We start from the raw sequence: 243,793 nt of genomic DNA on the forward strand, positions 1-243,793 counted from the left end.
AACGGCAATCTGGCCTGACTTACCCAACGGAGGCAAGGGACAGGAAGGGACAGAACCACCCACAGAGTAATAGCAATCTGGCCTGACTTACCCAACAGAGGCAAGGGACAGGAAGGGACATAGATACAGAGTGGCTCCAAGACAAGACTTCAGGCAAGGCGAGAGTTACCGGCAAGGCTTCAGGCAAGGAAACAGAAGGCAGGGGAAGGGATACAAGGAGCAAGGACAAGAACAATCCAGCAGCCACACCCTGGTCTCTGGAGGTATTTATGCAGCCAACCCCAACCAGAATCAGCTGCCTCAATTAGTGCTCAACAGGGACAGAAACAGGGTAGACAGAAAAACCTGGAGCAAGGGTCGATGGACCAGACCATGAACCGGAATGCGGACTTCACGGACCGGACCATGACAGGGTAGAGCTAGGGAACTGCAAGGGTAAGACCCTGATGGGAGTTATATACTGGCCTCTGAACAGTAGCAAAGATGTGGGCTGCAAATTACAATGGGATACAGAAAAGGCATGTCAAAGGAACAATATTACAATAGTCAAGGGGGATTTCAATCTGCAGATAGATTGGAAAAATTAGGTTTGTGCTGGATCCCAAGAGAGGGAATTTGTAGAATGTCCATGAGGTGGCTTTTTAGAGCAGCTCATGATTGAGCCTTCTAGGGGATCAGCTATTCTGGATTGAGTGTTGTGCAATGAGTTGTAATTAATTACAGAGCTTAAGGTAAAGGAACCCTTAGGAGACAGTGATGATATGATAGAATTCACCCCGCAATTTGAGAGGGTGAAGCTAAAGTCAGATGTATCAGTATTACAGTGGAGTAAAGGGCATGAGAGAGCAGCTGGCCAAAGTTGATTGAAAGGGGACACTAGCAGGGATGATGGCAGAGCAGCAATGGTTAGAATTTCTGGGAACAATTTAGAAGGCACAAGATAGAAGTATTCTAATGGCAGGATGATGCACCCATGGCTGACAAGGGAAATCAAAACAAATATAAAAGCCAAAGAGCAGGCATATAATAGAGCAAAAACTAGTGGGAAGTTAGGGGATTGGGAAGTTTTTAAAAACCAACAGAAGGCAACTAAAAATGTCATAAAGAGGAAAAATATGGAATATGAAGGCAAGCTAGCCAATAATATTAAGGAGGATACCAAGAGCTTCTTCAGATATATACAGAGTAAAAGAGAGGTGAGAGTAGATGTCCCACTACTGGAGAAGTAGTAATGGGGGGACAAGGAAATGGCAGATGAACTGAATAAGTGTTGTGAGAAGTTTTGAGACCACTATTTAAGAAAGGATGTGCTAACCTTGGAGAGGGTTCAGAGGAGGTTCATGAGAATGATTCTGGGGTTACCATATGAGGAGCATTTGATGGCTCTGGACCTCTACTCATTAGAATTTAGAATGAGGGGTGATCTCATTGAAACCTACTGAATGTTGAAAGGCCTCAGTAGAGTAGATTTGGAAAGGACGTTTCCTATAGTGGGGAAGTCTAGGACAGAGCACACAGCCTCCGAATAGAAAGACATACATTTAGAACGGAGATCGGGAAGAATTTCTTTAGCCAAAATGGTGAATTGTCACAGGGAGTTGTGGAGGCCAGGTCATTGGATATATTCAAGGCAGAGGTTGATAAGTTCTTGATTAGTCAGGACATGAAGGTTTTCAGGGAGAAAGCAGATGACTGGGGCCAAGAGGGGTTAGGATCCAAGATAAAATGATGGAGCAGACTTGATGGGCCAAATGGCCTAATTCTGCTCCTATATCTTATGGCAACTAGGACTAGTTTAGGTGGGAATTTTGCTCAGCATGGACCCGTTGGGTTGAAAGGCCTGTTGACCTTATGACTATGGTGTGGGTCAGTTAGAAAGAGGAGATGGCTGGATGAAGTTTGGTGTGACTTCAGATGAGGCATTAGAGTTTTCGATCAATCAATGTTGGCCAGCAGATTACTGGAATAAGATCAGAACAGGACTCGGAGGCCATGAGCTGAGGGAAGCTGTTGGACAATGTTGTGGCAGCAAGGATAGGTAAGCTTAGATCATCTGGTTATTATCCTATGAGAACTTACTGTGTACAAGTTGGCCGCTGTGCTTTCTGTAGAGACTATACTTCAAAAGGAATTCACTGACTTTAAAGCTGATGGAGTATTTTGAATTAGGCTCTGTATGAAGTCAAGCCACCCCAGTATTTGGAAATGCAGCCACCGAAGAGGGCTGTCAAAGAAATCAATCAGTGGATTTTAATTCTCTTCCCTTCTTGTAGTCTTCTTGATTTGCAGAATTACCTTATAAGCTACAGTGGGCTGTGAAAAGTGCCAAGTCAAGCCCCATCATTTAAAAGAGAAATCTTGACTCATTAAAGGATGACTCATTCATTCCGGCTCATGTTAACTCCCAGATGCTGTCTTGTCAGATGATAGTAAAGTATTCCTATTTTCTCAAATTGTAATGTTAGTTATTCTGCACGCCAGCTGTTTCAGCAGCCAGACAGCGCTGGATGCTGATTGTTGTTTCACTGCCTTTGAACATAAACTGAGTCAAAGCAGAAAATGGAAATATCTGATTTCCTGGCATGTGGAGACCCCGAGTAGGTCAATGAGCACAAGGAGTCACAGACCAATCAAATGAGCCATTATACCTGCACTGGGTGTTTAAAGATTGCAGATCCACCCCAGAAGCACACAATTTAGGCTGACCCTCCAGTAAAGCACTGAGAAAGTGCTGCATTGACAGAAGTGCTACCTTTTAAATGAGATGTTTAACCAGGACCTCGTTTACTCTCTCAGGCGGGTGCCCAACATTCAATTATTGCATTTTAAAGAAGATTATGTGAGTTCTCCCTGATGTTATGGCTAATATTTAACACTAAGCAAACAAGCAACTGATCGTTCCCATATTAATGTTAGTGGGAGTTCGCTGCACACAAATTTGCATTGCTTGCTCCATTAACCACACTTCAGGGTGGTGTCCTGGCAGAGCTTGAAGTGAACTATATCACAGCTCCAGTAACCCGTGTTTGATCCTGACTTCCTATACTGTCTGTGTGGAGTATGCACGCTCCCCACATGGTCATCAAGGACATCGTCAATAGGCGGTGCCTCCAGAAGGCGGCATTATCATTATGGACCCTCACCGTCCGGGACATTCTCTCTTCTCATCATTCCCATCAGGGAATTTAGGAACAGCTTCTTCTCCTCCATTATTGGATTTCTGAGCCATCTAAACCCATAAACATGACCTTGTTATTCCCCTTCTGCATTATTTATGTACTTTACTTTCTGTGGCAACTTATTTATATCTTGCACTGTACTGCTGTCACAAAACAACTAATTTCACGGCACATGTCAGAGATAATAAACCTGATTCTGGTCACACAGATTTCCTGTGTGTGTCCTGGCTTCCGCTCATGTCCCAAAGGTGAGCTGACAGGTTAATTGGCCAATAAAATCACCCTAACTGGGGCTAGGTGGTGCAGAACCGAGTTGGAGATAGTGAAAGGGAACAGGTTACAGGGCAATGAGGGAGAATGGAATGATGAGAATACCTGCGAAATAGATGTGTCCAATGGTCCCTGCCTCTATTGGAATGAGTAATGTGAGCAAGTGCTCTGAGATGTCTTAATGGTGTGAAAGATGTTTTAGAAATGCTCCTTCTCCTTCTCAGTTTAGGCTGGAGAGATGTCTGAGAGGTATTAGTGGTTGGGGAAAATCCTGTTCCCCTTCCTCTTTATGCTCCATGTCCTGTATTAGCTTCTGCCCATCCGATGCTTGGGGCTATCAATGCTGTGGCTGTTAGAGCGATTTAGCACATTTACATCGAACAAATGACTTCGGCTACCAGCCATCAAATCTGAATATGAATTGCGGATTTAATTTTAAGTGTAGCTCTGAACAATGGGTTCCTAAAAGCTCTGAATCCCAGACCAGACCATGCTGATTAAAATTCATTTGGATGTCTGTGATGGGTGCGAATCGAGAGGTGTGAAGTTTGTGTGTAGTTGTCGATACAGTGTAAATATGGAATTGTCCTTTGATGTTTGGCACATAAAATATCGAGCCCCACGTTGGGCCAGCAAGACCTTTCAACCAAAAGTGCCTCCATATGATACCTGCTATACCCTGTTTTCACAAATAAAGAAGTTGCTTCGTATCTACCAGTACTTTTCTCCGATGACTTCATTCATGCAACAACATTTGCAACGCACCTCAATACCGGCACAGGAATACCCCGTCAAAGCAAAAGACAAAACACAGCAGGTGATGGAAACTGAAAGTGAAAATGGAGAATACAAGGAACCGAGCAGGTCAGGTAGCATCTGCGGAAAGAGAAACAGATTTGCTGTTTCAAGTTGGCAGTCTTTCATCAGGACCAGGAAAAGTTAGAGAAGTGCAAGTTTTAAGCACAGAGACAGGGCATTTGAGGGAGTGAGGATGGGCTGGTAGAGGAAAGAACAATAGAATAGAATAGAATATCTTTATTGTCATTGTTGTGGAGCAATGAAACACAGTTTAGCAGCTCAACGTTTTGCAGCATGACAAAGAATATATACATAAAATAAACTCTAAAACCTCAGGAGTGCAGTCCAAAATTAATAATATATGGATGGGGGGGGGTAGGACTATTGCACACCTGCCATTCCTGGAAGTGTGATGCATTTAGCTGCCGCCGTCTTAGGAGGGGGGCAGGAGAAGGGAAGCGGGTGTTATACATTTCACTGCTTGTGGGTAGAAGCTGTTAAGGAGTCTCTTTGTTTTTGTCCTTAATGCTCTGTATCTTTTCCCAGAAGGTAGAGGGGAAAACAGGTGATGTCCAGGATGAGTGGGATCCTTTGAAATACAAGTAGCCTTCTTTTGAAGTTTGCCAGTATAAATGTCTCTGAGGGAGGGTAATGTCGTGCCAATAACCCGCTCTACTACCCTCACCACCCGCTGCAAGTCCTTTCTGTTCTGTTCTGTGCAGCTGGCAAACCACACTGCACAGCAATATGTCAGGAGGCTCTCTGTAGTTGTCCGATAGAAGTTGATCAGCAGGTGATGAGGGAGGAGAGCGTGCTTTAGCTTCCTTAGGAAGTAGAGCCTCTGTTGGGCCTTCCCCACCTGATAAGAGATATGGGCAGTCCAGGTGAGGTCAGCCGAGATGTGGACGCCGAGGAACTTGAAACAAAGGGAATGACTGAAAGGATAGAACATTGGGGAGATTAATGAGAACAAAGGTGCCAGCGAGAGAAGAGGGTGAAGGTACAGGGAAGGGAACAAAGGTGAGGAGGGGTGAGTTTATCGTCTTTATTTTCTCAATAGGATGAGGCTGTTGAAAGCAAGGCTACCGTTTACCACTGCTGAACTGAGTGCCCAGCTGGGCAGTTTCAGAAATGTTCTAATTCATCCACCTCAGTGAGTCTACAGTCACACAGAGGCCAGCAGAGGACAACAGGTTTCCTTCCAGAAGGGACAATCATCAACCAGGTGCATTTCTTATGACAATGCTTCTCCCCGTGGAAAGCGTGGGTATTCCCCGGGTGCTCCAGTTTTCCCCCACAGTCCAAAGGTGCACCGGGTAGACTAATCCACCATTGTAAATTGTCCCGTGATTAGGTTAGGGTTAATCGTGATTGTGAGGTTGCTGGGATGGCCAGGCTTGAGGGGCAGGAGGGCCCCACTCTGCACTGTTTTGCTAAGTAGATAAAATAAATAAATACCACGTCTTGAAAGCTTTGCATTGCTGGTATTAAATTATTTAACAATTAATTGTTTAGCTAGTTCCTCAGCTATGCATTGGCTGCTGTACCATGTAAACTGCTGAATTCAGAGTTTAGTCTGAAAGACTGTGGTGTGTTAGATTGGAAGATTAGGTGCTGTTTCTCCAAGGTTATGATGAGCTTCACTGAAATAATGAAAGAAGAAAGTACAGAGTGCCTCATGTAATCTTGTACACTGACTTGCTTTCTGTCTCAGTCACTATCCAAACCTTCAAACCTCTCTAGGTGAAGTAGTTCCTACTAGCTAAAGCCTCTAGCTCTTGACCCTACATGGCTGGTGACGGGAGGCAGTGTACGTCAAATTACCCTTGTCAGCCCTTGAAACGGATATCATCACCCCGCATTATTATAACAGAAAACCTGTTGTTCCTGCTTCTCTTTCTCAGTATGCATCCCCAGCACTGCACATAGCCCTCCTGCAATTGCCCAGAGGAAAAAGTTGAGAGTTTGGATCTAATTCCAGGGAACTGAGCACGAATATTCACATCAACATCTCAGTGCATTACTGTGAGAAGGGTGCACTGTCAGGGAGCTCTATTTGTGACTGAAGCAATAAACCAGCATTGAAACTACTCCTTGAGGTGGATGTGAAAATCCCATGGCAGCTATTTTGAAGATGAACAGAAGAATTATCCTTGGCATCCAAGTCAGTGCCTAACTTTCAACAAGCACATAAACATTCGCACGTATAAGGAATTTGTGTGATGAACAACATTCAACAATTATAAAGAATAAAGAATTACATAAAGTTACAAGTGTGGTTATGGAATAAATTGTGCATAAGTATGTAAATTGCAGCACTTTCCAGAAGGGAGCTTTTGGAAAAGGAAATTTGTTCGGTGGATAGTGTCCGCAATGATTTTTTTTTGCCTTCTACTTTGTCTAGATAGTTATTAACATACCTGGGAGCTTTCTGTGGTCACATTGACTCCCACGGTGCAACATTGGGTACACCTCATTGACCCTGAAGCACATTTGGACACACTGAAGTTGTAAAGTGTGCAGTCTCAAAGCAAACTTTTCTTTTTCTTGTATAGAGTTATTGTTTTGTTCCTCGCCTGGACCAAGACAGATTCTTGAGGGCATATTTACTGATACTGGTGGGGAGATTTTAAAGTACCTTGGCAGGGGGTTAGGAATCTGAGTAAATTCAGAAGAGAGTAAAGCTGAGTTGGAAATGGAAGGCAGAAGATTAATGAGAGAATGTGTAAGACATGAAAATAAAAATAAAACTCTAAAGGGAACATACTTAAACGCAAGGAGTACTGTAAAATAGGGCAAGTCAGAATCAGATTTACTATCACTGACGTACGTCGTGAAATTTGTTGTTTTGGGGCAGCAGGTACAGTGCAAGACAGAAAATTACTATGTTGAAAAATAAATAAATAGTGCAAAAGACAAATAAAGAGGGCGTGTTTATGGACCATTCCAAAATCTGATGGTGGAGGGTTGCAAACCCTCCACCGGGGGTGGGGAGGAGAAGCTGTCTGATGCACCATCAATTACTCCAAAAGACTGGAAGTAGGGTAAATACTGAAAGGCTTTTATTCGCAGTAAAATGTGACCTCCAGCATGCTGAGTATCTGCCCTGGACTGAGAAGAGGAGCAATGGCACAATCACCTTTATTCAGGGGTCTGTGGGAGGAGCCACAGGAGCAGTCAGCAGAGGGGCGTACCCAGACAGGTAACCCAGTTACAACATATATATATATGGTTTACCACACTGTCCACGTTGAGTGTGGGTCTTCAAGCTCCTACCTCCTGCCTGCTGGTAGTAACGTAAAGGGGACATGTCCCGGATGGTGAGGAGCTTTAATGATGAATGCTGTCTTCTTGAGCATGCCCACAATGGCAAGGTGCATGGTGTCCATGATGGAACTGGCTGAGTCTGCAACCTTCTGCAGTCTCTTGTGCGTTGGAGACATGGCAATGATGAGGGTATGTGATATCTTAGCTTCTACTGAAAGGGGTGCCAGGTTCAACCTTCCTTGTCACAGGATTTTCAGGGAATATTCAGAAGGGAGCAGACAAGAAAGGAAGGAAAATGGGTCAAAGAAAGTCTCAGCTGTATGGAGGGATGATTTGTTAGGGTCATTCAATTACGTTTTACAGGTTGTGCAAAAGAAGAGCTATAATTTGGGAGAACTGTATACTATAGAACAGGATAGGAAGACAAAACTGAAAGCAAATTTCTGAACAAAACTAGGGCAGTGACAGAGGGTGATTTAACTCAACACTGGGATACATCACCATCAACTGCTAAGGTAGTCCTTTGGGATTGAGGATGATTTGCTACCCATCTGGTTCTGTAGGCTCTGAGGTGTATGTGGGTCTCACAGACTCTGCCTGAGATGGATGTGCCTGGCGGGCAGGCATGAGGGTAATTTGCAAGCTGGCACTATTTATGCCAGGCTATTGTTGTGCTTCCAAAGGTAATCGAGATTCTCAATGTTCCTTTGAGTGGTTGTAGGTTGGGAATTCCCAGGGGTCAGTCGAATGTTGCAGTTCCTCAAGAAGGTTTTGACATTTCATTGAATCTTTCCTTCTGTCCACTTGCTAATCTGTTCTTGAGACAAAGATGACTAGTTAGTCTTGGGTGTGGGGAGATCTTTAAGAAAGAAATTCACCACTTTAGGGCAAACATAATTCTTCAAAGAGAAAGGGCGGGAATGCCAAAGCTAAATTTCTGGAGGATTGTGCATTCAGTGTAGTCTAAATGGATTTTAGCAAGCTTTTTGACAAGGTTAGAAAGTAAAATACCACTGAAATCCAAGGGAAAATGACACTGGATTCAAAATAGCCCAGTGATAGTAAGCAGGAGGCGATGGTTCATGGCCGTCTCTACTAGTTGGATTCCACAAGTTCCTTGCTTTTGTAAATGGTTTAGACTTAAACACAGAGACACAATAAAGAGGCTTGTGTATTATACATATTACTAACCAGATGGTTGCTAGAGATCACTGCAGGAAGGTGTTGATAGTCAGATCAGTTGGTACACAACAAATGAGTGTGTGAAAATCAGAGGGACCTTACAGTGCAGTCCGTAGATTCTTAAAAGTAGCAGGACAGGCCAAACAGGTAGCGTGCAGAATGCTTTCCTTTATTGGCTGAGAACTAGAAAATAACTGTTGGTAAGGGATAACTATAATTGCATACCGAGACCGCTGCTTCAGTTCTGTGTGTGTTTCTGTTCACTAAATTACAGGAAAGATGTGATTGGACAGGGAAATTATAGAGGAGATTAATGAGATGTTGCTGGGACTGGAAAATCGCAACTATTGGCAAGACTAGATGTGCTGTTGTTTTCTTTGGCTAAGGGGGTGATGTAATTAAAGGATAGGAAATTATTAGGGGCCAAAAACAGTTAATAGGAAGGACCTATTTCCCCTTGCAGAGGGATGAAAAACCAGGGGGCATAAATTTAAAATAATCAGCAGGATTATATAGGCATCCGTTAGTCTCATGAGACCATGGTTTTGCGCCTTGGAAGGTTTCCAGGGCGCAGGCCTGGGCAAGGTTGTATGGAAGACTGGCAGTTGCTCATGCTGCACGTCTCCCCTCTCCACGCCACCGATGTTGTCCAAGCGAAGGGCATTAGGGCCGATACAGCTTGGCACCAGTGTCGTTGCAGAGCAATATGTGGTTAAGTGCCTTGCTCAAGGACACAACACGCTGCCTCAGCTGAGGCTCGAACTAGTGATCTTCAGATCACTAGACCAACGCCTTAACCACTTGGCCACGCGCCAACGCAATCAGCAGGGTTAGAGGGGAGAGAATGTACACACTTTTACCCAGAGGGAAATAGGAACTTGAACACATTGCTGGGAAGGAGAGACAGAGGCAGAAACCCTCATCACATTCAGACACTAGTTGGTGGGGTGCATGAAGAGCTGTGGCCTGCAGGGTTTGGAACTCGATGCCTGAAGGTGTGATTTGGCTGAGTGCTCTTTTCCAAATGGAATAGTCACGATGGGCTGAATAGTCTCCTTGATTTTTAGTGCTCTGAACAACTACTGGATGATGTGTCCAGTGGCCTGATCCAGAGAAGTGAATGGGAAAGCCTGGAGACAGAAGCCCCAGCATGTGATCTGACAGCCTGACAGCGATGATAAACTACTACTAAGCTGGCAATCCTGAGGTAATGGAAATTTACTTCCTTACCTTGGCTCTGGCATATGTGACCCCAGATCCTAATCATATGCTAGATAATTAACCAGCTTCTGAAGTGTCCCAGAAAAACTCTGATATTGATGGATTACACAAGATAGGTCTTGGCATTGCTAGTGATAATCATACTCATTTGTAACCATATTCTACAAATGACTAAACAGGATCAGCTTGCCTTAGACATTGAGGAAGTAGAAACCATGTGGATGGACACTGTGTGGTGATGCAACAAAGCACTGTGTATGTAGTTCACAGCACTCAGGAGGCTGGGAGGCTCCCCTATACTTTCTGGTCCTGCTGAATCTCTCCATGGCAGTAGAAGAAACTGTTTTTGGACATGGGTACTTGGTGACCCTCCTAACCCAAGCTGCAGTCTGCCATGTCTGCAGTCTGTTGCATTAATAGCCATTGTAACCTTGACAAGAGCTCTGAATCCTATTCCCAGTTCTTCCATCTCCGCCGCATCTGCTCCGAGGATGAGGTTTTCCGTTCCAGGACATCTCAAATGTCCTCTTTCTTTAACGATCATGGTTTCCCTTCTGCTGTCATCAATGATGCCCTCACCCGCATCTCCTCCATTTCCCGCACTTCAGCTCTCACCCCATCCTCCTGCCACCACAACAGGGACAGAGCTCCCCTTGTCCTCACCTACCACCCCACCAGCCTCCAGATCCAGCACATTATCCTCCACAATTTCTGCCACCTTCAACAGGACCCCACAACTAAGCACATCTTTCCCTCTCCACCCCTCTCTGCTTTCCACAGGGATCGGTCCCTCCGCGACTCCTGGTCCACATGTCCCTCCCCACGGATCTCCCACCTGGCACTTATCCCTGTAAGTGTAAGTGCTACACCTGTCCCTACACCTCCTCTCTTGCCACCATTCAGGGCCCCAAACAGTCCTTCCAAGTGAGGCAACACTTCACTTGTGAGTCTGTTGGGATCATCTATTGCATCCGGTGCCCCCGGTGCGGCCTCCTCTACATTGGTGAAACCCGACGCAGATTGGGGGACCACTTCGTCGAGCACCTCCGCTCCATCCGCCAAAACAGACAGGATCTCCCAGTAGCCATCCACTTCAACTCTGCTTCCCACTCCCATTTAGATATGTCCGTACATGGCCTCCTCTACTGCCATGATGAGGCTAAATTCAGGTTGGAGGAGCAAAACCTCATATACCGTCTAGGTAGTCTCCAGCCCCTTGGTATGAACATAGAATTCTCCAACTTCTGGAATTCACTCCCCCTCGTCACTCTGCCCCCTCCCCCAGCTGCCTATCACCTCCCTCATGGTTCCGCCTCCTTCTACTACCCATTGTGTTTTCCCCTATTCTTTCTTCACCTTTCCTGCCTATCGCCTCCCGGCCTCCTCTCTCCCTCCCCTTTATCTTTCCCCTTACTGGTTTTTCACCTGGAACCTACCAGCCTTCTCCTTCCCACCCTCCCCCCACCTTCTTTATAGGGCCTCTGCCCCTTCCCCCTACAGTCCTGACGAAGGATTCCAGCCCGAAACGTCGTCTGATCTTTTCCACGGATGTTGCCTGACCTGCTGAGTTCTTCCAGTGTGTTGTGAGTGTTGCTCTGAATCAAAGCATGCTGGATTCCCTGAGATCTCCTGTGTCCCCTTCCTTGCTCACTACTCCTCACTCCTAATCCCTGCTGCCTAGTATTCCAGAAAGCACCTCTCCCCCACAGATCCCCTTGTCCAGTGACCTGAAAACCAGACAGTGGTAGCTGTGCGCCAATTCATTGCCACAATTCTCATATTGACGACATCTTCAAGCATTGTTCACTGACTGTACCTCACTGCAGGGCAGCCAGTGATCACAAATGCAACCTTTGGTTTGCAGATCCAATGATGGAATACTATTCCCTCAATTCCAATAACAACCTGGTGGTCAGCTAACAGAACAGCACAGTGGGACTTTTCTTTCTGCAAAGCAGAAAGTCTAACGGTTGATGTCTGTAAAGAAAGGGAATGGGTTAGTGACCTCCCAACTTGTCTGTTGATGCTTATAGATGCTGGAGTCAGAGGCAGGATGGAGGAAATATTGACTGCATTCAGAAAGCAGAACAGACTGTCTCATGCTGGAAAAGTGATATCTGTGCGAGTACAAATATGTTTTCTTTAGCTATTAGCAGGTTTGGAGGGGTGGAAATCCAGACAGACACTGCTTCCTTCAGTCAGATGTTGTGGGATGTTTCATTAGAATACCAGCAGTAACGTTACAAAAATAAAATCTTGCACCTTACACAAACTGAGGTCAGCCTAACACATGCTGGAACTATTTCAATTAAAATTATGATGCGGGGTGTAAAAGACACAATTTTCAAAATTCTAGATAATACAAAATTTGGCAGATTAAATCTAACATAGAAAAAGACAGAGTGACAAGCTGTAGAAAATCTGCAGATGCTGGAAATCCAAAGCAACACACACACAACACAGCAGGAACTCAGCAGGCCAGGCAGCATCCACGGAAAAGATTTGGAAGAATGGGGAGAAACTATGTGAATAATAGAGACATGGTTCCAAAAGGAACATAGGAGCAGAGAAATCCGGGGGAGATGTGCAAACCTCACTGAACGTGGCAGAGCAGGTTGAAATCATGGTTACAACACTGTGTGAAAAAAAATAAGAGCAGGAAGAGATTATCTGTCCCTGTAGCCAGCAAAAACAACCCATGGGGCTTCGTGGGGGGTAGACATCATTACAATATTAGTGCTGAACCATATAAGGAGGTATTAGAACAGCTCGGACTCAAGATGGCCTGTTTTAAGGAGTGTCTTAAAGGAGCAGAGTGAGATAGAGAGGTGAAAAGGTTCAGAGATGAGATGAGATTCCAGCATGAGGTATTGCTGTCAATGGGGGAGCAATGGAAATCAAGGATGGTCAACAGCTCCCGACTACATGAATGGAATCAGCTGGTCACTGAGTCCTCCCAACAGACCTCCACCCAAATAATCTTTAAAGTAAAGGCAGCTGTACTATAAGGAACGGAGCTTACCTGAGAGGCTGTAAATCACAACCACAACTTAAAGCGCGTTAAACACTCTCCCAGACCATATTTCATCTGGTTTAATCTGCCTCCTCCGTCCAGCACTGCCATTCCACTTCAAAGAAAAATACACATTTTACTCCTGCCATAAAACCCAATTTGTTTCCACTGCTGAGAACTAAATGAATGGAGTCTATTCACTCCCTCGCACTGAGCCCTGCTCCCTCACCACAACCTTAGAAACAATTAAGGCATGGCAGTTTGACAGGTAGAAAAAATGCTCACCTTCCTCAGTTTCACTTTCTGCCCTGAGTTCCGGTGCTGTTCATCTTTTAAGGGTTGCTTGGAAACAGTTTGCAAGGAAGGATTACCATTATCAAGGAGAAACTGAGACCTAAATGTAAACAGAAAACGCTGGAGATTCTCAATGAGTCTGTGAGGAGAGAATCTGTTAAAACTACAGCTCCATGACTTTTCACCTGAATGATGAAGTTAGGAAGCAAGCATGTCTACATCTGATGAAAGGTCACTGGCCTGAATTGTTAACCCTGTTTCACTTTGTACAGAAGCTGACTGACCTTCTGACGAGAGTTTCCAGATCTTCTGTATTTTATTTCAGTTGTACAACATGTGCAGTTTTTTGTTTTGCTTTTTGATGAAGAGACTAGTCCAGTTGGCATCCTCAACCTCTCCAATACTTTCCTTCGATTATCTTAAAGTTGCTGGGAGTTACCAAATGTCACCTGAGGTTTGATGGGCAGGATGTTTCAGAAGATATTTGAGGTGACTGTGCTATTTTGCTGGTAATAACTGGTGCTTAACCAGATGATTTTTTTGTTGCCCCTTCTTATTGACTTGAAGCTTACACTGTGAACACACTATCACACCCAGACCATGCGGAAGCAAAAGTGATGTAAATCTTTTCTCACAGGTGATGCGTGATTCTCACAGTCCAACAAATGCTTGCCAAAATGCTGCACAGCGTAAAGGGGAAAACCGCAATGTTACCAGCATAATTACAGGAACATTGGCAAGAACCTACTCTGCTCACTTGCAGTAGCTCTTTATCTGCCTCAAGACAGTTGCTGGGAGCCCTAAAACAGCACTAACTTCAAACTCTCATTACAGACCTCTCCAATGGAATGTTATGCCTCCACCTAACCACCCCCTCCCATTGCTCTATCATCTCCACTTGGGTGCCCACCTTCCCACTTCTCATACCTGTGAGACAGGTACACCAAAGGTGAACACAACTTCCAGGCTGAGTCTCCCGTGCCAGCACTGTGCCATGGCAGTAGTGTAGGAGTTCAACGCTCTCCGAGGAAGTGAGGGACTGCTGGGGGGCAGTGCTGTAATGCTGAGGGGGATCTGTAGGATCGAGGGGAAGTGCTGAGCAAGTGACACACTATCATAGGGGCAGTACTGAGGGAGAGTGCACTATCAGACGGGCAGTGCCGAAGGGATGGTGCCACTGGAAGTCAGTACTGGGGAAATGAAGCTCTGTTGGAGATGCATCCCGTTGGGCGGCACTGTAAATTGAAACCCATTGCTGCGAGAGGGAAAGATCAGGGATATTACCATAGAGACCCACTCACTCACTTAGAGATTGACAGCCTTGCCATTACCATCTTCAGCTGTTGAATGGATTGAGAAAACATACATTCAGTGGCCACTTTATTGGGTACCTCCTGTACTGAACAAAGTAGCCTCTGAGCATATGTTCATGGTCTTCTGCTGCTGTAGCCCATCCACTTCAAGGTTCAACATACTGTGCACTCAGAGATGCTCTTTTGCACACCACTGTTGTAATGCATGGATATTTGAGTTGCTGTTGCCTACCTGTGAGCTTGAACCAGTCTGGCTATTCTCCTCTGACCTCTCTCATGAACAAGGCATTTTTGCCCACAGTACTGTTACTTACTGGATTTTTTTTGTTTCTCGCACTATTCTCTGTAAACTCTGGAGACTGTTCTGTGTGAAAATCCCTGGGGATCCACAGTTTCTAAGATACTCAAACCACACACCCCCATATGGCACCAGCAAACATTCCACAGAGATCACATTCTTCCCTGGTCTGATGTTTGGTCTGAACAACAACTGAACCTCTTGACCATGTCTGCCTGCTTTTATGCATTGGGTTGCTGCCACATGATTGGCTGATTAGATACTTGCATTAACAATTGGGTGTTCATGTGTATCTAACACTGTGGCCACTGAGTGTATTTAGCCTGGTGCGTGTGTGCCCATGGAGCATGTATTGAATCACAATCAGAATCCGGTTTAACATCACCGGCATATGTTGTGAAATTCATTAACTTTACAGCAGCAGTACAATGACACAAGTGATAAATAAATATAGAGAAACAATACTCAATTACAGGAAGTATATATATTAAATAGTTCAGTTAAAGTAAGTTGTGCCAAAAAAACAAATGAAATAAGTGGTGAGCTAGTGTCACGGATTTGATGTCTATTTAGAAATCAGATGGCAGAGTGGAAGAAGCTGTTCCTGAATCACTGAGTGTGTGCCTTCGTGCTTCTGTACCTCCTTCCTGACGGTAACAGTGTGAAGAGAACATGTCCTGGGTGATGGGGCCCTTAACGATGGATGCTGCCTTCCTAAGGCACCGCTCCTTGAAGATGTCCTGGATAGTACGGAGGCGGGCACCCAAGATGGAGCTGACTAATTTTGTATCAGACAGCTAAATTTTACAAGTATTTTACGGTTTTACCTATTCCTGACTGGAATTCCAACACTAAAACATACATAAAGCATTAAACACAGGAGCCACTAGTGTGCAAAATGGTTCCATTCTGTGAAATTCCTTGTTTTTTTAGGCTGCTGTTTGCCTGATTGATGACTTATGCACAAAAAGCAATAACGATTCCAGCACATGACCTCCATTGCTTCCAAATGTAAGTGGCAATGTGGCTGTGAATTTCCCTTTACTCTCTCCCGTGTAGATGCGAAATCTCGCTGGCTTCGTGAGATCTCATTGGCTTGGCTCATCCTGATGACAGGAAAATCATTTGTAGCCACAATTAAAGATGTAGGGCAGCTAAAAAAATTCAAAGTAATCAAGGAAACCTAGTATTTTTTTGTGAAAGGAAAATCAGATTGACCAAGTTAATGGAGGTAACATGCTGTGGATACAGGGAAGTAGGTAGACGTTCTACACTTAACTTTCAAGAACACTTCATAGAAGATATCACATCAAAGGCTACTGCAGAATATAATAGTCATAGTCATACTTTATTGATCCCGGGGGAAATTGGTTTTCGTTACAGTTGCACCATAAATAATAAATAGTAATAGAACCATAAATAGTTAAATAGTAATATGTAAATTATGCCAGTAAATTATGAAGTAAGTCCAGGACCAGCCTATTGGCTCAGGGTGTCTGACCCTCCAAAGGAGGAGTTGTAAAGTTTGATGGCCACAGGCAGGAATGACTTCCTATGACGCTCTGTGTTGCATCTCGGTGGAATGAGTCTCTGGCTGAATGTACTCCTGTGCCCACCCAGTACATTATGTAGTGGATGGGAGACATTGACCAAGATGGCGTGAAACTTAAACAGCATCCTCTTTTCAGACACCACCGTGAGAGAGTCCAGTTCCATCCCCACAACATCACTGGCCTTATGAATGAGTTTGTTGATTCTGTTGGTGTCTGCTACCCTCAGCCTGCTGCCCCAGCACACAACAACAAACACGATAGCACTGGCCACCACAGACTCGTACAGCATCCTCAGCATCATCCGGCAGATGTTAAAGGACCTCAGTCTCCTCAGGAAATAGAGGTGGCTCTGACCCTTCTTGTAGACAGCCTCAGTGCTCTTTGATCAGTCCAGTTTATTGTCAATTCGTATCCCCAGGTATTTGTAATCCTCTACCATGTCCACACTGACCCCCTGAATGGAAACAGGGGTCACCGGTACCTTAGCTCTCCTCAGGTCTACCACCAGCTCCTTAGTCTTTTTCACATTGAGCTGCAGATAATTCTGCTCACACCATGTGACAAAGTTTCCTACTGTAGCCCTGTACTCAGCCTCATCTCCCTTGCTGATGCATCCAACTATGGCAGAGTCATCCAAAAACTTCTGAAGATGACAAGACTCTGTGCAGTAGTTGAAGTCCGAGGAGTAAATGGTGAAGAGAAAGGGAGACAAGACAGTCCCCTGTGGAGCCCCAGTGCTGCTGATCACTCTGTCGGACACACAATGTTTCAAGCACACGTACTGTGGTCTGCCAGTCAGGTAATCAAGAATCCGTGACACCAGGGGAGCATCCACCTGCATCGCTGTCAGCTTCTCCCCCAGCAGAGCAGGGCGGATGGTGTTGAACGCACTGGAGAGGTCAAAAAACATGACCCTCACAGTGTTCACTGGCTTGTCCAGGTGGGCGTAGACACGGTTCAGCAGGTACACGATGGCATCCTCAACTCCTAGTCAGGCGGAGCAGCTCCAGAACAAGTCTCTCCAGGGTCTTCATGCTGTGGGAGGTCAATGCCACCGGTCTATAGTCATTGAGGCCGCTGGGGCGCAGCGTCATCGGCACAGGGACGAGGCAGGACATCTTCCACAGTACAGGAACCCTCCAGAGCCTCAGGCTCAGGTTGAATACATGGAAAAATACTCCACATAGCTGAGGGGCAGAGGCTTTGAACACCCTGGTCCTGACACCATCCGGTCCTGCAGCCTTGCTTGGGTTGAGACGTTTCAGCTGTCTTCTCACATGTTCAGCTGTGAAGCCCACCATGGTGGTTTCGTGTGGGGAAGGGGTATAGTCATGAGAGCAGGGTGGGGGACTGTGAGGAGGGGTAGGAGGGGAGAGTGGAATATGTGTTGGTTGGGGGCCGACAACAGATGGCTCATGTGGGGGGATGGGCAGGGGCCACAATGTCAAATCTGTTAAGGAACAGGTTAAGTTCGTTGGCCCTGTCCACACTGCCTTCAGCTCCTCTGTTGCTAGTTTGCCGGAACCCAGTGATGGTCCTCATCCCCACTCCAGACCTCTCTCATGTTGTTCTGCTGGAGTTTCCACTCAAGCTTCCTCCTGTACCTGTCTTTAGCCTCCCTGATCCTGGCTTTCAGGTCCCTCTGTATTGCCCTCAGCTCCTCCCTACTTCCATCTCTAAACACCCTCCTTAGCATTCAGGATGTTCTTAATGTCCTTTGTCACCCATGGCTTGTTATTTGAATAACAAAGGACAGTTCTTGTCGGAACATTGCAGTCCACACAGAAGTTGATGTAAAAGCTCATGTATAGGAGGTAACATAGGAAACAGGCAGCAGGCATTGCTGATTGTGGACTTCTGGAAGGGTAAGACGAAGTAGCTCATAGAGGGATCAGAAGTGGAGAGAGTGAGCAGTTTCAATTCCTGGGTGTTAAGATCTCTGAGGAACTAACCTGGTCCCAACACATTGATGTAGTCATAAAGAAGGCAAGACAGTTGCTATACTTTATTAGGAGTTTGAAGATATTTGACATGTCAACAAATACACTCAAAAACTTGTATAGATGTACCGTGGAGAGCATTCTGACAGGCTGCATCACTGTCTGGTATGGAGAGGCTACTGCACAGGACCGAAAGAAGCTGCAGAAGGTTGTAAATCTAATCAGCTCCATCTTGGGCACTAGCCTACAAAGTACCCAGGACATCTTTAGGGAGAGGTGTCTCAGAAAGGCAGCGTCCATTAAGGACCTCCAGGACCCAGAGCATGCCCTTTTCTCATTGTTACCATAAGGTAGGAGGTACAGAAGCCAGAAGGCACACACTCAGCGAGTCAGGAACAGCTTCTTCCCCTCTGCCATCCGATTCCTAAATGGACATTGAAGTTTTGGACACTATCTCACTTTTTTTAATATACAGTATTTCTGTTTTTGCACATTTTTAAAAATCTATTCAATATATGTAATTGATTTACTTGTTTATTTATTATTATGTTTTATTTTATTTATTATTTTTTCTATCTCTCTGCTAGATTATGTATTGAACTGCTGCTGCTAAGTTAACAAATTTCACATCACGTGCCGGTGATAATAAACCTGATTCTAATTCTGATTTTCTGACTGGCAAGATGTAACAAGAGGTGTGCTACAGCAATTGCAACTGGGAACTCAACTTTTTATAATTTATATAAAGGACTTGGATGAACACATGGATACTCTGGTAAAAGTATGCTAAATTTGCAGATGCTGCAAAGATAGATAGGAGAGTAAGTTGTGAGCAGGGCACAAAGGGATAGAGATAGATTAACTTAAGTGGGTGGGTAAAAATCTGGCAAATGGAGTGCAATGTGAAAAAAATAAGCAATTGTTAACTTTGTCAAGAAAAATGAAAAGGAAACAAATTTCCCAGAGATTACAGCGCACTCAGATGCAGAAGGATTTTGGTGTCTTAGTACATGATTTGTAAAAAGCTAGTATGAAGACGCAGGTTGTACTTACGAAAGCCAGCGGATTTTTTTTCAACACAAGGAAGTCTGTAGATGGTGGAAATCCAAAGCAACACACGCAAAATGTTGGAGGAACTCAGCAGGTCTGGTTACATCTATGGAAATGAATAAACAGTTAACGTTTCAGGTCGAGACCTTTCTTCAGTCATGAAAAGGGGAAGACGCCAGAATAAAAAAAGTAGGGAAGGAGGCAATAGTTGAAGCCAGGTGGGTGTGAAATGTCAAGGGCTAGAGAAAGAATCTGATAGGAGAGGAGAGTGGACCATTGGAGAAAGGGAAGGAGGAAGGGACCCAGGGGAAAGTGATAGGCAGGTGAGAAGAGGTAAAGGCCAGAATGAGGGAAAGAGAAGAAAGGAGGGAGGAGAGTGGATTTTTTTTTACTGGAAGAAGAAATCGATTTCAGGTTGGAGGTTATGCAGACGGAATATAAGGTGTTGCTCCTGCACCCTGAGGGTGGCCTTATCATAGCACAAAAGGAGGCCATAGACCGGCATGTTGGAACAGGTCTAGGAATTGAAATTGAAATCTTTGGCCACCAAGATACTGTACTCTGATCTTGGCAGATGGAGCGGAGGTGCTCGATGAAGCGGTCCTCCAATTTATGACAGGTCTCACCAATGTAGCGGAGGCCACATCAGGAGTACCGGACACAATAGCAGATTTGCAGGTGAAGTGTTGCCTCACATGGAAGAGCTGTTTGGGGCTATTAATAGAGGTGAGGGAGAAGGTGAATGGTCAGCTGTGGCACTTAGACTGCTCGCAGGGATAAGTGCCGTGACGGGGATCAGTGGGCAGCGATGAATGGACAAGGGAATCATGGAGGGAGCCATCTCTGTGCAAGGTGAGTGGGGGGGGGGAGGTAAGGATGTGTTTCATGGTAGGATCCCTTTGGAGATGGCAGAAGTTGTGGAGGATAAAGTGTTGGATGCAGGGGCATGTGGGTGGTAGGTAAGGACAAGAGGAACTCTATCACTGTCAAGGTGGTGGGAAGATGGGGTGAGAGTGGTTGTTCAGGAAATGGAGAAGATGTGGGTGAGGACAGCATCAACGGTGAAGGAAGGGAAACTCCATTCTTTGAAGAGGGCGGATGTCCTGGAATGGAAGCCTCATCCTGGGAACAGATGAGGCAGAGGCGAAGGAATTGAGAAAGGAGAGTTGCATTTTTACAGGAGATGGGGTGGGAAGAGGTATCTTTTTAAAGTTTACCTTGATCAGAACTGAATACCTAAGTGGGGGGGCTATACTTCAGTTATGTAGGGCATTGGTGAATCTTCTCTTGAAATACTGTGTACCATAACTTTATTGAAACATGCAAGATTGTAAGGATCTTGACGGGATGGATGTAGAGATGGAGTTTTTTCTTGGGTAAGAATCTAGACCATGAGATTACTGTTTATAAATAAAGAGATAAACATACAGTTTTCTTGGTGGAAGCAAAGTCTTTGAAAAATTTTGAGAGGCAGATAGATCCTTGTTAAACAAGTGATGAGAGTTTACTGTGTGTTGACTGGAATGAAGAGCTGAGATTACAATAAGTTCGGTTATGATCTTATTAAGCGTCTGAGTAGGGTCAAGGGGTTATGTGTTTTACTCTTGCTCTCAGTATGTTTGTACGTCCTGTACTGCAAACACATTAAGTGACAATTGGGATCAGGTGTGCATATGGGAATGCTTGGCATATTGATTCATTTTTGTGTGTGTGTGTGTGTGTGTGTGTGTGTGTGTGCACGTGAACCCAGCAGAGGAGAGAGGGCAATTATTGCCCATTTTAAAAAAGAACCAAAATCGATGAAATTCTGTTTCCATTTTAAACTTCCAGCATCTGCAGCATTTTGATTTTCTCTTAAGTAAAACGGTTGCCAACTCTATGATTGCTTTAGTCTTAAAGTGTTGGCTTTTGCTCCACTAATTTCACCCAGTCAATAGAACTCCGTCTTCTTGTTTAAGTGTGTGAAGCAATGGTTAAGGAAATGAGTAGCATTTACAGTTTCCATCAACTGGTGAGCTCTTTCAAAGGCTTGGGAATGGAATTAACATGACACTTAATGGGAAAGCTATAAGAGGTGCAATTGAAAAGCAAAGTAAATGTCATGTTTTTCTAGTCATTGATGCACTCTAGGTGAGCAATGTTCCCTCCATCTGAGGAAGTGACTCTTATTGCATGAATGCAGTCACCAGAGAAAGGTAGATGCAAAGCAGCTTCTTTATTCAACAAAACAAGGTAAAGCAGGTATCATATGGAGATGTTTTCGGTTGAAAGGTCTCACTGGCCCAATGTAGGGCTCAATATTTTAAGTGCTAAACATCAATGGACAATTCCATATTTACAATATATTCGCAATGCTTTCTTTGAAACTACACACAAACATCACACCTTCCGATTTGCAGACACACACACACACCACAGACATTCAAATGAATTTTAATCAGCACTGTCTGGTCTGGGATTCACGGCTTTTAGGAACCCACTGTTCTGAAATGCACTCCAAGTTAAATCCACAAAACATATTCAGACCAGTAGCCAAAGTCATTTGCTAAATGTAAATACGCCAAACCCAAAGATTGCTGTAACAGGGACCAATCTAAAACATTAACTGTTTCTTTACACTGAGTGTATCGAGCAATTTCTGGTTTTAGTTCAGATTTCCATCACCTGCAAATTGTTTTTAAATTTTCATCCCTTCTGCCTGTAGCTGACACAATTTAAGGGCAGTACACACCATTTACAAGGTACACTGCAGCTACTTGGCAGAATTAGAATCAGGGTTATTATCACCAGCATGTGTCGTGAAATTTGTTAACTTAGCAGCAGCAATTCAATGCGATACATAACACAGAAGAATAAATAAATATCAGTATATGTATATCAAATAGATTTAAAATTATGCAAAAGAGAAATAACATATATTAAGTGAAGTAGTGTCCAAGGGTTCAATGTCCATTTAGGAATCGGATGACAGAGGGGAAGAAGCTGTTCTTGAATCGCTGAGTGAATACCTTCAGGCTTCTTTACCTCCTACCAGATGCTAACAGTGAGAAAAAGGCATGCCCTGGGTGCTGGACATCCTTAATAATGGACGCTGCCTTTCTGAGACACTGCTCCTTGAAGGTGTCCTGGGTACTTTGTAGGTTAGTACCCAAGGTGGAGTCGACTAAATTTACAACCCTCTGAAGCTTCTTTCAGTCCTGTGCAAAAGCACAACCAACCCCCCCCCACACCAGACAGTGATGCAGCCTGTCAGAATGCTATCCACTGTACAACTATAGAAGTTTTTGAGTGTATTTGCTGGCATACCAAATCTCTTCAAACTCCTAATGAAGTATAGTCACTGTCTTGCCTTCTTTATAGCTGCATCGATATGTTGGGACCAGGTTAGATCCTCAGAGACCTTGACCTTGACACCCAGGGACTTTAAACTGCTCACTCTAGGCACCATGGAGGACCGGGTAGCAGGCACTAGACAGCACAATTCCCCTCAACATCACATAACCGAGTTGGAAACGTTGCTACTCCTTCGTCACCTTTGTGTCTAAGCCCTGGGGTGTGTTACTGAGCGATACCATGGGAGGACTTTCACCAGAAGCACTGCAATGGTTCGAGAAAGCCACTCACTGTTACCTTCACAAGGTTAGAGATGACAAATAAGTGTTGGCCCAACCAGTGACACCAACATTCCGTGAATGAATTAAATACCAATTTCATTCCTGGCAAGGCAGGTTTGTCCTGTGTGAAAACATTAAATATTGTATAAGAGATTAACTCTTTGGATCTTAGAAGAATAAGCTTGACGGGGTTGACGGACCTGTTATTCCTGTTGACTGGAATGGTCAGATGTCCACGAGGGACATAAAAGGATGTCAGCCTTCAAGAAGGAATTTCTATACCTACAAGTAGTGAACGTTCGGCATTCCCTACTCAAGAAGTCAGTTACTGAGTATATTCGAGACAGTGAAAATGGACCTAGTGCTTTCCCGGTGTATATGATGAATAAGCTCTTCTTGGGCTTCCAGCCGGACACGGGAATCAGTTATAACCAGCGTTTCGATGACAAACTCTGCCATCTGGTTCAGGGATGAAGCCTGGTTATATCTAATCCAGTGATATTTATACCCCTGTAGTCTGTCCCTCCTGATTGGTTAATCCTCATCCAATCAGGTTTCCACTCCCCACCTTGGTAAAATCGAATTCTAGTTCTTACTTAGAGCGAGACCTTCACCTTTGTTAAAATTCTTTACCTCTAGTTTTATTTCAATGGCTTCCTCTACCAGGCGGTCCCAAAAGCCATTGGCGTGGCACAGTAGTTTTGTGCCATCAAAGTCAATCCTATGGCCATTGTGAATGCAATGCTCTGCTACCACCGGTTTCTCCGGGTAACCCAAATGGATACACCTCTTGTGCTCCTTGATGCCGATTTCCACCGTGTATCCCAACTGGCCGATATACAGGGAATCCTGTAAACACCAGCCGATCTGAGTCCCAGGTCATCTTTGACCCACATAAACTGTGGTTTGAGCTTCCTTACAGGTTTGTGGGTGTTATTAATCTGGTATTTCTTCAGGATCCAGGCAATCCTTCCAGAAACCGTGGGAATATAGGTAAGAGAGACGGTAGCGACGGGTTCCTCCTCGTTGTTAGGTTTCCTGTTTTTTCCATCGGCCCTTTTAAGAGCCCGATTGATTTCCTTCGCTTTGTAGCCATTCTGTAGGAATGCCATGTGTAATTGCCTTATTTCCCTAGGGAACTCTCCGGGTCTGAAACAGTTTTCGCACAGTTAGTGAAAGTAGAAAGAAACGCCCTATGCTGGGACGCGTGATGGTGGCTGTTATTGTTGAGGTATAAATCAGTGTGATTGGGTTTCCCAAAGATGCCATGTCCCAGGCTACCATCCGGTTTGCGTCGTATTGGAATGTTCTGGAACGGGAGGTAACCATTGGTCTCCAACTCCATCGAAAATTGGACGTTTGGATGTATACTGTTTAGATCAGTGGTCCCTAACCACTGGGCTGCGGACCGGTACCGGGCTACAAAGCATGTGCTACCGGGCTGCGAGGAAACGATATGATTTGGCGATATGAAATGATATGAGTCAGATGCACCTTTCCGCATTCTCTGTCACGCCCACTGTTGAACTTGAACGCATGTGAGGTTATTATGCACACGAGGTCATCAGTGACCCAAGACGCAAGTGACCCAAGACGTCCAAAGGAATGGGTCCGTGACCCATTTGTGAATGTCCCCGGTGAATCATCCATGTCAGCGCTGGAAAAAGATCAACTCCTCGAGCTTGCAAATGACGGTGGGCTGAAAAGTATGTTTGACATAACATCTCTGCTGGCATTCTGGATCAAAGTCAAGGCTGAATATCCTGAGATAGCCACAAAAGCACTGAAAACATTGCTTCCATTTCCAACATATCTCTGTGAAGCGGAGTTGCAATAATTTTATGTCCATACGAGGAAAATATGCACTGTGTGTTTAATATCCAAACGTTACTTAAAACATTATGATGTTATTGACTTATAAGTGACTTATAATTCAGTGGTCCCCAACCTCCAGGCTGTGGACTGATACTGGGCCGCGAAGAATGCAGCAGTACAGCGGTAGCCAGAACGCACCCAGCACACCTTTAAGAAAAAAGCTGAAATAAACAAGCTAATTAATTAGGTGCCGCCTGGCACGTAAATGTCGGCCCAGATCAGAGGCAATTGCCGATTGCGTCGCCTCTGATCTGGGCCAACATTTACGTGCCGGGCGGTAACTAATTAATTAGCTTGTTTATTTCGATTTTTTTTCTTAAAGATGTGCTGGGTGCATTCTGACCACCGCTGCACCACTGCATTCTTCGCAGCAATGTATCGGTCCGCAGCCTGGAGGTTGAGGACCACAGTTATAATTGACTTATCACTATATGCGTGCAAGGAAAATATGCGCTGTGTGTTTAATATTAAGTTTGTTAGATAAACCCTTTTAGAAACGAAATTGAGTGTATTAGCCACTTATAAGTGACTTATAGTTGACTTATCACCTATATTCCGGTCATGATTAACACCCCCCCCCACCCCTGGTTGGCCGGTCCACAAGAATATTGTCAATATTAGACCGCTCCGCAGTGCGAAAAAGGTTGGGGACCCCTGGTTTAGATGGTCCTGGAACTGTTGGGAGTGCCTGGAGTCCATGAGGCCGTTCTACAAAGGTGTCATCGATGCATCGGAAGAAGCATTTGGAGCATGAGAGCGATGAACCCAGAGCCCTCTCCTCAAAGTCCTCCATGTAAAAATTAGCAGTAGACAGCGACAAGGGCAATTCCAAGGCCACTCCGTCCGTTCATTCATAGCATTCCCATTAAAGAGGAAGTACGTTGAAGTAAGGGGATGGCCAAAAAGGTGAAAGATACTCTCATCAAACCTTGACCACAGGAGGATGAAGCTGTCCTTAATAGGAGCTCTCATGAACAGGGGCACCATGTCCAAACTGACCATTATGTCCTCCGGGTTCAGCTGGACGTTGGTTATCATTTTAACCAAGTCGGTTGAACTTGTGATGTGATGCTCACAGCCCCCAACAAAGGGAGACAGCGTGGTTGTTAAATGCTTAGCGGGGTAGTAAGTCGGAGAATATATCGCACTGACAATAGGACTGGGGAGGGGGGGGGGCGGGGAATCCCTCGTTGTGTATCTCAGGGAGCCTGTAAAGTCTTGGTGGTACCGGCGCCCGAGGCAAAAGTGTCCGCTGGCAGTCTAGATGTCTTCAGTAAAGCAGAGGTCATCCTGACAATCAAACTTGTGGGATCCCGCTGTAGAACTCTGTAGGTGGGACTGTCCAGAATCTGTTAGACTTTCCTGTGGTATTCCTCGGAAGATGTTAGGACCGTTGCTTTTCCTTTGTCCGTTGGGTTTTGGCGTAGTGCCTGGAAGGCCAGTCTCTCTCCTTTGGTAATGTTCGGTTTCAGCAAAACGGCTCTATTGAGGGCTGTGCAGACCTCTATACTCACCTCGTCCACAGTATCTGGTGGTAGTTTTCGGATTTCTTGTTCTACTCTGCCAATGTAGTCCCGATAAGGTATAGCTCTGGGGATCGGAGCGAAGTTTAAACCCTTGGTGAGGACCAATCTAGTCACCTCGCCAATGCTTTACCCAATTCCATTGACGACAATCCTTTCTGGGTCCGATGGTGGGATGGTTGTACTTTTTGGACCACCTAGGAAAGGAAGCCATTGAAATAAAATTAGAGGAAAGGAAAAGGCAAGGTCTCGCTCTAAGTAAGAACTGGAATTTGATTGTAAGGAAGGTGGTAAAGCGGAAACCTGACTGGATGAGGACTAACCAATCAGGAGGGATGGACTATGGGGGTATAAATACCACCAGACTATACATAACCGGGGATTATCCCAGAAGATGGCAGAGTTTGTCATAAAAATGTCAGTTATAATCCAAACCTGTGCACGGCTAGAAGCCCGAGAAGAGTTTAATCAAGACAAATTCACAGATTTTTATATATTTAAGGAACAAACAGAGAATGGGGTTGATGCAGGAAAATGGCACGGAGGTAAAAGATCAGCTTTAAACTATTTGAGCGATGGAGCAGGCACAAATGCACCTCTGCTGTTTCTCACGTTCGCACAGAGACAGTGACGAAGTTGCGGAGCCAAGTACGGCTGGCCATATGCTGCCTTTGATTACTGTTCATTGCCAGTTGGCTGAGGAAGCCGTGAAAAGCAACCTCTCAGTCAGTCAGGCGCGAAAGATTCTGTCTTCAGACAGTCTTGCCTACCTGGTAACACCCAGAAGCTTCCACACTTGCCGCCTGGAAGTTCTCCCAGGCAGTCAGAGCCTACAGATTTGCAGGACAATGTAAAACTAATTAAAATAATCAGATTGAGTGAGAATATGTACTGCTGACAATGTTGCAGATTTCAGATTGAGTACCTAAGGTATTTATTGAAGAAAAATTGAAGTTCTGATGAGATGGAACTGAGAATCTCAGCTCGTCGATCCCGACCCTATGGTCCATTGCAAGGAGCCCAAATGCAATTCAAGACTGGCATTCAGGATGGAGAGAACCTGGCACTCTCTCCCCAGACAACTGAAGGCGAGGCTCAATTGCGTGTAAGACCAGACAGTAGATGAGAATAAACTAATTTCCTTGGAAGAGAGGTGAATGAGAGGTGACTGAAGTTAATTAGCAGAGCAAGAAAGATGTTGAAGAGAATTGTGACTACCCAAAGGGTACTGGGTGTCTGGAACTCAATAACTGAAGAGTAGTGGAATCGTCATTGTAATTCAAAAGTAATGGCCTAATTCTGCTCCTATCTCTTATTGCTCCTGTACAGCTGAGATTGGGGTACAGTGTGACAGCTGGTTGGAATTCACCATTTTATTGCTGTTCCACTGCAGGTAAAGCTAGCCACTGCCCCCCAGATCCAGGCAGCACCCGACCGAGATAGCTCACATTTATTTCCTCATACACTATCTAAGAGTCTCTTAAAAGACCCCATTATATCCACTTCCACCACCGTCGCTGGCAGTGTATTCCACGCACCCATCTCTCTCTGTGTGAAAAACTTACCCCTGACAACCCCTTGGTCCCTATTTCCAAACACCTTAAAACTGTGCCCCCTCGTGTTAGCCATTTCAGCCCTGGGAAAAAGCCTCAGGCTATCCACATGATCATTGCCTCTCGTCACCTCGATCAGGTCACCTCTCATCCTCCGTCGCTCCAAGGAGAAAAGGCCAAGTCCACTCCTTATCATAGTCTTCTTCACATAATCTAGACCAACAGCCCAGAACATTAAACAAGGTTTTATTTATTTGTTTATTTAGCGATACAGTGCCCAGTCAGCCCTCCGAGCCACGCAGCCCCAGCGATCCCACAAACCCGATTAACCCTAAACTAACCACGAGATGATTTACAATGACCAATTAACCTACCTGGTAGGCAAGTCGTACGGTCATTCCCGGGACTGAGGGAGAAAGCCCACGCATTCCACGGGGAAGATGTACAGAGACTCTCTGGCAGAGAGCACTCGGTAAACGCACACCTCACACACACAGACATTGACCTGTCATTCTGCGATCACTGCGCAGAGTGTACACACTTCAATGTCTTCCTGCTATTTTCTCGTAATGGGTTTTAAACCGAGCTGATGCGCTCAGAGTTGGCTTTATGCTGTCTTTCACTCCATACACGGCAATATATTCCATTCCTTCAGTAATGGGGATACGTAAACATGTTGTTTGTGTACCTTATTTAAGGTAAATACTTCTGATCATTTTGGACATGATTGTAACTACATTGTGGGATGTATCACATTCTAATTTATATGTAGTCGTAAGTCAACTCGAAGATAGCGTCGTAATTTAAGATGCTATGTCCTGGTGCCCTATAAATGGGCACTTGGCTCTCAGTGGGAAAGGGATATCGGGACTACCAGGAGCTCACACTGGACAAAGTACGGAGCTATTATGTTTTCTGGTTGATACTTTCTTGTAAATATTGGCAGTATTATTTTCACTATTTCTGCTAAGTTTTGCAAGTCTATTTTTTTTTGAAGCATCTAATAAACTTCCTTGCACTAAAGTGTTTAGTGACTCCGGCCACCTTTTGTTCCTCTTTTGGCCGTAATCCGTGTATCTAACAGACTCCACACAGAATGGTGCCGGAATTGAACTCCAAACTCTGAAACATCCCAAGCTGTAACAGACTCCTGCTAACCACTACCGTGGTGCCCATGGATGAATTGTGGGTATTTTGTACTTTCCATCTTAAAGTTTTATCCTGAATGAAGTGATTCCAAGGATAAGGAAAAAGGAGCAGAAGCAAGCCCCTTGGGGCCTCAAACTTGCACCACCATTCAGTGCCATTTGCCCTTCAGAGGAAAGTTCTTCCCTCCCCCTGTTGTCTTCTCCTATCATTTCGGATCTCCCCCTCCCACTTTCAAATCTCTTACTATCTCTTCTTTCAGTTAGTCCTGACGAAGGGTCTCGGCCCGAAACGTCAACTGTACCTCTTCCTGTAGATGCTGCCTGGCCTGCTGCGTTCCACCTGCATTTTGTGTGTGGTGCTTAAAATTACCTGTCACTTGGTTGAGCCAGAAGGCTTGTGAGAATCCAGAGATCTAAACCAACGCTCCCGTACAATTGCTTAGACCATATTAAGCAATTGGAAGTGCAGTCTTTCAGATGAGGTACTAGAGGAATGTTACCTCTCCCTCGACCTCCATGGTGGCAAACTCTTTGAGATTGGCGAAGAACACTTTGCCAAAGCCAACCTCTCCGAGGTGCAATGACGCCTTCCGACCAGTGACTGTCGCTGCTGTGCGGTGGCGCCGGACGGCCAGTGCGGTTACTCTTGGCCAGTGTGCGGACTCGTTGTCGGGAGCGCGGCGGTGGGTGGGCCGGGCGTTTGGAGCCCGAGTGAAGTGGTCGTGGCGGAACGGAGCCCGTGACCTGGGGATGGTAAGCAAAGAGACCGAGGCCGGGAACAGACCGAGTCCTCTGTTGGCCCAGAAGGTGGCCAGGCACCTGAACGCCCCGACGACCCTTCACCTCCCACCCCGGCATTCTGTCTGGACCCGAGGCACCCTCCTCCCACTCCGCTGGCCAAGCACCCCTTGACTCTCCCCGCCTGAGCCCTCTCTCCGCATCACTACCCCCACAGGCACCTTGCCTCACCCCGCCCAACCTGCTGCTGACATTTGCGAGCGGCGGCCGGGCTCACCCTGACAGGACTGGATGCCTCACTCTCTGATTCGGCCCACACTCTCCTGCTCTCTCCGCCCTCCTGCAAATGTTTCCTTTTCCAGTGTTGATGCAGTTCTGTTTGGAAAGTTGCTGTTTGATCCGCTTCCACCGCCATTTCACGTCGTAACGGATTGATTAGAAAGAATTCCTCCACTATCCTCTGACAGCCACTGATGATTTGTTTCCTCTGATCAAACTCCTCTTTATTTTGAACACGTCCGTAAAATCACTTCTTAGCCATTTCTGCTCGGAGAATAATCACAGCTTCTTGCATCTCCCCGCATTAACTGTATTTTATTGTCGCATGAATTCAAACCGTTATCATCCTGCCCAGTGTGAGCTGTACAGCCTGCATCTTACACCTGCCGTTTAAGGTACAGCTGTAGCTTTTAAAGCACAGAAAGCTACGCAACTTTATTGAAGATTCAACATTAGCGGGAGAATGGGGTTAAAAGAAACAGCCGTGGTTTAGCAGACTCGATGGGCCAAATAGCCTAATTCTACTTCATTTGGGGAGTGGGGAAAGGGGTTGAGGAAGGAACATATTCCCTCATTTCTAATGCCTTTTCCCGATGAAACAAATCAAGAGCATTAACAGGCGTCCCTCTCTTTCCCTCTCTCCGCTGTACCTCCAGGAGCTGTGCAGATGACATGGGCTGAGTTGGCTCCTCTGGCAGAGTCATGGCGGAGGTGTGGTGGGCAGTTCTACTCGTGCTGCTGTGCCAGCTGGTTCCAGGTGAGCTCTCTGTCATTGAGCCGGTGCCCGACGACTGGGTCCTGCTGCACGTGGTCCAGGGGCAGGTGGGACCCGGCAACTACAGCTACCTGCGGCTTAACCACGACGGGCAGATCGTGCTGCGCATGGAGAGCCGGCGAGGGGACGCTGACCTGTACATCTCCGACTCCACGTTGCACCCCAGTTTCGACGACTACGAGCTGCAGTCGACCACCTGTGGCCTGGACTTGGTGGCGGTGCCAGCCGGGTTCCGCAGGCCAGTGGGCATTGCTGTGTATGGTCACCCTTCACACTTACAGACCGAGTTTGAGATGAGGGTCTACCTGGACCGAGGAGTACGGGAGAGCCCCTTCCCTGAGCCCTCCTACCCAGGTGACGAAGACACCACTGACAGGACCCCACCAAAAAAGGTGGTGGAAGAGGAGGCAGAAGAGTCTGTGCTGTGGACTATAATAATTGGGATCCTCAAACTAGTGTTGGAGATTCTTTTTTGAAAGTTCTCCTTACTGTGTATCAGGTGTGGTAGGGTTGTGGATGCATGTGCACTTGGGACAGGAGCAGTGGAAACAGTTTGAACATAATCACTGCCTGCTCTCTATCAGGGAAAACTTGAGTTTTTTGTTCACTGACCTCAACTAGTCAGTGACTTACTGTATGATCTGATTTCTTTTTCTTTCCCAGTGGGGTGAGGTGATACAACACTGTGTACCTGTGGGTCACCAAAATGTGCTATTGAAGGATACTCCTTGCCTATCTGTTCCATGTCTATTTTCTAAGATAAACCTTTTGTTAATGTCTTGTCTATTTCCTAGGACCGCCACTATTCTGTCTATACTACGTCTGTTTCCCCAGATAGCACTTACCAGATCTGTATTACACCCCATCTGACACTGGTACAGGCAGATTATAAATATTTTTACTTTACAAAAAAAAAAATCAGCAGAATTTGTACAGAGAAAATGGCAGCTGCTTATTCAGAGCTACTGTGAGATGATTGTAATGCAGCCGAGTTTAAATGTGCCAGAAATCAAATTATGGAATTTTCTCGAACCCCTGGCAGTTCTCATCCAGGGCTGAGCTTTGCCTGAGAGGGAGGCTCAATCTGAAATCTAAAAGCATTGTTTTCATTTTTAAATGCCAGAAACTTGAAGCAAAAGAATGACATTCTTTCAGGACATGAGAGAGCCAATAAATACAATCATTGCATTGACCCTGGAGCAGAGAATCTTATTTCTTAACATCCAGCATTGGGTTTGGATGTGAGCATTCCTTTAAATAAAGTCTGCAGGGTTAGTTAGTTCAGCAGTGGCAGCAGCTTGCATCTTGATTGTTCTGGATAAGTATTTGTACAAAAAAAAGTTGCATTTCTTAGGGCCTTTCACATCTACAGATGTTCCAGGTCACCTTGCAACCAGCAAAAACACCTGTCATGTGAGGTTGCTTTGGTTTAGGATTAGGAAGCATATCTATCCCATCAAAATCGTGCAAATAAATGTATGCCCTGTGCAATGTTTCTAATGACACTAATTGAGGGGATCTATTCACTGAGACATTGGAGAATGCTATGGAAATGTCTGTCCAACTTGGTAGAAGGAGCTTCTTTTTAAAAAAAAATTGTCTCATCTGAATTACATAATGCCCACATTGCAGCATATCTTCAATACACCACTGGCAGTATTATTTTGGGTGTTTCCATTAATTATCTCACTAGGACGTGAACGGTGAGATGAGAGTGTCATCCCACTCAGCCAGTCTGAGGGTTTCTGTCACATCTCACAGTTTAAATAGTTAATGCAGATTGGTAAGTTAGACAAGTATCAAACATGATGGGTACGCATTGTACAGAACACCACAATATAGCTCTTTAAAGGCAGCAAGTGTTTTGAGATTTGTAAATCTGTATGGCAGGGGTGATGGTGCAATAGGGACAGCTTTAGATTTTTGGGGCGTTGGGACCCCGGGGAGTTGATGGCAGTGTTGGGGAGAATAAAAAATGGGATTGATGTACAGTGCCTTGTAAAAGTATTCAGTCACCAACACTTTGTTCATGTAAATGAGTATCACAACCAGGGATTTTGATAAATTTAACAGAATTTTTATTTGTGAATCACAGGTTCTTTTCTTCACAAAGTTGAGCCCAAAAGCGGAAAATTGTAAAGCATGAAAATCTAAAAATTCAAAAACTGAAATGTATTCAAAAGTTTTCATCCCCCTTTGCTTAGTACTTATTTGAACCACCTCTTACAGCTATTACTGCCAGTAGTTTAATTTTGGATAGGTCGCTATTAGTTTTGCACAATGTGATGGAACAAGATTTGCCAATTCCTCCTTGCAAAATTGCTCAAACTATGCCAGGTTGGTTGGGGAGCAGTGGTGGACTGCAGTCTTGAGGTCTTGTCAGAGATGTTTGATCAGGTTAAGGTCAGGGCACTGACTGGGCCACTCAAGGACATCAATTTTCTTCATTTGAAGCCATTCCATAGTTATTCTGGCAGTGTGCTTTGGGTCATTGTCCTGCTGAAAGATGAACTACCTCCCCGGTTTAAGCTTTCTGGCCAAGGCTAGCAGATTTTATCCAAGATCTTTGTATTTAGCAGCATTCATCTTCCCATCAACCCTGACCAGATTTCCAGTCCCTGCTGCTGAAAAGCATCTCTTTTTGCATGACGCTACCTCCACCGTTCTTTGCAGTAAGGGTGGTGTTACCTGGCTGATGCACAGTATTAGATTTATACCACTCATACTACTTAGTGTTATGGCCAAAATGTTCCGCTTCATTTTTATCCGACCACAGACCTTCTTCCACATCTTAACAGTATCTTCTGAGAGTTGCTTTCGAGAGTCTTTATAGGCAAGGAATATAATTTTTTTATCCAGAGCACTCTTACATAAATACCCTTTTTATGCAAGTCCTTAGAGATTGTGAAGCCACGAACTTCATATTCAGTTGCAGCCACTGATTTCTGCAGCTCACTAAGGGTGACTGTTGGTGTCACAGTAGCCAAGCATACAAGTGTCATTCTTCTCCGACTATGTTTAGAGGGGTGACCTGACCTAGGCAGTGTGGATGTAGTTTCACAATAGACTGTACTGAGGTCGAGGTATGTTCTGTGCTTTTGAGATGGTCTTGTATCCTTCCCCAGATTTGGGCTTCTCTATTATCATTCCCTGACCTGTCTTGAATGTTCTTTTGTCTTCATTTTGGTTTGGTCTGTTGAAAATCTACCATACTGTTGGACCTTACAGAGACAGTGGGTACTTATTCTTGTGAATTTATAGAAAGCAGGCGATCCTCCAATTCTCTGCATCAACAAATGGGTGAGTAGGTAAGGTAATTGCACCTGAGGGAAGTTAGCATAGCAGTTACAAAGGGAATTAATTATTTTTCAGCCTTACAGTTTTGGTTTTGATTTTTAGTAAGTTGTTGCCAGGTTTTGGAATTTTTGATTTGATACGAAGCACAATGTTTTGTAGATTAGCTCAAAAAAATCTAACTTCAATATATTTTGAAGTTTACAAAATGAGACAGTAAAATGTGAAGATAGTTGTGGGGGCTGAATACTTTTTCAGAGCACTGTAGGTTAGTGTAAGTGGGAGCTTGATGGTTGGCACAGGCTTGGTGAGCCAAAGGGCGTCTTTCCATGCTCTTTGCTTCTTTGACTATATATCAGGTTAAAGAAGTGGAGCTATTCTTTTTGACCTGGAGTGTTTCTTTTTAGCATTTTCTGTTTTTATTTTTGATCTTAGCAACTCGAGTCTTCTGATTTTCAATCCAGGGAATGGCAGATGGGAGTTTATGATTCCGATAAATGTGTGGTATACATTTTTTTAAGATAAACTAAGGCAGGAATTACACAAATAATGTTGGGCCCTGGGAATGTGGATAGTTCCATGAAAGTGATGACAGAAGAAAGTGGTGAAGAAAGCATTTGGCGCACTTGTCTTCATCAGTACAACAATTGGGAAGCCATGTTACAGCCATACAATTCATTAGTAAGGCCGCATTTGAAGTACTACTAACAGGTCTGGTCGCCCTACCACAGAAGGATGTCATTGGAACAAAGACTGATGAGGATGTTAGTGGGGATGGAGGGTTTGAGTTTTAAGGAGAGGCTGGATAGGACAGGACTTTTTCCCTGGAGCACAGGAGACAGAATGGTGGCCTGCAGAGGTTCAGAAAATCATGAGGGAGATACACAAGTTGAATAGACATAGTAGAGGAGTCCAAAACCAGAGGGCATGGGTTTAAAGTGTGAAGGTAAAGATTTAAGAGACCTGAGGGGTAACCTGTTAACATCAAGGTTGGTGCAAATGTGAAACAGATTGTCATGGGGAGTGGTAGAGGCAGGCACAATTACAACATTTGAAGGATATTGGACAGGAACATGGCTTAGAGCAGGTGTTTCCACCCTGAAATGCACAGACCACTTGGTTAATGGTAAGGCACCATATAAAAAAAAAGGTTGAGGACACCTGGGATAAGGACCAAACACAGAAATAAGTCTGGCTCAGTTACCTAATTGGTCGGCATGGACGAGTTGGGCCAAAAGGCCAGTTTTCATGCTGTGAGGCAGGTGGTGTCTGCAAGCTCGGCAGATTAGACATCAACAGGACTGGAAACAGTGTTGCTTCTGAGGAAGGTTAAAACTAGCTCAGCTGGAAGGTAAGAAGCAGAACAAATATCTAGAAGAGAGAAAAGCAGATCTGGTAAGAAAAGTAGAAAATTTGTGGCAGGACTTGGGATAGGCAGAGAAAAAATGTTTACAAAATAGATAAAATAGATATATACTCTTATATATAGCTACATGCAAATAGTTCTGTAAGGTTCGTGTAAATATAACTACTCTGAAAATGTGACTTAAAGAGTGGTGGGTGATCACTTACCATTCTGGGCTGTGATAAAAATTGGTTTGTTAGAAGTTTATTAAAAGTATGTTATACTTTTAAAAAAATGAACAATCACATTGTTGAGATTGTATTTTAGATCTGAAAACTGTCCTTAAGGGATATAGGAAAACAATTCTGAAGGCAATTTTCATAGGAAGTACAAAATCGCAGTCGTGGTGGAAGACCTCAATTCTTCTTAGACACTTCTTAATCTACATTAGCACCATCAACTTAGCCCCAAAACATTATCATCAGGAGATGGTGTTGGCCTAAGAAGGTCAATGAAGAACTTCACAAAGGCAACTCTTCACAGACAACCACAATCAGAATCAGGTGTATTATTGCTGATATGTCATGAAATTTGTTGTTTTGTGGTATACACAGTGCAATACATAAATTACAGTAAGATATATATACAGTAATGTAATACAAAAAGAGAGCAAAATAGGTATTTTTATTGGTTTTTATTTTTATTTCTTTGGGTTCATGCTCCATAGAAATCTGATAGTGGAGGGGAAGAAGCTGTTTCTAAAACATTGAGTGTGTGTCTTCACATGTTCCTGGGTTGGAAACTCCACCTCCGTTGAAGGGGAAGGAGCTGGAGGCAAAGGTCCAGTGAAAAACTTGGGACCTAGATGATAGATGTAAAAAGAGCAGGAGGCTTAGCAATTTGCTAACAGCAATCTGTGCTGTAAAAAAAATTTGTCAAACACCAGACTACATCCCACTGAGGACCAGAAATGGTGTTTTCATCAGGTGGAACAGCAGTCAGATCTGCTAGAAGGAACTCTGATGATACCTCATTCCAGACTCGGTCCTTGATGTGAGCACCCCGATTCCACCCAGTCTTTCTACCATTCTTGACCTACAATTCCAAATTCATCCCAATTCAAAAACAACACTAGTGTAGAGGGCTGTCAGAGGTTACAGCAGGACATTGATAGGATACAAAACTGGGCTGAGAAGTGGTAGATGGAATTCAACCCAGATAAGTGTGAGGTGGTTCATTTTGGTAGGTCAAATGTGATGGCAGAATATAGTATTAATGGTAAGGCTCTTGGCAGTGTGGAGGATCAGAGGGATTTTGGGATCCGAGTCCATAGGACGCTCAAAGCAGCTGTGCAGGTTGACTCTGTGGTTAAGAAGGCATACAGTGTATTGGCCTTCATCAATCATGGAATTGAATTTAGAAGCCTATTCTATATAGGACCCTGGTCAGACCCCACTTGGAGAACTGTGCTCAGTTCTGGTCGCCTCACTACAGGAAGGATGTGGAAACCATAGAAAGGGAGATTTACAAGGATGTTGCCTGGATTGGGGAGCATGCCTTATGAAAACAGGTTGAGTGAACTCGGCCTTTTCTCCTTGGAGCAATGGAGGATGAGAGGTATTGATTGTGTGGATAGTCAGAGGCTTTTTCCCAGGGCTGAAATGGCTGCCACAAGAGGGCACAGGTTTAAGGGCTTGGGAGTAGGTACAGAGGAGATGTCAGGTAAGTTTTTTACGCAGTGAGTGGTGAGTGCATGGAATGGTCTGTCGGCAACAGTGATAGAGGCAGATACGATAGGGTCTTTTAAGAGACTTTTGGATTGGTACATGGAGCTTAGAAAAATAGAGGGCTATGGGTAACTCTTGTAAATTCTATGGTAGGGACATATTTGGCACAACTTTGTTGGCCAAAAAGCCTGTATTGTGCTGTTTTCTATGTTTCTAGTAACAATCGCTTGGGAATAGAGTGTTCCTGCTCAAATCTTCACACTGGGTGGTAAGAACTCAAGATGCAAATCCAAAATCTTAACTGCCCACATGTGGGAAGAGGAGGAATCATGAAGGACCTCAGAGCCAATGTAATTGAGACCATCTTGAGAGTGGAAATAAATGATTACGCCAATTACACAAGGGTCCTCCTAGTGGGATTTCACTTACCCCAGTATTTACTAGGATACAGTCAGTGTAAAAGGAACAGTAGACACAGCGTTTCTAAATCGAATGTAGGACATTTTTAGCTGATCAGTAGTAGCAAGTCTTACAAAATGGAGTAGATTTAGGTGGTGAAGAATTTTGCAAATTTGAATTTGTTCTCATTGATCTGAAATCTACACAGGAAAGAGTATACAAGTGAAGAATATTCTTCTGTTAGCATAATTCATTTAGATTTTAGTTATGGAAAAGGGCAAAAAATTCTACATTGGAATATTTTTACCACACATGAGAGATGCTTTAGAAAATGTTGACAGCACCCCAAATGTAAATCAGCCTTAGGAGGAGATTCAAGGGGTTGAGCATAAACAAGTTCCACATAGATTAAAAGTGGTAACTGCTAACTCAGGGTTGCAAGGTGCACAGAGGGTAGGATAATGTAAAAAGGGATACACGTGAGACAGAAAAGGTATTGAAAATGTATAATTACTAAAGAACTTTAAAATGTGGAGGAAATATTGGTAAGAATATATAGAACAAGGGGATAACCAAGAGTAGGGTCTGTTAGGGACAGACAGCTAACCTGTATGTGAAGGAAGATAAGATGGAGTGAAATGTTTCATGACTGTCTTCAGAGTGGGATGATCCAATTTTTTAAATTAAGGTGAAAATAGACAAGTTGTTAGATCAAGATGAACTATACCTAGGCTGTTAAAACAATCATGGGATGTGAAAGTATTCAACCCCCAACTCTTTGTTCAGCTAAATGAGTATAACAACCAGCGATTTTGCTCAATTTAACTGAGAAGTTTTATTTGGGGATCACATGCTCCGTTTTTCACAGTAGAGCCCAAAAAAAACAGAACACCATAAAGCATGAAAATCTAAAAATTCAAAAACTGAAATGTCATCACTCCAAAAGTATCCAGCTCCCTTTGCTCAGTAGTTAACTGAACCACCTTTCACAGCTATTAAAGCCAGTAGTCTTTTTAGATAAGTCTCTGTTAGCTTTGTGATGCAGCAGAATTTGCCCATTCCTCCTTGAAAGATTGCTCACGCTGTGCCAGGTTAGTTGGACAACAATCGTGAGGTCTTGCTTGAGATGTTCGATCAAGTTAAGGTCAGGGCGCTGACTGAGCCACTCAAAGACATCTATTTTCTTTATTTGAAGCCATTCCATGGCGTTCTGGCAGTGTGCCTTGGGTCGTTGTCCTGCTGAAGGATGAACTTCCTCCTCAGTTTAAGCTTTCTGGCAAAAGCTGGCAGGTTTTAATCCAGGATCTCTCCATATTTAGCAGCGTTCTTCTGCCCATCAATCCTGACCAGATTTCCAGTCCCTACTGCTGAAAGGCATCCCCATAACATGATGCGACCTCTACCATACTCTTCAGTAGGAATGATGTTCCCTGGCTGATGCACAGTATTAGATTTATGCCACACGTATTGCTTACTGTTGAGGCCAAAAAGTTCCACTTCAGTCTCATCTGACCTCAAGACCTTCTTCCACATCTTTACAGTATCTTCTAGGTGATGATTTGTAAAGAGTTTACGGGCAAGGATATGCTTTATTTATTTAGCTAGGGCTTCTTCCTTCCCACTCCTCCATAAATACTCTTTTTGTGCAAGGCCTAAGAGATTGTGGAGCCGTGAACTCCCACCTTTGGTTGCAGCCACCGACTTCTGCAGCTCACTCAGATTCAGAATCAGAATCAGGTTTAATATCTCTGGCATATGTTGTGAAATTCGTTAACTTAGCAGTAGCAGTACAATGCAATACATGATAATATAGAAAAAATAAATAAGGATCAATTACATTAAGTATATGTATGCATATTAAATAGTTAAATGAAAAATAGTGCAAAAACAGAAATAATACAAAAAACGGTGAGGTAGTGTTCAAGGGTTCAATGTCCCTTTAGGAATCGGATGGCAGAGGGGAAGAAGCTGTTCCTGAATTGCTGAGTGTGTACCTTCAGGCTTCTGCACCTCCTTCCTGATGGTAACAATGAGAAGAGGGCACGTCCTGGGTGATGGGAGTCCTTAATGATGGGTGCCGCCTTTCTGAGGCACCAGTCGTTGAAGATGTCTTGGATACTACATAGGCTAGTACCCAAGATGAAGCTGACTAATTTTATAACTTTCTGTAGATTCTTTCAATTCTGTGTAGTAGACTGCCCCCCCCCCATATCAGACAGTGATGTAGCCTGTCAGAAATACATCTGTAGAAGATTTTGAGTGTCTTAGGTGACAAACCAAATCTCCTCAAACTCATGAAAAGTAGCCACTGTCTTGCCTTCTTTATAGATGCATCGATATGCTGGAACCAGGTCAGATCCTCAGAGATCTTGACACCCAGGAACTTGAAATTGCTCACTCTTTCCACTTCTGATCACTGTATGAGAATTAGTTTGTGTTCCCTCCTCGTACCCTTCCTGAAGTCCACAATCAGCTCTGACATTGAGTGCAAGGTTGTTGCTGTGATGCCACTCAACTAGCTGGTATAGCTCGCTCCTGTACGCCTTCTCGGCTCTACCTGAGATTCTGCTAACAATGGCATTTGAGCCTCACAGTCATGGGTATAGAGAGAGTAGAGCAGTGGGCTAAGCACGCATCCTTGAGGTGCACCAATGTTGATCGTCAGAGAGGAGGAGTTATTAATACCAATCCACACAGATTGGCTTCCTAACCGGAAGACCATAATGATCCATTTGTAGAGGGAAGTACAGAGGCCTGGCTTCTGTAGTTTTTCGATCAGGACTGTAGGATTGACTTGGTGTTACTTTAGCCTCCCTTACAATTGCCATTCTTCTCCAGTGACAAAGTTTAGAGGTACGAACTGAACTAGGCAGTGTGGCTGTGGTTTCATAATGGACTGCACTGAGCTCCAAGGTGTGTTCTGTGCCTTTGAGATGGTCTTGTACCTTTCTCCAGACTTGTGCTTCTCTATTATCATTTCCTGACTTGTATTCAATGCTCTTTTGTCTTCATTTTGGTTTGATCTGTTGAAAATCTACAATATTATTCAATGTTACAGAAAGGGGGGGTATTTATTCTTAGGAATTCATTGAAAACAGGTAATCCTCCAGTTTTCTACAACAACAAATTGGGTGAGTTCTAAAGTAATATATGGTATTGCACCTGAAGAAAGTTAGTGCAGTAATTACAAAGGGGATGAATACTTTTTCAGCCTCAGAATTTTGGTTTTTAATTTTTAGTAAATTGTTGACAGGTTTTGGAGTCTTTTGATTTGACATGATGCACAATGTTTTATAGATTAGCTCAAAAGATCCTATTTTAATATATTTTAAATTTTGAAAATGAGACAGTAACATTGAACAATGTTGTGGGGGCTGAATACTTTTTCAAGGCACTGTAACTGGAAGCTCTATTGGAGGACTGTGGATATTGTACTATTCTTTAACAAGGGAGGCAGATATAAACCAAATTATTGCAAGCCAGCTGGTTTAATTTTAGTGGTGTGTGAACTATTTCAAGAGACAGTATAAACCTTCATTTGGAAAAGCAACGATTAGGCACAGCAAGTCATCATGGATTTGTTAAGGGAAGGTTGTACGTGGCTAACTGGATTGAATTTTCTGAGCTGGTTAGAAGGAAGCATATTAAAATCTTTGTAGACAATATAAAAATTGTCTATCCATTTGACAATGAAAAGAAAGCTTTAAGTTGCAGGAAAGATTTTGATGGTGTAGATATTTGGGTAGAAAATGGCAACTGGTAGACAGAGGAATATCAGTTAGTGCAGTGGGGAGGTCCAATGTAGCAATGAAATGGGTTCAAATAGGAGGATATTGTATGGAGCGAACGAAAAGAGGATCATTGCAGTTTATGCCAACAGATCCTTAAAGGTTGCAGGACAGGTCAATAAAGTGATTAAAAAAAGCATATGGGATCCTGTCCTTTATTAGAAAGCGTAGATTTTAAGAGGAGGTAGGTTACACCAAAACTGAATAATTCACTATTTAGACCATAGCTTGAAAGGTTATGTTCACCACCTTAAAGAAAAGAATTAATTGTACTGCAGAGGACGCAGAAGAGGTTTCCAAGATTTTGCCAGAATTGCAAAATTGTAACTGAGGAAAAATTTGATTTGACTGAGTTCTTTCCTTTGGATCTGAGGTGGGATTTAATTGAGGTGAAAAAAGAGGGGTTCAGAGCAAGTAGGTGGGACCCATTGGTTCTGCACTTACAGGTCAAAAACCAGGAGGCATAGATTTAAATTAGTTGGTATAAGGATTAGAGGGGAGATGAGAAAAAAGTATTTTCATAATGGTCATTTTTTAGGGTGAAAGATGAATTATTTAAGGGGAACCCAAGGATTATCTTATTCACTCAGAGGGTGTAGCGAGTGGAATGAGATGCCAGCAGAAGTTGGAGGATGCAGGTTCAATTGCAACATTTAAGCAAAGGCTGGATAGGTGCATGGATGAGAGAGGTATGGTGGGATATGATCCGTGTGTTTGTAAATGGGACTGTAAAAACAGGTCAGCATGAAGTAGATAGGGTGAAGGGCCTGTTTCTGTGTTGTAGTGTTCTACAACTGGGAAAAAAAACTTATCACATTTCAAAAGTACTTGGATGTGTACTTAAAGAACAGTGACCTACTGAGCTTTAGACTGAGTGCTGGAAGGAAGCATTAGGCTAGAGAGTACCTGTTCATCCAGCTTGTACAAGATGACTAACACCCGTGTTGTAAACTTAATCACGATTCTTTTGGCAAAGTGCTTTAAAAGAAAGAGAGATACAGAGGTTCATCAGGGGAATTCCAGAACTTAGGTCACAACTGAAGACAAGGCCACCAATGAGAGGTTTATTTATTTTTAATTTTGATTTAAAGATATAGCACGGTAACAGGCCCTTCCAGCCCAACCAGGCCAGCACAGTAACAGGCCCATCCGGCCCAACCAGGCCAGCACGGTAACAGGCCCTTCTGGCCCAACCAGGCCAGCACGGTAACAGGCCCTTACGGCCCAACCAGGCTAGCACAGTAACAGGCCCTTCCGGCCCAACCAGGCCAGCACGCTAACAGGCCCTTCTGGCTCAACCAGGCCAGCACGGTAACTGGCCCTTCCGGCCCAACGAGCCCACACCGTCCAATTACACCAATGTGACCAATTAACCTACCAGCCCATATATCTTTGGAATGTGGGAGGAAACTCCTTTCGGACAGCGGTGCGAAGTTAACCTGGGTCACTGCTGCTGTAATGGCATTGTGCTAACTGCTACACCATGGTGCTGCCCCAAGTTGGAAGTCAGATTGTCCTGTCTGCCCAGCTGCTGACGTGAATTCTCCAGACCAATAGCCCCATAGATGACTCTCAGCTGCCTGTTAATATTGCCTAGAAAAGTGTACTAAACTACAACAATTGCATCCATACATTAGTTTTATTTCAGCACGATATTCCAAAGAGCAAACTTTAATTCCTAAGGAGATATTAGCACGGATTGTCAAAAAGGATTGGACCAAAGGAGTCTTTAGAGTGCAGGGGGGTGGGGTGGGGGGGTTAGAGAGGAAAAGCAGGAGGAAATGGGAAGAAGACGCCTTACAAAGCTTAGTACTATAATTTTATTGTGGCTGAGCGCAGTTCTTGTTCCTTCATCAGTTGTGACTCAATCTCAATTGAACTTAGCTTTCCAAAAACAAATTCTGCAGCCAATTTGTTTGCAAGGCCAACCTCTAGAAACTTGCAAAGACCACTCTTCATTGTGTTTGAACTTGTGGAATGCGGAGAACGCCATTGCCCAACTGGATTACATACAGTTCTTTGCCAGCGAGGTACTTAAGCAGGAATAAGGGCTTAGTGTTCTTTGGCTCGCAGGCGTCCATACTCCAGACTAGACAGTGGTCTGCATTTGTCATTAACTGTTAACCTTGAAGAATTAAAAATGTGAGAAGTCAACTTGTCACTGACCTTTCTTACCACATGTCCCCTGAGTGCCTTCTCTTCAAAAGAACAACCTGTCCTTGTTTTCATTCCCATAAAAAGAATTTGCTTTACTGGAAGATTTTTTGTGATGGGCTAGGAGAGAAGGGGAAAGGAAATAATCAGCTCACCACCTGCAGTTGAAGCAATTCATTGTCAACAGCACAATGTTGTGTAATAGGGGATTGGATTCAATATTTTCAGGGCTCAATATCCTGCCGAGCCATCTGGCTCAGTAATAAAATGCAAAGGAGTGTGTGAAGACCCCAGTGCAGTTTTTGTTCCTTCATCAGTAGGAGGAGGCTGGTATCTATGCTCCCGTGGTAATCATGAGTTTGGCGGGGGTGGGAAGGTGGTAAATCAGCCAAGGTTCCTGGAAGGATAGAAAGGTGACATTACAAAATAGTGATCGTGTTTAGTGACACATGATTACATCAAGCGGAAAATTAGCTAAGGCAGGATCTGCTTGCTAATTTTTGAATTCTTGTGAAACTAAATAATTTCCATTGTGGCACCTTGTCCAGACTGGTAGACAAAGAGGATATAGTGTGTATGCCAGAGGTAGATTCACAAATCATCTGCAAAAGTATTATTTAAATGTAGGAGCCGATTCTTTGGTGGTTAATGGAAAAAATATTCATTAATTGTAAATTACCTAGATTTCTTAAAGAAATTTTGGGACAGTATTTGAATAATTAGAGAGTGGATGTGTAAGAAGTGTTTGAGATTGAAAAAGGATTGATTGGAATTGGGCTAAGAATTAGAATTGGTTTATTATTGTCGTGTGTACTGAGATACAGTGAAATATATTTTATTTGTGTGCCATCCAAGCAGATCATGCCATAAATAAGTATACTGACATAGGAAAAAGAAAATAGAGTGCAGAGTATGGTGTAGCAGCTATAGACAAAGTACTTTGTACAACACAGTGCAACAACCACAACAAAATAGACAGAAAACAAGAATTCATCTTTAGCATCGAGGTCCATTCAAGATTCTGATAACAGTGAAGTAGAAGCTGTACTTGAGTCTGGTGGTATGTGCTTTCAAGCTTTGATCATTGATAGACAAGGAACCATGTAGTTTTCTTACCTAAAAGTTCCTGATTCTAATCCTCACTCAGTGAAAACACTATTACCGTGTAGTGCCATGGTGAGCAGTGGCGGCGCCAGAGATTTCTTCTTGCTGGTGCTACAGTGGGGCTGAGTTATTCAGTGATGGTGCTGAGGGATGTACCCTATGGTAATATGTATTCGCAAGGCCAGACACGTGGCATTTAAAAGTCAGTTTCAAGCATTATGTGCCTACTATAAATGCCTCTGTTGATTCACAAGATAACATAGAAGTGAACTGTGACAGTGTCAACAGCATTGGAGACAACCCGGGCTACACAGAGCATAAACAAACAAACCAACAGAGCATCCGACCCACAGCGCACAACGTGAATCACGCACCAATCCCGCAATCAGCGTCAAATGTGTGCTTTTCAACTGAAAAACACAACACTAACCCACAATGTCCACGGCTATTCGCATTACATAGACAGACAATGCTAAAAGTTACACCGTTATTAAAGTTAAATAAGGCAAACAACAAGGCTTTACCAGGAGTTGGACAAATTGTACTCTGACCATACAATAGCTCAATTAGTTCAGCTACTGAATTTAAAACAAAAATCAACAATCACTGCTTGGAAGTTTAAGCAAAACCAATAGGCTTTATAGCAGTAAATGTAATAGTTTAGGATTTGCAGGAGACATAAGGACTATGGGGTATCCACCACAAAATAATAATAATAATCAGCATTAGTCTTGGCCCAAATTTTTAAAAAATCAACTGCGCTCACCATTGATGTTTTCAGAGAAGCACAATCCGTCTGTTGCTGTGATTTATGGTGAAAGTATCAATGATTTTCTGAATGTCAAGTGCTTTGGTCCTCCGGCTGTTTATGGCCAACAGGGCCAAGTTGCTGTTCCGAGCATCGCCGCTGCTATTCCTTAGGTAGTTTTTGAGGCATCTGAGGAAAGAGAAACTCCGTTTGCATGAGGCAGATGTCACAGGTAGAGTCAGTGATATGCAGATTAGTTTGTATAAATCTATAAATGCATCGCGGTAGGGTCTCATTGGAGCTAGAAATTCCACTGCGTCATTCACTGTCTGTCCTTGCTAGAGACTCAACCACAGTTCTCGTATACTCACGATTTTCTTGGACGATTTTTGCATGTCCTTTGTCAAGCATATTTCCCCATCTTGAACGGTCTTGTTTTCTCAATCTGAATTCGGCCCGTGCCTGCACAGTAAACTTATGAGCTGCACTTACATGGTGGGTTTTGAAAGCTGTTGTAGCTTTTCACCAGTTGTGGTAACTGGTGACAGTGAAGGCAGACTCAGAATGGAACCCATGTCCTCCACACAGGAAATGCCTGCACGCGAAGCAGAACATAGTATCTTTCGTGATCGAATATTCCAGTCAGTCAAACCAGCCACGAATAAAACTCCTTTGCTGATTGCCAAACTTGTTGCGAGCAGTGAAGGGTGCTTTTTCAATGCTGGCCGACAGGGTCATTCCTCAGGCTGCTGGCTAACATTGCTAACAGTATTCCCACTAGCACTAAGAGCAGCTTCATCCACGTTCTCTTCCGAATCCCGCTCCATTTCTTGTTCCTCTACTTCGCCCTCACACTCCTTCGATGAACTGTTGTCGTCCTCATTCCCACTTACTTCTTTCTGCATGTCACTTTCAATTAAGACATGCTCAGGCTGAGACACCACTGATTCCTCTGGATGAGGTCGTTTTCTCACTAAAAATTGATCCATTTTTCAGACTGGCCAAAATAATGCACGTGCCTGGCCCACACTAGCTTCTAAAAGCACAATGTGTGTTTGTGGCATCCGTTAGTCTCGTGAGACCACGGATCTGCGAATGGATCCTGCATAATGTATGTATACTATCAATCTCTGGCGTGAGTGAGAGTGAGTGACATCACCACCTTAAATGATCTTAGTTCAGCTTAACTGATCTGAGGACAGCAATGGCAAGACATTGACAACAAACGAATAAGCAGAAGTGTAGAGTGGATCTGACAGAGTTTATAACTTTATTGCTGCGTGGGTGCTATGGTAATTGGGGGTGCTGTTTTACTAGATCAACTGGAGAAACAAGCTGTATTCAAAACTATACAGGGAAAGGAAAGCAGCTGCAATTTGTATGTGGAATTTCAGTTAATTTCTTGGTGGTGCTACGCTGGTGATATTGCAATTTCTGCTGGGGCTATAGCACCAGCTAGCACCACCTTAGCACCGCCCCTGATGGTGAGACATCGTTAGTTATTGCTATAAACATCAGTAAAAACTCATTTTAATGTGGCTTATTGATTCAGGAATTGATGTCCTGTTCTGAAGTCAGTGGGTTCTCCTTGAGCAATGTGAAGTTCACTAACTGAAAGCATGGATAAGGCATAAGGAACAATAACCTTCAATGGGGAAGTCAAAAGTTGAGGGCCTAGGATTACTTGGATGGCTGGGATTAATTGGAAAGTTCTTCAAAGAGCTAGCATGGGTATCGTGGGTTGAATGATCTTCTGTGCTGTGTTGTTCTGTGCCTTTAGCTTTTGTGAAGCACTGATTTAAATGATGCAAGAGACCCGAAGTTCCATAGTATTCACTTAACATGGTTCTATGGTAAAAAAAAATTAAAAAGTGGCCTTGACTCCATTCTAATCTTGTTGCTTTAAAGCTGTACTCATTACATTTCAGTACCCATTCCTCTTAGAAAACCATCAAGTCAAGCTATCAGAGTCTGCAAACTCTGCCAGCCAGGAAAAATCTACAGGATTATTGCTCTCTGGTGAAGCAAATGTATAGACATGAACATCAGAGTGGGTTTGATGACTCTGCCCCACCACCACTGGAGTATTGCCTGTCAGCACATACCTTGGCTTTACACTTGAAGAATGGTTCTTCTGATAAAGTTGGGTCTAACAAAGGTACATTACTGAGGGACTGCAGCAGTTCAAGAAGTGCCATCTTTCCACTAAGGTATTAAAACTAAGGCCCAACTTTAGACTTTGGACTTTAGGAAGGGTAAGAAGAAGGAACATATACCGATCCTCATAGAGGGATCAGAAGTGGAGAGAGTGAGCAGTTTCAAGTTCTTGGGTGTCAAGATCTCTGAGGATCTAACCTGGTCCCATCATATCAATGTAGTTATAAAGAAGGCAAGACAGTGACTAAACTTCATTAGGAGTTTGAAATGATTTGGCATCTCAACAAATACACTCCAAAACTTCTATAGCTGTACCATGGAGAGCATTCTGACAGGCTGCATCACTGTCTGGTATGGAGGGGCTACTGCTCAGGACCGAAAGAAGCTGCAGAGAGTTGTAAATCTAGTTAGCTCCATCTTGGGTACTAGTCTACAAAGTACCCAGGACACCTTTAAGGAATGGTGTCTCAGAAAGGCAGCTTCCATTATTAAGCACCTCCAGCACCCAGGGCATGCCCTTTTTTCTCTGTTACCATCAGGTAGGAGATACAAAAGCCAGAAGGCACACACTCAGCGATTCAGGAACAGCTTCTTCCCCTCTGCCATCCGATTACTAAATGGACATTGAACCTTTAGACAATAACTCACTTTTTTAATATACAGTATTACTGTTCTTGCACATTTTTAATCTATTCAATATACATATACTGTAATTGATTTACTTATTATTATTTTTATTTTATTTATTATTTTTTCTCTTCTATATTACGTACTGTATTGCATTGAACTGCTGCTGCTAAGTTAACAAATTTCACGTCACATGCCGGTGATAATAAACCTGATTCTGATTCTGTTACCTTTGGTTTCACTATTTTAGTCTTCTCTTCGATAGTGTCCATTGTATTACTTACATAAACTTTAAATGTTTAAAATCTCTCCTCCTCACCTGCAAACTCCTATGATCATTCTCAAGCTTCCAGTAATTGTACCCCACTCCTTCACCATTCCCCACTGATGATTCCCTCTCTCCTCTTATCTCCTTACCTGCCCATCACCTCCTTCTGGTTCTCCTCCTACTCCCTCTTCTTCCATGGTCTTCTATCCTCTCCTCTCTGATTCCTCCTTCTACAGTCCTTTATCCCTTTCACCAATTAATTTCCCAGCTCTTTACTTCACCCCTCCCCTGTCCCAGTTTCACCTATCACCTACCACCTTGTACTTCTTCCTTCCCTCCTTCCCATCTTCCCTCCTTCCCACCTTCTTACTCTAACCTCTCTCTCTTTCCAATCCTGATGAAGGGTCTCGGCCTGAAACGTCGACTGTTTACTCTTTTCTATAGATGCTGCCTGGCCTGCTGAGGATTTCCAGCATCTGCAGGCTTTCTTGTGTTTGTCATATCATAATGGTCACCCACCACCCTTTCATAGGTTTTAAGTCGAGCAATACCTTGATTTTAAAATTCTCACTCTTTTTTGAAATACAACCATCATCTCCCTGGACCCAATATCTATAGTCTCATCCAGCTCCGTAATGCTGAGGTTTCTGCACTCCACTAATTAGGTCCTCGACCTCATTACGAAATTTAATTACTCTATTGTTGTTTGTTGTGTCTGGGCTGTAAACTCTGGAAATTTCCTTCCCTAAACCTGAAACCCTTTTTAGTCCTTTAAGAGGACTTTAGAATGTGGATCTAAATGTGCCCATATTTATGTGTCTAAAAACAATTTAATCATGGTTCAATTGTTTCTAATTGCACAATCAGGAATCTGGCCTGAGCATGTCTAAGCTCAATTCAGCTCATCAAACTTCACCACTTCCTGGCATCAACTGCACATGTAATGGCACTATGAGTCACGAATCGAGTTCCTCCTTAACCAGCATAACTTACAGCTTTAATATGCAAACTCTCACCAATGAAATTTATCAACAATAATTAGGAGGATATTGCGCTGAGGTTAACAATGTTAAAAACTAGTCTTCACTCTAATATCTACCTTTTACATGTGGTATTGCCAACCTCCAATGTTTGGAGTACTTGAAACTTTATCATTGGTTGTCCTAGTCCGACTTGCAGCCTTTTTATACATCGAACACAGAAGAGTATGAGGTCTTTGTCCCATAGTGCTTTGCCAATCTTTTAACCTACTCCTTCCCTCTCACATAGCCCTCTATTTTTCTTCTTTCTATCTGAGAGTCTCTTAAATGTCTTCAATGCATCTGCCTCTATACCAACCCCAGCAGTACATTCCATGCACTTACCAGTCTGTGCAAACAAAAACACTGTCTCTGTTATCTTCCCATACTTTCTTCTAATCACATTAAAATTATGCCCTCACATATTAACCATTGCCACCTTCAGAAAAAGGCGATGACTGTCCACCCTATTTATGCCCCTAATCACCTTGTACACCTCTATCAAGTTTCCTCTCATCCACCTTCACTCCCAAAGCTCTGGCTCGCTGGACCTATCTTCATAAAACATGTCCCTAATCCAGGCAGCATCCTGGTAACTCTCCTGTGCACCGTCTCTAAAGCTTCCACATTCTCCCTATAATGAAGTGACCAGAACTGAACACAATACTTAGTGTTGTCTAAGCAGTTTTATAGAGCTACAACATTACCTTGCGGCTGTTGAACTTAATCCCCCAGTCACCAAAGGCCAACACACCTTGTGCCTTGTTAGGTGCTCTATCAATTTGCACAGCAACTTGGAGAGCTCCCCCTGCTCCTCCATACTGCTAAGAATACCACTGTTAACTTTGTACTTTCCCATCAAGTGTGACCTTCCAAAGTGTATCACTTCAGACTAATACCATGCATGTTAGCACTCTCTGCTGCAATGTCTATCTCATTGACCTTCCCACAATTTGCTGTGGAAAGGAGCCATTTGTGGCTTGGGATTTGATCAGATCTCGGGATTGCCTCATTCTCTGCTCTTCCTTAATTTTGTAGTTGTTTGTGGAGAATCATCTTGGGCATTAATGCTATACAGGGCATATGTCAAGTTCATCAAAAAATGAAATCCCATATCTGGACTTAGCTGTTTAACCAATACTTTATCTCCATTTTTAAATTATCTCTTTATTATCTACTAATATTGATTAGTCACGTCTTGATAACATTCCTGTCCAGCATCTTGGGCAACTTTGATTTATAAATAGAAATTGTTCGTGGGATCTTGTTATGTACAAATTTGTAACACATTTCCTACAACTTTGATTGCACTTCAAAACAAAATATTTTATTGGCTATGTAACAGTTGACGAACTACTGAGGTCACATCACTGATTTATTAAAGTTGCTGATCTAGTGAGACCAAGTTTTGATTGTTGCTTATGAGAAATATCAGTGAACGTTAAGATTTCAACATTTCGATGTGTGCACTGTTCACTTGTTTAAAAAAGGAAGAAGTGGTAAATAGGTTATAGCTTCACCCATTGCAGACACATTAATCCCCAATAACAGAGACTGGGAAATAGACTTGTCGATTTTCCATCCTGGTCTCCATTCTTGGAAGAATCATGCCTGAAAAGGTGAAGCATTGGCACAGTACACTGTATTTCAGTTTCTGAGCCACCCTGAGCCTTGGAACATCCTGTTACACACATCTGTCCATTCTCATTGTCGCCTGTGGCCAATACAGACCTATCTCAATGTTGAGGTACATCACTCAACATGTATGGCCTTTTCGAGGCAGTATTTGAATTTTTTAAATAAATGAATGTTTGTTAAAAAGGTGCTCCCTAATTTCAGGTGTACAAGATGATAAGAGGCATAGATCAAGTTGACAGCCAGAGGCCTTTTCCCAGGACAGGAATGGCTAACGTGAGGGGGTGTAATTTTAAGGTGATTGGAGGAAAGTATAGGGACTGTCAGAGGTAGGATTTTTACACTGAGACTGGTGGGTGTGTGGAACGTATTTTCAGGGGTGGTGGTAGAGGCAGACACTTTAGGGACATTTAAGAGACTCTTAGGCATATTAAGTAAGTAAGGCATCCGTTAGTCTTGCGAGACCATGGATCTGCACCTGGAAAGTCTTCACTCTCCAGGGCGCAGGCTTGGGCAACGTTGTATGGAAGACCGGCAGTTGCCCATGCTGCAAATCTCCCCTCTCCACGACACCGATGTTGTCCAAGGGAAGGACACTAGGGCCAATACAGCTTGGCACCAGTGTCGTCGCAGAGCAATGTGTGGTTAAGTGCCCTGCTCAAGGACACAACACGCTGCCTTGGCTGGGGCTCGAACTCACGACCCTCAGGTCGCTAGTCGAATGCCTTAACCACTTGGCCACGTGCCCACGGATAGGCATATAGATGATAGAAAAATGAAAGGGTATGTGGGTAGGTAGGTTTAGATTGAGTTTAGAGTAGGTCAGCTCAACATTGTGGGCCAAAGGGCCTGTACTGTATTGTAATGTTCTATGTTGTAGATGTCCTTGCCTATAATTTAGTTATGTGCTTCTCCCACTCCAAGTTCAGGGGTCATTCACTGGTGGAAATATTTTATGTATACATACCTATCAAACTACACTGAACACCTTTGTGGGATCCTATCACAATCTTCTATATTCATAGGCATTCAGGCCATGTTTATGCAACCTGTTCTCCCAAGCTGGCCTCATGTATTAGGCTCAAGCCTCTGGCATAGGACAGAAACCCTTTTGATTTTCAACCAACATGAGTGAGACACAAGCGACTACAAATACTGGAATATGGAACAATCTGCTGAAGGAACTCAGTGAGGCAAGCAGTGTCTGTGGGGAGAAAGGAACGGTCGATGTTTCAGCTCAAAACCTTGTGTCCCAGATGCTGCCACTCTGATTGTTGGCCTTGCTAATTAAACAAATGTGGGGTAAAGCTTTACATGATCGATCATTTGGGAATCTGCAGACATTCGGAAGGGACATAATGATTATTTTTCCTCCAACTTTATTTTAAAGTTTTCAGTGAACATTAGCTCAACAAATACATTTGATTGAACAAGTGAGAAAAAGTTACACAGATATATCAGGAAGTCACATGTAAAACTATAAATGAATACACCACTATCCCAGAGAGTAACACACTATAAATGCAAGGGTACAATGTTAACCTTACAAAAGAAGCCAACCAAGCCTTTAGTGCAAAGGAGAGTTATCATAGTGATACCAGACTTGAGAAATTGGATTTCTGTTGAAGAGCTGGGATTGCTCTTAAAGCAGAAAAAATGATGGCCAGGTTTAATTTTTTCATGATTATTATACAGGGTTAGTAAGACAAAACTTTTTCCAAAGTTAGTAACCAAATTGATAATTACCAAAAGGAGGATAGGGGAGTGGAGAAACAATTTTATGCTATGTGGTGTGCTTTGGAATGCATTGTCTGAAAAGGTAGTGGGAGGAGATTCCTGTGGACTTTTTTCAACAGTGAATGGGTTAACATAAAATGTGACTGTATTACTGTGATACAAATCTCAGGACATCCCAAAATATTTCACAATCAGTGAAGTACGATATTAAATTGTGGACATTGTTACACAGTTCACTAGGGGCAAGCTTCTGCGATCAACTATGACCTGACCATTTGCTTTTTATAGCAATGATGCCTGATGTTTAACGAGGACAACCTTGAGATAATGTCATGTACACTGTAATGTTCATTTATGAACAACCAGATAGTCATCTTGAAGAACTTCATCTTTTGATTCTGATAACTGTTTATGGGAGATTGCTGTGTAAAAATTAGCTGCTTCATTTCTAACATTGTAGTAAGGACAACGCTTGCTGTCTGCAAGGTGCTGTTTCATGGGAAAAGCCTGTAAAATGTGCTATATGGAAAACCTTTCCTGTTCAAATTGCTAAGAGGCTGTGGAGGAAGAACAGGAGGAGTGAGATTAATTAGATATTTCTTTCAAAGCTCATATGTGGCAATCTGAATGGCTGCTTACGTACTGTTGGATTCTGTTTTCATTGTTAAACTCTTATGAGGTTGTTACCATTCTAGCCAAAGCATGAAAGGTGCATCCCCTTTCTCAGCACTAAAACAATGAATACCAATAGAACACGCTGATTGGGAAGAGCATCAACACTTCACTCTGGTCCACAATGGAACCAACATTCCCTGGAGGGAGGATCAGGAGCAAATACTGTTGAAAGCATGGACAAGCAGAAGGCTGCTAGATCTTTTAGTTCTGTTATGAACACAACATTTGCTGTAAACACTACAGAGCTATTATTAATGTGTAATACGCTCAGGTGTGCACACCTCTCCTCAGCTGAATGAAGGTGAGAGTGATATTGCAAAAAACAGTTACAAATTGTACAGCTAAAACTAGAGTATTACCAACATCTGCATAGCATAAATATACACAGCAGTACATTCCTCCTGAAAATATCAAATATAACGATACAGAAACAAACATGCAGTAAATAAATTATACGGTATTTACAGGTGGTGATGGCACTCGGAGAATTAAATCTAGCTGAGTGAGTTGAACATGTTGGGATTGTACTTCAAACACCGTCAGGAAAAAAAACTGAATTAAAAAAATGTTTCCAATGGGACAATTTGTTCTCTTTAATATTTCAACAGATTGTGATTTTTTTTTATTTGTTCTGGCATGTTAATGTTCCTTCATCTCTGGGATATAGCATCCAGAACTAGTCTCTTTTATTTAATCTTGCCTGGGCCTAGCAAATCCATTGCAGTGGAATCAGAAGTCCCTGATTCTAACCTTCTCCCTCCTTACAACCCTTCAAGAGTCTGTTTTCATCCACTTTTGCCTTGTTGGGCCTGATTCCCATTACTCCAGCCTTGGCGCGTGTACCTTCACAGTTCTGAAATTCTCTCAATAAACCTTTACCACTCTACCCTCCTTTAAAGTACTCCTTAAAACCCATCTCCACGGTCATCTTTCAATATATCTCCAGTGCCTCAGTTTCAAACTCTGTTTAACTGTTATATTCTGTTAATCTCTCCTATTTTACTTAGAGGTTAACATGCAATGTTAAAGGAGCTAGGCAAGTACATTGGATACTTTTAAAAGACGTTTGGATAGTGTTACGTACCCCGTAACTGGGTTGCCAAACCAGCAGAAATGGATCACTCAGTTGGAGTCTGGATTACTAGAACTAAGAAAGTTTTATTAAAGAAACAAGCAACACAGTACTCTAATCAAAAGGATAATGAATGCAACAGTTCAGCAATGATAAACATACATGTACATAGAATTCAGATAACAGAATCAAACAAGCTCTATCGTTGTCTAGGGGTAAATGACCAGTTTCAAAGTGACGCAAAGTTCAGTTCAATTTAGTTCAGTTCAGTTCGCAGTAATCGCTGCCGTGGCGATGGACAGTGGGGGGAAGGAGAGAGAGAGCAAAACGAATGAATATTCAAGGCTTCCACACAGACCTTCGCAGTCAGCTTTCGGGCGAGTCCTTTGTGATGTCATCTGAGGTCACTGACCGTGACCCCTCCGTTTCCAGATGCGATAGTTTCCCTGCGCTGAACCTGGCACCCAGGCAAGGGTGGACACACACCAGGTTCCCGCCGATCGTGCCCTTCCACCCTGTGCATTTATTGCCCGGTACTTCCCACCGACTTGTGAGAGACGCACCACTTCCAGGGTCTTGTTACCTCGGGTGTCGTGTGTGTCGCCTTAGCGAACCTGTCCCTTTTTATCCCCCTGCTGGGCTATCGCCTGTCCATCACTTCAAACAGTTCGGGGTTCAAAGGGGGAGCCGCTCTTGCCAGCTCTCCTTCCTTCATTAACATCTCCACACGCTGCTCCATTGTTTTCCTTATCTCCCTCTCTTCTGAAGACAGGCGGCAGACCAACTGCTGATCCCACTGGTGCCAGCACAGGACAGCTACATCTTAATCTATGTGTATTCTTGTCACAATAGGCACATGGAGGTAAGGAAGAAGGAGGGATACGGGCGTGGTGTAGGTAGGAGGGATTAGTATTTGGGTGCTTTTGATTTGCTTTTTAACTGGTTCAGCACAACACAGTGGGCCAAATGGCCTGTTCCTGTGCAGTACTGTACTACATTCTATCTTCTCACCATCTGATTGTCAACTGTTGCTAGTTAAAGACCGCACATAATGACACAGAAGTGCAAAGCCAAAACTATTTCTGACCCATGCTTTACACATGCATTGCAAATTAGGTGTGAAGATCCTAAGTTTTTTTTATTGCCACATTTACAGTATGGCAAGTGGTTATGTCACAGAGTCACTCTGGATGACTGACCTGGAGGGATAAATTCAGAGACTACCACAGCAACTGGGAAATTGAATCATTCTCGGATTGTGAAAACTAATATTTATAAAAGTGACAATGATAACAACAAACTGTTCATAATCTCATCTGATTCACGCATGTCAATTAGCGAAATAAATCAACCATTCTAATCCAATTCTGGTTTATACGTGGCTCCAGCAATGTAGTTGAACCTCAAAAATAGCCCTACCAGTCGCTCAGTGCCAGGGCAATTAGGAACAGGCGACAGGGGCTGATCCTGCAAACAGCAACACACTCTGTGGAAGAACGTAAACCAGAAGTGAGCAGTTGCACCTCTCCCAGTATGCCAAAGTTACTGTGAAGTTGAAACACAACAGACCCTGGAAATGCTTTTGAGGCTGAGACAAGCTGTTAGCATACCATGACCTTCAGATACAATGAAGTATTTCTCAAGTGTTGTCGTCGACGTAACATGGAAAACACTGAAAATTTTACACCAAGATACTAACTCCCAGCATTGGGGCCCTTTAAAAACATTGGCGAATAGTTCATTTGATTTCTTAAACCTTGGAGGTAATTTTTTATTTGTTTCTTGGCAGGAAGCTGATGTTTGGAATGCATAATCAGTTCCCTTTTGCCAAGATATTTCAATATCATCGGCCCAATTTTCTGCAATCATCTGCTTGCAGTGTGACTTACAAGGCTGGACAGGCTGCCGTTTCATATTTACAGTCAGAGCCTTTAATGTAAGTCCAAGACCCATTGCTGATAGGATTAGGGAGGGCTTTTAAAACAAAGGAAGAACTTGAATTTTTCAGTGCCATTCATAACTCTCGGACATCCCAAAGTGCTTCAAAGCCAATGAGATACAGTATGTATTCTTTTGATTGTAATACTTGAAACACAAAGTGATGATGGCCAATTCTGGGGTCTATTGTTGGCAGAAGCAAAAGAAAATTCAATATATTTGAGAAATTAGGAAGGAATATGGGAGAACTAATGCTAAACCTAGTTAGACTGACATCCTCAAGTCTGAATTTTCTTTGGACTGTCAATAGTTACACAAGTTCTTCCCTCTTTTAATTCAAGCACCCCCGAGACATACAATCTTCCCAAATGTGCAGGCTCCTTCGTTAGTGGCACCTGACAAATCCCTAGTTTCTATCAGTTCATTTTTGGAGGCTGATCCTTCATGAACCTAAGCCTAAATTATGAAATTTCCTCCCTCGACTTCTCTGATTTATTTTCCCTCCTCTCATTAAGCCTACGGTATCTTTCTGACCAAACAATTGGTCATCTGTCTTAATCGTTCCTTACTTGGCCCAGTGTCAAGTTTGGTTTGATAACAGCCTGGCGAAGCTCGTGAGAAGTTTTACTCTGTTCAGGGCAGTAATTAAATCCAATTTGTTGTGTTTTGATGCAATTGCTAGAAGTCAAAAAGTCAGCCATGGCTGGTTTTGTTCCCTAAAGGACTTAAATGATTCAGATTTTTATGACAAGTATCAGTAATATTTACTGAGTCCAATATGCTACTTCCAGATTTCCACTAGTAGGAACTGGCTGAGAGCAAAGGAATTGTTTGACATGAACATCCCCAAAGCCTATCTAGTTAGCCTCTGCCATCATGACATTATGAAAACAAGGTTGCTGTCTAATTACTGTAATAATCTCAGCGAATGAGTTTGCAACAAACCCAGGCTGAGGAAGTTACGGTCATCTACCTACAGGAAAGGTGTAAATAAGGTTGAAAGAGGACAGAGGAAAGTTACAAGGATGTTGCTGGGTCTGGAAGATCTGAGTCATAAGGAAAGATTGAATAGGTTACGGATATGGAGGGCTATGGTCCCGGTGCAGGTCGATGGTAAGCAGTTTAAATAGTTTGGCATGGACTAGACAGGCCAAAGGGCCTGATTCTGTGCTGTACTTTCCTATGACTCTAAGCCCCTTCTGTTGGACTGTTATGGGACCTGGAACATAGAAGAGCGCAGTAAAGGAACAGGCCCGTCAGTCCTCTACGTATGTGCCAGCCAAGAACATTTCAACTAATCCCATCTGCCTGCACATGACCTACATCCCTCTAATCCCACTATTTCCTGCCTGTTCAGGTGTCTGGCCAAATGTTTCTTAAAGGTTACTATCATATCTGCTTCAGTCATTTTCCCTGAGAGTGCATTCCAGATAGCTACCACTCTGTGTGTAAAAAGACCTCCTTTGGACATTTCTGCTCTCACCTTGCTATGCCAGCTAGTATTTGACTATTTACACCCCTGGTAAAGCACCCTGACTACCTACCCTATCTATGCCCCTCATAATCTTACATACTTCTGTCAGGCTCCCTCAATATCCAATACTCTTGAGAATGCTGTCTAAGTTTGTCCAGCCTAGTGGATCTAGCTCTGAAGTAACCCACCACAGTATCGCGGGCCTAGAAGAAGCAGCTTTTCAGTCATAGTGGGGAAGTTCCCTTCGCCGGGGGGTGGGTGTTTCTCGTTACTGGAGCAAAATTGGTGCTTGTGAGTAATCTGATTGTTATTGACGTTGGGAGGGTTGAGAGCCACAGGTTTCTGGGAGTGAACATCACCGATTGCCTGTCACGGTCCAACCGTGTTGACACCACGGCCAAAACAGCTCGCCAGTTCCTACACTTCCTTAGGAAGCGAAAGGAATTTGGCATGTCCACATCTACTCTTACAGGTTTAATTGATGCACCTATCTGGATGCATACGGCTTATTATTGGAATTGCTCTGCACGCGGCCACAAGCTGCACGAGTTGTGTACACACAGCTCAGCACATCATGGAAACCAGCCTCCCCTCTACAGACTCTGTCTATACTTCTCCCACCCTCAGTAAAGCAGCCACCGTAGTCAAAACTCCACTCATCCCAGACATTCTTTCTTCTCCCCTCTCCTATCAGGCAGGAGATACAAAAGCCTGAAAGCTCATACCACCAGGCTCAAGGACAATTTCTACCCAGCTGTTGTAAGACTGTTAAATGGGACCCTAAGGTGGACTCTAGACCTCGTAATCTACTACATTATGATCTTGTATCTTATTGTTTACTGCACTGCTCTTCCTCTGTGGCTGTTACATTTCATTTTACATCGTTATTGTTTTAACTTGTTCTACCTCAGTGCACTGTGTAATGATTTGGCCACTATAAAGTCTGCAAGACGAGCTTTTCAATGTATCTTAGTACATGCAGCAATGATAAACCAGTTCCAAGATGTGCGCTAATCACAGATGAGTTTGACTTATATTGTAAGTTCACAAAGGAAATATCTTACATACAATCTGCTTTGTATCTAGTCTTTCTGTAGCTAAAGTGGACAGTTTCATCAGCACAGTACCCTTCAGTTTTACAATGAATCTTGAAAAGAAACCTTACTTCTTATTATTGAAACAATCTGCACCCCCCCCCATCCATCCATCCTTCTCACCAATACATCTGGCCATCAGTGTTGTACCTCCAAGTGGACCACAGCCATGGCGTTGGGTTTGAAGGCTCACATGCCTCAATGACCCAGAGAGCTATGTTGGCTGGAGTCAGAGCTTTATGCTTTGGCCCTTGGTAGGATCACCCATGCCGAACAGGTCAAAGGGTAGTGGCCACTTGTCCCTCAGTCCTCCATGTTTGAGGGGGGAGGGGGGCTGGGGGTTCAGCTCAGGGCTAACAACCCTGACTGGTGAAACAAAGCTATCAACAGAAACAGCAACGAAGAATCACTACACATCTGAGTGTGACAGAATTCCTGAGTCTCCCCCCAGAACTTGCGTGGCTGGCAGAAGTGAAAAACAAGCTACTGGCACGCTAATGGAAGCCCGAACAGTGCCAAAGATGGAAGACGTTCATTTCTGCCCTAAACGGCAGGGGCAGAACGGGCAGTAGCCTGGTCTCTCAATCAGGAGCTACACACAGGTACAAGGCGGGGAAGGATAACAGGTTTCGTTCTATACCTTTATTTGGGCAGCTTGATTGTTGCTGTTTTCGATACTCATTACTTATTGACAGGTTTTGAAGTAAATGGGATTGAATTCTCTGACTGCTGTGGCAGGATTTCGACTGCCTTCCTTTAAGCCAAGGGTTCTCAACCTGGGGTCCGCTAATGGTAGGAGTCTATGGCATAAAAAAGGTTGGGAACACCTCCACCATAAATCCAGTACCACTATTTAGCATACCACCAGATCACTCTAACCATATTCCATCTGCAATAGTTCACCAGAGGCACTAAGCCCCACGCCCAGCCACTGAACAGAGCGAAACTATCAGTGCCACCATGTCCTGAGCTACAGCGTCAGCTCCACCACAGAGCAGCTTGAGACATTCTCTCTAACTCCCTCCCCTCTGGCTTCATGTCACGCAGAAACCCGCGACCACCTAGTCTCTTCATAATTACAGGAGGCTTCAGTCGTGTTAACCTGCAGGACATTTTACCCAAATTCCAGCAACACGTCACCAGAGGAACAAACAGACTGGACCATGTTTATACAAAGCCAACCCACACACTCATCTTGGCCTCTTGACCACATCTCCGTAATGTTAGCCCCAGTGTACTGACCTCTGCTGAAAATAGAGAAGCCAGCCAAGAAGACCCGCACTGTATGGCCAATGCTCAAGGAGCCCGTCACAAATGGAGAAGACTCAGACCTCAAGGAATACGTCTCGCCTGTTACCGGCTATATCAGTAAGCTCGTAGACGGCGTTGGTACCTCAGGAAAGGTCATCCCAGAAGCCCTGGCCGAACGCAAAGGTGCGCTCCCTACTTAAACCCCGGGACATTACTGTCAAGTCCAGTGGCAGAGCAACTCCTGGAATAGCCAGGAGAAACCTCGTTTCAGGCATCAAGAGGGCAACTACCTACACACTAAAAATTCAGGAATACCTGCCTGATAACAGACTCTGATGTATATGGCTGGCTATCGAGGTCATTACTGACTATGCAGGAAAAACAACGTGGACTGTACCAGTGACACCTCCCTGACGCTCCAAACAACAAGGAATGCAACACAACAGCGTCCAAGAAAGCTACTCCCCTCCCAGGTGAGCAGCTGCTGTCTGTATCAGAAGCTGATGTGAGAAGGACTCTGCAGAGAGTCAACCCCCATAAGGCGGCTGGGTCAGGCAACATCCCTGGCTGAGTACTCGGGGAGTGTGCACACCAGCTCACTGACGTCTTCAACACTTCACTCATCCAGTCTGCTGTCCCCACACGCTTCAAATCAGCCACCATCATCCCTGTACCAAAGAACCCTACACCTTCAGAACTAAACAACCACCGCCCAGTGGCACTGACGCCAATCATCATGAAGTGCTTTGAACGGCTGATAATGGCACACATCACAAACCCTATTCCTGCCACACTGGACATTCGCGAGTATGCTTACTGACAGACGCCATAGCATTGTCACATTGACACGACACTGGTGGGGCTGATCCCCAACAACAATGAGACGGCCCACAGAGAGGAGGTGGAAGAGTTCGAGGACTAGCACCAGGCAGACAGCCTCTGCCTTAATGTTAAGAAGGCAAAGGAGATGGTTATCGACTTCAGGAGAACTCGCTCCACTCACACCCCTCTTTACATTGGCAGCACAGCGGTGGAAACTGCGAGCAGCTTCAAACTCGTGGGAGACCACATCACACACAAACTCTCATGGTCCCAGAACACACCGTACACAGTCCAGAAAGCTCTGAGATGGCTGAGGAGAGCTGGAGTATGCACATCCATACTCATGTCATTCTACAGTGCACAGGAGAAAGCATCCTAACAAAGTGCATCTCTGCCTGATACGGAAACTGCACCACGGCAGACAGGAAGGCTCTACGGCGGGTAGTCAAAACTGCCCAACGCATCACTGGCACCAGCCTACCCACCATCAAGGGCAGTATATACAAGAAGCTGCCAGGAATAGGCCAGTAATATCATGAAGGGGCTCCCAACCACCCTGCTCACGGACTGCTTGTCCCGCTCCCATCAGGGAGGAGGCTACGTAACATCCACATCAGGGCCACCAGACTCGGAAACAATTACTTTCCCCAAGCAGTAAGGCTGATCAACACCTCCACCCACTAACTCACTCCTCTACACCCCCAAACACCACTACTTTATCATTTGCTTCAGTCACCTCATGTACAGACACCCCTGTGCCTAGTGTCACTTTATGAAAATACAATCAATCTGTTTATAAGCTATCTTATGTATTTATATTTATTGTGTTTTTTAAATATTATTACTGTGTTCTTTATCTTTTGTGGGATTTTTTTGTGCTGCATCAGATTTGGAGTAGCAATTATTATCTTGTTCTACTTTACACTTGTGTACAGGAAATGACATCTTGAATCTTGAATCAAAAACCCCCAGCCCATCAGTTTATGCTCTTGTTCAGACCAGGATCCCAGAAGGGAAGGGATGAAACTTCAGCCAAAGAGGTATCACAATGAAGGGTCCACGTTTCAGAATTGGGTGTGATCTTCCTTGATTGTGTCTACTGTTGTAGAATTCTTCACTTCTTGACTCAAAATATATAAAAAGTCACGTAGAAAACAAGCTGCAGTCACTATAGAGTTCAGTATGTACAGATTTTACAACAGAGCTGCCAATTCAGGGTCAAGGAAAGTCCATGGTGTTCACTGCCGGTCTTCTCTGCTCCTCTGATCATTGCCGCGGATCCTGCGATTCCTTTGCCCCGAAGGGTAGGGCACAATCCGTGACTGCACGGGTCGTGTTTGGACCATTCTCCTCATTTCCGCCCCAATTTCTGCTATGGTCTCACTCGGAGAGTTCTGGAGGCGCTGGAAGAGACTCTGGTGGGTCACGGACTTCTCCTGACAGCTGAAGGTCAGGGCGTTGCCTATGTCCACCTTCATCTCTCGGGAAAAGCCATCAGAGGTGCCATCAAAGCAGCGGCCAATGGCGATCTCCTTGGCCACCCTGGGGTTCTGATCCGTCACGGTGTAGATGCCGTAATTGTGGCCCAAAGGGTCGACGGGGGCCAGCATGCTAAATGCTGACGTGTCATTGTTCACGGCCGATGGCGGGTGTCTGTGCAGGTACTCCTGCAACAGGCTGTTAATTGCAGTTCGGCGGCAGTTACCCTGGGGTATCAGTGTCACGAGGGTGCGGTCCACTGTGCTTTGGTCGAACAGCATGCCACTACACTTGAACTCGACGCAAGTCGACGAAACATTCGCCTTGACCAGGTCGTGGACACTGCGGGCATCACGGATGCCGTAAAGCTGCCCCGTCGTCTCTGGGTGAGTGCCGCCGTAGTTTCGCGACCTCACCATGACCTCCACTGGTCCATTCACCTTGACCTTGATGTAGCAAGCACGGAACTCTTGTGGGTTTGGCCACCAGGCGAGGTGGTCACCGGTCCAGCTGGTCAAGTCATTCTCCTCAAAGGGAACCACGTTGTATTCATACTTGTCCTTCTCCACTTTGTAAAACCTGAAGTGGTTGGCCGAGATGGGAGCGTTCTCGCAGTCCTTCATGTTCTGATATGCATATATGGGCCCATCAGTTTCATCAATGTTGTTTGCGTTGGGCTTGGGGAGGTTGATTCTAAAGGCCGTCTTCTTCAGCTGCTTGTCATCATGGTCGGTCCTCCTGTACTCCAGTTTGCCCAGGAAGGGCTGAGATACTCCAATCACATTGGGGTTCATCTTAGGACTTGAGGCAGCGGCTTCCAGCTCCTCGGCGCCAAGAGTGGCCGTGACGTAAGCAGTGTAGGCATCCGGCCGGTCAGCGTCGCAGAAGGCGGGGAGGCAGGCTCCATTGGGCCCGGTTATGACACTGTCAAAACGCCCCCAAGCCCGAGGGTTGGCCTTATAACCAGGCAGTGGCTCCAGATTAATCAGGGAAATCACCGCTCCCTCCAGCTGCTCTCCAGGCAGGAACTTCTCACTCATATAGGCCCGAACTTTAACATAGCAACGCCTGCCCTCGGGAACGTCCAGGTTGAAGAGCCGCCGCTCCCGGATCTCTATGTTGCCGATCAGGAACGTCCTCTCCTCGCGCTTGTTCCGCTTCTTCTTCTCAATGTGGAAGAGGCTCTCCTCCTCCCAGAAACCAGTGTCTGGATTCAGTGACCACAGCTTCATCTTCTGAATGTGCTCTGGCATCTTGACGCTGGCTGTGTCCAGGTACACCTGCGCTCCAGAAACATCCAGAGGCTGGTTAGATGGCTCCTCCCAGAAGTCTGCCGAGAACATGCCGTAGGTCCTCAGTGGCTGGACATTGCCCTCACTATCCACAAACCTGAGGTCGCTCGAAGCCGACATGGCCAGACTGATATTTCTGGGGTCCAGAAAGGTCACACTAGCTTTGACCTTTCCACTGTAACTCTCCCCATTTCTTCTACGGAAGGAATCAGGTGGAATGTCAATCTCCCCAATGGTGTCCTCCCCTTCCATTTCCCCCAGAGGTATGGTGGTGCCTTTACGGGAGTCAACTTCAATTGTTTCTGACTTTCGCATCAGCTTAACCATGTAGTACACTGCACCACTCCTGCGGTCAAAGGGCAAGACTTTAACGGTGTCCACAAACTTGCCCAGCCTGTCCACAAACTGCACAACGAGCCTTTCTGTCCCTTGGGGCACCTGAACGGTGAAGGTCCCCTTGTAGCTAGTCAGGCCGACGAGCTCACCCCCGATGAAGATCTGTCCGAACCGGAGGGGCTCCCCGTTATCCGCCGCCACTGCCTGCCCTCGGATCAACACTCTGGGCTCCGTGCACCTCTTGCAGCCGCACTTGGTTACCACCTTGACAGGGAGGGTGTATCCCTGGCAAGCGATCTCCTTCCGCTTTGTCCGCTTCACCCCGCAGCAGTAACTGGTACCGTCCTTACACTGGAACTCGTCGTTCAAATTGCCAGCACAACCAACACTGGGACACTTCCTGACATTGTAGTAGAAGGAATTGGTGGCAGCTTGGAAGCAGTTCTCGGGGAGTCTGATGAAGTGCTCCACTGGTTCTGACTTACACTTTGGCTGTCCTTTGGCTGAGGGAAAAAAGAGATACAAGCACAAAGAGATTAGGTCAAAGCACTTGCAGCTGGCAAACAGGCCACCTAGCAACAAAGGTTAACATACAACACATTCCAGGGTACTTCACAGGGCAGCAGGCACACAGGCACCGGCGTTTGGACAAATGACCATATTCTTCGTGAAAGGATGAGGAGTTAAAGTGCGTTAGGTGGGTAGAAGATTTAGGGAGGAAATTCCAGGATTTAGGGGCAAAAAGTAATGTACTGGAGGACTTCAGCGTGGTAGGCAGGAGCTGTGGGACGAGAGCACTTGTCAACGTTTCAGGTCAAAGGGCTGCATCGTGAGTGGTGCTGCTCTAATTTTGCCCTTGCTAATTAATCAGCTGAGCACGTTTGTGACAAACCTTCAAATACACAGGGCTGTGGGAACCTGCCATGGGGATCCTTGTCAAATGCCTTATTAATGTCCACATAGACAACACCCACAGCACTACCTTCATCAGTCACCTTTCTTACCACCTCGAAAAACTCAATCAAGTTAGTAAGGCACAATTTGCCCCACACAAAGTCATGCTGATTGACCCCATAGTTTCCAAATGCTCATAAATCCTATCCCTAAGAATCTTCTCCAATAGTTTCCTTACCACTGAAATGAGACTCACAGGTCTATAGTTCCCAGGGTTATACTTCAATATTGGAAAAACATTGGCTACTTGCTAGTCCCACAGGACCTGTGGCGAGAGAGGACAAGAAGATCTTGGTCAAGGCCCCAGTCATCTCTTTTCTTGCTGTTCTCAGTAACCAAGGGTACATACGATCATCCGTAGGGGGACTTTTCCACCCTAATGCTCTTCAAGATTTCTTCTCAAAATGCCTTACCATATCGGCGTGCTCCACACAGATCTTACTACCCTCCATGTCCATCTCCTTGGCTAATACAGATGAAATGTCCTCACTTAGGACGTCACCTAACTCCTCACCTCAAACACAAGTTAATTCTTTTTATCCTTGAGTTGTCAAACCTAATTATCCTCTTGCTCTTGATTAATGCATGGAATGCCCTGGGATTCTCTTTAATCCTACTTGCCAAGGACTTTTCTTGACCATTCAATTTTAGCATCCTAATCCTTACATATGGTTCCTTTTCCTTCTTGATAAAATTCATCACTTCTCTTGACATCCAAGATTACTTTACTTAGCCATCCTTGTGGAACAAATCTGCCCTGTTCCCTGTGTGGCTGATCTTTAAAAACCCTCCACATGTCAGATGTGGACTTGCCCAAACAGAGCGGTTCCGAATTAACTCTGCCTAGCTCCTGTCTAATACTCTTGTAATTTCCCCTGCTCCAATGTAATATTCTCCCGCAAGGGTAACAGACACAAATTTAACAAACTCTCAAGGGATACAAAGATAAAAAAAAGTTTAATAAAACAGGATTGTATGGAAAAAGCATTCGGAGCTGGCACAGGCATGGTGGGACAAGTTTATTTTTGTCACACGTACCAAGGTACAGGGAGAAGCTTGTCTTGCACACCGTTCATATAGAACAAAATCATTACACGGAGCATTGAGCTGGAATAAGGTAAAACAAGAACAGTGCAGAACAAGGTGTGGCAGCTACTGAATAAGGTGTAGTGCAGGTAAACAATAAAGTGCAAGATCATAAAGGTGGAGGGTGAGGTCAAGAGTCCCCCCACCTTAAGCCACTGTAGGGTCCACAAAAGTTTCTGGTTTTTAAAAATATAAAATCTCCCTTATTCTCTGTGGTTCTGCTAAGAAGAGGGTGCTGGATTATGAAAGGGCCAGCATTTTTGAAGAGAACTTGGAAGCTCTTACCTTTGTCATGGAGCCATAGAGCACCACAGCACAGAAACAGGCCCTTCAGCCCATCTAATCCATGCAATCTATTACTCTACTTAGTCCCACCCACCTATGCCTGGAAAAGAGCCCTCCATTCCCCTCCCATCCACATATTTATCCCAATTTCTCTCAAATGTTGAAATTGAAACCACATCCACCTCTTCTGCTGGCAGCTTGTTCCACACCCACATCACCCTCTTCAGCTTCTGGCTAATATTTAGCTTCAACCAAAGTCACCAGTCCAGAAAGTGATTCTCAACCCTTTTGGTGTACTACACAGGTGTGCATACAAGATAAATGCCCAGTTGCCACCTCAGCAAAAACCTGAGAAACTGGGTAAAATAAAAATACGTTAACATCAAAAAGGTGTGCTGCTCTAAAACAGGACCCGCAGGGTTCCTGTCCGGAGCTGCATGGCTTACAGCTGCCCTGTCACTGTCAGATTGAATCCTCCAAGCTCAAAGTACTCTCAATGGCAGCCAAGTCCCATTGGACTGAGAGGCACTTCCCACATTATCTTGTGCACTGACCAACCCCCGTGCCCTGCAGTGCTACAGGATACAAGCTCAGCAAACGGCTGTGATGTAACTTGAAACAAAAAGGTAGTGGACAGTAAATAAACTCAGCCTGGGAGATCCTGCGTACGAGACTGCAATGTTCCTTCAAACCCAACGTGAGCAGGAACCCAAGAGAAATGGATACACAGGCCCAGGCCCTGCAGACGGTGTCAAATCTCAAGAAGAATGTCTGGCCTACAATATTAAATACCTGTTTTTTTTTTCATTTTCATTTCATTTTTAAAACTTTTTATTAATTATTATTGAAAATCAACAACCTGTTTTAATAAATGTCAAAACTGAGAATAAATCAGAACTGAGAAGTACATAATCAGGGCACACATCTTCAACACACTCCAAGGCTAAAATGATAGCAACCATCTCAGACATGAATACTAATAATCTTCTCTTAATAGTCACCTGAAACTTTGGAACATAAATAGAAACACACTGGATCTTTTGAACCATCTGTGTAGATATGTGAGAAACCATATCTGCCTCACATATATTACTGAACTTCCTGTGCCACTGGTATGCAACCAATCTTCTTTTTGATCTTTTCTTGAAGGCTTAAATCAGCCACAGGCAAAGGGAAAATGAAGGGGGGGTGACAGAAAAGGGTTAATTGGGACCATTCAACAACCCAAAATTTTGGGTCCATTCATTTCCCATCCACCCAGACTGAAGACCTTACGAATACCGTGCTCCCAACACCCTACTAATGTTGCCAATATTGGATGAACAACTCTGTCCTTTTAAATTAACCCAATAAACCACTGCTACTGTAACCTGTGCAGATGTAGAAGTACTTCACCCATTTCTACCAGTAGTGACGAAAATGGGGATGATTTAATCTCACCACAACATAACCTCAGTGCTTGAGTTTGAACTTTATCTAGGGGCGTTAACACTTCTGGTGAGGTGACCCACAAGCAACACATCCATAATCAAAGACAGATCTGATTAAAGCAATATACACATTTGTTTAAGTGACTTCCTACTTGCACGCCAATCACCTGAGCACATTAAGGACATTTTTACACTTCTCGAGCATTTTACTCACATGCACCTTCCACGTTAGCCTTGTGTCCATCCACATACCTAGAAACTTTACCACTATTTATGACTCTTGTTTAAGAGATTTACTGTATAACTTGAGATCAATGGTGGGTATAATGTTCCTTTCAGAAAAACAAAAAACTTGACTCTTTGCAACAGGAAAGGTTAATCCCCCATAGGTGTACAAGATATTAAGAGGAATAGATAGAGTGGACAGCCAACGCCTCTTCCCCAGGGCACCACTGCTCAATACAAGAGGACACGGCTTTAAGGTAAGGGGTGGGAAGTTCAAGGGGGATATTACAGGAAGGTTTTTTACTCAGAGAGTGGTTGGTGCGTGGAATGCACTGCCTGAGTCAGTGGTGGAGGCAGATACACCAATGAAGTTTAAGAGACTACTAGATAGGTATATGGAGGAATTTAAGGTGGAGGGTTATATGGGAGGCAGGGTTTAAGGGTTGGCACAACATTGTGGGCTGAAGGGCCTGTACTGTGCTGTATTGTTCTATGACTTCCCCATTCCTCTGCTTCATTAGTAGCTGTCTGCATTTTCCTAACTATATCATTTATATTTCTGCCTCTCGTCCACACTGCACCATCAGCATTTACTGATTTGGAAATGTCTGAGCCGACATTTAAGAAGATATCATTCATCAACTGAACCCCTTGACCATGGCAGCATGCACTTATGCATTGAGTTGCTGCCATATGATTGGCTGGTTAGATATTTGCAAGCGTAGCTAATAAAGTGGCCATGGAGCCCAGAAAAGCAGAAGATGATTTAAATGGAGAATACAGCAAAATGCTGCTGCTCAGAGGGATTTGGATGCCATTGTGCCTTCTGTCTCAGTTACTCCTTTAGGGGATGTGAATGGTACCAGGAATGCCAGGAATCCACCCTGAGCAGGGAGACATACAGGCCAAACTTTGTAAACTGGTATTTTGGAAGACAATAGAATGTTGTCCTTTAATTATAAAGCAGATAGGATAAAGATATAAAAGTCTGCTTTCAACTTTCGAGGCTGTTGATGAGGCTACACTTGGAGCACACTGCACATAGCTTTGGTTTCCTTATTTAATGATGGACATACCTGGATTGGAAATAGTTCGGAGAAAGTTCATTAAGTTCATTCCTGGGATGCAAGAGTTGCTTTGAGAGGAAAGCTTGGCCTGTATTTATATGTGTTTAGAAGGTTCTCTGGGGTTTGACACAATAGATGCTGAGATGATATTTCCCCATGAGAAAGTCCAGAATGAGACATTGTTTCAGAATGTGGACTCTCTAACTAAAGATACAAATGAAAAGAATTCTTTCACTTGGAGACTGTGTATCTTTAGAATGTCTTCTATTGCAGACCACCGAGAAAGAGTTACTGAATTCATTCATGGTGGACGTAGGTAGATTTTTGTCTACGGATGTGGTTGTGTGTGTTTTTCTTTGGGGGGAGGGGTGAAGGTTATAATCAAGATTTATGAGAAACAGGTAGGAGAATGGAGCTTGGGCCAAAATAAAATTATCAATAATTTTAATGAATAGTGTGTTAGCCTCATGCTACTGTTTCTTATATTCTTCGGAAAATAAACATAAATGGATCTAATTTCTGGTCTATTATCAGACCTCATAGGTGGTTATTTTTGGGAAATTGCCTCGCATAAATTGGAAAGCGAATTTTTCACACCATAACAATAAGCATATTTATAAGCACTTCATTCTCTGAAAGTTATTCAGGATAATCAGTGGTTGCAAGACGCAAACCATTCTTAGCTTACTCTGAATTGGCAGCCCTCACTAGGACCTCCTGCTGAGGGAAGATTTCACATGCTGACTCTTGCTTGGAAATCCTTCCACCTTCCACCCATCCTGCCATCAGCTGAACGTCTGACAAAGCAGCAGGCAATGGTTGGGTTTTCTTGCTTTGGTTCATTCCCCAGCCACACCACTTACTCTTAGGAAAACTATTCTAAGTTTGACGTGCCTCTAATATTGCAACCGTTCATAGCTAAGAAATATCTTACGTCTTTTCCATAAATGCCAACATAAGCCACCAGGAGTACTGCAGTAGTAGCTCCATCTTCTTCCAAACTCCTTATTTTGCTACAAGTGCACTTTGTTCTATATTGGCAAGAACTTGTACATCTGTCAACATCCTGAAACCAGTTACTTTTGCTTGTATTTTGTCCTCTGGTGGATTTGCTGGGAAATTTTATATAGCCATTTATGTGAAACAATCTAAAGTTCCCTTTGAGCCTCTTCCATGTTAAATTGATGTGCAGCAACACAGCCTGGGCAATTTAATAACAAGGACTAAGACTGGTTGAACCACTGCCAGGTCCAGCATTTATGTATACAAGACCGCTGACGATTGTTGGCCACAGAGTTATGGCTTCACTTCTTGAAAATAAAATGTAACTGCAGATGCTGCAAATCTGAAATAAAGACAAAAAAAAATGCTAGAAACTCTCAGTAGGTCAGGTAGTATCCATACTTTCGTTTGTAGCTTTATTCCTCATCTGTTCTGCCTGGTGCTGCTGAGCTCATGGTAGCGTAGTGGTTAGCACAACACCTTACAGTACAGGTTCAATTCCCACCACTGCCTGTAAGGAGTTTGTACATTCTCCCCGTGACTGCGTGGGTTTCCTCCCACACTCCAAAGACCTGCCAGTTGGTAGGTTAATTAACCATTGTAAGTTGTCCTATGATTAGACTAGGACTAAATTGGGGGATTGCTGGGCAGCACGGCTCGAAAGGCCAGAAAGACCTATTCCACGCTGTACCTCGATAAATAAACAAACTCAGTGAATTGTAAATTGTAATGGCCACAGAGGGCAAAGTCTGAGTGGCTTCCAGCAGCTCCTCCATCTTTTACAAGGACCCCCTGTAAACCTCGAGGTAAAACTGCGAGGAAGAGGCTGTAGGACAGAGGCAGATGAAAGGGCCTGGGTGTAAAAAGATACAACATGAGTAACAAAGATAGATTTTGTATTGCTGGATGAACAACGAGAGAAAGTAGAGAGTTACTGGTCAGGTAACCCAGGGACGAGGTCAGTCATATGGTAAAATGCAAATTCAAATCCCACTATGGCAAACTGGAACTTGAATTTTAAAATCTGTAACTACCAATTCAAGTAGCTGTGCCAATGAAGTTATCAGATTATCAGTTACACATCTGCCGCCCTATTACGGTGGACTAGGGAAAGAACACACACAAAATGCTGGCCATCGTTAGTCAGGCTACAGCTTTATGTGACCTCAGTGCCACTTCAGTCTGGACCAGAACCTCACACAAAACGCTGGAGGACAGCAGAAACTACCATCTTGAGCAGCAGTGTGTGGAGACAAAGATCCCTGCTGGGTCGCACACGGTCCGGGCTGGCCTGTCCTTCACTGTCACCGAGTCTGAACGGCGGAACTGCCTACCCTTGCAGGAGCAGCTTCCCCTCAGGGAGCGAAGCAGCTGAAGGAAGTGAATAAATGTCCATTAGTAAATCACTTGGTTTCTCTCCATGCTCCATATCCTCTGCCGTTCCAATGGAAACTCATCCCAAAGTGCCTTACAGATAACGAAACATAATTTCCTCAGATAACTTGGGCACAACAGGATTCCACAAACATCAGTTTAATAATGAGCACAATCTAAGTTAGTCCCGGTTGTGTCTGAAGGAAACCGCACCGAGGGGTGGGAGCACGTGGGGGGTGGGGTGGAGGAGATGTTGAGTAATAGTAAGAAATCCTGTTTGCATATGAAACACACGACAATTGAAAGGTGAAATAAACAGTTCATTCTGCATGACGTTCCTGAAAGATCACAGGAAGATATTATTTTATATGGTCAGGGCATGAAGGGATATGGGTGGGGGGGGGGGGAAGGCTGGAGATTGGGGCTGAGAGGAAAAATGGATCGGCCATGATGAAATGGCAAAGCAGCCTCGATGGACCAAATGGCCTAATTCTGCTCCTATATTTTATTGCTCCTGTGTCTGGCCAAGAACAGCAGAGATTAGGGGCCAGTGTGGCAACTGGCTTGGAATTCACCATTTTATTGCTGTTCCACTGCAGGTAAAGCCCCCCCAGATCCAGGCAGCACCCGACCGAGATAGTTCACACTTATTTCCTCATACACTAGCTGGGAGGACTGTGTGGTGTTCGTCATCATAGAACATAGAACATAGAAATCTACAGCACACTACAGGCCCTTCAGCCCACAACGTTGTACCAACCATGTAACCTACTCTAGAGACTGCCTAGAATTTCCCTACTGCATGGCCCTCTATTTTTCTAAGCTCCATGTACCTAAGAGGCTCTTAAAAGACCCTATTGTATCCGCTTCCACCACCATTGATGGCAGTGCATTCCACGCACCCACCACTCTCTGTGTGAAAAATTTACCTCTGCCATCCCCTCTGTACCTACTTCCAAGCACCTTAAAACTATGCCCCCTCGGGTTAGCCATTTCAGTCCAGGGAAAAAGCCTCTGGCTATCCACACGATCAATGCCTCTCATCATCTTATATACCTCTATCAGGTCACCTCTTATCCTCCGTCACTCCAAGGAGAAGAGGCCAAGTTCATTCAATATATTCTCATAAGGCATGCTCTCCAATCCTCGTAAATCTCCTCTGCACTCTCTCTATAGTATCCACATCCTTCCTGTAGTGAGGTGACCAGAGCTGAACACAGTACTCCAAGTGGGGTCTGACCAAGGTCTTATATAGCTGTAACATAACCTCACGGCTCTTGAACTCAATCCCATGGTTTATGACGGCCAACACACCATACAGCTTCTTAACAACACTGTCAACCTACGCAGCAGCTTTGAGTGTCCTATGGACATGAACCCCAAGATCTCGTTGATCCTCCACACTGTCAAAAGTCTTACCATTAATATTATATTCTGTTTTCATATTTGACCTACCAAAATGAACTACTTCACTCTTATCTAGGTTGAACTCCATCTGCCCCTTCTCAGCCCAGTTCTGCATCTTATTGATGTCCCGTTGTAACCTCTGACAACCCTCCAGACTACTCACAACACCCCCAACTTTTTTATCATCAGCAAACTTCTACTTCCTCATCCAAGTCATTTATAAAGATCACAAAGAGGAGCGGTCCCAGAACAGATCCCTGCAGAACACCACTAGTCACCATCCTCCATACAGAATACAAACTATCTACAACCACCTTTTGCCTTCTGTGGGCAAGACAATTCTGGATCCACAAAGCAAGGTCTCCTTGGATCTCAGGCCTCCTTACTTACTGAAGGAGCCTTGCATGAGGAACCTTATCAAATGCCTTACTGAAATCCATATACACTACATCCACTGTTTCAAAGTTCTGGTTTACTTGATGAGTGTAGGGATCACATTTTTATTGTAATCCATTGAATGGTAATTGAAACAGAGTCACCAATCACCATACAGAGCTTCCTGCTCATGCAGATGTGAAACCAAATGGAGAATTACTGGGAATTTAAAAACACAAACACGAGGAAATTTGCAGGTGCTGGAAATTCAAGCAACACACACAAAAAAGGCTGGTGAACGCAGCAGGCCAGGCAGCATCTATAGGAAGAGGTACAGTCGACGTTTCGGGCCGAGACCCTTTGTCAGAGCTCACCCTGACATAAGGGTCTCGGCCTGAAACATCGACTGTACCTCTTCCTATAGATGCTGCATGAACTACTGGGAATGTTGACTTTACAATGGAGAAGAGGAAGACGTAGTTCAGGAATCACTGAAAGGCTGAGGCATGCAATTAGGGTGGCATACAGTGAGTTAGTCTTCACTACAAGAAGATCCAAGTAGAAGGTTTGGGATGTGTTCTTCCAGTTTTACAGGGTCCTCAGGAGACTGCATGTGGAACATTGTTTCAGGTATGATCTTCTTACACGCATTGTGAATGTTCCAGATTGATTCCTGGGTACTGGGGGTAAGATGGGGTGTCAGTACAAATCAGGCTTGTACTTTATTCACGTTAAAGATATGAGACATGATTTTTTTGAAAAGTGTCAAGTGGTAGATGCAGGGATGGTGGCTCCCCTGGCCAGGTGCCCAGAACCAGATGTCCTTATCTCAAAATAAAGATCATTCAGATTGAAAATAATGAGAGATTTCTTCACTGGAGGATAGTATATCTTTGTAATTCTCTGTGGAGGCTCATTTCCAAATACACTAAAGACATAAACTGGACAATAGGTGCTTAAATATTAAAGCAATCACAGGATGTGGGGTTACTACAGTGATACTGACCAACACCTATCATATTGAGTGACAGAGCAAGCAGAGGGGGCAGAATGTCTTACTACTGCTTATACTTCTTACTGGAGAAAAAAAAGCCCAAACTGCAAGTGCAAGGTTAATTAACAGGACGTATCGGCCTGACAAGATTGTTAATAATAATGAGGAAGCGGCAGATTACTCAAAGCCTGGTGCCTCCTCCAGCAACTGCGACTCAGTTTATGAAAATATAACAGATTGTCTTTACATTGGGCTCGTGCCAGTGACTTCTGGAGGACGGATCTCACTCAGTCAAATGCAGCCAGTTGGAGAGTAGTGTTTGTGCTGTATGAAACTGATTAACAGCTTAACACAAACAATCCCTGCACAGCTACTGACCGAACCCCAGATTCACAGCATAGCTGACTGAATAGATAGTCCATGTAATGGGATGGTTTAATGCGCTGTCTCATCAAATTCATCCCTTTTAACTTTGTTTCAAAACTGATGTAAAGTCTTAGTTCCTCTCTCCGCAGGTTGTGCCTGATCTTTTGAGTTCAACTGGCACTCTTGCTCATTTCGGATTTTTAACTGCAGGGTTTTGTATCACTTGGTTTGTGGTTTTGGTTCATTTCTTTATATTTACACCTCCTCCGGAGAGATGAGTTGCACTTTAACACGACTGCACCACTCTCCCGTCGAAAATCATTAGCTCTCTCTATCTCTCCACCCAAATGCAAATGTTCCCCATGTTCCCTCCATCTCTCCTCATCCTCTGCAACTTAGAGCACCTTTCATTTTTATCTTTCTCTAAGACTGATTAAAATCCATTGACTTGAAACTTTACCCATTTCCCTCTCCACAGACGCTGCCTGACCTGCTGAGGTCTCCAGCTCTGTTTTTATTGGGTATATAAAATATAAAAAATAAAAGATTTGCATTTATATTTTTTCACAACTTTTCTTCAAGCTGTTTACAACTAAAGAGTTGTTCTATTTTTTTTATTGATATAAACTCTACTGTAATTTAGAGAAATGCAACGGTAAATTTGCTCACTTCAAGATCCCACGCAGAAATGTAATAACAATTGCTTTCGTGAAGTTGCTCGAGATGTAAATCAATATAAATATTAGACTGGACACTGGAGAGAACTGCCTTGCTCTTCTTTCAAGTATTCTTGTGAAACCTTTAATGTCAATTTGAGATGGCCAATAGAGCACTGTTTAGCATCTCATCAATGGAACAGAATTAATCAGTACTGTGATCAAGTCTCTGAGAAGTGAGTTTGTGAAAAATGTTTACATATTTTTCCATGGGGCGGGGGAGGGCTTCTGTTGGCACAAGTGGGGGGAGGGAGAGTGTCAATGCTTCTGCTGCTGCTTGTATGATGGGAAGGGGTCTTTGGGGTTCTGATGTTTCTATCATTCATTCTATGGGCTTCTTGTTTCGTGGATGTCTGCAAAGAGTAAGAATTTCAAGTTGTATACTGTATACATTCTCTGGTATTAAATTGAACCATCTGAAACGCAGTATATGACCAATATATCAGAGGTTCAGTAACCAGCACCGGTGCAATAGGCTGAATGGTCTCAACCTGAACTAATCATGGATTCTAAGGAACTCCACAACGTGACTGGGCTTTGTGAAGTTCAGATTGTTTGTGGGCATGATTCCAGCTGAGTGTTGTTTTATAGGCCAAGTTATCAACACGTTATTAAGGCTGTCTAAGTGAATCTATTCTGTGGTTTATAAATTAAACACGCAGCTGTTAGACCAGTCACATAGCAGGATGCATCACCCGTTATGTCAGAAACTTGTTTAGTGGAGTCTGATGTCTCATTACTTTCCCCATGTTTAGCGCTTCTGTCTCCGGACATCATGTAAAAGAACAAAGGAGCCAAGGCAACAGTACACAGATGACTCGGGAATGAGAGATTAATCTCACACCCAATCCCCAGCCTCATCCTCGGCCAACCAGAAACCAGTATAGGACCTATATATATATATGGTCTGCATTTTCAGATAATCAAGGCACCATAGAAGTGGCAACAGCTGCAGAACTAAAAGGAGATGCCAAGTCTAAGAGATGATAGAAATAAGATGAACTCTGTAACTGCCATTTGGAGCCCCCAACACTGACTCTGGAAATACAACTGGGACTAAGAATCCCATCACTGAATGAGGGATGCAATGGAGAATGAGGATCCCATCACTGAATGAGGGATGCAATGGAGAATGAGAATCCCAGCACTGAATGAGGGATGCAATGGAGAATGAGGATCCCAGCACTGAATAAGGGATGCAATGGAGAATGAGGATCCCATCATTGAATGAGGGATGCAATGGAGAATGAGGATCTCAGCACTATGTGCACAGTGTAACAGGGACGGAGAGTCCCAGCACTGAGTGTTTTAACAATCGGTTAGTTAATAGTTAGACTCAGTTTACTCACCAATAACTGTCAGGGTTGCTGATGCTGATCGGATGAAACCAAACCCATTGGTAACATTACAGTAATATTCTCCTTCCTGCCACCTCTTCAGGTCCCTCAGCACAAGAGTACCTTCATTCTTAGTGTCAAGGAGTGTCCCATTGTGATACCTGAATAAAAATCAAAGGGGAATGCTCAAATCAAATATTCAAATCCTCAATTATAAGGTATCAACATTAAGTTAAGAGCCAAGCAGTTGTCATCATGGTTCTGTCCTCCTCCCCCCCCCATACAAATAAGAGCACAGTCTTTGTTGCCTCATTCGATGATTCTTGACTGTCAAATAAAGGTCAGAATCAGGCTTAATATCACTGGTATATGTCGTGACATCTGTTTCTGTCCCTCTTGTTATGTTTAATAAGGAATAAAAGTAAATATTTTTTAATCTGAAGTGCCATTGCGATTTTGTATTCCAGTTATCCACAATCCTGAAGTCTGCTTTCCCACAATATCACTTCAGCAGCAAGACCAGCATCCTGGATGACCCTCAGCTTCCTTAACTGCCACAGTTTGCCAGAATTCTCTTGTGGGGAGAGGTCCAGGATTTAGAACCAGTGACGATATATTTCTAAATCAGGGTTGCATGTGATCTGAAGGGCAACCTGCAGATGTTGATAATCCCATGTTCATGCTGTCCTTGTCTGAATTCATCCTACATCTAATTCAGCTCCCATGTCTGTGGTCTAATGGTGTAGGAGTTCTATTGGAATGACAGGTACATTGCTATATTCGAGATGCTATACAATGCAACCACAAGTGTAAAAGAAAAAGAATTGTCAAATGCAGATTGAAATCCAGTCAAAGACTACTTTGTCTCAAATCAAATCCTACATTGGTGAACACCCACCCCAGCCAGGTACCTAAAGGAATGAAATCTTAAAATCTCACCAGAAATATTTGAGTGGTTTTGGAGCTCCTGTGGCTTTGCAACAGAAGGTCACCCGCTGACCTTGAAATCGCACTTTACTCTCTGGATGTTTCACTATGTAAGGGCTTTCTGTTGGCATGAGAGAGAGACAGTGAAAAGCAATCAGAACTTAGAGGAATCACATCCAAAACTAAGATAGTCATATGGCATTTCAAGAGCAGAATTCAAGGTTGATTATTTAAACATAAACTCTAAACACAGTTTTACATATTTGATCCACATCTCTGGACCTGGATTCTGCAGAAGCAGAGTCATAAATGAAGCTATCTGGCTCCATGTGTCTACACCAGCCTCCAATTATCCTCATTCTCAATTACCTTGCAGATTTTTTCCTTTAAGTATTTATCTAATTTCTCTTTAGCAAGTCCTATTTGCACCACGCAGATCACAATGGCACTAAATGAAAGTCATTCTCTATCTCTAGCTCCTTTCCAGGTCTCTGTAGGATGTTTTCCAATTAAAATCTTGAACATTTTACAGTGGGCTGAATAAGATACAATTATTCAGGGACTTTACTGTACTTTGGTACACACAAAGTGTTGTTCAAATCTGTTTCCTTCAACTGCCATCACCCAAGCTGGACAGATTATTGTTTTGTGAAGTTATGAAGGGAAATGGAGTAATGCTGGCTGACTGGAGGTGAGAGACAGATTAACTGAATGATTCCAAGAGCTGAACTATCATGGCCGCTTGCTGCTGTGTCTCACAGACCATTGGTTCCTACGTTTAGAAAGGAAGAGTTACCAGCGATGTTACTGAAAGGGGTTACTTTGCATCAATGAGTACAATGTATGAGATGGTTACTGACCCACTCGCGTAAGAATTGCCTTGATCACCGAAATATCTGTACTGTTCTGAACAGCTTGGAATACTGAAGGGGCAAACTTTTTGTGCTCGACTAGCACGACGTTTCTGGTGTGGGCACACACTCCAGGGATCCGGAAAGAACCCGTCTGATCGGTTGTCGTTAATGTCACCGGGGGTTGGTCCGGCATGGCTATCCTGCTGCCAATGAGAGGTGACCCATCAGTAGAATGGACTGTCCCTAGTAGGATATGCTGGTCACAGATGCAACTGTTGCAGTCTTCATTCACCCGGCCCATCGTGCACACCAGGTGACAACCTGCAGGAAGACAATCTCGTCATTTGCTTTTATTATACATTAGGGTTGATAAAACCTGATAGTTCACCTTATCTTCCACCCGTATACCTGTTCTACAGTCACCAAAGAGCAGATCCACCAGCCCTGGGGGCAATCTGTGACCTGCCCAAAAACAACTATTAAAAGCACATTAAAATTCTTCAAAACGGATGCAGTGAAGACAGGGCCCGCAGGGGCAAGCTGCATTCTAACCCCACAGAGATGGCAGAGGGAGCATGGAGCAACTGAAAACCAACTGCAGAAAGACAATGCACTGACTACTAAATAAACATGGAAAGACTACAGAATAAAGGTACACTCCATTTGTGGAGTGATCATATGTCCTCACTGTAGACGTCCCATCTACTGTGACCACAGATCCACCATTCACTGTTCACTTGAAATGCACTAATCCCCCCAGCTCAATAAAAGTTTCAACTGGCCCCTTTAACTTCCATAAGACCAGAAGACATAAAGCAGAATTTACGCCGTTCAGCTATTTCTGTCAGAAATCCCCTGCAGACAATTTTTTTTCTAGAAGTTTCTAGGTTTTATGAAGACGAAACCAGTGGAGAGTACAGGTCTTGCTATGTGTCTTTAAGTTTTAAGAAAAAAGAGAAAGCATGGGAAATACTCAGTGAGTCAAGCAGCATCTGTGGAAAGGGACACAAACCTGATAACCAATTTCTGCTTTTATTTCCGATTTACAATGACTGAGTTATGTGCTTTTGACAATTTTTGGACTTCTCTGAGCCCTTCTGTCACTCAACATGGGAGCAGTTACCCTGTGATGGACTGAACCCCCACCCTCCCCCCGATTGCCCTCAGAGAGCCAGTAGAGTAAGTGCAAGAATCTCCCTTTGCGTGGATCAAGAGACCCAGCCCACCACGTTCTCCACCTCATCTGACATGCATCCGTACCTGAGCAAGGCGATTCAACGCATTTTTTAACTTCAATTGCTCGACCAACACAAGTCTGCCCGTCTGAGGTCTGGACACAATTTCGGTGGCGTAGGGTATGGCCGCTGCCACAGGTGACCGAACACGCAGTCCAAGGTCCCCATTCCTTCCAAAGGGCCTCTTGAAAATCAGACAGAGGAGAAATGGAATTCGTAAGTTCATAGAGCAGGGGTAGCTACAAATATCCCAATCTGGTATCCTTCCTCCTTGGTGGATTAAGGTGATTTGGAATATGACATAGCATCAATCTAGAAGGACACTTCTCATTCAAGAAAAACAGTACTCTGTCACCTGATACTTACGTAGCGTCTATGCCTTGGTGAAATAACTCAAGGCCCTTTAGTGAATCACTGACAGATAAGGTTTGGAACCATATTTGGAACCAAGTCCTGACGAAGGGTCTCGGCCTGAAACGTGGACTGCACCTCTTCCTACAGATGCTGCCTGGCCTGCTGCGTTCACCAGCAACTTTGATGTGTGTTGTTTGGAACCAAGTCACACTTTGGGACAAGTGGCCAGAGCTTTGTCAAAGTTGTAGGTTTTAAGATCTATCTCAAAGGGAGAAAGATAAAGCCAGGAAAAGAGGTCTGATCAGGGAATGTCAGGGCATGGAGGGTGCGAAAGAGAGGAGGTAGAGAGGTTTGTCAAACAGTGCGATCTGAGTCTCAACGTGGACAAGACAAATGAGATTATTGTGAACTTCAGGAAGGCACGGTTCAACCACTCTCCATTGCACATCGATGGATCTACTATGGAGGGAGTGGAGAGCACAAAATTCCTTCGTATGCAGTTAACAGATGATCTAACCTGGACCCACAACATCTCCTCACTAGTCAAGAAGGCACAGCAGTGTCTATAATTTCTGAGGAGATTGAGGTGGGCATGGCTCCCCACCCCATTCCAATAACTTTCTTCAGAAGCAGCATCGAGAGTGTCCCGCATCATTGTGTGGTACAGAGGATGCAAGTCATTGGACTGCAAGATCCTACAGAGGAGAGTAAAAACTGCCAAGGAGATCACTGGGTCTCCCTCTCCCCAATTTGTGACATTTACCCGGAGCATTGCAGATCAAGGACACAAAGCATTGTTGAGGATCCCTACCACCCATCCCACAACCTCTTTGACCCACATGTTCTTCCAGTCTTTCTCACTGTATCCCACTCCCTATATCCAGTCTATCTCTCTGTATCCAGTCCATCTCACTGAGTCCCACATCCTTTATCCAGTCTGTCTCTGTAACCCACTCCCTTTATCCAGTAAATCTCACCGTAACCCATGTCCTTTATCCAGTCTATCTCACTGTAACCCACACCGTTTATCCAGTCTATCTCTCTGTATCCCACACCCTTTATCCAGTCTCTCTCTGTAACCCACTCCCTTTATCCAGTAACTCTCACTGTAACCCACACCCTTTATCCAGTCTATCTCTCTGTATCCCACACCCTTTATCCAGTCTATCTCTCTATGTCCCACACCCTTTATCCAGTCTATCTCTCTGTATCCCACACCCTTTATCCAGTCTATCTCTCTGTATCCCACACCCTTTATCCAGTCTTTCTCTCTGTAATCCACACCCTTTATCCAGTCTATCTCTCTGTATCCCACACCCTTTACCCAGTAAATCTCACTGTAACCCACACCCTTTATCCAGAATATCTCTCTGTATCCCACACCCTTTATCCAGTCTATCTCACTGTAGCCCACTCCCTGTTCACAACCCCGCATGATCTGTCCAGATTCCACGCAAAGCAAATATTTTTCACCATATCTCAGTGTTTTACAATAAAAATAAACCACAAATGCCAAACGATAAACTTCGGTTTTTGTTTGAATCTCTGGAATTTCCTGTGACGAGAGACCTAGATGAGAATGGTGAGGAGCCTAGTGCTGGAGTATCCGAGACTCGAACCGAGACACGGTACGAGACTGAGACGAGAACAGGTTTCCGAACTAGACACGAGATGACATTCAAAAAGTTGAGCTGACAATTGAGCCCCGAACCTCAGTTCAGGTGCTTTTTAAATATTAAAATCTGGATGTCAAATCCTGGCCGCTGATTAGCGGGGCGGAACGAATCTTTAAAGGGGCTGCACCAGCTGTCCATAGTCCAGAGAATCAGAACATTTAATTTCTGAAAACTGGCACAATCGGGTGCATATCGTAACAATTCCTACCCCAGAGGGTTGTGGAAGCTAGATCAAAGCAGTTATTTTGAGAGACCAGGGGTAACTTTTTGAAAGATGAGGGAATTGAGGGCTATGTGGAATTGGCAAAGAGGAAATGATATCTGGTACAGAGCAGCAGTGATCATATTGAATGGCAGGGCAGTTCCCCACTCCCCACCCCCTATTTTCTTGTGTGTTTGCTCTCACCTTGACATGGGGGCATGTTGCACGCTCGATGCTGGATGGCTTTTCCCTGGCACCTCGGAAGCGTGAGATACCGAAAACGCACGTTGTCCGTACAAGTGCGCTGCCGGGCCTGGACGCCTGGTCCCCCACAGTCTGTGGCCGCACAGGGACTCCACTCTGACCAGTGTGACCAGTGGGTGTGAACTGCAGATGGAGCAGAGAGAGCGTGAGTTAGACCACGATCACACGTCGCAATGTGCTCCATTAGTGCAACGCTACCGCCCCAAAACAGCAATGTACATCAGTCCTGCTGAGGGGTCTCGGCCCAAAATGTTTACTCTCCTCCATAGATGCTGCCTGGCCTGCTGAGTTCCTCCAGCATTTTGTGTGTGGTTTGTTAATTTACATTTGTGTGGCTCCTTTTAGTATAGTAAAAATATTCTTCGGGGGGGGGGGCGGTTATCAGAAAAGTATATTCATGCTCCCGACAAGTTTTTAGCAAATGCCAAAAAAAAGTTTTAAACAAAGTCTTGGAGGAGGAGAAGGGGCAGGGAATGTTTGAGAGAGAGTGGGAGTGGGGGAGGTGGGGTTTGGGGAGAGAGGAATGGGGTAGGGTCTTTGGAGTGATGAAAGCAGAATGGAGCAGAGAGGCGCTGGTGAGGGGAAAGGGGAGGGAGGTTGGGGAATGTGAGTGGGGTGGGGGTGAGGGGTTGTGAAAAGTGTGGTGGAGATTTGGGGTGTGGAGGGTGTCAGCGGGGTTGGCGTGGGAGTGGGTGGATGGGCGTGTTGTCAGGCTGGGGCTGGCGTGGCTCTCTTCGCAAACAGCTGGAGAGGAGGTCCGCAGAGCAAGAGCCGGCCACAGCAGGGTCAGAAAGAGAAAGACAGCCTACCTAGAGGGCACTTGAATCGAATGTGGTAGTTGGAGCAAACCCTGCCCTGTGGCTGCTCCTTGTTCACACACCAGAAGCCCTTGTCGGGGCTGTAATGAACCACCTCCCCGGTTTGGTCCGCCTTCACCCAGTCGGTGGTGCGCGCCTCGATGGAAGTGGGCCGCGCGCACACGCGCTCCCGGTAGTAGAAGCGGATTGCTTCCAGCCGCTCGAAGTCTCCATGCCCGCCGGGATGGTCGATATTGAACCAGGAGGTCCACTCCGTCACATCTGGGAGCAACAAATCATGAACATCAAACAAACAGCTTGAACTTGTCTTACGCCTATCGGATGGCAGAGGTGTCTAAAACTACGGGGCAGAGGTGTAAGGCAAGGGGTAGGAGACATAGGGAGTCTGAGGAGGGAACTTTGCCGGTGGTTGGATCTGGAACATTCTGTCGGGTGGTAGGGTAGGAGACAAAGAGTCTCATTACGTTTAGGAAACATCTGGACAAGGGAAACACAGGAGAGAGCAGAGGCTGGAACTTGGAGTAACATACATGATACTGGAGAACCTGAGGGGGGGGCAGCATTAGTATAGGGAAATGCACAGTGGACGTTTCGGATTGAGACCCTTCATTTGGACATCTAGTCAACCGTCCATTTCTATCCACAGATGCTGCCTGACCTGTTGAGTTTTTCCAGCATGACTTGTTGATTTATACAAGGGAATAGGCTGCTTTGTGTCTGGTATTATATAAGTCTTCAGGAATGTCAAAAACGTAGAGTTGCCAGCAAGGTTGCCAAATGTAAAGGTAAGGCAGCATGAATGAAGAGAAATAGTCAATGTCTTATCCCTTCTGCCTTTCTGCCCATTTAAAATCTTATAACAATGTGGATTGGGAAGTGCCTAGCAGAAGTAAATGGATTATTTTCAGATTGGCCAAGTTTGGAAGGACTGACACAGGAATTCGTGTTGGGGCCTCAACAAATTATTAACTGTATTAATAATTTGGATGAAGGAGCCACATAGACAAACTTGCAGAAAAATAGTGAGGAGGACACAAAAGAGTCTGCGCAGGGATATGGATAGGTTATGTGAGTGACATCACTGGCATTTGGAAGGTAGCATGGGAAAATATGAGATCCACTTTGGAATTAAAAAATGAGAAACCAGATTATCATTTAAATGGAGCGAGATAACAAAACATTGTGGCCAAAGGGTTTTAGAGATCCTGGTACCTGAGACACAAAAGTTAACATTCAAATACATGCATCAAGTCTTTAGGAAGGCTGTGGAGCGTTGGTCTTTCCTTCAAGGGACATGTAGTATTAAAGAAGGAAAGTTTCAATGCAACATTGCAGGGTGCTGATGATACTGCAATTTGAGAACTGTGTACCACCGCTCACATTTAAAGAAGTGCATTCTTGCATCGGAGGCACGGCAGAAAAAATGCTGAGATTAACATATAGAGAAAGATTGAGAAGGTGATCTTATTGAAACATATGAGATTCAAAGAAGGTAGAAAGAGTTGTTGCTAAGAGGAGGTTTCCCACAGTGGGATTCCTAGGAGAGCGTGTTTCCACATGAGGCAATTGACCATTTAAGACGGTGACTGGAAGATTTCTTTTCTCATGGTTATAATTCTTTGGAACACCCCCACCCCAGGAAGCAGGGAAGGTGGAGTCACTGAATATAACCAGAATAGAGATTTTAAACATTACCTTCATTTGTCACAATGCATCAAAACATCCAGTGATATTTTGCGACAATGACCAATACAGTCCGACGATTGTACTTGGGGCAGCCCACAAGTATTGCCATGTTTCCAGCACCAGTGTAGCATGCCCACAACTCATGAACTCTAACCTGTGCATCTTTTGGACTGTGGGAGGAAACTGGAGCACCCAGAGGAAACCCATGCAGTCACAGGGAGAACATACAAACCTCTCACAGGCAGATGTGGGAATTGAACCCCCCTATCAGTGATTGCTGGTGCTGTAAGGTGACTGCTCTAGCCATTACACTGCCGTGCCCTCTTATTAGCAAACATTAAAGTTAGAAAGGACTTGAGAGGTATGGGAAGAGAATGGGAAATCAGTGTTGTGCCGGAGATTGGGTCAGCCATCAGCCATGATTTTACTGAATGTCAGAGTAGGTTTGAGGGACCGAATAACCTGTTTTCTCCTCCTCTTTCTCACGGGTACCTTGGTCACCCATCTCCCCTTCACCAACTCTGCCAAAACAAGTGGGACATTACGTAAAATACTTGATGCATTTGACAAAAGGCAACGTTAGAGGAGTGGAATTAATCGAAGAGTTCATTCAAAGAGTTGTGAAGATACAAGATGGCCAAGGAGCCTCCCAGAGTTTCTCTGAATGGCACTGGTTGGGCTTGGAGTATTGTCTTCGGTTCTGGTGCCGCACTTTTGAAAAAAATTTGGTTATGCTGGACAGAGTGAAGAGATTCACCAGCATATTGCCTGGACTGGAGGACATTATTCATAGGGAGATTGGATGGGGTGGGATTGTTCTCCCCCTAGAGAAGGGGGACTAGGATATGATTGTATAGATGTAGATAAAATTGTAAGTATTATAGATATGACAGATAGAATCTTCTACCCATCATAGGGGTATTAAAAACTACAGAGGATTGAGGAGACAGTTCTTTTATTACACAGTCAGTGGTTGATATCTGGAAATTGCTGCTAGAGAAGGTGGTGGCGTCAGATTCAGTCACCTTGTTTATGAGACATTTAAGCAGGCGCTTAAATTGGCAAGGCTTAGAAGAATATGGGCTGAATGCAGGCCAATTTAGCGTAGATGGACAGAAGGGTTGGCATGGACAAGATGGGCTAAAAAGCCTTTTTCAGTGCTGTAGAGCCCCATGTGACTTTGGATCATGTTGGAAAGGAAGAAAAAAGGATGGGAAGGAAAGAAGTTAGGACTTCTCAGTTCTGGTAGAGTATTGGGTTGTAATGGGCCTAGCTGGATAAGGATCAGATGGAGGATGTGCACAGTGACAGGTGAGACCAGCTAAAGTCCACAAAGAGCCCAAAAAGGTTAAAATCAAACCAGAAGATATGGCAATCGCTGATCAAGCTCTTTCAAGGGGTTACTTGGCCGCGAAGGCATGCTGTTCCTTTAAATGAGTCAGTGACAAGGGAATGCTCAGTGACCTGGTTACTTGCGGATGGTTGACCGAATGGTTGCATTAGGTGGGCTGTCAATCACGGCCGCCTCCCAGGCACACAGTGTGGCTGCCTACTGTGTTTTCTTGTTCACGCTGCAGGACTGCCACTGGATTTCCCAGAGAGCTTTGGTCATTGATCACAGTTCTCTGATCAGCACCATTACATCCAGCCGTCGCCTCATCTCGGAGTCAGCAGCCTCTGAGACCAGGCCCACCTGAGAGACAGGGAGCACAAAAACCATCCCAAGCAAGCACTCTGAGTGTACCACAGGAGGAACTCGGCCCAGTCAGAAGGGCAGTGCCGAGGATCACAGTACTGTCCCAGGGGCAGTGCAGAGGGAAGGTTAGAGTTTCAGAGGGGCAGTCGTGGAAAAATAGTCCACACTGCAGTTTTGGAGGGGCAGTGCCGGTGAGGTAGTGCAGCAGGAGCTCTGTGTTTTTAGAGGGGCTGTGCCAAAGGTCACAGTATTGTCCGAGGGGCTGTGCCAAGGGTCACAGTATTGTCCGAGGGGCAGTGCCAAGGGTCACAGTATTGTCCGAGGGGCAGTGCCAAGTGAGCTCTGCTCTGCAGGCGGGGTTAGTGCTGAGGGATTGTTGCACGGTCAGCAGTTAGTCCGAGGGAGCACTGCACGAACAGTGGGCAGAGCCACACTGTCAAAGGGGGCAAAGCCAAGGAAATGCTGCACAGCCCAAAGGGCAAGGCCAAGGGAATGTCACATTGTTAGAAGGGCACTCGCTGTCGCTGGTGGAGGATGAGTAATATTGAGGGAGTGCTTCTCCCTCCGAGGGTCAGGGACAAGGGTATGCTGTATTGTGGAAGGGCAGTAGGGCTGAAGGAGCACCAAAACTATGGGAGGAGTCATGCTGTGGGTTTAAGGTACCTGAGGCATGGAATTCAAGGCTATCGCACATCCCCTTTGTCCACTGAAACTTAGTAGCGTGTTAGAATCCTAATGAACAATCTCATCACCTAAAACAAAACAGAGAATGCAGGAAGTGCTGAACTCAAGCAGTCAGGCAGCACCCATGGAGAGAGAAAAACAGAGTTCACATTTCAAGTTCAAAAACCAAACTGCTGGAGGGTCTCATGGTTCACACAGCACCCGTGGAGGGAAATGGGCAGTTGGCATTTCGGGACGAGACCCTCAATCTGAACAGCAGGTGAAGATGAAGGGACTGGATTGCAGTCCAGAATGAGGGTGTTACGATAGGCGCTGGCTGTATTGGAACCCAGGTGCAGAGCAAGGACTGACTCTGATGTAAAGACGGCAGTGAGAGTTTATTCATAACAATTACAGAAGAACATCGATGGCTCGGTCGAGGGACACCGCGAGATGCAGCATTCTCAAAACTAGGACCTCGTGATTAGACCTAATCAGGCATCCACTTAAATACACAGAATCCCTGAGCCTATGAAAACAAACTGAACAAGCCTAAACAAAAGGTACCAGGAGACCGCAGTACAGAGTGAGTGGTTCAAGAAAAACACAAGGAACTCTAAACTGGCAGTAGCTGTCATTAAACAACAATTAACCAATTCAGGTGCTCTAAAAGCTTCAGAGCCCAATGCTCTCCAGCACCCTGTGCTGGCCTGAAGAACGCAGTAGAGGACCCTCCTCCTATGTCTGTCACCTGACGGCCCAGGGACACCCGAAAACTCAGGATCCAGAGAGACCTGGGGAACTCGAGAGGGAGACCTGAGTCACAGGACCCTGAAGCTGGGATCCCAGGTATTCGTGAATTGAAAGGCTTGGAACAGAGACTGGAGAAACTTAGAAAGTAGACTAGAGAAGTTCAGAACATAGGCTCAGAACATCGACTCGGGACATGCACTGAGAGTAGGAGACACACTCTCCTCCAGCCATCGATGTCAAAATGCCACTGTTCAGCCTCCACTGGGTCCATCACTTGGCATGATCCTTCTGTCATGGTGCGTGCTGACAATATCAGAACCCATAGACTCTGATGTAAAGACTACAAGTAGGGCTTATTCATAAAAATTCCAAAACAACATTGGTGGCTCAGCCAAGCAACACTGCAAGGAGTAACATTCTCAAAACTAGGACCCCGCGATTAGCACTAATCAGGCAATCGCTTAAATAATGCAAGTCACACTGAATCCTTGGGCCTATCAAAATAAACTTAATAAGCTTAAACATAAGGCACCCAGGAGACTGTATTACAAAGTCGCTCAAGGAAAACACAAGGAACTCTAAATATTAATGACTGTCGATAGACGACAAGTAATCAGTTCAGATGCTCTAAAAACCATGGAGCCCAATGCTCTCTGGCGCCCCACACAGGCCTGAAGAACTTATTACAGAGGGGCTCAACTTAAATCACCGACTGCTCATTTCTCTACACAGATGTTATGGGACTCCCTGAATTCCTCCAGCAACGAGGTTTTTGTTCCAGATTCCAGCATCCACTTCATGTTCCATACTGATAACTGCTCATTAGAATGGCCTTGCCGAATAAAAATGGGGGGTGACCTCATTGAAACCTATTGAATAGTGTGATAGGGTGGCTATGGAGAGGATGTTTCCTTTGATGGGAGAGTCTAGGACTAGGGGACACCGCGTTTTCTGTTTTGTCTCAGATTTACAGCATCTGCGGTATTTTATTCTCACATTATTGTTCTGTTTACCTGAATGCAGTTTCTGTACCTCGTTGTTACTCAGTTTCCGATTCCTCCGATTCTGTTTCAATTTCTGGAGTTTGGGCTGGCTCTCTTTGGCAGCTGTGGAAAGGATGAATGGAAGCAAACCATTTGAAAAGAACAGATCTTAAAAAACATGTAAAATGCTCGAGCAACTCAGCAGGTGGATTCATCTGTAGAAGGGAATAAACAGCCAACATATCCTTCATCAGAAAAATTCAGGAAATATTTGTGTCTTGATGAAACAATCATCGACCGTTTATTTCCTCTATAAAAAAAACCTGGCCTGCTGAGTTCCTCCAGCACTTTGTGTATATTGCTCTGTATTTCCTGTATGGCAGAATCTCTTGTGGTTATAGTTTTGAAAAAAACTTGTCTTAACAGTAACACTCGCCTGACCGTCAACATCAGACCCAAAATAAATATTGGGAGCAGAAATGAAGAGGAAGGGAGGTAGATTTCCAAATCTTTCTGCATCAATTAGGCAAGAAATTGTTTGAATGTATCGATCGAAGTTTCAAACAGGATGCTTTAAATTTTGGGAGATAGCAATACACTCACACACGTACATTTCCAAACAAAACAGAGGGAGCTTTTCTTAATGTCTATGCTGTGCTGTCCCTTCTTCAGAGGGAGCTTTCCTCCATGTTTAACTTTTGCTGTCCCTGCCCTGAATGGGGCAATGAAAAGGGAGCTTTCCAGTGTGTGTAATCCATTTGGCCCCTGTGCTGGGAGTGTTTGCTGAGGCTGTATGGAGGAGCCTCTTCTCTGTATCTAATCAGCACTATTCCCGTCACAATTTTTAATAGCATGGACAGTGGGAGAAAATAGAACAACAGCAATTTCTGCCATCCTTGGTATCATTTTACGAGAAGCGGCACATTAAAGGCAGCGTGGTTGTTTATTATGAAGAAATATTTAAACAGTTAGACTATTTGGACCACTAACTCACCCAGCCCAGGTCTCTTCTCTTCAGTCTGTCCATTGTACTTTCCCCACAACCTTGCAGATTTCCCTTTATAAATATTACCTCGTTCTTTTTGAATGCATAGTTTCTGGAAATGCTTTCAGTAAATGAACTATTCCTTTCTAAACCGATTTAAAGCTATTCCATTGTCTGCAATGTACGTAGGTCATCTTGAGGCAGTGAAGACTTCTGTAGAGATGTACAATTACGAGTGATGTTGGGGAAGGTTGGAAGGATAAGCTAAGATGATCATGGGTCTCATGAAACATGAACTTTCTTTCTCTGTTCTCTCAGTTTCAACCCCAACACCTCTGGAACGATGGGCTGGATGGCCTTCTGTATCATAAGCTTGGTACAGTTCTATTCAAGTCCACAACAGGAGCCTATTATCCAGGGCAATGCTCTTGGAACAATGCTGCGGAGGCACTGAGCTAGGGGGAATTGTGTCTTTCAAATGAAATGGGTCAAGACCCTTGTGCTCTCTCAGGTGGATACAAGAAACTGATTCTTCACTGGGAGAGTGGAGGATTTCTCATCGATTCAGCTTGATTTATTGTTTTTATTTTAACATCATAGATTTAGGGGATTAGATCATTAAATATTACTGCTTGTGGGATCTTGCCATGCACAAATTGACATCAGTGTTTCCTATATCACACCCCAGTTTTGCCTTGGTTGTATCATCCTACAGAGTATCTATCTGGTTGTATCACTTGGTGCTCATAATGCATCAGTTAAGCTTGGTGTGTATTTAATATTGTTGGTTAAGCTTTCTTGTTCATTTAAGTAATTAATTACGGGTTATAAATAAAAATGCGTTAAATGCATATGTCATCAGACCACCACGTGATATGCATGCACCTCACTAAAAGAAAACTCGAAGTTAGACCTGCATTTTGGACTCCCGTGTCTCACTTTGAATTAGTTGAATGCTTTGAAGTTACAAGACACGACAAGCCTCTTTCCCTCTGTAGGTACAGGAAAGTCCCTATTTTGACACATTCAGGCAAGGGGGTCAGAGGTCAGTGTCCAATTCCTACACATCTGTTCATTTCTTCTGCAGGGCCCTGGACAGAGCAAATGATGCTGTCACCCACACTGTTAGTTTAGCCCTCAGTGCGCGAGAAAGACTGGTGCCTTGGAAGGGTTGAGTGAAGGGAGAGGTGTGCAATGGAGGAGAGTGGAAATTGTTATTTGGCATAAATCTGAGAAAATTTACCCCACCATCTCCTTCAGCTAACTGGAAACATTGACTTATGTTGGCTATCCAAGAGATGCTCAAATGCACTGTTCATTTTGCCTCACGTCCCGTTGGGAGTCAATAGCTACATCACACATCAGCCAGAGTCTCCTCACAGTCCTGATTGTCCCAGATGCTGATATATTATTCTGCTATTTATCATGTTAAAAGCAGCTAAACATGGCTCAGCTCATACACTGAATATGGGGGTTCCCCACTTAATTGCCTCAGCTATTTTACCCCAAATTTGTGTCAACTGTCCAAACTGTTAGTCAAAGAAGATACCAATGTTAGCACCAAAAGCTTGAATTCCACATGTCGTGTTCAGTCCCTGATAAAGAGACCTCAAAAAGCCTGGAAGCCATCAGAATACTTTTGAAGTGTTGTTACAATTTTAAATCATTTCAGCAAATATGCATAGCAAGATGCCACAACGAGCACTGTGATGACAACCAAATGATCTGTTTCCGAAATGTCAATTGAGGGCTAGGATTTGAGCTTAGGACACCAGAAAGAACTCTCCCACTCTTGCTCAGAATAGAAAACTGTGATCACTTATGTTCATCTGAGAGAGAAATCCTGGGAGATTTCACCTGGAGTATGTCTTCAAATCTGCAGAATGGTTTCAACCAATGACCTTCAGGCTCAGAAAATAATCCACCAATCAAGAACTGATATTAAGTTAATGCGTCCGTGCCATCACATAAACCCACAAATTTAATAAACTCAGATTTTCAAAAGTCCGCACAAAAATTAAGTACGGTCGGGGGGAAATGTACATCCTCAAGAAAGAATAATTTGGGAAAAAAATAATAAAGGGAACAAGATGTAGAAGAGGTGAGTGAAATCATTGTCTCTCAGGACAGCAGTTGAAGGCTCAGATCTGACAATCAAGTGTCAATTGAATAATTTTCTTTCAAAAATTTGCAAAAACACCAGACAATTAGTTAAATATTATTCTGGATTCCTATAAAGGAAAGTTCAGTTGAAAACAATATTCAGGAAAATAGGGACCTTTCATATTTATACTACTAAACAGCATCTTACCTTGAGCTGAAATGTACTGTTGCAAGACAAGAAAGATGAGGAAAATCCAGACTGCTGATCCTTCCATCTCCTTCTCCACTAAATGTGGAAGTTGCTGCCTCTTAGGAAGACCTCAAGTTGTTTTATTTAAGTATAAAAATACAGTGGAGTCTTTGTAGAGTACTTGTCAGGTCTGTAGGTCAGTGGAAGGTAATTCAGTGCTGAGGCTGTGGAACTCTGTGTGGAGAGCAGAGACTGTGGGTTGTGACGACTCACTGGCCCTTATATATGTTACTGGGTCTACCTCGTTTGATTGGTCTAAGGTTGCAGTCCACATTCCTTACCCTGAGCTTTCTGTGATAGGTGATGTAAGGAAGGGGGTGTGGGGGGAAGTGGGTGAGGACGTGATTTGAAAGAAAAATAAACTAAGTGAATTCCCACTTTCGCTCTTTTGCAAATATAAAGACTTAAAAAAAAAGACTGCTCCTTCCCCACCTGACCTGCAGGAGCCAAGTGTTTGCAAATATAACTCCCAGAGCTTGGCAGGAATCTCACAATCAGCTTAAGTCCCGCTGTGCCCAAGAATCCATCTAAAGTCTGTGCTTGCTGATGATCAGGTTTTTTTTTTTAAAAATAGCCCTAAAACTCAGGTTGGGAAATGCTCGAGGGATTTAGAGCTTCGAGACAGCTTCTGTAACCTAATTCACCCTCCACATTTGTTGGCTCACTCTTGGAGCATGCCTCATGTGAAAGAGACACTCTCACTTGGACACTAAGACCTCATTCATTAGGCTGTGCATAGACTATTAGCAATGAAGCTGTACGTTTTAGTACACTTCACACAACCTCTGGGACAGATACTTATGAAGTCTCAAGCATCAAATCCAGTGAGTTACCAAGGGAATGATGTCTATCAAGTGAGGCATTAAACAGGGTGCCCTCTCGGTTGGGCAAGGAAGATCCAACAGTACCAACTGAAGTTCACTGCTGTGCACTGAGTAATAGTAATCTCTCAACAAATATAAATGGAATATTTTTGTGTCCCTGAATTCCATTTGTGGGTACTATGGCTCCATATCCTATCAGCTCCAAACCAGTCCCCGGCTTTGCTTGTTGCTCGGTGCTCGGTGTCAGAGGGCTGGTCGGAGTCTCAAAGTTTTCGGACGGACTCAGAGTCGGCTGCGACCGGGTGCTTCCAATGCATCGGCAAGTTTGTGGCGCTTGGAGGTTCATGGCAGGGAGAGTTTCTCCCTTCTACCGTCTGTGTGAGATGATGGGGCTATCAGGACTTGAGACTGTTTTTTAACAGTGCCCACGGTCTGCTCTTTATCAAATTACAGTATAGCTTTGCACTGTTGTAACTATATCTTATAATTATGTGGTTTCGTCAATTTTAGCCTTGGCTTGTCCTGTGTTTCTGTGATATCTTTCTGGAGGAACATTATATCATTTTTAATGCATGCATTACTAAATGACAATAAACGAGGACTGAGTGTACTCATGATCTAATCTAATCTAATCTAATTTCCCCAGTGCAGCAATGCCTACACGTCAGAGAACTTCTCGCCCCTTGTAGATCTCCAGCACAGCTTCAATACTATATTTAAGTTTGCTGATGATACCACTGTCATAGACTAAATCAAAGGGTGGTGATGAGGAGGGAGGGAGACTGAAAATCTGGCTGAGTGGTGCCACAGTAAAAACCTCTTACTCAATGTCAGCAAGATCGAGGAGCTGGTTATTGACTTCAGGAGAGGGAAACCAGAGGTCCATGAGCCAGTCCTCATTGGAGTGTCAGAGGTGGAGAGGGTCAACAACTTTAAATTCCTTGGTGGTATTATTTTGGAAGACCTCTCCTGGACCCAGCACGTAAGTGAAAGTTACGAAGAAACCACGACTGCACCTCTGCATCCTTAGGAGTTTGCAGAGATTTGGCATGGCATCTAAAACTTTGAAAAACTTCTATAGACGTGTAGTGGAGAGTATATTGACTGGCCGCATCACAGCCTGGTATGAAAACACCAATGCTCTTGAACAGAAAATCCTACAAAAAGTAGTGGATATGGCCCAGTACCTCACAGGTAAAGCTCTCCCCACTACTGAGCACATCTACATGAAACACTGTTGCAGGAAAGCAGCATCCATCATCAGGGATCCCCACCACCCAGGACACGCTTCTCACTGCTGCCATCAGGAAGGTACAGGAGCCTCAGGACTCACACCACCAGGTTCAGGAACAGTTATTACCTCACAACCATCAGGCTCTTGAACCAAAGAGGATACCTTCACTCAACTTCACTTACACCATCAGTGAGATATTCCCACAACCAATGCATTCACTTTCAAGGACTCTTCATTTCATGTTCTTGATATTTATTGCTTATTTATTTATTATTATTTTTTCTTTTTGCATTTGCAAATTTTGTTGTCTTCTGCACTCTGGTTGAACACCCAAGTTGAACGGTCTTTCGTTGATTCCGTTATGGTTGTTATTCTGCATATTTATTGAGTATGCCCACAAGAAAATGAATCTCAGGGTTGTACGTGGTGACATATATGTACTTTGATAATAAATTTACTTTGAACTTTTTGAACCTTATTGAGCACCCAGTTGGCTGTGAACCTCAGTGACCATGTACCAATTTGGCTATATACCTTTGTTGCCATATACCCATTCAGTCATATACCTATTCCATCGTGTGTCTTTCCTACTTGCGGGCAGCTGTGGAATGTTCTCATCACCAGCCTCAGGACTTTGCCTTGTTTGTCTTGCCCTTTACCTGTCTTCCAGTAAAATGGTGGCAGGTCTCCTGGTAAGATGGCAGCGTGCTCGGACACAGCGGTCACTCCGGGTCCAATCAAAGACATCTTTGTTTGTCTTGTGTGTCTTTTTTATGATTACAAGTCACGGCTGGGCACTGGGAACATCAAGTATTACAGGACTATCACATCAGTGAGTTGCTCGATAGTGATGGAGCTGAACTTATTGTTGCGTTGTTGCCTGGAATTGATGTGTACCATTGTACTGTGGCGGTGTATGATCGAACTAATGGAGTGAGTGAGTGTCTTGGGCATTTTTGTTAAGACCCTGTTGGACATTGCTAACATAATATACTGCAAATCCGGTTCACTAGTTCATTAGCAAGACTGACAGCGAGGGAACTGCATTGCCTCATTTGTGGCAAGGACTAGACCTAGGCCTAGGCTGAGGCATCGCCTGTTGCAGCCTCCCAGGGGAAGAGAGCTGAGGCGGTGTGAGAGAAAGCGAGGGCCTCTGTTGGAATTTGTACTGGGTTAGGGGCGGCCCTCTCTTGTCAGTGCTGCCCTTCAATATTCACTCTCTACTGTCCTCTAGTCTTTAATCAATACTGCCCTCCAGTGTTGGGAGTACAAACTGAACCAGGACAATCGACAGCCATGCCTCTCAGGGACTTGGGCTGTATTACCTTCTCTTTTAGTGACTGCATGTTTTCCTGAATTCGTAACCGTATGCACTATTTGTGCTGTGTGCTGTTGGTAATGTGTTCTCCACCTTGGCCCTGGAGAAGCACTGTTTTCGTTGAATGATAATTAAACTTGAGCTTGAACTGTTGCTGGTGAGGTGAGATTAACGATTCCTCCCCAGACATCATCTCCATCCCACAGCTAGTTCACTGCAAGTACTGCCGCTCCTTCTCAGAAAGGAAAAGGTGCTGCGGGTACCTCCCAATGTAAGTGTTCGTAAGTTGCAGTAACGGTGTACAGAGCATGATCCCACACGTAGCAATCCGATAAGCAGAGACTATGGATGCTGGAAGTCTGGAGGAGTGCAGTGGGTCAGGCAGCATCTGTGGAGGGAAATGGGCAGGCAGTGTTTTCAGTCAAGACCCTTCACTTCTGGAAAGAAAGAAGGGAGGTAGCCAGAATAAAAAGGTTGGGGGGGTTGAGGGTGGAGGAAGAGCTGACAGGTAATAGGTTGATTCAGGTGAGGAGGCGACAGGCAGATTAGGGAGGGGGAAATGGAAAAGATGTAAGAAGCTGGGAGGTGATAGGTGAAAGTGACAAAGGGCTGACAAAGATGGAATCTTATAGGAGAAGACAGCAGACCATGGAATAAATGGGAATAGGAGAGAAAGAGAACTGGAGGAGCAAAGTGTGCATGATAGGCAAATTGAAAAGACAGGGGAGGGGAAAGAGATGAGGTGATGGGCAAGTGGGATAAGGTCAAAAAAGGGATAGAAGGGAGTGGTTAATGGAAACTGGAGAAATATATATTCATGCTATAAGGTTGGAGACCATCAGACAGACTATAAGGTGCTTCTCTAAACTGCCTCCAGCCTCAACTAGGAGGCGGAGGCAGCTGTGGACAGACAGATCAGCGTAGGAATGGGAAGTGAAACTAAAATGGCTGGCCCTGGCTGTTAACAGAGGATGGAGTGAAGGTACTTGACAAAGCGATCCCCCAATCTGTATCATGTCTCATTGATATAGAGGAGCCTGCACCAGGAGCACCAGATGCAATAAATGGCCCCAATGGATTCACTTGTGTGAAGGACTGCCTCACTGGGAGGGACTGTCTCGACTGAGGGAACAGTGTTGGCCAGGACACCAAGGAGACCATACTCCTCAAAGCCGTAATCTTATCTGTCTCAGTACCTCACTTTGATTTTAACCTGATCGAATCTAGGGCAGGTGGAAGGCACAACGCATGTTTTATTCAGCGGCTGATGAGTTAACCCTGATACCTGGCAGATGCCTATAGGGATATACGGTTCTTCACTGGGGCAAATAAGGGTAGGCTTCCCTCCATACACATGCCATGGTAGGGTAATGGTTAGCGTAACGCTTTACAGCACCAGCAACCCGGGTTCATTTCTCCCTGTTGTCTCTAAGGAGTTTGTACGTTCTCCCTGTGAGTATGTGGGTTTCCTCCAGGTGCTCCAGTCTTCTCCCACAGTCCAAAGACATACTAGCTAGTAGGTTAATTGGTCACTGTAAATTGTCCCGCGATTAGGCCAGGGTTAAATCGGGGATTGCTGGGTGGTGTGGCTTGAAGGGCTGGGGGGGCCCATTCCACACTGTATCTCATTAAAAAATAAGTAAATAACTACCAGTTTTGAATCCTCTAACAGCAGAGCAGAGTAAAGATACAATCAGTGGCCACTTTATTAGGTACACCTATACTTGTTCTTGTTCATGCAAAAATCTGATCAGCCAATCACATGGCAGCAACTCAATGCATAAAAGCATGCAGACATGGTCAGGAGGTTCAGTTGTTGTTCAGACCAAACATCAGTTGGGGAAAGAAAAATATGTGATCTTAGTGATTCTGGCCATCAAATGATTGTTGGTGCCAGATGGGGTGGTTTGAGTATATCAGAAACTGCCGTCCTCCTGGGACTTTCATATAGAACAGTCTCTAGAGTTTACAGAGATTGGTGAGATAAACAAGAAAAACCAAGTTCCGTGGGTGTAAACGCCTTGTTACTGAGAGAGGTCAGAGGAGAATGGCCAGACTGGTTCAGGCTGACAGGAAGGTGACAGTAACACAGATAACCATGCGTTACAACAGTGGTGTGCAGAAGAGCAGCTCGAAACACACAACACGTCAAACCCTGAAGTGGAGGGGTTACAGGAGCAGAAGACCACAAACATGCACCCTGTGGCCACCCGATTAGATCCAGGGAGTACCTAATAAAGTGGCCACTAAGTCACTGAAGAAAAACCAATCTTTAAACATGTGCAGATAATACAGCTGGTAGATCAATAGGAGAAAAGGAGGAGAGAGCAATTTTATTTAAGGAAGCTGTCAGAGTGAAAGAGTTAAGGATAATTACATGAGCAGATGGACTCCAATAACCTCATTCCCTGTGTACTCTGATATTTTTATTTCTTGGACACAAACATGAAGTTTACATGTTCTTTCTGGCTCTGAAATTCTGTGCAAATGGGAAGTGATTTGGAGGTTTGGAATTTTAATGCTGTGATCATGAGGATTTCGATATAACGTGCAAGATGGGAAGTGATTTGGGAGCTTGGAATTTTTTAGCAGTCTATATGTGCTGTGCTGGAGGGTTTCCACTGTCTGATCTGAAGTCTATGGTGAATATTATTCAGATCAAAGCCACTGAATTATATGACCAGATGGAGACCATTCAGTCGTGTGTTCCTGTTCTGGGTCTTTGCAAAGCTCTACTTAATTGCACTCTCTTCTAAACTCTGATGTGAGGCTCCTTCAGTAGCCCCTCTGACGGACCCTTAGTAACACCCCTCTGACAATGTGGAGCTCCCTCAGTACTCCCTCTCTGATATTGTGGAGCTCCCTCAGCACTCCCTCTCTGACGGTGTGGAGCTCCCTCAATACTCCCTCTCTGACAGTGTGGTGCTCCCTCAGTACTCCCTCTCTAACAGTGTTGCTCCCTCAGTACTCCCTCTCTGACAGTGTGGAGCTCCCTCAGTACTGACAGTGTGGAGCTCCCTCAGCACTCCCTCTCTGACAGAGTGGAGCTCCCTCAGTACTCCCTCTCTGATAGTGTGGAGCTCCCTCGGTACTCCCTCTCTGACAGTGTGGAGCTCCCTCAGTGTTCCCTCTCTGACAGTGTGGAGCTCCCTCAGTGTTCCCTCTCTGAGAGTGTGGAGCTCCCTCAATACTCCCTCTCTGACAGTGTGGTGCTCCCTCAGTACTCCCTCTCTAACAGTGTTGCTCCCTCAGTACTCCCTCTCTGACAGTGTGGAGCTCCCTCAGTACTGACAGTGTGGAGCTCCCTCAGCACTCCCTCTCTGACAGAGTGGAGCTCCCTCAGTATTCCCTCTCTGACAGTGTGGAGCTCCCTCAGTACTCCCTCTCTGACAGTGTGGAGCTCCCTCAGTACTCCCTCTCTAACAGTGTTGCTCCCTCAGTACTCCCTCTCTGACAATGTGGATCTCCCTCAGTACTCCCTCTCTGACAGTGTGGAGCTCCCTCAGTACTCCCTCTCTGACAGTGTGGAGCTCCCTCAATACTCCCTCTCTAACAGTGTGGAGCTCCCTCAGTACTCCCTCTCTGACAGTGTGGAGCTCCCTCAGTACTCCCTCTCTGACAGTGTGGAGCTCCCTCTCTGACAGTGTGGAGCTCCCTCAGTACTGCCACTCTAACAGTGTGGAGCTCAGTACTCCCTCTCTGACAGCGTGGAGCTCCCTCAGTACTCCCTCTCTGACAGGGTGGTACTCCCTCAGTACTCCCTCTCTGACAGCGTGGATCTCCCTCAGTACTCCCTCTCTGACAGTGTGGAGCTCCCTCAGTACTCCCTCTCTGACAGTGTGGAGCTTCCTCAGTACTATCTCTCTGACAGTGTGGAGCTCCCTCAGTACCCCCTCTCTGACAGTGTGGTGCTCCCTCAGTACTCCCTCTCTGACAGTGTGGAGCTCCATCAGTGCTCCCTCTCTGACAGTGTGGAGCTCCCTTACTGACAGTGTGGAGCTCCCTCAATACTCCCTCTTTAACAGTGTGGAGCTCCCTCAGTACTCCCTCTCTGACAGTGTGGAGCTCCCTCAGTACTCCCTCTCTGACAGCGTGGAGCTCCCTCAGTGCTCCCTCTCTGACAGTGTGGAGCTCCCTCAATACTCCCTCTCTACAGTGTGGAGCTCCCTCACTGACAGTGTGGAGCTCCCTCAGTACTCCCTCTCTGACAATGTGGAGCTGTCTCAGTACTCCCTCTCTGACAATGTGGAGCTCCCTCAGTACTCCCTCTCTGCAGTGTGGAGCTCCCTTACTGACAGTGTGGAGCTCCTTCAGTACTCCCTCTCTGACAGCGTGGAGCTCCCTCAGTGCTCCCTCTCTGACAGTGTGGCTCTCCTTCTGAAAGCTCAGTGCTCTGTCAGTGTGAGCCCTCCATAGTGCAGCTTTCCCTCAACAGTACAGTACTCCTGCAGTCCAGCCTGGCAGAGACGTTGTGTGGCATCGCACTGATGTAGCTGCACTCCACCAGTACAGTCATTGGAGTCTCTCTCCCAACATACAGCACTCCTTTGAATGCCCCTCTGATCCTGCAGTATCCCTTAGTATCTCTTACCAACTGTGCAGCATTGTCCCATTCAATCAGATTTTTCCTTCCGACAGCGAGGCAGTCCCTCTGAATTACCTCCCTGACCATGTACTACAGCCTCACTTCAGTACATTGCAATCATTCAAATGGAGAACGATGTTCTCCCGAGGTTTTGCCTGTTGGTGGATGTTCGGGTGACTGTAGCATTCAATCCGGGATCCACATATTTCTGGTGATTACCCTTCTCCTCCTTCAATTGTTCTTTGTAAATCCACCATTGTGGAACCTGGGCTCATCCAGACCTCACACTCCTGCTCTTTTTGCCACTTACTGGTCGACACAAGACTTAATAGAAACATAGAAATCTACAGCACATTACAGGCCCTTTGGCCCACAATGTTGTGCTGACCATGTAACCTGCTCTAGAATTTCCCTACCATATAGCCCTCTATTTTTCTAAGCTCCATGTACCTATCTAAGAGTTCCTTAAAAGACCCTGTTGTATCCGCCTCATTGACCTTCGCTGGCAGCCCATTCCACGCACCCACCACTCTCTGTGTGAAAAATTTATCCCTGACAATACCCTCCTGAAACTATTTCCAAGCACTTTAAAACTATGCCCCTTCATGTTAGCCATTTCAGTCCAGGGAAAAAGCCTCTGGCTATCTACACGATCATCATCTGAAACACCTTTATCAGGTCACCTCTCATCCTCCTTGGCTCCAAGGACAAAAGGCCGAGTTCACTCAATCTATTCTCATAAGGCATGCTCTCCAAACCAGGCAACATCCTTGTAAGTCTCCTCTGCACCCTCCCTATAGTATCTACATCTTTCAGAAATGAAGACAGTACTCCAAGTGGGGTCTGACCAAGGTCTTATATAGCTGTAACATTACCTCTCGGCTCTTGAACTCAATCCCATGGTTGATGAATGCCAACACACCATACGCCTTCTTAACAACACTGTCAACCCTGCACAGCAGCTTTGAGTGCCCTATGGACACAGGCCCCAAGATCTCTCAGATCCTGCACACTGCCAAGAGTCATACCATTTATATTATATTCTGCCTTCAAATTTGACATACCAAAATGAAACACATCACACTCATCTTGGTTGAAGTACATCTGCCACATCTCAGTCCAGTTCTGCATCCTATCGATATAACCTCTGACAATCCTCCAGACTACCCACAACACCCCCAACTTTTGTGTCATCAGCAAACTTACTAACCCACTCTTCTACTTCCTCATCCAGGCCATTCATAAAGACCACAAAGAGCAGAGGTCCCAGAACAGATCTCTGCGGAAGACCACTGGATGTTAGAGTGGATTCTCTTCATGGAGAATGTATGTGTTGTTTGTTCAGTGGGGAGCGGGGAGGGGGGCAGGATCCAGTGGCAAGGAGTGGAAGATGACTGGGGATCCTTCACTGCTGCTCTCTTCATCTACATTCACTGCAACTGTGATGTGGCATCGCTTTCCCCTGGCTCCACTGTTGTTGTCTTTGTTGGTTCGCTCTCTGTCAGGAACCTCCCCCCTGACCTTACCGCCATGGTGGTCCTACCAGGAGCCAGGTGGCAAGAAGCTAAACTCCAGATGGCGTCTCCCTCGTGACCTCAGAAACTCACAAGCCTCTCCACCACCACAAGGTGGCAATACCCCCTCGCTGTTGCCACTCTGACATTGCAGCATTCCTTCACATATCAAATCAACCTCAATCCCATATCCGAACACTGGCCCAGGGGTGAAAAAAACTACCCCCTACATACATATGGTGCATCAGATTACAGCGAGACTGCTCCCTGCTTGTTGGAGGGTGAAACATTGCTGGAAACTGTCAGCCAGATGTCAGTGTAAAATTACAACAGAGCGTACAAATGCCCTACTAAGTCACATCACATAGTGTAGAAAGTTAACAAGATACTCTGGACTGAGCAACCGTGAACTGAGATATAGTTTAAATCATTGGAGTGTTAATCTCATGGTCTTATGACTCCTCAGCCCCTCGATTAGATTCCAGGTTGTAATGCTTTCCCAGTAATCCTTTATATAACCCCTCCCCCTGCCCCCTGAATACCTTGATATGCTTTCAACCTGCAGATTGCTAATGTTATTCCCTAAGGAACTGAGGGTTAAGATATGATTCGGGTGGGATATATAATTCTTAAATGGTACTTGGTTTGTACAGAATAGTCCTGTTCTTGCAACTTGTTTTTACAGGTGTTGTGGTCTCGCCAAGACGTTTCCAGAAACATTAAATGAACAATCACATCTGAAGAGCCTGACATACCCAGTCTAGTAGCCCCGTCTCACAAAGAAAATGTGGGCTATTTGGCATGGGAGAGCATCACCCACCTGGCATCCTGCAGGAGTTCTTGTTGTTGGGAGAGAGGATCTTGACTCTTTCCCTTTGTAATCCTAAAATGTTACCAAAAACCAACAAGAAGGTTCTGCTTCCCGTCCTGAATGAGACCAGCCAACTGAACCATCTAGTCCAATTGATTACACCATTCTGAACACTCACATCATTTCCTGTGTTAATTAGTTGAATATAATAAGTGGAATGCCCTATTATCTGATCAATAGATACTTGCACAGATTGCTGTTGATGTTAATGATATTATTGATTATATATAATTGCTTAATGTAGTCTGAAGGAAGTTATTAACAGACCAGTCAAGTGGTTTTGAGAGGAATTCAAGTTGGAGAGGTTTGAGGCAAAGCACTATTGAGGAAAAACAAGCCAAAGGAAATCATTGTGATGGGGTACTGACACCGCAGAGGGAAAGTGCTGTTTCGTACTGCAAGGTCCTAGATCCCTGTCGGTAATTGGAAAGTTAGATAAGGTGGTTAAGAATGCATATGGGGTACTTTTCTTTATCAGCTGAGCCAGAAGAGTGCAGAATAGAGTGACATGCTCAGGTATAAAGTTAAAACAGGACCCAATTCCAACCCACTCCAAACACAACCAGTTCAGACCTGGCCAATCTGAACCTAAACAGCCACATGGCCAATTCAAACCAGTCTTTCCTATTATAAGATATGGGAGCAGAAGTAGGCCATTTGGTCCATTGAGTCTGTTCCGCCATTCAGTCATGGGCTGATCCAATTCTTCCAGTCATCCCCACTCCCCTGCCTTCTCGCCATACCCTTTGATGCCCTGGCTAATCAAGAACCTATTTATCTCTGCCTTAAATACGCCCAATGACTTGGCCTCCACAGCTGCTCGTAGCAACAAATTCCACAAATTTACCACCCTCTGACTAAAGTAATTTCTCCGCATCTCTGTTCTAAATGGGCGTCCTTCAATTCTGAAGTCATGCCCTCTTGTCCTAGACTCCCCTACCACGGGAAATAACTTTGCCATATCTAATCTGTTCAGGCCTTTTATTCATTGTACACAATAATCGATTGCTCTGCTCAGCATGTTTTTTAAAACCAGGATAATCCCAGCCTAATCAAAGGTCCTTAAGATTAACTGCAGAGAATGTACTGAGTGATACCAAAGAGAACAGCCCAGCTTGGCTAGAGTGTTTAACCCAAATGTACAACTGATCTGACCTAAACCCAACCATGTAGACAGGTACTGATGGTCTCACACCAGGTAGCCAGGCTCCCAGTAGGGAAGACATGCTGAAACTGTGTTATCATTTGTTAGGCTAAAAATTGGATACTGTGTGTAATTCTAGCCCCCACAGCAATGAAAGGTGGCAATAGCACTGGAGAGGCTGCAGGAGATATACAAGGATGAGGTCCTGACAAAGGGTGTCGGACCGAAACGTTGACTGTACTCTTTTGCATAGATGCTGCCTGGCCTGCTGAGTTCCTCCAGCATTTTGTCTGCATTTCTTTGATTTCCATCATCTGCAGATTTTCTCTTGTTTATATTGTTTTCACTGGAGATGTTTGGGTACGAAGAATGCTTGAAGAGGCTGGGGTTGCATGCAAGCAAGCAAGCATCCATTCCCTCACTCACTTAGAGCGTGGAACAGGCCCTTTTGGCTCAAGAAGCCATGACACCCAGCAACCCACCTATTTAACTCTAGCTTAATCACAGGACAATTTGCAATGACCAATTAACCCTGCCACCTCAAGGCAGCAACGTCTACCATCAAGAATCCCCACCATCTGGGCCACGCCATCTTTTGCAGCTACCGTGGGGCAGGAGGTACAGAACCCTAAGGTCCCACACAACCCGGATCATGAACAGCTGCTTCCCTTCAGCCGTCCAGTTCTTGAAGCAACTGTCATAATCCTAACCACTACAGTTTAGCAACACCGTGGAGACTTTGACAACTTTGCATTAAAATAGACTTTTTTTTTAATGTAACACATACAAAATGCTGAAGGAACTCAGCAGGCCAGGCAGCATCTGTGGAAAAGACTAAACAGTCAACGCTTTGGGCTGAGACCCTTCAACAAGAATGGAAAAAAAAGATGAGAAGATTTCTTGTTCTGAAGTCTTCTGAGTTCCTCCAGCATTTTGTGGTGTGCTGCTTGGATTTCCAGCATTTGCAGATCTTCTGGTATTTGTCAGACTCTTTTTTGATCTAATTGTGTTTTCTTATATTTAAAAAGTATATACATTTTTATTGTTTTTCGCGAATGCTTGTTTCCCCTCTCTGCGCCTTGTGGTGCATTTATCTGTTGTTTTTTTTTAACAAGGCTGAGGATGGAAAGCGTGCCAAGGAGCTGGCTGGATTCGAACCTGGGAACGTCAGGATATATATTGTGTACATTTCTCTGACATTAAATGTACCTATTGAAACCTATTGAACTTACCTTGGAACCCGGTGCAGGTGCCATGACCCCACCAGCTGGCTTTCTCATGAATGCTGCTTATATGATAATATGTGCCTGAGACAATGCTGCAAGCTTTTCACTGCACCTGTGCTTACGATCACAAACTCAACTTTGAACTTGTCTTTGATCCTGCATTTAAGGGCCACTTGCTCCAATTCTTCCATTCAGTGGTTCTCGAGTGTTTCAGTTTATAAACCAAGGGAAGAGATTTCCTTTGAGATGTAAGTCAGATGTTTTGGAACTTATCCCTGTGACCCGTGACCTTAGTGTAAATCTTCCATTGAGGAATCACATGCTTTCCTTAATTTCTTTGGAGGATTGTGCATCCTGGAATAGTTCGATAGTTTTGTCACTTGAATGAAGATGAAACTGAGAGCATTGAGAAATGGTGAAGGAATTTCATCTTTAAATCATTCCATACTTTTCCAACTTAAATAGCAGCCAAAATCTGCTTTTGTGGCCTTTTATATATTGGCGAGACCCGACGCAGACTGGGAGACCGCTTTGCTGAACACCTACGCTCTGTCCGCCAGAGAAAGCAAGATCTCCCAGTGGCCACACATTTTAATTCCACATCCCATTCCCATTCTGATATGCCTATCCACGGCCTCTTCTACTGTAAAGATGAAGCCACACTCGGGTTGGAGGAACAACACCTTATATTCCATCTGGGTAGCCTCCAACCTGATGGCATGAACATCGACTTCTCTAACTTCCGCTAAGGCCCCACCTCCCCCTCGTACCCCATCTGTTACTTATTTTTATACACACATTCTTTCTCTCACTCTCCTTTTTCTCCTTCTGTCCCTCTGAATATACCCCTTGCCCATCCTCTGGGTCCCCCACCCCCCCCTGTCTTTCTCCCCGGACCTCCTGTCCCATGATCCTCTCGTATCCCCTTTTGCCTATCACCTGTCCACCTCTTGGCTCTATCCCTCCCCCTCCTGTCTTCTCCTATCATTTTGGATCTCCCCCTCCCCTTCCAACTTTCAAATCTCTTACTCACTCTTCCTTCAGTTAGTCCTGACGAAGGGTCTCAGCCTGAAACGTCGACTGTACCTCTTCCTAGAGATGCTGCCTGGCCTGCTGCGTTCACCAGCAACTTTGATGTGTGTTGCTTGAATTTCCAGCATCTGCAGAATTCCTGTGTTAGCAGCCAAAATCTGATTTTTTTTTTTGCAAAAGAGCGGAAAGATAAAGATAGTCACAGTACTGAGGAAAGTTCTGTGAACATTTTCTTAGAAAAACTGCCAGTGTTAAATGGAAGATTTAGATTCAGATTCAAGTACATTTACTATCAAGGAATGTAAAAAATTACATTCCTTGATAGTAAACGTACTTGAATCTGAAAGAACCCAATTGAAAGTGGTCGTCTGCTTTCTAATGGGCACTGACACATGTTAATTACTCAGTTTAATTTCAGCTGGTGGACACATGTAAATAGGAATAAAACCATAATTGCATCTTTTAACGATTAATCTTACTCTATGTGTTGGAAATCCTGTGTGAGAGAAGTTATGGATTGAAATAGAGGCTATTAATCATAATCTGTTTCAAACTGTGGGCAGGTCAGAATATTCAGCAGCAGGAGTGGAATTTAGTACAAGTTAGGATTTGGACTGAACATCATTAAAACTTTCTGTGGTTTAAACTGCCAAATGTTTTGATCCATCCACTGTCAGTATGAATATTGATGTCAAATATTGCATACGAACAGTGAAAATAGGCAGAAAAGGTTAACTGTTGAGTCCAATTGATTGGCTGCTTTTACAGAAGATTATCATTAATAGTTGCAATGGGTGAGACACAAGTTTTAATTGCCTCTGATGGGGAAATCGTGGATGAGAGGCCATTGTTAGAAATGGATACCAAATGAGGTCTTCAAAATGGAACTGATGGACATTTGAAATTAAAAAGCAAATGTTGGAAACTTGGAATCAAATCAGAGAAGGGCTGGTCAGGTAATACCTGCAGACAGAAATACAATGAAGACTGCAGCAAAGCTGGTTAGAGATGAACATTTTACTTGGAGGACGTACAGGGAATACTCTATCGGGCAGATTGCATTAGACAAAGAAATAAAGACCTTCTGGGCTTGACTATTCTGTTATTTGGTACAAAATGCAGACTTTTTTTTAATGTCACAGGACAGGAAGAAGCCCTTCCTGCCCATTGAGCCCATGCCACTCAATTACACCCGTGTGGCCAATTATCCTACTAACCGATACGCCTTTGGAATTTGGGAGGAAACCAGAGCACCTGCAGGAAACCCATGCAGTCATGAGAAGAGTGTACAAACTCCTTACAGAAAGCAGCAGAACTGAACCTGGGTCACTGGTGTTGTAACCAAACTATGCTACCACTATAACACTGTGCTGCCCAATCCCCTTTTTAGGAATCTCCTTGTTTTTTTATTAAGCCCATTCCTTCTGGCTTTGGCAACTGGTTTTGACTTTGAAGCCAATTGACCAACACTAGGGAGGTGGTAGAGCCTGGGTACAGGGTGGGATATGTCACAGATGTGCAGAAATTCAGTGAGGTTGAAAGCTGGGCCACCTTGCTGGAAACGTGTGTTGCAACAAACATGTCCCTACATCCAATATCAAGGACACAACAAAAACCATGAACATGACTTTTATTTATTACAAGCCTCAATGAGTCGACAACAATCCAGGATCTGGCAAAGCAAGAACATTAAAATTTTCTTCCCTTATCCACAATGGAGCGTCTGTTCAGAGCTGGGCAGAGTTTACAGACAGTCCCTAAAATTTAGGCATCGGAGATTAACGGCAGTTCATGAATGCTAAGTAGGTGATGATAACAGTAGAGAGATACCGCATAAGTGTGTAGCGTGGAATCAGTTGATTTGTTACCTCTGTGACTGTGACAGATAAAGCTCATTAAATGTTTCTTGCTGACAACAATAAATAGGTCACATTTGGGATTGAGCAGATCAATAGAGATATGAAGATCAACCAGGCCTAGAATTTTATATTTGGAATTTGATCTTATTAGTCATTGAGAGAGAACATTTACTCACATTTTTAGCAAAATAACAACAGATCCTGACAGAGTGAACCTATTAAGGAATTACAGAGTAAAACTCCCTCTACACTGTTTTTTCCCCAATCATTCCCAAGGTAGGGACATGTTAGATACAAAATAAAGCTTCTTCTACACTGTTACATCAATCAGTCCCAGGGTAAGGGTACCACAGGTTAGATACAGAGCAAAGATTGTCCCACCTGGCTCAGATATCAAATTATGCTCTCTCTACCCTGTCACATCAATAAAGTATTTTGGATTATGTGCACGAAGTGAGCTTCCAATGAGAACAGCCCTGCTCCTACTGCAAACTGGAATGTGAACCTTGACTCACATAAGCTAGTTTATTAGTAGCGTAAGAGAGATGGAATGTTGTGCCTATGTCTAATACCCAATGACTACAACTACTGAATAAACCACCCAGCTTCAAAAAACACCATCAAAAGTGCAAAAAAACTAAATCATATATTATAATCCATCAATATATATTTATATATGCAATATATTAAAAACCCTTTCTTCTGCAGTATGAAATCCTGCGCTCACATTTATTAACTTATCAGGCTAGAATCCCAGCACCAACACTGGCAAGAGTGAGTAATCACAGTTTGACATGTTTACATGCACTGTTGCCATTATTAATGTGAAACTCAGAATTTTATAATGCAAAATCTGAAATTTAAAGTCCAGATAAATAGGGGATCTAATTATATCTGTATATCCCCATACTAATTACTCTTTCCCCCCAGGACCACTTCACCTGATGTCTTAGCTCCTCAGAAGCAATGTTACGGGATGATTTATTAAACTTCTACAGTGAGCACATATTCTAAGCATAATGAACTTGCAAAATAGACAGTAGAAGCCTTAGGTAATAAAGATCTGAAAAGGGAGCAGAAATTGTAATGGGTCAGGCAATATCAGCCCAGAAGCTGAAATTTCAGGGATGCAACTTTTTTTATAATAATAACCTGTCTGTGTTGTTTAAGTGCTGACAGACCACTGACTAGGGAATCCAGACTCAGTGAAGGCTAGAAAATTAGTGAGCACTAGCGAGGGTTGACCATACAGTTCCTCAAGACTTCTCCACCATTCAGTAAGATCTTGGCCTCCTGTATACATTGGCCACCTGGCCTATCCCAGGTATCATTCACTATGACCTTCATTTCATTATCAAGACAGAAATTGACCCCTTCTTTGATCACTGGGATGACATATTTTTGGGGCTTCATTCTAAACTAAAGGAGGAAAGCCAAATCATTTGAATCTCCGACTTCACATGAACTGTATTAGCTTGACTGCTAACCCATGTTCTTAGCTCACTGCACCACCTGATGACCTCTTATCTCATCAATACATAACTCCCTCAAAGACAAAGTGATGTCTCCTTGTGACTTCATCTCTTGAGGCCTGAAATTATTCATCACATTTCCCAAACCTATTGCAATCCATCTATCCTCTTTGCCTCTGGTGGCTTCTCTCACTAATATTGTTGAAGCCTAGTAAGATCTTGTTGATAAATGTTGAGTCCTGGAGAAGTTTGGGAAGCCTGGTTGCCTCCATTTATCCAGTTTTTCTTCTTTTCCCATTTCCACTGAATTACTGCTGAGTTTGTACATCCTCCCTTTTGTTTCCCTCTCCTCCATATCTATCTTTCCTCTGTAACCAGACATGTACCAAAATCCCTATTCAACCCAGTGCAAAAACAATCATGTCATGTAAGATCACGTTAACACTGGTGTTCACTAATGCTTTGGGGAGATCTTGATCATAATGCAATTGAAGTTCTTTTCCATAGCTTCCCCAAAGTTTTGTACCATTCCTATCTGATCACCATTCCAGAGGAAAGTTCATAAACCCAAGTGACCCTTTTTTCTTTTGGCTCCTTCCTGTGAGTCAGTAGAAACTGGGAGACTTGGCCAACTATAGTGACTACTATTGTCAACTAATACTACCCTGTATGGCGTTGCCATCAGATGGCTGAAAAGGAGCGGGGTGGAGATTTGTGAGGGCTCAGGAATGGGACTCCCATCCGTTCACTACCTTCACACTGCTTAGTGTTACCACGGTCAAGGTCCTTGTAGGTTAACACAGCATTAAAGCAGGTCAAAGTAGGAACATTCCCAATGTCTGCAATATCATTCCCACTTCAACCTCCAGAATTAAACCTAGGATTATGGCAACACACACAAAATGCTGCCTGGCCTGCTGAGTTCCTCTAGCGTCTTGTGTGTGTTGCTTGGATTTCCAGCATCTGCAGATTTTCTCTTGTTTGTACCTAGGATTATAGAAAGGCTACAGATACAGGAAATGCTCTGGTCTCCTGCAACATAACCATTAGAAGCTGTAAACTGCACGGTCAAAAGTGTCACAAAGGAATACACCAAGCTTTGGCCTAGCCAAAAGTTCACTGTCTCTTGAAATTACATAAAGGTCATTCTCTGCCATAAAAAGAGCTTTGATAAAAGTTAAAAATAAAACATTACAAATTGCAACACACAACTTAGACCAGATAATCTAAACAAAATGGAACTGTTCTGATCTAGAACACCCTCCCTCCCTGAGGAGATGCATATTCTGGGGCTTTAAGGAACTTGATGAGCTACTTGTAGGATTTCTGGAGAGTGCATCTCCCACTGCAGGAGTGGACACTACGCTTATCCAAGTGAGATTCTACTTAGGGTCAGTCCTCTCCTGGTTTACGTCCGTCATTTTAATGTAACCCCTTAAAGTTGTACTATGCAGTCAGTTCCAGGGTAATCTGGGAGGTTGAGGTCATATTTCTTCTGTAGGTCATAGGGCAAGTAACGACCAGCTAGAAAATGGTATTTGCCAGAAAACTGGGTGGCACATTTCTTCGGTGCAGCCAGGGAAATGAGGACCTCAGGACTGATGCCGTCGCCTTTCCCATTCTCTGCGTCCCAGCCTGCACAAATAGAAGAAAGATCACCCTTTGTTAAATGGGAGGGTATGCTGGGAGAGCATACAACACTAGTTAGGCCCCAGCAGAGCACTGTGTACAGTTCTGGCTACGGCACTACCTGAGCAACATGAAAGCACAGGAGAGGGTGCAGAGGAGATATCCGGGCTGTTGCCAAGGCCAGAGAATTTTATTTATGAGGAGAAATTGGCCAGGCTGGGCTTGTTTTCTTTGGAATAGAGGAGACTGAAGGGAGAATTTAATCAGGTGGATAGAACTATGAGAAGCCTAGACAGAGTGAGTCATACTTTCAACCCTTCATACTTCCAAGGCCAGATAAGGCTCTCATGAGAGAGAACCACAGTTTGTATTCCACATCAGGCCACATGTCTTCTCTTTCTACAGTCTCCTTGGGTGGACTCTTTCAATACTACCTATCTAGTATCTAGCATGGGATTGTTTCAGGCAGCTGTATTCCTCACACAGGGGCAAGCTGTCCATCAGAGACTTTGCATTTACCCTTCGGTGCGGCTCAGCTTGAGATCCTTCTTGGCCTGACAATCTTCCACAGGTGTTTGTTTTGGAAGTGATCCAGCTTATGAGCTGCTCTTGCTGTCAACTGTGTAACCACACAGAGGATTTTGCTGTTGAAGAATTTTGTCTTTGTTGCATTTGAAGACTTGTTGTTCTCCAGCATAGTAAAGGGAAGGTTTGCTTTGCTAATTCTTCCATTGATTTCTTTCTTGGTGCCACCATTTCTCCCAGGTGGACAAACTCTCTTGTCCTTTGGCCTTATTGTTGGTATTAATTATTGGTTTCATTTTCATGTGTCAAACCAGAAGGATCTATTATTCCAAGGGTTCGACTCGGGAGCATGGATTCAAGTTAAGAGTTAGAAATACAAAAGGAGAGGTGAAAAAACATCACCAGATGGGAGGGAGGAAGCCTGGAACTCATTGCACAGAAGAGTGATAGAGTGATAAATCTCTAATGCATTTTAAATGGTGCCTGATTAAGCACCTAATGTACTATAATCTACAGAACTATGGATCAAGTGCTGGGAAAGGGAATTGGTCTCACCAGTTCAGCTCAGGTTGGCATGAACCCAGTGGACTGCAAAGCCTCTCCCAATGCCTGGAATCCCTATCATGCTATGATTTTTAGAGTCAGGCCAGATCTGATTAAAAACATTTAGTCTTCTGGTACCATTTCTGACCAATAAAATCAGAAAGCTTAATTACAGATATTCATTGCCCTTGGCAGTTTAACCGTCATCATCACTGGGTCCAAGCGCTGGAACTCTGCACTCAAACACTTTATGAGAACACCGTCACCAGAAGGACGGTAATGGCTCCGGGGGGCAGGTGGCCACAACCTTCTCAGAGGTAAATAGGGCAGAGCATAAACATTGGCCTTGCCTGTGATGCCGGTGTGATGAGAAATAATGGAAAAGCCCTGTAATTACCAAGGCCACTTAGTCAGCCAGTGAATGGAACTGGGGAGTGTTAGGGGGTATTCGGGACTTATGTGAATGTAGCAAATATTAATTCAAGGAAGAACTAGTCTCCAGTTCTTAATGTAAATTGTAAATTGCAAGTAGTAAATTGAAGTTAAAAACATCCCTTTTGCAAATAAACAACCATGTCTGCAGAGCATTGTTTGGCCTGATATGGTTTACAGAATGGTTACAATGAGACATCAGCCAAACGTTAAGACAATGGGGTTGTGTTAATTGGCCTGCATCAATTCAAGGTACTATGGGGTTAAGTAATTTGGAAACAATTTCAAGGAAGCTTGCAGACCAAACTGATACTATCACTTAGCACATCAAATAGCTGATCTATCAATAGTTGGGCGTCTGCTTCTCTGCCCTCTGAAGTTTTTAGAATACCTGTGTTAATTAGTTTCTCCCAGCAAAGATGTTTGAACATTCAGTACTGTCTTATTAGTTACAATGTGCTTCCACTGTAAGTATGTACCAAATGCAAACCCAAAGCATCGAAGTAAATTATGTCTTTGTAACTATTGAAATTGTATTCAGTCACTTACTGTTACCTTTGATCTAAAGGGCATAAAAATGTAATATGCTTTTGAGTTTGTGAGACTCTACCGAGAGGATCTCCAGAAGAATGACTGCTTGTTTCAATGAATAAAGACTTCTTTATCATCAGCTTCAGTGTCTCTCCAGTAACTTAGATCATAGTCACAACAGAGAAAGACCTATTATATACAGTAGATCAATGCAACAAAAAGATTTATATTGTTAACATAATAAAAACACCTCAGGGAGTACAAAGAAAGGATATTAATGATGCAGGAGTAGTCATAAATGGTAGGGTTTAAGCACAATCTTAAGGCAGAAAAGGAGGGAGAGGTGAACAATTTTAGCGATAGAATTCCGGAACTTGGGAACTCAGTAATCACGAACAGTGGAGCAATTATCTTTGGAATACTCAAGAGGCCAAAAATGGATAGCTTTATGATTGAAGGAGATTACAGTGAAAGGGAGTGGTGGGGCCAGAGAGGGTTTTGAAAATGGGGGATTCAAATTTTAATTGGGACAAATAAGGACAAGCTAGAAATAAAGAATGAAGGGTGCTTTGCCTGAGTAAGAGTTACTCTGAGTTATAACGGAAGAGTTATTCAGCACCACTCCCCCAATAATAGGAAGATCATTTCTCCAGTAATAGTGAATGATGAATGGAAGTTACTGTAACTATAACAGAAACAACTCAGCAGGTCGGGCGGCATCGATGGAGAGAGAGGTAAACAGTCAACCTTTCGAGTCAGAACCATTCATCAGGTCCTGAAAGATCAGCTGTTTATTCCTTTCCATAGATGTTGCCTGACCTGCTGAGGTCCTCCTGCATATTTATTTATTTAGCAAAATACGATTTACTCTGGATTTCCAGCTCTGCAGAATCCCTTGTGTTTATAATGGCAACAACGTCCATAAAATCAACCCTATTCAACACTTTGGAGAGGGTGTAGAGATTATTTCCTTCAAAGGCCCCAGGAATGAGGGACTTCAGTCAAATACATCTGCTGGAAGAACTGGGTCGGTTTCTCTGAGAGCAGAGATGTTTTGTTTAAATGAAGGTTTCGGGTTATGAAGTGGATGATAGAGTAAATAAGGAGGAATTGTTACCTGTGGCAAGATGTTCAGTGCAACAGAAAGCGGTGAATTAAGTTGATTGAGGAGAGAACCAGATGGGAGATATGTGCCGGGTAAAGCCGTGGCTAAAATGATAGTCAACGCAGTTTCAGTGGAATTTTCTGAAAGGGAACTGGAGAAAAGCTCAGGGAAAAAGAAGTTGGCCGGGGGGTTGGAGGGGTAAAGAGCAGGAGATTGAGTGGAGGGTCCAGCTGGTTTGCTGTTCCCAAGGGTTGACACTGGTGTGATGATCTGTATTGTGCAAGCCGACGGTACTGCTTTGGAAGGCAGTTATGTGTTCTTTACCTGAGGGGACATCAATGCTGATTACAGGTATTTTCACATGTTTCATTGTAGTCAGGATATTGAAATACAGCTCCTTCAGGCCCGCCTCATCTGAGAGCCCCAGCACTGCATCTATGATCAGGTTGTAGGCATCATTTATCAGCTGCACCTATGGAGGAGGAAAGATAAGAAACATTCCACACTGGTCATAGAATCAGACATACTAGGATCACCTCAAGCTAGCTCATTAAATGCTGCTTTCTTTTATCCTAACAATCTGCTTCCCAGAACAGTGTAAGAGAGAGCTTTGGCATGTATATCAGTTCTTCTATCCCTTCCTTGGCAATATCTGATGGAACAGTGTAGAGCAAGATCTACTCTGTATCTTCTCTGTCTTTAACCTGTCCTGGGACAGTTTACTGGGACAATATAGAAGGAGCTTAGGTGAAGACTGTAGGTGTCTTTTCCACTACCTTCCTAAAAGGTCCACATAAAATGTTGAAATCTTTGATCATCTCAGTTAAAAATTTATTTTCTAATTTAATCTTTGTTATCTATATCCTATGCCAGAGTCAGTCTTTCAACCTAAGGGTCTGGCCCAGACCTGATCCACCTTGGGCTCCTACGTTCACGATGCTGTGGAGAATGTTGTTGCAACAAATTCAGACTGAGGCCAGTCTTTTTAATTATTTTGTGAACCTTAAAGACATACAATTTACTATCCATACACCTTAAACGTGAGAAGGTCTGCAGATGCTGGCAATCTGAAGCAACACACACAAAACGCTGGAGGAACGCAGCAGGGCAGGTAGCATCTATGGAAGTGAATAGATAGTTGACATTTTGGGCTGAGACCCTTCTTCAGGACTGAGAAGGAAAAGGGGAAGATGCCAGAATAAAAAGATGGAGGGAAGGGGAAGGAGGCTAGATGGAAGGTGATAGGTGAAGCCAGGTGCAGGAAGATGTTGGGGAAGTCCAGAACGAGGGGTCACAGTTTGAGGATAAAGGGGAAGCCTTTTAGGACCGAGATGAGGAAAAACTTCTTCACACAGAGAGTGGTGAATCTGTGGAATTCTCTGCCACAGGAAACAGTTGAGGCCAGTTCATTGGCTATATTTAAGAGGGAGTTAGATATGGCTCTTGTGGCTAAAGGGATCAGGGGGTATGGAGGGAAGGCAGGTACAGGGTTCTGAGTTGGTTGATCAGCCATGATCATACTGAATGGCGGTGCAGGCTCGAAAGGCCGAATAGCCTACTCCTGCACCTATTTTCTATGTTTCTATATTTCTTCTCGGTCCTGTAGAAAGGTCTCGGGCCAAAACATTGACTGTTTATTCACTTCCATAGATGCTGCCTGAGTTCCTCCAGATCGTGTGTGTGTCCCATAAACCCTCAGTAGGGGCATAAATAGATTTGAGACTATTTATGGGCGTATAGCGAGAAGTAGGAGGTGCAAATTCTAGGGCAAAAGGTGCGCAAAGCCATGAAAGTATAATAAAATAGGACAGTCCCACCATACAGTGTGATCACGACTGAACTGGTTAACAATGCAGTCCTACATTCCTCACCCTCATGGTGACCCACTGGCTGCCCAGCCACTGCTAAAGCTACCAGAGAAAGCATCGCCTCGAGTTTTATTACCTCATTCGGAAGGTAGGAGAGAAATGGAATGTCCAACTTCTCACACTGAACCGTGAAGTCCAAAAAGATGGATTTGCAGGAACGTTTGGGGTAATAGACGGTTGGTTCATATCCCTGTCAGGAAAACAAAGCTGGGATTATCAGTGTTTCATTGACAGCTTCTTCCTGTTGTCAAAGATCTAACAACCTCTATTCTAGGGTGGCAGGGTAGTGTGGTGGTTGGCGTAACGCTATTACAGGGCCAACAAACCAGGTTCCAATCCGCCGTTGTCTGTAAGGAGCCTGTGCACTCTCCCGTAATCGCATGGGTGCTCTGGTTTCCTCCCACATTCCAAAGGCACACCCGCTAGTAGGTTAATTGATCACGTGGGTGTAATTGATCACTGTAATTGATCACATGGGTGTAATTAGGTGGTGTCGGCTCTATTAGACCTGAAGGGCCTGTTACCGTCCCAAATCTCTAAATAAATACGTTTTTATTTCTCATCTCTGTACCCAGCCTCACCAACAGAATCTCAGCCACTGCTCCCCACGCCACAAGACCATTAACCATAGGAACAGAATTAGGCCATTCAGCCCATCGAGTTTGCTCTGCCATTCTATCACGGCTGGTTTACTATCCATCTCAGCCCCATTCTCCTGCCTTCTTCCTGTAATACTTGCTACCCTGACTAATGAACAACCTGTCAACCTCTGCTTTAAACATACCCAATGATTTGGCCTCTACGACTGTCCATGGCAATGCATTCATCAGACTTACCACTCACTCGCTGGGTAAAGAGATTCCTCCTCATCCATGTTCTAAAAAAGCATCCTTCTATTCCGAGTCTGTGTCCTCTGGTCCTAGACTACAGAAACATCCTCTCCACATCCATTCTATCTAGGCCTTTCAATACACGATAGGTTTCAATGAGACTTCCTCCCCCCCCCCCAAACTCCAGCAAGTAAAGACCCAGGGTCTTCAAATGCTCCCTGTACATTAACCCTTTCATCCAGGGATCATTCTGATGAACCTCCTCTGGATCCTCACCAATGCCAACGCATTTTTTCTTAGCTAAGGAGCCCAAAACTGCTCACCATATTCCAGGAGCGGTCTGACCAATGCCTTATAAAATGTCAGCATTATATCTTTGCTTTTATATTCACCCTGAGAAGGGTGAATGTACGGAAGGCAGCTGGTCCGGATGGAATACCTGGCCGTGTGCTCAGGGTCTGTGCAGGGCAGTTAGCTGGGGTCTTCACAGACATTCTTAACCTGTCCCTGGCCCAGGCAGTTGTCCCCACAAGCTTCAAGATCACCGCTATCGTGCCAGTGCTGAAGCATTCCACTGCCACGGGCCTGAATGACTTCCGTCCAGTTGCACTCACCCCCATCATTGCAAAGTGCCTTGAGAGACTGGTTCTATCACATCTGAAATCCTGTCTGCCCACTACCCTGGACTCCCATCAATCTGCCTATTGCACCAACAGGTCAACAGAGGACGCCATCTCCACAGCACTTCACTCTGCCCTGACCCACCTGGAGAGCCCCAACTCTTACCTCAGAATGCTGTTCATTGACTTCAGTTCGACATTCAATACTGTGATTCCCTCCAAGCTGATTGCCAAACTTCACCAGCTTGGTATCACCCTAATCAGTTAAGTTAGACAACCTCTCCTTTTCCACTCTCACCCTGAACACCAGCGTGCCTCAAGGCTGTGTGCTGAACCCTCTTCTGTACTCTCTTTTCACCTATGACTGCGTTCCTGTACGTGGTTCTAACTCCATAATCAAGTTCACAGACAACACCACAGTGGTTGTCCTGATCAGAGGGGATGGCGAGTCGGCCTACAGGGACGAGGTCCAGCACCTGGCTGCATGGTGTGCTGACAACAACCTGGCCCTTAACACCCAAAAGACCAAGGAGATCATTGTGGACTTCAGGCATGCTAGGAGCCACACTCACATCCCCATCTACATCAATGGAGCTGTAGTGAAGCGTGTACCAAGCTTCGGATTCCTTGGTGTCCACATTTCCAAGGATCTCACCTGGTCCCTGAACTCTTCCGTGTTGATCAAAAAGGCACAAGAAAGCTCACCTCTGTCCCAGGATACTGACGGACTTTTACCACTATACCATTGAGAGCATACTCACCAACTGCATCTCAGTGTGGTATGGCAATTGTCCCGTATCGGACTGCAAAGCACTCCAGCGTGTGGTGAAAACTGCCCAGTGGATTATCAGCACCCAATTGCCCAGTATTAAGAAAGTCTACCATAAACGCTGCCTGGGCAGGGCGAAAAGCATTATCAATGATGCATCTCACCCTAACCATGGACTTTTTACTCTCCTCCCATCCGGTAGGCGCTACAGGAGCCTCCGCTCCCGCACCAGCAGGCACAGGAAGAGCTTCTTCCCTGAGGCTGTGACCCTGCTGAACCTCACATCACAGCGCTAAGCAGTATTGCACCCATATTGTACTGTCTCAGTACTTTTATATTTGTGCGTTGTAGCACTTACTTTTTATTCACAGTTATTTTGTAAATAACACTATTCTTTGCATTTCTGGTTAGATGCAACTTGCATTTCATTGGCTTTGTATCTGTACTCGGCACAATGACAATAAAGTTGAATCTAATCTAATCCTCTCAAAAGGTAAAAACATGGATGTAGTGCTGAGGCTTCCTGCTGCCTCCCTAACCACTTCCATTCCTGCAGATTCCCCAGCTCCCAGCACTTCCCTAGATCGGTTCCCCAACACTTCTCCAATTTTGACTGCTCCACCACAGCCGTGCCTTCAACTACCTGGATCTGCACTCCAGAATTTCTTCCATGAACCTCCAAGATATCTCTCATCCTGTAAGACAGCCCTTAAAACCTCCCAGCCTCGGCTTACCCGCCCTAGGATGTAGTTCAGTGTCAGAGTTAGTCTGAAGTTCCTCCTTCTCATTTCTCATATTTCCTTATGACACAAGAGGCCAGTCCGTGGTGAGCCACCCCATCAGTCCCATTCCTTCGCACATGTATCTCCTTACAAGCTATTTTCTCTCACCTGTCCCAATTTCGTGCAACCCACATACCCTGGGGCAATTTACAAGGACCAATTAACCTACCGGCGCATCCTTGGGATGTAGCAGCAAACTGGAGCATGTGGAAGAAGACCATGTTGTCACATGGACAGCACTGAAATTTCATATGGGTAGGTTGCACTCAGGGTTGAAACAGGTCACTGGAGCAGTGAGACAGCAGTAAGTGCTATAGCGGTTGGGATGTTAAAGGTCCCCAAGACTCTCTTAAACCATGCATCTCTGCCATTACTTTGTAGTGTTAAGTTTCTATGGCTTGCATGCAAAGGGGAACTGGACACAGATCGTCCTTTGGAGGGCAGTGTACCAGGTGCTGTGTGGGCTACATCCCCTGGAAGAGGCAGGTAGGCCAGCTCTAGGAGATCAGATCTTGTAGCAGGTATGTGCCTTTGAAGACGGTACTTGGCTGCAAGAACAGCTGGACCAGTCTTAATCACCCGAGGGGTTTGGAGATGAGTTTGCCTGAGTAATTTTCCCACATTAATCCTGGATTTTTGTCTTTCCCGTGGAGTTATGTGGCCGGGTGTGGGGCAAACTACTCAGTGACACAGTTACTTTGTTAGGCCAGTGATCTTTTGTGTGAATAAATCTTCATATTGCCGCACCATAATCATGGCGTTCTCTCACCGATGGGGTTACAGGAGCACTTTTACCCAGTCCGTGTCGGAGAGTGGGCACCAGTCAATGCCCCATACCATGGATATGGGAGCACAGAGGGTAATAACTTCCTCTTCGCCAGCACCCCTCGTGCAGGGAACAAGTTAATAATGGATTTGTATCCATGCCAACCACTGGGAAATTGTTTCCATCCCTACTGGAGCAATCAGCAGCAGCAGAACTGTGGCCTCTTTTCAGGAATGAGCTGAAGGTGGAATTATCCAGTTTATAGGTTGTGTTTCTTCGTGAGGAGCATTAAACCGTCTCAGGCGGGTTTCACAATCCCAACTCTGCCCAGGGTCAACATCTGTTGTTCAGCACCGTAGGCACAGGCTGGTGTCTCTGAAGCCTTTCTCACTGCGGAGCTGATAAACGCTCAACTATAAATTATTTAAACCATTTCACTCTAAAAAGCCTCCACATGGGAGTTATTTGTAGTGCTGAACGATATCGCTTAAAGAGACAGGTTGGCTAATTTACCCAGAGAGATCTCAGGTGTGTCTGGGTTTTCTGAGCCCTGATTTAAATCAGTTGAGCCATTTTGAATATCCACAGGAAGTCCTCAAAAATACTTCCTGTCAAGTAGAGTTTGACATTGACAAACTTTAGCCTTAAATTTTAATATGACAGGATATCATGTTTGAAATACAAATTGTTTGACAGAGAATCTTATAATTCTTTAGAATCATAGAGTATAGAAATGAGCCCTTTGACCTAACACACCCATGTTAAATTTCTACACTAATCCCATTTATCGCAGTTGTGATGGGAACCCTTGTTCTGGTGAGGGTTTACAGATTTCTCAGGAAGAATACCTGGCTGTGTGGTGAGAATGTTTGAGAGCTGTGGTGGTACCTGAGGCTGGTGAGAAGCACAACATCAGTCTGGTGCCATTGGATTGGGGTGCGCCCCCGGTCATCTGACACTCAAGCTCCCTCTGATCTGACTGGTCACCTGCTACATCCCAAATCTGTAACAGAGGAGCTGGCCTTTTACTCCAGCTGTCTACTGTCATTAGCAGTGTCGGTTTCCTCTCTCTTGGTCTAGCATCATCATCTTCCCTGTTCTCCTGCTTGCCCGCATCTGGTCCAGAACCTTAGTTTTTGCTTGAGACTTGTGGGTGGAAAGACAGCTGGCTGGTTTGGTTGGCTTAGGGCTTCTTGGCTCCCTCCACTGTCCCGTGGAGGACAGGTGAGGAGCTTATCCACTCCCTCGTGCTGTTTTGTAAATCTCAGCTTTCACAACCGCGCAATGCCCCAGTGGAAACCAGCAGCCAGCAGTGAGGTGTGCTGCCTTTTACGGCTATTCTCTTTGCAAATTAGTAGAAGGCAGGGGTTCCCAACCTGGGGTTCACAGACCCCTCGGATAATGGCCAGGGTCCATGGCATAAAAAAGGTTGGGAACCCTCAATATAAGGCACGTGACATAACCTGTGACATAAACTTCTCCTGACCATGGGTTGCAGTGTGTGTTATGCAGACGCTTTCATGTTGTGGGGTTCTGCGTGTGTCCGCTGGGTCTCAGTGGGAGTTTATGATCCACTCCATGCAGTGCAGATAGACTCTCCCACTGCAGCACTGAGGGAACGCTGCACTACCTGAACGTTGTCTCGTGTGTGACTCCTCAGTACACAACAGATAATAAACACAAGAGGTTCTGCAGATGTTGGAGATTCATTGTAACACACACAAAATGCTGGAGTAAACAACAGATGATCTGCTTTCGTTGCTTGGCTGATTAAGGGAGCTTGCAAATTGATCACCCCCATATGAGCTGTGTGCAAATTAATTGTCTCCATCTGGTTTGTGTACAAATTGATCGTCCCCACATGATTTGTGTGCAAACTTATAGTCTCCATATGATCTGTGTGCAAATTGATCGTCTCCATATGACCTGTGTGCAAACAGATCATACCCCGTGCTGACAGTGCCATTTTACTGGTTGAAAGGTTTTGATGAAAATTTTTGGAAATGTAAATTTATTTTTGATGAATCACATATCCCATCACAGGAAGAGGATTCAAATTATTTCAAATATCTTTCTACTTTCATTGTGACCTCAGCCCCTCGGGGGGTGGGAGGGTGGAAGGGTGGGCAGTCGAGCAGAGAAGGAGTGATGACGTGACTAAATTAGCTGGACACAGCCATATTGGAAAATGTGCCCATTTCTCACCCTCTTTCTCACCATCTTGCACCCTGCTCCTGCTCCCTCAGACCACTAACCCCATCCCATTCCAGCAACCCACTCCTGCCCATTCCCACCATCCTGCTCCCTGCTTTCCCAAACCTTTTCCCCATTTCTCCAGTACAATCCCACGCACCCTGCTCCCCATTTCCCCAGTAGCAACCCACTTCCCCACCCGCCTCCCCATTGCCCTGATCACCATCTCATTCTTTTCCATTTCCCCCGAGTGCCCAACCACCCTGTTCCCAATGTCCCCAGGATTAACCCTGCTCCACATTCTCTCAGTCCCCATTGCAGCTCACTGCAACCCCGCTCCGCATTCCCGCTGCTCCCCAGCCCGATACCTACGAATGAGCGAAGGTGCCTAGCACACACCAGGCCGATAGCTCCGTTCTGCTCCTGGCCACAAATCACCAGTATGGTTGGCTGCTTCCTGTGGAGAGACCCCCGTGGATAAGCCTGAATGAAGAGAGATACAAAAAAAAATCATTGGGTTCTGAATCACAATGTCAGCAATTAGAAGCTTATCTAGCTCAGAATCACTCCTGGAGGTCTCATCCTCTGAAGATAAAGGGAGACTTAAATCTCTATAGTACCTTTTTCAATCTCAGGACCTCCCAAGTCAATGGAGGACTCTTTGAAAGGTTGCCACTGATGTAATGTACGTAATGTGGCAGCTATTTTGTGCACAGTAAGATCTCATCATTGTAATAATGGACACATAATCTGTCTTGGAGGTGGACCTTTGGCTCACTCTGAGTGTTGGTCCATCAGGAATTTAGCACAGACCACGGTACCATTCCAAAGAGCCCGGCTGCAGTGAAATCCATCCAATGCACCCTGTGGCCTTAGCTTGGTTGATGAACACTTGGCTAAGCTCCAGACTGGACACCATCAGAATGTGTTCGAGGATGAGGAGGAGCATCACCTGTCAGATATTGGTCCTAAAGTAGAGAAAAGAACAACTACCTTCTGCTCGTTCACACTTTGGATTCAGTCAACCTTTTAAAGAAATCTGGCAGCTAAGAGATTTATGCATTTGGTAATATTTTGATCATTCTTTTTGAAATATGTGTAATTTCAAAGGCAGCTATTGAGAAAAGATTGACCATTTATAGTTGTTTGGAGGAAAATACAGAACAGGCGTACAGAAATGATCACTATCCGTCATGCTGCAGCGAGGAAAGCTGACAGATTCTCTCCTCTCCAAAGCTCCCAGCTGTTCCCTCCAAGTTGTCAAGCCTCGCTGACAATTACAGAAGATCTAGCCCTTAATGACATTAATCCTACTTACTTCTGGCAAAGAAAATGAATGAATAAATCTAGGCTGCTCACAGAACTCTTGGAGCTTGGTACACCTTGTCAATCTTTCCTGAAGTAACTCATGTCGCTCCATAGCATTGTCTGTAAGGCATAGATCTACCCAGTGGCCATTTTATCAGTTACCTCCAATACCTAATTTTTTGTGTTTGTGGTCTTCTGCTGCTGTGGCCCATACACTTCAACGTTGTTGTGCCTTCAGAGGCACTCTCTGAACACCATTGTTGTAACAAGTGGTTAGTTGAGTTACTGTCATCTTCCTGTCACCATTCTGACCAATCTCCTCTGACCTCTCTCATTTACAAGGCGTTTTCACCCACAGAACTGCCACTCACCGGATTTTTTTTTTTGGCTGTTTTTCACACCATTCTTTGTAAACTCTAGAGACTGCCGTGTGTGAAAACCCCAGGAGATCAGCAGTTTTTGAGATACTCAATCCACCCTGTCTGGCACCGACAATCATTCGACGATCAAAGTCACTTAGATCACATTTCTTCCCTGTCTGATGTTGGATCAGAGCAACATCTGAATGTCATACCTATGCCCGCATGATTTTATGCATTAAGATACAGCCACAGGATTGGCTGATTATAGATATACATTAACAAGCAAGTGTACAGGTGTAATTAATAAAGTGGGCACAGAGTGTATGTCCTTGTTCAGGTCGTAACACTTCCCCAAGTTACTCCCTGTGTTACGGATGCTGTTGGAGGTGGAGAATGATATCTGTGCTGAGCACTCTGGCCTCGGCACAGACATTATTCCCCATCACTAACATTTCAACAGCTCATCAATAAGCAGGGAAATAAACATCTTTTAAAACATTCTCAGGACTTCCCTCCATCAATACATGTAGCAGTTTAATGCCAAATTCTTGGAGGCCTCTGACAATCCTGGAGATGGTCGTGGATGCAGGAGGGATAAAGGTACATAAAAACCAAAGTGATGAACACTTTACGTTTCCTAGTTGAGGCAACAAATAAAAAAAAATAAAGGAACACGCTTAAATCTGCCTGGAATAGTTGTTAAGTCAGCAGTTGAACTGTGTGTACAATTACATACTGTATTATAGACAGAGCGTCACAACCGCAAAGAATTTTATCTAGAGTAATGCCAAGGAATTTAATCTTTGATAAGAGATTTTTGAGATTATCAATATTTTGACAAAGTAAATGTAATCGAGGCACAATTTCAGTCAGCAGGGCAAGAATATTTGACAGCTCAGTGAGGGAGATTTACTCTACACCTTACTCTTCCTGCCCCATATCTAGGTATATTTGGTGGGTTATTCAAAAGGAGCTCTTTGCTGAATCAGATCCATGCTCTGGGAGTGTTGAGGGTGTTTTACTCTGTATCTAGGATATGCTGTCCCTGCACTGGCAGTGCTTATAGGTCAGTGTTGAGGGAGCTTTACTCTGTCCCTGCACTGGGAAGGTTCACAAGACTGTGCTGCGGGAATTTTAGTCTGTATCTAACCCATACCGTCCTTGCACTGGGAGTACTTGTTAGGGCTGCATTGATGGAGTTTACTCTGTATCTTACACCTTCTGCCATGTCATTACAATGCAGAATCTGTGTCTGTTCCTGCCTACAATCGTTGGCTGAGGAATGTCGTGCCTTTCTGCTGCCACACAACCCAACCTGAAGTCAAGAGTTGTCCTGTAGTCAGAACTGAGTGTTTGTTACCCTGGCTCAAGTACTTAAATCCCCCCCCAAAAACCTGGACTACCTGCTGAGCCCTAAGTAGTGATGGCACAGCCATTTAACGTAAAAGCTTTAAAGAAAAGGCTCAGTCTAGCAGGAGGTCTCAGTTTAATGCCCAGTAAATCTGGTGAATGAATTCCAAGGGCAGACTTCAGAGAACAAAAGACTCATTATCCCAGCTGAATGCTTCCTAAATTGACATCCTATAGGTCATTGTAAGGCAAAGACAAACCCCTTAAGAGGGAAGCATAGAATTTGGAGCTGCAGTTGTTAAGTACATACCTGGACAAATAAAACTGCAAAAAAAAAGGTGTAGTTCCATGGGAATTCAGGTCCTTCCATTTCAATCTACCAGCTGAACCCAATGGAAATGTTTATCTGAGCATCATTTCCGTTTTGCAGGTATTAACTGCACATCCTAATCCCCAGTATGGGGCGTAGGAACCCTCACGTCAGCTGTAATACCCACCATATTGGTTTTCACTGGGTCCAGGGATGCTTTTTCAGAAGCTTCTTATGCTGTGTGATTTCACCAGCGGCCGAGCGAGCATTTGGGGTGTTTCAGAATCAGAAATCTAGACGGAGCAGAATGCCCTTTTGGAGTGAGGAAGGTATTAGGATGATTAGAGGGACCTTGTATTCAGTGTCTATGACCACTAGAACTCAGATAATTGTGTGATCACTCAGGTGGAGTGTGATGTTCTCCTAAGGGGTTATTCCCTTAATGGAGAACGCCTGTGCATGACTTTGTTTAAAGTGGCACAGGCACTCACCACACAGACCTTGACAGATTGGGACCAGGGTCCAGTGGCACAGAATACAAGATGACTGGGGACCCGTCACTGTTGCAGCCTTTCTTGATCTTCATTGCCACTGTGATGTGCTGTCATCTTCTGACAGCTTCAGCTGGGTCGCTCTTTGTTCAGAACCTCCCCCTTGATATTCCCACCACGGGTGGCCCCATCGGCAGCTAAACTGCCAATGGCATCGAGCTCAGGATTTCGGGAACTCAGAAGCCTCTCAACTATGACAAGGTGACAATCCTCAGATTGTGTGTGTGTGTGTGTGTGTGTGTGTGTGTGTGTGTGGGCGGGCTGTGGGTATTGGTGCACAGTAAGTTTGTATTCACAGTGAATGGAAGGGTTGATGAACTGTAGGTTGTACACAATATGGAAGGTGCAGAGTTGGGTTGAGTGTGTAGCGAGCTGAGGTAGGTGCAGATATGGCGGAAATGCAGAGTATGAGTCTGCGTAGAGTGACAAGTGACACAGAGTTCAAGGCACAAAGACAGCGTGAGAAGGGGCAGAGAGTAAGTAGGATGGGGTGACCCACCTCAGCTGCAGAGGCCAAAACTTCACCAGGCATGTCACATGCCCAGTTCACCCTCAGCTAGACTTTCTTCATCTTCTCCACCTCCCCTGCTCTAAGGAACAAAATCCAAGCTCTTGGCCTCCCCTGCACTTTAGCTCCTGAAGTCAATGCAGCACTGGTTCATTGGATTTACCACAGGATGAGGGATTGTTCACCAAGAGAGACTGAGTTAAACTGGTCCTTTTCCGCTGTAGTGTTGGAGAATGCGAGTCATCTCCCGAGAAAACACAGGAGTCTGGGAGTAATCGATGTGCTGGATGCCAAGAGGGTGTTTCTCAGACTGGAGAGCAGAACCAAAGGCATTTGGCATAGGCAAGAATTTCCCTTTAGTAATGGTTGTGAATTTTTGAAATTCTCTGCTCCAGGGGGCTGTGGATCCTCAGTGGCTTCAGAGTATTTAAGGCGAGGGCTGACAGATCTTGAGACGTCCAGAGGAAATGGGATTGGATGATAAAGCAGACAAGACATAGAGCAGCTCTCTTCACCACCACCTTTGCCATCCTCTGTCTGTGGCCTTCTGTACTTAAGGATTTCCTTTCTTTACCGTAATATACATACTGCTATAACAAAGCCCGAAGCTAGTTTGAGGACATTCTTGTTTCTCATTCTTCTTTTCATTATTTCTTTCATTTATATAGTCTTACGTGCTGGGCACATCCCTATAGGTCAGCATGTACAACATTGCCTGGACTTCACAACTTTAGCTACACTTTACCCATTGAATGACCACATTATTTCAACCTACAATAGACATTCCCTGTGTTCCATTCATTGGCCTTCCCAGTTTCTCTACTAGATGAACTCATCAACTCGTTTTCTGAGTTCTGCTGAAACGTCTTTGGCCAGAAATGTTAAATCTTTCTCTTTCCACAGAAGCCATCTGACCTGTTAAGTAACTCCAATATTTTCTGCCTTCATTTTAGATTATTAGTATCTGCATTTTTTTAAAATTTTCACAGAACGTCTGGGATCACATTGAATATGTGCAGACTTGACGGGCAATTGAGCAGCTCCTGATCCAATTTCTTATGAACCTGACTATTCCTAATGAATGATGTACAAATTCCATTTGGCTGATTTGCTGTGAGACAACTGAACCCAATGTACTTCTGGCCCAAAGACCAGTGTGAGGGAGAACTGAGCTGCCAAATCCCGTCCTCTGGGTCTGCGGGAGCCAAAGGCTCCTCATAAACCTCAAAAGGATCAATGACATCATTTAGTTTATAGCCAGATTAATAAAAGTTGAAGCTAATTTGATAGGACACAAATTAGACATTTCTCCAGTAATGGGGAACTGCCTTTCATTGGCCTTATCCCAAAATAATCAGATTTTAGACGGCGGAGGCTTCATTTTTGCTGGATTCAGGAGAAAGAGGTTGGAATGCATGAAGATTTTTGCAACACTGTAGTTTTCTTGTGGCCGTCACTTTGTGACTGGACACAGTTTCAGCTTTAACTCAATGAGAGGCAGTCTCTAACCTGCACTCCAGGGGGTTATGAGTTCAAACACTGTTCTCATTCCTTGAGCACAAAAGACTAGATTTGGTGTCTCTTGATGAAAGATCATTAGAAAAGTAAAACAGAACTGCTCCAATTATTTCTTTGCATCTTTATTTATAAAACTATATAACAAGCGACATGATCTATTTAACAGTCAATAAATGTTCTGTGGGATATAGATGATCCCTCCATTATGACCATTTCGGTAATCGAAATCTGCATTTCCAGAATCACTACCCAAAAATCAGAGAAACAGAAAATATGCGCTCATGGAATTTTGAGAAGAAAATTCATAAAAAAAAATATTTTTTGCAACTTGCATTTCTCGAAGCATGAACAGATATGGCTTTGCATGTTTGAAAATTGTGATATAGATTGTTTTCTAAGAACCTGCGGTCACCTATAATCCGTGTTTTACAATTGACCCTGGAAGGCAGGTTCTTTAACGATGGATATGGTAACAATGTTGGATGTTGATTTTATTTTAATTAGTGGTACAGCATGCAGCAGGCCCTTCCAGGTCTTCAAATCATGCCACGCCAGCAACCCTCAATCTTGAGAGGGATTGGGAGAGGGGGAACAATAGTTTATGAATTCACCTCATGGGAGATGTCCAACTGGAAATTGGCAGCCCCTTATGGGCATAATCCATTTAACCAACAGAAAGGCACAGAATGAATCCAAAGTTTAACATATTGATGAAACTCAGCCGTTGTAGTGTGTCATACATGGTTGAATGGGCTGAAACTAACATCTCTGATCTTTCAAAGAATTGTGGATCCCTGGCAAGGGCTGGCTTATATACAGAGTAAAGCTCCCTCCTCACCTACCCTTCAAACACTCTCAGGGTAGGGACAATACAGGTTGGAAGCAGAGTGGAAGTCCTTTTCACGACATGCCCTCCAACAATGCCAGGGTGTATATTGAACGCATGAGCAATAAACGCAGGAGCTCAAAGAATCATTGTTCCAGTGAAAAGAACCTGAGGTAACCCAATCCTTGCAGCTAAAATTTTACATTTTGGTAACATCTTCATAAATTCACCCACTTCAGTCTAATTTCATTTTTTCTGTAATGTAATGGCCAGAATTCATGCTGCGGCTTAGCCAGTGTTGCATACAATATTAGTATATTTTCCCTGATTTTATATTCTGTGCCTTGGCTAATGATGGAAATCCTCCCATATACTTTTTAGATTATAGAGTCATAGAAAAGTACAGCACAGAAACAGGTCCTTCAGTCCATCTAGTCCATGCTGAACCATTTAAACTGCCTCCTCCCATCCACCTTCTCTGGGACCATAGCCCTCCATTCCCCTACCATCTATGTAACTATCCAAACTTCTCTTAAATGTTGAAATCAAGCTTGCATGTATAGTTTGTTCCACACTCTCACAACCCTCTGAGTGAAGAAGTTTCCCCTTATGTTCCCTTTAAATGGTTCACCTTTCACCCTTAACACATGTCCTCTAGTTGTAGTTCCATTCAACCTCAGTAGAAAAAGCCTTCTTGCATTTACCCAATCTATAAATCTTATAATTTTGTATATCTCTATCAAATCTCCTTTCAATATTCTACATTCTAAGGAATAAAATCCTAACCTGTTCAATCTTTCCTTGTAATTCAGATCCCCCAGATCCAAAAATACCCTTGTAAATTTTCTCTGTACTCTTTCAACCTTATTTACATCTTTTCTGTAGGTAGGTGACCAAAACTGCACACAATATTCCAAATTAGGTCTCATCAATGTCTTATACAATTTCAACATAACATTCCGTCTCCTGTACTCAATACTTTGATTTATGAAGGCCGATGTGCCAAAAGCTTTCTTTACAACCCTATCTACTTGTGACACCACTTTCAATGAATTATGGACCTGTATTCCAGATCCCTTTCTACTACCACACTCCTCAGTGCCGTACCGTTCACTGTGTAAGACCTACTCTGGTTGGCCCTACCTAAGTGCAAAACCTCGCACCTGTCTGCCTTAAATTCCATCTGCCATTTTTCAGCCCATTTTCCAGCTGGCCAAGATCCCACTGCAAGCTTTGATAATCCTCCTTGCTGCCCACTACACCCCCAATCTTGGTGTTATCCACAAATTTGCAGATCCAGTTAACCACATTATCATCCAGATCGTTGATATAGATGACAACCAGTAACGGACCCAGCTCTCCACTAGTCACAGGCCTCCAGTCAGAGAGACAACCGTCTACTACCAATGTCTGGCTTCTCCCACAAAGCCAATGTCTAATCCAGTTTACTACCTCATCTTGAATGCTAAGCAACTGAACCTTCTTGACCAACCTCCCATGTGGGACCTTGTCAAATGCCTTGCTAAGGTCCATGTCAACAACATCCACTGCCTTGCCTTTATCCACTTTCCTGGTAAAGTCCTCGAAAAACTCCATAAGTTTGGTTAGACCTGACCTATCACACACAAAGCCATGTTGACTATCCTTAATCAGTCTATGTCTATCCAAATGCTTACATATCCGGTCCCTTAAAATACCTTCCAACTACTTTCCCACTGTTGATATGGGACTCACTGGCCTACACTTTCCTGGTGTATGTTTAGAGCCATCTTAATCACTGTTTATCATTTCATGCTACTTGAAGGAATCCACAGGTCTTCCTCATCAGTCGATGTGTACAGTTCCTACAGCCAGTGTTGTCTCTGGTGTATCACAGGACTCCACTGAGTATCCCAGACCGCCACACAGACAGGAGTTACACAATAAAGGACGTCCCATACAGGCCCCTGGTCCTCGCTGGGGTCATTCATCAGGAGCACAGAGGAGCCCACAATGAAAATGACCAACTTTGTGCAACCTGCAAGTCCCAATCTGCATTAACGTTTCCCTATTTTACAGGAAATGTATCACAAACGCACGGGCTAAACTCTCAGCACACACTGGAGAATGTCAACAGGAGGTGAAGGCAGAGAAGGACCCAGGGGTTCGAAGAGTGAAGGTGGTGTCAGTTAGTCACTGTAACTCTACCCTACAACCCACGAAGTACAGACTCTCAGCTGCTCAGCCCAGCATTATCCCATTCCTAAGGAAGACCAGGACTGTGACCTTTTAGTCTTAATTAGTTATAACTGTTTGGTTCAAGTTTAATTGCTTGGGACTAAGTAACAGGGTTGGGTCTGGTTAGCTATTATATAGTCCTGAGAGAATGCTCACTCTCAGAAGAGCTGCCATGTAAATTAACATATTTTGGGGCATTGGCTTAAAGTGGAGACTTTAGCTATGTCTGGTACTCTTTATGTCTTAATCAACATCATAAAACAGGCTACCTTAGCAGTATAATCAAAGGCATGGACTCAAAGGTCACTATCGACCTGAAACAACTGCTATTTATCAAAAGAATTTTAAACTCCCTTCACCATCTGTGTGGAGAGAGCTGGTACTAAACTTTAGACATTCCCCCACATGCTGGACCGCTCTTTCTTCGCTCTTTCTCTCCATCCATAAGATTTTGAATGCTTTAAATTTCCTGCAATTTTAGCCTCTTCCCTTTCCTCCTAAACCCACCTCTAGCTCCCATTTTTTTCCTGCCAATACCATCACTTTTACATAAGAACACAAGAGATAGGAGCAGGAGTAGGCCATCTGGCCCGCCGATCCTGCCCCGCCATTCAATAAGACCATGGCTGATCTAGCCACGGACTCATCTCCACCTACCTGCCTTTTCCCCATAGCCCTTAATTCCCCTCCTATGCAAAAATCTATCCAACCTTGTCTTAAATATATTTACTGAGGTAGCCTCCACTGCTTCATTGGGCAGAGAATTCCACAGATTCACCACTCTCTGGAAAAGCAGTTCCTCCTTATCTCCATCCTTAATCTACTCCCCTGAATCTTGAGGCTATGTCCCCTAATTCTAGTCTCACCTACCAGTGGAAACAATTTTCCTGCCTCTATCTTATCTATCCCTTTCATAATTTTATATGTTTCTATAAGATTTCTTCTCATTCTTTTGAATTCCAGTGAGTACAGTCCCAGGCGACTCAATCTCTCCCCATAGTCTAACCCCAACATCTCTGGGATCAACCTGGTGAACCTCCTCTGCACCGCCTCCAAAGCCAGTATATCCTTCTTCAAGTAAGGAAACCAGAACTCCAGGTGTGTCCTCACCAGTACCCTGAACAGCTGCAGCATAACCTCCCTGCTCTTAAATTCAATCCCTCTAGCAATGAAGGCCAATATTCCATTTGCCTCCTTGATAGCCTGCTGCACCTCTAAATCAACCTTTTGTGATTCATGCACAAGCACTTCCAAGTCCCTGCGCACAGCAGCATACTGCAATTTTTTACCATTTAAATAATAATCTGTTCTTTCATTTTCCCTTCCAAAGTGGATGACCTCGCATTTACCAACATCGTACTCCATCTGACAGACCCCTGTCCATTCACTTAACCTATCTATATCTCTCTGCAGACTCTCTGCATCTTCTGCATAATTTGCTTTTCCACTCAATTTAGTATCATCAGCAAACTTAGATACACTACACTCAGTCTCCTCTTCCAGATCGTTAATGTACATAGTGAACAGTTGCAGACCCAGCACCGACCCCTGTGGCACACTGCTCACCACTGATTGCTAGCCAGAGTAACACCCATGTATCCCAACTCTCTGCTTTCTATTAGTTAACCAATCCTCTATCCATGCTAATACATCACCCCCAATCCTATGCATCTTTATCTTATGGATAAGTCCTTTACAAGGCACCTTATCGAAAGCTTTTATTCCCCAATTGCCCCCATTCCATTATCCCTATCTCCCAAACAAGAGAAAATCTGCAGATACTGAAAATCCAAGCAACAACACACAAAATGCTGGAGGAACTCAGCAGGCCAGGCAGCACCTATGGAAAAGAGTACAGTCGACATTTCAGGTCAAGACTCTTTATCAGAAGTGGAGAAAAAATGTACTGTCCTGATGAGGGGTCAAGGCCCAAAATGTCGACTGTACTCTTTTCCATAGATACTGCCTGGCCTGCTGAGTTCCTCCAGCATTTTGTGTGTGTTACCTCTATCTCCCAGCTACTTCTCTCCTAAACTACCAACTAGCCCGACTCCATTCTTTCACAAGCCCTCCACTTCCTTCTCAAGCACCAGATCATTTCCCTTCTTTCTGACTTGCCAATGTTCTCCCACAAACCTCCCTCCCAAACCAATCACCCCACCCCTTCTCTTCCAACCCATCACTTTCCCTCCAAGCCCCCAATTCCATTTCCCCTCAACACTTCCACCTCCACCCCATATCCTCACCCCAACCACCCCAGTCTATTTCCCCCAGTTCAGACAACCCAAGTGGAAAAGAATCAGCTTCTTTTCCCCCGGACACAGGATCTTTCTCTTCTCGCCTCTTGGTCCAGTAGCCCTTATATTAATGCCTGGCCAGCTCAGTTACATCTCACTGGTTATAATTAACCATGGGTCTTTCTCCTGCCTTTCTCTGGATATCCTCACTAAACTCACAGCCATGTATTTTGGGGCTTCAAGTGCCCACCTTTGGGTTGGTGACTGAGGGCACTGCCACTGCTACAGTGGGTATAATATTATTGACCAGAACAATAGCTTCAGGGGAGTGTAAATCTGGCTTGATTCCAGACCCGATGCAGACTGGGAGATCGCTATGCTGAGCACCTTCACTCTGTCCACCAGAAAAAACAGTATCTCCCAGTGGCCACCCATTTCAATTCTACTTCCCATTCCAACACGTCAGTCTATGGCCTCTTCTACTACTGTGATGAGGCCGCACCCAGGTTGGAGGAGCAACACCCTATATTCCTTCTGGGTAGCCTCCATCCTGAGGGCATGAGCATCGGTTTCTCAAACTTCCTGTAATTTTCCCCCACCTTCACCATTCCCCATTCCCACTTCCCTCTCTCACTTATTTCCTTACCTGTCCATCACCTCCCTCCGGTCCTCTGGTGCTCCTCCCCCTTCCCTTTCTTCTGTGGCCTCTATCCTCTCCTATCAGATTCCCCTTTCTCCAGCCCTTTATCTCTTCCCAGCTCTTTACTGCACCCCTCCCCATCTCCCGGTTTCTCCTATCACCTACCACCTTGTACTTCTACCTCTGACTTCTCATCTTTTTTTTCCAGTCCTGATGAAGGGTCTCACCCCAAAACGTCAACTATTTACTCTTTTCCATGGATGCTGCCTGGCCTGCTGAGCTCCTCCAGCACTTTGTGTGTATTGTTCGGATTTCCAGCGTGTGCAGATTTTCTCGTGTTTGTGATTCCAATCTTATCAGTTTCCTGGTACCTACACATTTTCCCGTGTCAGGGGCTAGGATTATGCAGTAGATGGGCGAAAGGCTCTGGCTCACTCTCAGAGGCCTGGTGGGAGGGGCAGGCTTCCAAGCAAGACTCACCAAGACCCACCTTGCAGAAGTTGCCATGGTAACATGTGGGCAGGGACAGGGAATTCTCCCCGTTATCTTGGTAAGTAATCTATCCTCATAATTTACGTACATTTTCTGGTCATTTTTCTACTTGTGGGGTCCCGCTGCGTGAAAATTGGATGACTTCCAAATTGCTTTGTTAGCCGAGAAGCTCTTTGGAACAGCCTGAAGTTGTGATAGGTGCTACAGGAATGCAAGACTTTTGATTCTGATTATAACTCACCAACCTCACAGGAAATGGACAGCATTTATTGCCCATCCCTAGTTAGCCCTGAACTAACTGCTCGCTTACCTACGTCAGTCAGCAGTGAAGAGGGGGTCTGGAGTCAGCATGGGTCCGGGCAGCAGCTTTTTTTCTCTTAAAACACTAATAGTGAATCAAATGGGATTCTTACTAATAACTTGATGGTTTATTTCATGGTCAGAATTATTGAGACTAGCTTTTTATCTGATTGAATTCCCAAGCTGCTGTTGTGGGATTTGAGCTCACGTCTCCAGGTCATTACGCCCGGCCTTGGATTGCTGGTCTAACTGCATAAGCACTTCACTACAGTACTCTTTAACAAGGCCAGGCTGAGGTCTTGGGCACTGGCAAGTGCAGCTGTGGTGACTACCACTGGCAACAGCGACTACCTCAGTGCCTGCTAGTTCAGGGTGGCTGAGGTGATGGCAACAGTCAGAGTTGGCAACTTAGCAGTGTAGGTAGCAAAGTGAGACAAGAAACTCATAAAATGATCACTAAAATAATAGGAATATTCAGATGGCAATAGGACAAGGTGGAATGCATCCAATAATAATCAAAGAAACAAAGGCTGTAATAGTGGGAGCCATAGTTGAAATATTTTGCAGCTCATTAAACATAAGGCAAGAACCAGATGAACAATTTGGGTTAAATTCCTTCTTAAAGTTCAGACGGCCAATTGTCTTGATTGGTATAATGGGAAAAACATTGAAGGAAATAGCTCCGGCTACTTAACAAGAGCAAAGGTGATGTTTCTATTCCATCGCAAGTTTAAGAACAAAGGTCAGATCCTTTAAAGAGAAAACCTAATGTTGTGGATGTAAGTATTTCTGACAATATTTGATAGTTGATGGATGAGATGCTTGTAACCAATTGGAGATCTTTCCTTCTTTCTTTTTAAATCTTTTTATAAGTTCTCAAAATTATAAACTCAATAACAAAGTTGGTACAAAGAGATTCAAATAATGTTAATCAGCATATATAAAATGAATTTTAAGTAACATGGATATAAAAGACTTCCAAACTCATAATGAAATTAATCATTAAAAAAAGAAATAAAAAGAAAAAAATATATAAACAAAAAAAACCCAAAAGAAAAAAAGAAAAAAAAACCCAAAAAAAAAGCAAAACCGGGCTAGACCAATAGCTTGTATCAGACACGTACAGTAATGTCGTTAACTCCGCTCCTCTCATCATATAACTTAAGTTTAGAAAAAAGATTCAGAAAGGTCAGATTACATCATATGAAAACGTTGCATAAAAGGTTTCCAAGTTTCTTCAAATTTAACTGAAGGGTCAAAAATATCACTTCTAATTTTTTTCTAAATTTAAACTTAATATAGTTTGAGAAAACCATTGGAATGTAGTTGGAGGATTAGTTTCCTTCCAGTTCAACAAAATAGATCTTCTCGCCATTAAAGTAACAAATGCTACCATTCGACAGGCTGAAGAAGACAAAGATCTATGTTCTACCATTGGCAATCCAAAGATTGCCGTAATAGGATGGGGTTTTAAATCGAAGCATAGAACTGTTGAAATAATATCAAAAATATCTTTCCAATATTTTTCCAAAAGAGGACTGGACCAAAACATATGAGTTAAAGAAGCCACTTCAGAGTGACATCTATCACAAGTAGGGCTTATATGGGAATAAAAACGAGCTAGTTTATCTTTGGACATATGAGCTCTGTGTACTACTTTAAATTGTATTAATGTATGTTTAGCACATATAGAAGAAGTACTAACTAATTGAAAATTTTTTCCCATTTCTCTATAGGTAGGGAAAGTTGAAGTTCCCTTTCCCATTCATTTTTGATTTTATCAGATATATCTGGCTGTAATTTCATAATTATATCATAAATTATTGCTATTAATCCCTTCTGCAAAGGATTAAAACCTAAAATTTTATCAAAAATGCCAGAAGGATTTGAAGTCGGAAAGGTAGGCAACGTAGTATTTAAAAAATTTCTTATTTGTAGGTATCTAAAAAAATGGGATCTAGGCAAATCAAATTTCTCAGATAACTGCTCAAAAGACATAAGGCAGTTATCCAGAACATGAAAACCTATCATACCTTTCGTTTTCCATATCAAAAAGGCTTGGTCCATTACCGAGGGTTGGAAAAAGAAATTAGATATAATAGAGCTTGATAACATAAATTCATTCAGGCCAAAAAATTTACGAAATTGAAACCATATTCGCAATGTATGTTTAACTATAGGGTTGGAAATTTGTTTATTCAATTTAGATAGTGCAAAAGGTAGTGAAGTTCCTAAAATGGAAGCTAAAGAAAACCCTTGTACAGAATGGCCTTCAAGGTTTACCCAATATGGGCTTGGAGTTATATTCCAATCTTGTGTCCAAAATATTAAATATCGGATATTAATTGCCCAGTAAGAAAATCTTAGGATAGGCAATGCCAAACCACCCACTTTCTTAGATTTGTGTAAGTATTTTTTACTTAATCTGGGATTTCTATTTTACCATATGTAAGAGGAAATTTTAGAGTCAATAGTATCAAAATAAGATTTAGGGATAAAAATCGGTATCGCTTGAAATAAATATAAAAATTTGGGTAAAATAATCATTTTAATAGCATTAATACAGCCAATCAGTGATAGAGACAAAGGGGACCATTTAGTAATCAGTTGTTTAACCTGATTAATTAATGGTAAAAGGTTGAAATTGAATAGATCCTTATGTCTCTTAGTAATTTTAACTCCCAAATAAGTAAAATAGTCAGTAATCACTCTAAGTGGAGAATTTCTATAAATAGGAACCTGCATATTTAATGGAAAGAGTTCACTCTTACTTAGGTTCAGTTTATAACCAGAAAAGCTACTAAACTGAGCAAGCAAAGTTAATACTGCCGGAATATATTTTCCTGGGTTAGAAATATATAATAGTAGATCATCTGCATATAGTGATAATTTATGAGTCTCATTTCCACGAGTAATACCAAATATATTAGGGGAGTCATGAATGGCAATAGCTAGCGGTTCCAAGGCAATATCAAATAATAATGGACTAAGAGGGCAACCCTGCCTAGTACCACGGAATAAATGAAAGAAAGGGAATCTTTGATTGTTAGTAAATACCGAGGCCAAAGGGGTAAAATATATCAGTTTAATCTAGGAAATGAATATCGGACTAAAATTGAATTTCCCAAGGGTATTGAATAAATATATCCATTCAACTCTATCAAAAGCTTTCTCAGCATCCAATGAAATAACACATTCTGGAATTTTGGGTGAAGGTGTATAAACAATATTCATTAATCTCCTAATATTAAAAAAAAAGAGTAACAGTTTTTAATAAATCCAGTTTGATCAGCGGAAATAATTTGGGGTAATACATTCTCCAATCTCGTTGCCAATATTTTAGAAAAAGTCTTAGAATTGACATTCAGCGGAGATATAGGCCTATAAGATGCACATTCAGTAGGATCCTTATCTTTTTTAAGAATTAGGGAAATAGAAGCTTGATAAAAAGATTGTGGTAATTTACCTATTGACACTGCATCCCTAAAAACACTGCATAGCCAAGGAGTTAGTGTAGTTGAGAAAAATATAAAAAATTCTACTGTAAATCCATCTGGGCCAGTTGCTTTACCTGAATTCATTGAAAAAATAGCACTCTTTATTTCCTCTACTGTAATAGGTACATCTAGATCTGAACGTTCATTAGATGATAATTTTGGAATATTCAGTTTCTTAAAAAATTCATGCATTATAGTGGAGTCATCAGAAAATTCTGATTGATATAGGGAGGTATAAAATTCTTGAAAGGATTTATTAATCTCGTCATGGTCAACTGTCAAAGTGCCATCTTGTTTACGAATCTTAAGAATCTGTCGAGGCCGATTTCAATTGATTAGCTAAAAGTTTCCCAGTTTTATCACCATGTATATAAAATTGACTCTTAGTCTTGATTAATTGACTTTCAATCGAAGATGATAATAAGAGATTATGTTCCATTTGAAGTTCAACTCTCTGTTTATAAAGTTCTTGATTAGGAGCTATAGAATATTTATCAACTTCTTTAATCTTGTCGACCAGTTTAAGCATTTCCTTATTAGTTCGTTTTTTTAGTCCAGCAGTGTATGAAATAATTTGTCCACGAATATATGCTTTAAAAGTATCCCAGAGTGTCCCACTGGAAATATCATCCGTGGAATTCGTTGTAAAGAAAAACTTAATCTGTTCATCAATAAACCTAACAAAATCTGAATCTTGAAGCAGTGTTATTAAATCGCCATTGTCTAGAATTAGTAGAGGTATCCCTTAGGTTAATAAATAATTTCAACAGTGCATGGTCAGAAACAGCAATAGAATCATATTCGCAACCCGTAACAAAAGGAGTTAATTGAGAGTCGATAAGAAAGTAGTCAATTCTTGAATAGTGCTGATGTACATGTGAAAAAAATGAGAACGCTTTGTCATTTGGATGTAAGAATTTCCAAATTTCTGAGATTCCAGAGTCAGTCATAAAAGAGTTAAAAAGGGTAGCCGATTTATTCGGAAGTGCTTGATTAAACTTGGATCTATCTATCAAAGGATTTAAGGAGATCTTTCAAAGGCATACATTGATAGGTAGAATCTCTCCATCTGTGCTCTATCATTCCACGAAACCAGGTGCTATCAGGATTGACCATAAGACCAAAAGATACAGGAACAGAATTAGACCATTTGGCCCTTCTAGTATGCTCCGCCATTCAGTCCTGGCTGATTTATTATCCCTTTCCACCCCTTTCCCAGCCTTCTCCCCATAACCTTTGATGTCACTGGTCCTAGATTCTCCCACTATTGGAAACATCCTCTTCAAGTCCATTCTATCTAGCTCTTTCAATATTTGATAGGTTTCATTGAGGTCCCCCTTTCATTCATCTAAACTCCAACAGGTACAGGACCAGAGACATCAAACACTCTTCATGTGTTAACCCTTTTGTTCCTGGGATCATTCTTGTGAACCTCCTCTGGACTCTCTCCAATGTCAGCACATCCTCTCTTAGATAAGGGGCCCAAAACTGCTCACAATACTCCAAAATGAGGTCTGACCAATGCCTTATAAAGTCTCAGCATTACATCCTTGCTTTTATATTCTAGTCCTCTCAAAATGAATGCTAACATCGCATTTTCCTTTCTTTCCACCAACTCATCCTGCAAGTTAACCTTTAGGGAATCCTGCACGAAGACTCTCAAGCCTCGTTGCACATTTTATTCCATATCTGTATCTCTGACTTTAATTTTATATCATTCTTTAGTCTACATAACAGTTGTTTGTTGTTGTTTTGTGTTGCATGTAGCACCAATACACCACAGCAATTTCCTAATATACATAAATATATATGATGGATAAAGTTGATCCTTGGCCTCCGATTTTTGAACTTTCTCCCCATTTAGAAAGTAGTCTACACCTTTATTCCTTCAACCAAAATACATGACCATTCACTTCCGAACACTGCATTCCATCTGCAACTTCTTTGCCCATTCTCCCAGTCTGTCTAAGTCCTTCTGCAGACTTGCTGCTTCCTCAACAGTACCTGCCCCACCACCCGGCTGCATTGTCTACCAAGGAAGTTATCCATCATTCCTTCTTCAGCACGGGATCTAAATCCCAGAATTCCCTCCATAACACCAACTGAAGGAGAAAGACTCAGGGATTTAAGAAGGTGGCTCACCATTATGTTCCCAAGGGCAATTCAATGCCAATCTTCCAGGGATGTCCACAAAAATGAATAATAAAGTAACTAAATTATTATGCTATATGACAAACCCATATTCACTGTTGGGTGGATCTACACATCAACACCATTTACTGGCAATACACTGTATCAACACCATGTACATAGGTTATTAGTATGGTATAGGTAATATAAGCACTACCATGTGACTATCAGTGTACAGTCACATTGTACAGTGATATTGCAATTGTATCACTTTGGCAAGTGCTACCCACTTTCAAATCAGTGGAGCTATTTTTTATTTCATTAAAACTAATAGTGTTATAAATGTAATGCCCTAGTTAAGATTTTTACTGCTATGCTGTAGATATTTCATTTTAGAAGTTCTGTAAGAGTAGCCTATTCTGCTTTCAGCTTGTTTGGGTTTGAGCTGATTTAAGAGGCTTTGGTGTTCAGCTTAGGAGCATGGTGTCAGCCAATCAGCATGGTAGAATTGGGAAAAGATTTTAGAGAATGCTGGGTGAGAGGTTCGTTGGTGGGAGCTGGGAGAAGAAAGTAAAGATGCCTGAAGTTGCTGACCCCGTTGCACAAGGTGCTTTGTACAGATGAATGGTTTTGAGGAGGAAGGACCAATACTCCCATGGGAAAGCCCATTTGTTCAAGGTGGATTTTGAGTGACCTTCAAAAGGTAGTGTGTGCTTTCATGCAGACCGAGGGTCCAGCGCATGAGTTACAGACAAGTTCAAGATTTGAGCTCCACCGTGCACATGACTGTTTAAGTATAATGGGCCCTTTTTGGTTTTTCTTTCTTTCCTTTACTAACGGTTTGCTTAAGTTAACATTCTTAAGTGCGCTACTGATTAACGGTATGCAGTGTACAATCTGTTAGTTCTTGCGGGGGGCAGTAAATCACACAGCATTCATACAAACCGGGGTTTGGTTGGGTGAGACATCCCAATCTGACGGGCTTGGCAGGACCAGAGTCATATACACCCTAAACATAGGAAGCCTGAGAAAGGTGAGTTTCTTGCAATGGAATCAAGTGGCTGTTAACGAGGAGTTAACAAGCCGCATTTCCAGAGTTGCCCAGTAGAAGGGGGTTTCATAAATATTATTGCTCTGTGGTTACTTGTAATTAAATACTTGGTCCACTAGTTCAGGGACACATACTTGAATCCCACCATGTTAGATGCAGAGTGTAATTCAGGTGCATAAATCGAGATTACAAACCAGTGTCAGACAACAAATAATGCCAGCAGCTATACTTCATTTGGAGTTTGAGGTGATTTGGTATGTCACCAAAGACTCTGGCAAATTTCTACTGATGTACCCAGGAGAGCATTCTGACTGGCTGCATCACCACCTGATGTAGCGTCTCCAATGCACTGGATCGAAAGAGTCTGTAAAGGGTTGTAGACTCGGGCATGCTCCATCAGGGTCACAAGCCTCCCCACCACTGAAACACCATCAAAAGGCATAATCCATCATTAAGACCCTCACCACCCGGGACGTGAACTTTTCTCATTACTACCATCAGGGAGGAGGTACAGGAGCCTGAAGACCTACACTCAACAGTTTAGGAACAGCTTCTTCCCTTCTTGTATACAAAACTGTGAGGGGTATAGAAAGGATAAATTCAAATAGGCTTTTTCCACTGAGGTTGGGTGGGACTGGAACTAAACGGCATGGGTTAAGGGCGAAAGTGGAAATATTTAAGGGGAACTTCTTCACTCAGAGGGCGCTGAGAGTGTGGAACGAGCTGCCAACACAAGTGGTGGATGTGGGTTTGATTTCAACATTTAAGAGAAATTTGAATAGGTACATGGATAGAAGGGGTATGGAGGGTTATGGTCCAGATGCAGATCGATGGGTCGAGGCAGATTAACAGTTTAGCACAGACTAGATGGGCCAAAGGGCCTGTTTCAGTGCTGTAGTGTTCTATGACTCTGTGACTCCGCCATCAGATTTCTAAAAGGTCCACAAACCCAAGAATGCTCCCGTGTTATTCATCTTTCACTCTATCTATCCATTAATTAATTTGTTTTGTTTATCTATTATTTATTTATTTAAATGACATGGTAATTTTAAAAATATCTTTTGCTGCCACAAAACAGCAAATTTCATGACGTGTCGTCATAATAGATCCGATTCTGATACTGAAAAAAGTGAATAGTATATCTTTATGGAACAGTAAGGGTTAATTTTTTTATAACTCACTGCTGCAGATTATAAAATCTGTGTTCCTAACATTTCATTCCATAAAATGTAAGAAGCAATAAATTGCCATTTTTCTTCAAAATCAGAGTAGACAGTGGAGCATTAGAAGGCACCTGGCTGTTCACAGATATGCCTGAACAACATCTGTCGGCAGCTGTGACAACGCTGCAGATTATCTGAGTTTGTTGCCATGCCAACGCAGGCCTCTTCTCCCGGTGCTGTGAGGTGAGCCAGTGGCAGAGATGAGCAGGCTGACTGAGCCTGGCGAGGTCCTCGCTCAGAGCACCCAGCGTCCCGTGTGAGGATTGGGGCGGAGGCGGTGATCGGGACGACTGGAAGGGGTGAGGGTTTCAGGGTCACGGCCTACCTTTGTGATAGCCATGGCGCAGCTGTAGCCCGCCATCTCAATCAGCTGCTGCTTCCCGAATCGATATTCCTCATAAAGCTCCTTCTCCATTTCCTTCGCCTCTTCTTTGCTGCAGGGTACACAAGCAGGAGGAAGTAGTCAGAACACAAGGCCTGGTGCTCAGGGGCAGTATCCTGAGTCATTCATGGATTCAACACCCATTCCAGAGGGATGAGCCCATACACCGTGTCAACCTTCTAAGTACACCTCTGAGGGAATAGAACATAGAACATAGAAACCTACAGCACATGACAGGCCCTTCAGCCCACAATGCTGTGCCGACCATGTAACCTACTCTAGAAACTGCCTAGAATTTCCCTACCGCATAGCCCTCTATTTTTCTAAGCTCCACGTACCTATCTAAGAATCTCTTAAAAGACCTTATTATATCTACTGTGACGAGAATACACATAAATTAAGATGTTTGCTGGCCTGGGCTAGCACCAGTGGCATCAGCAGTTGGTCTGCCACCTGTCCTCAGGGGAGGGAGAGATAAGGAACACAATGAAGCAGCATTTGGAGATGTTAATGAAGGAGCCACCAGTCTGGGTATTGTCAAGATCACTGTTTGAAGTGATGGACAGGCGATCTGGAGATGTGTAATGAAGGGACGGAAGAGAGAGCTGTCTAGAGCGGCTCCCCCTTTGAACCCTGAACTGTTTGAAGTGATGGACAGGCGATACCCCAGCAGGGGGATAAAAAGGGACAGGTTCGCTAAGGCAGGACACACATGACACCACGAGGTAACGAGACCCTGGAAGCGGTGCCCCCCCGCAAGTCGGCGGGAGTCGTTTTGGAAGGCTGGTGGCGGAACCAAGCCTTAAACGCACAGGGTGGAAAGGTACGATCAGCGGGAACCCAGTGTGTGTCCGCCCTTGCTTGGGTGCCGGGTTCACTGCAGAGGATCGACCGCATCTGGAGGAGGGGTCACAGTCAGTGACCTCAGGTGACATCACAAAGGACTCGCCCGAAAGCTGCTTGTGAGCAATATTGCCGGTCTGTGAGTGGAAGCCATTTTGAATGATCATTCGTTCTTGTTCTCTCTCTCCTTCCCCCCACATTGTCCATCGCCACGGCAACGATTACTGCGAACTGAACTAAATTGAACTGGACTTTGTGTCACTTTGAAATCGGTCATTTACCCCTAAACAACGATAGAGCTTGATTGATCCTGTTATCTTAGTTCTGTGCACATGTGTGTTTATCGTTGCTGAACTGTTGCATTTATTATCCTTTCGATTACTGTGTTGCTTGTTTCTTTGTTGAAACTTTCTAGTAATCCAGACTCCAACTGGGTGATCCATTTCTGCTGGTTTGGCAACCCAGTTACGGGGTACATAACACTACCTCCACCATCGTCACTGGCAGTGCATTCCACGTACCCACCACTCTATGTGAAAAACTTACCCCTGACACCCCCTTGGTACCTATTTCCAAGCACCTTAAAACTATGCCCCTTCGTGTCAGCCATTTCAGCCCTGGGAAAAAGCCTCTGGCTATCCACACGGTCAATGTCCCTCATCATCTTATACACCTCTCTCAGGTCATCTCTCATCCTCCGTCGCTCCAAGGAGAAAAGGCCAAGTTCATTCAACCTATTCTCATGAGGCATGCTCCCCAATCCAGGCAACATCCTTGTGAATCTCCTCTGCACTCGTTCTATAATATCCACACTGTTATACTGTCAGAGGGGCTGCCTGGGAGGTACAGCCACTAATACTGAGACCACTTGATTTGCAGGTGATCAAAGAAATGGAGTTTGAAGGCTACAGATATTTAAGGATTGAAGGCATGGAGGAAATTCCAGATACAGGTCGGAATGAGGCTATGGACAGACTAGAATTAGTGAGAATAATAAAATCGTGGTCTGGATGTGGACTGAGGAGCTCAGGCAAGGTGGATACCTGTGATAGTCAACACAATGGCTCACCCAGTAGAGCCACTGCCTCACAGTGGCAGGGATCCAGGTTCAATCCTAATCTATAATGTTTGGAGTTTGCCCATTTTCCCTTTGACTGAATTGAATTGATTTTATTACTTACATCCTTCACATACATGAGGAGTAAATATCTCTACATTATGTCTCCGTCTTAATGTGTAATTTAAAGTAATTTTTAATAAGTAGTATGTATTTCCCCTGGGTGCTCTGCTTTCCTCCCACATTATCAAAGATGTGAGGATTGGTAGATTAAATAGCTGCTGTAAATAGCTCCTACAGCACGTGTGAGAGGTAGAATCAGTTTATGTTTGATGGGGAGTTTGGGAGTGTCAGAAGTGGGTTAGATGCAGTTCTAAAGAAGGCCAAACAGCGACCATCAGGAGTTTGAAGAGATTTGGTATGTCAACAAATACACTCAAAATCTTCTATAGATGTACCGTGGAGAGCATTCTGACAGGCTGCATCACTGTCTGGTATGGAGGGGCTATTGCACAGGACCGAAGGAAGCTGCAGATGGTTGTAAATCTAGTCGGCTCCATCTTGGGTACTGGCCTACAAGGTATCCAGGACATCTTCAAGGAGAGATATTTCAGAAAGGCAGCGTCCATTATTAAAGACCTCCAGTACCCAGGGCATGTCTTTTTCACATTGTTACCATCAGGTAGGAGGTACAGAAGCCTGAAGGCACACACTCAGTGTTTCAGGAACAGCTCCTTCCCCTCTGCCATCCGATTCCTAAATGGACACTGAACTCATAAACACTACCTCACTTTTTTAATATATATTATTTCTGTTTTTGCATGATTTTTAATCTATTTATTATACATATACTGTAATTGAACTTATTTATTATTATTATTATTTCCTTTTACATTATGTATTGCATTGAACTGCTGCTGCTAAGTTAACAAATTTCACGACACATGCTGGTGATAACAAACCTGATTCTGACTCTGAGTAAAAATGAGTGCTTGATGGCCAGTGTGAATGGTGGGCTCCAGATGTCCATGACTGAGACTGAGTTCTGATGAGCCTTTACATTCAGGGGGAAGGTTCAATTAACCTTTAAACTGATTGCTCAATTAAGACTGAGTTCACAATTAACTGCACAGCCTTCAAGGCAGAGAGATGAGAGAGCTAAAGGAAGACTGAGGAAGATCTTGGGAGGACAAGCAATAACATCGGTGACAAAATGAGTCCCCATGGAGAGAGGTTTGGAGTTCGGTTTCTGAGGACATGAAGGAGAACAGAGGAAGAGAAGGGCGAGGAGAAGATGGCGGCGCAGCGCGCGCGGCCGCTCCAAATTGATATCGTATTTGTGAACTAAGATGCTGTGCACAATCCTGATTTGATGGAGACAGCCGTGAAAAGCACAGAGGAACATCTGGAGAAACTTCTGAAATGCCTGCTTCGCTGCTGCTGCTACTGTGCGATAGAGAATCTCCAGAGGGTTAGGCCCCAAATCCTCGGCTTTGCCTATTGCCTGTTGCCGGGGCCGGGGTCGAAGCGATCAGTAGAGGTGGTGCTTGGTGCATCGGTGTCAGAGAGCTAATTGGAGGCTCGAAGTTTTCGGACGGACTCAGAGTCGGACTGTGGTCGGGTGCTTCCAGGGTGCTGCATTGGCAAGTTTACGGTGCTGGAAGCTCATGGCAGGAAGAGTTTTCTTCCTTCAACCATCTGCGTGAGATTATGGGACTTTCAAGAGACTTTGAGACTTTTTACAGTGCCCATGGTCTGTTCTTCTATCAAATTACGGTATTGCTTGCACTGTTGTAACTATATGTTATAATTATGTGGTTGTTGTCAGTTTTTTTAGTCTTGATTTGCCTTGTGTTTCTGTGATATCATTCTGGAGTAACAAATTGTATCATTTCTTAATGCATGCATTACTAAATGACAATAAAAGAGGACTGCGTGTCCTCATAATCTAATAATCTAATCTAAGAGTATGCAGAGAATTCCTAAATCCTGAGGCAGAAGCCTAACCAAACCATCCCCGGGAGAGGAGCAGGCTGAGTAATACTGAAAATTCCCAGGAGTCTCCAGAACACTGCAGCGAGCAACCTCCATGAGGAGTAATCATGGTAGTATGAATCAAAATCATATGAGAACAGGTTCTGGGGCAGGCTAAGATGCTCCAGCAATCAAAAAAGAGCAAGAGGAGTCATTAAGTAGTGGTATACTTTTGGGAGGAGTGACACACTGTGGAGATTTGGAGAAAGGAAGGATGGGAGAGGGATATCAGTGGGAAATGGCTCCAAAGGAAGGGAATCTATTGAGGCCAGGAGCATATAGGGGAGAAAGGAAACATGGCAGGATGGGAGACATGAGGGGAGATAGAAGGAGGAAAGTACAGGGAAAGGGCAGGTTTGAGGTGGGAGATATGGAGTGGAAAGATACAGAGGAGGGATTTGAGATTTTGGGTGAAAGGAGACATTGGGCTATAAGAAAGAGGGATGAAAGGGAGAGAGGTGGAGGAGTGAGGCAAGGAAGGATATGGGAGAGGCACGGGAAATCTAAACTTGGAAGATGAGAGGAGAAGTTTCTGGAAAGTAGAAGTGGAAACGGGGTGGATGCAGGAGTGGCAGAAGCACTGAGAGAGTGAACAGGTTAGAACTTGAGCTCTAATGATTTGTTTTTATCCAAAGTTGGTCCATCTCAAACAGAATGACTGTACTGTAGGCTGGGATAGCTGATTACCCGTATCCAGTGAGATTCCTGTGGGAAAGTCTTCTGAGCACTTTCCTGAGGTTGATTTGCTGATGGGATGGAGAAAATTAGAAGTGTTCTGAAGCACAAGCTGGCGCAGAAGCACAAAGCAGCTCTTTCTCCATCCACTCATCCAGTCACATTCCAGCTCAGTGTGATCCAGCACAAACAGATTTGACAGAGCCCCCCCCAAGTTTAACCAGCTATACCTTCCATTCTCTGCCATCTGCAGTATCTTCCTGTTTATCCACCAGGCCTCTCCAAATCTGTTTTTTTTTTTCGCACCATCATTAACTGACCCAGCAATGGCCATCATGTCCCAAGTTTCAAGCTGTGGAATAATTTTTTTGGCCACCTACATTTTCTCTCCTGACCTGACAGCCCTGCAATAAGTCAATTGATGTTTTATTGCATTGAAGGCATTCTACACTGAAAGCTGCAGTTATTAACACCGAGTCAATCAATATACTTGAAGGTGCCTGGAATTGCCAGGCAGAGAAATATTCGGTTCAGTTTACAATATCCTAGTAGTTAATCAATGCTATAATGAGGTCATTGACTGATCTCAGTAATCAATCTTAGTCAATGAGTCCACCACAGCCTATGGAAAGAGGTGCGGAGAATCAGCCAAGAGCACTTTCGGAAGCAGAGATTCAAACTCTCCATCTTTCCCAGAAAACACACTATAATATGCAAATACTGACTCACAGTGAAAACCAATGACCCCAATATTTGAAGCAGAACATGCTAGCTGAACTATTCAAATCTTTAATAATGATTTAATTAGTCTTTTTTGAAAAATGGCCGTCTTGGTATTCTTAGCAAGAGAGACTTTCAGTGTGAGACTTGAGTCCCGTGCATCTTGTGAGAGGGGTTTGATGATAATGGGGTGGCTTTCTAGCATAGTGATTAATCTAACGCTTTATAGCGCCGGCGACTCAGGTTCAATTCCTGCTGCTGTCTGTCAGGAGTTTGTACAGTATGTTCCCCGTTCTCCCCGTGACTGCGTTGGTTTCTAGCTTACTTGGTCACTTGGGTGTATTTGGGCAGCCGGGCTTGTTGGGCTGGAAGGGACCTGTCACCATCTTCTATCTCTACATTAAAAATAACAAAAATAAATGCTGCATTAGCTCTTCTCGGGCTTCCAGGTTGGGTCCAGGTATTGATTTTAACCAACGTGTCAATGACAAACTCTGCCACCTTTCATCAGGGGTGATGGCTAGGCATCTCTAGTCCAGTGATATATATACTCAACTCCCATCGTCTGCTCCTCCTGAATGGCTAGTCCTCAACCAATCAGGTATCTGCTGTCCCACCTTGTTTGAAATCGTATTCTAGTTCTTACCTATCATGAGACCTTTCCCTTTGTTGAAATTCTTATACTCTAGTCCTATTTCAATAGGTTCTTTCACCAGACGGTTTCAAAAGCCATTGGTGCGACATGGTAGTTTTGTGCCGTCGAAGTCAATCCTGCGGTTATTGCCTATGCAATGTTGTGCTCCCGCCAATTCCTCTGGGTAACCCAAATGGATATGCCTCTGATGCTGGCCTCCATCTGGCCGATATACGATAAAAATAAATAGCATTACAGTGCCAGGAATAAGTGAGTGAGCAGCTCAATGACCCCAAGCCTCGTCCTCTACCTAACAAGAGTCCTCTCTTATTTTCCAATGCCAAGCATATCTCCTTACCCTTTACATTCCTGCACCTCCTGTGGTGCAATAACATGGGAGAAAATTAGAAGTTGTACTTTTGTGGCTACTTTGCAACCTCTGGACATTCCAGGGTATTTTACAGCCAATGAAAGGTGCTCACTGTTGTAATGTAGGAAGCTAATATATCCACAGGAAGGCGAGTTAATTAATGATATAAAAGCAGAAAATACTGCAACTAGTTCTGACGAAGCATCATCAATCTGAAATGTGAACTCTATTTCTCTCACCAAGGATGCCTCCCGGCTGCTGACGTTGCCAAGATTCTCTGTTTTTAATTTTGATTTCGAATTCCAAGCGGCGATCTCATTCAAATGTATGCATTCTTAAGGTGCTCCGACAGCATAGATGCAAGGTTGATGTTTTCCCTGGCTGGGATATCTGGAAGCAAGGGTCATGGTTTCAAAATAAGGGGTCAAGCATGCAGGACTGAAATGAGGAGAAATTTCTTCCCCCAGAGGCAATGAACCTTAACAATTCTCCACCATACACATCATCATCATGTGCCTTGCCGGATGACTTGGGTGTTCTTTGTCTAAGACCATGATTGTCCTTGCTAAATTTTCCTACAGAAATGGTTTGCCATTGCTTTCTCCTGGGCGGTGTCTTTACAAGATATGGGTGATCCTAGCCATTATCAATACTCTTCAGAGATTATCTGCCTGGCACCAGTGGTGGCATAACCAGAAATTGTGATATGCACCATCTGCTCATACGACCATTCACCACCTGCTCCCATGACTTCAGTGACCCTGATCAGGGGCTGAGCAGGTGCTCCATCTTACCCACGGGCGACCTGCAGGCTAGTTGAGGGAAGGAGCACCTTACTCAACTAGCGAGGAAACTTTGTCACATGGTGTGAGCAGAATTATCTGCAGCTTCATGTGAAAAAGACTAAGGAGCTGGTGGTAGACCTGAGGAGAGCTAAGGTACCGGTGACCCCTGTTTCCATCCAGGGGTCAGTGTGGACATGGTGGAGGATTACAAATACCTGGGGATATGAATTGACAATAAACTGGACTGGTCAAAGAACACTGAGGCTGTCTACAAGAAGGGTCAGAGCCGTCTCTATTTCCTGAGGAGACTGAGGTCCTTTAACATCTGCCGGACGATGCTCAGGATGTTCTACGAGTCTGTTGTGGCCAGTGCTATCATGTTTGCTGTTGTGTGCTGGGGCAGCAGGCTGAGGGTGGCAGACACCAACAGAATGAACAAACTCATTCGTAAGGCCAGTGATGTTGTGGGGATGGAACTGGACTCTCTCACGGTGGTGTCTGAAAAGAGGATGCTGTCTAAGTTGCATGCCATCTTGGACAATGTCTCCCATCCACTACATAATGTACTGGTTGGGCACAGGAGTACATTCAGCCAGAGACTCATTCCACTGAGATGCAACACTGAGCGTCATAGGAAGTCATTCCTGCCTGTGTCCATCAAACTTTAGAACTCCTCCCTTGGAGGGTCAGACATCCTGAGCCAACAGGCTGGTCCTGGACTTATTTCATAATTTACTGGCATAATTTACATATTACTATTTAACTATTTATGGTTCTATTACTATTTATTATTTATGGTGCAACTGTAACGAAAACCAATTTCCCCCGGGATTAATAAAGTATGACTATGACTATGACACCTCCTTTGGTAGAGAGATATCTCCACCCTGCCACCCTAGCTTCTGTACATTGAGGACGGTGATTTGTAGATATTAAAAACACTAGAAAATCTGCAGATGCTGGAAATCCAAAGCAACACACACAAAATGCTGGAGGAACTCAGCAGGATAGGCAGCATCCATGGAAAAGAGTAAACAGTCGACGTTTTGGCCTGAGACTCTTCAAAGGAAGGGGAGAGGTCAGAGTAGGAAGGTGGGGAGAGGGGAGGAAGAAGTACAAGGTGGCAGGTGATACGTGAAACTGGGAGAGAGGGAAGGGATGAAGTAAAGAGTTGGGAAGTTGATTGGTGTAGGAGATAAAGGGCTGGAGAAGGGAGAATCTGATAGGAGAGGACAGAGGCTATGGATAAAAAAGGGAAGGGGGAGGAGCACCAGAGGGAGGTGATGGGTATATGTAGATATTAGGTGAATAAAAAGATAAAAGGTTAATATTGGAAAGTAGAGCTGAGATTAGTCTTACGGAGTGCTCGAGCAGGAACTAGGGACTGAATAGTCTACTCCCGCTTCTCTTTCTTTTATATTCTTTATTTCCAATACCAGATGTGTTTTTGCTAATTAATGACTACTTTAATTAGTGGAGGTAAATAGTTTGAACTGACAACTTTCTTGCTCCAGAGTCAAGACACTTCCTACTCCTCCCCACGGTGTTCCAAGGGAGTTTGTTTTGTCATGGATTGATGAAGGACCTCCCTTCATTACATAAAGCAACCTAATGGTTAAAAACAGTGCATCAAAACACACTAAAAGTCTTTAGCAATTTGGAGCTTGTGATAAGTTTGGCTGAAATTTGGGATCTGATGTCTAGACAGATGATCTTATCATCCTTATGAAAGAAGAAAGTTCCTTTGGCTCCAATATATTTTGCAGCAAATGGGACCATAAGCATGTGGTTACTTCATGTGTTAAACATGAACATTGTGTCATGGAACCTTAAAGAGAAAGAATTCTTTGCAATTAATTTCTGGGATTGTTTATATGACCACTACTGGCTGAACATCCACAGAACTGGCCAAGAGAACTACCTCACTTGTTCAGAAACTGGCAATTCAAAATATTAGTGAAACTTTAAAGAGTTAAGTTAAAAAAAATGTTGCATAAACCCTGGTTGACCAAGGTGTTTAAGAAGCATAAAGGAATTCAGTAAGTAGACATGGAGAGATGGGGCCAGATCACACTGGGATCAGAACAAGCCTTCCATTCACCCCTTACGGGATGCCCTCAGTCACAACAAGCACTTGAAGCCCAATAGTTCCCTGTGTCCTGCTGGCCTTGTGGTTGTAATTGGTCTGCAAGACAGGTGTCCGTGAGCAACAGCAGAGCTTCTGGCGGTGAGATAAAGGCCCCACCTCCTACCAGCTCGTTGGCATCTAACAGCTCATGTAGTCTCAAAAGGCTTTGATGCTCCAGATTTCCAGCAACTGCAGTCTCTTGTGTCTTTCACTCTTTCTAAATGTCTTTGGTGAGTCATTCACACCACAGTCAACATATGGAAACTGCAAACGTAATTGGACACAATAATACAAATTAAAATAAAATAAATTACCTCATTGACCTTATTACTGACGGTCGGCGATTCCTTTAAATGGCCACTCTATAGGAGCCAGCTGTGGCTGGCATACTGATAGAGCGACAGATGTGGTGGCCTCCAGCCCCCTAATTCTGTACATCATGGACATAGACCTTAAGCGTGGGATGGACTGTCATCTCTCCTCCATCATGTTCCATATTTCTGTGCTGCAATTCAGAAGAAGCCCAGACCACATGCACATGCCCACTGCATGTAGATGGTACTTCTACCAGGAACAGGCAGCCAGCAGTCCATAAGACCGTAAGACATAGGAGAAGAATGAGTCTGCTCCGCCATTCCATCATGGCTGACTTATCCCTTCCAACCCCGTTCTCCTGCCTTTTCCCCATAACCACTGATGCCCTGACTAATCTATCAACCTCCACTTTAAATATACTCAACAACTTGGCCTCCACAACCATCCATGGCAATGACTTCCAGAGACTCACCATGGTCTGGCTATCGAAATTCCTTTTCATCCCTATTCTAAATGGACATTCCTCTGTTCGGAGGCTATGCCCTCTGGTCCTAGACTCACCCACAGCTTGGACTCCACAGCCACTGTATCTCAGCCTTTCAATATTCAAGAGGTTTCAATGCCACCTTCCCCTCATTCTTTAAAACTCCAGTGAGCACAGGCCCGGATCATGAAACCAGTCCTCATATGTTAACCCTTTCATTCCTGGAATCATTCTCATGAACTTCCTCCAGACTCCCTCCAATTCCAACACATTTTTTCTTCAATAAGGGGCCAGAATATGCTCACAATGCTTCAAGTTTAGTCTGACCAAAGCCTTATAAAGCTTCAGCATTACCTTCTTGCTCTTGCAGTCTAGTACTTTAACAGTGAACACTAACATCACATTTGCCTTCCTTACCACTGTCTCAACCTGCAAGTTAACCTTTAGAGAATCCTGCACATGAAACCCAAAGTCCCACGAAATGAGCCCACAGCCTCACCGATCAATCCTGGCAATGTGGGTCCCAGGACTCCTGCACCTTCTCATCCAAGAGCGGCTAGCGAGGGGGAAAGCTGGTTAAACACAGGCAGATGGCGCTGAACACCCGCCCATCTTCCACTCTCGTCCATGTCAACTTCAACCTTGCTCCACGCCTCAATCAGAGAGAAGCAATCGGGTCAAACCTGTGCTTGCACCCCATCTCCAGGCCGCACACTCTGCTCCAAACCTCACCAAACTCCCTCAGAGACAGCAAAGCTATCAGCCCAACAACACACCATCAAAATGTAAATTGCAGGTTCCAATGGCACACGGCTTCGTGGGAGAATCATATTTGAAAGAAAAGAAGAAGTAAACAAGTTTTGTGAACTGTCTGAAGCCTGAACGTCGACTGCACCTCTTCCTACAGATGCTGCTTGGCCTGCTGCGTTCACCAGCAACTTTGATGTGTGTTGCTTGGCACTGATCGCGTTGTTTACTGGTGTCACCTTGACTATGCTTTTATTCCCTCTTCCAAAGTGCATGACCAAGCACTTCCCTACACTATATTCCATCTGCCACTTCTTTACCCATTCTCCTAAGCTGTCCAAGTTCTTTTGGAGTCTCACTGCTTCCTCAACACTACCTGCCCCTCCACTTATCTTTGTATCGTCTGCAGACTTGGCCACAAAGCCATCAATTCCATCATCCAAATCATCAACATATAGTGTGAAACAAAGCCAACAGCGACCCCTGCGGAACACCAGAGTCACCGGCAGCCAACCAGCAAAATCCCGACTCTTTACCTCCTGCCAGTCAGCCAATCTTCTATCCATATTGGTACCTTCATGGGCTCTTATCTTGTTAAGCAGCTTGTCAAAGGCCTTCTGAAAATCCAAGTGCACAACATGCTGACTTTGATCTACTTTATGATGCACCTCCAAGTACCCCGAAACGTCATCCTTAATAATGGGCTCCAACATCTTCCCAACCACTGAAGTCAGGCTTACTGGCCTACAGTGTAATTTCCTGTCTTCTGTCTCCCTCCCTTCTTAAAGAGTGGAGTGACATTTGCAATTTTCCTGTCCAATAAAACCATTCTAGAATCTAGTGATTCTTGGAGATCATTACTAATGCCTCTTTTGGAACCCTAAGATGTAATCCATCTGGTCCAGGTGATTTATCTACCTTCAGACCTTTCAGCTTCCCAAGCACCTTCTCCTTAGTAATAGCAACTGTACTCACATCTGTCTCCAGACGCTCTCGAACTTCTGGCATACTGCTAGTGTCTTTCACAGTGAAGGCTGACATAAAATACTTCTAAAGCTCATCTGCCATTTCTTTACCCCCCCCCCCCTCCATTACTATCTCTTTGGCATCATTTTGCACGGTCCGATACCAACTCTCGCCTCTCTGTTACTCTTGGGATATTTGAAAACATTTTTGGTATTCTTTGACATTATTGGCTAGCTTACCTTCATATTTCATCTTTTCTCTCCTTATGGTTTTGTTAGGTGCCTTTTGTTGTTTTTTAAAGGCTCACCAATTCTCTAACTTCCCTCTAATTTTTGCTACATTATATTTCCGCTAGTATAGTGTCACCAGTGAGGGATTCCTCCAACTCGGTCCAGAACTCACGGAGCCCGAGAACGCCCTCCTTCCATGGAGGGTGATTGGTCTTGAGGTCTTCGGGTCTGGACCAGGGGTCCACGTTCTCAGTGTGCTGAGCAGAACATCACAACGAGTGAACTGGTGGCCTCAGCTCATCCGCCTACAGAGGTGAGAGGAGGCCAGGTGTTGTACTGGCCCCTCAGGCTCTGCTCCGCAGGTCATGGATCTCCAAGGGTATAAAAACAACTCTGATGGGCAGCATTTGACAGCGCAGTATCTGGTCCATATCGCAGGAGATGGAGAGGTGGTGGGCAAGGCTCACGTTTCGAGATGCTGTGAGAGAATTCCTTCCAGTGACCGGGAGCAGACTCAGCTTTTACTCCACAATTATTCAGAAATAGTGAACAAAAAGGAGGGGAAAGGTTCCATGGAAGAACAAGGGAGCAAGATATTGTGGTCAGCCTCCGCAACCACCCCCTCCTTACTGAGATCAACCTGGTCGTAATGTTGAAGATAGGCACTGGACGGGAATTACCCACAGTTTTCCCACATTAACATTGACCAGATGCACACATTCAGGAGGGAGGGGCCTATGGGTGTCCAGCCTACCTTGGCTTACAATCGAGGTCCACCAAAATCTCTGAAGATAGATTAGAGCTTAATGAAATTGAGACCATTCTTTGAAATTTATGACTTTGCTCAGAGGGTGTGGAGAAAGTGGCAAGCGTCCTTGTCTCAGTTCACCCCAAGCGGCTGAGTAACAGAGGACCATCTGATCTATCTACAAGCTGCTCCCAGAGGTGCACAGACACCCTGATGTCAAGTGCTGCTGGAAGGTCATCAACTCAGTGGTCTGTTCAAAACTTGCAGGTTGTTCTGCCCAATGAGATGTCTGTAAGGGAATCCTAATGACAAGTGCTGGATATGGGGAAGCCCATCAAACAATAAAAAGGTGTATCACCCCAATGGAGCACATGAGAGGCAATGGTACTATGGTTAAAAATTGTTTAACAGCGTAGAATTTTAAATTAAAATGTTAGTGATATTAAATAACACCAAGTGTTTGACCAACACACACAAAATGCTGGTGAACGCAGCAGGCCAGACAGCATCTATAGGAAGAAGCACAGTCGACGTTTCAGGCCGAGACCCTCCGTCAGGACTAACTGAAGTTCTTTCTTCCTATAGATGCTGTCTGGCCTGCTGTGTTCCACCAGCATTTTGTGTGTGTTGCTTGAGTTTCCAGCATCTGCAGATTTCCTCGTGTCTAAGTGTTTGACACTGTTTTTTCCTTTAAAGTTTTATTCATAACTATGGAAACATACTATAACATTTTACCATGAAATTTGTTTCACTTACTTTCTTTTAATTTACTTCCCCTCTCTCTGTCTCCCTCTGTCTGTCACTCTCTTATTCTTTCTTAATTTTGTTTTCATTCCTTTTTTTCTTTTTTCTCTTTTCTCATTTTTCTTTATCCCTCTCTCCCTCTCTCATTTTGTCTCTGATTTCTTTTGTTTCTTTCTTTCTTTCAGTTTTTTCCCTTCCTATTCTCTATTGCTCTCTCCCATCTATTTCTGATGTTAATGCATTTCATTTTCTGTACAGGTAACGTTGGCCACCACCCCCACCACTTTCCTGTTAGCTGTAGTCACTCTGAAAAATAGACCAGACAAGGGAAGGTGGAGAAGATCTCCCAGGCACCCGGATGAGCGATTACTCATTCTGAAAAGCGTCAGCTCTCTGGTACATGGCTACAATGACAGTAAGAGGCAAGGGAGGTTTGTGGAGGATTCCTATCAATACATTCTCATCTTAAATAACAAAAGAAATTTTGACAACTGGTGATCAAAAGCAGCAGTCTAATACTGTGCGGAGATTCCTGTTGGTTTTCAGCTTATATTTTACAAATTTGCTGTCGGAGTCAATCTAACTTCTGCTGCCATGAAGTAAGGTTACAGACAGACCTATCACATCAGCTTGCATTTATTCGGAGACTGCAGATATTGGAATCTGGAGCAACAGACAACCTGCTTGAGGAACAGTGGGTCTGACAGCATCTTCCTCTCCTATCTGCAGCCCTTTGCTGTCTCCACCTATCAACTCCCAGCTGCCAACCCTAACCTTCTTTCCTCCATCCCTCCTCACTTGGTTCCAACTTTCACTTGACAGCCTTTGCCCTGCTTCTTCCCCTCACCTCTTTCATTCCAAATGAAGGGTCTCAACCTGAAACACTGAATGCCCACCCAACCCCTTCTCCTGCCCACTGAGCTCAAAACAGCTTTTCACATTTGTATGGTGCCTTCCGTGTATTGTGCCAATATATCACCAGGAACTTCACAGGAGTAGTGATTATGCAAATACCGACAATGGCAGAGAAATCTCAAAGGGAGAGGTTTAAGGAGTCTTGAAGGAGCAAGAGAGGTGGAAGTGTTTGGGGAGGGTATTCCAGGGCTTACTGCCTGGGTAGCTCCAAGGTTTGGCGGCACTGGTGGAGTGAAGAAAATCACTAGAGCAGGATTTGGAAGAGTGCAAAGATTGTAGAGCTGGAGGAGATCACAGAGGTGGGGTGGGATTTAAAAATAAGGATTGCAATTTTAACATTGATAGGCTATTTATCCAGGCATCTGTGTAGCCAGGGGTTGAAGTATCATGTCTCTTCGTTGACTGGAAATCTGAAACTCATCCATAGAGGTTTCAAAGACAGAGAGGGATTTCAATAGAGGAAGACTCTCCTCTCTGCCAAAGAGATGAATAACCAGAGAGTAAAGCATTAAACTCATTGACAGAAAACCATAAGGGAGGAGAAACTTGTTCTTGGGATAGAGGTAATGTGAAGGGGTGTCGAAGCCACAACATTTGGAGACAATTCAGGAAAAGGTTCATTCAGCTGAATTCTGAGATCTGGAGAGAGGAAAGGTTGAGCTGGTTGGGTCTATATTCATGAGGGATGATCTTACCGAAAGCTATAAGATTCTGAGGGGGTTTGACAGGGTAGATAATAAGACGACGTGGTCTAGCGTTTGGTGCACAGCTTCAGAATAATCTCTTCCAGAGGTTTGTGAATCACAGAGGGATTCGGCAGCAGAAGAATTGAATACATTCAAGGCTAAGTTATTTACCTCACCTTCGCAGCAATCAATTATTATTTATCTGAGAGCATTTGGAAAGTGGAGTTGAGCCCAAGATCAGGCGGTGATCTCATTGAATAAGAAGATAAGCTTGAGGGCTGAATGGCCTTCTGTTGCTCCTGATTCTGATGACCTTAAGGTCAATCATCGTTCTGCGAGATATGTTGAATGCAGTCACATTGATGTTCAGGTCCTGAATGCCACTGGTCAGGGGACCGGGAGGAGGGGTCCCTGCTTTTGATCACAGGAGGTGAACAGCTGGATAGACAGAGTGATAAACACTTTCCATGGACGAAGAGTCTGCTGGTGCTCAGTGCTTACGGAACCTCAACCCAACACTGGAGGGCAATCATCACTGCTTCTTCCTGGGTTCACAGTGAATCAAAGGAAGGAAGAGTTGACAGTTTTCATCAGAAATTACTCATACAGAAAAGAAATGGATTTGCAACACATTTCTGCTAAGGAAATGACGTCAGCTTCATGTGGATTGTATAAGTAAGCGCTGCCAATCTTCAGTGAACAAAAACGTGACTTTGAAAACTAATGAGGCTTTCTGGTAGTGACGAAGAATGATTGAAGAGTTAATTAGTCCCTCATTATCCTCTTCAATTAACAGTTATTTTCAGAAGCTGAACCTGTGCCATCTCCTAATGAATTGTCTGTATCTGTCACTCGCAACACACAGTCTGTACAGCTCTTGCAGACAGTCAGTCCTCTGCTTATAATATGAAGTGGAATCATCTGCATGGGAATTAATCAGCAACAACTTGCATTTTGAGCAGTACCTTTGACCACTGGTACCTTCAAGATACGGCCCTCAACAGCACTGGACAAAATTTGTCTCTGAGCCACGTACCACTGACCAAGAACCGCTATGGAGATACAAGAACTGCTGACTGCAAATTTGCTCAAACAGATCTGGTCTAAGGAGAAGCTGACAAGAGAGAATTGGGAGTGGGGGTGAATTCCAGAGGTGAAACAGGGTTGCCAGTGGTAACCAACTGTTGGTGTGTGATTAGACAAGTATTGACCTAAGAAGGAGGGGTTAGGTCAGATGACAAATTCAAGCAATGGGATAGGTTATCAACCAGGGGCCAATACTTCTCTCTGACTCATCATTAGAACCAATGATTTGGTTATTATCACATTCCTGTTGGTGGGGACTTGCTCTGTGTTCATTCAGCACCACATGTCCTGATGTTCTGAGCCTGTAGATACTGCAAATCCATCTGCTCGTTCTCATTAATGCAATAAAACATTGCAAAGTATATCATGGGGGTGCCATCAGAGGAGACCTGAATCAGCCACTATACGTGAGGTTACGGCAGGTTTCAAATGTGTAGTTCAAAAAGAAACGATTAGGTGAAAGGTGGAAACGTGTGTGTGAGGAGAGAAGGGGTGTGGAGGGTTGGAAGCAGACTTACGGAGCTCAAGCTCCAAGCAGTTGAAATCACTGCTGCCGGTGGAAAGTTCTCTAAACGTAAGGATAAACGAGAAGTCAGGAATAGGGGATGACGACTGGAGTTGCTGGAGCCAGAGTAGCTTACAGAGAGAAAGGAGGCATGAAGAGATTTGAGCACAACCATGACTCAATGTTTCAAAATGAAAGCAGAGAAAACAGCAGTCCAAATACATACACACACACACACACACACACACACACACACACACACACAAACACAAACATGCGCACAGACACACACACACACACACAAACACAAACATGCGCACAGACACACACAAACATACACACATAAACACACACATACATACACACGCGCATACACACAAACACACGCACACACACATCCACGCACATGCATGTGCATGTACATATTCACACATGTACACACACACATGCACAAGCGTGCACACATGTACATACAGTAGATTCACACGCACACACGTGCACAGACACATGCATCTACATGAACATATATGCATTTGCATGCACATGCTCCCACGGAGACTTTTCTAATTCAGGTCAGTAGCCATTCTCCTGGCAGCTGCTCTATTCTCAAGTGCAGTAGAGTATAATGAACACAGATTGTAAAAACCATGTTTGCAGTACCAAGAATGCCAATTTATTAATAATACAAACCAACTTGACTGTTCACAGTAATTGGTAACTGCTTCCCTTCAGACTAATCCCCCCTCACCCCAGCACTCAATCAATTCAAGTGTTCCCGAGGCCTGTATCCAACTGCCTTCTGAAAGTATAATTTCCATCAGTCATTCGTATCAAGTCTGATTCTGCAGTAACACTCACCCTGAAACACTCTTCCTATTACAATATTCTCCAATACGAGGGCACCTTGTTACCTCCGAAATCCACACTCACAGACAAATGTCACTGACTTCCAAGTTCATTATCCATTGAACTCTCTATTTTCTGCATTTAAAAGATCAAGAGGGTGCATATTATTTTGGGATTTTGACAGTCACTATCTGACTGCTCTTCTGTCAAAGGACCCTACACTCGGCGGGCACTTTATTAGGAGCACTTGTACGTCTGCTCGCTACTGCAAATATCTAATCAGACAATCGTGTGGCAGCAACTCAATGCATAAAGGCAAACAGATACAGTCAAGAAGTTTAGTTGTTGTTCAGACCAAGTATCAGAACAGGCAAGAAATGTGATCTAACTGACTTTGACCGTCGAATGATTGTTGGTGCCAGATGGGGTATTTTGAATATTTCCAAAACTGCTGATCTCCTGGGATTTTCAGGCACAACAATATCTGGAGTTTACAGAGAACGGTGCAAAAAACAAAAAACATCCAGTGAGCGGCAGTCCTGTGGGGGAAATCACCTTGTTAATGGCAGAGGTCAGAGGAGAAAGGCCAGGCTAGTTCAAGCTGACAGGAAGGCGACAGTAACTCAAGTAACAGTGGTGTGCAGAAGAGCACCTCTGAGCACACAACACCTCGGAGCTTGGATGTGGCAGAAGACCACGAATGTTCTCTCAGTGGCCACTTTATTAAGGACTGGAGGCCCCTAATGAAGTGGCCACTGAGTGTATTTGGAAGTTTGGTTGATCACTGAGCTTGCCAAAATGTTTGCTGACGTTTCGGCTCCAATCGAGAAGCCGTCATTAGTGCGCAGTTGAGGGTGTGGTCTCCTCAGAAAGCCCCCTTACATGCTCCTCCAGGGTCCAAATGCATATTGTTTAGGCATCATGATCTGGTTCTCTGCTTCAAAACACTGAACAGTTTACCAGTAGAAGATTTTGATTGGCCAGTTTCAAGGAAGGTCCATCTGAAGTAGATAGATAGATAGATAGATAGATAGATATACTTTATTGATCCCGAGGGAAAATGGGTTTCATTACAGCTGCACCAACCAAGAATAGAGCGTAAATATAGCAATACAAAAACCACAAACAATCAAACAACAAAATGCAAACTATGCCAGATGGAAAATAAGTCCAGGACCAGCCTATTGGCTCAGGGTGTCTGACCCTCCACAGGAGAAGCTGCAAAGTTCGATGGCCACAGGCAGGAACAACCTCCCGTGACACCCAGTGTTGTACTGTATCTCGGTGGAATATGGCCAGAGTCCAACAGCAAAAAGTTAAATATCCAGTCTACAAACACGTTCCTCGATCGTAATATAACCCGGATTGCACCATCCGTTGTTACCCAGAACAGTAAGCACCCAACTCCTTTATGCTTACCGCTCTCCAGTGCACTTCCAGTTAGCCTGAACGGTCTGGAAGCCCTCCATGGAAAAGACTTGATTGGGTATGTCCTCGTGCAGCCCTGTTCCAGTGAAACACATAACACTGCACTCCCAAAATGTTCCCTGACGCCTGGTTAGTGCCGCCAATTCGTCCATTTTATTACCCACCGAACTCCTCTTCTCCATAAGTCTCTGTTGTCTCAACCTGGTCCTCTTTCCTTGCCTTTGTGATCTCCCTCTGCATCCTCTGTGTGTTTTCCTCCAGATTTTAGCTGGGGTGTCCGCCACTCTGCTCGCTAAACCGGCCAGCATAAGCGCAATCAGCTGGTCCCTGGAGTAAATAATGCGACCATGCTTCTGTCCCGCTAATGAGACGTGTCAGGATGTAACTGTTTCCAGCGCTAAAAACCCAAATAAAACTCTTTCTACCAGCATGTTAGAGAGGGTGCAGCTTCGACGTGTTACCATGAAAAAAAATACAAAAAACAACATAAGTTAAAAAAGTAAGAAGAAAATAGTAAGAATACTGGTCGGAACGGCTGTAACAGGCTGCGTGCACACTAAGTGTTTGCTTTGCTGTCCAGATCCCGAGATTACTAGTGATTCGTTGGTTGTTGACATTATCATGGTTTCTCTTTTCTTTGTAAAGGTTCATGGACTGGATCCATGTTGATGGATCCTTCTGCAGAGAACCATGCTTCGAGAATGTATATTTCCCTCTGCCTGACCTGCTGAGTTGTTCCAGCAATTTGTTTTCTTGCTATCTATTGACCATGTACATCTGAATGTACCAATTATTACCAGGAGTAGGCCACTTGGCCCTACTATGCCAGTGAGGTACTATCCTCATATCACATTTCTGTTACTATCACATTTCTGAATATTATCCCTCTGAATAAATGTTGGGAATCAAGCCATTCAGGAAAGCGATGCTGAGATAAAAGATTTTATTGAATGGTGGAGCAGAAATAAGGTGCCAAATTATCTGCCCCAACTTCATTATTTATGCTATAACTAGTGTGGTCTTGGTGGCCAAAGGCTGGTTCTGTGTCCTCTAGCTCTGCCAAAGTCAAAGTCAAGTTTGTTGTCGCACACACAGGTACAACTCTGGTGCGATAGCATCGCAGTCACAGAGCAACATATTAGCAACATAACTACGAGAGCGCAATTAGAGAAGAAAACGCCTCCATAATTTATAGCAAACAGAAATAAAAAGAAATACACTGAGTTGAGCCTTGTAGAAAATACACAATCTCACACACCTTCCAAAATTTAGACAAACAGAGTGACGGATTCAAAGTAGCTTTGGGTGCTGCTTAAGAGCTGTGAGCAGTGTTGTCAGATCCTCTTTGAATGGTAGTTTTGTGAACAGATGGTAAAAAGTTATTTTATATCATAGGTGTGTAAAGTACACGGCGATAATGCAAATAAGCAAGTATTTTCTTAGTCAAATTGTTTTTGCATGAAATATTTTACTTGCAAAGATTGTTGAGTTCAATAAAACCCAGTGATGAGAGAATCTACATTCTCCTGCCACAGGAGCCCCAGACTGAGGAGCCCATTCAGCCTGCCCCATGCTAAAGCAGATCCCTCCGACCTATCCTCACATGCATCCGCAATGCCAGGATTCACAGGAGTTCAGTGCGGTACTGATGAACTTACACCCTGCCGCCAACCCTCAGGTGCACTTTCTTTTAACTGGCTTAGTGACCACTTCCCTTTAAAGATCTGTGGATGTGTTTACAACGCAAGCGAAGGCCATCTCTCCTTCCAGCTCCTCCCAGCAGTTTCATTCCTCCCACCTTATTTCCTTGTACTCTCCCTCTTACCTGATCCCATTTGCCTTAACCAAGGGGTCAATTAACCTACCAGCATGCCTTTAATGTCTGGGAGGAAACTGGAGCAGCCATTGGAAATCCGTACCATCAGAAAGAAGAGTAAGCCCTCCTCAGGGACAACACCAGAGGTAAGGATCTAACCCAGGGCTTTGGAGCTGTGAGACAACTACACTAAATGTTGCGCCAGCATGCGCGCTACATTCTAGAGTTTCCCTCGGTTCCTCAATAAGACCATCAGACATAGGAGAAGAATTAGGCCATTCGGTTCTTCGAGTCTGCTCCAACATTTGATCATGGCTGATGCATTATGCCTCTCAACCCCATTCTCCTGCCTTCTCCCCATATTCCTTGACACCCTTACTAATCAAGAGCATATCAACATCTGCCTTAAATATACCCAATGATCTGGCCTCTACAGCCGTCTGTGGCAATGAATTCCACAGATTCACCACCCTCTGGCTAAAGATATTCTTCCTCATCCCTGTTCCAAAGGAATGAGCTTGTGCTTGTATTCTGAGACTGTTACCTCTGGTCTTAGACTCATTCAGCTATTTGAAGCATCCTCCCATGTCTGGGCCTTTTAATATTCAAAATGTTTCAGTCAACATTCTCTCACTTGTTTTGCATTCACTTATTCTGTTACATCTCTCCAAATGCATTACCTCACACTTGTCTGGATTAAATCCCACTTGCCTTAAGAGGAAGGGCACAGTCATACCCCATCCAGACTTTGGAGTACATCACTGTACCTTCAGCATCACTGGGTCCAAATCCTGGAACCAACCAGACCACCAGAGGGCAACATTGGCTGCATTATTGACCAGATAACCATTGTCACCGATGTTGAGGGACAGGCTTGGAGCTAAGATCCGGGCTGGGATTGTTCTGAGGGATCTTTCACAAAGGAGCAGTCCATGGTTCTTGTAGGAACTGAAGTGTATAAATCATTTTTAGTATTTTCCTACATTGCCACATTGACTAGATCGCAAGAATATTTGATTGTCTGTGAGACACATTGGATATATATCATCCTGGCATGATATATATCCAAACCCATTTTCATGACATGTACAAAATGAAGGATCAGATCTTTAAGGCATTCAGTCTTCAAACACACCAGAATACAGTGGTGTTCACACCATCTCATCAAATACTCTGACCCACTGCTGAATTAATTGGCCTGTTATCAGCAGAATGAATTTGCAAGTCATCAAGATCAGTAAACTTGCAGGAAAGGCTTTAGCTGAACTTCCTTAATCTGTAAACCAATCGTTCCCTCTGTGACTTTGCCAAAAGGTTTCAGAAATTACATAGTATGAAAGCTTTGACCAAGATTTTTCCTAATATGTAAAATATTGCTTTGATCTAATAGAACAAAAGGAACAATGTTCTTTATATACAAGAGAAACTCTGCAGATGCTGTAAATCTAAGCAACACACACTCAGCAGCAAGGCAGCATCGATGGCCTTCCTATCCTGACTTCTCCTTTTTCTCTCCAGTCCTGGTTAAGGATCTCAGCCCAAAACATCAACAGTTTACTCTTTTCCAATTTTCTTTATATATCCATTCACCATCCCCAGCAAGTCACAAAGTGCTTTACAGATAATAAAATGTTGAAATGTAAAAAATACACTACCCTGCCTATGCACATAAAATCCCACAAACACCAAGTTAATCTTGAATTACGTAACCTTAGAAAATTTACAACATAGAAGAAAGTCATTTGTCCCATTGTGTCTGAACTAGTCGAGAAAGAGTTCCCCACCATATTTCTATTTTCTGACTCTTTGTCCTACGTGCTCCACCTCCCAACTCCACAAGTCGTAGTTAAATATGGTCAAGAGTTTTGTCTCCATCACCATTTCTAGCACTGAGTTCCAAGTCGCCAAAGCTTCCAAGTCAGCCTCCAGGTCCTGATGAAGGGTCTCGGCACGAAACATCAACGGCTTATTTATTTCCATAGATACTGCCTGACCTGCTGAGTTCCTCCAGCATTTTGTGTGTGAACTTCCAAGTCAAAATTTGTTTCCTATCTTCTCTCTAATCCTTCTATCAATTTGGTTAATTCTACACCCATTGGTTTGTAATCCCAATACTCAGAGAAGTAAGTACTTCTATTAACTCCACATTTAACTTTCTCCTTGGCATCCTCTGTTCCAAAGAAAATATCTATTTTGCACTGCTTGCTACAGTTTTCCAGAGCTGGCAACATCCATGTAAATCTTTTCTGCTGCCCTCTCCAGTGCATTTGAATCTTTCCTACTGTGTGGAGACTAGAATTGCACACAGCGCACAAGCTGTTACCTAATTGGAGTTGTATGTGGTTCTATATGACCAATCTGCCCATCTATTCTAGGCCTCTGCAAATAAAGGGAATAGTCTACTATTTTTTTTTATCAATTTATTGGCCTGTACTTCTACTTTCAAGGATCTTTAGACATACTCTGGATAAAATGCTACTTGGCATGTCATAGCACCAACAGGTTGCCTTCCCAGTCACATGTGGGTTTCCCCTAGATATATCAGTGTCCTCCAACCTCCCCAAGACATGGAGATAAGTGGGTGGCTCAGGCACTGTAACTTGCCCCTGGTGTGTAGCTGATTGGTGGAATCTAGGAGAGTTGATGAGGATGTTGGAGAATAAAACTTGGCTTAGGTAGATAAAAGAGTCTACAGATGCTGGAATCTGAAGCAAAGAATCAAACTTCAAGAGGAACTCAGCAGGTCAGGCAGCATCTGTGAAGGTGAAGGAGTAGTCAGTGTTTTGGGTCAAGACCCTACATCAAGATTAAAGTACAATCAGTGTAAATGGGTGGTCAATGATCGGCATTGACCGTGGACTCAAGGCCTGTCTCCATGTTCAATCTCTCTATGAATTCCTGACAATCTTACCTGGAAAACTCTGTGCTTTTCATCATGCTCAGATTGAAATCCCGCAACACGTTACGGACAGACTACCAGTGAAATTCATTGGTCAGGTACTCTACATCAGGAATGTTAAAAGACTGATTTCAGCCAGGACACAAAGAACTTGAAATTACTCCATGGTATTGTTCACAATAGCCAGTGGCTTCCACTATACAGTGCTCCCTCTTCGCTCTGTGACAGTCGGTCTGAATTTTGTGCACAAATTCCTGCAGCAGGTCTTGAACCCACGGCTTACATGGAAGCATTTTCCATCTGAGCTAAGGTTCAAAGTTCAAAGTAAATTTATTATCAAAGTACGTATAAGTCACCATATACTACCCTGAGATTCATTTTCTTGTGGGCATTCGCAGCAGAGCAAAGAAACACGATAGCATCAGTGAGAATCTACACACAAAGACGGACGAACAACCAGTGTGCATAAGACAAACTGTGCAAATACGAGAAAAAGTAATAATTGTTAGGGAAGTTAATTTGCTAAGGAATTTCAATTAAAGTTGGTCACTAATAAATTGGACACAGACTTCAAAGTGACTAGAGAATACCTTTATTCATGAATAAGGGAGGAATGACTCGTTAAAAGTGCAATCATCAGGTCTTCCAAAGAACAATAGTCACTGCCTTTTTTATACATGCACACAGAAAGTCAATTACATCGGTCAAAGTTAAAAAAGTCAGTCCTGCGCATTTTACCAATTCCCATGAAAATGCCAGAGACAGTCCCTTTGCTGTCCACAACACACAGAGATAGTTTGTCAGAACATCCTTAAAACTTAGATTATTGCAAGCAGTCTGAGAAACCAGGCCAAATGGTGAGTCTTTATTTATGATATAAAGAAGGTTCATTAAATCCTTAGATCCAGTAAGTCATTAAAGTACAAAGGTATAATTTGTTTTATATGTTAGTACTAGACAGGTGAAGGAAAACCATACACACTGTTAACTTGACAGGCCACAGGGTCCTCCCTATGACCTTCACTGTCTCCATCTTGTTTGTGCTGCTGTGTTATGCACCAAGATCAGCACATAGGCATATCGCTAATTAAAGGAAGGTGCAGGGTGTTAACAACCCAGATATTTGAACCCTTTATTCAGAATTTTCTTCCACAATTTTTTCCACAACAGTTTTGTGGTGTACCACAGTAGGCTAGAGGGCAGTACCACGTAGTCTCATGTTTACAGCAGTAGGCTAGAGGGCAGTACCAGGTAGTCTTGTGTTTACCCTAGTAGGCTAGAGCGCAGCACCACGATTAGATTAGATTAGATTATGAGAACACTCAGTCCTCTTTTATTGTCATTTAGAAATGCATACATGCATTAAGAAATGATACAACGTTTCTCCGGAGTGATATCACAGAAAACAGGACAAACCAAAGACTAACACTGACAGAACCACATAATTATAACATATAGTTACAGCAGTGCAAAACAATGTCATAATTTGATAAAGAACAGACCATGGGCACGGTAAAAAAAAGTCTCAAGTCCCGATCGACTCCCGAGTCCCGATAGCAGCAGCAAAAGGGAGAAACTCCCTGCCATAAACCTCCAGGCACCGACAACTGCTGATGCCTTGGAAGCAGCCGACCACAGCCGACACTGAGTCCATCCGTCCGAAAACTTCGAGCCTCCGACCAGCCCCTCTGATACAGCCTCCTGAACGCCATCCTCTGCCAAGCGCCTTCGACCTAGCCCCGGCCGCCAAAACACGCAAAGCCAAGGATTCGGGGCCTTCTGCTCCGGAGATTCCGGTTACCACACAGTAACAGTGGCAGGGAAGCGGGCATTTCAGAAGTTTCTCCAGATTCCTCCGTACTCTCACGTCCATCTCCATCAAATCAGAATTGTGCACGATACGATCCAGGCATTAAGCAATACAGACACATAATTCTATAGTCTTGCAAAGGAATTTACCCAACCCAATTGGCCAAAATCCTCCACAATAATAAATACTGTAAGTAAGTAATAATTATTGAGAACATGCATTGCAGAGTCCTTGAAAGTGAGTCTGTAAGTTGAGGTGAGTGTATTGGGGTGAGTGAAGTTATCCATGCCAGTGCAGCAGCCCTGATGGTCAAAGGGTGATATCTGTTCCAAAACATGGCAGCAAACAAGAGAAAATCTGCAGATGCTGGAAATCCGAGCAACACATACAAAATGCTGGAGGAACTCACCAAGCCAGGCAGCATCTCTGGAAAAGAGTACAGCAGACGTTTCGGGGCAAGACCCTTCAGCAGGACTAATATGGGACCTAAGGCTTCTGTGCCTCCTCCCTGTTGGCACAGCGGAAAGGGAGGTTGATGTTGTCTGGAGGACCCAGTACATCCGAGGTATGGTTAGGAGAGCTGAGGAGAATGATCAGCACCATTCGGGGCAGACAGCATGAAAACAGGATCACTTCAATCTCTTTTGACTTGAGGCACACCCTGACGTGGGCAGCTGGACTGGTGAGGAAGGACACTGCCTTCCCTCACTGTCGCAAGGATGTCAGCTGGGGAATTACTTCCCCCATCCCATTTGCTCTGGGGATTTCTCCTCTGAAAGCTGCATCTTTACTCTCTACCAGGATACATCATCATCTGGGTGATACCCACTTACCCTCGGCTGTTCAAATGCAATGATGTAAGGTATCCCAACATACTATTTCCCCACAAGTGTGACAAAGTTTTATTCCAGTTTGCGTTCCTCTTTCAGATTTCTATAGTCTTCCTTTCTTCTTCTCATCCTTTTTCACTAACTTCAGGTTTAACCAGTTCACCCAGCACCAGCCAGCAGTTTGCCCAAGTCCCTGCACTGCTGTTTGACTGTAAGAAACAGTACAGTGAAACACAGCCCCCAGGAGAAGGATGTTTGCTAAGTGCCAGCTTTAATCCTTTATGTCCAAGGCCCAAACATGAGCATGGTTACCTTTGTTCTGCCCCTCACTCAACCAGGGACTGACTCAGGACCTACCAGCTTGATGGAGCGATTTGGCGCTTTTGCTGCTTCCTGGGGTATTCGGGAAGATTGACAGTGGAGCGTGCGACCATCGTTTCCTAATGGGTGAATGCGAACCCATGGTTGGCTCCATTAAAGTGCTGAGCAAGATTGAAATCGATGAGGACAACCAGGTGTTCAGCGTTGCCTATCTGCATTAACCCTGTTGCCCTCTCGCTTCTGTCAGAAGAAGGTGCAGGTTCAACTACTTCAGCGTGGCTCGTGGCTGGGGGACTCTGCGGTTTGATGTTTAATGCCCTCAGTGTTGAACGCACTCCACGGTTGTGTGTTCATTTCTGGGGCACTCTGCAGTTTACCTTCCACGTGCACCTGGATTTTTTTTTATGGATGTTGCCGCAATTTGATCGAGGCGCTTTTGCGTGGAACTGGCTCTGCAGCTGAGGCTTGCAGTCATCGGCACGCGCTAAGCTGAACTGACTCAGAGGCTGCGGACCGTTTCGAGACTCTGCGCTCTGAAGTTTCATATTTGGTGCGTTATTTACTCACTTTTTGCTCTTTGCATGATTTGCTCTTTTTTTCGAGCGCTGGGTGTTGGATGTTTTCCTGAAATTGGTTCCATGGGGTTCCTTTTCTTTTTCCTGGCTGCCCGCGGGAGGATTGTACACTGTAGACATACTTTAATAATAAATGCACTTTCAAACTTTGACAGTGGGAGGTGGAAGCAGCAGGAGGAATAGTGATCTGCAAAAGAGAACAGTGAGCATGCTGCTCTTCACTTGCCTCCTACACTTATAAAGATCAACCATCCACACTAAAAACCCTCATGATAAACAGACCTTCACTCCCCTCTCACTCCCTCTGCCAAAAGCACACAGGGGATGCAGTGTATGCCATATACATTATGCACTACTGTTACTCGCCTATGTTTCTTTGCATACACTGCCCAAATCCAGAACCTCGAAAACTGAGAAGGACAAGGAGTGATGTAAGAGTGGAGCCACTCCAATCTGACCTGAAAATATACTGCCACTCCTTCATCATCAGGGTTTAAATCCCGAAACTTCCTTCTCAACTGCTCGCCGTGTGAGTACCTTCACCAGAAGGTTCAAAGCTCTTCTCAAGGCAATTAGGAAAGGGCAATAAATGCTGATCAGCGCCATCTACCTTCCAAAAAACAGGTAGGAATGCTCCAGTCGATCTATCTGCACACATCCACCACAATGTATGGGCTACTCGCCTGTATACGGATAGTTGTGGTCCCCTGGAGGAGGCCACATCAGAACAGAACAAAATACGTGGAGGAATTCAAGCAACACACACACGAAATGCTGGAGGAACTCGGCAGGCCAGACAGCATCTGTAGAAAAGATTAAACAGTCGACGTTTTGGGCCGTGACCCTTCATGGGTCCTGATGAAGGGTCTCGGCCCGAAATGTTGACTGTTTACACTTTTCCATAGGTGCTGCCTGGCCTGCTGAGTTCCTCCAGCATTTTGTGTGTGTGTTGCTTGGATTTCCAGTGCTTGCAGATTTTCTCGTCTATGTGAAGGATTGCTCTCTGTCTCCAATCTGATTGATACATGCTTTGGTGAGGATGTCTTCATCACCAAGACAGGTGCTGCTCTCACTGAAAGGACCCCAACAAATTGGTGTCCATCCATAATTGGCAATTTATTCCGGAGATGCAGGGCTCTCTGGGAAAAAGATCTCCTAATCTTGAGTTAGGAATTGGAGATTCCCTACTTTGGAATCTTTTGTCCATCCTTTGTTACATTGGATTTAAATATTCTAAAGCTGAGAATTGATTCACAAATACTCAAGTCTCTTCAGTCATTTCTCCTTCCCATCTCTTGAACTTCCTTCCACCTTATACCCTCAACTCTGCTCCATGTCAATCCCACACATAAGCACTCAACCACTGGCAGCTGCCCATGTCCCAAGATCAAAAATTCCCTCCCCAACATCCCTGTCTCTCCCCTCTTCTCACACGCTCTTAATACCTCTGACCAAACTTTTAGTGCCTTTTCAAATGCACCTTCACATTGTGTTTCTATTAGAGATGACGGGATTTTTATCAATGCAAATTTCATACATCACACCAAACTCCACACTGCCCAGTAAAGAGTGAGTTAAAAATAGAGACTTCAACTCGAAAGTATTGGAAACAAAACACATTATTTGCAGCTATCTCCATCTCCACACACTTCTACAATCAATGGGGAGCTTCTATGTTTTCCGAAGAAATATCACATTCTGGGAGTAGAAATGTTGCAGGGAGTTTAATTAACTGTAAATGAGGTTGTTTAAATCAAAGGCTCCACTGACATTAATCACAGGAGCAGCATCTGCTCTCCTCCTCCCTCAGCGGCTTGACAGCTCTCCTCATCCTGCCCACACAGTGTATTTATTCTCTCTTACAGGACAACTTGTCTGGTAAGCACTTTGATTGAAACTTTCACTAAACCCCTCTGACAACCCCATGTATGGGTGTGTGTGTGTGTGTGTGTGTGTGTGTGTGTGTGTGTGTGTGTGTGTGTTTGTGCGTGCGGTGCTGTGGGGGTGTGTGTATGTGTGGTGGGGCGTGTGCGTGGCAGGGTGTGTGTGGTGCAGTGTGTGTGTGTATTTGTGTGTGTGTGTGTGTGTGTGTGTGTGTGTGTGTGTGTGTGTGTTTATGTGGGTGTGGGTGTGTGTGTGTGTGGTGAGTGTGGGTGTGTGGGTGTGTGTGGTGGGTGTGTATGTGCGTGTGTGTGTGTGTGTGTGTGTGTGTGTGTGTGTGTGTGAGTGTGTACGTGTCTGTGTGTGTGTGTGTGTGGTGCAGTGTGTGTGTGTGTGTGTGTGTGGTGCAGTGTGTGTGTGTGTGTGTGTGTGTGTGTGTTTATGTGTGTGTGTGTTTATGTGCGTGTGTGGTGCGGTGTGTGTGTGCGTGTGTGGTGCGGTGTGTGTGTGTGTGTGTGTGTGTGTGTGTGTTTATGTGCGTGTGTGGTGCGGTGTGTGTGGTGCGGTGTGTGTGTGTGTGTGTTTATGTGCGTGTGTGGTGCGGTGTGTGTGGTGCGGTGTATGTGTGTGTGTGTGTGTGTTTATGTGCGTGTGTGGTGCGGTGTGTGTGTGTGTGTGTGTGTGTGTGTGTGTGTGGTGTGTGTGTGTGTGTGTGTGTGTGTGTGTGTGTGTGTGTGTGAGAGTGTGTCTGGTGTCTGTCCACTTCCATGAGTGAGCACACAAGACTTTGGCATCTGAAGCCTTGTAGCGTTTATTATCAGGCTCAGGCCCCTGGGTCCAGTAAAGTCAATGGACCACAGGGTGCATGACACCAACCCTTCCAATTGGCTCTCCCTTTTGAGTTTGAAATATTTTTTCATTCCTTTATCCTCACTAGGACTGATCCTTGAACCTCCTACTCAATAGTACCATGGGATCAGCTGTACCAGGACTGCAACAGTTTGAGAGAGCAGTCTATCATCACCTTAGGAACAGGCATTAACTTCCAGCAGCACCCAAGCCATGGGAGTTTATTTTGCAATGCCTGTAGGTACAGGGTGAGGACAGACATCCCCTGCCTCACTACTACCAGGTAGAGTGGATTGACTTGAGATCAATAGGTTGTTGGGTCCTTGCTCCCTGCACTCATCACCCACCCTGTCTTCAGTTCCTGGTACTCCAGAAGACACATCTTACAAGGCAATAGAAATCTTATCTTGTTTGGCACTGAATAAGTCAATACTCATTGTTCTCACCCCCCCCTCCTCCAGAACCATATGCCAGCTGATTATAATCTTTCCACAGGTTAGCAATTATACCTTCCCTGCTGTCAAAGTTGGAATGATGTTATGGAGAATGAGGGTTTTCCCATTTGAGGAATCTGAAACACAAAAGGCAAAATATTTGAAATTTTAAAAAAAAGAGCAGAAAAGATCTCCCACCAGATAATTAGTGTGAACTGGTCCAAACTGCTTTGGTGTCAGGCTTGGAAAAGCAGTCTTAATTCACCACAACAAAATGAGTCATTGCCAAGGGAAAATGAGGTGACACATGAATCCCTCCGAGGCCTATCACAATCTCAGTACCCTTCAGCCTCAAACTCTGTCCGGTTCACCACATAGTCACACTGTCTTGTGACCTTCTTCCACTGCATAGAGCTCACTCCAGACCACCCCATCCTGCCCCAGCAGCCATTCCTGGGGACATCCCACCCCTCCCTTGCATTATGGCTTCACTGTCCTTTGCGAGTTGTCTCCTAGTTTCAAGTCTTATTTGTCTTCTCAAACCTCACTTGCTACATATCATTCAATATCTATCTGCTGTCAACTGATACTCTCGCACTCTTGAACTCTTTCATAAACTCTCTTAGCCTCGAACTGTCTATCATTGTCCCTCAGAATCTCATTTTTTCCTTCATGTGACCATTTCTCCTTCTCACCACCTGCTGCAATAACTCATCTCTAAGTCCGCCTACTTCTCCCTTAGATTTTCTCTCTCTCTCACACACACATTCTTAACCTTATGTCTATTCTTTATCTTTCTCCTTGCCTTATATTATTCCTCCTTCTATCTCATCTGATGCGTATTTTGCATCAGTCTTCACAGTGGAAGAAATCTGCAGTATACCAGACATTCAAGAGTGTAAGGGAAGTGAAATATGTGCTGCGAAAATTACGACTGAAAAGGTACTCAGGAAGCTTAATGGTCTGAGGGTGGATAAGTCTCCTGGACCTGATGGAGTGCACTTATGTGTCCCGAAGAAAGTAGCTGGAGAGATTGTGGAGGCACTAACAATGATTTTTCAAGAATCAATAGGTTCTGGCATTGTACTGGAAAATTGGAAATGTTACTCTGCTATTTAAGAAGGATGGGAGGCAGCAGGAAGTAAACTATAGACCTGTTAGCCTGACACCAGTGGTTGGAAAGTTGTTGGAATCGATTGTTAGGAATGAGATTACGGAATACCTAGAGGCACATGATAAGATAGGCCAAAGCCAGCATGGTTTCCTGAAAGGAAAATCTGCCTGGCAAACCTACTGCAATTTCTTGAGGAAATTACAAGCAATAGATGTGGTCTACTTGGATTTTCAGAAGGTCTTTGACAAGGTGCTGCACATGAGGCTGCTTAGCAAAATAAGAGCCCATATGGAATTAAAGGGGAGTTACTAGCATGAGTGGAGTATTGGCTGATCGGCAGAAAACAGAGTGGGAATAAAGGGATAGTATTCTGGCAGGCTGCCGGTTACCAGTGGAGTTCCATAGGGGTGTTGGGACCACTGCTTTTTACAAAGTATGTCAATGATTTGGACTGCGATATTAATGGATTTGTGGCTAAATTTGCCGATGATACAAAGATAGGTGGAGGAGCGGGTAGTGTTGAGGAAACAGGGAGCCTGTAGAGAGACTTAGATAGTTTAGGGGAATGGGCAAAGGAGTGGCAAATGAAATACAATGTTGGAAAATGTATGGTCATGCACTTTGGTGGAAGAAATAAACGGGCAGACTATTATTTAGATGGGGAGAGAATTCAAAATGCAGAGATGCAAAGGAACTTGGGAGTCCTTGTGCAGGATACCCTAAAGGTTAACTTCCAGGTTGAGCCAGTGGTGAAGAAAGTGAATGTAATGTTGGCATTCATTTCTGCAGATATAGAATGTAAGAGTAGGGATGTGATGTTGAGGCTCTATAAGGCACTCGTGAGACCACACTTGGGAGTATTGTGTGCAGTTTTGGGCTCCTTATTTTAGAAAGGATATACTGATACTGGAGACGGTTCAGAAAAGATTCATGAGAATGATTCCAGGAATGAAAGGGTTACTGTATGAAGAATGCCTGGCAGCTCTTGGGCTGTATTCCCTGGAGTTCAGGAAAATAAGGGGGGATTTCATAGAAACATTCCGAATGTTAAAAGGCCTGAACAGATTAGATATGGCAAAGTTATTTCCCATTGTTGGGGAGTCTAGGACACGAGGGTACAACTTCAGGATTGAAGGACATCCATTTAGATGCGGAGAAATTACTTTAGCTAGAGGATGGTAAATCTGTGGAATTTGTTGCCATGAGCGGCTGTGGAGGCCAAGTCATTGGGTGCATTTAAGGCAGAAATAGATAGGTTCTTAATTAGCCAGGACATCAAAGGGTATGGGGAGAAGGCAAGGGAGTGGGGATGACTGGAAGAATTGGATCAGCCCATGATTGAATGGTGGAGCAGGCTCAATGGGCCGAATGGTCTACTTCTGCTCCTATATCTTATGGTCTTATCTCTTTCTTCCCTCCTACATTCTCAGCTGAGACATTAATAATTCTGCCCTCTTAAAAGTGTATGACAATTCCAAGACACAGCTACAGGGAGCAAAGCGATACAGGTCCAGCACTCCTCGGGCCAATATTTACACATTCCTCTTAGTGGAATCTTGCTGTGCATATGTTGGCCACAATGCCAGTAAGTGGCCACCATTCAGAATACTTTTCAATGGACGTGAAATGCATTGGGATGTCCCGAGGATGCAAACAGTACAATGGAAAAGCTAACTCTTTCCTTAACATTTTCTAGGTTGCCTTTCCTAACGTGTGCCTAGAGCAGCTACCAGGAAATGTTACGTCCAATCATTATGGTCCACAGTTTACATAACCTCCCAGCGCTCACTACTAAGGCTTGCTTTTTAGGAAAAGCCTCTTCATGAAGAGACGGAAAGGATACTGCTTCCTGTGAGTCTTCGCATCCAAATTTCTTTAAAAGAAAGATCAGCTTTATTTGTCACATATGCATTGCAACATACAGTACTGTGCAAAAGATATAGATATAGCTAAGACTTTTGCACAACGCTCTCTTTGTTAACGTGGAGTGGAGGGCGAGTTTGTAAATCTGGTGGGAATGGCGAGGGTGGAGTGGCATGTGGCAGGTGGTCGAGAAGGAGGGCCAAGAGCACAGGTGCAGACAAACCCAGCCCTGAGAGACCAAACATTTGCTTTATTGAACATTACAGAATTTATTTCTGGTGCTTCCTGCTCCCTCCCCTCTCTCTTTCCCTTTTTCCAGCCATGATTCTCCTTTTCCTGCCCCTTTCACACTCTCAATCCACAACAGAGACCAACATCAGAATCAGTTTTATAGCAACACACATAAACAAAAAGTTGCTAGTGAACACAGCAGGCCAGGCAGCATCTCTAGGAAGAGGTACAGTTGACATTTCAGGCCGGGACCCTTCGTCAGGACTAACTGAAAGCAGAGCTAGTAAGAGATTTGAAAGTGGGAGGGGGAGGGGGAGATCCAGAATGATAGGAGAAGACAGGAGGGGGAGGGATGGAGCCAAGAGCTGGACAGCTGATTGGCAAAAGGGATACAAGGCTGGAGAAGGGAGAGGATCATGGGATGGGAGGCCTAGGGAGAAAGAAAGGGGGAGGGAAGCCCAGAGGATAGACAAGGAGTTATAGTGAGAGGGACAGAGGGAGAAAAAAGAGAGAGGGAAAAAAAATCTGTTATAATAAATAAATAAATAAATACCAGATGGAGTACGAAGCGGAGGTGGGGCATTAACGGAAGTTAGAGAAGTCAATATTCATGCCATCAGGTTGGAGGCTACCCAGACGGAATATAAAGTGTTGTTCCTCCAACCTGAGTGTGGCTTCATCTTGACAGTAGAGGAGGCCGTGCATAGACATATCAGAATGGGAATGGGACGTGGAATTAAAATGTGTGGTCACTGGGAGATGCTGCTTTCTCTGGATTTCTATAGTCACTCTTTTAGATTATGAAGACACGCAGTCCTCTTTTATTGTCATTTAGTAATGCATGCATTAAGAAATGATACAATATTTTTATGTAATGAAATTAGTTTTTTTGTGACAGTAGGACAGTGCAATTCATGAAATTAGTACAATACTGTGCAAAAGTCTCTCTGTCTCCCTCTCTCTCTCTCTCTCTCTCTCTATGCCTTCCGGTGCCAACATAGCGTACCCACAATTCACTCACCCTACCCGTACGTCTTTGGAATGTGGGAGGAAACCAAAGCACCCTATGTGGTCTTGGGGAGAAGGTGCAAACTCCTTACAGCCAGCGGCAGGAATCGAACCCTGATCTTACAGCGGGTGCTGTAAAGCACTGCACTAAGCCCTGCACTACCATGCCACCCTGATGACCTTCGAACCACAGGGCTACAGGACATCTCAAAATTCTTCACAACCAGCAATGTGTAGTTATGGCAGAGAAACACTGCAGTCACTTTGCGCAGTGGATTCCACGAACAACAGTATACTCACTGCTGCCTGTGCGACAAGGTTACCCCCAGAGCCATTTTAAATCCTTCCTACTCACCCTCAATCTATGCCCACTAGTTTTGGTCTCCCCCACCCCAGGAAAAGATTGTTATCTCTGCCTCTCATGATTGTGAAAAGCTCAAACTTCAAAGTAAATTTTATTATCAGAGTACAGACATGTCCTCACTTATAACCCTGAGATTTTTTTCCTGCGGGCATACATAGCAAATCTATAGAATAGTAAAGGTAAGCAGGATCAATAAACAACAAACTATGCAAATGCAAATGTAAATAAACAGCAATAAATAATAAGTATGAAATAACATGAAATGAAAGAGCATAAAATAACAAGTCCTTAACATGAGACCATCGGTTGTGGGAACACTAAAAGTAGAATTAGTGTAATTATCCCCTTTTGTTCAAGAGCCTGATGGTTGAGGGGTAGGTACTGTTCTTGAACCTGGTGGTGCGAGTCCTGAGGCTCTTGTACCTTCTACCTGATGGCAGCAGCAAGACAAGTGCATGGCCTGGGTCATGAGATCTTTGATGATGGATGCTGCTTTTCTACGGCAACATTTCATGTAGATGTGCTCAATGGTTGGGAAGGCTTTACCCGTGATGTATTGGGCTGAATCCACTATGTTTTGTAGGAGTTTCTACTCAAAGGCATTGGTGTTTGCATACCAGGCCTTAATGCAGCCAGTCAGCACACTTTCCACCACACATCTATAGAAGTTTGCCACAGGTTTCCATGACATGACAATGACGTAGACTCCTGAGGAAGTAGAGGTGCTGTCGTGCTTTCTTTGCAATAATATTTATATGATGGGATCCAGGGCAGGTCCTCTGAGATAGTGACACCCAGGAATTTAAAGTTACTGACTGTCTCCACCTCTGATCCTCCAATGATTACTGGCTCATGGACCTCTGGTTTCCCTCTCCTGAAGTTTACCATCAGTTCCTTGGTCTTATCAACGTTGAGTGAGAGGTTGTTATTATTACACCACTCAGCCAAATTTTCAATCTCCCTCCTGTGTGCTGATTCATCACCCCCTTTGATACAGTCCACAACAGGGGTGTCATCAGCAGACTAGTCCATGGTGTTGGAGCTGGACTAAACCACACAGTCATAGGTGTAAAGCCAGTAGAGCAGGGGGCTAAGCACACATCCGTGTGATGACCCTGCGCTGATGAAGACTGTGGAGGAGATGCAATCTGAACTGACGAGTCTACAAGTGAGGAAATCCAGGACCAAGCACGAATCCAGCACAAGGGGGTTATTGAAGCCCAGGTCTTGGAGCTTACTAATTAGTTTTGAGGGGAAGATGGTATCAAATGCTGAGCTGTTTTCAACTAAGAGCACCCTGAGGTATGCACCTTTGCTGTCCAGATGTTCCAGGGTTGTGTGAAGAGCCAACGAGATGGCCGCTGCTGTGGACTGTTGCTTCGGTAGGCGAGGTGGAGTGAATCCAGGTCACCATTCAGGCAGGAGCTGATATGCTTCAACAACAGCCCCTCAAAACACTTCATCACCACGGGTGTAAATGCCACTGGGAAATAGCCATTTAGACAGGCTACCAAGCTCTTCTTGGCCACCGGTATGATTGAAACATGCTTGAAACAGATGGGTATCACATACCGCCGGAGTGAGAGGCTGAAGATATCCGTGAACACACCAGCCAGTTGGTCAGCACAGGTCTTAGGTCCTCGGCCAGGTGCTCCATCTGGACCGGATGCTTTCCTCGGATTCTCTCTCTTGAAGGCAGCCCGCGCATCATCTTCAGATACTGAGAGCAAAGTATCATCAGAGACATGGTGGTGCACAATAGTTCCTTCCTGCTCTGGTGATCAAAGACAGCAGAGAAGGCACTGAGCTCATCTGGAAGCAAAGCTCTGCTGTCCCCTATGTCACAAGATTTAACTTTGTAGGTGGACTCGGAGGGTGGAGCAAAGTCAAGATGGCGCTAAACAGCCATTCCTTTGCTTGCACCTTCAGAAACAGCTCTATTTCTATCTTTGATATCCCTTTTTTTTCCTTTTCAAGATTCTTTTGAAGGCCCTGATCTGGGGCTACACTTTGATTTCGGTTCAGAATGGGGCCTCACGACCAGTTGCTTTTTGATATCCCAAGGACACAGCCTGGAATACTAGTGCACCTTCAGAGTGGCTGTGGAGAGGGGCTGAATCAAGGCCTGTGCCCCTGACTGAGGCATTGCGGGAGAGCACAGAACATTGGGAGCAGCAGGTTAGCGGCCGTGGGCTGTGTGACCAGAGATCCGAGCCTTTCTGGGGCCAACTCTTTCGGCACAGAGCTCGGAAAAAGTGACACAACAGGCTTTTAACACCATAATCAGTGAGTTGTTTGTTAGGTCTCCCCTGTCACTGTGAAATGGGGACACCTCTTTTTCCCTTATTAGGGAGAGAGAGAGAGAGAGAGAGAGCGCCTGTGGTATGTCGAATTACCGGGGGTGATCAAGTAGTCTTTGGGATACTGCAAGTCTGTGCCTTTATTGATGACTGCTGCACATTTGAGCACTCGGGGGAGGGCACCGATGCATTTTTGCTGGTGCGTGGGGTCATCGCCTTGCTGCTACTTGTGCGTGGGAGAGGGGAGCTGGGGGGTGTTGGGGTTCTAAGGTTTAACTGAGTTTCATTCTTTTTCATTTCCCTGTTTTCGTGGATGTTTGCCAAGAAAAAGAATTTCAGGATGTATATTGTATACATTTCTCTGACATCAAGTGTACTTATTGAACCTATTGGTTATGGTATTCAGCTGTCGAGCATGCTTTGTTGATTCCAGTCTAGTCCGGAATCTCCACTTCACTTCACTCAGCTTTCCCGAGATCATACCTGCACCTCTTGTAGCATTCTCCATCTCCAGACTTGACTGCCTCTGATCTGGCTCTCAGCAAATTCTGGATTTCATGGTTCATCCAGGGCTTCTGATTGGGGAAGACCCTGAACGACTTGGTGGGGACACACTCATCCACAGCTGTTTCAACCCTGGTGTAGTCATTCAGATCCTCAGTCCACAGGCTCAAGGCAATCCTGTGGCCATTGCTTTGCTTCCCACATCCACCTCCTGGTTGTCTTGATATCTGGAGCCTTGCTTTTTAAGTTCTCTCTGAATACAGGCAGCCGGAGTACAGCCAAATGGTCCGATTTGCCAAAATGTTTTGACAAACACATTTCTATAAGGCTGCTCTTCAATCTCCTACGTTCCACGGAATAAGAACCGAGCCTGGCCAACCTCTCCACGTAGCCCAGGCCCTCTAGTCCTGGTAACATCCCCATTAATAATGTCTGTGTAAAACCATGTAAAATCTCTTCTCTGCAAAACTTTTGAACATAGAACATCATAGAAATTTACAGCACATTACAGGCCCTTCAGCCCGCAATGTTGTGCCGACCATGTGACCTACTCCAGAAGCTGCCTAGAATTTCCCTACCGCATACCCTTCTATTTTACTAAGCTCTTAAAATACCCTATTGTATCCACTTTAATTTTTTTGCTTTAATTTCTGATTTAATTTGAACATTTGTGCCATACACAAGAAAAAAAAGCTCCTTTCTGAAGAGTGAGGCATGAACTCACAGCCTCCTCTCTTTGTGGTGAGAGAGCAGTCACAAGTCACAAATGATTATTTATGAGATATTTTTATAATTTGGGGGCACTTGAGTCAAATTAGCTCATTACACTCCTCCCTCCACACCAGCGAGCTGAACTAATCTAGTTCATCAGGTCCTTCCTTTTCCTGAAGCTCAGTACTGTTGAGTGTGGGCACTGAAATATTTACTCCTTTCAGAACCACGTGTATGATGCGGAATGACTGTCAGTGAATTCCACTAGTGTAACTGGCGTTAGCTGGACGTTGGCTGCCTTATTGGCTGAAAATCTCCAGCTTTTTCTGCTTTTCTTTCAGATTTCCAGCATCTTCAGTTTTGGGCTTTTGGATTACCAGGTCACATCAGGAAAATAATCAGATGTCATTAACACATTGATGGTTATGGGAGCTTGCTATGTACAATTTGGTAGGTGTTTTCATACATCACAATAGCTTCACCCTGTAATTAATCTGTGCTGTCAATGTCTTCAGAGTGTTTGATAAGATGCTGCAAAAGCCCAGAGGCATGTATCTGTATTATTATCTGTTATTATGTATCTGTACACATGCGTGTTAAAGCAAATATCTATTCAGCCAATCATGTGGCAGAAACTCAAAGCATGCAGACATTTTCAAGAGGTTCAGTTATTGTTCAGGCCAAACATCAGAACGGGGAAGAAACGTAATCTAAGTGACTTTGACCATGGAATGATTGTTGGTTCCAGATGAGGTGGTTTGAGTATCTCAGAGACTGTTAATCTCCTGGGATTTTCATGCACAACAGTCTCTACAGTTTACAGAGAACGGTGCAAGAAACAAAATAAAACCATCCAGTGAGCAGCAGTTCTGTGGGCGAAAATGCCTTGTTAAAGAGAGAGGTCACAGGAGAAGGGGCAGACTGGTTCAAGCTGACAGGAAGGTGACAGTAACTGAAGTAACCACATATTACAACAGTGGTGCGCAGAAGAGCCTCTCTGAATGCACAACACATTGAACTTTGAAGTGGATGGATTACAGCACCAGAAGACCACACCGGTTCCACTCCTGTAACTAACAGTGTGGCCACTGAGCGTGTATTTAACCCATGCTACCCCTGCCCAGAGCAGATATGCTGTAACAGTACAGGGAAAGAAGGCATCTCCTGGTATCTATGCCATATTTAGTGTGAATTGTACTCAATGGACATAGACCCAACAAAGAGAAGGGCTTGTTTCTGTGCTGTCAGACCCTGATCTTTATGACTCTGTGAGATACTGACCCTGAAATCTGTACAGCTTCAAAGTCATCGAACTCAACTTCATATAACATGTGTGGCCTGCCTGGGAGTACTTGATGGGTCATCACTGAGAGAGCTTTACTCTGTATTTAATCTATGCTGTCAATGTCCTGAGAGTGTGCGTAGAAGGAACTTCATTCTATATCTAACCCATGCTAACCCTGCCCAGAGTATATTTGCTGGAACAGTGGAGATAAGGCTTAATCCTGTATTCAGCCTCTGTTGTACCATGGGAGTGTTTGTTGGTTCAGTGAAAGGGAGGTCATCACTAAGGATAGATTATTAATCAGAGAAACAAATCCAAAATGACTGATTTAACCAAGTGAATAAAATCACACCATAAAGTCTGGGGAAATTTTAAGGAAAAAGATAATGCATTTCATCACCTGTGAAGGATTTTGGAGCATCCTGTGGTTGTGAGAAGCATTTTAGAAGTGAGGGAGTGTATCACACCCATCCCTAAATGAAGAGGCTATTCTGGAAATTATGCAGCCTTATAGAGTGCCACGACTGGGCTTAACCAATGACAGTGAACGCCAACATAGTGACTGATGTGTCCTGGGATCCTCCGAGGCCCAAGGGTCATATTGGGGGCCCTGGGCTCAGCACATAAGCACAATTATGAAGAGAGCACAGCAGTGCCTCTATTTCCTTAGAAGTTTGCGAAGATTCAGCATGACTTTGACTAACTTCTATAGATATGTTGTTGAGTTGAGTTCCTTCTTGCGCCTTGTTTGGTGCATTGGGTGGCATTCTTGCCATTTCTTTAGCGTTTGTCCCCTTTTTTTTAACAAGGCCGAGTTGCTAGCTCAATGCTCAACCCAGCAAGTATGGAAAGCATGCAAAGAGCCGGCCGGATTTGAACATAGAACCACTCGCCTCGAAGTCCGGTGCGGATGACACCATACCACCAGCTGGCTACTATAGATGTGTGGTGGAAAATATACTGACTAGCTACATTGCAGCCTATTATGGAAACACCAAGCCCTTGAATGGAAAGTCCTACATAATGTAGTAGATATGGCCTGATCCATCATGGGCAAAGACCTCCCCAACACTGAGCACATCGACACAAAGTGTTGTCAGAGGAAAACAACATCCATCATCAGAGACAACCACCACCCAGGCCGTGCTCCCTCTCACACTGCTGCCATCAGGATGAAGATACAGGAGCCTCAGGACTCACACCACCAGGTTCAGGAACAGTTACTACCCCTAGATCATCAGACCCTCGAACCAATGGGGATAACTTCACTCAACTTTGCTTGTCTCATCACTGAAATGTTCCCACAACCAATGGATTCACTTTCAAGACTCTTCATCTCATGTTCTCAATATTAATTGTTTATTTATTTGTTATTATTGCTTCTTTCTTTTGCACAGTTTTGTTGTCTTTAGCACACTGAGTTGTTGTCGTCTTTCATTGATTCTGTTATGGTCATTGTTCTAGTTTGGATTTATTGAGTATGCCCGCAAGAAGATAAATCTCACCGTTGCACATGGTGACACATATGCACTTTGATAATAAATTTACCTTGAAGTCGAAGCCCATTGGCCGGAGCCAAGTCCGTGAACCTCTCCGTGTCCACTGGGGAGTTTGAAGCCCAGTTTCTGCGGGCTCGAGTTCGAGTGTGCTGGAGGGTGTCCTGGTGTTAAAGGACTGTATATGTGCATGGGTGTGAGGGAGGAATGGGGTTTGTTTTGTTTTGTTGCTTGTTATGTTCTGCGTTGTTCTGCCAAGCATCACAGGCAAGCTATGCTGGCGCTGGTATGTGTGGTGCTAATTGCAGGCCGCCCCCCTCCACCCCAACGCTTCCTCAGGTGTATTGGCTGTTAACGCAAATGTGGAGTACGTTTCGATGTGCATATGATAAATAAACTTCAATCTTCGAATCATTGCTGCAGACCATTCCTAGCAGCTGTCCCTGGACACAAGCTGGAATTGGGAATGCCCGGTGAATTTTAAGGGGAGCATGCACTTTGGACCTGTTGAGGTCCTGAAAGACACAATAGAAATGAAAGCCTCCATGTCAACCTGGCTGACAGCGATGTATTGTGGTAAACCGCTCCACGGTCTCTCTGTCATCCAGGGACTGTAAATGAGTGCCACATCTGAGAATGAAAAATAAAAACAACTACTCTTCTGCTTCTGTCTCTCGGTGAGACTGTTCCATCATTCAGTCCTTGCCCACTAACCTAGAACCAAGTAAGGTCAACAGCTAATACGTCACTGAAACACAAGGGACAGTCATGGTTATGTCTTCATTTCGCTCATTTCATTGCATTAACATGCACCAAGAGATTTTCTTAATGAAGAACATTTTGAAATACACAACATAGGAAACATGCAGCTTACTCATGCATAGCAAGAGAAAAGACATAAGACATAGGAGCAGAAATAGGCCTTTCAGCCCATCAAATCTGCTCTGCCATTAGATCCTAGCTGATTTATTATCCCTCTCAACCCCATTTTCCTGCCTTCTCCCCATAACCTTTGATGTCCTTACTAATCAAGAACCTATCAATCTCTGCTTTAAATATACCCAAGGTCTTGTCTTCCATAGACATCTGGAGCAATGAATTCCACAGATTACCCACCTTTCAGCTAAAGAAATTCCTCCTCATCTCTGTTCTAAAGGGATGTACATGTATTCCAAGACTGTTCCCTCTGGTCCTAGACTCCCATACCATACTAAACATCCTCTCCACATCCATCCTATCTAGGCTTTCCAACATTCTATAAGTTTCAATGATATACACCCCCTCTCCTTGTAAACTACACCAATTACAGGTCCAGAGCCATCAAATGTTCCTCAGCTCCCACAAAAAAAGGCAGTCTTCTTGCTGACTTGTTTTCAGTGATGTTGGCTGGTGCACAAGAATTGACCAAAGAGTTGGAATACTTGTTGCTGATCATCAACTGTCCTGCCAATGGAAGATTATTCCCCCCTACACACCCCTCACAGTGTCACACATCTCTGCTAAATCTCCACTTAACATTCTGAGGAGAAAAATTCTATTTTCTCCACACTCTCAGAATGAATGGTGACAGTTTGTAATTAAAGGGAGGATCTTTGACGTAAAAAGAGAAAATGCTGGAAATTCTCAGCAGGTCAGGCAGCATCTGTAGAGGACTCTTCATCAGAGTCTAGACAAAATGATTTTGGTAGCAGAGAAGCTGAGCAAGGAGAATGGGTGGAACAAAGGGATTTTTTCTGATTACATGAGACTGGATGACCCAGCTTTGGGGCAATTAAAATCAGATTCAACTTTGTCCTGGAGATATATTGTCTGCCCTACAAGGACCTGCTCACACATCCACACAATACAATGATAATCGGATGGCAGGCAAAAGCATTCAGATCTTATACAAACGTAGAGAAAGAACAGGTTGTCTAAAGTTGAAGCATTCAATATTGAGTCCAGCAGACACACGTTACAGTCATATTTGAAATCCTGGTCTTCATCCTGCTGGAGATACTCCCTTTGTCCCATCGGGCCCTCTCCACCACTTTCTCTGCTGCCAAAACTAATGTCTCTCTCTTTTCCAGATCTGATGAAGGGTCCCGAGCCTGAAATATCAGAATCAGGAAGGAGGAGGGAGGAGAAGATGGCAGTGCGACGCAGCGCACGCGGCCATTCCGAATGAATATCGATATGTGTAACTAGGGGCCGTGCACAATCCAGATTTGATGGGGACAGCTGTGAGCCGCAGAAGAACACCTGGAGAAACTTCTGAAATGCCTGCTTCGCTGCCGCTGCTACAGTGCGATCGAGAATCTCCGGAGACGAAGGCCCCAAATCCTCAGCTTTGCATATCGCCTGTTGCCGGGGCCGGGGTCGAAACGTTCGGCAGAGATGGTGTTCGGTGCTCGATGTCGAAGAGCTGGTCGGAGGCTCGGAGTTTTCGGACAGACTTGGAGTCGGACTGTGGTCGGATGCTTTCAGGATGCTGCATCAGCAAGTTTGCAGTGCTGAAGATTTACCATCTGCGTGACATGATGGGACTTTCGAGAGACTCTGAGATTTTTACTGTGCCATGGTCTGTTCTTATCAAATTACGGTATTGCTTTGCACTGTTGTAACTGTATGTTATAATGATGTGGTTTTTATTAGTTTTTAAGTCGGTTTGTCATGTGTTTCGTGATATCATTCTGGAAAAACATTTTTATCATTTCTTAATGCATGCATTACTAATGACAAGAAAGGGGACTGTGTGTCCTCATAATCATAATCATAATAATCAGGTTTATTATCACCGGCATGTGTCATGAAACTTGTTAACAGCAGCAGCAGTTCAATGCAAAATATAACATAGAAGAAAAAATTAATAAAGTAAATCAATTATAGTATACGTATATTGAATAGATTAAAAATCATGCAAAAACAGAAATAATATATATTTAAAAAGTGAGGTAGTGTTCATTGGTTCAATGTCCATGTAGGAATCAGATAGCAGAGGGGAAGAAGCTGTTCCTGAATCACTGAGTGTGTGCCTTCAGGTTTCTGTACCTCCTACCTGATGCCAACAGTGAGAAAAGGGCATGTCCTGGGTGCTGGGAGTCCTTAGTAATGGACACTGCTTGAAGATGTCCTGGGTACTTTGTAGGCTAGTACCCAAGGTGGAGCCAACTAAATTTATGACCCTCTGCAGCTTCTTTCGGTCCTGTGTAGTAGCCCCTCCCTGCCCATACCAGACAGTGATGCAGCCTGTCAGAATGCTCTGCAGGGTCCATCTATAGAAGTTTTGAGTGTTTCTGTTGATGTACCAAATCTCTTCAAACTCCTAATGAAGTATAGTCACTGTCTTGCCTTCTTTATAACTGTATTAATATGTTGGGAGCAGGTTATGTCCTCAGAGATCTTGACACCCAGGAACTTGAAGCTGCTCACTCTCTCCACTTCTGATCTCTCTATGAGGATTGGTATGGGTTCCTTCGTCTTACCTTTCTTGAAGTCCACAATCAGCTCTTTGATCTTACTGGCGCCGAGTGCAAAGTTGTTGTTGCTGCAACACCACTGCACTAGTCAACTGTTCCTCTCTCCATTGATGCTGCCCGTCCTGCTGAGTGTTGCCAGCATTTTTCAGATTCTCAACTTCTACCATTTTTGTTTTAATTTTCAACTCCCTCTTGTGTTGCACAGCAGATGTCAACACGCAAGGAGAACCCAAAGCAACAGGAGGTTTTAATGAGCAAAACGTAATTCAGTATAAAGACTTACGTAAAACCGCCACTTTCTGAGCAGCGAGCAGCGCACTGGAACGCAACAGAGTTTCAACAGCAGCTGGTTAAGGAGGTACTCCACAACCTTAAGTGTGATTATATTCAATTCATTGAATCCGTCACATTGGTCCTTTTTCACTGATTAGTCTGTAGTATGTTGATATTGGATATTGAAACAATTTTCCTTCTAACATACCCTCCATCATGATGGCTTCAATACAGGCCAAATCTCCCTCTCCACTGTCCCATCAAACACTCACTGGGGTGGGACAGCGTGAGATAAGTACAGGGTGAAGTCTTATCTCCACAGTTTGCACTCTGAGTGGGGAAAGCATGGGTAAGGTATAGATTGAACTTCTTTCTACAGTACCTTATTATGAACTCTGACAGCACAAGTTAGATACGGTACTCAGTAAAACTCCTTCCTCTCTGACCCATCAAACAGTCCAAGGCAGGGCAGACTGCACACATTATATAAAGTGAGGCTCAGTGTCTTTGAGACTGTACAAATCTAAGGGTCAATATCTTATAGTCACAGAGTCTTACAACACTGACACTGGCCCTTCTGCCCACTGTGCACATGCTAAGCATCCACACTAATTTCACTCACCAGCATTTGGTCCATTGTCTGCTAGGCTTTGGTGGTCAAGTTCTTGTGAAACATTTTTTTTAAGTGTTGTGAGAGTACTCCCACCACCCACTTGGAAAACACGCGCTAGATTCTAACCGTCCTCTGAGTGAGAAGGTTCTACCTCAGGTCCTCTCTAAACTCCTCACACAGGAAAAATGGTTCCTACCATCTACCCTGTCTATGACCCTCATAATTTGTATACCTCTATTAGGTGATCCCTCAGCTTCCTCCACTCCAAGAAAATAAACCTTTATAGCAGTATCTGTGAAGCTGGTCCTCAGCGAGGGTCAGTGTCCATGGACCCACACACCATTGTGAGTCAGTCTATAATCAGTATACATTTGTGAGATTTCATGTCTAAGGACGGCTGCTGGTGTAGTGGTATCAGCACTGGACTTCAAGGCAGATAGTCCTGAGTTCAAAACCCAGCCAGGTCCTAACCTGGGCAGCAGCAAGAAAGGTCTGGCAATCTGCTTCCGTATGAAAACCCTATGGTCCATGAGGTCACGAAGAGTCGGACTTGATTGAAGAACAACAACAATGTCCAAGGAAATGTACAGCACCGAGAGAGGGAGTGTTTGGAGGGTGTGTGCCCCGGTGAGAATCCCAGCCACTGACTCTCAGTGCTGTGACATTTTACTCTGGTAAGACTCACACCCCGGTGAGATCCAGTGGCTCTGAGCCTGTAGCAGGGATGGGGATTAGTGTCTGTGAAGTTTGTGCAATAGATATTTGTTGCCTTTAGGAACTGTATCCTGTGCCCTCAGCGAGTCTTGGCACATCTTTTAAAAAATGTTTTTGTTCCTGAATGACCACAAATCATTTATTGCTCATTCCTAAATGTCCTTGAAAAGAGTTGGAACCACATGTCAAGTAGACTGGGGAAGGATGGCAGAGTTCCTTCCTGTAAGTACAGTAGTGAACCCAATTGGTTTTTATGACAGAACCATAGAACTGTGATCATTGTTACCAATATTTAGATGTTTTTAAATCTTACATTTTAATTACAGGTTATTAACTCAGTTAAATATCATGGCTACTGCAATGGGACTGGAACTCAATTTTTCTGTTCAGGCCTCTGTATTTCTCCTCCAGTTCCTTAACCACTTTCCCAAGTGCAAAAGGCTGCCCAATTCAACCAACCAACTGTAGTGTGGAAAGCTTATCCACTTCAAGTATAATCCCAAACCCCTTGGAAAGCTACTCTTGAACCTATTTTTGCCGGCTTTATGAGCAGTGTGCTGCATTCATCACCAGTCCAGGCTTCTCATCGCAAGTTTTATTTTGCTAAATACTTCCCCTTACAGTACCCCCTCCAACACACATTCACTACACACTCACACAGACACACACACACACATTCACTATATACTCACACACTCACACACACACTCACTATACACTCACACACACACACACATTCACTATACACTCACACACACTCACTATACACTCACACATTCACACACACACATTCACCATACACACACACACTCACTATACACTCACTCACACACACACATTCACTATACACACTCACGATACACTCACACACACTCACTATACACTCACACTCTCACACACACACACTCATTCACTACACACACACACATACACATTCACTATACACTCACTATACACTCAGACTCTCTCACACACACATTCACTATACACTCACACACAAACACACACATTCACTATACACTCACACACTCACTATACACTCAGACTCTCTCACACACACACACACACACACACATTCACTATACACTCACACACACTCACTATACACACACACACACATACACACACACACACAGTCAGATGCCTCTGTCTAATTTTCCCTTAAGCTTCCTTATCAAAGAAGAACTAACCCCAACTTCTCCACTATCTCCAAAGTGGGCATTGTTTTTTTAAAATTAAAGTGAGGTCCTCCCTCTTGTGTCGTATAACTGACCTCGATTCCTGAGGAGGAGTGAGAGTCACAAGAGCTTTTAATGAGCAGAATATATTACAGTGTAAAGCCTTTTACATAAAACCACAGCTTTTTGAGCACGAATACCACACTGGAACACATCAGAGTTTCAACAGCAGCTAGTCAAGGAGGTACTCCACAACTTTAAGTGTGATTATATTCTACTCATCAAATCAGTCATGTCAGACTTTTTTTCTGAATAACCTGTGGGATCTTGGTGCTTGATATTGAAACATTTTCCCATCTTACACAGACATGGGATTGACATTAAAAATCCCCTCTCGCTGTCCCGTCACACATTCCCTCTGTAAATTATGTTTGTTGGAGGCCTTTTGCTCTTTAGTTAGTTGTGCCCCGGGACCTTCCACATCCACTCGAGAGTGGTTGGATTGATATTCTTAATGGTTCATTTGAAAGGCAGCATCTTCCTCAGGGAGCCCCGTGGTCCTCTGTGTGTCGCCTCATTACGTGCCAAGTCTCTGGACCACTGACTACAGAGGTGAGAGTCTTCGCCACACTCCCAAAGTGAGCACTGATTATTTTTAATTATAGTGAGGATCTCTCCCGATGTAAAAACAGAAAATGCCGGAGGCACTCAGCAGGTCAGGCAGCTTCTGTACAGTTATATGGTTAATGTCCATGTCCAGGGCCCTTCATCAGAACTGGGATAAAGTGAAACATGTTTGATTTTGTCAGCAGAGGAGGTGGAGGAAGGGAGTGACTGGAACAAAGGGGATTTCTCTCATTGTATGAGATTGGACGACCCAGCAATGGACCAGTTAAAATCAGAGATTAAACTGTGTCTGTGTGATATTGCTAAAGTAGCAATTGTCTGTCCTATCAGGACATCACCACGTGCCCATGCAATACCATAAAAAAGGGAGTGAGGAGAGTGTGGAGAAGGGTCTGGATTCAGCCCTGTGCTGTGAAAGCACACTCCAGTCAGTGCATTCTCAGTAGCAGTCCAGCATGCGGATTCATCAGTGTAAAACACATCCTAATCCAGGTACAAGTCAGTGTAAATGCTGACCAACACCTTATTCTGAACGTTCCACTGTCTACTCCTTCTGCCTGCTTTCCCGTCTTACACAATCCAGTCCGCGTGTTTTTTTTTCCAAACTGATAGGAAAATAGAGGCTACAACTATGAGTAATATTTCTTGGTGACACCGGCCTGTGCACAGGAGGCATGCAGTTGGGTTGCAAAAATAGTAGCTGTTTGTGGAAAGATGGGAGCAGGTGGTGGCTCGATGCAGTCGGCAAGTAAACAAGAGCAGGCTTCTGGGCTCCCAACCAATTCGAGCTCTTCTGTCTGATGCTCCCGGGGACTTGCTGTGCCTCAGTCTGCATTGTGGCCTACCCATAGCTTGTTGCCTGCCAGTGGAGTCTGCAGACAGACGTCAGGGCCTGTGTAATCCAGAGGAGAGGGTAGCACCTACAAAACGCACAGCCACTCCAGCAGCAGCTCCCAAATCCACAAGCTCTACTGTCTGGGAGGAGATGGGCAGCAGGCACAGGAGAACCAGGCCAAATCACCCCATCCTGACTTGGAAATGCATTCTCCATCACTGCATGTGAAACCTGGAACTGTCTTCCCAGCAGCAGTGCTGAGGTACATTCACCAGGACTGTAGTGGTTCAGGGCAGCATTCAAGGGCATTTAGAGGCAGCAAGTAAAAGCTGGCCTTGCTAGAATCACCCAGGTCTCTAAGAATGGATCAACGGGTAAACAGGTAGTAGAGGAGAAACGGTTTCCCCATCTCCACAGCTGATGCCTGGTGATGGGAATCCTTTGTAAATAAAGCCTTTGAAGTTTCTGGCCAAGACCCTTCATGAGGACTGAAAGGAAGAGATCAGGAGGCAGATAAGAAGATGAGGGGAGGGGAAGGAGTACAAGCTGGCAAGTGAAAGATGACCTTCTCATCCCTTCTCTTCTCTTCTCCTCACGTGCCCATGTCCTCACTATTTTTCCCCTCCTCCTCTTTCTTCCATGGTATGCTTTCATCTCCTATCAGATTTCTTCTTCTTCAGCCGTCTATGTTTTTCACCTATCACCTCCCAGAGTCTTCCTTCACCGCCCTTCCCCCTCATGTGGTCTCACCTATCACCAGCGAGCTTGTACTCCTTCCCCTCGCCCCCCCCCCAACTTCTTACAAACACAAGAAAATCTGCAGATGCTGGAAATCCACACACAACATGCTGGAGGTCCTGGTGAAGAGTCTCGGCCCAAAACATTGACTGTTTACTCTTCTCCACATATGTTGCCCCACTTCCTTATTCTTGCCCCCTTCCTTGCCAGTCCTGATAAAGGGACTGAGCCTGAAAAGTCATCTGTTTATTCCCCACCCCGCATACATGCTACCTGACTTGCTGAGTTCCTCCAGCATCTTATGCAACACGTGCCAGGCGATGACCGCTGCAAACTTGAGCCAGCATAACCTACTCCCCGTGATAATCAAGATAGTTGATTCCCATGGTTGTCTTGACTATACCTCTTTCCACCCTGTCTCCTATAAAAATGCTATTCCCTTCTCTCAGTTCCTTTGTCTCTGCTGCATCTGTTTCCAAGATGAGGCTTTCCTTTCCAGAACATCAGAGATGTCCTTCTTCTTCAAAGAACAGGGTTTCCCTTCCACCACCATTAATGCTGCCTCCACCTGCATCTCGTCCATTTTCTGGACAATGACGCTCACCTCATCTTCCTGCACATTAACAAGGATAGAGTTCCTCTTGTCTTTACCTACCATCCCGTGAGCTTCCTCATCCAATGTATTCTCCACAACTTCCACCATCTTCACCGGGATCCTATCACCAAATGCACCTTTACTTCCCTCTCACTCCCACTTTCCACAGGGATCACTCCCTCTGTGATTTCCCCTGTCTATTCATCCCTCCTCACTAATCACTCTCCTGGCACATACCACTGCAAGGGACAGAAACGCTACACCTATCCATTCACCTCCTCCCTCACCTCCATTCAGGTCCTCAAACAGTCCTTCCAGGTGAGGCAACACTTCACCTGTGAACCTGTTGGGGTCCTCTATTCTATCCAGTGCTCCTAGCACAGCCTCCTCCACATTGGTGAGACCCAATGTAAATTGGGGGACCGCTTTGTCACGCACCTCTGTTACATCTGCCAAAAGCAGTATTTTCTGGTGGCAAAGCATTTTAATTCCTATCCCCCCCCCATTCCCGTTCCACAGGTCTGTCCTGTTTTGCCATGATGAGGCCACTCTTGGGGTGGAGGAGCAACACCTCATATTCCTTCTAGGTAGCCTCCAACCAGATGGCATAAATATCGATTTCTCCTTCCAGTAATTTTTTTCCTTCCCTTTCCTCTGCTTCTATTTCCCTCTCTGGCCTCTGCCTCTTCTCCTCACCTGCCTATCACCTCACTCTGGTGCCCCTCGTTCCCTTTCTCCTATGGTCTATTCTCCACTCCTATCAAATGCCTTCTTCTCCAGCCTTTTCCCTTTCCCTCCCACCAGGCTTCACCTATCACCTTCCAGCTAGTCCTCCTTCCCTTCCCCCATCTTTTTATTCTGGCATCTTCAACCTTCCTTTCCAGTCCTGAAGAAGGGTCTCGGTCCGAAACGTTGACTTTTTATTCATTTCCGTAGATGCTGCCTGACCTGTTGAGCTCCTCCAGCATTGTGAGTGTGTGTTGCTTTGGATTTCCAGCCTCTGCAGAGCCTCTTGTGTTTGTGATTTGCTTCTCCCTTTTGACATTGGCTGGCATTAGCTACTGCTACCTACCTCCTGGCAGTTGATATTGCCCAGAAACTCAATTGGACCGGCTATATAAATACACGTCTCTAAACTCAGGTCAGAGACCAGCAATCCTGCAGTAAAACACTACTATTAACACCCCATAGCCTTTCCACCATCTTCAAGGCACAGACAGTTGTGCGATGGAATACTCTCCCTTTGCCAGTTCCCTAAATACTCAACTTCCAGGACAAAGCAGCAAGCACTGAAATATAGCCATGATGAAGGGTCTTGGCTCAAAAGGTCGACTCCTAATGCCCCTCCACAGTGCCTCCCTGACTTGCTGAGATCTTTTAATAGCTGGTGTGCATCAGTAGGTTTCCAGCATCTCTTGTGTTTATAATTGATGTTTATGCCTTCCCTGTGAACGATGCTTATATGATACCCTGTACCTGTGATGCTGATGCAAGTATGTTTTTCATTGCACCTACGTGTACACCTGGCAATGCATTCAACCTTGACTTTGAGCTTGCTCAGCTGGCACTCCACTTACCATCCTGAACATTCACTCCCTACACAATGACCTCTTGAAGGCACTCGCCATTCTGATCTGGAAGTATGATGCCTGCCGTTCATTAGTGCTGGGTCTAAGTCAGTCATTCCCATTTTCAAATCTGTCCACGGACTCGTTCCATGCCATTTCTGTGGCCTTCCTCAGCACAGTGACCCTCTGAGGTCTCTATATCCCTCCAGCATTGGTAGCTGCTCCTTGAGCTGCTTGGGCTCAAAGAACTGGAATTACAACATTAGAACATCTAAAAGAAATAGAATCAGGAGAAATCCATTCAACCACTTAAATCTAGTCTGCCATAAGATCATTCCTGAACATCTACGTCAGTGTTAATTCCCTGCACTAACCCCGCGCCTCGTGATTTCCTTAATTAACCAAAAATCAATCCATTTCTGTCTTGTACAGACTCAGTGATTGAGCCGCCACAGCCCTGCTGTGTAGTAAATTCCAAAGATTCATTATCATCTAGTAAAATATCTTCTCTCCTCAGCCCTAGGAGGTTAGATTGTGACCTTCCAGGCACCCCAAACCACCTTCCTGAGACTTGTACATGTGCAGTCTCATCAGAGATTCAAATCCTTTTACAATAAAGACCCCCATGCTGTTTGACTTCCTAACTGCTCATTGTGTCTGCATGCCAACTTTCAGTGATTTATGTACAAAGACATACTGACATACTGATCCCTCTCAATACCAACATCCTTCAATTTCTCACCATTCAGTACTACAGCATTTTTCTTTTCTTTTTAACCAGAATGAAAGTCGTCACATTTTCCTACATTATATCCCACCTGCCACTTGGCCTGCTTGGTATCCCTGGAAGCCTCTCTGATTTCTGTTTACAACTCCCAGCCAGCCAACCTAATTTCTCCACACTTCCTCAATATGATTCTCTTTAAAGATATCTCTTGTTTGGGTCAGCTGGACCTGTTTTTTACTTTGCGGGGCACAATAACAGAACTTCTATATTCCTCTAAAGGGCCTTGGGGTGTTTTGCTGCGCTGAGGACATTATTACATCAAGCCAACTTCCGCTCTGTGAACTGGGCCACTGGTAAATTGTGGTCCCTGTGACCATTAGACATTCCTTGGCATCCACCAACAGAAGCACAATTGATTAGTTTAGCCTTTGAGCTCCAGTCAACATGCAACAAGAAGAAAACATGACATTTATTTGACAGTGAGAGGCATCACATTGCACTTCATCTTTCTCGGGTGAGATGTCACGGGATGCCTTGTTGACATGAGATGGCAGAAGATTGCCGGTCTTGTTATTGTTATCTTCTCTTCTGGGAGTAGTGCCTCCCTCCTGCCTGAGCTAATGAGTTCCATGTCCCATTATCTGGCAAGCTCAGGGGGGAGTAAGTGGGGACATCTCGCTATCCAGAGACAAACAGACTGGAAATGTTGAGAATGCAGCTTGTGAGGCCAGTCAGAGAGCTCAAGGAAATTCTGATCATGGTAAATAATAAGTATAAAATGTAGCCTGACCAGTCAGGGGAGGGCTGCTGTTCTCTCCCTGGCCTCTTCCTAATAAATTGACAAAGTCTAAAGTTCAAAGTAAAGTTACTATCAAAGTCTGCTTATGTCACCATATACAACCTTGGGATTCGTTTTCTTACAGGCATTCACAGTAGAACAAAGGAATACAACAGAATCAATGAAACATACAACTGACGTGCAAAAGGAGACAAACTGAGAGAATACAAAAAGTTGTGGTCACAAGGGTGACCTACTGTGGTCCTGTGGGTATCATTCCCACCTGTGAGCCAGAAGATAGGGGGTCCAAGTCAGTTCCAGAGAGATGTTTCCGTGCACTGCTAAGGGAGCAAAGCACAGTCAACTATGCCTCCTTTTGGATGAAATGGAAACCCAAAAATCATTAGTGGTCTCTTAAATGGAAAATAATCTATGATCTCCAATTAGAAGAAGAGCAGAGAAGTTCTTCCTGAGTTTTAATTGATTACTAATTATAGAACCATCAACCTATCACTGTTGGTAGAAGCTTGCTGTACACAAATTAGTTGTATTTTCTTATAATGGAACATGGAGTACAAAACAGGAAGGGCTTAATTATCCGGCAGAATGCTTCAAGACAGTAAAATAAATCATATAAATACATTTTATACAACTTACATTCAAAATTGCAATAAAACCATACCCCAGAGCATTTTCAAACAAAACCTGACACCAAGCTGCAAAAAGATACATTAAAAGGCAGGTGGCCTGGAGGTTTTTCAAAGAGATTGGCTCTAATGCCAACTTATGAGGAAGAAGCCAAGTCTAAACGGAGGAAGGCAAGGTAGGATTAGAGAGTGAGTTTCAGAGTTTTGGAAGCCACCCTGTCGAAGTCCATTAGCGGAACATTGAAAATGGGCCGGAATTAGTGGAGTCATGGGAGGGTCAATAGCTCAAAGAGGCACACGGGTAGGGAAGGGTGACATCAAGAAGGGGACTGAAAGTACGGGTAAGATTTGTAAACCTGAAGACTTGCTTAACTGTAAGCACGGGCTGATGGGTGAACTGGACTTGATGTGAGTTTGTAACAAGGCAGTGAGAGTTTGGATGAGATGAGTCTTTTGGAGGGGGAGAATGGAATGCAGGCACGAGATATGGCTTGGGGGAACACTGAACTGACAATCAGACCATCCCATCTCTACACTGAGATCCAACTGAACAAATTGCAGGTTGGGTTTCTCCTAAGGAGAAGAGCTGAATAAAGATTTTGGAGGTTGAGCTCTTGCTAGAACGAAAGAGTGAGGAAGGAAAGTGAAGTGAGGAGGAGAGAGAGAGAAAGTGGGATAGACAAAAAAACTACTGGAAATGTAGGAACGTGGTGTTACTTATATCAACAGGGCTCATCAATTGTGTCCCAAGAATCAATGATAATTTCAGATTGTTAGGAAGCCCTGAAGGGCAGAGGCCACAAATGCGACAGAAGGAATATAATAGAAACAGAATAATTATATTCAATTACTGAGTGCTTTTTTAAAAGTAATTAGTGGAATGATGCCTCAATCTTAGACGTGAAATTTCTGGTAAAGATAAGCGGATGAGAGTTAGGGGTGTGAGGGATGGTGGGTTGGTGGGGTTGAAGTGTTTCTGGGAATGTTCAAAAGTAAATTTATTATTCAAGTACGTACTGTATATGTCACTATACACTATCCTGAGATTCAGTTTCTCGCAGACATTCACAATGGACAAATAAGTACGATAGAGTCTATGAAAATCACACATAAAGACAAGGGACCAATTTGCAAAAGAAGACCAGCTTAAGAAATAATTAGTATTCGAGAACATAAAAACATAAGAAATAGGAGCAGGAGTAGGCCATCCGGGCCATCGAGCCTGCCCTGCCATTCAATAAGATCATGGCTGATCTGTCCGTAAACTCACCCATCTACCTGCCTTTTCCCCATAACCCTTGATTCCTTTACTATGTAAAAACCTATCTAACTGTTTCTTAAATATATTAAGTGAGGAAGCCTCAACTGCTTCCCTGGGCAGAGAATTCCACGGATTCACCACTCCCTGGGAAAAACAGTTTCTCCTCACCTCCGTCCTAAATCTTCTCCCCTGAGTCTTGAGGCAATGTCCCCTAGTTCTAGTCTCACCTACCAATGGAAACAACTTTCCTACTTCTATCTTACCTATACGAATATACAAGAACACGAATAACAGAGCAGCTGAATGTGTGGGAGAAGTTGAGTGTTCAGCCTGGGGGGTGTGGAGAAAGTGATGCTGAGGGACGTGGAGGAAATGAAAGGTGGGTCTGTGAGTATGGGGAAAGTGGACGGGTGGTGGTGTGGGGTGTGAGGGAAACGTGAGAGAAGGTGGATGCGGCTGGATGGTAGCTTGGGGAAGAGCTGTGTGTGGGGTGAATGAATGTGAGGAACAAAGGGATGAGCTTGAGAGTTCTGAGGAAGGGTGTCCTGGTGGGATTCAGAAGGTGTGCGGAGAAACGTGGATGGGCTTGAGGGACATGGGTTTGGAGATCAGGCGGTGGGGTTGCAGGGTGTGGGGGCAGGAGGGTGGGTAGATGTGAAGGGTGTGGGGGGTGTGCTGGTTGTGAATGGTGTGGAAAAAGATGGGCTGGTAGGATTGAGAAGGCTGACGTGAAGGTTAATTCACACTGTGCAGAAACGCAATCCTACTAAGCCAACATGTTACCACCTCTATGACATCTCTTATCCCTATCGCTCACTCAGATCAGTGGTAACCGAGCTCCTCCCCATGTCAAATCTGACTATTCCAATACATTGCTCACTGAACAACCACCTCCACAAGATCTCTTATCCCTATCGCTCACTCAGATCAGTGGTAACTGAGCTCCTCCCTATGTCAAACTCTAATACACTGCTCCCTGAGTAACATAAGGTCATCTAAAATCTTGCTGCCCAATGAGTCCCATTCAGCCTGCACATCAGTGCTCACTCTCCCTTATTGGCCTCTGGTTAAACAATGCTTTCCTTGGTTTTAAAAAGCTTTCATTTTCTTTCTTTTCAAATCGTTTTATTATTATTATATTATTCAAAAATAACACGAGTGCACCAAAGTAAGCAACACTTACAATGTCTCAAGGAAAAAAAACATTATTTTAAAGATTGAAAAATTTTGGTGATAATAAAAAAACCCTACTAAGCAGAAAAAAATGGGGGGGGACCCATTAGGTGTACAACCCCACAGCCACGCGTGATACAAAAAGCTTCTAAAGATAAATATCAAACCGCCAGCAAGAAAAAAAACAAAAATTTACAATTAGATCGTGGAGGAAATCTATCAATTAACTCAAATGATAATAACGAGCAAATGAACCCCATCTTTTCTCAAAATCAAATAAAGGTTCAAAGGTTCGACTTCTAATTTTTTCCAAACTAAGACATAGCATTACTTGAGAGAACCATTGTGACAAAGTGGGAGCTGATGTATCCTTCCACTTCATCAAAATGGCCCTCCTAGCTATCAAGCTCTCATTTTCCTCCAGCTTCCCAGTTTCCATTGCCCACAGCTGCGGGGACTCCAATCTCTGAAGTTCTCTCACGAATCCTTGCAAACTCTTTACTCCTCTTTCTGCTAGTAATATCTTTCACTCCTTTTAGGAAATCAGTCCTAATATCGCTAGTCAATTTTTGTTTGATATTTGTTCCTGTGACATTTTGCACAATATAAATGTTATATTCCCGCCGCTGATTGTAAGGAGTTGGTACATTCTCCCCGTGACCACATGGGTTTCTTCCAGGTGCTCCAGTTTCCTCCCACAGTCCAAAGATGTACTGGTTGGTAGGTTGATTTGTCATTGTAAATTGTCTCGTGATTAGGCTGGGGTTAAATCGGGGGTTGCTGGCTTAAAGAGCCAGAAGGGCCTATTCCGTGCTGTATCTCAATAAACACTGTAGATAGAAGGATTGATAAATAGTTAAATGCTGAAGTGAATGTCTAGTGTTTCTTTTTTCTAAGAAAACCTACTTGCCGAGACGCATTGGTTAACCACCCACCTTGTCCCCAAGCCCTCCTTTCATTACTACACAGCCGTTCAGCAAGCCAGACTGCTTTCTTTGTGAGAAATAAGTAACATTTTAGATTAATGACTCTTCATCAGAATAAACTGAATTGGGTTAAGCAGGTAACGAATGGTAAGGAAACAGTGAAGGGGAAGATCTGTAGGATAGGATAGATAGATTAAAATAACAAAAGATTGGTCTGGAGAAGGCGTAAGTAGCAAAAACAAAACTGTTACCGGCAGTTGCTGTTTGAGCAACGTCGCTGATTTGAAATGGTTGAATTAGATATTGGTCAGGAGGGTTGGAAATGTTTCCACTGGCAAATGTACACCTCCAACTTCCCCACCCTCAGCCCCGGTGTGTATGACTGTATTTATGCTCTGACGAAGCTTGGCATGCTCCGCATGGGCAGGGTTCTGCTGTCGGTGCAAATTCCAGTCAGTATTAGCCATCAGCTTTAAACCACTCAGGGACAATGGAAAACCCAGGCGCCAGCCAAAGCCTTGCTGATATATGGCTTAATGCATCCAACACTGTTCCTTGCAGGGGTTCCCAACCTCGGGTCCACGGACACCTTGGTTAATGGTAGGGGTTCACGGCATAAAAAACGTTGGGAACCCCTGCTTTAGAGAGAAATGTCTACACTTCCCTGCAGCTGGACATAGTGTCTGCATGTCCTAAAGTCATTCACAACCTCAGAGGGACCTTTGCAGAGTTGCCACCGATGTACTTTAAGAAACACTGCAGTGGATTTGCACTTAACAAACTCCCATGGACAAAACTGATTGAGAGGTAAACGTTAGCCTGGGGAAGTAACAGTATTGGCATTATTTCTATCCTCATGGATAAAAGCAGACCGGGTCTCAGTATAAGACATCACCTGAGGAAGTCCATCTGTTGAAAAAGTTAAATATCCCATCCACCAAAGAATCATTAAAAAGACCCAGCAATCACTGGTGAAGTTTATTCAGCCTCGCAGTGTGAGGCCCATTCCGTCAATCGCAAGAACAATTGCTGGAGATCTGTTTTTAGTCTGCGTTCTGAAACATGCCACCTTTCTATCCAGTGCCCCTGTATGACGTCTATTTGCCAATCAGTGATTCAGGGCTCATTCAGCATGACCTGCAAGACGTCCACCCACGTGTTGTAACGCGGTTGCTGGAAGACCAAGTGGGGAGTGTGAAACAGGACAGTGGGAAGGGGTGGAGCAGTGGGACTGAGCGAGGGAGTCTCCCTTGACATGAACCGCCACTCAATTCCACAGCACAAAGTTTCAACTGGAGGGGGAGCCAGCAGCTCTCTCCCCTTCCTTACCTCACTGAAAGATAGTCTGGCACCTAGCAACTCCCTTTCGCAATATTGCAAAGGATTTGACAGCCAATAAAGCCATTGCAAAGTGCGGCCACATTTGGAATGTAGGAAACGTGGCAGCCAACTAAGACCATAAGACATAAGAGCAGAATTAGGCCATTCAGCCCATTGAGTCTGCTCCGCCATTCCATCATGGCTGATCCCAGATCCCACACCTGCCTTCTCGCCATATCCCTTGATGCCCCAACCAATCAGGAATCTACCAACTTCCACTTTGAATATACCCACGGACTTGGCCTCTACCAGTCTGTGGCAGAGCATTCCACAGATTCTCTACTCTCTGGCTAAAAAAAAAAAATTCCTCCTTTCTTCTGTTCTAAAAGGTCACTCCTCCATTTTGAGGCTGTGCCATCTAGTTCTGCATACCCACACCATAGGAAACATCCTCTCCACATCCACCCTATCTGGTCCTTTCAACATTTGGTAGGTTTCAATGAGATCCCCAAACAGTCTTCTAAATTCCAGTGGGTACAGGCACAAAGATGCCAAATGCTCCTTGTATGTTAACCCCTTCGTTCCCAGAATCATCCTCGTGAACCTCCTCTGGACTCTCTCCAATGACAATACATCCTTTTTGATATGTGGGGCTCAAAACCGTTGACAATTACTACTACGCAACAAAGCTCCCACAATCAACAAAACGCTGACAAGTCCAGTCTGGCCAAATCCTATCCCACTGGTCAACACTCAGATATCAAGAAAGTGGTGAAAAGTGTCGTCAATATCTGTAAAGCAGTATTTACTCATCGGTAATTCTCTCATCGATAGCCAGCTTGTTTCCCATCAGTTCCAGACCTCATCACAACCTCGGTCCAAAGATCTGAGAGCGACTGCTCCTGACGTTGAGGCAGCATTTGATCAAGCACGGCATCAAGCAGCCCCGGTACAAGATGGATGAACACACCCCCAATGGCTGGAGTTGTACATTACACAAAGGAAACCTGTTACAGAGTCCAAGGTTAATCAAACCTTGGGGCCATTGGAGCAGAACAAGATCCTGTTCCCTGAACACCAGAAAGTAACTGGTGACTATTACCCAAGTCACTTCACCCACCGACAAATGGTGCCACAATTTTATACCTTCTTCCCTTCCTCCTTCCAATTTGAGCATCCTGCGCATAGATATAAACATTTATTTCTTATAACCATTTATTAGTCTGCCAGTATGTGTTTGGATTAAAGTATCGATTGAATCGGTGATTTGGAATTGTAGAGTTAAACTAGGCACTTGGTCCATGAAACATGAGCTCTCACTATTCACAGTCTGTTGATGTCAGCCACTCGCTCTCTTGACAGTGCAGTTTTTGCACTGCCTTAACCTATTCCAGGAGCTCAGTGTAACAAACAAGACCAAAGAAAGCACAAGCAGCATGGATGAAATTGTCTGAAGTACAACCACAACATTAAAAGGTGCTGGAAGAAAAATAATCTTATCTTCTTTAAGGTAGTTTGAATTTTCATCTTGAGTGGTGTTGGAACTACTGTTTTTAAAAAATACTACTTTTAATAAGTCTTGTACTTTTTAACAAACTCGTGTATATTTCACACTCACTGGCAGAAAGCGGTATAGCTGCTAAACTAACGGTTTAACTGACTAATGGATGTGATCTACATGGATTTTAGTAAGGCATTTGACAAGGTTCCACACAGTAGGCTTATTCAGAAAGTCAGAAGGCATGGGATCCAGGGAAGTTTGGCCAGGTGGATTCAGAATTGGCTTGCCTGCAGAAAGCAGAGGGTCGTGGTGAGGGAGTACATTCGGATTGGAGGGTTGTGACTAGTGGTGTCCCACAAGGATCAGTTCTGAGGCCTCTACTTTTCGTGATTTTTATTAACGACCTGGATGTGGGGGTAGAAGGGTGGGTTGGCAAGTTTGCAGACGACACAAAGGTTGGTGGTGTTGTGGATAGTGTAGAGGATTGTCGAAGATTGCAGAGAGGCATTGATAGGATGCAGAAGTGGGCTGAGAAGTGGCAGATGGAGTTCAACCCGGAGAAGTGTGAGGTGGTACACTTTGGAAGGACAAACTCCAAGGCAGAGTACAAAGTAAATGGCAGGATACTTGGAAGTGTGGAGGAGCAGAGAGATCTGGGGGTACATGTCCACAGATCCCTGAAAGTTGCCTCACAGATAGATAGGGTAGTTAAGAAAGCTTATGGAGTGTTAGCTTTCATAAGTCAAGGGATAGAGTTTAAGAGTCGTGGGGTAATGATGCAGCTCTATAAAACTCTGGTTAGGCCACACTTGGAGTACTGTGTCCAGTTCTGGTTGCCTCATTATAAGAAGGATGTAGAAGCATTGCAAAGGGTACAGAGGAGATCTACCAGGATGCTCACAACACGCTGGAAGAACTCAGCAAGTCGGGCAACATCCGTGGAAATGATGAGTCGACGTTTCGGGCCGGAACCCTTTGTCAGGACTGAAGAGGGAAGGGGCAGAAGCCCTATAAAGAAGGTGGGAGAGGGTTGGAAGGAGAAGGCTGGTAGGTTCAGTTGAAAACCCAGTAATTTGAAAGACAAAGGGGTGGGGGAGGGGAAGCAGGGAGGTGATAGGCAGGAAAACAATGGGTAGTAGAAAGAGGCGGAACCATGAGGGAGGTGATAGGCAGCTGGGGGAGGGGCAGAGTGAAATAGGGATAGAGGAAGGGAGGGGGAGGGAATTACCGGAAGTTGGAGAATTCTATGTTCATACCAAGGGGCTGGAGACTACCTAGACGGTATATCAGGTATTGCTCCTCCAACCTGAGTTTAGCCTCATCATGGCCGTAGAGGAGGCCATGTATGGACATATCTGAATGGGAGTGGGAAGCAGAGTTGAAGTGGATGGCTACTGGGAGATCCTGTCTGTTTTGGCGGATGGAGCGGAGGTGCTCGACGAAGTGGTCCCCCAATCTGCGTCGGGTTTCACCGATGTAGAGGAGGCCGCACCGGGAGCGCCGGATGCAATAGATGACCCCAACAGGCTCACAAGTGAAGTTTTGCCTCACCTGGAAGGACTGTTTGGGGCCCTGAATGGTGGCAAGAGAGGAGGTGTAGGGACAGGTGTAGCACTTATGCTTACAGGGATAAGTGCCAGGTGGGAGATCCGTGGGGAGGGATGTGTGTATAAGGGAGTCGCGGGGGGACCGATCCCTGCGGAAAGTGGAGAGGGGTGGAGAGGGAAAGAAGTGCTTAGTGGTGGGGTCCTGTTGAAGGTGGCGGAAGTTGTGGAGGATAATGTGCTGGATCTGGAGGCTGGTGGGGTGGTAGGTGAGGACAAGGGGAACTCTGTCCCTCTTGTGGTGGCGGGAGGATCGGGTGAAGGCTGAAATGTGGGAAATGGAGGAGGTGCGGGTGAGGGCATCATTGATGACAGTAGAAGGGAAACCACGATCCTTAAAGAAAGAGGGCATTTGAGACTCATCATTTCCACAGATGCTGCCCGACCTGCTGAGTTCCTCCAGCGTGTTGTGAGTGTTGCTTTGATCCCAGCATCAGCAGATTATTTTGTGTTTACCAGGATGCTGCCTGGTTTAGAGAGTATGCATTATGATCAGAGATTAAGGGAGCTAGGGCTTTACTCTCTGGAGAGAAGGAGGATGAGAGAAGACATGATAGAGGTATACAAGATATTAAGAGGAATAGATAGAGTGGATAGCCAGCGCCTCTTCTCCAGGGCACCACTGTTCAATACAAGAGGACATGGCTTTAAGGTAAGGGGTGGGAAGTTCAAGGGGGATATTGGAGGAAGGTTTTTTACTCAGAGAGTGGTTGGTGTGTGGAATGCACTCCCTGAGTCAGTGGTGGAGGCATATACACTAGTGAAATTTAAAAGACTACTAGACAGGTATGTGGAGGAATTTAAGGTGGGGGTTATATGGGAGGCAGGGTTTAAGGGTCAGCACAACATTGTGGGCTGAAGGGCCTGTACTGTGCTGTACTGTTCTATGTTCTATGTTTATCACCTTTCTCATTTTTCATTGGCTAAGTATTAGCACATTACCCACATGATGTAATTGTTTTAGTTATGTAGCCTATTAATTAATTCATCACTATCTCAGGGATTTTCTTTATATAATCTATAAAAGTAATAGATTTTACAGAAACACCATCTTTATTCCTCTGTCTTACACCGTTGGCATTAATTCCCCCCTTAGCATTGTTTCTCAGCTCCTTATTTAGTTTGCTTAGTATTTACATGTTTGTTTGTACTCTAAAATAAACCGAAATCTTGGAATTAAGACTGCTCGTCATTCCTGACTCCCAGAAGAACCCGAAGGATCAGGAATTAAGCAGAGTTCCAACAGTGTGATTGAAATTACACCAAGTGGAATGAACTTGGTGTAATCAGAGTGAATGGGGAAGAAAGAGTAGTATAGATGGCGTTGAGTAGGTGGATGAGGAGGATGGAGATGTTGCAAATGGTTGGATTGGATGGGTGGAAAGGAGTATGGTTATACTGCCTTTCCTAACAATGGAATTGGGATCCAGAAATTGTTATTTGTTGTTAATTCAAGTCTCTCACTCCCCATCTCAATATTCCTCAAAAGAAGATTAGATTAGCTTTGATTGTCGCAAGTACATTGAAACATTGAAGCATACAGTGAAATATGTAAAACAGAAGAAAATCTGCAGATGCTGGAAATCAAAGAAACACACACGAAATGCTAGAACTCAGCAAGCCAGGCAGCATATATGGAAAAGAGTAAACAATCGACTGCGAAGAGTAAACAGGACCCTGATGAAGGGTCTCGGCCAGAAACGTCGACTATTTACTCTTCTCCATAGATGCTGCCTGGCCTGCTGAGTTCCTCCAGCATTTTGTGTGTGTTGGAGTGAAATGTGTCACTCGCATCGAGAATGTGCTGAGCGCAGCCCATAAGTGTCACCAGGCTTCCAGCGGCAACATGGCATGCCCACAACTTACTAACCCTAACACATACGTGTTTGGAATGTGGGAGGAAACTGGAGCACGCGGAGGAAACCCATGAGGTCATGGGGAGAATGTACAAATTCATTACCATCAGCAGAAAGAATTGAACCCTGATCTTACAGCTGATGCTATAGAGCATTAGCTAACCGCTATGCTACATGCCATCCTATACCTCGTCAGTCATCCACTGTCCTGAATGTCCATCCTCTTGGGAATCACATGTTGTCTCTCACCCCATCCACAGATCCTATTTCAATACACTTTTCTACACCTCTTTCCTTGGTTTCCATTTCTTCCTGCCAATATACGCAGGAACATGAAGTCTTTTGCACTGTCTTATGTACTAGGCTGACTTAAATCTAGTGTGCAAAGAGACAAAATCCCGGTTCAGTTCCTCAAAAGGGTCCTTTGCAACACCTCAGTAATCAGCACATTGTGATAATATATACTGACGCTGGCTTTATGCTGTGAGCAGGTGGTAGATTAGAATAATTAAATTAATTATATATTTTGTTATTAACATGTTCCTTGTCTCTGGAGAAACCCACTTCCCTCTTGCACACTGTTATTGTGTGGTGATCCAAACTGCATGAGAACCGAGGTCAAAGCTGCTAACCACCAGATAATGTTACATAGGAATTAAATTCAGGAATAAAAAATAGGAAATGGTGGAAATATTCAACAGTTTAGGCTGTATTCAAAGAGAGAGAAACAGATTCAGGGTTTCAGGGCAATAACCTTTTTTTGAGAATCGGGAAAAGTTAAAAGGAAAAGCACATTTTGAGTTTCAGAGATGGCAGTTGGGTAGTGAGAACTTGAAACTTGATTATGTACTGGAAATACTCAGCAGATCAGTCAGCATCTGTGGAAGGAGAAACAAGTGAACTTATAGGTCAGAGACCCCTCATCAGAAGCGTCTTCAGCCTGAATCATTAGCTCCATTGCTCTGCAACACACACAAAATGCTGGAGGAACTCAGCAGGTCAGGCAGCATCTGTGGGGAAGAGTAACAGTCAACACTTCGGGCAGAGACTCTACATCAGGACTGTAGTTGCCCACAGATGCTACCTGACCTGCGGAGGAGTGTCTCCAGCATTTCCTATTTTTATTCCAGATTTCCATAACCTGCAGTTCTTCATTTTCATGCTTGTTTCTTAACTTTCCTGAGATGCTCTGAAACGCTATCTCCATTATCCTCCATGGAAGCCACCTGATCAATTGAGAATTTTCAGCATTTTCTGATTTATTTCAGACATCCCACATCTGCACATTTTTTTCCTTTTCAATTAATTTTGGGAAATTATCAACAAAGGTTACTTACTTACAGCAGTAAGTAGCCACCCTTCCTGGTTCCAAAACGACCAATGGGATGTCTTATTGGTTTCCCCTGACCATATCGGTGATTCCCAATCCTGGCTTCTCACCATATCACTCATCTTGTCAATAAACCCCATTCTTCATCCCAATCCAACACTTCACCCATCAGTCCTGAAGCTGCCATCCCTAGCTGGGCAATAGTCTCCCAGAAGTTTATATTGTCAAGGCTGAGTGGACGCTCTGCCACCCGCACAGAAAGACTGAGAGAGCAACAGTTGGGAATCCCAACAACAAAGTCAGCAAACTTCATGATTTCCTAAACATTTCACAGCTAGTGAAGTAATTCTGAAGTGTGCACAATGTAGGAAGTACATCCATCCAGCAAGGTCCTTGCTAACCTTCGTATTCAGACTAATCTGTTCAGTTATATTGCCTGATAACAGTCTCTCAAGCCCCAGTGAGAGATTCATCACTCTGCCTCCAACTATGCCTGAAAGGACAAAGATGGCCACAGATTAGCATTTTGCCCAACAGCCGTTCTCTCAGAAATACCCCTTTGCTAGAGTCTGAAAGAGTTGCTTATCTGACAACGTGGGTCCCCCCCACCTTTAGCCTGCCCGTCCAACTAGTGCTGTACTCCCTCGATGCAGGCTCTTCTAACAGTGTGGCACGCAATCAGCAGAGTGTTCCCGTGTCACATTTTCTCTGACTGTGTGGCACTGCTATACTGCCCCACCCCAATGCTCCTTCTAACAGTGTGCCACCTCCCTTACCTCAGCTCAGATGGCACAGCACTGCTCCTTTGACAGTGTGCCACCTCCCAGGCACCCCCCCCCAACAGCATGGCACCCTCTCAGTATTACCCACTCCAACAATACAGGGCTCCCCGAGTTGCCTTTCTGATGACACAGGGGCCACATATTGCCCCTCTGACCACGTGGGGCTCCTTTTGTATTGCCGATCTGACTGTGGGATTCCCTCAGTATTGCCCCTCTTGACAATGTGGGGCTCCCCCATTATTGTCCCTCTGACAATGCAGATCTCCCTCAAGAACGGCCCTCGGGCAACGTGGCTCTTCCTCTGTGCAGCATTTCCTTCCTTTGGTACCATGCAGTGGCGTCAGCCTCGACCTGTGTGCTCAGATCCCAACTGGGATCTGAAACCCAGCTTAATGAGCTATAGAGAGCCCATAACGAGCCAGTGTGGCACCTCTGCACTCGCCTAGGCAAGTGGAGGATATCCCGGGGCACGTCATGTGGCTTGTAACTAGTGGGAGGGCCTTGTGGGTGTGAGGGAATGAGTGACTCAGTGCAGGACACCCAGCACTTGACCTGCCAGGGCACTGGTGTGCTCCACTTGGTTGAGTTTCTGATCCAGCTGAAACAGTCACTCATTCATAGAGCCGGCAGAAGAGATTGCTCCTTTATTCGTACAGGGTGAGAGAAGGAGGGACAGCGACAGGGGGGCCAGAAGGACAGAAAGCCCAGAGAAAAAGAAAATCCTTGTGGGGAGGAATATGCGTTGAAATTCGAGGTTTTCGAGCATTTTGCCAACTGTTACTATAGTAACCCTGACATTTTTCACAGCTATATATAGACGGATATCAGTGTTAGTCAGTTTTCAGATGAAATTCACACCTGGATGTGAAGAAGTGAATTAACCCTTAACCACACCGGCTACGACCTCTTGTCATAGCCTGGAATTTTCCTGGATTCACCAACTGCAGGAAAATTATCTCCCTTTTTTAATATAGCTGTTCTACACAGCAGGTGATTACTGTATTCAACAGTGTTCAAGAAACTCAGTGGCATCTGAGACAAAGCTGTAAACCCATTTACCATCCAAACGTTCAACCCCTCCATCAGCCATGCACCGCAGCTACAAACATCATCCGTAAGACGCATTGCACTTACTCACCCGGTTACCCTGACTGTACCACACCAAGTCACCAAGAGGGAGAATGGGAACATCAGGGTCTGCAGCTTCTCCTCCAAGTCGCCAACCCGACCTGGAAATATATTCATGTTCCTTCATCCTCACTGTCTAAATCTTGGAATACCTTGCCCAGTGATACCATGAGAGTATCTTCTACCGAAGGAGTGCAGCAGTACAAGAAAATGGCTCACCACCACCATTTCAAGGGTCATATAATACGTGTCAGCAACATTCACAGCCTGAATGTGAACAAACAAAACTGATAAACACTCCGGCACTGTTGTATGCTCCATCAGCTCAACACACCTAACCTTTCTACTTCTTAGAGGATTCGCGTACAGGAGCAAGGAGGTTCTACTGCAGTTGTACAAGGCCTTGATGAGACCACACCTGGAGTATTGTGTGCAGTTTTGGTCCCCTAATCTGAGGAAAGACATTCTTGCCATAGAGGGGGTACAGAGAAGGTTCACCAGATTGATTCCTGGGATGGTAGGACTTTCATATATTGAAAGACTGGATCGACTAGGCTTATACTCTTTGGAATTTAGAAGATTGAGGGGGGATCTGATTGAAATGTATAAAATTCTAAAGGGATTAGACAGGCAAGATGCAGGAAGATTGTTCCCGATGTTGGGGAAGTCCGGAACGAGGGGTCACAGTTTGAGGATAAAGGAGAAGCCTTTTAGGACCGAGATGAGGAAAAACTTCTTCACACAGAGAGTGGCTTGGTAAAATGATAAAAGGTGCTTCATGGATCTCAACTTGAATGAAAGTGACATCATACCGCAGAATTGGTATTGGAAATAAACTAAAAGCTCGGGAGGTTAAGACATTTCCTAAGGATGAAGGGACAAGTGTAGGGAAGGAATTCCAGGTCAGAAACTTCTATTGTTTTAATTCATTTCTCTTGTCAAGATCAAAGCATCAAATCATTGCCGACCTGGCTGACGTCAACTGAATCAGCAGAGAAAATGGACGGTTTGCTTAAGACTGCTGTACTCACTGGCTCAACTAATATCTGGATAAAGAAGTCTTAATCTTACCGTGAAGGAAACCTCATCACTCTGACATCATCTCAATTTTTTACTTGATAGGATGGCGCAAGAAAATGATCATTTCGATATTTTTCTCAGCTCAAGCTGGTAAAACCTGAGGTACAGGCATAGCCAAGCACGCTCATTTCTCAGTAGCTAGGAACTTTTGGACTATTCTAGTGGTGTTTAATATTGTGGCCTCCTGAAGATTTACATAGATATTACTGTGTAGCCCTAATTGTTTAATGCTATTGTGTAGTGCCTTTGGGATGATACCAGTTGTGGATATTACTATTGAGACAATGTATACTGTATCTTGTTCATGTTAATTATTAATATTATTATTGTTTCTTTTTTCTTTCTTTTTTTTGTACTTGCACAGTTTGTTATCTTTTAGACACTGGTTGTCCACCCTATTGTTGCAGACTTTCATTGATTCTGATATGCGTGTTGGATTTACTGAAGATGCCCGGAAGAAAAAGAATCTCAGGGTTGTATATGGTGACACAAGTATACTTAGATAATAAATTTACTTCGAATTTTGAACTTAGAAATGAAGTTATATTCAACATCTGAACTATGCAGTCCTGCTCTGGGAATCTGTGATCATTCAGTGGAGAGGTAGAAGACTTAACAATGTTAAGGGAGATGTACTCTGAATCGACTGTGCTGGTGCTGCCTTGGGAGTGCTTGATGGCAATTTAGAGAAAGCTTTGAGTAATATCTGAAAATTGGCATATAAATTACATGTAATTATTCATTTTAAATTATTATTCCCCTTTGATAGCAGTTTTAAATTAGAGCAGTCTCCCAGCTTTGAAATAAGATACATATCCCTGGGTGTGTGGATTTATGACTTGCTGTGTATCTGAACCGCCTTCACTGTTACAGAAATGAACTAACATTTTGCTCGATATCTCCATACAGCAATGCTGCTTTAGCCCTCAGTTAAAGGAAGATCTGGCAGTGGAGACAAATTCCACCTCTGCCTGTCTAAACAGTGATGGTGATGAGAAAATACCTGCAGCGATCAAAGGGGAGGAACAAAATTGCTGTGGTTGTCAAATAAAGAACCATCAGTATTGTGAATTTGTCAGGAATATTACATCTGGTTTCATTTGTGGGTTCAAGCCCTATTCAAGGGATTCAAGGTTCAAGATTGTTTGTCATTCTTCAGGAGACGAGTGCAAAGGAAAACAAAATAATTGTCACTTCGGATCTGATGCAGAGATTTAAAAAATCACAATAAGCATAATGAACACAATAGTAAAAAATATAATAAGTGTTGTGTAAATATAAAATCAATCATATAAAACACAATGTACAAGTAACGGTTATATACATCAGCTGATTGTATATACTGTGCATAGATTGACACTAGGTGTTGTGGTGATGGGGGTGTTGGTCTGGATTGAAGTGTGGAAACGTTAATCGGCCTGACAGCTTGGAGGCAGTAGCCTTTTGAGTCTAGTGGTCTTAGCATGGATCTGAACCTATCGATGGTGCGGTGCAGTGGGGTTGCTGTACTGTTGGGAGGGCCCTAATCTGTACTGCTAAATAAATGAGGCTTCGCCTGCTCTCCCAGATGAACCTAAAAGTTCACAGAATTGATATTTTGGAGAATTACAAGCAAATTCTCAGCCAATATTTAACACTCAACCAAAAGCACTGAAGTACAGTCATTAATTAACCATTATTCCTTATTGAGAGGTGTATGGCCACAATCTGCATTCATTTGTCACATTTTCTTCTACGGTAGTCCTTTGGGTCTTATTTCCACTCCACTGAGTAACTAACAAAGTCAATAAAGAAGTCACAAAGAACCTGCGGTCAACAGCCAAAATCTTAAGGTAGTCATGGACCAATGGATGGTTTGTCATAGAGTCATACAGCACAAAAACTGGACCTTTGGCCCAGCTAGTCCATACCAACCAAGATACCCCACCCAAGCACGTCCCATATGCCAATGTTCAACCCGTACCCTTCTAATCCTGTGCAACTGTGTGTTTAAAGTTTGTGATTGTGCCTACCTCAACCACTTCCCCTTGCAGCTCATTCCACATACGAACCAGGTTTGTGCTGAGTTTGTGCTCCTGACCTTCTTTCCTCAGATAGACAAAGGGTGTGCTGAAGTCCTGGAGATGAAGGTGAGTTTCCTCACTCAGCATCCTCCCTTCAGTGAGACCTGGCACCTGAGTTATGAAAGGTGGACCACATTTTCTAGGGTCAAACTTGGACCTCTATTTTTGGATGGTATTGGTATATACTGCAGTACATTGGCAGAGACCTTTTGTATTATATGTTAAATATATTTTTAAATTATATTTTATATATTATTTATTATAAACTGCATATTATATGTTATTATATTGTATTATGCATTGGAGAAGGCAGGAAAATGGGGTTGAGAAGAATAATAAATCAGTCATGTTGGAACGGCAGAGCAGATTCAATGGGCCAAATGGGCTACTTCTGTACCTGTGTCTTATGGTTTATGGTCTAATGTGTTAAATAAAATAAGGATATGTTAAATATAAGGCTCTAATTCTCACAATCTTCAATGACCTGGAGTTCAGCTCCTGAACGTAGCATAAGCAACACTACCTGCATTCTGCAGCTCAATGGCAGACTGGGGTGAGCTTGTTTCTGAAATGTAAGCTCTGCATGTTGAACAGTTTTGCACTAAAACTTATGGATTAGCTCCACTCCCGATGAAAGCTTACCAGAGGTGAGATGCATCACAAAAGAGAGGAAGATTGGAAAACATTGTGTGACAATAATGTAAAACTGCTTGACTCAAGTCTGAATTGATTTTAGATATTTGGTGGACCACCGTGGCTTGTGTGATGGGGATAAATTTCTGTAGGCACCTAAATGCCCAGTGGTCTCTCTTGTTTAACAGAGTTAAAGATGCTACAGTTCTCTTCAAGTTGCATACAATGAAGATAGTTTCTGTAGTACCTCTACATGGTCGAATGCATATTCCGGTATGGGGAGTAATCTTCGGTTATTAGATGGACGTGGGTCAGGAGAACATTACATTGATTTCCACTGTAGTAATAAGCAAGGAGAGTTATCAGTAAATACTGGAGAGGATTGGTCTCCTTTAGTGAGCATGGTCATGGTTACTTTGTCCCTGAGGTCCCGTGGTACACCTTCCTTTTCCCAGACACAAGAGAGGGGACTGCGAATTTATGATTGAAGTTTCTTACAACCAAGTTTTAGAATGGCAGCAGACATGTGATCTACCCTGAAGGTCTTTCCAACATCTTGTTAGTCCAGGAAAGCAGCAAGGCAGTATCATTAGATTTACTACGGGATAGAGTCAAAGATGTTCATACCAAGAGCAAAGTCTCCACTGAGGTGCCCTTCAATGTGATTCTTTCAACAAGTGCTGTCACCACTGAGGCCACTGAACATTGTCCTAGATAAGCCCCCCCACCCCCTCTATTTTTGGCCGTCAGTGGAGTTGTCCATTGGTGTTAAGTCTGTGGGAACTTGACAACACTGAATAATTGGTGTGTTTTATGGTTATTAACGAGTTACTGTATACCCTGCCCTATTTTCACCACCATCTGTACTTTGGATCACAGGATGTTCTGCTGAATCTCAGCCTTCGGGTGTCTGTAGAGCTGATCCTTTTCCCTTGGGGCATGGTGGAGCTCCAGCCCAGGTACAGCTTGCATTTACAGCCAACTAACAAACACCCGGGTCTCTTCATCATTCACATCAAACCATTCCTTGTTCTTTCTTGTAGATCAGAGTCTTTCCACAAGTGTTAATTTTGTTGTATTTCTTTGAGGCAGTTCAGGCACTGCTGAATGGGAGTCATTGGGTTGTCCGTGAGTTGCTGGCTGACAACAGCTATCCTTGAGACCATCAACACTGAATTTCTTGAGATAATGTTTCTGTTTTTGATGTTACTAAGGGTGATGACCAAATGGTGTGGATTGGCAAGTTATCGGTCCAGTACTGATCAGTCCTTGTCTTGGTGTAGGTGATGTGGATGTCCTTCAAGTTTGTCAAGTACAATATAACGCACAGGTGCCAGAACTTGGATTCGGGGTGTGGTTATGAGGTCGTTTGCTAGTCATTCACATTGGCAAAACAGAGTATTGTTTGTGGGAGCAAGCATTTTGTCAGAAGGAGACAATGTTCCTTCATTGCTCATAGCTGATAATGTCAGCATCTGTTCCATCCCCAGTGCTGAAGTCCCAGGAGGATCAGTTCATCTCCCTCTGCGTTGCCATCCTGGGATTTTTCAAGGTTAGAGAAGGTACTTGATCAGTTGCATAGTTTGGCAGTCTCACAAGTCAAGCTACAGAGTTGGCCATAGATTAGATTAGATTATGAGGACACACAGTCCTCTTTTATTGTCATTTAGTAATGCATGCATTAAGAAATGATACAATGTTTTTCCAGAATAGTATTACGAAAACACATGACAAACTGACTTAAAAACTAACAAAAAACACATAATTATAACATATAGTTACAACAGTGCAAAGCAATACCGTAATTTGATAAGAACAGATCATGGGCACGGTAAAGTCTCAAAGTCTCTCGAAAGTCCCATCATCTCACGCAGACGGTGAACCTCCAGCACCGCCAACTTGCAGATGCAGCATCCTGGAAGTATCCGACCACAGTCCAACTCCGAGTCCGTCCGAAAACTTCGAGCCTCCAACGACCTCTTCGACACCGAGCACCGAGCACCATCTCTGCCAAGCACTTCAACTCCGGCCCCAGCAACAAGCAATAGGCAAAGCCGAGGATTTGGGGCCTTCGTCTCCGGAGATTCGCGATCGCACAGTAGCAGCGGCAGCGAAGCAGGCTTTTCAGAGGTTATTCCAGGTGTTCCTCCGTACTCTCACGGCTGTCTCCATCAAATCTGGATTGTGCATGGCCCCCCAGTTACACATACAATATTCATTCGGAACGGCCGCGCGCGCTGCGTCGCGCCATCTTCTCCTCCCTCCTTCATAGGAACTTGAATTGCCTAGTGCTTTTGAACTTGATTCTAACTCCTAGTGTACATAAATCAAAAAAAAAACCGGCCCAGGATCTGACACTGCCAAGTGACTACATTTCCTCATCTGAGAAGGTGAAAGGCAGCATGTGAGAGCAAACTCTTTTAATGATTTCAAAGTTAATCATCTCAGTAATGGGCAAGGGGAATGAGCAGAGCACAATGCCTAGCAACTTACAGACTGATATTAAATGATATAGTGTACATAACACCATGTACTAATGGATATATTTGATCCTTCATTTGTGGGCAATAGCTTTCTCAGCAGGTGGGTGCAGACATTGTCTTCCACTCCATTGCAGTTCAGACATTTGACAACCAAGCAATGCCAAATGCTAATAACGCCTTCTGTTTCTTCCTTTAAAGCAGCGTGATCAATACTGACAAACATTTGCACCCCCACCCCCACCCCAGTCCCTCACTCACACCTCCTGCTGGTCAACAACTGGTTGAAGAACATCAAACCACCTTCAGGGAGCAGAAAAGCCCGGAGGAGTCATTGGCACAGTGAAGAGATCCATAGTCACAATGAGGTAAGGATGCATCTTCTGTGCCGAGAATTTCAATGATATACCAAGTACAAAAACTAAGTCCAAAGTAGGTTTATTATTAAAGTACATCTATGTCACAATATACTACCCTTTACTTACAACTGTTCACAATAGATTAAAGAAATAAATGGAATCAATGAAAGACTACACACAAAGACTGATGGACAACCAATGTACAGAAGTAGACACACTGTTCCAGTACAAAAGTAAATAGATAGACAGATCATACTGAGAACATGACTTGTGGAGCCCTTGAAAGTGAGTCCGTAGGTTGTGCAATCAGTTCAGAGCTGAACTGATGTGTGCACAATTTGGAATTGAGGCAATATTGTCACTGTGTCTTTATATAATATCAGTGACGGCAATGAGTTAATTGGTAGATCAGCAATGGCCCAGTATTCAATTTGCGTAGATGGTGATAGGGCAGCTGCTGCTACAAGGAAGCAATCACTGACCTGGAGAGGGGTGAACTGCAGTCTGAAGCCTGCATGGGGCATTCATTCTGTCAACAACTTTTTTGCTTTGTTCGTTTAGAGGAAAAGAGCCGAGGATAAACTGTAGGCGATTTACATGCAAGAGACAAGGTTACTAGGATGGAAGAACTGATGCACACATGCACCCAGACGGACACACAGTCATACTCAATAGACATACAGATTCACACATGCAGACACAAAGTGATACACTGACTGATTTGCACATACAGAAGCAGATACAAAGTCATAATCATTGAAATGCACAGCACAGCAACAGGCTCTTTTCCCCATTTTGTCTATGCTAACCCAAATGCTTCACAAATTCTATTTGTCTGCACTACACCCATAAACTGTAGCTCTGTTCCTTTCATATCCAAGTACCTGTCCAAATATCCTCTAAATGCTGTAATGGTATCTACCTCCACTACCTCCTGCAACAGCCTGTTTCAAACATAATCCATCCTCTATATGCCAAACATCCCTCAGGATGTTTTTAAATGTTATCTCTCTCACCCCTAAACCTATGTCTTCTTGTTCTAAACCGTCCTGTCCTGGAAAAAAAGGATTATAACTATCTATCTATGTCTTCATAATGTTACAAATGTCAATAAGATCATCCCTCAGCCTCCTAGGCTACAATGAGAATAAGCCAAGCCTACCTAATCTTTCCTAATTACTATAGATCTCCATTCCAGGCAATATGCTGGCGAGTCTCTTCTGCACGCTCTCTCTATTGAAGCATTGCGGGAGAAAACGGAATATTGGGAACAGCAGATTAGCTGTCAGGAGTCTCTGTGCTTGGCCAATTGCCATCTCTCTCTCTCTTTTTCTCTTGTTGGTGGGATAGAGTTTGTTGCCGATCCTCAAATCAGAGAACTCAGAAAAAAAACTAATGAGGCAGAATTCAACATCGTAAACCAGTGAGGGTTTTTCTTTTGTCCTGTTAGTCTCCCCTCTCACTGTGTGACACCTCTCCACCCATTTATCAGGGAGCCTGTGGTACGTCAAATTGTCAGGTGAACGATTAGTTTTTATTGTACTGTAGATGTCTGTTGTCTGTCTTGGGGGCTTTGCTAATGCATGCTTGGTGCATGGAGGGGGCTGAAGTTTTTGCTGATGTAAGTGGGGAAGGGGAAGTTCAATGCTTTGCTGCTGCTTGTGCATGGGAGGAGGAAGTAGGGGGTTTGGGGGTTCTAATGTTTTTGCTGTCACTCTTTCTTTGGGGTTCTCTTCTGTTTTTGTGGATGTCTGTGAAGAACAAGAATTTCAATTTGTATACTGTATACATTCTCTGATATTTAAATGGAACCATTAAACTATTGTAACCACCTCCTTTGCGTGGTGCAGCGACCAGAATAATACACAAAGTGTCATCTAACCAATGTTTTGTGCAACTGCCATGTGATCTTGGAACTCTTATACTCAATGTCTCAGCCTACAAAAGCAAGCATACTAGATGTCTCTTCCATTACCCTATACATTGTGTTGCCTGTTTCAGGGAGTTCTGGCCTTGCACCGCAAGGACTCTCTGAAAACCAACATTCCTAAAATCCCTGCCACTTACTCTATATGACCTCCCAAAAAGCGTTACCTTGCATATGTCAACTGCGTCTGCTCTGCCCAGCTTTCCAGCCAAACGCAGATTGACACAGGCATTCGCTCCCCCGTACATAGACGAAAGCAGCCATTCACTGACAGAAACAAGCACAAGCAGAAATGAATACACAAAGACAGAAACAAACACATTTCAATGCAAAGAAAAATGTAGAGAAGCTTGGAAAGGAACGTGAACTTGCAGAGAATGGGGGCATATGAGCCACGTGCAGGCAGACGGGATAAGCTTGGCATCGTGGTCAGCAGGGATATGATGGGCTGAAGGGCCTGTTCCTATTCTGTACTAGAGATAAGTACACATGCACACATATACACAGCCACACAGACAGGAGCACAAAGACATACAGAGTGGAAAATGCAGGGAGCCACACACACAAGAAGATAGCCAGAAGCAAATGGAAAAATACACCCGCGCGCGCGCGCACACGCACAGGTATAGAAGATCTCTGAGAGATAAGCCATTTTTTGGTCCACTGTTGCAAAATAAAATAGATCTATTTCACCCCCTCCCCATCCCCTCCGGGAAACTCTGTACTCGCCATTCCAACTCTCCAGCTGTTCTAGGCTAAATGAAGTAAATGTGATTGTGGGTCGCAGCAATTATCAGTTCAAACCACAGGGCAGCCAGATGATCCAGTGACTTGTGAGTGGCCCTGATACTCTTCTCACATCAAGATGCTTAATGGAAAAGGGATCAAATATCCCCCAATGCACAGGGTTGCATCAATATTATGTCATTACACTGTTTTTAAAATTAAGTTAACCCGCAAGCATGCATGGGCTTTCAAACAATTTCTAGCCTAATGAGTCAAGTGACTGCAGAGAGAGCCACCGATAAAAAGCAGCACAATTACTTGTCCGAGCTACACCACAGCACCACAGCACCTCCCTAACCCGTATGGAGACATAAATGTTTCATTGTCACTGGGTCCAAATCCTGGTACTTCTCAAGAATCACAGAGCAACCACCTTCAGAAGGATGTTACTGGGAATATTTTTTTTATTGCACCTCTATGTCGCTTCATAAACATACAATCTGTCTATGTATACAGGCTAATCTTACGTATACAGAGGATTCCAGTTAATTAGGACACATTGGGACTATTACATTTTGGCCCAACTTAGCAGCTGCCCCAATTAGCTGAAGTTGCATGGAAATGGTTTAAAAAAATTTAAAAAGACAAAGAGTAACAAATTAAGTATTTAAATGAAATACAGAATAAATACAACACTACCAAAACTATTACAGTACTATAAAACTGTGTATTACTTCCTAATAGTTACCGATGGAAGAATTCATCCAGTGTATGCTAGTGTTTCCTTTTGATTGACTGTAAATGAGCAAAATCAGTGCAGACACCTAGTGCAGGTAATGGACTGCCTTCATACAATATTTTTGACAATTGCATTCTCCAAATCTTCATTTTCATTGTAACATTCAAGGTGATTGCTGACACCTTTAAATTCTTCATAAGTCCTAACTTGTTGAAGTAGTGTAATTGCTTAATTTCCACTCCCAGCCGTTTCTGGCATCTCCAAGCCTCAATGTTTGAAACTGCAGTGAGCAAAACAGTTCTGAATTGTCTGATTGTTTATTACTCCCAAATTATCCATGACAGAAATCACTGCTTTTTGAGCACAAAGCACACGCAACTGACACTACTTAAAAACTGTTGGCTCTAAGCAGGATAGAGTGTCAATGGCCACGCGATGTGCACGCAACTGACACTAGTTAGAAAGTGTTCAGCAACAGTCTCCTGCCGATTAAGCAGCACGGTGTCCCGGGTAAACGAAGGGAATCCCGGCTAATTTCTGGATTTATTTTTGATCTTTAAGGGATTGGTTGCCACATTTCAGAAGGCTGCTCACAACCACGTTCCCAAGATCAATTAGGGATAACAACAGATGTGGCCTTACTGGAAACATCCATATACTGGAAGTGGATAGATTTATATATAAAAAAAGACAATGATTCAGTGTTATACCTTCTCCATCTCCCTCACTCACACTCTGCTCACCTCTCCCGAGCATCAAGGCAGAGACCATGAACGTCTGCAGCACGTTGGACTAATTCTTCTCCACTGATCACATCCTCCAACGATTAAGGGTGTGTGCAGGTGTGTAAAGAGGAGGCAGACAAGACAAAAGCAGAATCAGATTTATTATCACTGATCTATATGACGTGAAAATGTCTTTTTTGTGGCAAAGATTGGGGAATTGAGGGCATAGGGAAAATGGCAGGAGGGGTTGAGTTCTGTGACAGACCAGAACATTAAATGGCAGGCAGGCTTGACCATCTCCTGCTCTTCATGTCTCATGTGAAGTTTGAGGCTGAGGGGTAGGGTCAGAGAATCGTGACGAAGAAAGAAGCTACCACTGACTTCTTTAACCCAGAGCAACTCTATTGTACTGTATGTGTTGATTGATTCAGTTGGGAGGCCTGCTCTCCACCAATAGAGGGGAGAGCCTCTGTATCCCTGAAAAAAATTAACTCACCACAAGTCACGTCTCCAGTTGTTCAGATATTATATTATGAACCATTAATTTCCAAAAGAAATGTTTTCTGAAAGGAATTTGAAGAAATCAATGCTCTGTGCCAGCAGTTTCTCCCCAGGGAGCCTGTTCGATAGTATGACTACTCATGCAGTGAAATGTTGTTTCTGCTCATTAAAGTTATCGTTACCAAGGGATATACAGAGACCAGTGAAACTGAGGTCGGCATAGGACACAATAGGTACTTCACAGCTCCACGAAACCAAGTTCATTTCTGGCCTCCAATGCTGTTTGTGGAAATCTGCAAGTTCACCTTTTGACGGCATGGGTTTCCCTCAGGTATTCCAGTTTCTTCCCACTTTCCAAAGACAAGTCAATCTTCATTGGGGGGGGGGGGTCATATGTGGAAAGGCTGAGCAGCTTCAAGTTCCTAAATGTCAGCATCTCAGAGGATCTATGATGCAATCATGAAGAAGGCACACAGTCAGGAGAGCTTAGCAACACCTCCAGCTAAAGGGAGCTGGACTTCACACATCCATCCTCACGTCATTCCACGGATGTTCAGTAGAGAGTGTCCTAACATGCCATATCCCTGCTTGATATAGAAACTGAACTGCAGTGGACAGGAAGTCTCTACGATGGGCAGTCAAAACTGCCCAATGCATCACCTGCATCAGCCTACCCACCTAACAACACATACACAGAAAGGTGCCGGAAAAGGCCAGTAACTGGATGAAGGATCCCACCCAATCTGCTGATGGACTGCTTGTCCCACTTCCATCAATGAGGAGACTACGTTGCATCCACACCAGGAACACTAGACTCAAAATGGTCACTCTCCCCAGGCAGTAAGACCTGCAACACTCTCCACCCACTGACCACCCCTCCACATCCCGAACCACCACTACTTTATCACTTCCAGTCAGTCACCTTATGTACAGACACTCCTGTGCCTAGCGTCACTTTATGGACACAAAATCAATCTAAATACAGTACAAAAGCTATCGTATGTATTTATATTTATTGTGTTTACGTTTTGTGCTGCATCAGATCCGGAGTAACAATAATTTCATTCTTCTTTACACCTGTGTACTGGAAATGACGCTAAACAATCTTGAATGTTGAATGTCACCATAGACTCTTGCAAATTTCTACAGATGTTTGGTGGAGAGCATTCTGACTGGTTGCATCACAGCCTGGTGTGGAGATTCTAATGCACAGGACTGCAAGTGGGTGCAGAGGGTTGTAGATACAGTCAGCTCCACCTCAGGCATAATCCTCCTCGCCACTGAGGGCATCTTCAGGTGGTGGTGCCTCAGAAAGGCAGAATCCATCTCTAAAGACTCTCACCATCCAGGACATGACCTCTTCACATTACTACCATCGAGGAGGAGATACAGGAGCCAAAAGACCCAAGTTCAGTATTTTAAATCAGCTTCTTCCCCTCTGCCATCAGGTTTCTGAATGGCCCATGAACACTACCTCATTTAGTTATTTTTGTAACTATTTATGTTTTGCACTGTATTGCTGCAGATAAACAACAATTTGCACAACATATGCCGCTGATAAAAATAAAACCTGATTATGATTCTGAGCCAATTAGTGAAGGTGGGAGAAGAAAGATGTTGATTTAAGAGAAAACAAGTTCCAGAAAATAACAAAGGGAATGAGATTAATGTGCTTGCTTTGTAAGCTAGCCTAAATTCAATGGACGAATAGAATCTTTCTATTTCATAAGCCATTACGAAAATATGAAATCTTTGGATCCTTGGCAGAAAGCGTGGCTAAGAGGAAGGGACTTCTCACCTTCGTAACAAACTTCTGTTTTCATTGCCACTTTTAAACAAGTGGTTTTGGAAACCCTTCATCAGAACTTTTCTAATTCAAGTGAAAGTTCATTGACCTGATGCACTAACTCTGTCTTTCTCGCTCTGCTCATGCTGCCTGCCCTGTCGAGTGTTTCTAGCATTTTCTGATTTCCTGCATCCACAATTTTACTGATTTTCAAGTTTGGACTGTGGTTCAGTAAGTAGTAAGTTGGAAGATCACGGATTCAACTCCCTATCCAGAGGTTTGAATACAAAGACATATCTGGTGGTCCCAGTCTAGAATTGAGGAAGTCCAATTCAGCAAGAGCTGCGAGCTTTCGGGGTGGATCATAAACACAAGAAACTCTACACGACAGTTTGTCCCCAGAGATGGAGATGGAGAGATTGCAAAAGAGGAGGGAGGTGTCAGAAATGAAGTGGATTTGAGGACAGGGTGGAAATTGGAGGCAAAGTTGATGAAATGGACAAGTTCAGCATGGGTGCATGAAGCAGCACCAATGCAATCATCACTGTAGCACAGAAAGAGTTGAGGAGCATTACCGGGGAAGGCAAGGAACGTGGATTGTTCTACATAGCAAACAAAGAGGCAGGCATCGCTGGGGCCCATGCGGGTGCCCCTGGCTACCCCTCGAGTCTGCAGAAAGTGGGAGGAGCCGGGGGGGGGGAATTGTTGAGGGTGAGGACGAGCTCTGCCAGACGGAGGAGGGTGGTGGTGGAGGAGGAACTGGTTTGTTCTTTCATTGAGAAAGAAACAGAGAGGTTTGAATCCTTCTTGATGTGGGATAGAAGTGTATAGGGACTGGGCATCCATGGTGAAAATGAGGCAATCAGGACCAAGGAATTGAGAGTTAGTGAAGAGATTGAGAGCATGGGAAGTGTTGGGGATATAGATGGGAAGAATTGCAGAATTTTGGAGTAGATATCAAATGAGTGCAGTAGCTGTTCTCTCAGATGGTTAAAGCGTCACAGTATTTAGCGAGGGATTTGTAAATGGATTTACAAAATGCTCAATTAACATTTAGCAATTAACATTGTTCAAGTAAGATTATCTGGTTACTGTCAAATTGTTGGGGATCTTACTACTCTGACTGGCTGCCAATATTCCTTTACACAGGAACTTCAAAATAATTCAATGGCTGCAAAGTTTTGAGATAGATGTGAAATTATAATGCAGAAACACAAATCTGTCTTCCTTTCATTATTTGGTACCATGATCTAAATGAACAATGGTTCTGAAGTAAATTCAAAGTCTGTAACCTTATAAATGCCGCTGTCATGGGCTTTTAAAAAAAGGCGGTAAATGGAAATTTTAAAAAACTACAGATGCAGGAAATCTGCAATAAAAACAGAAAATGCAGGAAACACTCCACAGGTCAGGCAGCATCTGTGGAAAGGGAAACAGCTAATGCTTCAGCTCGAGAAGTGTCAAGCTGCAGCTCCTAAGGGACCGAGTTAGGGAACTGGAGATGCAGCTCAATGACCTTCATTTGGTCAGGGAGAGCGAGGAGGTGATAGAAAGCAGTTATAGGCAGGTGGTCACACTGGGGTCATGGGAGACAGACAAGTGGGTCACAGTCAGGAGGGGGAAGGGGAAGAGTTAGAGAGTACCCCTGTGGCTGTACCCCTTGATAATAAGTACTCCTGTTTGAGTACTGTTGGGGGGGACAGCCAACCTGGGGGAAGCAACAGTGGCCGTGCCTCTGGCACAGAGTCCGGCCCTGTGGCTCAGAAGTCATAGTCATAGTCATAGTCATACTCTACTGATCCCGGGGGAAATTGGTTTTTGTTACAGTTGCACCATAAATAATAAATAGTAATAGAACCATAAATAGTTAAATAGTAATATGTAAATTATGCCAGTAAATTATGAAATAAGTCCAGGACCAGCCTATTGGCTCAGGGTGTCTGACCCTCCAAGGGAGGAGTTGTAAAGTTTGATGGCCACAGGCAGGAATGACTTCCTATGATGCTCTGTGCTGCATCTCGGTGGAATGAGTCTCTGGCTGAATGTACTCCTGTGCCCACCCAGTACATTATGTAGTGGATGGGAGACATTGACCAAGATGGCATGCAACTTAGACAGCATCCTCTTTTCAGAAGGGTAGAGGAAGGAAGAGGAAGGCAGTAGTGATAGGGGACTCTATAGTTAGGGGGTCAGACAAGCGATTCTGTGCACACAGGAAAGAAACTCGGATGGTAGTTTGCCTCCCAGGTGCCAGGGTCCGGGATGTTTCAGATCGCGTCCAAGATATCCTGCAGTGGGAGGGAGAACAGCCAGAGGTTGTGGTACATATTGGTACCAATGACATAAGTAGGAAAAGGGAAGAGTTCCTGAAAAAAGACTACAGGGAGTTAGGAAGGAAGTTGAGAAGCAGGACCTCAAAGGTGGTAATCTTGGGATTGCTGCTTGTCCCACACAACAGTGAGTATAGGAATAGAATGAGGTGGAGAATAAATGCGTGGCTAAGGGATTGGAGCAGGGGGCAGGGATTCAGATTTCTGGATCATTGGGACCTCTTTTGAGGCAGGTGTGACCTGTACAAAGAGGACGGGTTGCACTTGAATCCCCGGGGGACCAATATGCTGGCGGGGAGGTTAGCTAAGGCTACTGGGGAGGGTTTAAACTAGAATTGTTGGGGAGTGGGAAACAAACTGAAGAGATTGGGGAAGAGGCGGTTGGCTCACAAATAGAGAAAGCTCGGAGACAGTGTGTGAGGGAGGATAGGCAGGTGATAGAGAAGGGATGCACTCAGACGGATGGTTTGAGATGCGTCTATTTTAACGCAAGGAGTATTGTGAACAAAGCGGATGAGCTTAGAGCGTGGATCAGTACTTGGAGCTATGACATTGTGGCCATTACAGAGACTTGGATGGCTCAGGAACAGGAATGGTTACTTCATGTGCCGGGTTTTAGATGTTTCAGAAAGGACAGGGAGGGAGGCAAAAGAGGTGGGGGCGTGACACTGTTGATCAGAGATAGTGTCACGGCTGCAGAGAAGGTGGACGTCATGGAGGGGTTGTCTATGAAGTCTCTGTGGGTGGAGTTTAGGAACAGGAAGGGGTCAATAAATTTACTGGGTGTTTTTCATAGGCCGCCCAATAGTATCAGGGATATCGAGGAGTAGATAGGGAAGCAGATCCTGGAAGGGTGTAATAATAACAGAGTTGTTGTGATGGGAGATTTTAATTTCCCAAATATTGATTGGCATCTTCCTAGAGTGAGGGGATTAGATGGGGTGGAGTTTGTTAGGTGTGCTCAAGAAGGTTTCTTGACACAATATGTAGATAAGCCTACAAGAGGAGAGGCTGTACTTGATCTGGTATTGGGAAATGAACCCGGTCAGGTGTCAGATCTCTCAATGAGAGGGCATTTTGGAGATAGTGATCATAATTCTATCTCCTTTACGATAGCATTGGAGAGAGATAGGAACAGACAGGTTAGAAAAGCATTTAATTGGAGCAAGGGGAATTATGAGGCTATCAGACAGGAAATTGGAAGCTTAAATTGGAAACAGATGTTCTCAGGGAAGAGTACGGAAGAAATGTGGCAAATGTTCAGTGAATATTTGTGTGGAGTTCTGCATAGGTACGTTCCAAAGAGACAGGGAAGTTATGGTAGGGTACAGGAACTGTGGTGTACAAAGACTGTAATAAATCTAGTCAAGAAGAAAAGAAAAGCTTACAAAAGGTTCAGAGAGCTAGGTAATGTTAGAGATCTAGAAGATTATAAGGCTAACAGGAAGGAGCTTAAAAAGGAAATTAAGAGAGCCAGAAGGGGCAATGAGAAGGCCTTGGCGGGCAGGATTAAGGAAAACCCCAAGGTATTCCACAAGTATGTGAAGAGCAAGAGGATAAGACATGAAAGAATAGGACCTATCAAGTGTGACAGTGGGAAAGTGTGTATGGAACTGGAGGAAATAGCAGAGGTACATAATGAATACTTTACTTCAGTATTCACTATGGAAAAGGATCTTGGTGATTGTAGTGATGACTTGCAGCAGACTGAAAAGCTCGAGCATGTAGAGATTAAGAAAGTGGATGTGCTGGAGCTTTTGGAAAGCATCAAGTTGGGTAAGTCGCCAGGACCAGGTAAGACATATCCTAGGCTACTGTGGGAGGCGAGGGAGGAGATTGCTGAGCCTCTAGCAATGATCTTTGTATCATCAATGGGGACGGGAGAGGTTCCGGAGGATTGGAGGGCTGCGGATGCTGTTCCCTTATTCAAGAAAGGAGTAGAGATAGCCCAGGAAATTATAGACCAGTGAGTCTTACTTCAATGGTTGGTAAGTTGATGGAGAAGGTCCTGAGAGGCAGGATTTATTAACATTTGGAGAGGTATAATATGATTAGGAATAGTCAGCATGGCTTTGTCAAGGGCAGGTCATGCCTTACGAGCCTGATTGAATTTTTTGAGGATGTGACTAAACACATTGATGAAGGAAGAGCAGTAGATGTAGTGTATATGGATTTCAGCAAGGTATTTGATAAGGTACCCCATGCAAGGCTTATTGAGAAAGTAAGGAGGCATGGGATCCAAGGGGACATTGCTTTGTGGATCTAGAACTGGCTTGCCAACAGAAGGCAAAGAGTGGTTGTAGATGGGTCATATTCTGCATGGAGGTCGGTGACCAGTAGCGTGCCTCAGGGATCTGTTCTGGGACCCTTACTCTTCATGATTTTTATAAATGACCTGGATGAGGAAGTGGAGGGATGGGTTAGTAAATTTGCTGATGACACAAAGGTTGGAGGTGTTGTGGATAGTGTGGAGGGCTGTCAGAGGTTACAATGGGACATTGATAGGATGCAAAACTGGGCTGAGAAGTGGCGGATGGAGTTCAACCCAGATAAGTGTGAAGTGGTTCATTTTAGTAGGTCAAATATGATGGCAGAATATAGTATTAATGGTAAGACTCTTTGCAGTGTAGATATCAGAGAGATCTTGGGGTCCGAGTCCATAGGACGCTCAAAGCAGCTGCACAGGTTGACTCTGTGGTTAAAAAGGCATATGGTGCATTGGCCTTCATTAATCATGGAATTGAATTTAGGAGCCAAGAGGTAATGTTGCAGCTATATAGGACCCTGGTCAGACCCCACTTGGAGTACTGTGCTCAGTTCTGGTCGCCTCACTACAGGAAGGATCTGGAAGCCATAGAAAGGGTGTAGAGCAGATTTACAAGGATGTTTCCTGGATTGGGGAGCATGCCTTATGAAAACAGGTTGAGTGAACTCAGCCTTTTCTCCTTGGAGAGACGGAGGATGAGAGGTGACCTGATAGAGGTGTATAAGATGATGAGAGGCATTGATCGTGTGGATAGTCAGAGGCTTTTTCCCAGGGCTGAAATGGTTGCCACAAGAGGACACAGGTTTAAGGTGCTGGGGAGTAGGTACAGAAGAGATGTCAGGGGTAAGTCTTTTACTCCGAGAGTGGTGAGTGGGCTGCCGGCAACAGTGGTGGAGGCGGGTACAATAGGGTCTTTTAAGAGGCTTTTGGATAGGTACATGGAGCTGAGAAAAATCGAGGGCTATGGGTAAGTCTAGTAATTTCTAAGGTAGGGACATGTTCGGCACAACTCTGAGGGCCGAAGGGCCTGTATTGTGCTGTAGGTTTTCTATGTTCTATGTTCTATGTTCTCTTTCTGCAAACATTCCTGATCTGCAGAGTGTTTCCAACATTTTCTGTTCTTATTTCAGGAGAAAGGCCTTGTGTGTGTGCGCGCAATTGTCATGAATGATCAGGTAGTTTATTTCACAGTGTTGCAAACCCACACGCCCATTGAGTTCAATCAGTGCAACTTGTTTTACACACACACACACACACACACACACACATACATATAAATACTGTATTAACCTCACATCTGGACATGCCCTTTTATCGTTAGTACCAGCAGGGAGAAGGTACAGAAGCCTGAAGACTCACACTCAGCAATTCAGGAACAGCTTCTTCCTCTCCACCATCAGATTCCTAAATAGACAATCAATTCTATGAACAATACCTCGTTATCCCTTTTCTTTATCACTATTTATTTAATTCTGTCATTTATAGCAACCTTACATATTTGCGTTGTACTGCTGCAACAAATCAGCAAAGTTCATGACATATAAGTCGGTGATAATAAATCTGATCCTGATTGAAAATGCATTACTTTGTACTTTTCGGAGTTAAATTCTACTCGCCATTCGTTTACACAAGAGTTTCTGCAGGTCCTGGAACTCTTGAGCTGCATGCACAAAAAAATGCTGTAGGAACTCGGCAGGGTAAACAGTAGTTCTGGAGGGGAATAAACATTTTTCCCCTCCAGAACTTTTTGGGCCAAGACCCTTCCTGGTGCCCCTTCCATAGATGCGACTTGACTTGCTGAGTTTCTCCAATATTTTCAAAGATCAAAGTATATGCCACTATATACAGCCCTGCAATTCATTTTCTTGTGAGAATACTCAACAAATCTATAGAATAATAACCATAACAAAATCAGTGAAAGACCCTCCAACTGGGGTGTTCAACCAGAGTGCAGAAGACAACAAACCGTGCAAATACAAAAGAAGAAACAATAATAGTGAATAAATAAGCAATAAATATTGAGAACATGAGACAAAGAGTCCTTGAAAGTGAGTCCATTGGTTGTGGGAACATTTTAATGATGAGGCAAGTGAAGTTGAGTGAGGTTATCCCCTTTGGTTCAAGAGATTGATGATTGAGGGGTAACAATTGTTCCTGAACCTGGTGGTCAGGTTCCTGTACTTCCTGGTGGCAGCAGTGAGAAATGTGTCTGCCATTCCTCTACCCATTTTCCTACTTGACCTAGATCCTGTTGTAACCTTAGACAAACTTCTTCACTACCCACCACACCATCAATTTTGTTGTAATCTGCAAAATTATTAATTATGTCATCTACATTCTTATCCAAATTTGTTATTCTGTATGACAAACAACAGGGGACCCAGCATCAATCTCTGTGACAGAAAAACAACTCCCTGTTACCACCCTCCAACTCCATCCACCAAGCCAATCTTGTATCCAATTAGTCAGCTCAGCCTGAATCCCATGATACCTCATCTTCCAGATCAGTCGACCAGTGGAATCCTGTCAAAAGCTTTGCTAAGCATCTACCACCTTGCTCTCATCAATCCTTTTGGTTACTCTTTTCAGAAAGCTCAGTCATTGAGTTGTTGTATTTGATTTGAAAGCATGTACCTGTTTGAATTCTAACTTCATTGGATCTAACCAATAATGCCTTTGGGCTTTTTCAGTACACCTAGAAAGGAGTGAGAAACCGCCTTACACAATGAATGTGAAGTGTTACCAGTTACCGAGACAGGCTGACTAATTGTTGCTTATTTGCACGCCAGTAGGAAACGTAACCTTTACTTCATTAACATTTTAACCATTCATGTTTCATTGGCTGGATATTAAATGCATTGCATGTTTATACTGAGTTTTGAAGTCCAATATTTCAGGCTGGCTCTTTGTTTTCACATCTTTGCCTGGGAAGAAGATATTGAAAGATCCTGAAATCAAGACACACAAACAGAGAAAGATTCCAGAAATCTATAAATTTGCCAAGGATACAACTGTTTTTGGCAGAATTTCAGTTGTTGACGAGGAGGCATGCAAAGAGCGCACGTAAACAGCTGTATTACATTAGGAGTTTGACGAGATTTGGTATGTCATCAAAGACTCTAACAAATTTCTACAGATGTACCGTGAAGAGCGTTCTGACTGGTTGCACCATCGTCTGGTGTGGAGGCGCCAATGCACAGGATCGGGAAAAAACGACAGTGTTGTAAACTCAGCCAGCTCCACCATGGGCACTTGTCTCCCTGCTGTTAAGGAAATCTTCAAAAGGCAATGCCTCAAATAGGCAGAATCAATGATTGAGGACCCCCACACAGAATATACCCTCTTCTCATTGCTACAGTCAGGAAGGAGGTTCAGGAGCCTAAAGGCACATATTTGACATTTTAGAAACAACTTCCCCTCTGCCAGCAGATTTCTGAATGGTCCAAGAACCCATGAACACTACCTCATCACTTTGTTCTCCTTTTCTGCGCCATTTATTTGTTTTAATATATTTCTTTTTGTAACATACCAATATTTGTTATGCATTGCACTGCACTGCTGCCACAAAACAAAAAAAAATTCACAGCATTTGTCAGTGATTACAAACCTGATTCTGATTCTGTAATCTGAGGTACAATCTCAGGGAGTTTCAAGACCATTGGAAGATTCAGGGAAGAAGGCAAGAAAGGACAAGCCATGTGTTCTCCGTCTGTAATTCCACGAGCTGATACAGTAGTGGATTCTCACCAAATTAAGTGGCCTTACCCACCTCTAACATGCACAGAGGACAAGGGCAACACATTTTTCTCACCCCTTTGCACCTGCCTCTATCCTGTAGTGTTGTGGTAGTGAAGAGATTAAAAAAAAACAACCATACCAGAACAGAGAATGGACAGCGTTTTCAGTTTTAACCAACGTTTAGACACCTGGAGGTTACCACATACAAGATATTTAATGGGCTGTGAAGAGCTCTTTGAGAATGTCAACAGAGGATACACAGGTGGACTGCTAACCACACAATTGGAGTGAATCTCCAGCATTGATTGATTACAGGATAATCTAGTCCAGCATGAGTAAAGGGACGATAGTCCACCGTATGCAGCAGCAATAAATTGCAAAGTCAGCTCATTATATTATGACATGGTCCTAAAGGCCTAATTAATTGGAATGTGTCTATCTGGTTGTAGTGAGATAAGAAGCATGGGGCTTTCTCAAACACAATGCCAATGCAATCCAAAGCCTCAACAACAGGCAGAAGAGCTAGCTATCACTATGGTAACACAGGTCTCAGCGAACACAGCAAAATATCCACATGTGAGACTTGGTCACAGAACCAACACAGGGAATCAAGATTTTCTATAAATGTCAGGAGCTTGCTCTTCTTTGGAGTCCTGATGAAGGGTCTCAGCCCAATATATCAGCTGTTCATTTCCTTCGTTAGAGTTCCTGTTGAGTTTCTTCAGTATTTTGTGTGTGTGTTGCTCTCCTATATCTGACTGGTTCAGCATCAGTAACGTGGGTGTTTCACAACTGCTGCAGTGCGAAATGGAGCTTGAAGTGTAATGAATGATAGATAACCTATTGGCAAAAGGATGTAAATGGGTTAAGCTTAGACCAGATATTAATGTGGTGCTGTCTCACTGGAGAATATCAGGTTGAATAAGAGGTTCTGAATCAGACGACACCGTGAGTGCCTAAGATGGCAGAGTGACCTCAGATCCAACACTCTCAAGGAGAAGGTCAGAGTCTATGACTCAGGGATCAAAAGGAAACCACAACTCTGAACAGGATTGATGACCTCTGGTCTTGACGTGAGTGCATGCATGTTTTTTTTGTATTTAAAGCTTGAATAAAGCAAAGTATACCTTTCACTAGTCATTGATGGGATAGAGCCATGGGGTGATAATCAATGCAGTCTGGAGTCAGGCCCCTAGGCCCAGCTGGTCCATTCTAACCACTGTGGTCCACACAGCCAGTTCCAATTTCCTGCACTCAGCCCAACCCCTCCATATCCCTCGTGCTAATGTCGCTAATGGGCTGGCCGGTGGTGAAGTGGCATGAGCACTGGACTTTGAGGCGAATGGTCCTGAGTTCGAACCTGGCCAGGGTGCCAACCTGGGCGGCAGCAGCAGCAGTAGCAGGATCTGCATGGAATAAAGGCCTGGTAATCTACATCCATATCTTGACAACTGCATAGCCATAGGGTCACCATGAGTCAACGACAATTCGATGGCACTCAACACCAGCAACTGTGAATTCAGTACGAATGGATCTAAAGCATTAAAAGCAACCGTACCCCAGAGGGAGAGTGGACTGTGCTTTCAAGTTGAATTAACATCTGAAGGTTGCAATGTGCAGGCTTGGTTATCCTCATTCTGTCTTACATCCTTATGAATGAATTTGTGACTCAGTGAACTATTTCCAATTCCTGCTCAAAAACAAAAAAAAACTGTCATATCTTGCTTTCCCTCTTGCTCCTCTCCCCATACCTTTCATTCCCTCTTATATAATTCTCGCTTCCTTGTTCTATCTGCACCTTTTTCTCTCACTTTCTTTATCTTCCTCTCTGTTTTTCTCTGAGGGAAAATTGGAACAGAAGGGGAGGCAGTAGCTTGGGGCAGTAAACATTCTGCCTGCAGTAATTAGTGGTTCTCGCTCAAAATCCTTCACTGCCTTCCCTGAAGGGCTACCAGTATTTCAATAATACAGTTGCAAAATAACCTTTTTTTTGGAACCTGCTGGAAGTGATTCAGATGACATTAAAAATACCACAGAAACTGCAGGGCAGCAGTGATGGGGCGTGTGATCACATCACTCTGTTGCAGTACAACACAGTTGACATTTTAACTAGTTAAACATTGAATGAAACATTTTCAGACTCGCCACTGGAAAGCTGACAGCTGGAATAAAAGAGTTTTGTTACTCTGGTTTGCTTCGTTCATTCATTCACAGGATGTTGACACCACTGGCAAGGTATGTTGTCCAGCTCTAATTGCCCTCCAGGTCACTTCAAAGGAAAGTCAACTACAGTAAGTTTGGAGGCACATCGGGCCAGACTGGATAATAATGATGAATGTCCTTCCTTGAGGTCATTTTCCAGCCAAATGCGTTCTGTAAGTCAAATTGTTTCATAGCTGCTATAATTGAGACCACTTTTCACTCCAGTCCTGATTACTTTAATCCCAACGCTCCAGCTGCAATGCTACGATTCAAACATATGTACCTAGATGCTAGTCCAGTAGGTTAACCACAGTCTATCAGGGGTGTGGTGAGATTTTATAATACAGACACTGGTGTGCAGCGAGGAATGGATGAGCAGCCGTCAGGGATAAAGCCCTTCCCTCCATTGAGCACATCTACATGAAGCATTGTCACAGAAAGGCAGCATCCATCATCAGGGTCTCCACCACCCAGATCATCCTCTCTTCTTGCTGCTTCCATCAGGAAGAAGGTACAGGGGCATCAGGACTCACAGCACCAGGTTCAGCCACAGTTATAACCCCTCAACCATCAGGCTCTTGAACCAAAGGGAATAACTTCACTCAACTTCACTTGCCCCATCACTGAAATGTTCCCAAAACTTTCAAGAACTCTTTGTCTCATGTTCTCAATATTTATTGCTTATTTATTATTATTATTATTATTATTCTTTATTTCTTTTTGTAGTTGCACAGTTTGCCATCTTTTGCACACTGGTTCAACACCCAAGTTGGTGTGGTCTTTCGTTGATTCTATTATGGTTATTTTTCTATTATAGATTTACTGAGTATGCCTGCATGAAAATGAATCTCAGGGTTGTATATGCTGACATATATATACTTTGATAATAAATTTACTTTGAATTTTGTTCTAAATTTGTCAGGTTAATTTTGATTGGACTGTCTCTGATTTATATTTTCCCATCCTATATTTCACCCCCACCTTACATACACATACACACACACACACACTCACTCACACTGAGTGTTCAGCAGAAGGAGAATTATTAGGTATCTGCCAGCTTTTATAGTTCACATTTCGCATCCTCCTTGACACCTTCCTCCATCTTCTGCTTAACCATCTTCTCCTAGTGTGTAATACCAGTAATTAGTGCCTTTTATTAATTGCCTTTGAGAAGGTGGTGGTGAGGGTGCTCCCAGAGAACCATTGGCAAGGAGGTTAAGGAGTTAAACTTAGTGCCAATGAAAAAAATGGCAACGTATTTCCAGGTTCAGGATGGCTTATGACTTGGAGGGGAATCTGAAGGTGGTGGTGTTCACTTACGTGGTGTGTCCTTGCCCTTCTTGGGTTTGGGAGTTGCTGTTGGGGAGGAACCCAAGCCTGTTTTGAGGATATGTCAGTGGTTGAGGGGCTGAATATTTAGGTTAGTGGATCGCTTCATCCTGAATAATATCAAACTTCTTGACGAGGTTGTTTGGAGATGCACAGCCGGGCAAGTGAAGAATATTTCTTCACCTACCGGGCGTGCTAGGGGTGAGCCACAATGCAGGAGTCTCAGCGCTTGGGCTACTCTTGTAACAATGGTCCTAGCTAGTCCATTTGAGTTTCTGGTCACCACACACAAAATGCTGGAGGAACTCAGCAGGTCAGGCAGTACCTAAGGAGGGGAGTAAACTGCCCATGCTTCAAGCTATGACTCTTCACTCCTGATGGCTCAAGTAGTTCCATTTAATATCAGAGAATGTACACAGTACACAACCTGAAGTTCTTACTCTTCACAGACATCCACGAAAACAGAAGAGAACCCCAAAGAATGAACGACAGAAAAACGTTAGACCCCTCAAAGCCTGCTCTCCTTCCATTCACACACAAGCAGAAGCAAAGCACCAACCTCCCCCCTCCCACCCACCCATTTCAGCAGAAAGCCTCAGTGCCCACCACCCACCAAGCAACAACAAATACCCAAAGAGAGACCATGGCCTGCAGTCAACAAAGACTGTTTACCCGACAATTTGACATGCCACAGTCACTCTCTCTCTCTCCCTCTCTAACAAGGGTATCAGCTTGAAACGTTGACTGTTTATTCTTTTCCATAGATGCTGCCTGACTTGTTGAGTTCATCCAGCATTTCATGTATATTGCACAAGATTTTCTGCATCTGCAGAATCTCTTATGTCTCTGAGTTTCTGGTCAATAGTGATTCCCCAGAATATTGATGGTAGAGGACTCAGCAGTAATAATACCATTAAATGTTAAGAGTGGGTGGTTAAACTATGACAGTGATTATTATCCAGCACTTCCATAACATGATTATTATCCTCAGCTCATCAGCCTATGCCTGATGATTCTCAAGGTCTGGCTGCATCCGGATATGGCTGCTTCACTGGCTGAGGAGTTGTGAATGGGATGGAACATTGTGCAATCATCAGCAATCTTCCCAAGGTAATATGATGGAAGGAGAATCATCAATGAAGCAGGTGAAAATAGCTGGGCCAAGGACACTGCTCTGAGGACCTCCTGCAATATTGCCCAGACACTGGGGTGACTGACTTCTGACAACTATGGAGAACTTTCTGTGTACAAAGTTTCAAAGGTTCATTTTACTATCAAAATATGTGTGCAGAACACAACTCTGAGATACGTCTTCTCCAGAAAGCCACAAAACAGGAAAACCATGGAAGTCATTGAAAGAAAAGACATCAGCCACCCCCCACACAAAAAAGAAAAAGAAACAAAAACTCGCAAACCCTAAGCCCTCAATCCTCTCCCTCACACAAAAGCTAACAGATCACCCACACGGGAAACGTACGAGGTATAACTCCACGCATTAAAAGTCTTTCCCTTGCAGCTCACTTGCTACAGCCTTACCAGGATTCCCTGATGCCACACCAGACAAACACTACCTTGATGTCAAAGGCAGTCACTCTCACCTCCGATCTGAAACTCCACTCAATGGTCTAGTCTTGGACCAAGGCTGTGATGAGGATGTCAGCTGAGTGGGCTGGAAAAACCAAAGGTGGCACTGGTGACAAGTTATGAGTGAAAGTAAGTGCCAATTGACTGCTGTGTTGAGACCAACTTCCACCAAGTTGCCAATGACTGAGAGCGGATCGAATTTGATGGTATTGACCAGATTGGATTTGATGGTATTGACCAGATTGGATTTGATGGTATTGACCAGATTGGATTGGATGGTATTGACCAGATTGGATTTGATGGTATTGACCAGATTGGATTGGATGGTATTGACCAGATTGGATTTGATGGTATTGACCAGATTGGATTTGATGGCATTGCCCAGATTGGATTTGATGGCATTGACCAGATTGGATTTGATGGTATTGACCAGATTGGATTTGATGGCATTGACCAGATTGGATTTGATGGTATTGACCAGATTGAATTTGATGGCATTGCCCAGATTGGATTTGATGGCATTGACCAGATTGGATTTGATGGCATTGACTAGATTGGATTTGATGGCATTGACCAGATTGGATTTGATGGCATTGACCAGATTGGATTTGATGGTATTGACCAGATTGGATTTGATGGCATTGACCAGATTGGATTTGATGGCATTGACCAGATTGGAGTTGATGCTATTGACCAGATTGAACTTGCCCTGTGTTTGGGGTAATTTTCTGCGTAATCAGATAGATACCAGAACAGTGGCTGCATTGGAACCACTCGGCTTGTTTTGAGTGTATATTTTAGTGCTGCTGCTGGAATAACTGGCTTCGTAGCCTTTGCAATGTGCAGTGATCTCAGCAGCTTCTCAATAACAGGTGGAGTAAATCAATTTGGCCTTTGAGACGACAGCAACCTCAGGAGGTTAATCAGATGGATCACTTGGTACTTTTGGTTTTGATATTTCCTTTGTACTCCAAGAAGAAAGAGGCCAATTTGTTTATATGAAGGTTCAAAGATCCCAGAACGTGGATGGAGTAACAACAGGCAGAATCAATGGTACTGGAAGAATTGCCTGGGGTTGGCTCCAGACCTGAATGTGAGGTCAGGCAACACGCTCAAAATGATGGAGGAACTTGGCAGGTCAGGCAGCATCTATGGGAATGATTAAACAGTCAGCATTTTGTACTGAGAACCTTCTTCAGGACTGAAAAATGAGCCAATAGACTGGTCCTGGACTTATTTTCCATCTGGCATAGTTTGCTTTTTGTTGCTTGATTGTTTGTGGTTTTTGTATTGCTATATTTACGCTCTATTCTTGGTTGGTGCGGCTGTAACAAAACCCAATTTTCCTTGGGATCAATAAAGTATATCTCTATCTATCTAAAAGGAAGGGGGAAGATGCCAGAATAAAACAGTGGGGCGAAGGGGAAGTAGGGGACCTAAAAGGTGATAGGTGAAGCCAGCTGAGTGCGAAAAGTAAAGGTCTGTCAAGAAGGAATCTGATAGGATAGGACAGTGGACCACCGGAGAATGGGAAGGAGGAGGGGGACCCAAGAGGAAGTGATAGGCAGGTGAGTAGAGGTAAAAGGCCAGAGTGGGGAATAGAAGCAGAGGGGAGAGGGAGGGAAAAAAATTACCAGAAGGAGAAATCGATAATTGGCTATCCAAATGGAATGCAAGGTGCTGCTTCTCCACCGTGAGGGTGGCCTCGTCGTGGCACAAGAGAGCATGGATCGACATGTAAGAATTGGAATGGGAATCAAAATTACAATGATTGGCCACTGGGAAGCTCCACTTTTGATGGATGGAGTGGGAGTGTTCGACAAAGTGGCCCCCCAATTTACGGCGGGTCCACCAGTGTAGGGGAGGCTGCATCGGGAACACCGAACATGATAGATAACCCTAGCAGATTCACAGGTAAAGTGTTACCTCACCTGGAAGGACTGTTTGGGGCCCTGAACAGAATTGAGGGAGGAGGTGAATGTGTAGATGTAACACTTGGGCCCCTTTCAAGGATAGGTGCCAGGAGAGAGATTAGTAGGGAAGAATAGACAAGAGAATTGCAGAGGAAGCAATCCCCGTGGAAAGCGAGTGGTTGGTGTGGGGAGAGTTAAAGATACGTTTAGTGGTAGGCTCCCTCGGGAGATAGTGGAAGTTGCAGAGGATGATGTGTTGGATGTGAAGGCTCTTGGGATGATAGACAAGGTCAAGAGAAAATCAGTCACTGTGGAAGCGGTGGGAAGATGGGATGAGCACAGATGTTCAGGAAATTGAGGAAATGCAGGTGAGGGCTGCATCAATGGTGAAGGAAGGGAAACCCCGATCCTTGAAGAAGGAGGACATCTCTGATGCCCTGGAATGGAAATCTGCATCCTGGGAATAGATGTGGCAGAGCAAGGGAACTGAGAAAAGGGAATCACACTTTTACAGGAGATAGGGTGGGAAGAGGTATAGTCAAGATAACTGTGGATATCTGTAGGTTTTATAAAAGATGTCGGTTGACAGGTTGTGTCCGGAGATGGAGAAAGGGGAGGGAGGTGTCAGAAATGGCAAACTATTCTCTGTGGAAGGCATCAGAGCTGCTGGCCCCTGCCCTCAACCCTCCCACCACTGGTCCAATGGGATTGCTTCCATAATTCCCCAGAGCCGCCAATCCCTTGGAGCAACAAGACACAATTGTTTTCCCGTTGGCCTTTTCACAAGCTCAGCTGGACTACAACCACTGAAGCACAATTCGTTTTGTAGCAGATGCAACAGATAATTTCACACAACAGGATCCCACACACAACAATGCAACAATGATAACATGTTTGAGAAATGTTGACTGAATGAACAATCACGGCCAGGCACTGGGACGTACTCTTCTGCTCTTCTGAGCTGAAGGAGCAATGTAACACCCCTCCCAAATGACAAACGCTAAGAACCAATCACCAGCCAACACGCACTGAGAGACCCCAGATGACCATAGTCCCAGGACCTACCGATCTGTAAACTTTTCCATGTCATTTTCTATGTACTTCCTTCCCGGGTGAGGGGTGCTGACGTGGTCTCATCATGTCACACAAAACAGGTGGCTGGGTATCACAGGCTGCAGGAGAGGTCCTGGCTTTAGGCCGAGACAGTTGTCCCATGGGAGGCAAAGGCCTCAGTCCTTCCTACAATCTTAGAATATGTTGAATGGATTAAGGCCATTCAACCCATTGAGTCTATGGTCCTTCATTTAAAGAACTGGCTGCATTCCCATCTTCATTACAGCTCAGTAATGTTCCCATATGCAATTCCCTTCTGCGACAGCGTCTCCCAGATCCTAATAATTTTTTGCTCTTGTCTTGATGCTGTGCCTGTGCTGTTGTAGTTCAGAATCGAACCCACCCTGCTCATGCAAAATGTTGGCCCTCTATCTGCTGAAGATGGTGTACGGACTGCAGGGTAGATATTGGATATTGGCCCTCTATCTACACGCAGACTGCAGGGTAAATATTGGATAAATGGCCCTCTATCTGCACGCAGACTGCAGGGTAGATATTGGATATTGGCCCTCTATCTGCGTGTGGACTGCAGGGTAGATATTGGATATTTGGCCCTCTATCTGCGTGCAGACCGCAGGGTAGATATTGGATATTGGCCCTCTATCTGCGCGCGGACTGCAGGATAGATATTGGATATTTGGACAGGACAGGCATCACAAATGGTCCAGCATTCTCAAAGCTCTTAATGCAGGATCCCACACACGTGCCCATTGATCCCTCAGACTGGTGAAGAGCTGAAACTTCCACCTTCACTGAGACAGTCCAACCGCACAGAAAAGACAAAAGAAAAAGAGGAGCTGCTCGGACCCATCACCCCATATAGTAATGAGAAAGGCCATTAGGCCCATCAAGTCTGTGGTATCTACCATTACACTAAAACCATACTATCCTACATTCCATTCAATTATCCCAGATTCTACCAGTCAATTACACACTAAGGCAATTTACAGTGGTGAAGGCATATCTTTAGACTGTGTGAAGAAATTGGAGCACCCAAATCACCGAAGCAATATGCAAACTGCACACAGACCACAGCAGAGTTCAGGATCAGGCTGGGTCACTGGAGCGGAGGGAAAGCAGCTCCACAACTGGATTTACTATAGTTGGATGATCTTCTCATCGCTATGGACCCATGTTGAGCCATGTCCCTCAGTGCACCAACTCAGCACAGTTCTGCCACTCCAAAACCCTTCTACTCGTGTGCAGCTTCACCAGCTCAGGATTTCAACCAGGTAGAAAAGACCTGCTTACTGTTAAATATTGGTGGTTCCTCCCTATTCGCAACCCATTCAGAAGTTTCTCTGTACCCACTCCACAATAAACATTACATGTCTCAATCCGATCGCCTGCCAACTTCAAGTTCTCAAGTCCATGTAATTTAACTTTATTGGTGCTAATGTCACTCTGGTAAAATGATGAAACCTGTGCATACTGTCCAAGGAATGAGAGAGCCCAGCATTGGTCCAGCATGTTTCACGCAATGTACCAGCCAGTGTCACTTTGCCCAGGGAGCAATCAGAAAGGATGGCTTTTAAAATACAATCATAGGAATGTGCAGCAACAAGGCCACATTAATTCAGTCCATAAGTGAACATTAGGTGCTCAGTTCTCAGTCCCTGCATGTCACAGATCTTCAAATTATAGTTTGAATGTGGTGAACACTTTATTCTTTGGGCAATGGGTTCCAGCCCCTCGCATTCATTGAGTGAATTTGTTTTTCTCTCAACACACCCATCTAATCGTAAAGTCATAAATTGTACAGCACGAAGGCAGACCCTTTGGCTCAACTCATTTATGCCAACCAAGATGATCACCTAAGCCAGCTCCACTTGCCTGCATTTGGCCCATATCCATCTAAATCAGGGGTCCACAGACCCCTTGCTTAGTGGTATTGGCCCATGGCATGGAAAAGGTTGGGAACCCCTGGTCTAAACCTTCCCTATGCATGTACCTGTCAAAGGTGTCTTTTAAATCCCCTTGCCAACTTAAATTCAAGTAATTAAGTAATTTTGGAGTTTGAAGGAATAGTCAGTCTCAGCAGTAGTGACCATAAAACTACCAGATTGCTTTAAAAACCCATTTAGTCACCAAGGTGTGTCCCTATCTGGCCTTTGCATGACTCCAGACCAGCCAGTGTAACTAATTCTGAATTACCCACACAGTTTAGCGACAGGTAGTTATGGACAACCAATGTTGGCATTGCTGGCAAATTCCACACCCCACGAACAAGCGTTTTTTAAAGAAATAATCTTAAATCTGACCTTTCTACCTTGCATAATATATTCTCCCTATTCACCCTGAAAAGGCCATAATTTTATGCAATTATTACAAGTCTTCTCAGTCTCTACCACATTCCAAGTAAAAATGATACCAGACTGGACAGCCTCTCCTCGTGACATGATGCTCCACACCTGACAATGTCCTTACAAATCTCCAGCAACCTCTCTCAGAATGATCAGGCAAAGCCTCCAAGGTTCCCACCCAAGCAGGAGGCTTCACTTTGGGAGAGAAGGCTGGAGTTGTTAGATTCCGAGAGGCACACTGATAACTTCTCATCCTGCGTCATCAGCGGTTGGCTTCTTATCGGGAGAGCAGGACCCTCTCCTGTTCTCTTGGCAAAAAGCCAAACGCTGATGATGCAGGGTGGGAGGTAATTGATGTGTCTGTTTGTACGTAAGAAAGGTGCAAAGCCCAGGTTTCAGTATGGCTGTGGGCACTTGTCACGACACAGCAAACTTACTCAGCAGTAGGTTTGTCGTCTCTGCGATCAGCTTTGCCATTGCTGTTGTAATTCCTGTTAGGTTTTTCACTGGTGCTTCCTAATCCCTGACCTCAAACCAACACGCAATAAATAACATGCGCCAGTTCTGGGAGATCGTCAGATGTATACCTTACCCTCTGAACTGAATGTTCATGCCTGGTGTGCTTCAACACCTTTCTCCGTATCTCGTCGTTCCACCACTCACGTAGAGCTGGGCTCAAGGACAACTTCTATCCTGCTGTTATGAGACTTCTGAGCAGACAATAAAGATGAACTCAACCTTGTCATGGCCCTCACAAATTACTTTTCTACCTGCACTGCACTCTCCCTCAAACTATAAGACTATATTAAGGATTCCTCTTTTTCCTTTCATACTATGATCTGTCTGGAGGGCACGTAAACAAAATCCTTTTAATGTATCTCAGTATATGTGACAATAATAAACTATTTACTTGACCTCTGACCCGGAAGCTGCCCTGACAAGCTCTGGCCACTCAGAATGACACAACATTGGCACCGGCGACCCAACAGAAGAAAATGCAAATTCATCACTTACACTCTGGTTTACACCCTATAGTTTAATCACGGGGCAGGTCTGAGTGACAGGTGGGCAACATGGGAGGCAGCCAGTCAACTGTAGAGATAGTGACTTCCACGTTCCTCAGCCACCGGTATTAAGGAGAACAATGTGCAGATTTCAATTGAATCCAGGGACGGATAACGCTCAATCTTAAACCAGGCAATTTCTCATTTAGCATGGACCTACTTCACTCAAGACAACCATGTAGAACTTTATGGAGCAGTCTGTGCCTGGCTGGCTGGCCAAGCGGCAGCTCGATCCCCTCAGGACGCTTGTGGAGAGCTCTACCACAATCACTGTTCCCCTTCAGAATGAATCAGGTTTAAACACAAAGCATATGGGACTCATCCCTCACAGACATCTCCTGCACAAGAGCTCCAAACCTGTTGTAATGATGCAGCCTTAAAACAGTGCAGACCTTCCAGCCTTCGGGGAATCAGTGTGACAATTGCACTGACACTCTCAGCGCTGGCTGCTGCTTACCTGATGAATTTAAGAGGCTCGTTTCCTCCAGTTTCCGGCTCCACGCCATGGATGGTGCTGGCCATGTCCTTGCACAGTGCCCAGAGAGTGGAGAGGTGATGCCAGATGCTGGTGCTGAAGCTGGGAGCTGCTGTCAGACTCTCTGCCTTCACAGATATATCGCATCCTCATTTGTGATTCAGTAACCTTGCCCACTGGCTGATGCAGCAGCCAATCAGAAGAACATCAGCTCCAACAGAGAAGAGCAGGATTGGCCAGCAGTAGCTGCATCAAGATTGGCCAGCTTCTGTGCTCAATTTAATTGTGCCCATTTACTGTAAGCCTTAATGTGTGAACGTACTTGTTTGAGTGTATGTGTCTGTGAGTGTGCTCTATTTAAACCCAATGTACATCTGAAACTATTATGAATGTGTGTTTGTGAATATCCGAGTAAAGTGTATATGGGTTGCATATTTATACGCATGTGCATGTAGATGTGTGTTTATTTGTCTTTGTATATGTATTTGTTTGTGTGCATACAACTGAGTGTATGTGTCATCAGATCTGTGCATGTGCTTATGTATCTGTATTTAAGTGCACAATGTAATATATCGTGTGAACTCGAGAGTGTGTGTGTGTGTGTGTGTGTGCGTATTTTAGCATGT

At 44.2% G+C, this 243,793-nt stretch overlaps 3 protein-coding genes and 1 long non-coding RNA gene across 4 annotated transcripts; 2 read left to right on the forward strand and 2 right to left on the reverse strand.

Annotated features, from left to right (window-relative positions):
- Positions 1 to 29,742: 29,742 nt before the first annotated feature.
- Positions 29,743 to 32,075, forward strand: c26h6orf120 (chromosome 26 C6orf120 homolog). Its single transcript, XM_072244223.1, has 2 exons — positions 29,743 to 29,844; positions 30,765 to 32,075. Exon 2 carries the CDS (start codon positions 30,811 to 30,813, stop codon positions 31,357 to 31,359), a length of 549 nt encoding a protein of 182 aa, XP_072100324.1. The 5' UTR covers positions 29,743 to 29,844; positions 30,765 to 30,810; the 3' UTR covers positions 31,360 to 32,075.
- Positions 32,076 to 61,398: 29,323 nt separating this feature from the next.
- On the reverse strand, positions 61,399 to 92,566 carry cilp2 (cartilage intermediate layer protein 2). The gene is made up of 9 exons (XM_072243919.1): positions 92,344 to 92,566; positions 89,078 to 89,170; positions 83,258 to 83,527; positions 82,389 to 82,571; positions 79,978 to 80,136; positions 78,724 to 79,038; positions 77,876 to 77,984; positions 76,949 to 77,097; positions 61,399 to 64,821 (listed from the first exon to the last, which is right to left on the reverse strand). The coding sequence occupies exons 1-9, from the start codon at positions 92,408 to 92,410 to the stop codon at positions 62,450 to 62,452; spliced, it is 3,717 nt and encodes a 1,238-aa protein (XP_072100020.1). The 5' UTR covers positions 92,411 to 92,566; the 3' UTR covers positions 61,399 to 62,449.
- Positions 92,567 to 110,899: 18,333 nt separating this feature from the next.
- On the reverse strand, positions 110,900 to 243,214 carry yjefn3 (YjeF N-terminal domain containing 3). Its single transcript, XM_072244111.1, has 6 exons — positions 243,150 to 243,214; positions 142,903 to 143,011; positions 122,430 to 122,540; positions 116,174 to 116,287; positions 114,554 to 114,701; positions 110,900 to 111,099 (listed from the first exon to the last, which is right to left on the reverse strand). The coding sequence occupies exons 1-6, from the start codon at positions 243,212 to 243,214 to the stop codon at positions 110,900 to 110,902; spliced, it is 747 nt and encodes a 248-aa protein (XP_072100212.1).
- LOC140188291 (uncharacterized) lies at positions 171,972 to 187,027 on the forward strand. Its single transcript, XR_011883259.1, has 4 exons — positions 171,972 to 172,034; positions 176,131 to 176,285; positions 181,757 to 181,865; positions 186,266 to 187,027. It is a non-coding gene; the product is annotated as an uncharacterized lncRNA (long non-coding RNA).
- Positions 243,215 to 243,793: the final 579 nt, after the last annotated feature.

This window comes from Mobula birostris, chromosome 26 (genome assembly GCF_030028105.1).
Source record: "Mobula birostris isolate sMobBir1 chromosome 26, sMobBir1.hap1, whole genome shotgun sequence".
NCBI lineage: Eukaryota > Metazoa > Chordata > Chondrichthyes > Myliobatiformes > Myliobatidae > Mobula > Mobula birostris.

What these genes read in the sequence shown, in the direction of transcription:
- c26h6orf120 (XM_072244223.1), top strand. Translation starts at nt 30,811, where the DNA reads ATGGCGGAGGTGTGGTGGGCAGTTCTACTCGTGCTGCTGTGCCAGCTG.
- cilp2 (XM_072243919.1), bottom strand. Translation starts at nt 92,410, where the DNA reads ATGGAAGGATCAGCAGTCTGGATTTTCCTCATCTTTCTTGTCTTGCAA. An exon ending in CAACATGCCCCCATGTCAAG is followed by an intron (nt 80,137 to 82,388) that starts GTGAGAGCAAAC and finishes CTGATTTTCAAG; the next exon opens with AGGCCCTTTGGAAGGAATGG. An exon ending in CGTTGAATCGCCTTGCTCAG is followed by an intron (nt 79,039 to 79,977) that starts GTACGGATGCAT and finishes GTCTTCCTGCAG; the next exon opens with GTTGTCACCTGGTGTGCACG.
- yjefn3 (XM_072244111.1), bottom strand. Translation starts at nt 243,214, where the DNA reads ATGGCCAGCACCATCCATGGCGTGGAGCCGGAAACTGGAGGAAACGAG. An exon ending in GCGCCATGGCTATCACAAAG is followed by an intron (nt 122,541 to 142,902) that starts GTAGGCCGTGAC and finishes CTCTTCATTCAG; the next exon opens with GCTTATCCACGGGGGTCTCT. An exon ending in CAGCATTGATGTCCCCTCAG is followed by an intron (nt 111,100 to 114,553) that starts GTAAAGAACACA and finishes CTATTTGTGCAG; the next exon opens with GCTGGGACGCAGAGAATGGG.